The sequence below is a fragment of the Chaetodon auriga genome, chromosome 5 (assembly GCF_051107435.1).
Source record: "Chaetodon auriga isolate fChaAug3 chromosome 5, fChaAug3.hap1, whole genome shotgun sequence".
Lineage (NCBI taxonomy): Eukaryota > Metazoa > Chordata > Actinopteri > Chaetodontiformes > Chaetodontidae > Chaetodon > Chaetodon auriga.
In genome coordinates, this window is record NC_135078.1 from 25821152 (window position 1) to 26030000 (window position 208849).

General features: G+C 43.3%; 13 protein-coding genes across 15 annotated transcripts; 2 read left to right on the top strand and 11 right to left on the bottom strand.

Annotated features, from left to right (window-relative positions):
• The first annotated feature begins 36908 nt into the window (after window positions 1–36908).
• LOC143321466 (hyaluronan and proteoglycan link protein 1-like) lies at window positions 36909–45364 on the top strand. Its single transcript, XM_076731839.1, has 4 exons — window positions 36909–37193; window positions 41739–42083; window positions 43038–43337; window positions 43533–45364. Exons 1-4 carry the CDS (start codon window positions 37103–37105, stop codon window positions 43820–43822), a joined length of 1026 nt encoding a protein of 341 aa, XP_076587954.1. The 5' UTR covers window positions 36909–37102; the 3' UTR covers window positions 43823–45364.
• Window positions 45365–49968: 4604 nt separating this feature from the next.
• Window positions 49969–112015, bottom strand: vcana (versican a). The gene is made up of 12 exons (XM_076730558.1): window positions 111931–112015; window positions 98791–99174; window positions 97549–97723; window positions 97270–97397; window positions 94745–95038; window positions 56126–56239; window positions 55850–55963; window positions 54266–54424; window positions 53891–53973; window positions 51481–51625; window positions 51161–51343; window positions 49969–51042 (listed from the first exon to the last, which is right to left on the bottom strand). Exons 1-12 carry the CDS (start codon window positions 112013–112015, stop codon window positions 50882–50884), a joined length of 2025 nt encoding a protein of 674 aa, XP_076586673.1. The 3' UTR covers window positions 49969–50881.
• On the bottom strand, window positions 60810–70960 carry LOC143320597 (uncharacterized). The gene is made up of 11 exons (XM_076730404.1): window positions 70861–70960; window positions 68608–69000; window positions 67822–68256; window positions 67267–67482; window positions 66132–66948; window positions 64993–66068; window positions 64270–64743; window positions 63448–64110; window positions 62852–63300; window positions 62117–62512; window positions 60810–60863 (listed from the first exon to the last, which is right to left on the bottom strand). Exons 1-11 carry the CDS (start codon window positions 70958–70960, stop codon window positions 60810–60812), a joined length of 5073 nt encoding a protein of 1690 aa, XP_076586519.1.
• On the bottom strand, window positions 72147–73822 carry LOC143320598 (uncharacterized). The gene is made up of 4 exons (XM_076730405.1): window positions 73212–73822; window positions 72991–73142; window positions 72362–72456; window positions 72147–72176 (listed from the first exon to the last, which is right to left on the bottom strand). The coding sequence occupies exons 1-4, from the start codon at window positions 73820–73822 to the stop codon at window positions 72147–72149; spliced, it is 888 nt and encodes a 295-aa protein (XP_076586520.1).
• On the bottom strand, window positions 74989–93012 carry LOC143320600 (uncharacterized). The gene is made up of 16 exons (XM_076730407.1): window positions 92916–93012; window positions 90592–91827; window positions 85954–86175; window positions 83579–84285; window positions 82936–83248; window positions 81391–82020; window positions 80750–80955; window positions 80017–80431; window positions 79273–79845; window positions 78541–79014; window positions 77833–78402; window positions 77114–77562; window positions 76357–76774; window positions 75765–75897; window positions 75187–75428; window positions 74989–75035 (listed from the first exon to the last, which is right to left on the bottom strand). The coding sequence occupies exons 1-16, from the start codon at window positions 93010–93012 to the stop codon at window positions 74989–74991; spliced, it is 6732 nt and encodes a 2243-aa protein (XP_076586522.1).
• On the bottom strand, window positions 110888–134134 carry LOC143321344 (DNA repair protein XRCC4-like). Of its 2 annotated transcripts, none has more exons than XM_076731643.1 (8): window positions 134064–134134; window positions 129291–129432; window positions 128319–128509; window positions 119184–119350; window positions 118444–118608; window positions 117339–117439; window positions 114317–114449; window positions 110888–112535 (listed from the first exon to the last, which is right to left on the bottom strand). In XM_076731643.1, exons 1-7 carry the CDS (start codon window positions 134079–134081, stop codon window positions 114325–114327), a joined length of 909 nt encoding a protein of 302 aa, XP_076587758.1. In that variant the 5' UTR covers window positions 134082–134134; the 3' UTR covers window positions 110888–112535; window positions 114317–114324. The 2 variants fall into 2 exon arrangements, with proteins under 2 accessions (XP_076587758.1, XP_076587759.1); XM_076731644.1 differs by having other exon boundaries at window positions 133997–134093.
• Window positions 134135–134187: 53 nt separating this feature from the next.
• On the top strand, window positions 134188–137968 carry tmem167a (transmembrane protein 167A). Its single transcript, XM_076731645.1, has 4 exons — window positions 134188–134267; window positions 136088–136197; window positions 137624–137658; window positions 137751–137968. The coding sequence occupies exons 1-4, from the start codon at window positions 134265–134267 to the stop codon at window positions 137819–137821; spliced, it is 219 nt and encodes a 72-aa protein (XP_076587760.1). The 5' UTR covers window positions 134188–134264; the 3' UTR covers window positions 137822–137968.
• A 24432-nt stretch (window positions 137969–162400) lies between these two features.
• Window positions 162401–164985, bottom strand: LOC143321393 (arrestin domain-containing protein 3-like). The gene is made up of 6 exons (XM_076731700.1): window positions 164327–164985; window positions 164143–164203; window positions 163866–164037; window positions 163592–163679; window positions 163257–163513; window positions 162401–162796 (listed from the first exon to the last, which is right to left on the bottom strand). Exons 1-6 carry the CDS (start codon window positions 164583–164585, stop codon window positions 162668–162670), a joined length of 966 nt encoding a protein of 321 aa, XP_076587815.1. The 5' UTR covers window positions 164586–164985; the 3' UTR covers window positions 162401–162667.
• A 146-nt stretch (window positions 164986–165131) lies between these two features.
• On the bottom strand, window positions 165132–168862 carry LOC143321173 (arrestin domain-containing protein 3-like). The gene is made up of 6 exons (XM_076731342.1): window positions 168370–168862; window positions 168214–168274; window positions 167985–168132; window positions 167779–167875; window positions 166327–166583; window positions 165132–165672 (listed from the first exon to the last, which is right to left on the bottom strand). The coding sequence occupies exons 1-6, from the start codon at window positions 168683–168685 to the stop codon at window positions 165418–165420; spliced, it is 1134 nt and encodes a 377-aa protein (XP_076587457.1). The 5' UTR covers window positions 168686–168862; the 3' UTR covers window positions 165132–165417.
• A 5607-nt stretch (window positions 168863–174469) lies between these two features.
• LOC143321210 (arrestin domain-containing protein 3-like) lies at window positions 174470–177838 on the bottom strand. Its single transcript, XM_076731417.1, has 6 exons — window positions 177535–177838; window positions 177379–177439; window positions 177149–177296; window positions 176943–177039; window positions 175757–176013; window positions 174470–175102 (listed from the first exon to the last, which is right to left on the bottom strand). Exons 1-6 carry the CDS (start codon window positions 177791–177793, stop codon window positions 174848–174850), a joined length of 1077 nt encoding a protein of 358 aa, XP_076587532.1. The 5' UTR covers window positions 177794–177838; the 3' UTR covers window positions 174470–174847.
• Window positions 177839–179382: 1544 nt separating this feature from the next.
• On the bottom strand, window positions 179383–183659 carry LOC143320318 (arrestin domain-containing protein 3-like). The gene is made up of 7 exons (XM_076729843.1): window positions 183269–183659; window positions 182690–182731; window positions 182510–182570; window positions 182074–182224; window positions 181604–181700; window positions 181264–181520; window positions 179383–180699 (listed from the first exon to the last, which is right to left on the bottom strand). Exons 1-7 carry the CDS (start codon window positions 183528–183530, stop codon window positions 180439–180441), a joined length of 1131 nt encoding a protein of 376 aa, XP_076585958.1. The 5' UTR covers window positions 183531–183659; the 3' UTR covers window positions 179383–180438.
• A 2060-nt stretch (window positions 183660–185719) lies between these two features.
• On the bottom strand, window positions 185720–187405 carry LOC143320319 (arrestin domain-containing protein 3-like). Its single transcript, XM_076729844.1, has 5 exons — window positions 187293–187405; window positions 186996–187146; window positions 186778–186874; window positions 186078–186334; window positions 185720–185989 (listed from the first exon to the last, which is right to left on the bottom strand). Exons 2-5 carry the CDS (start codon window positions 187071–187073, stop codon window positions 185798–185800), a joined length of 624 nt encoding a protein of 207 aa, XP_076585959.1. The 5' UTR covers window positions 187074–187146; window positions 187293–187405; the 3' UTR covers window positions 185720–185797.
• Window positions 187406–191066: 3661 nt separating this feature from the next.
• LOC143320383 (arrestin domain-containing protein 3-like) lies at window positions 191067–195052 on the bottom strand. 2 transcript variants are annotated; one of them, XR_013077152.1, is made up of 7 exons: window positions 194609–195052; window positions 194447–194516; window positions 194029–194176; window positions 193380–193482; window positions 193027–193292; window positions 192380–192886; window positions 191067–192314 (listed from the first exon to the last, which is right to left on the bottom strand). XR_013077152.1 is itself a non-coding variant. In XM_076729945.1 (6 exons), the coding sequence occupies exons 1-6, from the start codon at window positions 194883–194885 to the stop codon at window positions 192788–192790; spliced, it is 963 nt and encodes a 320-aa protein (XP_076586060.1). In that variant the 5' UTR covers window positions 194886–195029; the 3' UTR covers window positions 191067–192787. The 2 variants fall into 2 exon arrangements, 1 of the variants encoding a protein (XP_076586060.1); XM_076729945.1 differs by having other exon boundaries at window positions 191067–192886; window positions 194609–195029.
• Window positions 195053–208849: the final 13797 nt, after the last annotated feature.

Here is a 208849-nt window from a genome sequence, read left to right on the forward strand (position 1 = left end):
GTTCACGAAGTGGTGAACATTGCTCCATCCTTGCTGGTGAACGACTGAGCCTTTTGTACCCAGTCATGATACCATCACCTGTTAGCAATGAAGCTGTTTACCTGTTTCCAGACAGGTGTTTTTGGAGCATTCCACAGCTTTCCCAGCCTGTCGTCACTCCTGTCCCAACTGCTTTGAAACGTGTTGATGCATCAAATTCAGAATGAGCAGATATTTACAAAAATCAGTTAAACTGATGGGCTCAAATATTAAATATATTGTCTTTGTGCTGTTCGCAGTCGAGCGTCGTTAATGTCATACTTTGCAACATTAAAGACGTGCTGTTCCCTTCACTGAACATTGGTAAACTATAGTGCTGTTTGGGATATTAAGAGCTGCATGCCTGAAAAGTTGCACTCAGAACTGCCTTCACGGGTGTTTCCATGTCACAGAAAGAAGAAAATGAAAACATGTCATCATCTGGGGTTTAAATGGATAAAAGCAGCGTGAAACACAGACGTGGACCTTCACAGAGTTAATTGCTCAAGTTTAATGTTGCAAAATCACCGATTCCTCCCTCCGTGTCATATCCCATAATGTCATCCTGTCTTCTGATTTCTTGCCTGTTGTGGAATGGGAGCATAGGAAACTGGAGATAGCCGTAGCTCTGTCTCATTATTATTACATGTTTAAAATTATTCAGAGAAAATAACAGAGCACATCTGACTGTAAATCCATTTGTGACATTGAAAAGAAAACGTCTGAATGAATATTAGCATGCCAGCCTGGCCCTGATAGGAGACACACGTGTATGTGCTTCACACCACACGTCTCTGTTCATAAGCACAGTTGTGAGCCTGAGTTTATGTGCAAACGTGTTAGTGATGTGAAGTGAAAATGTTATGAATCATCAAAGCTCGTGATCATGAAACCTAATTTACTTTTTTAATGAGATATTTGCACAAGGCAAGTATTCCTGCAAACCAATCCCAGTATTACACAGATGAAATGTAATTGGCTAATTGTCAAAACGTCGTGCAGTCGGTTGCAGCCACATATATCCCATTATTGAGATAGCTGATGTGAGAGCGGTAGCAGCATGTGGTGCTGTCTGGGAACACGCGCGCTCTATCTTCGTCGCAGGCCTGCATTAAGAGCTGTCTGTGAGGTCTGATAAGAGACCGCAAATTAATGACATTTTAATTACTGAACCATTTGGATTCTCTGGCTTTGTTTTATAACAAGGGCAGTAAAATAACCTTTAGGATGCTTACAGTGGCTCGCCCTATCTTCACAGCCCCTCTGTACCATAAAAGACAACAATGTAGGGTGCAGTGTTAGCGTATCATGTTACTATCAATCAAAATGAAGGCGTTCGCTGTTGAAACAGGAGAGACAACAGGATGCTCCTTTACTGCCTGTGACAACCTCACCGTCAGCTCTGCGTCACCTCTCCTTATCTTTTTCCTTGTTGATGATCTATGCATCTCTAACTTTAGAATTCTTCCACTTGGTTTCACACCTCACGCAGCTTCACGCCATCACACCGTTTGAGTCCTCGTCATTTTCGTTAACAAGTCCGCAGTTCAGACTCACACACTTCATTAATTTTGTCTCACTCATCACAAATATGAACAGCAGTATGTTAATTGACATATCTGTGGAGAAGTGTCGCTTCCCGTCAGCGATCTTCATCTTTTCCAGGAAGGATGTGAGCGTGCTGATTTCTTTAGCCGTCACCTCGATGTGAAAACGTCATTTTCAGAATAATCTAATGTGACCTCTTGTTGTCTTAATGTGGAGCAATACAACTTTGTGATGAAGAATTCTGAATGTCCTCCTCAGTTCCAGCCTCTGGTTCTCACAGTGACTGTTCCAGCACAAAATGAGCTTTGGCCGGTGGATGAGATGTAAAGTGGTTCCTTGTTGTTTTTCATCCTCTCCTCGTGGCTTTTTAGCACTGAAACTCTCAACTGAGTCTCCTTTGTTGCCTAAAAAAGCCAAACTGGCTTTTTTACAACACTGTAGTGAGAGAGACTACGAACAAGTATTACATCACTATGCCAATACTGCTATTTTTCTGCGGACTCCTTGAAGGGTGTATCATCAATGAATTCTACAAATTCACCACAAGTTCATATTTACAAGATTGTTTTTGTGTAAAGGCTTCATTTATATTGCATGTAGTGCAAATGCATCAGCTCAGTTCTTAAAAAAACAACGCAATTACTGTGTTGACAAGGCTGAACACAACAAACTGCTCTCTGAGTTTCAACCAGTTCATAACTAGCCGTTTTGTGCGGCTGCTTTTGGGCACAGTGGTCTTTTAAGCAAAATATTAACAACAACAAGGCAACATGCTCTCAATGAAAGGGTGTCATGTTTATGTTTCGTAGGTATAATTTTTACCATCTTAGTTTAGTGTGTTTACACGACACTTGCTAATTAGCACTGAACACGAAACATAATTCGTTTTGCAGATGTTGGCCGCTGGATAAAAAAGTCGCCAGAGTGATTACAGCTCGTCCTGTGGAGGGCGTGAACGTGTGTTACCAAATGTCACGGCAATCCATCAAAACAATAAATTGAATTTACAGAAATTCAAAATAACACGAACTGTCAACGTGGTGGTGGGACGAGCCAAAGGGTCACTGAAATGAGGAGGTGTCAGCCTTTGGGAGCCATGGCGGTGCGTAACAAGTTTGACCTCCTGATGGCGCTACAGGAAAAGTGACCAACAAGGTCATTTTGACTGAACGTGTGGGTACCTTAAACATGTGCATCACAGCAGAATATTTCAGTCCAGACCGAAGCGGTGGACTGACCAACAGACAGACAGGCTGACGTTACCATCCCTAAAGCCATGCCGCGAGCATTTAATGTAATTTGGCTTCAATCTGAAGCTCTGATTTTTGTGTTTTCAGGAGTTTGAATGCAGTAAGCCCTCTCAGTGAATCAATGAACTGGGAGCCAAGCCATTTTATGATGGCAAGAAATTGCTACTTGCAGGATTTTTCTATAATTCCCTTGTTGTGATGTTTACATTGTAAATATTTATAAGGCATCTGATGGGGAGACAGCATCGCCTCTTTTCCTTGTATCATCAGAACCGCTTTACCCTGAATGCGTCCCGCTCATCTCCTCTGCAGCATCACAGAAGTGAAGACAACGCTCAGAAGGGTTGAAACATGTTTCTGGTGATTTTCCTCAGTGTAGCCAGAGAGGGCCACGCTGCCAGCATAGCAGGCACTTCATTAGAACATGAAAAAGAAGATGAAGGAAAAACCACATTTGCATAAAAATAACATTAGTGAAATAGCAATCAGATGGCGCTGCACCATGCTGAAGTGTCGTCCTCCTGAGACAAGACCAGGGCTACATCTTTAATTGAAAAGAGACAGGGGATAAAACCTTCCGCAGATAAGATGCACCAGCGCTTTCATCTTTTTTCACTCAATGTTCTCATATTGTTCTTCCATTCTTGCTGTTGTTTTTCTCTCCACTCACTTCTTCATTACTTATTTATCTCTTGTTTTTGGCATAGCCTGTTCTGGGATTACTGTGCCGTGAATGGAATCGCTATGAGCTGCTATGTAACTATCTGATGGCGAGAGACATTTTCCCAAAATGCTATAGGCTAGCATCAACATGTGAATTTTGGCAGGCGGGAGCTGGTTCTCAGTGAAAGAGAAATGTATCCATGTGCATGACCTCAGAAATAGCCTACACAATGTATTAATTAGTGTTATCTGGATTGTTACAAATGATGCCAGATGCAAATGATTAGAGATGAGTCAGACATGATCATTTCTTTTCAAACTGTGCCAAGGTAAACCCTGATGATGCTTATGGGAAAACAAGCTTGAGGAATTCCAAATGCACACATTGCTTGAGGGTGTTCAGGCATGTGTCTAAGAATAGGAAAGTGAGCGTCCCCTTTGTGTGTTTCCGTTGCATCTATCTCGCCATGTGAATGCAAGAATACACTCGTGCTCATGTGCGCTTCAAGAGCACAATGAGCACTCCATTATAGCTCTAACATGATTAAAGGACCTTTTGAGTTGCAGAATCACTGTCGCTGAGACGCCGATGCCACAGAGGGCACATATCATTCATCAAGCAAAATGAGAATAGGGCTAACGAGCTAGCTGTGGTCTGCTGCGGTATCGCATTGGGCCACATGGTCCTGTAATGCCGTAATGAGGAGAAATGGCTGAGGCGTGAAGAGAAGCCAAGTGGCGGGGTGAAGGCCACTAATTCCCCTCGTCTGGAACCGGAGATAAGAGACAGATTAAGATTAACAATGTCCAGCCTGTTGAAAGGCTAATTATGAGGCATTCTGCTAGCTTCCATAGGTAGCACCTCACAGAGACAGTCTGGAGTTTGTCCACTCGTGGTTTGTATGTGTTTCAGTGTGTATGTGTGTTACTCCCCTTCCTCCCGTCTGTTTCCTCTCTGGTCCTCTGTTCAGAGTCATCTGAGTCTTAGTTAAGCCTCTTTCTTCATAGGTTTCACATGTCAGCTCTTTCCACCCCGCCTGGCTTCACACACTCAGCTCCTCTCATCCTCTATTAGAGGCAGTATATTACTTTTTAGCTGACAGCGAAGCTCCCTTATCAGTTCATACCTATCCAGATCCGAAGAAGTTTGGTGTCTTATTAATGCAAATTTAGTTTATTTTTGTAAAAGTGAAATCTGGAAGCTGGAAAACACCTATACCATGAGTTTGTTTTGACTTTGAACTTTGAATTAATCAAAAAGCTGTAAACAGAACATTGACGTATGACATATTATCAACATATAAATTTACTATAGGAACATGTTAGCCAGAGGTGCAGTGCTATTCGCTGACGTACCAGAGCGCGCCTTTGACGCCGATGCATGCATGCATGCAAGGTTAAGTTATGGTTCGTTTTGAAGGTTTTGTAATGACTGTTTCTATACTGGCAAGTTTAGATAGTCAACTGTAACGGACCATGTGATGAAATGTTAATCTGACAACATGAATAGCTTCATCATGCTGAGAATATTACTTGGCAGTCAGCCAAAGTATATTGTAATTAGTGTGGCATTAAGCAATACAGGTGAATGAACACAATTAGTTTGTCTTTTGAATGATTTTATTTACTTACCAGTGCCGAGCAAATGAGGCTGCGTTTGAACATCCATTCTGCAGAACAGTTTCAGTTCAGGCAGAGGTCAGGCTCATCTAATAGGCTATGAAACGTAGCTAAGCAAGCGTTTATTTCCTGCAGGCATTGTGGGTGCAGCCCAAGCTGGCCAAGTTTCTTTGCAAATGCATCACAAATGAAGATATCATACGCCGTTAGCTGGTCAAAGACGGAGAAAAAATCATTTCTTTGACTTTAAAACCAAAACTTTGAAGGTGGAATGTTTTCTTGCATGGTGCTCAATGCATGAGCTGACACTGAATCAGTCAACACGCCTTAAAAGTCAACATGGCATGTTTGACCATTCCCTTTGTTTTTATTGTCAGTGTGTACATCCAGCAAGTTTCAGGCCACCTAGTGTCCAAAATACTCTCTCCTTTTTGCTCTGTGTTCATCTCCACCAACTCCCGAGGGAAGCATCCGGCTCTTTAGCTGCTAAATGCTTCACTGTGTTCAGTTGGTGATGGACAGGTAGTTTATCCAAGCTTTTCCTCTGGAAACGGCTGCTCGCTGTGGCTGGAAATGGGTTCATGAGAACAGTGAGGATTAGCTGCAATGCTAAATTTGCAGGCCAAACCAAAAGCAATGAGCTGAAAGGTGCTGAAGTGCCCCGTAGAGCTGAGAGCATCTGCTGACGACTGTCATCACAACAAGCCATCCCTCAGAACTAGGTCCACATCATCAAGCTTTAGGTTCTCAGCTCTCATAGAGTTAAATGGTGGGACAGATTTAGAACATCAATTACGTAAGCAAACGAGTGACCAAATCGCCCTTATTTCCATAAAATTAACTTGACTCCAAGGAGCACATACAAATTCTTACCGCAATTAATCTGCATCATTAATCTTTTGCAGCTAATTAGAGACACCATCAACACCTGCACCAACGGAGGCCAGCTAACACTCTCTATCTGCATTATCAATCACAGAAACAAAAGAGGACAAACGTGAACTTGCAGAGACTTCTCTGTGGGACTGTGGGAGACGTACGCGGCTGACTGCTGGGTGTACCGCGCTGCTGCTGACATCAGGTTTGTAATTTTTGATCACTGGAGCGATTTTACTGTAGCTCTCGTAGCCTGGCCCAGAACAGAACAACAGATGGAGAGACCTGAGACTTGCCTCTTAAAGCTGTTCTCTCCCGTCAGGCACTAAAGTGCAGCCTCAGACTGTCTCCTGAGCCTAAGGGAGAAGAAGCATGAAGTCGGTGGTGGTGGGGGCAGGTTGAGAGCTGTTTATAGATGCACAAAGGCTCACACGAATATGTGTGCGTCCTCATATATATATATATGCTGTATATATACCTGTGTGCTTTCTTTTGTGTTTGAAATGGTACATGCTGCATGCTGGCCTTGTCTAAGTCTATTTAATGAAGTTGCACAGGCAGCAGTACAGTATGGCAGTGCTGAACTGTATGTGTAACTGTGAATATCTTAGTGTGCTTTTTATATCCAGCCTTCCCTTCCTCTCCCATGCATAATGCATGTCTGTCACCTGTGCTCTGTCTGAGTGACTAACTCTCTCTGTATCAAAGAATTTTCTGACCTGTGGAGGACTTCTCTTCAAAACGGGTAGCGCAGACACACGAGCACACAAACACAGGCACGTGGATGCTGCACAGCAGTGGTTTGATGACTTCAGTCTAAATGATCCCATTTTCTTTTTAGCAATTTCTATTTTTATTTCAGTTGCAGTTGATGCTCGCTCTGCTTGTAGGCTGCCTGTGCTAGCTGTGGTTCTTATTCCTTTTAAAAAACATTTGTTTGACTTGTCATTGATAACCTAACCCTGACCCCTGTGGGCGTTCTCACATGTGGGCCTACTGTAACCTATGGCTACACCAAGGTGCTTTACACGAAATCGTTGATTACTGCACTTTGTTTTTTCACTTGAGCAAAATGTCGCGTTGTGAGGACAAAGATGTCATGTAACAAGAAAATATGAAAAGACAAGAAAGAATAAGTTAATGAGAAAATTTAAGAGCAGAGTTGCCTCGGCGGTACCGCAGAAATTCGTGTGAGCATTTGAATGAACTGATCAAGCTTTCCTTTTAGGGCTCAGACACACAGTTAAAAGTTGCTTTAGAGAGTGTGTTTAGCATGCAGATGTGCCCTCCACCTCTGTAGAGAGATTATTTCATTCAAGATGTTGTCTTCTTTTGAGGCAGCTTTTTCTGCCATTTAGTTATAACAGACAACCTCTCTTATGAAGACATATACACCTTCAAGTTAAACCACTGTCAGTTATAACTCAATCATAATGAATTATACATATGCTGAATGCCAGTTCAGATTCACCAGCACCTCCTCATGGATCTCCTTCCCTCCTGTCAAACCATGGTTCACTCTACACTGTCTGTTCTTGTGTCAAAGGAACGGTGGATGTTTTTCTGAGAAGCTTCTCGTTGATACGATTCCTCTGCCGCAGAGTGACATAGCAACAACCTTCATTTAATTCCAGACAGAAAAACAGCACTGCGCATGCTGTTTGTCGTAGTTGTGGACGGAAATAATGCAGAAAAAATGTGCATGTTACATACCTTTGTATAATTTCCACCGTCTGGCTATTCAGCACGAGTTGAACATCATTAATCTGATGCTGTTTAGTGCAGTTTGGCAGGATTGGCGGTTTATCGTACACACACTGCTTTAAATAGTTGGCTCCCTGCTAGCCACAGTGCTGGCTGCACTGTCTGAGTTCCTTTTTTCAGTTTGTGCTGTGGAGCCAAACATACACATTGCATCCAAGTCAAACAGTGTTGCTCTACGGCACACATGGATAATTGGTAAATTCGCACAGCCTCCAGCCATGAATTCTGTATGTCAACAAATGAGGCTCTGAAGACACTGCCTTATCGTGGCTCTCGGCATCTGTGACTGTAAAAACTTTAGCCCAATTGTCACACATCAAACCCTGCGACTTTATGGGGGGCTGCAGTGGGGGTTTTCCGTAAAACTATACCTAATGCTCAGGGCCATAACGCGCTATTCAGATTTTCACGGTTCCATTTGCCAACATCGTAATTCTTCTGTAACACACAGGAAGGACTCATAAAGACAAACACTTTAAACAATGAGAAAACCCACACTCAAATCATGGACATGCAGTGCTCTGTGCTCAGCCAGTTGCTCAGTATGCATCTGAGTCACAAGAACAAGGTGTGTCTAAGTGAGATTTTTTTTTTTTTTTATTTGGTTACTTGGTTTCCATTTCCTTCCTCATCGTTTATTTAGAGATGGCAGATGCAAACCAGACTGCAGGCCAGTACGGCTGTCAAAAAGGGAGGCAAAGCGTCGTGCTGTAGAAACACCTGAGGAGAAAAAAAGGAGGAAAAACCAAACAGCCGATCTTAACTCCAACTCCAGCTGGTCTTCCAGTCGTACAGAACAGATCAGTCACTGCTGCTGGTATCATCACACATGCACAGGAACACACCCGCTCACTTATCTCATCCACTTTCCAGCTCAGTGTCTCCCAGTACACCGCACTAAACCCCCTCATCATCTAGTGTACTGGTCTGTGGCAGTGATTGGATAATGACTCATATGTAAATACTTGAATATTTAGGCTGAAGATCTCTTCATGCTGGTACTGCAGAAGTTAGCGCATCGCCTTCCCAGAGTTTCCAGGACAACGTAAGACAATGCGACCCATTTTTGTGTCTGGTCTTGAATAGCGGCCAGTGATCCAAGCTGGGCACATGGCACATTTATATTTCTTTCACAAATAGTCGCCGATTCTAAAGGATCTATTGTGTTCTGGGAGGTTTTGATTTGCATCAATTTGAATCCAAAATTGGTTGAAACCAAAACATTTGCTTGAAGTTACACAAAATATTGGAAAATAGTAGCAGTAAGAGCAAGACAAATGCTGGACAGATGAAAGTCCCTTCATACTTTTCTCTCATTATTCTTCCCATTTTCCTTTGAAGTGATGAAATTCCGCCCATGTGCGTCTCCTGGTGACCTACAGCAGGTCACGCGATTAATTGCCTTGGCATTCCCAGTGATCCCTCTTCCACCTTTAAGTTCTTTAAGTATGGGTCTCACACACCCGACTGGGAAGTCATGACGTGGAAACGCTGAAACCCCCCCAAATAAAACACCCAAATGGAAGAAAGAATTGAGAGAAATTAGACATGAGGGAAGCTACAGTGTGACATTAGATGACCTGTGCGCTGCAGATACTTCAGCATTCTGCCCCATGCAGGATATTGGATGGTTTGCCTACTCATGTGTGAAAGTATAGGAGAGCTGGGGGCTTTGGGAGGAAGTGCTTGATGATCCACGTCTTGTAGGCCTATAGTTTAGCCTGGCGGCAACACTGATGAAGCAGGTATTTCTTCATGGGGTCCAATGTCCCTGACTCAAGAAACAAGGCTATGAAAAATCAATAGAATCATCATTCTTGTTGGGAAAGAAACCAAAAGAACCTCACAATATAGTGGCGTCCCAAACATTTTGTGTATTACCATGTCTATGTTTATGATTTAAGAGAACAGAACAACTTGTATTAGTTCTTCAATCTGCTTTGCAATTTGTTTTCCCATTAACTCTTGCTGATAGGGATTAGGGCCCCTGAACTCAACATCAATGATGTTAAAAGGCAGACAGGATCCATTCAAAGATTATTAACAAATGGAAATGTGCTGCATGCTTGTCTCAGAACAGCCCTGACCCTGATTTAAATATAGCTTGTCCACTACAACTGATCCTGATTCTGTGACTCTGACCTGGTGCCTTGCCTTCTGGTCGTGCTGCAGCATGTTCAATAATGCAGGGCTGGAGGCAGCAGCAGCAGCAGCGGCGGTGGTGGTGTTGATGGTGGTGGGGGGAGTTAAGAGTGTTCCTCAATACTACTTCACTCCTTCTTCAGCAAACAATGCAAGAGGTGAAGGGATCAGGCAGGAAAAAGGAAGATCTTAACAAATGCAAGACAAAAGACAACATGAGCATAGCAGAAGGCTGGAAGTCCAAATATGTGGAGGAAATCAAGAAACCGACACAGTGTTGACTTAAATCACCAAATGTGTCTCCCGTGTGTGTTTTCTCCACAGTCCACCGCAGAGAGTCTGAGAGGGTGCCTTTAAAATCAAACCAACCGTGTACATTTAATATCATGGTCAAAAAAAAAAGTAATTTCCTCTTAGCGGACCATCTGAGGTTTAGCTGGAGCTCACTGACCTCGCAGCTGGACGGAGCGGCGGGGGGACTTTTGGGCAAGAGTGCAAACACTGAGCAGAGCCCGATGCTTTCCAAACTGACCATGGACCCACTGGGCCTAATCACCACCATTAGGTAGGATTTTTGCAGCGGAAGGCCCACTAATGGAATTTATAATCACCTGGTTTAAAAGCCGTAGCAGGAGACAACTGTTGTTTTGGATGTGTTTTAATCAGATTGGTGGGGTGCTTTGCTTCAAAAAAGACATCATCATCAACTTTGTTTTGATGCCATCGTTTTGTTTCGGCGTCCCAGGAATAAAAAGAGGCTTTTTGGGGAGGAAAGAAAAGGCACCTCATCTCCCACCTCAACAAATCCGACCCCCGTTGGATCCACCTCGTGAGAGGAAAATGTCTTTAGATGTTTAAATCCGGTCTTTTCGTCCAGCGTTCAAGTTAAAACCTCTAATGGAAGATAATTTTTACTTTAAAACACCAATGACTTGTACTCAAAGCCACTATTCATGCTCCTTTGCCTATTCATCAATTCGCTATTATTAAGTCCATTTCCGTTCAATGCATTTTTTTTCCTTTTCAAATAAAATCATTAAGAGTATCTTTTGTCGTGTGGTCCCCAGAGAGATGGAACATAAAAGCAGGGATAGAGTTCCAGACAGCACTGTGGCACTTTTGGGACTGCAGACTGAACGACACAATATTTCACTCCCATGTGTGTTGCAGCTGCTCCCCAATGAATATCCAAAATTATCAAATGGAAGTATAAAAAGAAAACCTCAGTGTCGCACTTAACAGTCGCAATTCAGCAACACTCACAGACAGAGAGTGTTAGGGTCATCGCTCTGTTCATGACAGTAATGAAAGTGAATTCAGGCAGAAGCTATTATCCCTCAGTGATTTTACTTATCAAGTCTCTGGCATTCAAAAATGGCAAGATGAAGACAAAATTGAGCATCAGTGTCAGATATCATTTTTTCGGGTTTGAAAGAGCTGATGTGCAGATTGTGGTAATGGGAGTTATCACAAAAAACTTTCAGTGTTCAGTAAAAGTTAAATACACTGATCCATGTAACATATTACAAACAGCGGTGGAGGACATGTTCAGGTCCTTTAAAGGATGTAGGATTTAGGGGCATCTAGTGGTGAGGTTGCAGATTGCAACCAACTGAAGATCCCTGTGGTGGCGGGGGCCCTCTCTCGAGCCAGTGTTAAGTTTGTCCATTTTGGGCTACTGTAGAAACATAGCAGTGCAACATGGCGGACTCCGTGGACCTGCTCATTGCATGGTGACAACAACATAGCAGGTCTTACTTTCAGGTGATTGTACAATAATAAGGAAACAGTTCTGAATATTGTTTTCAATTAATGCCCCTAAATCTGACACACTGGCCCTTTAAATCTAACTGAAATGAAATGTTTTGATTTACACCTGTGCTTTCAAGAGAGGACAATTAGTTTGTCAAAGTCTTGTTAGTTGTCGTCTACATAGATTGAGAACTTGTTTCCATACAGCCAATTAAATTGCCTCAATTTAGACCATATTTGCATAAAACAGTAAACTCGGTGTTCAGTAGGCACTAACAACGGCCAGACAGCAGCCTGCTACACAGCACAAGAGCCACAGACTTTGAGCAACAGCCCGCATTAGCTTTCCTGCTGAAGTCTTTGTCTTATCTTAACGTACCAGCATCGGCCTCAGTAGCCTCATACCTTAACATGTTGAATGAGCCACCAAACAAACATTCACAGAGGAACCCGCTAATGTTAGTTTGCAGGCGAGCTAGCTAATTACCTGCTCATCTGCAGCACATTAAATATGCAAACGTACCTGCAAATGTCACATCAGTCCATTTAGATGCTGGTGTGGTCCTTTCTTTTCAGTACCACTGCTAATGAAACACTGTCCGGGCCTTTTACTAGAAACATGTTTTAACTAAATGTGATTTCACTTTAAGAACATCATCTGAACACATAAAAATCTGTACTCGAAATACTTTTAGAAGCAAAATTTTACTTAAATGAGAGTACACAGGTATTTGCAACAAACTGTACTGGAAATATCAGATGTTAAAGTAGCTACTCATTATGCAGAATGGCCCCTGTCAGTGTTGTATTATTGGATTATTATTTTTGATTTGTTAACATGTAAGCATGACGTCTAGATTTTGGGTATTTTAGTCTGGTGATATATTATGTTTTCTCAGCTGTTTTATTTATAAATCCTATTATGCAAAGGAACCAGTGACTGCCAGATAAGTGTTATAGCGCACAAAGTACAATATTTCCTCCAGAATGTAGTGAAAAACTAGTTTACAGTAGCATATAATGTACCTCAAGATTATACCTACGTACTGAACTTGAGTCTACGTAGTTACTTTTCACCACTGATTACGGCATTTTCTGGAAAATCGTGTTTTTCTGTGAAAAACAGAAAAACAAAAATCTGCATTTCTGCGTTGCGCAGTTCAAAAGACTGAGTCCGTGTTGAACCTGACCAACAAAAACACAATCTGAAGCTCTGCTGGAGTGCATCCTCAGTGTATGCCATCATACTCCGACTGTCTTGCAGTATTGTTACAACACACGTATTTATGTAATGAGACACCCCAGTGTAACATTATGCAACACACAGCACATAGTGGGTGTTTTCCAGGATGCTGCCTTCGCATACATCCACTGCTCCACCCAGCCCTCTATTGCTTTCATGCTTCTTTGATGTATTGGAAATTGCATTCTTGTGACAACACGCATGAAGTCGCAGGTATCAAAGGAACTGTTCAGAGTACACGTTGTATATGGTTTGATTTTTAAAAAATGGGATTTTTACAGAGAAAATGTTGTGTTAAGGTATAAAAGGAGGAGAGAGACTAGTGCATGTGCATTAAGAGCTTACAGAGGGCAGTGATTGCACTCACCTACCCCTTTCAACCCGCCCCCTCACTCAAGCTCATTTGTATAAAGAGGGGGACAGTACAGGTGGAGCATGACGTGTCCAATGGTGCTATCTGCTGTTCACTGGCTCACACTGCACCCAAGGACATACTGTATCTGCACTTGGATGTTGAAATGCCTGTGGGAGGAATAGGAAGCAAAACACGTCCTGCTCCCTTCAGCATCAGACAAATGATGTCCAGGGATTTTTATCTCGCCTGGCACATTCATCTGACGTCACATTAATTCAAAGTGCACATGTGTGGACACATACTTAGTCAGAGGGAGCGGCTGAGCTGCAGCTGCTGCGACAAAAACCCTGTTTGGTGTGTTTTTTTCAAGAATTGTAACATGATGCAGTTACAACACTGTATTTTGTGTCCATGACCATCCATCATGATGTCCATCATATCTTATGTTGGGATGCTTTTCATATTGAGTTATATACAGTATATATAGCATATAGTGACCTCTGATGTAGATACTATATTTAAACTGCAGGATGTATCACAGAAGGCATTTCCACAAAAAAACAGTAAATTCAGACAAAGGCAGCCAGTCTGAACATTGAATGTTAGCTGCTTTGTTTTGAAGAAAAAAAGCCTTGTTCTGGGTCCATTAACTGTACAGACAGCTCCACCTGCTGTTTAGACTTTATTTATTAACCACAGCAGCTCTGTTAAGGTGCATGTTGAACAACAAATGGGGCAGAATGGATATCTTGTCTTGGGTGAATCTACTGCATCTATCTTTCCTCCAGACGCTTTCAGCGCGTTTCGGTCGGCGATAAAGCAGCTGAATGTAATAATCTTCTCTGTAGACTAGTGTGTTCCTCGCAGGGCAGGCTGACAAACATCTTACTCAGGGGACACCATCAGTCCCTGATGTATCATAGCACATACAGCCCTAAACGGCCTGTTGTTTAACCCCTCTCCCTCCCCTCTTTGTTATATTATGTCTCTGTACTTGAATGTGGGGGTGGTCCCACCCCATTACCAGCCCCCGAAGAGATGAACGATATCCCTATGGTGATATCCATCATGGCATTGGCCCCTGAGAGACTAATAAGGGAAGAAAAAAAACTGGGGCACCTGGAGGCGGCAGTGATTGATGATGTGCTGAGGTCAATGTGACCAGCCAATCATAGCTCAATAAGGGCAACGCGGCGCAGGAACATCTCAGGCCTGATCCTGCGTGGGCGGAAAAGAGAAGTTGTCAGGGTGTAACGGTTTAATTTATACGTGGTTATTCCCATGTTTGGACCTGCGGGAAGTGAAAATGGTGTCGCCATCATGCCTGAAGACTCATATCTGCGGCAAGCTAATGCCCATGGCGGATCAGCGGAGGAAGGGATGAAACGCGTTTACCTGCACTCACACAGCTGTCTGCTTCCCGCTGTTACGTGGCATGTAACTCACCGGGCGTCTGTGATTTCCTTCTGCTGTCATTTGCCTGTTCAAACACACCTATCACAGCCAGCAAGAAGAGGACGTAACGTTCGCTATGCGGAACAAGTGCCTGCGTCTAGACTGTGACAACCTTCACCTCAAAGTAATTCTTCAGCAAGTGACAAGGATTCCTTTTGCTTAAAAAAGAGAAATACATCCTGCGTGGTGGATAAAGCGGCTTTTCTCATGCTTCCTCTCCTGAAACCTTTCATGTAGCGGCTGAAGTTTTCTTCGCTTCAAAAGTCTTCTGAGTCCTTCATCCTTTCATTAATACTCTTGGTGGTGTGCGGGGAGATGAAAGGTCCACGGAAATCTGCTGTCCTTGTATTGTCTTCCTCGGGTCTCCCAGCGGGAAGAATGTTGGCACACACAGAGAGTCAATATTGGCCTGAGTTTCCTGCTTTGTCACCTTCGCTGAGTGATACTGATTGCCTTTGACCTTTGACCCGCCTCCCACTTTGTTTGAATGCTTGTGAACTCTGATAACTGTGGAATTTGTCGTGACTGTGCTGCTTTGCAGGTAAATGCGTTGCAAAAGTAGAATTTAATAGAAGAGGGTGCAAGCAGGGTGATTTTAATGTTTTATCCAGAGTTTATTTCACCAATAAGAACTTTTCACGACGGAAACCTGTCACACAAAGACAGAACAGTGCAAGCTGATGCATGTGTGCAGTGACACTCTACCAGTGCGCTCAAGTATTATTGTGTATTTCCACCGGAGCGATAAATATTAGAAGACACTTGCTGGCTGACAGAAATGTAAGCTCAGTGACTTTGAGACATGCAGCAGTTGTCAAGAGAAAGTAGCTCAAAGGATCTCTGAAGCTATGGAGGATCTTTAACACGTTCTCTTCCGCCTGCTTTACATTTAACGTGAAACTCGTTGATTCGCATTAAAAGCTTATCGTCAAAGTGCAGGACTGATGAAAACATACTTTTAAATCCACCTGATTAACACTTGAGTTGCTCTGTGTAAACTACTGTTAAACTCCCTTTTCATGGAGGATTTAATTCATTGATACAGACTCGAGATGTCTCATTGTTTTGAGAAGCTTTGTGCAAAAAATATGCAAATCACTTTCTTCACAGTAGTTTGATAGCATTAGAATTCTTATTAAGAGTGATTGAGTATAATTCCCCCACTCTCATTATGATTAGCCCTAATTGCCGCACACCGCTTCCCTTGCACGCAGCAAGCAATTTCTAAATGTTTGTGTTTGACTTTTGACCTTGAGAACAGAAAGGGCTCAGTCATTCATTGAACCTGTCGAACAACACAGCGCTGGTATTTCTCCTCTGCGCTATCACCTCGCACACTGACAGATACCCACACGGATAAATTAGTGTTGGAGAAAACACACTGAGCTCAAAGTGGTAGTTAAAACGGGGTTTAAGGCGTTCTAACGCCAGCTCGTTTCAGCGGCTTGTCTGCCCAGGGCATTTCTCCATATGAGGCTGGTATTTCCAAAGAGGCTCTCTGGGGCTGCTTTACAGTCTACAAACTGGGATTTTCTTTGGTCAGCAGAAATGATGTTCTGGCGTTACATATGTTAGCGGTTGCTTTGATCATATAGGAAAGCTATTTTATGATTGTTTATGGGGCAAAAGTATGGCAAAATAATTGCATTCAGTGCAGACCCGTCTGTTGTTTAACAGTTTCAAAATGCTCTGCTGCTTTCTGCTCTTGTATTCCTCTCATGTCCACTTGCTTCTTCTTTCCTTTCTTACAGCAGTAGTTATATATTATATTTCAGCACAGGGGATTATTGTGGCCTTTGATGATAGCAGACAAAGTATTTTCCATTGCTCTGGGTCCTATCTTAGGAGAAAAAACAAGCTAGTGCTGTTCAATCGACCTGTCAAAAAAGAGAAGCGTAACCATAGATAATCCTTATGAGAATTCAGAAGAAAGATAGGGTTGGTGTTGTCCCAAATCAGAGACTTCTACCATGTATTCTGTTCTCCCCTCGACTTTTCCCAAACCGTCTGAGGAGAGAAGAGAGGAGCAAAACGAAAGGGCGAAAACAAGAGCTTTTGAGAGTCATTTTTAAACTAACATACCAGCTGTGCTCTCTGTCTGCTTTTCGCCCAGAGAGAGTTCATTTCACCTTGTGAAGCCATTTTCAGAAAACTCCAGAGTTCTATAATCCATGAAACTTCTCAAAAGCAGACCTATCATCAGGTGCACACATGGGAAATCAAATGCTACCATCCATTCCAGCTGCTTCCTCCCTCTGTTTGAAAAATGTGTGCAGTAGCCTCTCAACGGTGTGAAATTACTCCCCTGGGTGGGCAGAAAAAAAGGCAGTCAGCCAAAGAATGTCACCTGGATTCCACTCAATGTCCCCTCATTTGTCATGACTCTGCTGCACAGCGCAGGCACAACTTACAGAAATGTCTCTCTTTTTTTTTTTTTTTTTTTGTGGTGCACTATAAACTGTTGCTGCTGATGCTGCTTTTTGTTGTCATGTTGAGAAACAACCTTGCAGCCTTTGGGATTGTTTTGCCAAGGATGCTTGTCCATGCTCGTGCACAGTTTAGCAGCGTCTGGAAATAGCTCTCTGCACGACTTTGTACATTTGCTTTGACAGTTATTTAAGCCTTTCTTTTAACTTGCAGAGATGCAATCGGATACCATGCTCTTACTGATTATTCCCTCTCTGTGAGGGCTGAAAATGTTTCCCTTCATGTGCATATTATTACAAAAAGTCCCTCTGAAAAATCTTGGAATGATAGGAAATAAAAATGCAAAAGGGCGCATGGCGTGGGGGAAAGAAAGCAAGGCAGTGTAAGACAGCATTTTCATAGCAGACTGAGCCTGATTGGTATGAATGTCACAGTGTGCCTGAGGAGTGTGAAGGAGAGTCATTACATTCACAGAGGAAGCAGGGGAGGGTCTCTTTTTGAACTCAGTGCATTTGTTTTGAAGTTTGCTTCCAATTATCATGATTAAGTCACTTCCTCGGGGTAACATTTGGTATTTAATGTGAGCATGTCACACACTCTTTCAAAGCTGGTGCTCATTTGCTCTGGACTGCATTCTGCGACTTTTTTGTCCACTTTCATTTGTCAGCGTGTGCTTCAAATATCAACTTCATCCCATTAGAACACATTAAAACAAGAATATTCTTTCCTGTTGATTCGGTCTGGTGATAAGGAGTCGCACAGATTTTTCAGGAGGCCGTGCATCACTGCCCGATGACTTAGCGCACACGTGCCATTTCTGCGTGATGGGTGTTACTCTGAAGTCAAATTCCCTCATCGCTAATAAAACTGCGCTGCGTGCCTGCCTTGCGTTGATGCACAGCTGAATCCACACAGTATTTACGGGCCATGCTTGCGTCACTGTTAAACACCCCTCACATGTGCTCTGCATGTATGCTTGAATGTGTGTCAAGCTAATTAGGTAAGCTTGTTCTGCTCTTAATAGTGTACATATACATACTATATGTCCATATGCTGATTGCTTTCTTTTATGTGCTGGTATTTTATGATTCCTTAGCACGCAGCAGAGCAGAGGGTTAAGTAGTTTCAGGGAAAAGTGTGTGGGTGCGTGTTTGTTTTAGTGCTCTCTTCCTCAACAGGATGTTTAATAGAACAGGATTTGGTGTTTGGGGTTAAAGTTAGATTTAAATTCAAAGGAGGGATAAGGTGAGGAACTGTGCACATGCATTACATCAGTGAGTCCTCAAACCAAACGTGTGTGTTTGTGTGCATCGCAGGCGGACACGTTAAGCCCATGCATGAACATGTGACTGGGTTTGTGCCTCGGTGTGCGGTGTCCTCGGCCGGTCTGTGCAGTCACGGTGCCTTGCAGAGCTTTTCTGTGGGTGTTTTGCTGGCTGTCACTCCGGCGTTCCATCTTGTCTCCTCACCCAGCGGCTGATGTGCCACAAGCTACGCAGGGAATTCGGTGGAGGAATTACACTGGGGTTTAAGCCTGAATCTGACATAAACATGCCATTTTTCATTTGAGCTGCACAGTGACCATCACATGTTTTTTCTCATTTGAGTAGTCTTTCATGAAGGGTGCTGTGTGTTTATGCTGGGATAGGATCTGCAGTAGTACACTTAATCAATTGAAAGTGAACATGATTGCTGTATGTCAAAGTCAGAGTGACAATAAGAACAAACAACTTTGCATAAGTCTGCTTACTATCAACTGCTGTGCATGCTATGCAAAGCTTTTAGAAAATATTTGACTTATACAGAAAAGGTTAAACAGGACTAAACATCAGACAACACAGTGACAGAACCAGCAGATCACAAGGAAAGATCATATGTCTGTGTTTTTCCCTCCTGTTTGACAAAGAAGCCAATGTCTGTGGTAAACATAAAGGGTCAGTGGTCACTGCACTGCCATACCTTCTGTTTTACATGCCTTTCTACCCACAAACTGCAGCTTCACTCTCACAGGATGATGTTAGAGGCAGGTTTTGCTCCGCCGAAACACTAAAAATGTCAGAAGAGCTGTTTTATCACCATGCAAAGGTAATAAAACGATCTGCTCTTTATGCCCCAGGTTTGCGTTTACTATCTCTTTATGGATCCTCACTTCTTCCGGAGTATATATCAGTCTTTATTCTATTTCATTATACATTCACAAAAAATTTCCAGTCAAGTAATGGGACTGGCTATATGTGCAGACAGCTGCATAATTACAGAAGTTAGAGAAGAGAAGATCACTGATAATGGGCACAGCTGCATGCATTTAACTGCCAACTATATGATGCTCATGCTCTGCTGGGTTGTGCAATTCATCTAATGTGACAGCACATGCTGTGAGACCACTGACCAATATGTGCTGTAAATTTCATTATGCCTCTTCATTCGTCATAATTTCCCCGTCTTACCGAAAGTCTAGATGGAGATGGCCACTCCCACAGCCAGGATTTATTGTCAAGTATGTTTCTTATCAGAACGTTGGGGCATGCAGCTCTCTGAAGACAGCCGGCAATTACTATTACATTGATTTAATTGTGTTACACTGACAATATTGTGTTACATCTACAACATCTTCCAGGAGCCTCTGAGGGTCTGCACTCATCAGCGGGGTCTTAATCAGCATGACACAGTGTTAGACGTGTTAACACACAGTGTTGGTCATTAATGGGAGCTCGAAGACACTTGAACAGACAACTGGGATAAAGGCTTAGAGACAGCTGATGTGTTAAACATGGCGTGTTATTAACTTAATAATCCCAATATAAAGCCTTGGTCAGAGCTGCTGTGTCGGTGAACAGTAGCTGCAGTGTTTAATGATGAACGATGTGTTTGAGGCTGTGACGCTGAAGTTGACCTGGCTGCTGGAGATCATGTGGGCCATTTAGGGAACCACTGGATATACAGTAGTGACGCAAAATAAATAATTCACAAGACAATTACCCAACAGAGGCACTGCAGTATGCATGAGGAAACCCCTGAGCGAGGCTGTTTGGAGGAATTACAACACATTTGTAATAGTGTCATTTAGGAGCCCATTTACTGCACATTCATGCAGGTTTACTGGAAGACGTGAGGAACAGCACCACACTGAAATCTGAAAAAAACAAACAAAACTTTTATTGGGTTGTGTGGCAACAAAAGCAGAGTTCAGCCACAATTCAGTTCAAAGCTTTCCAAACGGCACCTGAAACTGGCCCATTCTGGATCTCTATTGCTTTTGTTATGAAAATTAGTTAAGTCAAGTGTTTCTGACGTCAAAAAATGTATTTATTACATCAGGTTTTGCAAAAAAAGAAAAAAAAAGTGACAGGATTATAATCCCGGTCATCGTATTTTTGGCCGTTAGGTCACCAGCAGCGCAGCGTTTGTTAAGGTGAAGCTTTGGATTCATGAATGAAATACATTCACCTTAAGCTCTGAATAGGAAGCATGCTTTCTCTTTCTAACCTGGGCCAGTTTGTAATCAGCGGACATGTGGATGTTTGCGGTGCAACATTTAGTAACATGTGGTCCCTAACGTTGTGACAGCATGCAGGCCTCTCAGAGGTATTGCAGCGTTTACCTAATGGGAGCAATCATGCAAAGTAAAATTCCACTGCTGCATGTGTACAAAAAATGATTGCACCTTTAATCTGCCCGTCTGTTGCTGCAACAAAACAACCTTTTTTTTCTCTGGCACTGAAACCCACCAAGCTAATGAGCAAATAACCTGCATTATTTTTTCAGTTTTTCACAGAGTTTCATGGTTTTATTATTATTTTCACTCAACTCGAGGATTTACAATCAACACCACATCTTGAGTTCTGAGTTTTTATATGTTTCTAAGACTCAATTTATATTTCTAGGAATGCTTCATGTTATAGCCTACAAAAAAGAAAAAAGAAACGAGCTGGAGGGGGGAGATTTTTTTCCCTTTTTCTCCATTTAAAAACAGGCAACACGCTGTTAATGCTGCGGGATTAGGAAGGGGGATCTATATAAGCCACGAATGAGCTGTGAAACCACTGAACCACAAGGATACCACTGAAACATCAGTCACAGACACCACAATAATGATCATTTATGGGGAAGTCCACTGATGATGTCAGTTTGTTGACCAACCTGTGACTTCGCTCAGCTAATTAAGTGCTGTGACCCCATTAGACCAGTAGAGGCCAGAGTACATTAATAGATTTTTGCTTGTGTTGAGAGGAAACATTCTGGGGGATTCAATTAAATTCATGATTAGTGTTTCTTCACATGTGCATATCTGTGATGTAATTAATTTTAGTTTATTTTTTAATGGGTTGTGTTTTGGTTGGCACCTCACAGCAAAAGATCCTGGGTTTGAATACACCACATGGAGACATGCAGCTTAGGTGGAAACTCTAAATTAAAAGGTGTAAATATGACATCAAATCGTTTCACACTCCACTTTTCACTCAGTATGAGCTGGGAAAGGGCTCAGATGATGGACTGTCATTCATTTTTCCACCCAAGGTTTTGTGTTTATATCACACCAGACCCTGCAGCACAGTATCTGCAGGCTGCCATCAGCTGAGCGTTGCATGTACCAGTTTCCTCTGCCTGAATGAATCACTAAACAACAGCTCTGACCATCAGGAGTGCACAGCGCGCCTGCCGTGGAGAGCTAGGTTTGTGCGTCACAAGCAAATCCTATATGTCAGCACCCCACTGGATTCAGCACAGGATGCTCTGAATGACTGGATGTTCAGTACCACCGCGGCAAGTCATGTTTCCGAGCATGGGTCACGTGAGTTCCTGTAAGAGGCTCCAAAGGAACAAATGTGCAGCATGTCAGTAACCACAACAGTTAAAGTGCAGAAACAGTCAGATGATATAGATATACACAGTCCATCATCAATTTGCATCGCACACTAGCTGTGTATGAGTACATTGGCAGTGGACGCAGGCCATTGGTGAGCAGGGGGAGGCAATGGGCCAGGAAGAGCTGTGATGATGGTAAGATTTGATTTGCGGGAAGTACCACTCCAACATGTTTATGTTTGAGACTTAAAAGAAAACAAATTAGTAAAGAGGATTTGCTTGAACGTGCTTTAAACGCTATCATACACTCCATCATGAATCAGACATGCCCACAGAACACTGTCAGATAAAGACTTAACTGATTGAGGAAACATGTGGGACCCCTCAGAAATAAGTGGTCCCAAATGTTTTCTCCGCTCCCCTTTTTTGTAACAATGGCTCAGTGTTGAGCCGAATCGTTCGCAGCAGTGCAGCACAACAGCGGTTGTGAAGTTGGCATCAATGGGCTTTCAAGACAATTCAAAACACATGCATGAGAGAAAGTGTCCAGTAAGCATTTATTGATGTGTCCATAGGTTTCATGTTATTTTGTGCACATTGATTGAGTCCATTCCAAACCTTTGAAAGGATGGAGCATCAATCTAAAGACTTCAAACTGTGCCATTTCTTTACATTTTGAGGAGATATCCATCATGTTTATTATGCTGATACATTTTCATTTACAAGCAAGTTTTAAAGATTATTTATTATATTTTTATATATATATTTTTTATATTTTAAATTCCACCTCGACTAAGTGGAAGCAGGAGATGCACATTACAGCCCTCATGGTGCAGTCGATGGCCGGACTACTGGATTACGTAATCTCGCCAAGGCCCACTGGGATCCACTTGCTTTGGAAAGTAAATCAGGGCCTCCTTCAAAGTGAAGCACTCATGCTGAGAGTGACTCAGAAAAGACTGACACAGCAATGACCTCAGTCTCTGCTGAATGGGCTTTATGTTACAGATAGGATGCCATGATCTTTTCCCTGCCGTCACCTGCTGTGCAAACGGGTCTCTTTTCGCTCACTGTGGTAAATGCGAAGTCAATCAAACATCAGTGTGGTCAGTCTGTGGAATTTCTGTTTGGCTAAACCTGATTTGAGGTGCTGCGTCTTTGTATTTCAGGGGAGTACATTTTGCATGGAGAAGCAATCAAAGACCAGAGAGTAGCCAACGTTGTGACTGGCTGTTTCCCATTGAGTTGACTATGGAGAGGAATTTTGACTGAGCTCAAATAACTACAGTTTTACAGAAAACAGCGTGGTAAACCAACAGCAGGCTCCAGAATGAATAAATCTGTACACAGACAGTAACTGCACCAGTTTAGCATTAATGCATCCTGCTAACACAGGAAATTGCTCTGGATGTTAATAGTTTCACTCCTGTCAGTGACATGTCACCACGGCTGTGGTCCTGTGCCTGGTGGCATGCGCTCAAACTTCATACCGTTAAACATACATCACGTTAAACCACCCTTGCATAATGCTAGCAAGTGGAGGTGTTGAAATGCCTTGGATGGAAAAACGACACACTGCTCGAGTGCTGACATAAGATATTAAAAGCTAGGAAATAATATTTTCTGCATAGATGAAGTCTAAACTGGGCAAATAGTGACTCGGATATTGAGCTCTTACTGATGGATTTCAGGCATTAGGGCGCGTGTTCTCTTAACACACTGCGATATTGATGGTAACCACATTCAGAGTTTCCACATTGCGTCAAATGGCTCTGAAAGCAGCAACACCTCTGTATCACTGACTGTTACCATAACTAACAATGAAAGACAGATGACTAAACCAGGCTCGAACCTTCACTTTCTCTGCTCCTCTCATACGACTTCATCAATAATGAATTTAACATTGAGGCTGTGCAGGTTCTCCAGGACCGTGTTTTTGTCACATTGCTGCCTGCTGGTGGGAAAGGCATAGGAATAGATGGGAAACAGCTTGATGTTCAGTAGCCAATGAGCTTTATTGCTCAGCAGGGGATACAGCATTCAGTCCAAGGGAATTATGTTCTATAAAATATAGACCCCACAGAGGAGAATAATCATATCAACGTGAAAGCTTTTACTCTCTTTCGTTTAGAGGCCAACTTTACCCGTTGTGCATACGGGATATGGTAATGAATTTCATGAGGCAACTTCACCCTATAGCCATCTCTGTTGTCAGTTGTTTTTCTTCAGCTGCAGCATCTGGTTTATATTACAAGACAGATGAAAGATTGTTAATATGAACTCTGCGAGCACAAAGTCACCCTCCACCCATCTTTACACACTCAAAAAGTTATGGTTTCACAGTGGTTCTTTGAAGTGAACTGTGCAGCTCTTGCACACTGTACGCCAGCGCTGCACAGAGAACATGGTTAATCCACACATGGTTCTTCTAGTTTCCCATGAAAAGAGCAGGATGAGGTGGAATGTGGTGCTGAGTCACTGCTGCACGTGAGGCGAAAATGGAGATGTGCAGGGGTTTCCCCAGAAGTTCTGCCTATATCTTTCTTCTGTGTTATTGGCTGAAGCTGCACAGCATGCACTAAATCCCCTGATTTGAAATGCAGTCATGGTGGTCCATTGTTCTGCCTCACTGATGATGCTGTGTGTTTCTTAAACGTAAATAATTAGCACAGATGTGGTGTGGCTGCATTTGCTTACATTTTTTACATGCAGCCAACACAAGCAGCACATTTGGCCATATTTCGACAAGACGGGCGGTTTGGACAAACTGAGCTTGGAGATGAACAGATAAGAAGTGGATTTTGGTGCAGCAGTGGATTATGAGGAGACTTCAGTGGGTGTGTGTCACAGACATGAATTCAAACTGACGAGAAATGAAACGAATTACTTTTTCAAATTAAATAATGCAATTACAAATACTGCAGTTTAAATGGGTTTGTTACTCAGTACTTTTGTCTTACCTGAAAATAGTGGACATCTGCAGAGGACAGCAGACAAACACAGCTTTTTCCTTGGATTTTCCAGTTTATGATCTCATGTAAAATGTAGAAACTTGGGTTTATCAAATATAATGGTTGATTACCTGCTGTAGCAAACCTCGGTAAACGTGTCCATCCCACATTGCACCACAGCAACACTAAAATAATATAGCTATGGCTGCATCAAGAAGAGCGTTAAAACAGACATTTAAAATGAATGCAACGTAACTCAAGTACTTGTAACTGTCGATAACCTGACTCACTGCAATCATGTTTAGCATGTTTGACCTGGAGGCCACCACGGCACCCCAACATCTAATGAGATGATGTTTTCTAGCCTACTGGAATTATTAAGGTATTTGATGCCATGTAACGATCGTTTGTTGACGCTTTGAGTGGAGTTTTGTTGACATGTTTGCAACCCCACTGAGATATATCATCTTGTTTTCAGTGTGGTGCCAAAGTTATCTCAATGTATACTTAATTTATTGTCTTTTGCAGTTATTCTACTATAAAATCACACCACCGATGACTAAAAGAAGATTCTACGCCATCTCACTGAACCATCTCTTTCTGCCTCTTTCCCACTCATCCCTCCATTGTTCTCGCTAACCTTTTCTTCATGGAACATGTGGAAGCGATTGTGTCATTGCAGTATGGACCCAAGGACAGGGAAGCAGCTCGAAGCAGCTGCACATCGTGGTGAAAATGGCAGTGCAGTCAGCCAGGCTGATCTGGAACAGAGATACACTACACAGAGCTGTGAGTGGTTTCAAGAGCCATGTAAGTCATGCCAGTGTGAATTGTATGACAGTTTGTGTTTCCCTTTGCACCCTTCTATATGTTCAAGGTGATCTTAATGGCTCCCACTCCCTTTTCATTATCGAATTAGACTGTTTTGGCAGTAATATTCATTTAAAGGGCAAAGAAGGAGGAGCAGCGGTGTGAGGGTGGAAAGGGAAGGAGAGGAGAGGAAGGAGGTGCACAGGAGCAAAGGTACATGGGAAACAGACTGTGAGGAGAAGGAAAGAGAATGGGCATGAAGCGAGCATTACACAGTCCTGTTATAAAAGAGAGCTGTTCCTTTGCCCAGAACACGCGAGTGTTGGACAGCTATGGCTGAAATCTGAACTTATTTGGATCTGATTGTGGAACATATTCTGGATCAGAGTTTTTGTGCTTTATATTTCATCACACTCCGGGATAATGTCCCTTTCTCTTGAGAGGCAACATAACCTGAGCGCTGCACTGGGGGATCCATCTGTGATCTTTACAACGGCAACAAATACACATAGAGTGAATTCCAGTAAGAGCATATTTGTCATTTCTTGAATTTTGTAGGCAAACAAAGGGGCATTATGCGGTTGTTTACGTCAGTGCTGCAGAACACAGGAGAGGAGATAACTGCAGCTCATTTAAAGTCTCCATTAAAGCCACATGTTTCTTCAGTTGTCGCAAAGCTGGAGGACCTCAGTGAAAAATAAGAACAGCTGGCCGCTGTACTATGACACTGTCCCTGAACCAATTTGAGGTTTAGGGGTAGTGGTTGAGAACTGAAGGGTGGTCGACCCCCTAGCCCACCCCTGTTCCCTGCACTGGGACTATTTGAGGGCTCTTCTATTGAAAAAGTGTTTACGTAGCAGCATGAAGAGAGAAAACAAGAGTCAGATAGGTAAGTGCAGTGGTGGAAGGTTTACGGATACACCCAAACACTACGGAAAGCCAGCGGTTGATAAACACAAGAAACAGTAATTCTCAATCCCTGTTTAGTCATTCATGTGGGTGGGTGGGTGTCGTGAGTCGAGGCGCCCTCGTAAAAGTCGAATGATTGCTCTCTCGTTGAACAGCACTACTCCCAAACTGTTTATGAACACTTTTCAGTCTGTCATGTTGTGTAACGTGCGTCAAAGAATCACTGAATCATTGACCTAAAACCATCATACTTAACCTTGGAGGGTGATCACAGCCACCCAGATTTTGCTGCAGGCCATGTGCCTCCTAAGATGCTGGCAAAAGCTCCAGCGTTGCTATAAAACCAGTAATGAGAGAAAGTTGAGTAGGAGATCAGCGTAAGTGTTTTTATAGTGATAGTCTTTGCTTTGGTTTTTTTGAGCATTTTTTCTTCTTCTCATTGTCCTGTTAATGTTTTTTCTGTGATCATTCGTCATGATTTATTTTTTCCCGCGATTTCCATGTTTCCTTCTACCTTGTTCCTGGACTGAAGACAGAGGTGACAAATTATTTTGAGTAAAGAGATCACAGCGTGTGAAGCAGGTTGCCTTGCATGGGAATGAAATTCAGCGTCTGAGTGAAGAGACATGGACCATAATGATTACTCCAGCGAAGGGATTAATAGAGTCCCTCCATCCAAGGATTGTTTCCTGTCAAACAGGGTTCTGTTCAGCAGGATCGACAAGAGGAGAGGATGGAACTAATTCATTCCTCTCCCATTTCTTCTCTCTTTTCACACTGCTTCCTGTTACACAAAGGATCCTCTGTGAGAAGAGATGGTGTGTGGCAGGGGAGGGAGGCGGGGTGAGCAGGAGGTTGGATTGGAGGGAGGGAGATGGGGGGAGCTGCATTGGATTGCACTGGTTTCTGAAGATCTACTTTATCAATAACTAGCAGTTATGCCCTCAAATATGTGTCACTCTGCATAGATAGATAGCTAATGCTGTGTGATTTTACAGAAGCTGCAAACACAAGAATAGATGTTAATCGTGAAATACACGCAACAGCCATTTTCATCCATAACAGGTTTAAATGTGGTGTCTTAGAAATTAGCATAGGCTAGCAAAGGCCTTTGGTGAATTAGCTTATCAGTCAGTTAGACAGTCACACCAGCGGCTGAAATTCTCACATTTAACAATAAAATCCATTTCTAAAAGTGGCTTTATGAATAAAAAGAGCGAACAGACAGATACTCCAGTGATCGGGAAGCTCTGCGAGGCTGCACGGAGACTGATGCACACTGCTTGGTTTTTAATGCACTTCCTGAAAATCAAAATGGAAAAACTGTGTTTGTGCTAGAAAGCGGGGTTCCTTGCACAATCACGGCCATGATGTAAATCATATTTGGGAGTGTTGCAGCTGTATAACATGTCATGTTCCTGGTGACAGCATGGTGGCACTTTGTGAGTTTTCAGGAGAGAACTGCTGTCATTACCCACAAATCTAAATGACTGCAAACCATGTAAACTGACTTCATTTAATGAATTGATTTTTTTTTTCTATGCAAGTACATTAAGTTCAAACCAGAGCCAGATTCCTTGAATGAGGACATGCGCTAATAAAGCATACACAGCATGTTTGTCTGCACATGTATCAGTCTGCAGTTGTTTAATATTGAGCAGTTTGTTATTTGGCATCAAGTAAATGAAGCATGTTCTGTTCTGCCCGTTTCATTTTTGCAAGTCGTTGCACTCTGAGCTGGAATAGCTGGTGACTTGCGTGTTTTGGCATTGCTTTTGTTTGATACAAGCTGTGTGTGAGTGCTAATAAGTGAGAGGCTTTTCTAAACATCTGCAGAGGCGCTCTTCAGCAGAGAGCTGGGAGCCTGTACTCATCAGTTTTTCCTTTGTGTTTGCTTCACTAAATGGGTTTTATGTCTAATCGATTATAAATGAGGGAAGTACTCTGGAGTAATTACTGCTCTCAGTTAAACACAGGCATTAGAACAAGTCATACAGTTTATCTTGAAGCTGTTTTTCATTCTGCAACATGTGTGTGATGTTCAAGTCCGAGCCTCTGACAGCATATGGTATCTATAACTTCAACATTTCGCCGGCTTGGGAGAGTTAACGTGAAGTCTCACTTGCCTCTCCAGCTGTGAAATGATTACTTTAAAGATCTTCTGGTTAACTGACAGTTTTCATCTCTCTATATGTTAAGTGAGTGTGATTCCCAGAAGTCAGAGTAGGGTTTTTTTAAGCATCTTATAAGCAGCTTTAGTTTTTAGTTCGGACACCATCTGTTTCCAATCTGCAAATTGATGCTGAAAGCCAGCTTTTTAGTTTGGAGCGCAGTGTAAACATCATGCCGGAGAACTGATTGAAGTTGATGTCTGTCTTTTATTCACATGTCCAGGTGGCTGAGTGACCCCGCCCGTGTCCTTGGCCAGAGGTCCGGTTTGGGATCCTTAAATCTGCATGGATTGTATGACTTTTTATGGCTCCTTAAATCAATCATGAATGAAAAACACATGTGGCTGTGGTGCTGGCTCCTGTGGTATTCATTAAATTGGTAAGGGTGCAATAATTTGCCATGAATCCACCCAGCCTATCTCCCTACACCCCAGCCCTTAATGTCTCAATTGTCATTTGATGCTGAATTTTCCCCTCAACTAAAGCTGTTTTCAAGCACGTTCTGGCGTCCAGCCTCATCGTGGCTCAACAAGGCCCTTCAAAATTCAGTTCCTCTCTTTCATTTCAACTCCAACTGTAGATCTCTTTAAATACAATAAATTGGGTGATAATGATTTCACAGCCATAACAGGAAACTGAGTTCAGAAACTCCAATACTCTATTTTCTACAGGAAAATGGAAGTTTTTCTTTTGTACCTGCATGATTTAAAAAAAAAAAAAAAAAGTCTCCTTTTCAAGTGCTGAAGTTTATTTGCAGTTATTTCCAGACATTTGAACAGCTGTACCTTCAGAGCTCAGGAGGGGCAATTTAACGTACAGATGAGCAATAATGATGAAAATAGCCAGAAGGACTCAGTAAAGGGAGTCGAAGCCAGTCATCATTTTGATGGTAACACATTACAGGTCACACTATTGATATTAACATTTCTTTGCACTTTACCAGGAGAAAACTGAAGGCAGAATGGTTTCCCATAAATGATGTCTCTAATGAGCGCAATCATTTCCCGGGGCAACTGTAAATTCTCTAACTGTGCCAGTGCGGTCTGTAAAGACATCCCAGAAAACCTGAAGAGAAATGTGTGGGCCTTGACAACATACTGCAATTACATCTTGGTTTCCATGGCTCGCTTTTGTTTATCTTTACACTGCAGCTCCATCAGTATGGAATTTACAACTTTCCATTCAAAATATTTAAAGAGACCTTCTGTTAATGCTTTCAAGGACCGTGCCAGTCGTCTCACATCTTACAGCCTATTTTACTGCAGGTCATGTTACTGCTGACATTTTGCTGAAAGCATAAGTGTTCTGTGTAAAGGTGCCTCTCTGACTTTCCTGATCGGTCCCACTCACATGCTATATATACTCATCCCAACCAGATTTAGACAAAACGATGTGTTGGCCTTTGAAAAAAAAAAAAAAAAAAAAGACTGGAAAAAAGTAGCAGTGGTGGAAAAATCACGTCAGGACGAAAAGAAAACACATAATGCATATAAATGAATCCCTGCATGTCTGCTGTCAAAGTCATTTTATCAATGCTCGGTAATGCGTTTCCTCTCGGGCAGTTTGCAAGATTAGACTGATTCTGATCATCTGTGCTGCATTCTCACAGAACAATACTGCAAGTTTGACATGAATAAAAGTGTGGCATGGCGCTCACCGTGATGGATTATCCGTCTCCAGCAAGTTTCAGGTTTCTGTAAGTCTGAAGCCATTCATTGTCTGAGATGGGATTCAAACGTTTTGGTCTGGTTTGGAACCAGGAATGTGAAGTGAACTGGTAGAGAAAGAGCTTAAGAACAAAGAGTGTTGTACTGTAACTCCCTGAAGATTGTGAAGCTCTTTGATGCAAATTTGTGATTTTGGGCCGCACGAATAAATGAAGCTGGCTTGCCAAGTGTTCCTGATTTGTGATTAATAAGATAAAAAAATCCAAAAGCTCAACTTCGAGTTTACCAAGCTGTTTGAATGGTCCATTGTCAGTGAATTTTTACAGATACGTGACGACTTTCTCACCGTTTCCTCTGTCCTGATTCTTGTAAATGATGGAGGCTGGGTCACTATATTACAGTCTGGCTGTGTTTAACTGTAGAATGGCGATCTCCATGTGTTACTCACTGTGTTATGGCTACCCAGACTCCATTAGCTCACCTCAAACACAGGTCAAATTATCCAGCGGCAGCTTCCAGTTATGCCACATTATGCATGCAGACCATGGGACGTTTGTTTTGTGAGGCATGACTCAGATATACGTATGCTGCTCTGAGTCATGTCCTGCTAAGGTACTTCACTGTGTGTATTCTGCCCTCTTCACTGTGTGTGGGTGTGGGTGGGTGGGTGTGTATGCATGCGCCTGTGTCTGTGTGTTAGTACGTGCCAACAGCTCATATAACTGACTACCAGCACTGCTGCACACTTGTGAAGTTTTTACAACCGTTGACGTTTTAAGAAAAGTTCAGACTAATTATTTCCATTGCAAGCACAATCTGCATCTTCACCAACCCAGTTAGAAGAAAAAAGGACTGTTGGTGATTAAGTAAATATAATATACAGTATAATATAATATAATACTAAATATCTCAAGCCATCTCTGTGCTCTGTAAAGATTCAGTTTGTCAAACATCAGTGGTTTCACTGATGGAAACCATCACGTTTCCCATGGCGCTCCAGACTGATACAATTCATTTTTTGATCAACTCTGTCGAAAACTTGATTCCGCCTGCTGAGAGAAAAATCCCCTTGTCAATATCCAGGCACCGAGCGGTGAGCAACCACCTTGGACAACATGATTTAATGTTGTTGGCTGACTTAGCTGGTGTAATTACTGAAGTTGTGTTACTGAACTGATCCTCCCGCAGTCTTCTGCAGCTGTGGCTAACACATACACCCACGAGCTTGGCAGCCAAGCACAAGAAGGAGGCTGACCATCAGATGGAGGTAGGACGACAAGGGAACAAATGGCTGCTTGTGACACAGCAGTATGTAAATGCACAGTTTCCTCACGACATAAAATAATCCAATATTCTACTGTACATATTTCTACATATAACAGGTTTAATGTGATGCATTAGTATGACTGGAGAAAGATCTCAGGGCAGATACAACTCTCTCTGGAAAAGTTTTCCAGGGCTTAGTCTAAATCTATCTGTTCAGAGTGAGCACTGATTCAGAGTTGGCTTCCTTTGTCTATTCACGATGCCAAAAAAGACAATCCGGGATCTGTAAACCCTCCCGTTTTTCCCAGGGTTCTCCTGCATTTTACCCTTCTCTCCTGCTGTCCTCCTGTTGAATGAGTTTCCTGTAAATCTCCTGTATTTTTAACCTTTCTACACGAACAAACACAACAAATGGTTGGTTGTAATGTCGGTGGGAAACATAACTGCCTATTTGATGAGTTTGCTGTATTTTACTTTGCTGCTTACTTCGTGCTGACTGAATGTCATTCACTGAAACAGCACCTGCCAATAGAAGAAGAAAAAGAAAGCAAAAGTATCCCACCTGATTGGAGGAGGCTTACCCATACTGACTGAAGAGCAATGTCAGTCAAAGTCATGCATGTTGTAAAATATGCCACACGGATCTTCGTGTATCACACAAAGGGAAAAGTGACAAATCTGCCAACCTTCAGCACGCCCAAGTGGCGCAGAAACATGCTCCACCAATGACTGTATTTACACCATCGCTCCCGTCCATTTGCCTAATCGCTCTCTCCTGTCTGTCTTGCTGGAAGCCTGTCTGGAAACCACAGGAGAAGCATAATGTGTAAGTGATGTGTACATATCCTTCAAGTGATGCATAAATAAACCGAGAGCTGATTTATAAGCCATTCTGTGCTTTCGTTTATGTAATGCAAGGACGTTCGCAGCATTTCAAGCAGGTATCTGACCACCACTAGTTAACTCCATCCTTGCTGCTTTTATATTGTCTTATATTGTAAATGTAAGGGAGATGTGGACAGTCCCAGTGTTGACAGGTATGCAATTCTCAATCTGTATGTTTTGTATGTAAAAATGATATGACCAATGGTAGGAGAGCAATAACTGACAGATCAGAACATCATAGGTAACGTGAGACAGAATCAAGCAAACCATCAGGCCAGAAAGGAAATAATGTTAAAAGCCAGCCACCAGCATCAGACAGCCATCATAAGTTTGATAAAATAAATGTCAAGTTACATTTCAGTGGTTTTCAGTCATTTGATGTATTTCACTCTGAAGTATCATTTGAACCTCTTGGGCTTCGTAACTGCTGAATTGTGGTTTGTGTGTTTTTGTGTCAGAGCCAGCAGATGGATGACGCGTCCCAATGCCCAGGCACAGTTCTACTGCGCTGCCTCCACTGACACCCTGGCCGCTATTCAGTCATTGCTCACAGATGGCACGCAGAGCAGCCTGGGAAGCCAAGCGAAGGCCACCGTGTGTGGAGCCATCTCTAATCAGGATCTGATGACAGAGAATATCCATTACAAAGCACAAAATAAAACGTGCTCTTTCGGGTTCCTCCCTGATCTGATATGGGCCGGATGAGACGGTGACACACCAGCTGTGTGGCGTCAGAGCTGCTCTGCTCACGTATGTACCAATTCAACACATTTGCTTTCTTATCCCACCCAGACCTTGTAAAGCCCCAGCCGCTCACTTCATTGTTTCATCACTGCCTTATTACCAGGAGCAAACAGCGCATTAACCCCACGTCATCTTCAGAAATGTTTCCAAGTCTGATCACGTGTTGTTCTGGTGCAGATAATGAGGTGCACATGTTTGGCCGTGGCTCATGTGAATGGATAACATGGGATAACTCTTGCTTCTTCGGCTTTGACCTTTTCCTGTCCAACCTTGTGGAAAGGTACATACAAGAGACTCCTGACAGTCATTTTTCAGATGCTGTGCACCATCCTGCGTGTGTGCCTCCGATGGGTGGGAACCAAAGAACTGCTGTATGTTGACAGGAATCGTACCACCCATCCAAGAGCTGGAAGCTCAGCCTGCAGAGAGCCAGCTGTGAATGTGCTCATGGCCCTGAGACTTGGCTCTGACCCAGCAGACACGTGAAGGAGACTCTGGGTTGGAAGGCTCTCAACCCCAAGACATTCAGTATACATCCAGCACATTCTGTACAGCCATGTTGACGTTTACAGATGCACATAATTATATAGTATAAAGAAATATGTACAAATGGACAAACACATGTGTACTTATGAGATACGTTTTGTATGAACAAACACAGCTCGGCAACATTGCCAATACCGCAAAAGTGGTATTCTTGAAGACGCCAGCGCTAACCTCCAGTGATGCTAGGTTTGCAACCGTGACTCAGGCAAATTTAACTTTGGTTTCCTCAATTCGCTTTCTCATCGCTGAGCACAGAAATGAATCTCTTTGTGTCTCATACATGAGAGGAGATTTAGAGATAGCATCACCTTTGTGCTTTAAAGCCTTTGTTTTAAGTATGCCTCATGTTTCGACAAAATCTATGAATTCGAATATATTTTCCATTTGACTAGTTTCAGTTGGGGTTTCCATCCACCTGTTTCTAGGCACATTTTCAGTATGCACAAAAAAATGGAGTACAAACAACGAGAGATTCTCACTCCCAGCTCGTCTTGTATAGACACTTGGTCAGGACTCCAAGGGCATCATCTTTTAACATGCAGGACTCTGCGGTCAGTTTAATAGTGCAATAATATACAACGTCTGGTTAGCAATGTCTGCTCACACTTTCTAAATAAAGCTTGCTGAGAAAATAATAAACATGTGGTTAACGTTGTGAAAAGTTTGCACTTTGGCTAGCTTTAGGCACCAGAACTATTTTGCATAGTTTCGGAAAAGATCATGGCTTGACTTTAAAAAACTACGCTACTTACGCACATTATGTAGTCTACTTCACTTACAAGAGAAATCAACCTTGGTTTCACATGGGACACAAACCCCATGTTTCTTGTGTAAAAGTCCTGTTTTTCCCATGCAACCACCTCACCTTCATCCAAATGCATCTATCTATCTATCTATCTATCTATCCATCTATCTATCTATCTATCTATCTATCTATCTATCTATCTATCTATCTATCTATCTATCTATCTGTCCGTCCGTCCGTCCGTCCGTCCGTCCGTCCGTCCGTCCGTCCGTCCGTCCGTCCGTCCGTCTGTCTGTCTGTCTGTTTCCCTTAACGCAGCTGGAAGTCACAGCAATTATGTAATGTAATTATGTAATGCTTCATCACTCACGTTTCACCAGTAGAGAACTCCGAGGAGTTTTCATGTTGAGCTGAAATCTCACACTGAGCACAAACCATACAGTTTCTCCAGACCTAGAGTGGTTTTTATGTGAGCTGCCAAACTCTTTCAAATGCAATTATGTTGACTGCTCAAATACACTTTCATAATATTGCTTAGATATCTGTCGATGGATGGGTAACACATGTTCAGCCAAGCAACACTTGTTCAATTTACTGCTTTCTTTTACACGTTCATCATGCGTGCACATTATATTGAAGCTCAACTGCTGCAATCAATTCTTTGGATTCTTTTGTCAAGCAGGGCTGAATGGGAATATTGTAGCACAGAAGTATTTCCTTTCAAACACTTGTTTGGAAAACTTTTGTGCTCCTCTCACAAATGCCTGTTTGCTGGGAAGGAAGGAAGTGCTGATTATGTACACCAATCTTGCTGTCAATGGTAAAATTGCTTCAGTTGGGGACTTTATTGGCTTTAATATCCTCTGAGGATGTCACAGATGCTGTCATGGTGTAGTAGGTGATTGCAGCTCTGTTTCACAGTCCATGTCCAGACTCTCTGCCCTCACACTGGGGCCATGTATAATGTCACTCTGAGCCTATCTCTGCTTTATGTAGCAGTTCCTCTTCAGAGGACTGAGGGATGGCAAGGGCAGAGGGGATGTGCCCAGGGCAAGAAGGGACTTCAGAATATATAACAGAGTCCCACCATGCACTCTCTTGTAATCTCTGCTGGGTTTGAAGGATTGACGGACACGGCAGCGAGAGACGGAAAGAAAACAGTTTGGGTTGTCCCAGCTGTAATAACTGCATTGATGGAGTGGCCCAGAGCAGCATCTGCAGCGTGTTGCTCCACTCCCAGCCTAGCCATCCTTCAAAGACAATCTGACGGCTGAGAAAACGTTTAGGAGAGACCGCACAGCCCCCCCCCCCCCCCCCCCCCCCCCAACCATGGCTGGTCGCAAATCCATGCCCTGCCACCTGAGAGCTGCTCTGCTGTCTCTGCTTCACTACAGTATCAGAAGAGATTGAGAGAAGCATGCTCACACAATTTCCACTGACTGTGGAAGTGTCTGACTTTAGGGCGGGTGGGTTTTAGCTTTGTAGTTACTGATGTCTGCAGCACTACTTTCAACACATGCAAAAAAAGAAGAGAGACGGAGAAAAATACTGTAGCCTTGAGTTCATGTACAGAACAAATGCTACAGGTAAAGAAAGACAGAGGGTAGCAAATAAAAGAAGCAAATGAGGATAAGGCAAAGTATGGCTCATGGGCAGACCCTCAGTGTGCATCATGTTTATGGCCCTTTTACATTTAATGGTGTTGCATCAAATATACATGTAAGGCAACACGGATGTAAAAAGACAACACATCACTTCTACCACAAGTGTGTGTGAGAAGTGTTCAGGGCATTTGCAGAGTTGAGAGTAATGCATGACAGCAATATTTAAACTATGGACATTAATCTTGATTTGTGTAATTGAAGGCTAATAAAGAGACTATGAAAAGAGAAATAATTAAATGGGGCATAAAATCAGATTGAATCACTGAAAACATGCCAAGGCTGCAAGTCATGGGACAATGGGTACGATGCAAAACTTCCCTTGCTGCAAAGTGAGGATAAATGTATATCTGGTCCATTTCAATGACATTGCAAAGTCATTTTTATTGGATTGCATTCCTCGCAGGAATCATTGAAGTTCCACTTCTATCTAACATGAATATTACTCTGGATAATGATCTGCAGGTTAATTGTCTGGAGTTTTGCTGTACTTCATTCTCCCAAGGGAGAGGAGGGAGTTTGTCTTAAATAATGTGGCAAAGGGGGCTGTGTGCATGGCGATGGGCTGAGGGGTTGGGGGGAGTGGTCTCAACCATGCTAGGCTACAATAAAAGGCACTTGTCTGGACCTCTGAGGAGCCCAAACTTTCCAGTAGCACCACAGGCGGCTGCTGCACAAAGACAGACAGGAAGAGGGAAAGCTGCATGAATAAAAATTAAAGAGAAGGAAAATTCTTCATTTAATATTTAAACTTAGTGCAGTTTTTTTTTTCAAGTTTTGTATTTATATCTTTATTGAAGAGGGCCCTTTGTGTGAAAAAAAGAGAAAATGACAAGTCTGCTGTGCATCACAATAATCTCCTTGATCCTGGTTGCGAGTGCATACAGTCAGGTGACGAGCTCTCCCCCACCACTGCAAGGTAAGGTCACATTTATGTAACCAAAAAAAAAAAAAAAAAAAGTTTGATGTGTAAGTATGTGGAGGATTGATTGTGTATGTGTTGCATCTCTTGTGTGTATGTGCAATTGTGTTACCATGCATGGAGAAGCAGAGGATGAGCAGTGTAAAGGCTGGAACCACAGCTCAGGCTTGTAACAACAGGGTCGTTGTAGCAGTAGGTAACAGAGTCGTCTCTGGGGTAACACACACACACACTTAGTGACTCACCATTGGCTCATTGACTTGCTGCCTACAGACCACCACAGCACGGGATGGCTGGTGCAAACTGTAAATCACCCTGTCACTCACAGTGGCTCACTGCCTGTACTACTGAATGAAGATGACACCATTAATACCACTGGCTGCACCCTTGAAATGGCTCACAGGTGGCTGAAACTAGGCTTGCAGTGCTTGTCCTTCTTTTGAGTGCAGCAATAGTCAAGAATTTCTCACAGTTAAGTCTTGACCCTTGGTCATTTTTCTGCCCTTTTATCAGCTGTCTGTCTGTCTCCTTCTTCCTGCGGCAGAGATGAAAATGAAAACCTACAAAGACTTGTTTATCAGAGAGCACCTGCACTCCGTCATGAGGCTGTTATAATTCAAATTCACACCTGCCAACAGGATGACACACTGAGATGGTTGCTGCAACCACAAGCTGTGAAATACCAGAATAGATCTACGGCTGTGGTGAAGGGGGAAAAAAAATTGGCTAGCCACAGTCGAAGCTCTTATGTTGTATGAGTGATATTCAGTGCGCTTTCAGCAGCCCTGCAAGCTGACTCAGTAAATGTCAAATTAGGGACTACTCAGCTCTCTCTCTCTTCCCAGACGGGAGGAAATGGTTCGTCTGTGGGGAGAATCATTCCTCTCTGGGAGGAGATTATGCTTTTTAATCCAAACACTGAAATTACTCCCATTGGTCAGTGATGGCGTGTGTCTATACAGCACATGTGTGTTTAAACATGATCTCACTTTCTGCATTATGTAAAAGCGTTGGCTCAGCTCAGGCTGGCTCACTCATTGTTCCATACAGTATGGCTTCTGGTAGCCGTATGAGCAGCGTACTCTCTGTCTGTCTACGGGGCGTTGCCTGTCCTTATACCTACTGACTCACTCTGGCACTGAGAGCTTTTGGAAATCGGCCACAGTAGCAGGCACCCTGACAGGAGCGAAGTTAAGATTAACGACCCGCAGCCAAACATATAGAGCCCCATGCCGAACAGCAGCCAAATGACTCTGTTTTTCCCTGTGAGGTAATAGTCTGTTAAGTCTAATGCTTACTGTAGTTGTTGGTTACTGAGGCTTGGCCCGGTTACCAGGGCTGGGTGGGAGTGGGAGCTCGGCTGGAAATGGGCTGAGGCTGGGGGCTAAGTTGAAAATGTGTTCAGGCTGAGAGATGAGATGCTGGTGCGGCCGAGTTTGGTGTAGTTGCGTCCACATTCATTCACAAATGACTCGAATGATGCCAGTCTACTGCGTGTGCTGAGGATCCCATACGTCCCCGTGTGAGCGACACACACCCATACTCTGTGTTTGTGCTTGTTCTGCATGACAGAAAGCAAGAAAGAGTTTATTGGAATCACTGTGTCGGAGTTGGCCTGCTGTGTTTGTCCCAGCTGTGCTTGTTAATTCTTTCTCCATATTGACACAAATGGGCCGGCAGCAGAGGAGCATAAAGCTGCGGGATGTTGTAAAGTGTCTCATGTCTAGCTGCTCTGTCAGAGGGTGTGGCGCAGATAGAAACGCGAAGATTTCAGCCTTCTGTGATGATTTCCATCCTTGCATAAAGGATGTGAGCAAATTTAACCATTTTGCTCATTCAGTATCTTAAAGCCAAGTTATGCACAGGGCTTTAACAGCATAATTAGACCCCTTTCCATTCAGAATATAGGTCACTGAATAGACTTGCACCACTGTGATGTTGTTGTAAATTTACAGTTCGGTGTTACAAAGAAGCACATGGCTCCAATCACTTGCTAATACGACTTTTAACGGAGTGAGAGAGAATTGTGCTCGGTCATAAAATGCCAGTAGGTCTTGGCTGCAGCTGCAGAGCTTTTTTATTGTCATGTGCACATGTGTTCATTTACTCCTTTGCTGTGTTTTCCCTCCCAGCTTCACTCCAGCAAAGTTTCAGATAGAGGCCGTTCTGAATTATTTGACGACCCACTTTTATGTTAAATGTGACAATTTGGCACCACCTTTGACCTCAGAGGGTCTTACATAAATAGGATGCAGTTTGAGGTGTGACAAGAAAAAAAGGGGGGGGGGGGGCTTCCTTCTCTTCCTGAAAGGCTAAGTACACACAACAGGCTGTTGCTTTATGAGTGCAGTGTGCCCCACATGGTCGGGGCCACATTTCCCTGTGGGTCATTGTGTCTGCCCGTAAATGCAGGAGCAGGAAAGAGTGTGGAATTACCTTCAACATGCCTGTCTCTCTGTCTGCTCCCACTGTCTGTCAGGCATCATTCAAGGTTGCTCCAGAACATATGATACAACGTCCAAGAGACAGAGGTCTTTGTTATGCTTGCATTAAGTGATCTGTAAGGTATTAGGTTAGTATATACAGTAATTTGCAAGCTCTTTTCTCGGCATTGTGTTGGCAGAATGATGTTTAATCAATCCCCTCCTTCCGTCTCACGTTTCAGGAGTACAAACCGCATCCAGCAGTTGGTTTTTCACAGAACAATGTTTCCATAAGACACTACAATGAACCCCTTTATTCTATCAAGTCTGATTTCCTGAAATTTGGAAATATTTATTCAGAAATGTTGGATGGTGAGCCAGTATTGATGTCATCGTTGCCTTCACCTTTGCCAGGGCGTTTGATGAGCAGTTTAGTCATCCTGGGTCTTACAGGTTTCAATCACACTTCATGCAATTGCTACCCATGCAGAGAATTTACGAGGCACGACGAAGCTGTGAGTCATTCCTCATTGACAGAACAGGCAAAGAGCACTCTTGTCCAGACTGCTTTTAAAGTCTACGCTGCTTTTAACGGCATCAGTAATTGACAGCTGCGTAAAATACCTGGCATCTTGTTGACCAGTCAAGACGGGAGTGAGGCCAGAGGGTGTGGTGATTGAGTAATAGAAGTAGCCTCTGGCATATGAGAAGCTTTGCAGTCTAATGAAAAAAAATGAAAAAATGGAAGAAAAAGTGGCACAAGTGTTGGACTGAAGGGTAGATTAGGTCTGTCAGCAGTGCTTCTGCTAATTAAATCCTTGTGCAGGAGAGCTCAATACTAATGATCTGAGCACCAGTGGACAAAGTCCAGACATGCGTCTGCTGTGTGGTCAGAATGGAGAACTGGGACAGTTTAGGCACAGGACTGCTTAGAAGTCGTTTCAGTGTCACTCCCCTGTGTGTGTGTATGTGGGCTGTGGGGCAGGTTGATCAGAGCGGAAGGCTGCAATCCAGTGGCTCCAATTATTTCCTGGATTGCCCATGTGGGAAACGTCCCCGCTGAGGGACCGGTGGCACAGTATTCCAGTCATGGCTCTGGAGTTGCTGCTTAAAGTGAGGCGCCCCAACACAAACGCTTACATTCTCAGTCGGAAAGGCCAGATGATTAATTCAGTTATGTAATGATCATATTATCTTACAAGTCCTGTGCATTGCAGTTTGACTCCACTTACAAGGTTGATTTTTGAAGGCTGTACCTGTGGTGGTGGGGGTCAGGAGCTGTGTGCATCCATCTGGTGCTTATTATTATTGCCTGGCAAAGGCCACCCCTTGCTGGCTGGGGTCGTCTTAACAAAGCAAACCCTGTGAGGTCTAAACATAGAGGTCAAGGAGACCGTAGAAACCCACGGTGAGACATGCACGACCTGCCGTTTTGAGTTAAATGGTGGCCCAGTTTGTTCAGGGAGGATAGAAAAGAACTGCACAGGGTGAATAAAAAGGATGGCAGCTGGATTCTGTAAATCACTAACTATATTATCTGCTTACTTTTCCTGTTATTCACATGGTGCCTGATATACTTTACACAAGTCAGATGGAGCGGATCAAAGATAAGCACTTCTTTTTGAGGGTTAATGCTCAGAAATACAGCTTTACAAGTGCCAAGACTGATGAGAGCAGGAAGGAGACTGAAGAGGACGGTTGACTCCAGGGGCTGAAGACTGGCTGCTTTCCAGCACTGGATCTCATAAACCGAACAGGATCCCCCCTGACTCTTTGAAGGTTTTGTGTGAGAGGCTACTTTTAACTGCATATGTGTGTTCGTGTCCGCTAAAATGTACAGTGTAATACAGTCCACACATACCAAACATGCTGTGGAAGAACTATGTATAAAGAACAGTCAGTAAAGAAGGAAGAATTGAGGAAAAGAGTGTTTTGTTTTGTTTTGTTTTGTTTTGTTTTGTTTTGTTTTGTTTTGTTTTTCCCTTTATTGGTGTTTCTCAGACTTTACTGCATCAGTTTCATACCAAGCATAAAGTCAAAAGCTTCTGGATGCAAGTATCATAATCACTCATCACCACCAAACTCCACTAAGGTTGTATCATGTTTTCTTCTTTTCCAGTTAAGATTTTTGCTGACCTCGGCTCCAACGTCACCCTGCCCTGCCGGCTCCTGGACAAGGACACCATGTCCTTTGGCAGCATTGGTGTCCGAGTCAAATGGACCAAGGTGGCACATGACGAGGCGCTGAACGAGGATGTGCTGCTTTCAATGGGATTCCACAAGAAGACCTATGGAAGCTTCGAGGACCGCGTCTTTTTGCAGGAGCTCGACAATGAAGATGCCACCTTAGTAATAACTGACGTCTCCATGGAAGACACGGGAAAATACCGCTGTGAGATCATCAACGGGATGGAAGACACCATCCAAGAGATTATGTTGGAAGTGCGTGGTGGTCTCACTGATGGTAAATGCTGTTTTTTATAAAAGTAGCTAAGGGATACGTCTTAAAATATGACTTAATACAACAGCTGTAAAAACATTAGGGGCACTTTCCCTTGTCATAAAATGTATAGTTCATGATTTATCATCTTCCACAGCGATATTTGTGTTTCTAGTTATTGAAAACATTCACATTTCCTTTTCTTGTGGAAAAACAAAAGCACAGACAGCTTGTGCTGATTTATCCAAACCGCTGTAATGATTCTGTCATTATTGTATTTGAACACTGTTCACACTCATAAGTAAACACAAACACATTTCCCATCTTTTCCGCTTCATATGCTCATACACACACCTGATTTACTCGTCAAACTGTTTTCCTTTTAAAATGTACCATTCAAAGTGAAACTGCTTTTCATTCAAGTTAAGGTTATTTCCATATTTATGCGAAGATTCCTGAAACCTTGCATGGTAACACACTAAATGACTGCAGTATGTTAGAGCTCTTCTGCACCAAAGAGCAGCTCCCACCCAGTTTTTCACATGTGTGAAGGATCAATCTGGGTGGAGGCTGAAGTCATTTCAGAGAAAATCTTAAAATAATCATGAAATACAGTTGATAATGTATTAAGGTAAAACTGAAAATCTTGCAGCATTCCACACATATTTCTCTTAAATTGGATTGCACTGATGTGTAGATTCACATTCGAATCAGTATTTTATCACTTCTTGTTGGATCCATGCAGTTAAAGCAGCTTAAAGTACTTCGCTCCGGTCTTAATGCTGCAGAACTTAACACCTAGTATGCATAAGACAATCTTTTCCTCCATGCAGAGGGGTAGACAAGCACAAAATTAGCAAACTGCAGACATTTTTGCAAGCTGAAATACTTACAGGCCTTCATTCACTAACAAAACTGAACATAGACTAATAGGTTGACATGTTATCAGATTCATTTCGTCTCTTTTGCTTCACTCAGGTGTTGTGTTCCCATACTCCCCTTATTCGGGCCGCTACAACCTGAACTTCGACGACGCCGTGCAGGCCTGTATGGAGCAGGATGCTGTGGTCGCCACCCATGATCAGCTGTTGGAGGCCTGGAAGGGCGGCCTGGACTGGTGCAACGCTGGCTGGCTGAGTGATGGCACAGTGCAGTATCCCATCACCATGCCCAGAGAGCCTTGTGGCGGCTCCAACAACGGGCCTGGTCTCAGAAGCTATGGCCGCCGTGACAGAATGAGCCGCTTTGATGTGTTCTGCTATTCTCCTGAATTCAAGGGTGAGTTTTTTGTATTTGTTTACTATTTTCTTGATTCATTTTTTTTTTGTATTATTCTCATGGTGGTAATCAGGATATATATTTAGCATTTTCATGATTTTATTAGAAATTTGCCACGTGTGGCCTTGCTTTGGAAAAGGATTCTTTGACCAAGAAAATATAGTTGACCACCTCTTTCACTTTCTCTGCTGTCAGGACGTTTCTATTGGCTGGTCCAACCCGACAGCCTGACCTTTGACGAGGCTGTGCAGGCATGCTTAGACGATGGCGCAGAGATCGCCAAGGTGGGCCACATGTTCTCCGCCTGGAAGCTCGAGGGCTACGATCGCTGCGATGCCGGCTGGTTGGCCGACGGAAGTGTCCGCTACCCCATCTCCAGGCCTCGCAAGAACTGCAGCCCCACAGAAGCTGCAGTGCGCTTTGTTGGGTTCCCAGACAAATCGCAAAAGTCTTACGGCGTCTACTGTTTCAAGGCTGAGCAGTGAGAGGGGTAGTTGAGAGTAGGGAAGCCGTAACCACCAAAGAGCAGCAACAACCACAACCAGTAAAATCAACAATAAAGCATACGAGCTTTGGATCTTAACTAGCATGAACTCAGTACCTTTCTGAAACTGTGATAACCCTTTTTAATGCCTAAAAAACACATGCTGTACGTCTTCCATCCATATGCAATGAATGAGAAATTATTTTGTAGCTATTAAGTTTTGTTTTTCTCTAACTGTGCATTCATTAATTTTACACAGACTGTTAGGGAAAAGGCAACAGTGTTAACGTACGAGTGATGTGACAGAGACAAGAACTCGGTGGTTGTGAAACATCATCCAAGTTCGGTTTGTCCTCCGCAGAACGATTAGATGTGTGACGTTCAAGATTTCGAGCGTTGATGCTCTCAGATGATGTTTGCTGCTTTAACATTCGTCTAATGAACAAAACGATATGATATGTTATGAATTTATCAGGTATCACATCAACAAAAGGCCTTAGTTTGATTACAGAGTCATGAACAGAACTTGGCTACCACTGTTGAGCTATAGATATATACATGTCAGCTGGATCCCTCTCTAATCAGAGCTGAAGCTCTTTTTTCACCTCTTAAACTGCCAAAAGGTTTTTCCACCTGAGGAGTTGACATCAAATTTACTGTTTAACTTGCAAATGAATGTAAACGTCTTGATGGACTGTGACCTATTCTGCATCGATAGCTCCCAATAGATCAACTCCCAATTACAATTTGAAAGATATTTTTACTATTGTAACCTCATGTTTGATCATGTTAACAAAATGTTTTTCCTTTTTTTTAATGATGTTTGTAACTATAGGGTTTTTTTGTTTTTTTTTTTACATGTTTGTAGTGTTCTTTTTAAGTGCAAAAATACAGATTCTGTGTAGTTTGTAGACATCTTACATCGGGCACATTCAAAACAGCAAGATTTCAGCCAGTTAGTGAATGCAGATCCTTTTGCCCTGAACACAATCTCTTGCCAAAACATAACTCTGATTGTCTAACAGTTGTAGCACTTCCCTGAGATCTAATATTACAGTAGTTACAAGTACATCTGAAAAATGCATGTGCTAACATCCACTCACACAAACTCTGTGAGGTTAGGAGCTATAAATGGTACATTTCCACCTGTGCTCTATTCTTTGAAAGACCTGAGTAATACTGATGACGCTCCTAAATAAGGATTCATAGATAGTCATGCTGTCGTGACTGGATCTGAAAAAGTGTTTGGGAATAGAAACAACCACAACCAGAAGACAGCACCATCTACAGACATCAGTTACAAAAAATAATTTGATGTTTTGCTTTTTGGTACATTATCCCTTTATACTTTTTCTAACTCTGGGCACTGACACATGGTGCACACTGCAGGTTTCATGTGGTAATATGGTGATGCATCGTCTGTAAAAGCAGTACTTGCGTGTACACGCTTGTGCATGAAAAAAAGGGTGAAGGTATTTTCGTATCTTATCGCCGTGTACCTTTTTCAACAAAGCAGTTTGAAATAAAGAATACAACCTTTAAATCAGTCGTGTCCCTTTTTGAACAGTGAACATTTCTATTTCCACTGGAACCAAATCAGCATGTATTATGTGGAGACACAGAGGTTTAAGCAGAGATTTAAGCAGTACTGTCTAAGCTGCCGTGGCCAGGGGCCATGTATCTGGCATGAGCCCATGTCGCTGAGAGGACTTAAGATTAGACTCTCCTCACATTTATTTATTCTTTGGCATTTTTTTATTCAGTGCCAGGCTGCCAGCCCACCACACATTAGACAAAGGGAACAGTACCACAGTCTTTAAGAGTGCTGTGGGAACGCGTGGGAATGGGGTCAGGTTTAGGTTGATACATCAGCAAAATGCCAGACAAATGTAAATGTCCATGATGCTGAAAAGTCCATTGATACGAGCTTTTTGTTCTGTGCACACTGAGGCAGACAGCAGCAGACAAAAAGAGATTAGCAGAACTTTTCAGACTTCAAAACTTCTAATAACTTCTAATAAAGTTACATTTTAAGATGTAAATGCACAAAACATTTATGTTTCTGCACACTCAAGTAGGGCTGGGCGATATGGCCTAAAAATAAAATCTCCAATTTTTTCACAAAAAACTCTATTTACGATTTTTTTCCTTCTTTTTAAAGAAGACAATAAGTACAAATGACAGAGTCCAACACGTGTTTTATAAGCTGTCTTCTCCACAGTGCTCAGCGGAGCATGTCTTTATCTATATGATGCCACTGCCTCCGTTATGTCTTTGTGCCTTTTAGATGATTTGTCTTAAGGCACTGAAGCAGAGCACCTCTGCATGGAGGTCTGCTGCTTGTGCGGCGGTGCTGCGGTAGAAGATGTTATTGGACGTTGGCGAATACGGCTGCGCTCCGAAGGGTGAGCGCGGCCAAGGTGGTTAAACAAGTTTGTGGTATTAACCGCTCTTGGTGGGAACGACGGTCTTGCGTACTTTACAAACCACACTGATCTGTACGGTGGCCGACGAGGACAAACGCGCCGCAAACGGCAAAAAAACACAGGAATGATGCAAAGCCAAAAACACACAAACACATAAAACAAATGCAACAGAAAAACGCTGCAAGAGAAAAATGCTGCAATCACAGAAACGAAGCAGAAGCAAAAACTTACAAACACACAAAACAAATGCGAAAGAAAAACGCTGCAAATATCAAAACACACAAAACCGCAAAACAACTGCAAGAGAGAAACGCCGCAAACTCACTCGACAAAACGGAAGTGCGCCAGGCCACTAGGGGGACTCGACCTGAGGGATGGACCGGTCCTGTGGGACCGTGGGACCAGACCCTCTTGAAAGACACGAAGAAGAAGAAAATAGGCTAAGTTTTGGAGAGGAGAGTGAAAAAGGTGCGTTTTCCTTTGTGTATTTTTTTAAACACTTGGCCGTAACCTTTTGCAATTGTATAGAAGAGCAGCACAGTTACGTAGCTAATGTTAGCGTGTTTTAATTTAATTAGCTTTAGCTCTCTTGCAGCACTGCAGCGTTTTTCTTTCGCATTTGTTTTGTGTGTTTGTAAGTTTTTGCTTCTGCTTCGTTTCTGTGATTGCAGCATTTTTCTCTTGCAGCGTTTTTCTGTTGCATTTGTTTTATGTGTTTGTGTGTTTTTGGCTTTGCGTTTGTTTGCAGCGTTTTGCCGTTTGCGGCGCGTTTGCCCTCGTCGGCCACCGTAGAGGATCTGACTACGGTCCGACTTACAAAATCCAAAAAATTGCCACACTGACGAGCTGACTTTCCCTGTTTTATCGACAGTTTCTTCGCTCGCTGCAGCGCTCACTTTCTATTTCTCATCTCACTACTCGCGAAGAATCAAACACGAGACAACGCGATGGCGCAACGGAACTTATACTGTCCCATGGCTATGGAAGCCCCTGGGGGGCAAAAGGCGCGTCGTAGCAAGAGGAGAAAAAACTCGATTTTTTTATTTTTTACATCGACCACAGCAAAAAATTCGAATTAATCGAAAAAATCGATATATCGCCCAGGCCTACACTCAAGTCATAAAGTGAGTTTTCTTTGTCTCTGGCTTTTCTTATGCTGGAAGCAGACAGCAAAATCGATGAGCGATTGCGGGGCAACCACAGCCTCACTGCTGATTTTGCAGGAGTATTACCAGGCATTTATTTTTGGTTTGCTTCTGTGGTTTCAACCAATCAGATGTTGTGCTGACTTTCAGCAAGTCTGATGACGCTGCATCCCAAACGTTTGTCACTCAGAGGTACCCATATTAAGTAATGTGACAGGGAAATTGCAGGGTAATGAGTGGTGAATGATAGACACTCTGCATCAGAGCAGACAGTCTGAGGCCTCTGTCACGCCCCGAGGAGCTATCAGGAAGAGCCAGGGTGCGTTTCCTTTCCAAAACAAACCTCGAAAGCTTGTTAAATCCCACAGGGACCGGGGCTCAGAGGTCCAGGTTTTTCCACTGATCACCCATGAGACATCTGCATTTCATGAGACAGGAATGTAGGTTTTACTCTCGCTGGGGCATCCAGGAGCAGCCTTTAATCACGAGACAAATCTTCTGTAATGACAGAGTAGGCAGTCACAGTGAAAACCGCAGCGACCCCGGCTTACACACAGATTACATCTACAAACTTGATGTTATTACCCTGGTAACGGTGTCTTGTGCTGTTAGTAAGTGTCAATGTGGACTTCATGTCACTGCTGCAGAAGGAGGCGGTCTGGGAATAGCGGTGAATTGTAATGTACTGAAAAAGCTTCTGTTTTTACACCAAGGGAATTAATCTGCTTCCTTTATGCAACGCCATGTAGGCGTAAGAACTATTTGACATTCAAGAGGAGCCACCTACAGCCATGCTATTGACTAAAAAAGCTGTAGTGTGGTATGCACGTCCACAGTTCTGCAGCATCAGCCATTTCAGCATGTGTCACTTTTACCTAATCCAGCTCGTACTCCATATGTTTGCTATAATTCACAGTGCCACTTCCTATCTGCTCATCCTGAATGCACCGTCTGTCTACCAACAGGCTTGTAGAGCATGCCTGATAGGTTTTTGAGAGGTGTCTGATGTAGGTGCCAGACACCGCAATACTTTGAGAATGGGACCTCGATATGATGTTCTACAGAGACTGATCGTAATTCTGAGGAGTCAGTGCAAATTTTTCACATTATATTTAGAGCTTCCGTGAGTTGTGTGAGTTTTTCACAGAGGGAAATGAAATATCTGTCCTTTTCCAGACAAAAATCTCAGGTTTAGGGCTTAGTCCGATAGCACTGCCTGCTGGTGAAACCTCTGCACTACTTACTCCATGCAAAACTTAAATTAGTGCAAGAGGATCTAAGCGTGCCATAAAAAAATACTATTAAAAGGTTGCTACTCCATCAAAGCACTAGAAAAACTAACTGTGGACTCCACCAAACCCACATGTCTTTGAAAAGAGGAAACCAAAACATCTGGAGAAAAGCTACACAAACACAAGCAGAACATGCACAAACAGCACACAGCAGTCCCAATGCCTTTCCCGAAATGTCTGTAAAAAGTCCAAATTAAATGTTATTAGTATATAATATCCATATATTTTATTTCTTTGGTGATTTAAAGCAGGGAAAAAAAAACAAAACTGTTTGATCTCGTTAAAAAAAAAAAAAAAAATCACAAACATCCCAGACATTCACATTGTAAAATAAAAAACAGACTGTTATAAATATAAAATGATATTATAGGCACATTAAGGCTGAAACACACATACAATCACTCACACACGCACACACACACGCAGACATTCACAGGCAGACAAAACAAACGTTTTTCCATTTGAAAAAATAATGCTGGAGACAAACCACCCACATCTATGAATATTTTGTTAATGTTACAGAACAACATTATTGCAGCCGATGGGGCCCTCCATCTTTGGTCCACTGCTGGCATTACAGATGTAAAAAAAAAAAAAACAAAAACATATAAATCCATTGTATTGTTAAGAATTTTTCATCTTCATTGCATCCCATTTAGACAGTCTGTGATTGTGGCTGGTCTCCTGTTGCACATACAATAAAAATATATGAAGAGCACTGCCGGGTCAGGTGACAGCATCATATTTTACCTGTGAGTATAAAACAAGTAAGGAGATCAAGAGCAGCTTGAAAATAAATTATATGGATCTCTGCCTAAACAGCCGTTACGTTCAAGTCTTTTTGAGTGTTTCACAAAATACATTCTCTCAATGGCTGATTCCAATGGACCACAATAACAGAAAGTGTGCAGGAGAAAAGCGTTACCTAGAAAACTGCCACAAGCTACAACACAACAGCAACAGGTGAGAGCAAGACTCTTGGGTGTGTAATTAGGAACAGCATTACAGTTATTGTAAACGTGCTGCAGCGACTAAGAGTGAGTTATGCACTGAACGCATGTGAGCAGACAATACAGGCTACTTGAGCCACGCTTCCCTTCTTTCACTTTAAAATATTAGATGGACATCGATTTCCATCAGTTGACAGAGGCTTTGTAAGTACTTAGAGAGCACTCGCTCATATTAAATTGCATTTCATACAAAAGAAGAAAAATCAGTAAGTTTTTAAAAATTGCTTCTATAGAAATCTATCCAGAAACATTTCACTTGACAAGACGTCAGAGAGATCCAGTGAAGGCTGGAGCTACTGAAAGGTGGTAATTTGGTACTTTGAAAGCTGCCACTACAAAGAAAGTCTCCAACATTTAACCGAGCAACTTGGTGAAATTTCCCCAAACTTGGGTGTATTATTAATCTGGAATCTGAAACGCGAGAAAACTTTTGAAACCGTGTTTCAGAGTATGATTTGTGCCTCTGCTGATTAGGTCTGAAGACTGGAGAAAGATTCTTTCTAAAGGTTTAGAGTCCTATAAATGTGATATAATATTCTACTAATGCAAACTATGAGTCTGCTGCATGATCAGTCATCGCCAATGATGCCTCCACTGTGTTCTGAGAAGCCAGACTTGGACAGAGAATAAACATAGTTAAAACTTTGGGGACTTCAGTATATATGCATAATGCATGCATGCTCATTAAAATGAAGCCCAGCTTAAAACAGCACGACAACATAATGGATTCCTTTACATAAGCGCTATAATTTCACAACAGCTTTGTTTTCTATGAATAAGGAACACTTATGGTGATTTTAAATAGCACAGTCGGTGTACAAAGGTATCGGACAACAATCGTGAATGTATTATTTGATAAGGACAAAGAAAAATCTTCCGCAGTTTCAAAAAGAATGATGAGTGTACTTTTTTGCTTTTCCAGTAGCCAGCTGAAAGTATTTTATCCACATTGGCATTGTTGTAAAACAGTGCCCCTTGATAAGAAAAGTCATGGATCAACATCTCTTTAAAAGGCACTTCATAAGATTCCGTCGTCATCCAAAATGCAAGAAAGCTGCAGGTTATTCTCTCGGTTTCGTTGGTGAGTTTTCTCTTGTGCTTTTCCTTTGAGAATCCTTTTCCTCTTTCCACACGAGCGTCTGCCATGTGTTCTCGTCTCGGGGAGGCTGTGCCATGTTACACAGCAATCACTGTCTCTTCTGCTCTCTATGTGCAGTCCTGTCTCTCCTCCCCCGGTAGCGCTGCTGGTGAAAGCGGGCGGCCTCATCTTGCCATCTCTTGAAGTTGTTGATGCTGTAGAGACTATTGTGCTGATGTCTTCTGATAAAGGTCCTCTGATAGCCTGATGCTGTCAGAGAAAAATCATATATTAGCTCTAAACGCTGATGGTGTTTTTCAGAGTGTTTTACAGTGGGAGACATGCAGAACAATGTCTATCTATTAAGAGCAACACTTGCTATACTTACGATTCATGCAGGAGATTTTAGGGCTATCCCATTGTCCATCTCCACGACAACGGATAGTTGGGACATGCCTCTGAATAAAGCCCGTCCGGCACTGGTACCTCACCAGGGAGTTGATCTCATATCTCTCACGCTTCTTACCAAAGGTACTTGCATTCTCCACCAGAGGGGGCTGGCTGCAGGCCACTGAGGAACAGAGCAGACCACAATGTTTTTACAGTAACAGAAGACAGATTTGCCTTCTCTGCATTCAGCAGAGCTCTGCTTTATGCATTCATGCTTATGTAAGAGATGATTTGAGCTAATTCAGCAGTATTTTGTACCTGTGCCCTTCTTGCAGGTGAAGGTGAGGTGGTAGTTGCATGGAACATCATTCCACTGGCCGTCCTCATGCCATATCATCACAACACAGTCCTCTCCTGAAGTGAAGAAGCTGTCGGGCTGGTTGGGCCTCCAGTTTTCATATTGCTGGAAAGAGAAAAAAGCATAAAGAGTAAGACATTATGGCGGAATTTACGTCCTTCAGGGCAGTGTTTCCAAACCACTGTGCCGCGGCACATAAGTGTGCCGTGAGAAATCATCAGGGGTGCCGTGGAAAATTACCTTTTTGTGACATTTTTGTTTGGTGGTGGTGTGCCTTGTGATTTTTCTAATGTAAAATATGTGCCGTGTCTCAAAACGTTGGGAAACAGTGCATTAAGGAACCTGTTTTTGAATGCAAATGTGTCTTAAAAAACCTGTCAAAAAACACACATATTCTAACCCGAACACAGATATTATTATTATTATTATTATTATTATTATTATTATTATTATTATTATTATTACAACCTATTTTAGGAGTAGTAGTTGCCTGTTATGTTTGTCTGATAATGTCATATATTGTTACAACCATCCCAAAAATAGAGATTCTGTGCTGATTTGGCAGCAGTTTCCCATCACTGTGATTTTAACTAATGACCACAAGAGGGAGCAACTGCATCTTTCCAGTAGACATGTCAAACTGAGCTTGGTGACCTCATCAGAGTTCAAGCTGTGAGGGACCCTTGCAGGCGCTGTATAACACAAGGCACAGAAAGAAAAACACTCATAAAATGGGCTTGTAAACTATATTCAGATTGCAGCCAGCAACATTACTGCGCTGCAAATCTAATTTTAAGATACAGAATGAGCAGCTTTAACAGTGGGTCGGGTTTTTAAGAAGTTTCTAAATGACAGCGCTGCCCAGTGCACTTCTAGTAAGATCATTTACGAGCAATGAAAGATAATCACACACTTGACATACTAGACAGGATCAGTGCCCAGAAATTGCTCCATGTATTGGATTAAAGGGCCTTATGATGATGGAAAACTATATTATGTCATTATATCACACAGTCTGCATGCCTGGCATTACTGTATATGTGTAATTGTGCAGGCAAAAAAATCCACACACGCTCTCTCTCTCACACACACATTTACACATTAATACAGTATACACACAGCTGTAGTGCTGTGGGGCATTCAACCACGAATCGATGCTACCTGCAGTCTTTCAGCGCGTTCTAGGTTCAAACAGTCTCTTCAAAGCTGTGACTCCCCCCCCTCCCCCAACTCCTCCAATCATGCCTTGAGGCTCTGCTACTCTGTCATTATGGTGAGCAAACACACACTGACTTCCTGCTCAGCTCACTTCAATTTAACAAATGGTGACCCATCAGCTGCACAGCAGGCCTGCATCCTCCTCAAAATAACCAAACAAACTTTGATCACCCACACACACACAAACACAAACTCAAATATACACCAACTTGGATGTTTCAGTGTCTTACTGTCAATATTAATCAAATTTCTTTTACTTTAACTATAGATAAATATTTCCCAGTTGTTTAAAAGTAGTCTTATTTATTATATTTATATCAACTGGAGGTGACCACCCACCCAGACCCCCTGGGCTGCTTCTATCCAGTTTTTTCCCCAAGCACAGGTGCTGTCCATCTGTGTGTCTGCCTGCCTGGTGGCCCTTTCCCTGGGTGGCTGCCTGCTGGCTGGGCCTTCTGATGCATGTGGGGGTTGTAGGGGGGCCATACCTGTCCACGCCTGCCAAACTCCCCTCCGAAAAGCGTCAGTCACATCCTCATCACCCTTCAATCTTTCAGCTGAGAAAGAGTCTCCACAGGCAGCCTGTGCTTATCTTTTAACCCCCAGGCTCTCTATGCTTCCCCTATCTCTGGTCCTGGAGGATTATCTTTGAAGTGAGAACATCAATCTGTACAACACGGATGCACATAGCAATTAGCCACTTTCCTGTCTAGTGAGGGGGATATTCAGCAGCTACAACCACTAAAGCAAACACACTCCCACTTACTGTATGTGCTGTTTTAGAAACACTACATTTATGAACAGTGTGCATTTCTCTCCCTTTCCTATGCTTTTGCATTGGATCGAAATCTTCTTGCATCATTGCAGCTCCTGGTTTTCTTGCGCTGGGCTCACGTTGATTAAAAGGATTCAGTGGTGCCTTATGGCATGTTCGACAGTACATCAGATTTATCACCAGAGCAGTCACCCAACAGGGTGTAGCAATATGAGGCAGAGGACAGTACGTCATGAGAAAGTCACCACAGCCCCTGAAAAGAACGACTCTCCCTAGATGACTCTATCTGCCATTGGCACTTTTTCCTCCAAATATTTACATTGTCTCTGTGCCATGTTAGTTGAGACCAAAATATGTGAGAAAGCAACCTATCTTACCACGGGGCTGCCATCAGTCCAGCGGAAGTCATTGTCAAACATCTTATCATTCAGGCCGATCCACTGGTAGTCCTGTCCAAGACCTGCCATAGAGTGAAGCACAGCAGATTATGTCTGTTTGTTGCCACAGTATGTCCTTTTTGGGACTGTTCAGTTATAGTGCAAGATGAAGAGAGAGAGAGCAATAGCATTTTGGGTGCCTGAATCAGTGCAATTCAAGAGCATTTACTGTACGACTACATTTGTGTATTTGATGTGGCTTTGAAGGGGAACTTCTACATTTTCAATCTTATGATGTAGGTTTTGTAAAGTAGGACATGAACACATTCCTGCACTTATGATCGATTATCTTCAATCTTTCGATCTTTAACTTACGGTTGACAAACTGTTGCTCCTCGTGGGAGAGGATGCTGGTCAGATGAGCCCCCTGCATGCGGCACTCTCTCTCTGCTGTGTCCCAGTTTCTTCTATGGGGGAAGTACTTGTAGCAGTGGCCCTGAAACTTATGCCAGCCATAGCCACATGTCTCCGTGTCTGATGGGACAGAAAGCGAGAGGGAATGAGGTATACAGGAAAAACTGATGGCAACATATCAAGAGACATTTTCAGAGGACAGACTTTTAGCTGTTGCTATCATCCATGCATCTACGTATTTAACATCACCATGTTGATATTCATGACATCATGTAATCTGCTACATCAGCAGTTCTCCCAACACTTCAGTATACTGACCCTTCAGGCCTGCTGTTATCTCTGACTATTCAGTCAGAGAATCAGTAAATTAAGATTCCAAAGTACAGTCAGAGTCATTAATGGAGGATGAGTTATGCAGTCGGAAACAGGTCAAATTCATGTTAAAGCCAGAAAACTTGAGAGGTTTTAAGATGAACAGTAGGTTTGGGCTAAGGTGCGGTGGTAAAATGGGTACATTTTATATAATTTCACCAAATACTGGACATTTTTCCAGTCACTTGATACCACCCCCCTCTTGACCCGACCAATGCTATGTGGGTATGTGTAACAACATATTCTGCAGCAACTAAATTTACTGTCTGTTTGTTCCTCCCTCCCCTCCTCAACCCAGCTTCCAAACATTAACAGACAAAACGAGAGGCAGAATCGTTCCCTGGGTTGTTCCTCTTCAAGTTACATTCTCTCCCTTTCTCCTGGCAAAACCTTCTGAGACAGCAGCTGCGTCTGAGTACACAATCTGGGTGTGATTCACTGATGAGTGATCCCAACAAAATTTAGGGTGTAGACACTGGTCAAGAGAAATCAGCCGAGGCAGATGATGCCCTGGGTTCAACACACTTGGGATGAAAGTGGGGCGCAACTGGAAAACTAAAGTAAAATTGGAGGGAAAAGGGAACTTCAGAATAATTTAATCCACATTACTCAAGAAAGGCTTTGTGTAGATGAGTTTGGTTACCCAGTAAGTACTCAGTGTAATTCCAGTCTAACTGTGTTGTCATAGATGGAAATATCAAGAAGTGATTTGAAGTCTGCAGTGAAGTGTACACCACACTTGCCATCCCTCTATGAACTGAATGTCTGAAACAGGGTATAGCAAAAATGTGTCAACTGTCTGTGCGTCTGAAACTTGTGGAAACTAATACTCGACGGTGATTGAAGTAACACAAGTATTATCAGACATGAAAGACCTTCAGGCGATACTAAAAACAGACGTTAAAAGGTGATTGCGGTGATGAGATAAATATGGTCTTAATGACTCAGTTAATGCCTGGGAGAAATCTTACTATATCAATACTTCATTTCCCAGGTGTCTAAACACATTATCAAATACAAGACCAGCAATTGTTTATTCTATCGTGTCATATGAAAATAGTTTGGAGTGTAGACGGTGTACATGAATGGTTAGAACAAGTTAAAAAATTAATGAAATGAAAAGTGTTCAGAATACTCAGAAAGAAGAATCCATCCAATAAACCACACACTTACCCTCCTCACAATACAGCCCGGAGTAGCTTGGCAGGCACACACATGTGAAGGAAGCCAGCCCATCAACACATGTACCTCCATTGCGGCAAGGGTTTGACTGGCACTCATCAATATCTACAGAAAAGAAACACACACAAGATGAATAACAAAAGGCAAACAACAACACCAACTCCCTACTACATTAAAACTTGTCTCAGCTCAATTTGATGCATCTTGGTTGAAGTTAAGGCAGTGAGATATTGTGATAGGAATTTATGGTACATAAATGTGTCCTACCTGTTTCACAGCGGTCCCCACTGTAACCAGGAGCACAGCTACACATATACATGCTGCCACTCTTGTAGCAAGATCCTCCATTCAGACAAATGTTTTGTGAACACAAGTGAAGTGCTGTTTAGAGAACAAAAAAAGCAACAAAAAAAAATATTATTTAAATTGGAAAATGAAAATCTGATCTTACACATTTTGTTGTATTCCAATGAAAGCCATTTAAAGAAATGTACCTGGAATGTCAACAGTCTCGCCAACAACGGTGTGCCCCAAATCCAGTGCTGTGTCAGGTAGTGCAGTTGTTTCCTCCCCACCTAGTGGTGGTTCTCCTCCAGTGAGTGATGGAGGTGGAGTTAAGTCAGTGTCCTGATTCTTATCCACCTCAGAAAAAGTGGATGACGGAGTGGTGGCTTTAGATGCAACTGACCCTGGCTGGCTTTGTGCTTGAGCTAGTTTCACTGTTGTGACCTCTACATGGGTCCTTGTGGGTATTTCAGTGTGAGGAGACACATTTCCCTCAATTTCTCCCACAGCTTCCTCATTCCCAGAGGTGCTATCAACACTAGTGGAGTCCATCTTTGAAGCTGTGGTAGCATCAACCTTGAATACAGTCTGGATTTCATCTGGGGACAGAGACTGTTCATCTGTACTGTCAATCTTTGGTTTCTCTGTAGTTATTATCTCTCCAGACACACTTTCAGAACTGACTGACCCACTTTCAGCCCCAGTGCTAGGGATGGAGGGTGACTTAGTCGTGGCAGATAGAAGTGCAGAGCCATTGTCCTTAGACTCATCAGCACCCATCTTAACAGTGCCTGCTGTGGACATGCTTTCTTCTGAGCTGCTGGTGCTTTTTGAATCACTCTCAGAGCTAGAGGAGGAATTTCCACTGACAGGAGCTGAGGCAGAAGGCAAGACAGTGATAGCTGCTGCTACTACAGGTGACTCGGTGTCATTTTCAGAACTGCTCACCGAGTCAACAGGATGACTCTCAGATGTTTGAGCAAAAACGGGCGGTGTAGTAATAGACACGACTACTTCTCTTGGTGTTGTAGTTTCTTGGTTTTTTGGACCTGCTTCAACGATGTCCAGGTTTGGTGTGTCATAATCTGGGGTCGGATAATCTATACCCCCATAAATACTGTCATCTGGAGAAGAGGGATTTATTTGGACATTTGTATCTGGAGATGGTTCAATCTTTGCACCACTTGAAACCTGCTCAACAGTGGGCTCAACTGTCCCATCTTCAACCGAAGCAGATACGGCTTCATCCACCAAAGGAGAGGTTTCAGTTGTCAGTGATACACCCTGGGAAGAAGTATCAGTGGGAGGGCGGTGTGTTAGTGCAATCTCTGACCTGGCTTGTTCAAATGACTTCTGGGGAGTTGTTAGGTGTTGTACAGGTGAATCTGTTGCTACATATTGCACCATGACATCAGGGTGTGATGATGCTGATGCTGAAAGGGCATTTGAAGTAGGTTCAAAGGAAATGCGTTCAGATGTCATTGTGGTGACCACTACTTTAGTATCTGAGCTTGCAAGGTTTGGAGTTGTGTATTCAACCCCAGCAAGCTCCGTCCCATTAGAATCTAGTGTTTCATATGTAGGATGTGACATTATTGCAGCATCAGTAGATGTTTCATGGTCTTCATTGTCTTTGTTTGTGCTATCTTCAGCCTCAGTTGAAACTTCTTTGGTTATAGGTACTCCACTTGGTGCTTCAGCTGTCTTATCTTGCAGGGAAGTGGTTGCAACTCCAGTCTGGGGAGTCACATCAGTTGGTTCAAAGTGCTGGTTTGACTCCTCACTGGGCAATATTGAACTGGCTGTGGCCAACACAGTTTTCTCAGAGGAAATGTCAATGTCGGGATGGTGAGTGAAAGTGATCTCAGACCTGGCCTGTTGAAAAGACACCTCAGATGGTGTTGTATCTGATTCTGAGGCAAAGGTGGTGACAAACCGAACCACCACGTCAGGCTTTGAAGTACTATGTGGAGAAGAATCTGCAGATGTAGAAATTGATTCTTCTGTAGATATGGAGGTGATGTGGTCCCTTGTGCTCTCTTCATGCAGTGGCGTAGACGTTGCTTCATCAGTAGGGGATGAAACTGTTTCTGACAGTGATGCTTCCTCTACCTCTGGGGTTACCTCACTTGTTTGACTTTCATCCTCTTGGGTCATTGTGGTTGGTTTTTCTGTGCTGAACAGAGGAGATACTGGAGTGGCAAAAGTCTTTTCACTCTCAGATGCTGCTGTCTTCAGTGATGCAGTTGTGATATCTGAGATCTCTTCTCCAGAGCCCCCCATACCTGCTACAGCTGTGGTACTTGCCACTGAAAGTTTATCAGTGTCGTAGGGAGGAGAAAATGTTGTTGTGGATAGCAGTTGGTCAGTGTTCATTGCACTGTGCAGAGAAGCAGCTGTTTGTGTCAGGGGCTCTGTCACATGGAGACTTGAAGCTGTAGTTGATACTACTATTTCAGTCTCCTCAGTGCCAGGTTCAGGTGAGGTAGCTGAAAACGATATTGGTCCAGGCTTCACTGTTGAAACTGTCAGTATACCAGAAATTTGATCACTTGTTGTGTCTGTATCAATAAGGTCTAACACAGAAGTGACAGATGGTTCAACAGCTTTTTCAACTGTGCTGACCATATACTCTTCACTGGACACTGGAGATACCAAGCTTGTTTCTGTTGTTTCAGTTAAGGTAAGTTGAGAAGGCAAAGATGAGGAAACAGCAATCTCAGTGACATTATCAGTGTCCTCGCCTGATAAACCATCCATCATTACCTCTGGAACTGGTTTGGTATGTGTCGTAGAAGGAAAAACTGTATGTGGTATAGTTAAATCATGTGTTTCTTTAGAGCTTGACATTGTGGACAAAGTAGTAGCTGGGTTGGCCTGTGGTGTGGATGTGATTGTCTCTTCACTGGATGTCTCCATATTAGAAAGAAGATCTTCCACAGTTGATGGTTTTGAAGTGGATAGTAAATATTGAGAGGATGTTGAAGCTAATGATGAATCAATGGCTGAGCTTGCATGTAAAGTTACTGGTGTAGGAGAAAAGATGGTGCTACTATCAGTTGCGGACCCCTCTGGTTCTTCTGTTATCTCAAACTTTTGTGTCATTGTGACTGCTGTGACACCCCCAGCTTCCTCAGTCTGGACGGTTTGGTAAAATGAAGAGGAGGGAACTATGGAGATAGTATCTGCATCAATTATAGTATCATCTTTGGTGAAAAGCTCAGGACTGGGGCTGCCTCCCCTTGTACTGTCTGTAACTGCAGAGAACAGCTTATCTTCATCTTTTACATCCTCTGTGAATATGATGGTTTTGCTGGTTGAGGGTTGAGACACATGTAGGACCATAGTAGGTGTTTGTTCAGTTAGGTCACTCTTGGCCTGGCTGCTACTGGGAGTGATGATCACGACCTGTTGATCTGTGATGCCGTGATATATAATGGAGGGAATTGGGGTAGACATCAATGTGGGCCCATCTTGCTTATGTTCACTGATAGAGCTTGCTGTGGTGAAGTCAACTAAAGTGTGATCACTAACTGAAGCTCCAACTGTATGGGGGGACATAGTTGTAAAGGAGGATTGCATTATGTGCTCAGCTTCAATAGTGTCATTTTTCCCAGTGCTCGAAACAGGAGGATCTGTTGCTTCAGAAGTGACAGGACTTTCTGTATCTTGATTAATTTCACCCTCCTGTGAGGAAACCTGCTCATCAGAGGTTGGTGTAACTGAAACAAAGGTTTCGGTTTCACCTGTTGCTTCTCCGAATGTGACGCTGTCCATCACTGATGGCTTTGAGGTGAAAATCTCAGTGGTTTGGTCACCAGAAATCTCTCCCTCTGTCAAAGTGAAGGCTGGACTTGGTGTTTGTTTTTCGGTTGCAGATATAGATGTGCTAACTGCTTCGGCAGATGTGACAGCATATACTGTTGTAATGTTTGGCTTCTCAGTGCTGTAGAGAGATGAAGCTGCAGTTCCAGCAGCTTTTGGAATATCAGATATTTCACTCTCATGCAATGCTGTTGCTGTTTTAGGTTCCTCTGTGCTGAACAGGGAAGACACTTTTGGTAATACATTAGTGGTATGGTCACCTGAACCAACCTCTTCTGTATACACTGAGCTCATATATGTGGAGGTAGTGGTACTACTCAAAGGCAGCTCAGCTGGCCTTTCAGTTAGTCCTGTGGCGGAAGGTGCTGTTTCCAAAAGTAAGGGTTGTTTGCTAACAGAAGAGTCGAAACTCTCAACAATATCCAATAAACCTGAAGATGTAACCGTGGAGACAGCTTGAGACTCTGTGTCATAAACAGTTGAAGATGACACAGAGGACGCTGGAGAGAACATATCAGCTGAGCTCTCCTGAACTGTTGAAGAGTGCATTTTAGGAGACACTGCTTTTGGATTCTTAGTGCTGTAAAGAGGAGAAGCAGCAGTGCCAGCAGGTGTTTGTGTAACAGCATCGTCAGTGGACTTATCTGTTGTTTGGTCACTTGAGCTCTCTTCAGCAACAGCAGCAGCACTAGAGGACAAAGTGGTTCGTTTTGTAGCTGCTGCTACAGTAGTGGACATCACTGGAGAGCTTGTGACTGGTACAAATGTAGTTGACCCATCAGAAAAGTCATCCTCATCTGTGAAGTTTCCACTGAACAGTTCAATAATGTAAGCCTCAGTGCTAGTCATATGTGGTGATTGGGTTGATGACATAAATTCCTTGGTATGCAGTGAACTGGAGTGAGTAGCAGATGCAGCACTTAATATGTCACTCTCAGTCTCATCTGTGGCCACAGCAAATTCATCCTGCGGTCTTGTGGTAGTCTCAGTGGAAAACTCTGCACCAGATCCGTCTGGAGTTGAACCGGAATCATCCTCTTCAGTTGAGCTCTCTATGTCAATATAAGGAGAGGTTTCCTTTGAGGTAAATACTGTGACACTGGGGATTGCTATGGGTTGAGAGGTTTTAAGTGTATAAGGACTTGTCGTAACAGTTGTAAAGTCTGTATTACTTGAACTTTCCTCCTCAATAAATGTGGATGTAATTGATGGTCTGAATGTGGTTGTAGCTATAGTTTGGTCGATCGACGGTTGCTCAGCTGCTGTTGGTGTTTTCAGGGGAGTGTCATTTGTGGATGCAGATGAAATAAAATCACCACTGCCTGACTCAGATACTGATGCTGTCACTGCCTCAGTTGTGGAAGAAAATTGGGTCACAGTGGTGGTAGGCTTGATAGTTGTTCTCACCAAGGTACTTAAAGACTCAGTTAATGCGAAGTCTGTGCTGATTCCAGAGCTCACTTCCTCTTCTTGGTTTGTAATTGGCAAAAAAGATAGGCTAGATGATTCCTCTGTCAAGATTTCAGTTGGTTGCCCAGTTGAGCTGGCCTCTTCTGTTGAAGTGGTTGACGGTCTTTTCTCAAATTCCCCAGAGCCATCTTCGTCTGTTGTCGTGAGAATGGAACTTTGATCTGTCATTGCAGTAACAGGAGAGATTGAGGACTTCTCTGTCTGACTTGTGACAGCACTGTCTTGTTCTGTGAGTGGCAGTACTGTTGTCTTCTCTGTGCTGAACAATGAGGAGACTGTCGGACGTTCAGGGTCTTTCCTGGGCATCTCAGTAGTCTGTTCACCTGAGCTCTCCTCATCTACAATTGAGAAAGAAGAACTTGTCTCTTGTGTTTCAGCTGACACTGATGTTGGTTTCTCAGTACTGTAGAGTGATGAAGCTGATGGAAAAGCTGTTTTTGAAGTATCACTTGATTCACTTTCATACATTGCTGTGACTGATGGAGAAACTGTACTCCACACTGAAGAGACAGTAGTTGCTGTGATGATGGACTCTTCTGTGAAATCTGCAGTGATGTCTCCAGAATCGTCTGTCTCTGTGGTAAAGAGGACTGATGATGTTTCAGCATCAGTGGTTGATCCACTGAACTCCTTTGTTGTTGTTTCAGCACTAATACTTTTATCTTCAATGTCTGTTACTGCAGATGATGTCTCAAGAGATGTGGTTGTTGGTGTCCCAGTGCTATACAGAGAAGACGTAGCTGTAACAGAGGAGGTTTGACTCAACATGTCTTGGGTTGGGATGCCTGAGCCATCTTCGTCTGTTGTCGTGAGAATGGAACTTTGATCTGTCATTGCAGTAACAGGAGAGATTGAGGACTTCTCTGTCCGACTTGTGACAGCACTGTCTTGTTCTGTGACTGGCAGTGCTGTTGTCTTCCCCGTGCTGAACGATGAGGAGGCTGTGGTAACTGTAGTTTCCTTGCTGGACATCTCAGTAGTCTGTTCACCTGAGCTCTCCTCATCTGCTGTTGAGAAAGTAGACCTTGTCTCTGGTGTTACTGATGCTTCCTCAGTCTGACTTGTGGTTACAGTCTCTTGTGTTTCAGCGGACACTGATGTTGGTTTCTCAGTACTGTAGAGTGATGAAGCTGATGGAAAAGCTGTTTTTGAAGTATCACTTGTGTCGCTTTCAAATGGTGGTGTGACTGATGGTGAAACTGTACTCCACACTGAAGAGACAGTAGTTGCTGTGATGATGGAGTCTTCTGTGAAATTTGCAGTAAAGTCTCCAGAACCTTCTGTCTCTGTGGTAAAGAGGACCGATACTGTTTCAGCTTCTGTGCTTGATCCACTGAATTTTGTGGTTGATCCACTGAACTCTGTTGTTGTTGTTTCAGTGCTCATACTTTTATCTTCAATGCCTGTTACTGCAGATGATGTATCAAGAGATGTGGTTGTTGGTGTCCCAGTGCTATACAGAGAAGACGTAGCTGTAACAGAGGAGGTTTGACTCAACGTGTCTTGGGTTGGGATGCCTGAGCCATTTTCGTCTGTTGTAGTAAAAATGGAACTTTGATCTGTCATTGCAGTAACAGGAGAGATTGAGGACTTCTCTGTCCGACTTGTGACAGCACTGTCTTGTTCTGTGACTGGCAGTGCTGTTGTCTTCTCTGTGCTGAACAATGAGGAGACTGTAGGACGTTCAGGGTCTTTCCTGGGCATCTCAGTAGTCTGTTCACCTGAGCTCTCCTCATCTGCTGTTGAGAAAGTAGACCTTGTCTCTGGTGTTACTGATGCTTCCTCAGTCTGACTTGTAGTTACAGTCTCTTGTGTTTCAGCTGACACTGATGTTGGTTTCTCAGTACTGTAGAGTGATGAAGCTGATGGAAAAGCTGTTTTTGAAGTATCACTTGATTCACTTTCATGCATTGCTGTGACTGATGGAGAAACTGTACTCCACACTGAAGAGACAGTAGTTGCTGTGATGATGGACTCTTCTGTGAAATTTGCAGTGATGTCTCCAGAACCTTCTGTCTCTGTGGTAAAGAGGACTGATGATGTTTCAGCATCAGTGGTTGATCCACTGAACTCCTTTGTTGTTGTTTCAGCACTAATATTTTTATCTTCAATGTCTGTTACTGCAGATGGTGTCTCAAGAGATGTGGCTGCTGGTGTCCCAGTGCTATACAGAGAAGACGTAGCTGTAACAGAGGAGGTTTGACTCAACATGTCTTGGGTTGGGATGCCTGAGCCATCTTCGTCTGTTGTCGTGAGAATGGAACTTTGATCTGTCATTGCAGTAACAGGAGAGATTGAGGACTTCTCTGTCCGACTTGTGACAGCACTGTCTTGTTCTGTGACTGGCAGTGCTGTTGTCTTCCCCGTGCTGAACGATGAGGAGGCTGTGGTAACTGTAGTTTCCTTGCTGGACATCTCAGTAGTCTGTTCACCTGAGCTCTCCTCATCTGCTGTTGAGAAAGTAGACCTTGTCTCTGGTGTTACTGATGCTTCCTCAGTCTGACTTGTGGTTACAGTCTCTTGTGTTTCAGCGGACACTGATGTTGGTTTCTCAGTACTGTAGAGTGATGAAGCTGATGGAAAAGCTGTTTTTGAAGTATCACTTGTGTCGCTTTCAAATGGTGGTGTGACTGATGGTGAAACTGTACTCCACACTGAAGAGACAGTAGTTGCTGTGATGATGGAGTCTTCTGTGAAATTTGCAGTAAAGTCTCCAGAACCTTCTGTCTCTGTGGTAAAGAGGACCGATACTGTTTCAGCTTCTGTGCTTGATCCACTGAATTTTGTGGTTGATCCACTGAACTCTGTTGTTGTTGTTTCAGTGCTCATACTTTTATCTTCAATGTCTGTTACTGCAGATGATGTATCAAGAGATGTGGTTGTTGGTGTCCCAGTGCTATACAGAGAAGACGTAGCTGTAAGAGAGGAGGTTTGACTCAACGTGTCTTGGGTTGGGATGCCTGAGCCATCTTCGTCTGTTGTAGTAAAAATGGAACTTTGATCTGTCATTGCAGTAACAGGAGAGATTGAGGACTTCTCTGTCCGACTTGTGACAGCACTGTCTTGTTCTGTGACTGGCAGTGCTGTTGTCTTCCCCGTGCTGAACGATGAGGAGGCTGTGGTAACTGTAGTTTCCTTGCTGGACATCTCAGTAGTCTGTTCACCTGAGCTCTCCTCATCTGCTGTTGAGAAAGTAGACCTTGTCTCTGGTGTTACTGATGCTTCCTCAGTCTGACTTGTAGTTACAGTCTCCTGTGTTTCAGCTGACACTGATGTTGGTTTCTCAGTACTGTAGAGTGATGAAGCTGATGGAAAAGCTGTTTTTGAAGTATCACTTGATTCACTTTCATGCATTGCTGTGACTGATGGAGAAACTGTACTCCACACTGAAGAGACAGTAGTTGCTGTGATGATGGACTCTTCTGTGAAATTTGCAGTGATGTCTCCAGAACCTTCTGTCTCTGTGGTAAAGAGGACTGATGATGTTTCAGCTTCTGTGGTTGATCCACTGAATGTAGGAATGAACTCCTTTGTTGTTGTTTCAGTGCTCATACTTTTATCTTTAATGTCTGTTACTGCAGATGATGTATCAAGAGATGTGGTTGTTGGTGTCCCAGTGCTATACAGAGAAGACGTAGCTGTAACAGAGGTGTGACTCAACATGTCTTGGGTTGGGATGCCTGAGCCATCCTCGTCTGTTGTAGTAAAAATGGAACTTTGATCTGTCATTGCAGTAACAGGAGAGATTGAGGACTTCTCTGTCTGACTTGTGACAGCACTGTCTTGTTCTTTGAGTGGCAGTACTGTTGTCTTCTCTGTGCTGAACAATGAGGAGACTGTCGGACGTTCAGGGTCTTTCCTGGGCATCTCAGTAGTCTGTTCACCTGAGCTCTCCTCATCTACAATTGAGAAAGAAGAACTTGTCTCTTGTGTTTCAGCTGACACTGATGTTGGTTTCTCAGTACTGAAGAGTGATGAAGCTGATGGAAAAGCTGTTTTTGAAGTATCACTTGATTCACTTTCATGCATTGCTATGACTGATGGAGAAACTGTACTCCACACTGAAGAGACAGTAGTTGCTGTGATGATGGACTCTTCTGTGAAATCTGCAGTGATGTCTCCAGAATCGTCTGTCTCTGTGGTAAAGAGGACTGATGATGTTTCAGCATCAGTGGTTGATCCACTGAACTCCTTTGTTGTTGTTTCAGCACTAATACTTTTATCTTCAATGTCTGTTACTGCAGATGATGTCTCAAGAGATGTGGCTGCTGGTGTCCCAGTGCTATACAGAGAAGACGTAGCTGTAACGGAGGAGGTTTGACTCAACATGTCTTGGGTTGGGATGCCTGAGCCATCTTCGTCTGTTGTCGTAAAAATGGAACTTTGATCTGTCATTGCAGTAACAGGAGAGATTGAGGACTTCTCTGTCCGACTTGTGACAGCACTGTCTTGTTCTGTGACTGGCAGTGCTGTTGTCTTCCCCGTGCTGAACGATGAGGAGGCTGTGGTAACTGTAGTTTCCTTGCTGGACATCTCAGTAGTCTGTTCACCTGAGCTCTCCTCATCTACAATTGAGAAAGAAGAACTTGTCTCTTGTGTTTCAGCTGACACTGATGTTGGTTTCTCAGTACTGTAGAGTGATGAAGCTGATGGAAAAGCTGTTTTTGAAGTATCACTTGATTCACTTTCATACATTGCTGTGACTGATGGAGAAACTGTACTCCACACTGAAGAGACAGTAGTTGCTGTGATGATGGACTCTTCTGTGAAATCTGCAGTGATGTCTCCAGAATCGTCTGTCTCTGTGGTAAAGAGGACTGATGATGTTTCAGCATCAGTGGTTGATCCACTGAACTCCTTTGTTGTTGTTTCAGCACCAATACTTTTATCTTCAATGTCTGTTACTGCAGATGATGTATCAAGAGATGTGGCTGCTGGTGTCCCAGTGCTATACAGACAAGACGTAGCTGTAACAGAGGTTTGACTCAACATGTCTTGGGTTGGGATGCCTGAGCCATCTTCGTCTGTTGTAGTAAAAATGGAACTTTGATCTGTCATTGCAGTAACAGGAGAGATTGAGGACTTCTCTGTCCGACTTGTGACAGCACTGTCTTGTTCTGTGACTGGCAGTGCTGTTGTCTTCCCCGTGCTGAACGATGAGGAGGCTGTGGTAACTGTAGTTTCCTTGCTGGACATCTCAGTAGTCTGTTCACCTGAGCTCTCCTCATCTGCTGTTGAGAAAGTAGACCTTGTCTCTGGTGTTACTGATGCTTCCTCAGTCTGACTTGTTGTTACAGTCTCATGTGTTTCAGCGGACACTGATGTTGGTTTCTCAGTACTGTAGAGTGATGAAGCTGATGGAAAAGCTGTTTTTGAAGTATCACTTGTTTCACTTTCATGCAATGCTGTGACTGATGGAGAAACTGTACTCCACACTGAAGAGACAGTAGTTGCTGTGATGATGGACTCTTCTGTGAAATTTGCAGTAAAGTCTCCAGAACCTTCTGTCTCTGTGGTAAAGAGGACCGATACTGTTTCAGCTTCTGTGCTTAATCCACTGAATTTTGTGGTTGATCCACTGAACTCTGTTGTTTTTGTTTCAGTGCCCATACTTTTATCTTCAATGTCTGTTACTGCAGATGATGTATCAAGAGATGTGGTTGTTGGTGTCCCAGTGCTATACAGAGAAGACGTAGCTGTAACAGAGGAGGTTTGACTCAACATGTCTTGGGTTGGGATGCCTGAGCCATCCTCGTCTGTTGTAGTAAAAATGGAACTTTGATCTGTCATTGCAGTAACAGGAGAGACTGAGGACTTCTCTGTCCGACTTGTGACAGCACTGTCTTGTTCTGTGACTGGCAGTGCTGTTGTCTTCCCCGTGCTGAACGATGAGGAGGCTGTGGTAACTGTAGTTTCCTTGCTGGACATCTCAGAAGTCTGTTCACCTGAGCTCTCCTCATCTGCTGTTGAGAAAGTAGACCTTGTCTCTGGTGTGACTGATGCTTCCTCAGTCTGACTTGTGGTTACAGTCTCTTGTGTTTCAGCGGACACTGATGTTGGTTTCTCAGTACTGTAGAGTGATGAAGCTGATGGAAAAGCTGTTTTTGAAGTATCACTTGTGTCGCTTTCAAATGGTGCTGTGACTGATGGTGAAACTGTACTCCACACTGAAGAGACAGTAGTTGCTGTGATGATGGACTCTTCTGTGAAATTTGCAGTGATGTCTCCAGAACCTTCTGTCTCTGTGGTAAAGAGGACCGATACTGTTTCAGCTTCTGTGCTTGATCCACTGAATTTTGTGGTTGATCCACTGAACTCTGTTGTTGTTGTTTCAGTGCTCATACTTTTATCTTCAATGTCTGTTACTGCAGATGATGTATCAAGAGATGTGGTTGTTGGTGTCCCAGTGCTATATAGAGAAGACGTAGCTGTAACAGAGGAGGTTTGACTCAACATGTCTTGGGTTGGGATGCCTGAGCCATCTTCGTCTGTTGTCGTGAGAATGGAACTTTGATCTGTCATTGCAGTAACAGGAGAGATTGAGGACTTCTCTGTCCGACTTGTGACAGCACTGTCTTGTTCTGTGACTGGCAGTGCTGTTGTCTTCCCCGTGCTGAACGATGAGGAGGCTGTGGGAACTGTAGTTTCCTTGCTGGACATCTCAGTAGTCTGTTCACCTGAGCTCTCCTCATCTGCTGTTGAGAAAGTAGACCTTGTCTCTGGTGTGACTGATGCTTCCTCAGTCTGACTTGTTGTTACAGTCTCATGTGTTTCAGCTGACACTGATGTTGGTTTCACAGTACTGTAGAGTGATGAAGCTGATGGAAAAGCTGTTTTTGAAGTATCACTTGATTCACTTTCATGCATTGCTGTGACTGATGGAGAAACTGTACTCCACACTGAAGAGACAGTAGTTGCTGTGATGATGGACTCTTCTGTGAAATTTGCAGTGATGTCTCCAGAACCTTCTGTCTCTGTGGTAAAGAGGACTGATGATGTTTCAGCTTCTGTGGTTGATCCACTGAATTTTGTGGTTGATCCACTGAATGTAGGAATGAACTCCTTTGTTGTTGTTTCAGTGCTCATACTTTTATCTTCAATGTCTGTTACTGCAGATGATGTATCAAGAGATGTGGCTGCTGGTGTCCCAGTGCTATACAGAGAAGACGTAGCTGTAACAGAGGAGGTTTGACTCAACATGTCTTGGGTTGGGATGCCTGAGCCATCTTCGTCTGTTGTCGTGAGAATGGAACTTTGATCTGTCATTGCAGTAACAGGAGAGATTGAGGACTTCTCTGTCCGACTTGTGACAGCACTGTCTTGTTCTGTGACTGGCAGTACTGTTGTCTTCCCCGTGCTGAACGATGAGGAGGCTGTGGGAACTGTAGTTTCCTTGCTGGACATCTCAGTAGTCTGTTCACCTGAGCTCTCCTCATCTGCTGTTGAGAAAGTAGACCTTGTCTCTGGTGTTACTGATGCTTCCTCAGTCTGACTTGTTGTTACAGTCTCATGTGTTTCAGCGGACACTGATGTTGGTTTCTCAGTACTGTAGAGTGATGAAGCTGATGGAAAAGCTGTTTTTGAAGTATCACTTGTTTCACTTTCATGCAATGCTGTGACTGATGGAGAAACTGTACTCCACACTGAAGAGACAGTAGTTGCTGTGATGATGGACTCTTCTGTGAAATTTGCAGTGATGTCTCCAGAACCTTCTGTCTCTGTGGTAAAGAGGACTGATGATGTTTCAGCTTCTGTGGTTGATCCACTGAATGTAGGAATGAACTCCTTTGTTGTTGTTTCAGTGCTCATACTTTTATCTTTAATGTCTGTTACTGCAGATGATGTATCAAGAGATGTGGTTGTTGGTGTCCCAGTGCTATACAGAGAAGACGTAGCTGTAACAGAGGTTTGACTCAACAAGTCTTGGGTTGGGATGCCTGAGCCATCCTCGTCTGTTGTAGTAAAAATGGAACTTTGATCTGTCATTGCAGTAACAGGAGAGATTGAGGACTTCTCTGTCTGACTTGTGACAGCACTGTCTTGTTCTTTGAGTGACAGTACTGTTGTCTTCTCTGTGCTGAACAATGAGGAGACTGTCGGACGTTCAGGGTCTTTCCTGGGCATCTCAGTAGTCTGTTCACCTGAGCTCTCCTCATCTACAATTGAGAAAGAAGAACTTGTCTCTTGTGTTTCAGCTGACACTGATGTTGGTTTCTCAGTACTGAAGAGTGATGAAGCTGATGGAAAAGCTGTTTTTGAAGTATCACTTGATTCACTTTCATGCATTGCTGTGACTGATGGAGAAACTGTACTCCACACTGAAGAGACAGTAGTTGCTGTGATGATGGACTCTTCTGTGAAATCTGCAGTGATGTCTCCAGAATCGTCTGTCTCTGTGGTAAAGAGGACTGATGAAGTTTCAGCATCAGTGGTTGATCCACTGAACTCCTTTGTTGTTGTTTCAGCACTAATACTTTTATCTTCAATGTCTGTTACTGCAGATGATGTCTCAAGAGATGTGGCTGCTGGTGTCCCAGTGCTATACAGAGAAGACGTAGCTGTAACAGAGGAGGTTTGACTCAACATGTCTTGGGTTGGGATGCCTGAGCCATCTTCGTCTGTTGTAGTAAAAATGGAACTTTGATCTGTCATTGCAGTAACAGGAGAGATTGAGGACTTCTCTGTCCGACTTGTGACAGCACTGTCTTGTTCTGTGACTGGCAGTGCTGTTGTCTTCCCCGTGCTGAACGATGAGGAGGCTGTGGTAACTGTAGTTTCCTTGCTGGACATCTCAGTAGTCTGTTCACCTGAGCTCTCCTCATCTGCTGTTGAGAAAGTAGACCTTGTCTCTGGTGTGACTGATGCTTCCTCAGTCTGACTTGTGGTTACAGTCTCATGTGTTTCAGCTGACACTGATGTTGGTTTCTCAGTACTGTAGAGTGATGAAGCTGATGGAAAAGCTGTTTTTGAAGTATCACTTGTGTCGCTTTCAAATGGTGCTGTGACTGATGGTGAAACTGTACTCCACACTGAAGAGACAGTAGTTGCTGTGATGATGGACTCTTCTGTGAAATTTGCAGTGATGTCTCCAGAACCTTCTGTCTCTGTGGTAAAGAGGACCGATACTGTTTCAGCTTCTGTGCTTGATCCACTGAATTTTGTGGTTGATCCACTGAACTCTGTTGTTGTTGTTTCAGTGCTCATACTTTTATCTTCAATGTCTGTTACTGCAGATGATGTATCAAGAGATGTGGTTGTTGGTGTCCCAGTGCTATATAGAGAAGACGTAGCTGTAACAGAGGAGGTTTGACTCAACATGTCTTGGGTTGGGATGCCTGAGCCATCTTCGTCTGTTGTCGTGAGAATGGAACTTTGATCTGTCATTGCAGTAACAGGAGAGATTGAGGACTTCTCTGTCCGACTTGTGACAGCACTGTCTTGTTCTGTGACTGGCAGTGCTGTTGTCTTCCCCGTGCTGAACGATGAGGAGGCTGTGGGAACTGTAGTTTCCTTGCTGGACATCTCAGTAGTCTGTTCACCTGAGCTCTCCTCATCTGCTGTTGAGAAAGTAGACCTTGTCTCTGGTGTGACTGATGCTTCCTCAGTCTGACTTGTTGTTACAGTCTCATGTGTTTCAGCTGACACTGATGTTGGTTTCACAGTACTGTAGAGTGATGAAGCTGATGGAAAAGCTGTTTTTGAAGTATCACTTGATTCACTTTCATGCATTGCTGTGACTGATGGAGAAACTGTACTCCACACTGAAGAGACAGTAGTTGCTGTGATGATGGACTCTTCTGTGAAATTTGCAGTGATGTCTCCAGAACCTTCTGTCTCTGTGGTAAAGAGGACTGATGATGTTTCAGCTTCTGTGGTTGATCCACTGAATTTTGTGGTTGATCCACTGAATGTAGGAATGAACTCCTTTGTTGTTGTTTCAGTGCTCATACTTTTATCTTCAATGTCTGTTACTGCAGATGATGTATCAAGAGATGTGGCTGCTGGTGTCCCAGTGCTATACAGAGAAGACGTAGCTGTAACAGAGGAGGTTTGACTCAACATGTCTTGGGTTGGGATGCCTGAGCCATCTTCGTCTGTTGTCGTGAGAATGGAACTTTGATCTGTCATTGCAGTAACAGGAGAGATTGAGGACTTCTCTGTCCGACTTGTGACAGCACTGTCTTGTTCTGTGACTGGCAGTACTGTTGTCTTCCCCGTGCTGAACGATGAGGAGGCTGTGGGAACTGTAGTTTCCTTGCTGGACATCTCAGTAGTCTGTTCACCTGAGCTCTCCTCATCTGCTGTTGAGAAAGTAGACCTTGTCTCTGGTGTTACTGATGCTTCCTCAGTCTGACTTGTTGTTACAGTCTCATGTGTTTCAGCGGACACTGATGTTGGTTTCTCAGTACTGTAGAGTGATGAAGCTGATGGAAAAGCTGTTTTTGAAGTATCACTTGTTTCACTTTCATGCAATGCTGTGACTGATGGAGAAACTGTACTCCACACTGAAGAGACAGTAGTTGCTGTGATGATGGACTCTTCTGTGAAATTTGCAGTGATGTCTCCAGAACCTTCTGTCTCTGTGGTAAAGAGGACTGATGATGTTTCAGCTTCTGTGGTTGATCCACTGAATGTAGGAATGAACTCCTTTGTTGTTGTTTCAGTGCTCATACTTTTATCTTTAATGTCTGTTACTGCAGATGATGTATCAAGAGATGTGGTTGTTGGTGTCCCAGTGCTATACAGAGAAGACGTAGCTGTAACAGAGGTTTGACTCAACAAGTCTTGGGTTGGGATGCCTGAGCCATCCTCGTCTGTTGTAGTAAAAATGGAACTTTGATCTGTCATTGCAGTAACAGGAGAGATTGAGGACTTCTCTGTCTGACTTGTGACAGCACTGTCTTGTTCTTTGAGTGACAGTACTGTTGTCTTCTCTGTGCTGAACAATGAGGAGACTGTCGGACGTTCAGGGTCTTTCCTGGGCATCTCAGTAGTCTGTTCACCTGAGCTCTCCTCATCTACAATTGAGAAAGAAGAACTTGTCTCTTGTGTTTCAGCTGACACTGATGTTGGTTTCTCAGTACTGAAGAGTGATGAAGCTGATGGAAAAGCTGTTTTTGAAGTATCACTTGATTCACTTTCATGCATTGCTGTGACTGATGGAGAAACTGTACTCCACACTGAAGAGACAGTAGTTGCTGTGATGATGGACTCTTCTGTGAAATCTGCAGTGATGTCTCCAGAATCGTCTGTCTCTGTGGTAAAGAGGACTGATGAAGTTTCAGCATCAGTGGTTGATCCACTGAACTCCTTTGTTGTTGTTTCAGCACTAATACTTTTATCTTCAATGTCTGTTACTGCAGATGATGTCTCAAGAGATGTGGCTGCTGGTGTCCCAGTGCTATACAGAGAAGACGTAGCTGTAACAGAGGAGGTTTGACTCAACATGTCTTGGGTTGGGATGCCTGAGCCATCTTCGTCTGTTGTAGTAAAAATGGAACTTTGATCTGTCATTGCAGTAACAGGAGAGATTGAGGACTTCTCTGTCCGACTTGTGACAGCACTGTCTTGTTCTGTGACTGGCAGTGCTGTTGTCTTCCCCGTGCTGAACGATGAGGAGGCTGTGGTAACTGTAGTTTCCTTGCTGGACATCTCAGTAGTCTGTTCACCTGAGCTCTCCTCATCTGCTGTTGAGAAAGTAGACCTTGTCTCTGGTGTGACTGATGCTTCCTCAGTCTGACTTGTGGTTACAGTCTCATGTGTTTCAGCTGACACTGATGTTGGTTTCTCAGTACTGTAGAGTGATGAAGCTGATGGAAAAGCTGTTTTTGAAGTATCACTTGTGTCGCTTTCAAATGGTGCTGTGACTGATGGTGAAACTGTACTCCACACTGAAGAGACAGTAGTTGCTGTGATGATGGACTCTTCTGTGAAATTTGCAGTGATGTCTCCAGAACCTTCTGTCTCTGTGGTAAAGAGGACCAATACTGTTTCAGCTTCTGTGCTTGATCCACTGAATTTTGTGGTTGATCCACTGAACTCTGTTGTTGTTGTTTCAGTGCTCATACTTTTATCTTCAATGTCTGTTACTGCAGATGATGTATCAAGAGATGTGGTTGTTGGTGTCCCAGTGCTATACAGAGAAGACGTAGCTGTAACAGAGGAGGTTTGACTCAACATGTCTTGGGTTGGGATGCCTGAGCCATCTTCGTCTGTTGTCGTGAGAATGGAACTTTGATCTGTCATTGCAGTAACAGGAGAGATTGAGGACTTCTCTGTCCGACTTGTGACAGCACTGTCTTGTTCTGTGACTGGCAGTGCTGTTGTCTTCCCCGTGCTGAATGATGAGGAGGCTGTGGGAACTGTAGTTTCCTTGCTGGACATCTCAGTAGTCTGTTCACCTGAGCTCTCCTCATCTGCTGTTGAGAAAGTAGACCTTGTCTCTGGTGTGACTGATGCTTCCTCAGTCTGACTTGTTGTTACAGTCTCATGTGTTTCAGCTGAAACTGATGTTGGTTTCACAGTACTGTAGAGTGATGAAGCTGATGGAAAAGCTGTTTTTGAAGTATCATTTGTTTCACTTTCATGCAATGCTGTGACTGATGGAGAAACTGTACTCCACACTGAAGAGACAGTAGTTGCTGTGATCATGGACTCTTCTGTGAAATTTGCAGTGATGTCTCCAGAACCATCTGTCTCTGTGGTAAAGAGGACTGATGATGTTTCAGCTTCTGTGGTTGATCCACTGAATGTAGGAATGAACTCCTTTGTTGTTGTTTCAGTGCTCATACTTTTATCTTTAATGTCTGTTACTGCAGATGATGTATCAAGAGATGTGGCTGCTGGTGTCCCAGTGCTATATAGAGAAGACGTAGCTGTAACAGAGGTTTGACTCAACATGTCTTGGGTTGGGATGCCTGAGCCATCTTCGTCTGTTGTAGTAAAAATGGAACTTTGATCTGTCATTGCAGTAACAGGAGAGACTGAGGACTTCTCTGTCCGACTTGTGACAGCACTGTCTTGTTCTGTGACTGGCAGTGCTGTTGTCTTCTCTGTGCTAAACAATGAGGAGGCTGTTGGACGTTCAGGGTGTCTGCTGGACATCTCAGTAGTCTGTTCACCTGAGCTCTCCTCATCTGCTGTTGAGAAAGTAGACCTTGTCTCTGGTGTTACTGATGCTTCCTCAGTCTGACTTGTAGTTACAGTCTCCTGTGTTTCAGCGGACACTGATGTTGGTTTCTCAGTACTGTAGAGTGATGAAGCTGATGGAAAAGCTGTTTTTGAAGTATCACTTGATTCACTTTCATGCATTGCTGTGACTGATGGAGAAACTGTACTCCACACTGAAGAGACAGTAGTTGCTGTGATGATGGACTCTTCTGTGAAATTTGCAGTGATGTCTCCAGAACCTTCTGTCTCTGTGGTAAAGAGGACCGATACTGTTTCAGCTTCTGTGGTTGATCCACTGAATTTTGTGGTTGATCCACTGAATGTAGGAATGAACTCCTTTGTTGTTGTTTCAGTGCTCATACTTTTATCTTCAATGTCTGTTACTGCAGATGATGTATCAAGAGATGTGGCTGCTGGTGTCCCAGTGCTATACAGAGAAGACGTAGCTGTAACAGAGGAGGTTTGACTCAACATGTCTTGGGTTGGGATGCCTGAGCCATCTTCGTCTGTTGTCGTGAGAATGGAACTTTGATCTGTCATTGCAGTAACAGGAGAGATTGAGGACTTCTCTGTCCGACTTGTGACAGCACTGTCTTGTTCTGTGACTGGCAGTACTGTTGTCTTCCCCGTGCTGAACGATGAGGAGGCTGTGGGAACTGTAGTTTCCTTGCTGGACATCTCAGTAGTCTGTTCACCTGAGCTCTCCTCATCTGCTGTTGAGAAAGTAGACCTTGTCTCTGGTGTTACTGATGCTTCCTCAGTCTGACTTGTTGTTACAGTCTCATGTGTTTCAGCGGACACTGATGTTGGTTTCTCAGTACTGTAGAGTGATGAAGCTGATGGAAAAGCTGTTTTTGAAGTATCACTTGTTTCACTTTCATGCAATGCTGTGACTGATGGAGAAACTGTACTCCACACTGAAGAGACAGTAGTTGCTGTGATGATGGACTCTTCTGTGAAATTTGCAGTGATGTCTCCAGAACCTTCTGTCTCTGTGGTAAAGAGGACTGATGATGTTTCAGCTTCTGTGGTTGATCCACTGAATGTAGGAATGAACTCCTTTGTTGTTGTTTCAGTGCTCATACTTTTATCTTTAATGTCTGTTACTGCAGATGATGTATCAAGAGATGTGGTTGTTGGTGTCCCAGTGCTATACAGAGAAGACGTAGCTGTAACAGAGGTTTGACTCAACAAGTCTTGGGTTGGGATGCCTGAGCCATCCTCGTCTGTTGTAGTAAAAATGGAACTTTGATCTGTCATTGCAGTAACAGGAGAGATTGAGGACTTCTCTGTCCGACTTGTGACAGCACTGTCTTGTTCTTTGAGTGGCAGTACTGTTGTCTTCTCTGTGCTGAACAATGAGGAGACTGTCGGACGTTCAGGGTCTTTCCTGGGCATCTCAGTAGTCTGTTCACCTGAGCTCTCCTCATCTACAATTGAGAAAGAAGAACTTGTCTCTTGTGTTTCAGCTGACACTGATGTTGGTTTCTCAGTACTGAAGAGTGATGAAGCTGATGGAAAAGCTGTTTTTGAAGTATCACTTGATTCACTTTCATGCATTGCTGTGACTGATGGAGAAACTGTACTCCACACTGAAGAGACAGTAGTTGCTGTGATGATGGACTCTTCTGTGAAATCTGCAGTGATGTCTCCAGAATCGTCTGTCTCTGTGGTAAAGAGGACTGATGAAGTTTCAGCATCAGTGGTTGATCCACTGAACTCCTTTGTTGTTGTTTCAGCACTAATACTTTTATCTTCAATGTCTGTTACTGCAGATGATGTCTCAAGAGATGTGGCTGCTGGTGTCCCAGTGCTATACAGAGAAGACGTAGCTGTAACAGAGGAGGTTTGACTCAACATGTCTTGGGTTGGGATGCCTGAGCCATCTTCGTCTGTTGTAGTAAAAATGGAACTTTGATCTGTCATTGCAGTAACAGGAGAGATTGAGGACTTCTCTGTCCGACTTGTGACAGCACTGTCTTGTTCTGGGACTGGCAGTGGTGTTGTCTTCCCCGTGCTGAACGATGAGGAGGCTGTGGTAACTGTAGTTTCCTTGCTGGACATCTCAGTAGTCTGTTCACCTGAGCTCTCCTCATCTGCTGTTGAGAAAGTAGACCTTGTCTCTGGTGTGACTGATGCTTCCTCAGTCTGACTTGTGGTTACAGTCTCATGTGTTTCAGCTGACACTGATGTTGGTTTCTCAGTACTGTAGAGTGATGAAGCTGATGGAAAAGCTGTTTTTGAAGTATCACTTGTGTCGCTTTCAAATGGTGCTGTGACTGATGGTGAAACTGTACTCCACACTGAAGAGACAGTAGTTGCTGTGATGATGGACTCTTCTGTGAAATTTGCAGTAAGGTCTCCAGAACCTTCTGTCTCTGTGGTAAAGAGGACCGATACTGTTTCAGCTTCTGTGCTTGATCCACTGAATTTTGTGGTTGATCCACTGAACTCTGTTGTTGTTGTTTCAGTGCTCATACTTTTATCTTCAATGCCTGTTACTGCAGATGATGTATCAAGAGATGTGGTTGTTGGTGTCCCAGTGCTATACAGAGAAGACGTAGCTGTAACAGAGGAGGTTTGACTCAACATGTCTTGGGTTGGGATGCCTGAGCCATCTTCGTCTGTTGTCGTGAGAATGGAACTTTGATCTGTCATTGCAGTAACAGGAGAGACTGAGGACTTCTCTGTCCGACTTGTGACAGCACTGTCTTGTTCTGTGACTGGCAGTGCTGTTGTCTTCTCTGTGCTAAACAATGAGGAGGCTGTTGGACGTTCAGGGTGTTTGCTGGACATCTCAGTAGTCTGTTCACCTGAGCTCTCCTCATCTGCTGTTGAGAAAGTAGACCTTGTCTCTGGTGTTACTGATGCTTCCTCAGTCTGACTTGTAGTTACAGTCTCCTGTGTTTCAGCGGACACTGATGTTGGTTTCTCAGTACTGTAGAGTGATGAAGCTGATGGAAAAGCTGTTTTTGAAGTATCACTTGATTCACTTTCATGCATTGCTGTGACTGATGGAGAAACTGTACTCCACACTGAAGAGACAGTAGTTGCTGTGATGATGGACTCTTCTGTGAAATTTGCAGTGATGTCTCCAGAACCTTCTGTCTCTGTGGTAAAGAGGACCGATACTGTTTCAGCTTCTGTGGTTGATCCACTGAATTTTGTGGTTGATCCACTGAATGTAGGAATGAACTCCTTTGTTGTTGTTTCAGTGCTCATACTTTTATCTTCAATGTCTGTTACTGCAGATGATGTATCAAGAGATGTGGCTGCTGGTGTCCCAGTGCTATACAGAGAAGACGTAGCTGTAACAGAGGTTTGACTCAACATGTCTTGGGTTGGGATGCCTGAGCCATCTTCGTCTGTTGTTGTAAGAATGGAACTTTGATCTGTCATTGCAGTAACAGGAGAGATTGAGGACTTCTCTGTCCGACTTGTGACAGCACTGTCTTGTTCTGTGACTGGCAGTGCTGTTGTCTTCCCCGTGCTGAACGATGAGGAGGCTGTTGGAACTGTAGTTTCCTTGCTGGACATCTCAGTAGTTTGTTCACGTGAGCTCTCCTCATCTGCTGTTGAGAAAGTAGACCTTGTCTCTGGTGTGACTGGTGCTTCCTCAGTCTGACTTGTTGTTACAGTCTCATGTGTTTCAGCTGACACTGATGTTGGTTTCTCAGTACTGTAGAGTGATGAAGCTGATGGAAAAGCTGTTTTTGAAGTATCACTTGTTTCACTTCCATGCAATGCTGTGACTGATGGAGAAACTGTACTCCACACTGAAGAGACAGTAGTTGCTGTGATGATGGACTCTTCTGTGAAATTTGCAGTGATGTCTCCAGAACCATCTGTCTCTGTGGTAAAGAGGACTGATGATGTTTCAGCTTCTGTGGTTGATCCACTGAACTCCTTTGTTGTTGTTTCAGCACTAATACTTTTATCTTCAATGTCTGTTACTGCAGATGATGTCTCAAGAGATGTGGCTGCTGGTGTCCCAGTGCTATACAGAGAAGACGTAGCTGTAACAGAGGAGGTTTGACTCAACATGTCTTGGGTTGGGATGCCTGAGCCATCTTCATCTGTTGTAGTAAAAATGGAACTTTGATCTGTCATTGCAGTAACAGGAGAGATTGAGGACTTCTCTGTCCGACTTGTGACAGCACTGTCTTGTTCTGGGACTGGCAGTGGTGTTGTCTTCCCCGTGCTGAACGATGAGGAGGCTGTGGTAACTGTAGTTTCCTTGCTGGACATCTCAGTAGTCTGTTCACCTGAGCTCTCCTCATCTGCTGTTGAGAAAGTAGACCTTGTCTCTGGTGTGACTGATGCTTCCTCAGTCTGACTTGTGGTTACAGTCTCATGTGTTTCAGCTGACACTGATGTTGGTTTCTCAGTACTGTAGAGTGATGAAGCTGATGGAAAAGCTGTTTTTGAAGTATCACTTGTGTCGCTTTCAAATGGTGCTGTGACTGATGGTGAAACTGTACTCCACACTGAAGAGACAGTAGTTGCTGTGATGATGGACTCTTCTGTGAAATTTGCAGTGATGTCTCCAGAACCTTCTGTCTCTGTGGTAAAGAGGACCGATACTGTTTCAGCTTCTGTGCTTGATCCACTGAATTTTGTGGTTGATCCACTGAACTCTGTTGTTGTTGTTTCAGTGCTCATACTTTTATCTTCAATGTCTGTTACTGCAGATGATGTATCAAGAGATGTGGTTGTTGGTGTCCCAGTGCTATACAGAGAAGACGTAGCTGTAACAGAGGAGGTTTGACTCAACATGTCTTGGGTTGGGATGCCTGAGCCATCTTCGTCTGTTGTCGTGAGAATGGAACTTTGATCTGTCATTGCAGTAACAGGAGAGACTGAGGACTTCTCTGTCCGACTTGTGACAGCACTGTCTTGTTCTGTGACTGGCAGTGCTGTTGTCTTCTCTGTGCTAAACAATGAGGAGGCTGTTGGACGTTCAGGGTGTTTGCTGGACATCTCAGTAGTCTGTTCACCTGAGCTCTCCTCATCTGCTGTTGAGAAAGTAGACCTTGTCTCTGGTGTTACTGATGCTTCCTCAGTCTGACTTGTAGTTACAGTCTCCTGTGTTTCAGCGGACACTGATGTTGGTTTCTCAGTACTGTAGAGTGATGAAGCTGATGGAAAAGCTGTTTTTGAAGTATCACTTGATTCACTTTCATGCATTGCTGTGACTGATGGAGAAACTGTACTCCACACTGAAGAGACAGTAGTTGCTGTGATGATGGACTCTTCTGTGAAATTTGCAGTGATGTCTCCAGAACCTTCTGTCTCTGTGGTAAAGAGGACCGATACTGTTTCAGCTTCTGTGGTTGATCCACTGAATTTTGTGGTTGATCCACTGAATGTAGGAATGAACTCCTTTGTTGTTGTTTCAGTGCTCATACTTTTATCTTCAATGTCTGTTACTGCAGATGATGTATCAAGAGATGTGGCTGCTGGTGTCCCAGTGCTATACAGAGAAGACGTAGCTGTAACAGAGGTTTGACTCAACATGTCTTGGGTTGGGATGCCTGAGCCATCTTCGTCTGTTGTTGTAAGAATGGAACTTTGATCTGTCATTGCAGTAACAGGAGAGATTGAGGACTTCTCTGTCCGACTTGTGACAGCACTGTCTTGTTCTGTGACTGGCAGTGCTGTTGTCTTCCCCGTGCTGAACGATGAGGAGGCTGTTGGAACTGTAGTTTCCTTGCTGGACATCTCAGTAGTTTGTTCACGTGAGCTCTCCTCATCTGCTGTTGAGAAAGTAGACCTTGTCTCTGGTGTTACTGGTGCTTCCTCAGTCTGACTTGTTGTTACAGTCTCATGTGTTTCAGCTGACACTGATGTTGGTTTCTCAGTACTGTAGAGTGATGAAGCTGATGGAAAAGCTGTTTTTGAAGTATCACTTGTTTCACTTCCATGCAATGCTGTGACTGATGGAGAAACTGTACTCCACACTGAAGAGACAGTAGTTGCTGTGATGATGGACTCTTCTGTGAAATTTGCAGTGATGTCTCCAGAACCATCTGTCTCTGTGGTAAAGAGGACTGATGATGTTTCAGCTTCTGTGGTTGATCCACTGAACTCCTTTGTTGTTGTTTCAGTGCTCATACTTTTATCTTCAATGTCTGTTACTGCAGATGATGTATCAAGAGATGTGGCTGCTGGTGTCCCAGTGCTATACAGAGAAGACGTAGCTGTAACAGAGGAGGTTTGACTCAACATGTCTTGGGTTGGGATGCCTGAGCCATCCTCGTCTGTTGTAGTAAAAATGGAACTTTGATCTGTCATTGCAGTAACAGGAGAGATTGAGGACTTCTCTGTCTGACTTGTGACAGCACTGTCTTGTTCTTTGAGTGACAGTACTGTTGTCTTCTCTGTGCTGAACAATGAGGAGACTGTCGGACGTTCAGGGTCTTTCCTGGGCATCTCAGTAGTCTGTTCACCTGAGCTCTCCTCATCTACAATTGAGAAAGAAGAACTTGTCTCTTGTGTTTCAGCTGACACTGATGTTGGTTTCTCAGTACTGAAGAGTGATGAAGCTGATGGAAAAGCTGTTTTTGAAGTATCACTTGATTCACTTTCATGCATTGCTGTGACTGATGGAGAAACTGTACTCCACACTGAAGAGACAGTAGTTGCTGTGATGATGGACTCTTCTGTGAAATCTGCAGTGATGTCTCCAGAATCGTCTGTCTCTGTGGTAAAGAGGACTGATGATGTTTCAGCATCAGTGGTTGATCCACTGAACTCCTTTGTTGTTGTTTCAGCACTAATACTTTTATCTTCAATGTCTGTTACTGCAGATGGTGTCTCAAGAGATGTGGCTGCTGGTGTCCCAGTGCTATACAGAGAAGACGTAGCTGTAACAGAGGAGGTTTGACTCAACATGTCTTGGGTTGGGATGCCTGAGCCATCTTCGTCTGTTGTAGTAAAAATGGAACTTTGATCTGTCATTGCAGTAACAGGAGAGATTGAGGACTTCTCTGTCCGACTTGTGACAGCACTGTCTTGTTCTGTGACTGGCAGTGCTGTTGTCTTCCCCGTGCTGAACGATGAGGAGGCTGTGGTAACTGTAGTTTCCTTGCTGGACATCTCAGTAGTCTGTTCACCTGAGCTCTCCTCATCTGCTGTTGAGAAAGTAGACCTTGTCTCTGGTGTGACTGATGCTTCCTCAGTCTGACTTGTGGTTACAGTCTCATGTGTTTCAGCTGACACTGATGTTGGTTTCTCAGTACTGTAGAGTGATGAAGCTGATGGAAAAGCTGTTTTTGAAGTATCACTTGTGTCGCTTTCAAATGGTGCTGTGACTGATGGTGAAACTGTACTCCACACTGAAGAGACAGTAGTTGCTGTGATGATGGACTCTTCTGTGAAATCTGCAGTGATGTCTCCAGAATCGTCTGTCTCTGTGGTAAAGAGGACTGATGATGTTTCAGCTTCTGTGGTTGATCCACTGAATGTAGGAATGAACTCCTTTGTTGTTGTTTCAGTGCTCATACTTTTATCTTCAATGTCTGTTATTGCAGATGATGTATCAAGAGATGTGGCTGCTGGTGTCCCAGTGCTATACAGAGAAGACATAGCTGTAACAGAGGTTTGACTCAACATGTCTTGGGTTGGGATGCCTGAGCCATCTTCGTCTGTTGTAGTAAAAATGGAACTTTGATCTGTCATTGCAGTAACAGGAGAGATTGAGGACTTCTCTGTCCGACTTGTGACAGCACTGTCTTGTTCTTTGACTGGCAGTGCTGTTGTCTTCTCTGTGCTAAACAATGAGGAGGCTGTTGGACGTTCAGGGTGTTTGCTGGACATCTCAGTAGTCTGTTCACGTGAGCTCTCCTCATCTGCTGTTGAGAAAGTAGACCTTGTCTCTGGTGTGATTGATGCTTCCTCAGTCTGACTTGTAGTTACAGTCTCTTGTGTTTCAGCCGACACTGATGTTGGTTTCTCAGTACTGTAGAGTGATGAAGCTGATGGAAAAGCTGTTTTTGAAGTATCACTTGATTCACTTTCATGCATTGCTGTGACTGATGGAGAAATTGTACTCCACACTGAAGAGACAGTAGTTGCTGTGATGATGGACTCTTCTGTGAAATTTGCAGTGATGTCTCCAGAACCTTCTGTCTCTGTGGTAAAGAGGACTGATGATGTTTCAGCTTCTGTGGTTGATCCACTGAATGTAGGAATGAACTCCTTTGTTGTTGTTTCAGTGCTCATACTTTTATCTTCAATGTCTGTTATTGCAGATGATGTATCAAGAGATGTGGCTGCTGGTGTCCCAGTGCTATACAGAGAAGACGTAGCTGTAACAGACGTTTGACTCAACATGTCTTGGGTTGGGATGCCTGGGCCATCTTCGTCTGTTGTCGTGAGAATGGAGCTTTGATCTGTCATTGCAGTAACAGGAGAGATTGAGGACTTCTCTGTCCGACTTGTGACAGCACTGTCTTTTTCTGTGACTGGCAGTGCTGTTGTCTTCTCTGTGCTAAACAATGAGGAGGCTGTTGGACGTTCAGGGTGTTTGCTGGACATCTCAGTAGTTTGTTCACGTGAGCTGTCCTCATCTGCCGTTGAGAAAGTAGAACTTCTCTCTGGTGTTACTGATGCTTCCTGAGTCTGACTTGTAGTTACAGTCTCATGTGTTTCAGCTGACACTGATGTTGGTTTCTCAGTACTGTAGAGAGATGAAGCGGTTGGAAAAGCTGTTTTTGAAGTATCACTTGATTCACTTTCATGCATTGCTGTCACTGATGGAGAAACTGTACTCCACACTGAAGAGACAGTAGTTGCTGTGATGATTGACTCTTCTGTGAAATTTGCAGTGATGTCTCCAGAACTATCTGTCTCTGTGGTAAAGAGGACTGATGATGTTTCAGCTTCTGTGGTTGACCCACTGAATGGAGGAATGACCTCCTTTGTTGTTGTTTCAGTGCTCACACTTTTGTCTTCAATGTCTGTTACTGCAGATGATGTATCAAGAGATGTGGCTGCTGGTGTCCCAGTGCTATACAGAGAAGACGTATCTGTAACAGAGGAGGTTTGACTCAACCTGTCTTGGGTTTGGATGCCTGAGCCATCTTCGTCTGTTGTAGTGAGAATGGAACTTTGATCTGTCATTGCAGAAACAGGAGAGATTGAGGACTTCTTTGTCTGACTTGTGACAGCATTGTCTTTTTCTGTACCTGGTAGTGCCGTTGGCTTCTCAGTGCTAAACAATGAGGAGGCCGTAGTTTTTAGAAACTCTGTACTTGATCTGGCAGTTGTCAGTTTGCTTGTGCTTTCTTTATGTGAAGACGTTCGTATTGAGACTTTCTCTGTTGGTTTTTGTGTCCCTTCATACAACGTTGCTTGTTTATCAGTGCTTAACACAGAGGATGTAGTTATCTGACTTCCAGAGCTCACCTCTGCTGCTGACGTGGGCACTGTGCTGGTCACTATGTCAGTGATGCCACTAACTGCTGGTTCCTCTGAACTTGATATTTTTTCTGTTTGTTTCATGGTCTCGTCACTGCCTGTCCTTGCTGAAGAGGAGGGAGTTGGGGTCAGACTGATGTCAGAAGACACGGTAGTCCTTAATGTTACTCCTGAGTCTGATGGTTTTCCTGTTCTTTCTGTAATGCCGGTCTTTGATGTTTCGGGGGATCTTGTCTCGGCCTCAGAGCTCATCTCATCTTTGAGTGTGAAAACGGAGATGACATCAGAAGTAACTGATATCCTTTCAGTGGTTGTGATTTTTGATATTTCTGTTTGTACTGGTTTTGTGTCGTCAGTTACGCTCAAGGTTTGTGCTGTTGAAACTGCGATTGAAGTAGACTCATCTGGTTTGACTGTGCCAATGACTGGAGACGTAGAAGCAACCACAGGTGTGGACGTCTGATCTACTGAAGTCTCCTTGTCTATGCCAGCAGTGGCAGTTTTCTCACTTGATTCCACTTTTTGGTCAGGTAATTCAGTCACCAGTGACGCACTCTGTGTTGAGTACTGACTGAAATATTCAGTGAATGAGGCCATTGTTGTCTTGATGAGTTCGATAGCACTGTACAAGGGGGAGGGAGTAGTTGCAATGGATTCATGTGAGGGAGGAGTTGTCTCATCTTGTTTCCACCCCTCATGCATAACGGTGGGTGTTGAGGTTTTCTCCAAGTCAGCAGTGGCAGGAACAGATGTTTCATCTGTGCCTTCTGTTTGTACTGTTTGTAATGTTACTTCACTCTCCCATGCAACCTGATCTACTGCACTTAAAGTTGAAGATGATGTCACAGTCTCTGCAGAGGTATGTGATGGTGGGCCAGTTGTAAACATGTTTACTGTTTGAACCCCTGAACTGTCCTCTTCTGGTGTAGACATTGCATCAGTCTCAGCTTTCTCAGTAGGTGAGATGGAAGGCATTTGGCTGCCTGTACTCCCTGCCTGACTTGTGGCTGTTCCGTCTGAAGTTTCAGCCGGGGTAGGTGCTCCAGATGCTGATGATTCAGTGCTGCCTGTATCTACAGCTGATACTGTGTCAGTCTTGTCTGTCTGTTCAGGAGAGGTTGAACCACTAGATACTGTAGGAACTGTTGTGCTGAAGGCAAATTCTTTTGGGGTTTGGGTCTCTTTCCCTCCCTCCACATCTTGAGTGGAGCTCTGTGAGTCACTTGTTGATGATGGTGTTTTCCCCTCAGCGTCATCAGAGGAGGGAGTGTATCCAGTCTGTAATGTAGACTGAGTGCTGTCTTCAGCAGCTGGAGTGACAGATGTGCTCTTTGTTTCCTCTGTGGCTTCAGCCTTATCTCTGGCTGTGTAAAGTTCTGTTGAAGAAGTAATAGGGGATTGGTCCATAGCCTTCTCTGTCTGAGTAACTTCTGAGTCACTTTTTACATACGTTGGAGTTCTCCCTGACTCGCCTCCCTCATCTTGTACAGATGTGGTGATGACAGTGGTGGTTTCCTCAGTCTTTGTTGTTTGGGTTTCTTTAGTTTCAGTGACCTGTGGCTCAGCTGTGACATCACTCATCCTGTCTGTGGCATCTGGACCATCTTCAGTTTTTTGTGTAGTTTTTGATGGAGCCGTGTCCTCCAATGTTGAGGCCAGAACACTGGTTGAATCTTTCTGTGTGGGGTCTTTTGTGGTCAGCTTATCTACATCAGGGGGTATTTGAGGAGGTGTTGATTCTATTGGGATTATATCAGGGTCATAGATATCAACATCTGGGATCTCTGTAGAGGTTAGCATTGCTGTGGGATCCTCTGTAGATTCAGTGGCGCTATCAACAGGGAAATCTGTCAAACTATAATCAAACACTGTGGTTATTTCATCGCTTCCTCCCAGAGTTGTCACATTTGTCAAAATTTGGGTACCTTTGGCCTCCTTTTCTTCTGGGCTCTGTGGTTCCAATGTGATCTCATGTTTATCATTTATAAAGCTAACAGTTGGAGTGATGGTTACAGCAGCTTGGGAGAAAAGGTCTGGGTCTCCACTCTGCAGGATGGGCTCACCATCGGCTATGGAGGGGGTGGGATGGTCAGGCACAACTGGTATGGCAGGGGACTGAGACTCTTGTGGCTGTAGAGTCTGGTCAGCTGCAGAGAAAATAAGGACAATCTGATTAAAAACCAACTGAAAGTTTATCTTATGCATCGAAGTAAAAATATAAGAAACAACATCTATTTTTCATTTCTAAAATCCTGGAGTGGTAGGTATAATATTCCATCTTAGTTCAGAAGTTCAGTACTAAACTGATAATGTACTCCTTTAAACACTCTAAATATAATGCACAGCTAACTTATTGCATTATGTGTTGTAGCCATATAACCATTATAATGCATCAGTCACTTCTCCATCTTCTACTTCGTATATCAGTTTTCTCATATGCTCAGTAAAACTATATGGACTGAGCCAGTGCACTCATGAAAGCAAAGCAGATACACACGTTAAACAAAGCAATTTCTGGACAACTAAAAACATCAAATACATTCTTTGTGAAAGTCGGATTTTTGAGTTGAAAGTCCAAACACATGTGTAGCACACTGTATGAACTACTTTTTTGTATGCTGCATTTGCAATTGAGTCAGTGGATTTGAAAAAACAAACAAACAAACAACAACAAACAACAACAAAAACAACAAATAAGCATTCGCAGTTCTTATGAGTATTCTCACAAAATAATTGCTTCAAACCTGAAATAGTTCTGAAATGAACAAATATTGCAAAATACTGCAAATAAATCACTCTCTGACATATTTGTAGGCCTCCACCGAGTTGGTGTCTGAACTTCATCCAGACCATAATTCAAAAATTTATAATCTAAATTGATGTGAACAGAAAACATTATCAAGAGGCCACTTGAACATAGACTTTGTAAAGTCCTTCAACAATGTCAACAAAGGCCACTTGAACAGAGACATTCGCAAGTCCTCCAACACTGTTAACAAAGTCTGCATCTGTTGTTTTACTAAAGATACTACTGATTTACAAAATAAATGACACGGCAGGTAAAGCGGATCTGTCTTGACTGGAGAAGGATAAGCCATTCAACACAGAGGGTATGAATTATAGTATAGCAGTGTGTAAACAACATATATGTCATATAGCATACACAGCTATAGCTGTAGTTTGATGAAGTTTTGCAGAGGCAAATATTCACATGTATGTAGGATATCAAACATCCTGCACCAACACCTTATCATATAATACCATCCAAGACATCATCACAGTCTACAGCTAAAAATATAAGAGGAGTCGATTTAAAACTTTATGTCCGATTCTAAATAAAAATTATAGCCTTCACAAAGGTGACATTAATAGTGGGACTATTCATTTGGATAGCATCCTAATGTAAAAGTGCTGCTGTTCGTATGCCCACTTTCTGTAAATGATCTTATCTCAGTATATCGGTGATTTCAGATGTCAGAGAGTGTCTGCTCTTAATTTTAAGCCTCACACAGAAACAGCAATTCTGTTACCATCAACAATTCTATTATCATACATCTAGGCCACATTGCTTCAGATGGGTTTATGTATTTGGATAAATAAACAAGACGTTGTCTGGCTGGAAATAATGTCCTCCTCTAAAAGATAGTTGCCTTAAATGATGACAGCAAATCCAACAATCAAGATATTAAAGCTGTTGTACTGCAGCTCAATTTAATAAACTGTTAAATGCTACTTGTGATCCTTGAAGCCAAGAGAAAGGTTTGAGGCGATGCCCCTGTCTTTCATGACAATAAAAACTGGTGTGAGGAAAAAAGCTTTACGACACCAGATGAATGTCTACATAACACGCCTGTACAAAGGCACAAGTCGTATATGAAGACTAGCCAAACAACAGCTCCTCATCTCTGATCATCTTCATCTGACTTGTGAGGCTATCCTCCCTACAAGAACATGCATGTCCTTAATTAAAAAAAACACATCAAACACATATTATTATGTCAAGCTTTTGTCAAACCTAATAATATGCACAGTGCAAGTGGCAAAAAGAAACAATGAAAGAGCAATGGTTAATCGTAAAATGAACAGTTTGGTGCTCTTGGGCCTGAATTGTTGAGCAATGTTTGTATAATATACCTCAAGCAAAGGCCAGAAAAAGATCATTCACACACAACAACATGAAATCCTTTGGTATATAAACTTTACTACTTCTCCCTTAGTCACTCTGCCCCTTTTCCCCTCTCTCTCTGTTTCCCACAAAGGGTGATTCAGAAAGATTATTGGTTGCAAACAAGGACACCTGCAGCAGCTCAGCTCTGCAGAACGACACCTGTTTAAAAGCTTGTCCAGGCCTGGGAACTCAAGCAGTGATCCCAGCTGACTGATCCATGCAAATGTCAGACTCACACGACCTTTCTCTCAGTCAGATGGCTATCCCACAACAAACATGAATGTCCAAATCAAAGTCCAGTCCAGCATGAGGCCACACCCAGCAGCCAGTTAGCTTAGCTTAGCATAAAGACTGGAAGCGGCAGGAAAACAAACATCTGTCTGTCAGATTTTTTTATCCAAAATCTGCCTATGAGCACTTCAGTAATTAACAGGTTATATTGCATGTGTTTAATTTGCAAGACAAAAGGAAGTGTAATAAGAATTCGCTACTACTTATTGGTCAAGACCAGCTGACAAGCAACTATGTCAGATCATTCATTAGGGATCAGTTTAGGAAGACATTTTATCATAGTGAGAATGCACTGTTGGTGGTTCTGTGCCATGTCTTGTGACATTTGTTGTTGGCACAGCTCAGAGTATCAATATTTCAAGTCAAAATATGTCATATAAACACTTTGTAAACAGTGAATTTAATTGTCCTCAATTAATCAGAAACACAAGGACATTTTGTTAACATGCTGATATTATTGTGCAATTTGTTCCCATGCAACTAGACAACACACTTCTCGCTGTGCCACAATATTTTCCACGAGCTTTTCCCACACAAACTGGGAGGGCAGAAAGAGACTTTGAGCGTCTCAGCTGAGCCACATCAAATGATGTAGCAGTAAAAGTAGCTGTAATCATTCGCTTGGGTCAGGCAGGCTGCAGCTGTCCTCACAGAGAGGGGAGACTTTGCGTTAGCGATGACATCACCTCTGTGGTGGTGTCCAGTCTGCTGAAGACAGGCATCTGTGCTTACTCAGGTAGACTGCCAAATCTGTTATTGCCAGGCCTGCTGTCAGTGAGCTGGTACATGCACACAGACACAGAGAGAAATACTGCAAATGCGTAATGATTTGCAGTACAAATACACCCAATGCATAAACAGAGACTTTGTATATCTGCCTCTTTCTCATACAGTGCTGTACATGTACACACAAGTATACAGGTTATGCAATGCGTACTCTTGGCAATTGAACTGACCAAACTGCATAAAATGCTGCTGATCACACCAGCAGTTTGAGTGTGTGTGATCTGGAGTAGAGATTGCTGCTCTCTCAGGCAGGTTTCGCACCTTCCACGAAGCCATACCAAAGTCCAAACACTGCCGAATGACCAGCTCATTGCTTATTCACTCATGTATTTTCCAATTCACCAGACCCCTCTCCTCCAACATGAGCTGCTCCTCAGGGAGCTCAGCTCAGATGCGAGAGCAAATTAGAGTAGTGAAAATTACGCAGCTGCTATTTGCATGTGAGATCATGTGCTGTTGACCCAAAAGTCATGGCCTGAATCTATATTTCAAATTTCTTGAACTAGATTTCTTGAACTTGACTGAAAGCACACTGTAAGAGAGAATCATCTCTTTTTAGCTCGTCAATGTGCTGATCTACAGTACAGTACAGTAACCACTGATCAAAAGCTTTGGAAGATTTGATACCAGGTGTAATGACAACCTTTTTAAAATTACAATGAAAGTTTTTGTGTTTATTTGCGACACAATCCTGATACCATATCATCAAGTCTTATCAAGTTTTCTCTTTCTCTTCCTCTCTCTTTCCCACCTTCTCGCTCTTGTCTATGTTGAAATCATTATCAGGACATCTGCTCAGCTGGACTGACTGAGGAGGTCCTGAGACTAAGCAGTGTTTCAGCAGCAGTCCACACTGAGAACACAGACAGACATGAGCCCGAGGGAAGCAGAAAACTAAACACTTCAACTTGGTTCATTGTGGAAGAAATTAAAACTGAGTCACCATACAAATATAAGTACCAGTACTCTGTACTCTGCTTGTATACTACATTAAAATTACCCGACACGAGCCACTGAACTTAACTATAATTTAAAGGAACAATCATACAAGAAAAAAGGACAATATTACAAGAAAATCAAATTTTACAAAAAATCCAACTGCCCAACCGCAGAGTCACTATACCTTGCCTATTCTGGGTTTATGTGACCTCAGTTTATTCACACCACTATACGTTCTCATTGGCAGAGAATCAAACTCCACTTCAGCACCCTGGACAGCACAGCGTCCCCTAACTCCCAGATACTGTAGTGCAACAAATCTGGATTACATTTAAATTACTCCAAAAAAGTTGTTTATGGTTTTGTTTGTATGTCTTACCTGTGGTCACTTGGGTGGACTGCTCATCAGCGACCACCGTACCCAGAGCGGTGGTTGTGTCAGCCACAGCTGAAGCCATGGGAGTGGATGTAAAGAACTCTGTGCCAATCTCTGATGCTGTGTCGTCCTCTGTCAGGGTGTCGCCGCTGTGCTCTGGCATCTGACTGGTGGACTCATCAAAGATGTGCACACTAGTTGAAGATGTCACATCTTCGGCAGATGTTCCACTGTCAATCAGGGCGGCGGTGGCTGTCGCGGCCGCAGATGTGGTTTCCTCCTTGTAAACAACCGCCGGCGTCTCTGCATCCTGTGTTCGAGGTGTGGTTTGTGTTGCAGTGCTGGTAGTTTCTGGTGGTGCTGTGGTGGTGATCTCCACCTCACTACTGGGTTGGGTGTTACACATAAAAGTAGTGTCAGTGGGAATGGCTGTTGTTCCATCAATGCTAGTGACGTCTGGGCTGGGTAAGAGTTCCTGTTGGAATGGTGGAGTAGGTGGTTGTGCCTCTACAGCAACCTGAGTCTCAATCTCATCAATGAGATAATAGTCGTCGAAGGATGTTGTTGAATGAAGCCCACCGGTTGAAGGTGTTGATTCTGAGGAGCTGAACACCTCCTCACTGGACAGTTCAGTGGATTCTGTTGAAGTGAGGTCAGAGGTCACCGATGTGGTGATCCCAGAATCCAGAACAGTTTCCTCAGTCTTCCCCTCAGCAAACATGGGCTCTGTGATGAGAGAGGAGTCTGGTATGGGAACATCAGGTTGGATTGTGTTAATCTGAATTACTGAGTGATCTTCTGGACCCTCCATGGGCTTGGACGCTGACTCTGTGGTACCAGAGCTTTCTGCTGTGGCCTGGGGTTCTGGGAATGTGTCACCACGTGGGGGAACAAATTCACCGGTTACATTTTCACTTACAAACTCATCAAAGTTGAAGTCTGTTGCATCATCAGTGTTCTCATGTTCCTCTCTGATGGTGGGTGCAACCGTTGTGAACAACTCCTCTTCTTGGCGAGTGGGGCGAGGTGGAGCCATACTGGTAGAGAACATCGATGGAGGATTTGTAGGAACTGAGTCTGGAGAATCTCCTGCCTCTGATACAGTTTCAGACGTTGGAGTTACTGTTGTGGTGCTACTCTCCAGTAAAGGAACGGAGGTAGTGGAGCTGATGGTGGTGGTGATGATTTCAACCACAGACACATCCACAAAGGAAGTCTGGTTGATCACCTCTCTCCTTCCTAAGAAACACACACAGGCACATCACAAATTAAATAAAGCAAAAACTCTAAAACTCATCTGACTCTTACTCCTTTAAATATAAAACAGAGTTGTTATAGTGTCATTGTTCTCAAGACCCTGAGCGACAAACACTCTTATCTGTGGAGTATCACCTCACCTCAATCACTTCACTTGAGTCTCAGGTTCTATTTTAAAAGCATTCCACATTTCCACAGTGGGTCTTTTGGTTGACAAGAAAATTACTGAGCCAAACAGCCAGGATTCACATAGTGTCACACTTTAAGAACACAGACACCATGCTGAGGCGTGAAAAGATGCCAACATTAAATATCCAGCAGTCAGACTCTCACCTCACTTCAATCAAATGATGTAACTTTAAGATGAACGTGTAAAACTGTAAAAATTATTACATTGTTAGCATGTGAAGCTGGCTGTTGGTAAGACAAACCATAAGATTTAAATAGCAGTCAAAGAGCAATACGCCGCAGCTGCAATAGCAGTGTTACACTTAGCACTGAAGTACCAAGAGTTAAACATTCCCTAGAAACCTTAGCGAGAAGGACTTCCTCTCGTAACTCTTCATGTTGTTTATAACCTGCACTAACATTAATTCAGTCAACGTTCTCAAAGAAACAGTGGAACCAATGTTTAGCATGGAACATTTAGCATGGAATATGCCTCAATTAACTTAAGGGAGGCTAATATTATCATGCTGATTGTCCATGTAATAGCCGTCTCTCGGACCTGATGAAACTGGATAGCTTGTCATCTGCTCGTGGCAGATGAGGTCATTTTCAAAGTTTTCTGCAAAAGTGCACTTTGTTTATCTAAATATATCCGGATCTGCCCAAAAGATTCACGTGCCTGTCACAGAGGAATTAAACAGCATATAAACCTTGAAGAATCTGGTGTTGTGGGTTTGTTAGAGTTGCCCTGATTATTTTTGTCCTCTCTTTGCACTCTGTCCTCTTTACTTGTGTTTTGTCCTGTCTTTGAGCATCTCTCAGTGATGGTATAATGAGTAAATCCATTTCACTCCTTTACGTTTTTCTTGCCTCTTCCTCGCTGCCCCTCTGTCTTCCCTTACTCTTTCCTTTCCTCACACCCATAAAAAGCTGTGTTGCAGCTTTAGAAAGCTTTCCTCGCTGGTGCAGACAGATTGTGTAAAGCCAGCTGTTGGCCATTACGTACTAGCCCTCTTTCTACATGAAACTATCTCTGATGTAAAGTGTGAGACACGTTTTTTCCTGGCAGGAAAAATAGGGCCTGCTCTCAGAGGGAGTGCTTTATCTCACCAATGCATTTGAGCTGTTGCTGTTACAGAGGCCTTTGTTTTCTTCAGGCCAATCCAGAAACCAATTATCCCCCTTTTCCCTCTGCACCAACCTCCTTTCTCCCAGTCTTTCTGTGTAGTCTAACTGACGTAGGTTTACATAATATTTCATTTTTGAGATATTATTGGGAGTGGGAAAGCAGGAAATGATGGAGTGAGTCCAAACAAGGGTACTTAAAATGCACTTAGACGGGGGCGTAAATACAACAGGACTCAGAGAGCTGACATGGAATACACAGAGCAGGAGGTGAGGGTGGGCTGTTTGTGTGCCCTCTGAACTCCATGGGGACTTATCACCACGACAGTTAGCATAGCTCAGGGCCAGTAAATGGCCTGGCAGGGGCCGGCTTATCTGTCCAACCTCTCATTTGTAAAGATGGAAAGGCCAGGTCAAGGGTCACCAAGGATGACTGAATTTAGAAGTCCAGCAGTAGCTTTGTCCATTATCCAAACGTCTGCTCTGATAAGTACAAGTGAGAATGACAGAGGGCAAACTCTGACAGCGGAAATGAGATGAGAAAGGCGAAAAGGGAGCTAGATAGTGAGACTAAAAGGGCTGTCAGGTGTGGTATTACTTTCACTGCATCTCCAAATGGCAACTATCACCTGTCATTCAGTTTTGCCCAGGAGATGCTGATTAGTTAAGAACACTCACATTTTGAGGGATTAGCCTAATTCTGCTAAGTTCCAGTGAACCATGAAGTGTCACCGTCTTTGCAAAGCTAGCTGTCTTCCCATGGGCAGTAATCACCATGGTTTACAACATGTCCTACAAGAGTCCACAGAAGATGAAAAAAGTTGACATGATTAATGAATTTCTCCATTCCCAACACCTCGCCTATTTTTAATGTATTTGGAATAACAGTCTGTTTGGCCTTTCATAAATGTGATAATATTATCTAAAATGACCACGAAAGGTTGAACAGCACTCAAGTACATAAACTGGTTTAGTTTTTTCACATCAGCAGAGAGGTTGTACAAGGATAAAGCTTAAGGAGCCCTGATTAGTGCAGCTGGAAGTAATAAAGATAAAAAACAAAACACAGACAGATTCTGATTCCTCAGGAACTCTCCAGCAGGCTATTGGTCATGAGTCTCCCCATTCGAATAAGAACTGTCATATCCATTAGTGTTTACCACTATGATTTTACTCTACCCTTGGCTAATTTCGCGGCCACAGAAATGGGCGGGAAACTAAAATGTGAGACAGTGAGGTCAACTGGACACTGTAATCTGTATGACTTGTCTGGCACATAACACACAACGCTCATAACACTCAAAATCATTCCCCCAGTTGGCTCATGCTGTCGTCATCAAAACTATACCATCGTAAAGCAAAAAACAGGTACACAGGGAACGACACAACGGACGAAAGACGAGACAGACTATAAACATTTTCAAATGCTGGTCTGGTTCAGATGTGGGAATGTGTACAGTGGTGCAAAGGAGCAGAAAATCAAAGGGTGGGGGAGCACAGGCGAATAGGAGATGAGATCATAGCTCCTCACAGTCCAGGCCTGGTTTTGACGGGGAACGGCCTGTGCCTTCAATCACTGTCTGCCACTCCCTGTGAGCGAGTTTACCTTTAAAACAGTAAGCTCCGAGCTTCGTCCTTGGCTCTGGGAAGCCTGTCTGGTTTCTGTAGCGGTACATGGTCCTGACACCGAGCAGGCCTCCCCCACACTGCATTCTGGGTACTGCCACGGGATGCCGTGCACTGCCATCGGAGAGCCAGCCATAGTCGCATCTGTCCAGACCGTGTCGCCAGGCAGCGTGGAGCTGGCCTGTGGAGGCCAGGACAGCGTTCCTCTTCTGACACTCTCGGCTGGCCTCCTCAAAGGTCATCTTATGGCTCACGGGAGCATAGTACACTTCACCTGAAATACAGAGGGCAGAAAGCAACCAAGTGTTCACAACAAGCACTAATTCAAAGGCAGCATGGCAACAAAATCTGATTACTGTAAGTAAGCAGTCACGCAGGGCAGAGGGCTCAGCTCATTGTTTAACTAATTCCACAAACTTTGGCATTAATCAGTGCTGTATTGCTAACAGATGGACGGTCATTTCATATTTCATTTTGAATTATCTGCACCGAAAACAGAGCTAAAAAGTATCGCATTCGGAGTAACCTCAAGCTACAGATTTTTAGATTATTCTGACCTTTCAGAGGAGCCATAGCCCAAAAGCAGCTGACAAAAGTCACAGCTGTGCAGGGCACGGCCCCAAAACATCTCCCACCGATCATATTTAGGACAACAGTAGTTCATTCATTATATTAATGTGAGGTGGGATAGCAATGCAGACAATGTGCCTGGCCTGTCAATGAATGCGTCTGTACTTCAAGACATTAGGTTTCCCCTCGGGGTGAGTGAACTACGTCTCTATCTATGTTTCCATCCTTCGTGTGGTTCATGTCAGGATCTTACCGTCAGAAAGGTCACTGCACTGTGACTGTTATGAGCTTTTGTCTTCGTCTACAGGGTAATATAAATGAAAAACTACAGAGAGGCAATATCTTAATTGAAACCAAACAACAACACAAGAGAGGACAACTGACTAAATTGTTTTCAGTTAGTCTTGGGCGTAACGTTTCAAATATCCCATGTTGGTTTCATCCCATTGATTTACAATGGCACTGAGATTAGGAGATGCTTTCCACCCAGAAATGTCTTCCCTCTTAAAAGCAGACAAGGGACATGAAATGAAATGTGAATTTTATTGCACATTTTCTGCCCTTTCAAATGTGCTGATGACTTCCAGTATGTCTTATTAGCAAAAGCTCACTTTCCACCTCTCAGACACCTCTAGACTCTGTGGTTATAGCTTAAAATTTAACTCACCGTGCCTCTTAAAGCCTCTAGGTGAATTTTTACGGTTCATTTAAAGCATTAGCGATTTCCACTCAACTTCAAAGCATGTCAAACCTCATCAGCCAAACATGTATTTTCCTTGAACATGTGAAAGGGCAGAAAAACGAGAAGACCTTCATTAACACATACTATTACACATACCGACGTAACCACAATGTCCCCAGTTCAGTTCCAGTGGAAGACATTTGTAGCGACCGCTCCCCTAACGCCTTCGCTATGTTTTAGGTCACTCTCTACTTTAAACTATGTAATGAGGCAAAACTGCCCGAAAAATAACGCCTATATGCTACTGTCTATCACCAGTTAAAACACAGAATAATGATCTAACATAAAGTCACTAAATCAAAGTAATTAACTGTTAAGTAGAGAGTTGGGATTTATGTCTGTGAAACACAGTTTAACACACCTATGTGGCACATATAAAGAGAGGTCAAAGACGCATGCATCATTTCTTTGAGAGGTTGATGAATTAAGTGGAAGATGTATGCGCATGTCCCTGGCGGCTGTCGGGTGGGACGACGTTCCCTGGCTGACACCATTGTCTACATCTGCTCATAAGGCTGATGACACAAATGTCACAATACTGACTGATATCTTCATCTTCACGACTAACTGATTTGCAGCTTGTGGCAGACTAATTTAAACTAATATTATGTGCTGTTGCAGGGCTGCGCTGTGCAAATCCCGGATAAGAAGAGCAACTACAGATGGCTGAGTGGAGTTCAGATGTGTCAGGAGGGATGTTATCACTCATAAAGCGCTCTGAGTGGAGTGGAGTCCATCAGCAATAACACGCTGTATAATGAACAGACAGAGAAGGACTGTTGGCTGAGAAGTGAAGACTTCTCATAAGTAGTGCCAAAGAAATTTAAAAGCCCCATTATCACATTTTTGTTGGTGACTTTTTAAAAAACCACAATGGTGGAGAATGAATTTCAATTCATGCTGTAGTGTCAAATTATTAGGAGCTTCTCTCTGGCCCTCAGTCCCTTTCTCTGACATGTGAAATTGTTTGTTGCAAACAAAATATATAAAAGATCACGCATTGTCACCAATACAGTATTCTAACTAGACAATTAAGTGTATTTCCACAGCGGTCTTACGAGCTGTAAAAGTAATTTGCTTTGGCACTGTGATAATTTGGAGGTTTAGTCATTTCTGCCAGAGGGTGTGTCAGTGCCTTTAAACGACACCTCATTACTTAGAACGAGAAAAGCCTAATTTTGTGGTCGACTCACCATCAAGTTTGTCTACGTAACAGAACACATCATAGGTGTCCGTGGGTTTCCTGGTCCCATATGACCTAATACCAGGTTTACCCTGGAGGTTGCCATAGCAGCCCTTCCTTGGCTTTGTGATTGGGTATCTGCACAGATAGAGAAAAAAAGCGCCATTACAGCACATAGGTCACATCATCTTACCTCTGTGCAAAAGCATTTCACATCGCATCAGAACACACAATAAAATGTAGCATTAAAAGAAATGACTTTACAGCAGAGAATTAAAATGCAGCTAACCTCACTGTCTGGTCAGCAATCCAGCCAGCATCACACTGATCGAAGCCATCCTCATACGCTGCTTTCAGTTGGTCATATGTGGCAATGGTGGCTCCAATATTTTGGCAAGTCTGGACGGCCGACTGGTAGTCCAAATTGTACCTGTTGGTGCTTGCCCGGTAGTGAAACACAACACCTGCAGGGGAAAAAAATGACCGTCCAGAAATGAAAGATAATGAAGTTTTGTTTAGAAACATGGACATAATAATCTGGAATTCATCAGCATAGTTTCAGAGCTGTAAATTACTGCAAATGACTTATAAAGCACACTCCATGAGTGAAATAATTGCGTCTCTCAGCTTCTTTGGAAAGGAGTAACTTTGCAATAAACCAAGAGGATAAGCAAAATACAGTTCACCACAAATGAACAAGATAACTGCAGATGATGCCATGGCCCTGAAATCCCCATATTTGTGGACAGTAAACAGACGCAGAAGATATGATTGATAGTCCTAATTAACATTGCATATAGTTGGAAAAGAGGTTGTGCAGATTGTAAACCAGTGAAAACCAAAACTATCCCAGTATCCCCCCGCCCCACCCATGTTTTCTACAACCCCAAAACATGAGTTATATCTCCAGAATACTTCTCAAGTGAGAGCATGTAGAATCCACATAATGACACTAGGTGAGGAACTGTAACACCCCCCCCCCCCCCCCCCAAGGAGACTATAACTTTTGGCTTGGAGGTACCACAGTAATGTTTAATTATCACAAACATAATTTCGCACTTAAATTTGACAAGGGGTATTGGGGAATACTGTTATTGCTCAGTGACGGCAAAGTAAAAAGACTTGGTCACACCCACTGAGTGCCCCACCAAGAGGAAAGTCCCCGCTGACAAGGTGGTACCCACAATGACAGGGACAGATGAGGTTATAACATAGCTCTTGTTCTGCCCATAACATGTGGAATGCCATCCATATTTGGGCTCTGATGGCTGATTGGGTTAGGTGGATGAAGGCTGGAATTAAAATATTGCGGTACTTTGTATGGACACTGACCCAAAGTCTCATCTGAGTCAAGCAAGCAAAAGGGAGCCCAAAGTCTCTCATATGGTATACATCTCTGTGACCACTCGCATTGCATTTTACTGTGATTAAGCCCTTGCAGAAACCTCCGTCTACACTCAAAGGGGAAGCAATTTTAGAGGCTTTTATGTGATTGCAGCGTCACGCGGGAAGGACATCATGAATCTCTTACCGTTGACGTCAAGGTTAACTGTATCCTGGGTGTCCTCAATGCCGTACATGACCTCACAGCGGTAAGTGCCTGCGTCACTGGCGCGCAGCTTGACCATCGTCAGTGAGGCGTCGCCTACATCCTCAGGGTGACTGGGCACTGACACACGGTTCCTGTAGCTGGAGCCGATTTTGATGACCCCGTTTTGTGCCACCAGCACTGTGGATTCTACTTCTCCCTCTATTTTGCTCCATTTGATCCGCAAGTAGTCTGTGCTATAAATGGTGGTTCCATTGGGACTGATGACGGGCGCTGAGGTTGGGATGATGGAGAAGAAGCAGGGAAGATTTACCTTCCCCGAGAGGGATCCAGTGATTGGTCTGATTATCGATAATGCGTTGGAGGCTGAAAGGCAAAAAGCAAAAAGGGTTAAATGCATTTGCAATTCAGGTGAAATTATTCACTACTGTATTCTTTGCTGCTGTTCACTTTCTCTCCCAGACAAACACGTCTCGTCTGTTTACTTTAATTCTAACAGATCGAAGTAGACACTATAAACTGCCCGACTCATTTACATTGACGGGGTGTGACAACACCCAGCCTAATAAAAAAAAAAAAAAAAACATGCATCATGGCCTGAAAACGGCTGTTGGAAAGTCAAACCTCATCCTTAAAACGATGGGTGTGGGAACACATTTAACACTGCCTGTAGTGTACGTGCAGCGTGTTTGTGTGAAGTTAGTTCTAATTGGTGGAGTCATGGTTGCATCACTTGATGTTATGCCTCTGCTGAGTTCTGTGCATGCTAGTTTTCCTTCTCAAATAATCCCACCTTCAACTACATGACAGCTTACTGATGATGATGATGAAGATGATGATGATGATGATGACAGGTAAAACTACACAAGTTCTCAGCTGAAAACTTACTACTGATGTTACTCACCAGTACATTGCAGCACAATGTAAGGTTATTTAATTTGACAATATAAAACATTGTGTTGCAAGCAGCAAAGAGTTACACTACAGCTAAACAAGACAAGGTTAACTATGTCTCTGCCCGCCCTGGGGGTCCGCCCACAGTTACAACTGTTGACTGTACCTCAGTCTCACTCCACTTCTATGTGATGGGGCAAAGCAAACAGGGTATCAGACAGCATGCCAGACACAAATGAATGGCAACAGGCTGAATCACAGTTGTGGAGAGGAAGAAGATTTACCTTTCTTTTTTTTTCTTTCTTTTTTTTTTTCTCCTCTGGGGGGTTAGGGGTGAGGGTTGGGGATTCACAGGGAACAATGCAGGGAATGCTCTGGAAACAGTGGTGGGACAGCCCCCGAGGCATGAGTGTGTGCTTTAACAGAGGGCCTTATTAGGATGAGGGGTGAAACCAGCTGTTATTTCCAGACTGGGAGCCCAGTCTAATTGAAAGGTGTCCGTCCATACCCAGAGACAAGGCCGGGGACTAGGGACCAGGAGAGCCAGGGGGGCCGGAGGGGCCCAAGATGCTCACCTCAGGGGGCAACACTGTCACCTTCACCTCTGAGTAAATGGTCACAGGCTTCACAGGAAGAAGACTGGAAGGGGGTAATCACAGTCTGCTACTTTAAGAACAGACTGAAGCTTTAATGCTGTGAGGCACCGCTGACACATCAGTCAGTTGGCTGCAGATAAGCTGTAAGCAAGCCAGCCGAATGTGGCCATGTCAGATGACTCTGTGTTCAGTGCAATGAAAAGAAGGAGGGAGGAGCAGGGAGAGAGGGAGGAAGATGAAGAGCGGAAGAGAGAGAGAGGGGGAGAGATGGGGAGAAGGAGGGACGGGAGAGAGGAGGTGACTGTGAAAGAGCCAAAAGTAGGAGGCAGAGAGAGAAGCGTTTACTCATTCAGAGCTTACCTGTTGCAGATGCAGCTTCACAGAGACAATATAACCACAGGATATGCTTTATATTTAGTATCATCTGTTGGAAAGAAAATTAACAAGCTGCATTAGCAAACAACTCATACAAGGTCTTCACTTTGATGTTGTTTTCTCTTTCTGTTTGATGCATCCACATCTTCCTTAGGAGACATACATTTGTTGAGTTGGACTTCTCATCTACACTTTGCAGAAATATTAAGTGTCCAAGCATTAATGCAGCATAAGGTCTTTCATAACAAATTAACACTCATCAGGGATATGAACAAAAAGTTTGACCATAAAAAATCAACTTTGATTAAGCTTTTTTTTTTTTTTTCCAGACAATAATGGATTGATCTCCCTCTTCAGAATATGAAAAGCCCTTGAACACAAAGGACATCACATTTCTCTGACATATCACATTACAACATGTTTCAGTTGTTGAATTAAATTAAAAGTAAGATTTGGAGGGAAACAATGTCTCAGGCTCGTGCTTTCTGTGAATCTGTGGATGAAAGAGGTAAAGCTTCCTGAGTTCCTCGAAGTGCAGAGTTTTGGGGGACAGGAGCAGTGAGCCCACCGCCCTCATTTCCACCCCACTGTGTACACACACAAGTGCTGGTTCGCAGTGGGAGCTGCACACGGTTCTCCATAAAAAGAAGCTCAGTGTAAAATGGCAACTGGCAGTGACAAAAGATCATCATCTAAAATATTTCAGGGTGGGTACGATTGTGACTTAATGCCAGCACTCCCACAAGTCTATCCCGAGTCAACGGACCCACCCTAATGGAAACTTAATGAAATGAGACTTTGGGGAGACAAGTCCAGGACTATTCATGACACATCTCTCTGCATATTTGTTTCTTAAATTTTATAATATAGTTGTTGAGAGCTGCTTAAACTGCAGAGAGTCGCAGCAGGATTTCTAGGAAATCGGAAAAAAGAGTAAATCAGCGGAATATCAGCACCTCAGCATCACACAGGCGTTTAATCGGTGGCAGATTTTTGCAGTTTGTGGTCCTTCATGTGCAGCCCAGAGTTGCTGCCTGGCATGAAACCAAAAAAATCTGCTACTGGGAAATAAAATAATGATATTGTCATCCGCTGATGGGTTGATTAAAACTCTGTTTTGGTGCCGTTTCTACTTCTTCTTTCTCCTTCACTGAAACACCTGTGGCTTTCGGATGCCCGACAGAAATCATGGCAGGAAAATTTGGCACACGGATTATTCTGATTTCAAATTAGAAAGTGTGAATTGAAAAAGGTGTGTAGTGCTCGTCAATCCGCAGAGGTGTTTTTGGAAATTCACGTGCAGCACTCAGTAGCGGGACGCAGCAGGTTATCTAAGGACAACACGGCATCACTGGGTGTGTTCGTGTTTTAACCTTGAGTAAAGTCTTAAGTTAACTTTTACAGACGGATTTCTTTCATTCTATAAGAAAATATTCCATATTGAGAAAAAATAAGCCAGAAAGTGCATTAACAGCCAAATGTCTGGTTAAGGGCAATACTCACAATTAATAGTTCAGTTCAAACAAAAAGCAGAGAAATACTTACGTTTAAAGATGTTTTATTCCATAAAATGAACAAATATCGATATATGTCCTTAAATCCAGTTATTCCCAGTGAGAAGCATGCGTGCGTAAAAAGTCCCCAAATATGTCCACTCCAAGTGGGCGCAGCAGCACTAATATCCCCGGTGCGCCTTTCTCTTCTCCCTGATGCTCCAGAGTTGCAGGGTCCCACTTCGGGATGATCCTTGTTCTGATCGGAGCGACAGAAACCGTGAAGTGCTGGCAAGCAACAAGTTCAATTTTGCCTAACGCACACTGTTATTTCGTCAGTGTCAGAGAGGAGGGGCAGAGTGCCCATCCGAAAAGTGAATGAGACACCTTGGAGAGGAGGAGGAGGAAAAAAAGCTTAATTTGGCCCTGTGCCTGAGAGGTACAATTCTTATCCAATCAGACTGCCCCGAAATCACGCGGATCATTTGTGCAGGTAGCACGTCTGTCATTTTAGAGTGCGTCTTCATCCAGAGCGCAGAATCTGATGACTTCACATGTGGCAGAAAATTCAATCAAACGAGAAAGAAATCACACCCAGTTCTAAACTTTATTATAGGCGTGTCTCGTTTCTATCACTTGCAGCATAAGAAACGGAGATGATCCACTACCTTTGATAATTGAGCTGATGCCCTGTGGAGAGCGCACCAGTCACATTCACGGGTGCGCAATGGAAACGGGGTGGTACAGTCATGTCTCTGGTTGACACTGAGTCACTACCTCCTGTTTGTTCCAACAACACATTTCTGTCAATACTGTGAGGGAGTTCTCCCCTCCACCCCATTGAGCCTCTGTGGACGGAGGCGCACGTGCATGCGCCCACTGGATTTCAAGATGAAATTGGATTGGATAAATTTCGCCTTAATAAAAAGTTGTTTAATTATAGACATACGTTTTAATTGGGATGTGGTTGTGAAATACAAGATACAATAGGACGTGAGAAACTAAAGCTCGTCTACGGGACAGAAATGGATCATCTCAAATGGAAATAGATGATCTCTGATTAAACATGACTGCCTCACTGATGTGGAGGGGAGTCAGCAAACAGTGGCTGACTGAAACCTCTGTGCTTGGCTTTTCCACACGGGGGAGAGGCTGGACCACAGTTTATCAACTCTTGCCTAATAATCACCACGATTGGCTACTGTTAGATAGCAGGGCTGAGCTGTGAGAGCTGCGCTTCCGTGTGTGCGTGTCTGTGCAGTGTGTGTGCGTGTCTGTGCAGTGTGTGTGCGGTCGGACATTTGAACATGTCTGGTATAGAGTATTAGACTGAACAAGAAGTCTACATTCCCAGTGTGACAAACAGCACGAAATAATCCAGCGTGTTGTCATAAATATAGTTTGTATGTTATGTTAAATGTTGGAATTTGGACAACACGCACTCTGAAGGACTCGAAACTTGTTTCACTTCAATTTGTTAGTATATTGGACAAACAGCTTGGTGGTGGATGAAATACATGGTAATCTATTTCCGTTTGGGAGGTTCAGTGTTTCCATAAGTAATTAATCTTTATTTACCTTAAAATAAACTTTTCAAAAGCAGACTTAGGCCATGTTGAACGCTGTGATCTCTGTAAGATTTTCAAAGTGCAATGCAAGCTGTGTGCAATTTTATCATTTTGCTTTACAATTAAACATACAGGGAGATTGTACAGCAAGACTGCATAGCACAAAGCACCTGCACTGTTTAAAGATGAGCTTTAATTACGTTTTTACCAATTTTGAAATTTGTATTTTATCTCAGCTTAGTTGCTTTGAAGGATTTTTTCCCTCTAACACACTTGACATAGGGGCCTTTTTATTAACAGATCGACATCATGAAAGACTTCAGCAGAGGGCTACACAATGGGATCATGTTTACAGTGTTCCCTAATAACAGCCTCAGCAGACATATTGGCTTCTGCATGTGAATCAGAACTGACGGGTAGGTCTGGTTGCCGACTCTAGTGGGGCGGACTAATTGTTCAAAATCATGGTGTTGCCTTCTGAAGACACTCACACCAGCTGAGAGCGGGAGCAGAGGTGATAAGCCTCTGACAGAGAAGATTGCCCTTGAAGCCCCAGGGGCCCTTGTAAAAAGTTGTAGGTGCCTTTTCCATACCTGCGTGCATTGTAATCATCTCAGGACTCAGCACCAGTTAGCCACAGTACAGCTTTCCTCTGCAAGGCTGGACTGGTCTGGACAGCCAGACCCTGAGAAAGAGAGGAGGTGAGAGAAGCGCTGGGTGAGATAGAAAGGGAAGGCTGGAGTTAATAGGTTGTCATTTTTAACTTATTTCCTATCTCGCACGAACAGCCTTCCACTTACTGTGGCACTAAGTCTCTTTTAGACAACTGAAGTGGACAAAACTAGGAAATGGCACTTCATCCTCGATATTTGCAGTTCGAGACGTGTTGGAACTCAGAGGAAACAAACGTGCGCGTAGAGCCATCAATCAGTCGAACAGACTCTGACAAAGACAGACTGCATTCTGATGTCAAAGCTGCAGGTAACAGGTCTCATTCTTTAAACAACCAACTTGACAAAGAGCTCAAACTGACCTGATTCTGGGTGGAATTTGCCACCTGACCTCAGCCTAGTTAACAGCTGGGCCACTCAGTTTTAGAGTTACGGGAATCATTTAATCATTTTACTGGTTTACCTCCTTAACTGAGTCCTCGTTAAGTTAAAAGTTGCAAGTCACTTACTGCCGTGTAAACCGTCTCTACTGTATGTGTAACCGTAGAAGCCCTGTTGCCTTTCAGCGCTCGTAAATCAATGAGTCAATCAAAGAGCGTTTGATCCTGGTGATCCGCTGTGCGGGCCCCAAGATGACCCACATATCACATGACCTATAAAGGTGGTCTACCTCCGGCCTCATGCCACCGCAGACAGTGTAAAAGGGGCGTTAAATGTCTCTGACCCCGAGGGATCTGCTCTACTGAACTCACCATATCGAAAACCAAGGCTGCTCTGATTTTAATGTGTTTTATCAGCCACATACAAATCAGTATGTTTCTGTGGTTCTGTGAAAGGAAATCATCCATTACCTCCGAGTATACACGCAGGAGAGAAAAGCTGGAATCAATGCGAAATCACCTGATGTGTTTGACAAGATGTTTGCTCCTGAATAAACAAACTAAACCTAAACAAACAACAAGTGGTACACATCAAGATCACAAATTACTCCTCTGGGCACTGCTGGAAGAAAAAGAAATTAATAAATAACGGTGTGAAACCAGCTGTACAATGTAAGCGTCAAACAACAGCCAAACCTGTGACACACAGAGAGGAAAAAAAAAAAAAAGCTCGCTCCCAAGGTACAGGGAAACAAGCTGTGTGTGTGCTTTGTGAGTGAACCCCCTGTTCAGAGCAGAAAATGTGGGAAAATGAAGTTGCCTCTGGACAGACATGAACCATGATCCTCTGGAGCCGAGTGTGGAGGCCCAGACCACCGAGGCTGATCCCTTCAGCTTTAGTGAGAGACCAAGACAGGCGAGCGACAGCACAGGAGCCGATTTTAATCATGTTTCCTCAGACTCAAAATCGGGTCAATGTATGCTTCGCTTGCTTTATTAAAACCAGATTTAGTGACGAAGGAAAATGTACGATGGGGGGAACTTAAAAAAGCTATTGTGCATAAAGGCTGGAGTCTGACTGATAAAGGATTTTTGAGGCCAACGCTCAAAATTGGTATTAGAAAAAAAGCACACAGATGACAGTATATCATCCAATATTCATATCAGGGAACAGTTCTGGCACTGAGTCCTAAAATTTGGTTATTACAAAGAATTACACTCCATGTACTACATGTAGTGAGGAAGGCTGTTTGACTAAACTCTCCTAATAAGCATGAGGTAAACTTGAATTAGGAAAGAAGAGGTCAAAAAACTTCCTCTAATCATATTTCTATTCATATATGTGCCAACGTAGAGATCAATATTGACACATCACACAGGCCATTACTGTCCTGGCGGTCTATGAAATTGTGTCTAATATTTTGCCTTATTTCTTATTCGTATACCTAACTTTGCGAGCCAAGTCTAACACTTTTTAGAAGGAATATTTCAGACTTGGAAACATCTCAGTGAACTCTGAACTGTGTTTTCAGTGAGACACAAACAGACAGCAGCGCCACTCTTCTTCTCAGCCAACCACACCCACTCGTTTCTACGACTTCCGAACAGCATAAAAATAATTGAAAGGAAAAAGAAAGAAAAAGCTGCACGCTGCCATGTGAGAACGACTGTGGCACCGCGGTCTGGGGTCGTCTGTACCAGGTGTCTATCGTGTAGGCGCCAGGTGTCAATCAACGGGCAGGACTCAGTGGTGGTGGTGACAGCTGGTGGACTGTCAGGTGGTCTGAGGGGTGTTACTGGGATACATAAGTTTGCCCCACTGTCCACTAATTGGTGCCTCTCGTGAGACCCACTGACCCGCTCTACCTCTGCTTTAACCATTTGGTGCTCCGTTTTCCTCACTTCTGTCTTTACAATGTAACGTCTCTTTACTCTTCAGTCGTGTGGTTGGCAAACTCCAAACGCCACAAGACCAGATCAAGCTTCCATGTTTACAAAAGGGACGCCTTTCCCACTTCAGCTCGACTAAAGAGGCAGTAGGTTGGATCCAAGTCAATTAAATATACATCGGTAAGCACAGGTAAAACGTAAGCAGATCTTTTAAAACTACAACTGTGAGTGGAAAAAGGTGGGAAGCAGAAAATAAATGTAAATAAAACAGAATGCAATAATTCGCTTTTTGACATACACTCAACTGAAAACAGTACAATTACAATATATAAAATGTTTCAGCTTCATTTGATGCAACAACATGTTTCAAACAAGTTTGGACAGGAGCAACTAAAGACTGGGAAAGTCGTGGGATGCTCCAAAAACACCTGTTTGGATCATTCCACAGGTAAACAGGTTGATTGGTAACAGGTGAGAGTATCATAATTGGGTATGAAAGGGGCGTCCTGGAAAGATCTTTCACAAGCGAGGATGGAGCAAGGTTCACCACTTTGTGAACACATGATTGTATAAAGGATACTACAGCGTGGGCTTGGGAACACTTCGTAAAACCGTTGTCGTCAAACACAGTTCGTTTGCACAGTTTGTTTTTTTGGAATTGGGGTTGTATGTAAATCATCACCTGTGACGAATCCCTCAGACGATAAGACATGTCTGTAACTGTAATGTAATACATGCAAAAACATCTTCCTGTGAAACTCATGTGTGTTCCCATTGACTACAAGATTTCAGAAGATTGTGATTCAACCACCCAACCCAAGCCTCGGCGTCAAAGGCCCTGTCGCAAGATCAAGTTTTGACGGTGATGGTTTGAGAGGCCCAGCAGCCTGGAACTGTATGAATCACTGCATCTGCCACCTTCGAGCAAAACACTTTAATCTGAAAGGATGGCAAAGGAACAAAGACAGAGGAAGTGACTGAGAGAGAGAGAGAGAGAGAGAGAGAGGAAGAGAGGAAGAGAGGAAGAGAGGGAGGAGGTGGGGCAGAGAAAATGGTTCCATAACCAGAAACAGACCATTCCCACGTCACATCTTTGCCAATTGCAGTTAACATAATGCAGCATTGTGGGAACCATTTAATTCTCTAACCTCATCCCTTCTGCTGAAATCTGCCGGTACATGACCTCTGGGGACTCAGGATTACAGTATTTCAAATTAAGTTTGGGTGTCATATTTGACAACTTCGCACCAAGGTATTTAAAAATGTGTGATCTATGACACATGTGCATACTGTGTGAAATTCATTGAGTCCCCATGGTAGAATTCCCAAAGGAGTCATGCGTCTCACTGTACTTCAACCACAGAAAAAATGGGTGTGAGACAGTCAGTTATTAAGCCAGTCAGCAATTAGGCCTACACGAGAGAAGGCAATGTGGACAGCTCGTCAACCCTTTGGTCTCTGACCAAGAGGAAGTCAAGATAATAACATAATGTATTCCCAGCCATGAGAGAAAATCAAGTCAACTGTAGAAAGTCATTTTGGTTTCTTTGGTTCCAATTACCATTTTAAAGGATGTTTTGGTAAAACTGCAATAAAAATCCATTTTGGTCATCCATCAGAATGCTTGGGTGGTACATTCTGCATTTAGAATTGCTCAGTGGTTACTGTACATTACTGTACACTTCGAAGTAGCAACCGGTCATGAAAAATCATGAAAAAGTTATGGTGACACAAGGCAGCACACTTCAAACAACACAATTCATCTTAAGCAAAAAAATGTGAGTCAGATCTCAACCGTCATAAAATAAGTGGTAACAGTCTTCTTTATGCATGAGTAACTGTGGAAGAAGAAGAAGAAAATATGTAGGTTAAGGTAGAACCTTTCGTCACAAATTACAAACTGCTTCCCTACGTGAAAAAAGAGAAAGTCTCCCTGGAGCACACTCTGCAGCAGGTTGTCATTATCACACACTTAATGTTCAACTACCATCCTCTTAAAACCTGCAGAACATTTGGCTTAATTCAAATAATGAGGACCAATCGGTTCACACCAGCATCTCAAAGAGAAACCGCGGGTTATTTGTGGCGATCAAAAGGTCGTTTTAATGACTGGCTGAAACAAAGCAGGTACTCTTCGCCACTGGCAAAACTTCTAGACCAGTAAGGAAAAAGCCCCACGACTGGAAGACGAGTCAGCGCAAAATGTGGAGATATTTGATTGGTTCAGCAGCAACAAAGGTTTTACCTGTGTTGTACAGTACATAGTTTGCACCATATGAGGCTTTCATGTGAGCAATGACATCTGTGGGTGCTTAACGCTGAGCTTTTATTCCACACCAACACTGGATATCCGACGTGTCTGTTCTTTCAGGCATGTGAATGAGGTGGTACTTGAAACACTGTAGTGCTGCTATCTCTGTGACCTCAAAGGGACTTTATGAGAGTTTAATTGATGATAAATTCATTGAAAATATGTATTTATAGACTCCCCCTTTGGTCTTTGGTCATATAGTTTAAACTCGGAGCAGAAGGTTACACACTCTATTGAAAGTGGTCCAACAGGAAGGCTCACTGCTGGTTTTGAAATATATTCCCTCAGTTTTAAACAGCCTGCCCACTGCTTTACGTCCACGTGTGTGCCGCCCCCAGCAGAACCGGCAGTACTGCCCACTGTGAGCAAAAGGGGTAACAGGTAATCCAGCCTGACACCACGGGCCCAATAAAACCAATTTGATTTCTAGAGTTAGTCAAAAAAAATGAAGAGGAAGCAGTGTTTAATTTGTTTATTGCTCTGCTAATCGTAAGTCAACGCTATTCTACTGAATACCAGAATCTGGATGGTTGCGGTGCAGTAATCAGAAGTGGCAACATACACCAATTGGTCCAACATGTCTGAGAGGCGAGTAAACTGTTACTCATAGCAGCAAATTTGATGATACACTCGCAAGTAAGTTGTCATCTTCACTTTTCAAACATTGCTTGTGTGACGGCAAGTTGTTTCAGACATTACAGCGAAAGGCGGTGAGCAGTGAGAGCAGAGCGCAGCAGACAAAGGACGCTCTGTCTGGCTGCAGCTCTGCGGCGGGAAAGCTGGAAGACTCCTGTCATTTCCCTGGATGATGGGAAGCCTACAGGTGCACGCAGTAAGTGAATGACGATGATAAGCAAGTGACTGAACGTTTAATTTCAGCCAGGCACAGCCATCAACGCTCCCTCACAAACCCTTTCAGCTGCGCGGGGTGCTGCAAAGCATGCTGGTCTAGAGTGTCCTTGCTAGAAGGCCTTGTGGTGGTAACTCCAGGGTTTTATTCCAAAATGCTACGCAAGGTGAAGAAAATCAATAGACTGACAGGAATTCAACCACCAATACGAGTTACACAGGTGTGTTAGTGCAAGTGAAAACAGACAGAAAGTGAAACATTTACCAACTTTTAACATAACTGTTGATCAGTCATGATTTCATTGAAACTAGTATGTCTGCATGTGTGTATGCTAGTACGTCTAGCAGTACAGCCATACTATAGTAGTAGTAGTAAGTAGTATTTCTTGTCAGCTGGCCTCATCAACGAGGCCCTGGGCCTCACTGACACATTGCACGTATTCTTTTTTCTTTATACTCTTATTTGAGAATATACATATTTTACAGATTTTAATTTCTGCTTTCCTGACTTCTTCACTACTTGTTGTTTTGGCTTGAATTATTCATTCTGACCATTAGGCCCCACAATGCCAATGGGATTCTGACAAGCCAACACACAGCAAGTTCATCCATTGGGTCTTATATTATTTGAAATTATTCAGTATTATTAGTTGCTCTGGTGTAACATTGAGTTCTACTAATTTGTCCACTCTGTAGGCTGCAGTTGCTACAGCTCATGCAAGATAATTAAAGGTTCTTTATTTTTAGAAAAAAGTACTTTAATAATTAAATTCTCATTAGAAATCAATATTCTCCAGGCTATCAAATTCTTGCTAGTAATAAAGGCTTAGTCAGGGAACAGCACTGTATTAAAAACCATCTTCATCGCGTTGATTTAAACTGCACAGAATAAAAGCTCTCGTGACAGAAGCCGTTCACGTGTAAGATGAATGAACACGTCGTGGCTCTCAACTTAATTCATCTGATTACTCTCATTCACAAAATGAATACTCCTCGCACGTGTTTGTATCTTGGGCAGTGGCATATGATTTAGAAAACGCTGAGAAGGTGAAAATATTGCAAAGTAAATGTTTATTTAAGTCACGTTGAAATTAACATCTCGTGGGACAAGATTTCACAACACGTATTTACCCATAAAACATCTGAAAGACATTTCACATAGTAAACAGGACTTTCTCCTTCCTCTTCTTTAAATAAATTTAAAGGGAACGTTTGTCATATTTAAAATCAAATAAAAATAAGATGCATTTAGAATATCTTTTAAATAAGAGAAAACAAACACCAGGTTCTGTTCAAAATAAAGAAACGTTTGCGTTTAATAACTGGGCATGCTCATCCCTGGTGAAACACTCAGTGGACTCTCCTCATCTTTCCCACTTTGTCTCGTCCTCCATCGCACGTTGCCATGCGCTCATCTGTAATTCATCCTTAGAAACTGATCTGCACTTCCCTTTATAAAATACCTTATTGATGGGATGCAGAGGAGAGAGTGTGACATTCCTGTGGGGATTACTAAACCAGCAAGCGCGTGTTGTGGGATTATCCTGGCAGCCACCCGTGGTCCTCAGCAGACATGTAGGTATCATCAGAATCATAAAAGACAGCAGGAAGGTCCAGGAGTCAAAGGTAGAATGGTCAGATAAAGACGCTGAATAAGTCTCCATACGTTCATTACTGTCAGTGTGAAGACACACTGTGATGACCTCAGGACCTAAAGCTGGTAGCAGAGGTAAAGGAAGAGGTGAGGAGGTGAAGGCGGTGAGAGACAACATAACCCTATTAACCTTCTGCAAAACACCCCTCAGGTAGTTCGGGCCACAGAACATCCACAGAATAAAAGGGCAGATGAAAACGAGAAAAAAGGGGGAGGGCAAATTATTGTTAGCGAAATGCTGGTTTAGAAAAGGGAAATGACAGAGATGGCATACAGTTTATTTTCATAATGAAAAGAAGGAGGAAAACATCAGCAAGACATGATGAATAAGCAGCAACAAAGCAGCTTTGGTGCCTTGGTGGTGACACCCTGTTTTCTGGGTGTAGCCTGTTGTCCCTCAGTAGTTGTTACTCTTTCTCTGGTCTCACACAGAGCCAAGACCGAGGGGCTTGGAAGCCAAATTCGAGCTCAGGGCGAACTCTTGAGAGAAATTGCTTCCATATTCCTGGTCCAGATCCTCTACCATGCTCTCCAAGTCATTAGCAGCAATGGCATCAGTTCTCGAGGAGGCACTGGAGGGCGTTAAGTGCCCGTTACGTTATCACATGACCGCTGTCGCATCTGGGCAAAGTCTCGGTGGCAGCAGCAAAGGGAGCACGCGGACTGGAGCGTTTGGGAAAAGATATCATCGCTGCTTGTTTGTCTTCTGATTTATTGAAGACGAGAGACACGCAGCGAGTCTCTCGTGAGAGCTGTGGCAGGTAACTGTCACAGCTAAAGCAAACCAGATGGCAGTAACATGCTTCGGCTTTCTGAAAACTGCTTTCGCAATCTGGGACCAAATCTGGCATCAAATCTGGGGACATCTCCAGGACACTGTTGCCTGGTTGTCGCTGTTTTCCTCGTGCGTATCGAGGTGAGGGCTGACTAGCTGAAAGTTGCTTTCCATAAAGCTGGACAGGGATCAACAAAGCTTGTTCATCATAACAGCCTCAGGTTTAGGGATTTAATCACGTTCATGATGAGCCCTGGATGTCAGCTATTCACTGAGGAGGAGGAGGAGGAGGAGGAGGAGGAGGAGGAGGGTGGAGACAGGGGCAGGGACAAAGTGGGGCAAAGGCAGCAGGGAACAGAGAGAAGAAAGGAGGGAAAGTTAGAGGTAATATATAATTTGCACTAATAAAACAAACAGCACATAGTAAATACTGTAACCCTCAATATGGAGACGTTCCTTTGGAAATACACTTCAATATATTGATATGAGCTCTGAGGCTGAATGATATCATAATATCAATAAGTTCATGCGAGTTGTTTAGATAGAGAAAAACAGGTTTTCTCTGGTCAGTTGGTTCATTGCTTCGTCGGTCTAAGCGACACTACACACTGCAGTCATGTTCAGTTTATTTGCCAGCCAACACCCAAATGTAAGCTGCGGGAGGATGTTATGAAGATTTCAGATTTAAAACAAGTGTCACTCCAACAACAACAAGAGAGGTGATCAGCTGACCAAATGTACCATCGATGGACTGACAACATGATGACAGCTGAAGGCTGATATTACTGTCCCAATGCAGCCACATGATCTGGAGACGCCACTGTGTGAAAAGTACTCATTTGTGTATTTCCTGACGATATTGTGCATAATTGTGATAGATGTTGCTTTTCAGACTTTGCTTTTGCAGCTGGAGCATTCCAACGTCAGTCTGCACCCGATTTGAGTTGTTAAACTCCAAGAAACTGTGATCATTCTCTTGCAGTGAGTCAGTACAGTATGAGGACAACACGCAGCTGCTGAATGCAGACAGACGGCACAACTTTGTGCGTCTGAGCCGGACGTTCAGGAGACACCTCTGAAAAGCCAAACATTAACAGAAGCTGATTTATCTCTTAAACCCTGTCAGACCACCAGTGAGTCCATCTTTAGAAAGCCATGTTTTTAAAACGTTCACACCCATTGAAATGTCTCCTGAATCCTCCCATGGGGAAATCAGAAGAAGTGATTAGATAGAAATATGAAATATCATTGTCTGTTGTTTCTCTTTTTCTTAAGTGCGTTTTAAAAACTGCAAACACAGCATGTCTCTTGCATTTAACCCCTATTTCTTAGGAGGAGATGGCAACTACTCTTGAGCATCTGGAGACCAGCTCCTCATCAGAGACCAGTGCTGTGGTGAGAGGCAGCATGAGGAGCGCCGTATGACCCTAATGAGTAATGCAATCATTGCTGTAAGAGTTAAATCATCATGCACAAATGCGCAGAGCCCAGAGCGGACGCTGGTGGATGCTGGGAAGTGTGCATGTGCGGTTTTTTCTGCAGCACAAATGATGACGACAAAATGATGATTCACCCTTTGTTAATGGGAGGAGTGGAAGATAAAAATTCAGTAGGGCACCCCACATCTGTTACTGCGGTGGCCTTTCAGACGCTTGTCTGAGTGCCGAAACTGAAGAGAAGTCATGAATGAAGCTTGGGGGAAATGAGAAAAATGTTTCAAAGGCCCATAAAACTAAGCTTGAAATGATTTTCCCCGCATTGTTGTAACTATGGTTTGGGGCCACCTGGAACAGTTTATTATTTCACTGAACGAAGCGTGGAGACAATGGAGGTCTTCATCTGCAATGTGTAATCATCTGAATTTCTCCTGAACGTTCCCATCTAAACTCCTCCAGTGATAAGCTTTGTCTTTGTGCTGCTACTGTATGTGAAGTGAGGCTTCGTCCAACAGCTTCATGAACTAAAAATGTCAGAAACGCAGGGAGGCAGTGGTGAAAACAACTACGATACCAAATATGGCCACACATTGGTTGCCTTGGTTATCTGACTAACCTGAGATTTTATTCCTGCTCACAGCTCTCCGGGCTCAGGGTGTGAAGCAACCTCCGCCTTCGTCTCGGTTGCTCATCTTCGTCATCAGAAAACGTCTGGTCCAGAGAGATGCCATGGCACACCAGATCCCGACCTGTGCACAACGCATGCAGCACACACACAACAGTTGGAAAAGCACCTCTGCTGCTGTGGGTTGGTGTTCATTACATTTCTCCACCGCTGGACTCAAACGCATCAAACAAATGCCTCTAAATGCCTGCACACTGATGCCTTTGCTTGTTCCACATTTTTGGCATTACTTGGGGGGGGGGGGGGGGGGGGGGTTCATTCCCAAAGCCCAAATTCTCCATCTTCATTGCTTGAACTGATTCTCCATCAGTTTCTTTTGGGGCGAATCTGTGGCAGTTTCTGGGTTCAACTTGCCTCAGATAACCTTTGTCAACCCTGGACACCTTAAGTCCTGCGACCTTTATCGGGAATAGAGATCTGGCATTCCACACAAGCCCGGTCACACTCAGAGAGAGAAGAATCGTTTACATACGGACGGACATACAAACACACCTGTTTGCCCTTTAACACGGCTGCTAGCCTGTTCGAATTCAAAGATCGACAGATTGAGCCGTCGTGTTAGACAAAGTCAGAAGACTTGATTAGGAGAGAAAGCTTTTAATGCGAACGGTGAAGTTAATGCTGCTGTGAATATCCACATTAAAATGAATGAAGAGTGAAGGGAGTCTGGCATTAAAGTCCATCTTTTTCATTTTTATCCACGTCTTTGTTCCGTCTTGGCACTGACACCTCGTCTCAGATACTCCCTGATCGCCTAACTCACGCTGCCTCTCTCCTCTAATTCCATTCTCATTCTTCCATCTTTATCTCTTTTATCTTCAGTCACTCCATGGTGAGTGATGTGCTTCCCATGTTCCCACAATCAGATGCTAAACCTGGAGGGAACAAGTCGAAGAGAATCTGTTCTTTTGTCTCCGATTCTGCTCTGTCATTACTCTCTCTTATCAGGCCTCGGCAATATGAAAACACACCCTGAGGCACGAGGGTTAACTGGGGCCAACCATGTCAGAGGGGAACCGTGTAGCCCGCTATGACGGTGTAGCTTGGGTAGATTTCACGATTGTGCAAATAAATCATCAGTTTGCTATTGCACAGTTTCTGATCTGGGTCAAACGGGTGGAGACTCAAAATGAACAAAACAAATGTCAGCGAGATCTCAAATTCACCACCGTTTACTTACTGCATGTGTTTACTGAATCTGTACACACGAAAGATTGTTGTGGCTCATATTGTATGTTTCATGTGCTTGATTGTGACTGTGGCTATGAATTAATTGATTGCTGGGGTTACCAGACAAGGTTGCACAATATAAACAAGAAAGGGGTAACAATGCATTAGGCATCCATTAGCCTATCGTAACAGCCACTGACATGAATATACTGCTTGTTTCCAACACGGTGGTTCAGGCCAAGAGAGAAACGCCCAGAGACTGATTTGCTGGACAGCTGAATTAGTGTAAGTACTACGGCTAATTTGGAACGCACACGTGAAATGCTAAGTAGCTCAGAATATGGAGAGAAGAGGGAAACAAATCCATCAAGGCGTGAAGATAAGAGAAAAGTGCCGGGTGATTTTCACTGACAAGCTGACACCACAAGAAGGCATTGTAAAACCCTTCTGGACTGCAAACAGCGAAGCGTGTGAGCCAAGACCCTCACTGCGCAATCCACAACCTCCATCCATCTCCAGTCAGGCCACGCAGGCTGGGACAAAGAGCGGGGAGGGAGTGTGTACATGAGTGTGTGTGAGTGAAAGCGCACCAAATGAGAGCAAACAACAGAACCTGCTGAAGTCACCGTAACGTCAAAGTGTTTTGCAACTGTATTATCGTCTTGGGAGGGAGGGGAGAGTTTGGCTCCGAACACAAACACAGCCATTGACAGCGATCGGTAGGTTATCCCAGCAGATTGCAGCTCTGTAGCACAAGGGGGGTATGACTCAGCAGATGTGACATCACGCCTGCTCTGCATGATGCAGGAAGGGGAAGACCACCTCATGGCTGGCCGTGTTGAAGCAATCACGGCAGACTTCACTGGGTGGGTTTATGACTCACTGACGAGTGTTTCCCAGAACCCGGCTACCCGAGGGTATACTCTCTGCCTGTGTGTGCTTTCAAGTGTACGTTAAAGCCCCCCGCTTACATAATCAATTACATTCAACTGTCAAGTTTATTGGACAGTAAAAGCCATTTGAGGAAAGCTTAAAGTCAAGAGTTTCACCTCAGAGTCTGCATCGATACTGACTCACATCGTGACCTATGACATCACGAGTACCAGGAATGGGCGAATTTTGACATGTTCAATACGTGCACACCCTGCTCCACTACAACACCACGCATGTGCAACCAAAGTGTAGCAGTGGAGCACAATGTGTGTGTGTGTGTGTGTGTGTGTGTGTGTGTGTATGTGTGTATGTGTGTGATGGCATGTCACTGTAAATGCAAATCTCCATCTAGAGAGGAAGCCTCTGAGGACTGAAGATTTAAGTGACTCTGAAAATTCACATCCTAACGAGTTCAGCATTTAGCTTATTTGGCCCATCATCATCTCCACCTGACGCATGTCTTATCTGGTAGCTTTGTGCTCTGATTTAACATGCAGCACTAGAATCATCCTAATCTTGTCCCCTGAATCTGCACGTTAACTCAAAAACACACAGCTCAGTGACAATTCTCAGCTGCACTGGTTAAGTTCTGCCTCACCCCTCGAGAAAAGCCTTTGTTATTTCATTCTGAGAGATCAGAGGGCAAAGCAATGTTTCAATCTATTTATTAGAATTGATATTACTGTTGCAACATATTCTGACGCAGGCAAAGATGAAAACACTTGTTTTTTATTATGTTATTCGTTTTTTGAGATCCATTTAGCAGAGGACGGTTACTTAATGGGTTTAGGAGCAGTTTTCCCTCTGGAAAAAAAAACAAAACCCTGCACTCTTAACACTACACACACACCAGTGATGAGGATAGTTGCCTCCTGAGATGGATGGATGCTCTGGACCGTTTCCTCTCCTCTGTCCTGGCTACCATCTTCACCATGAGTTGTGTCATTGTCACTAAAGGAAATGACACAAGTTTGAGAGAAGAGAAAGTGTTTCATGGAGAAAAAACAGTGTGTGAGAGGGAGAGTGTGGAAAAACAAAGACAGTATCTCATTTTTCTGTGCTGGCAAAACCTTTGTGTGATCATCGTTCAGTATTTCATATTATTAACCATAAGGGACGGCGGCGAAGCCAGACACATGAGTGGCGATTATGAGTAAAACCTTCCATCCACACACTGCGCCCTGCGATGATGGAAGGTATAACACGGACTTGTAAAAAAAAAAAAAAAAAAAAAAAAAATTAGCCACCATCTGTGTTCTAGCCAAAGGTGCCAAAGGTGTGTCACACACATGGCAGCACTGCGCTGACCTGCCTGGAAGCAAAACTTGGAAGTGAGCGACGAAAGCAATGACCTGAATATGCTGATTTACTCTCAGTGCTAAGCAGTAAAACAGTCAGAATCTGTACCTTTTTTGGTAACTGATCAATTGTCTACGTCTGTTTAAAAAAAGAAAAAGCCATTTGTTGGTTCCAGCTTCTTAAATGTGAGAATTATCTGCTTTTTCTTGCTTTACATTATAGAAAATTTTCATATTTCAACAAGACATGTGATGATATGACCTTCGACCGGAAGCTGTGAGGCGTGTTGTCAGTTTTCTGACGCTTTATAGACGTGACGTAGCGACACCGACCATGAGGTGCAGCCTTATCCACTGACTCTGTTGCTTTGTTTTTGTGTATACGTTCAGGTTGCTTTCGGTTTAGGGTTGAAATGTTAATTAGTCAAACACGCTGTGCCTTGTGAATATCCCAGTGCGACAGAAAAATCAGTGTCTATCTGGTCGCTAACATTTCATTAGACCCAGACGTTCTTATAATGACCACACATGTTTATGAAGAAGTAAACGCTGTGTATAAAATATGAAAACATGTGAGAATCACAGAGAATAAAATACATTGTCCTGCATTTTAAAGAAGCAAAGCTAGCAGAATTAAAGAAGTCATGCCATGCTGACCTTCGTCTCCCCTCCTCGTCTCTCTGCTGGTCCCTGGTCTGTTGGAGCTGGCGGACGGCATCGTGCAGGCCTCTGATCTTGGACTTCTTCTCGTTCAGCACCATGACGAAACGTGAGTACAAATCCGTCTCCAGCGTCTCCTTCTCCTGAACCTGCTGCTCCAGCCTGGACAGAAACAACACACAGACACCAATGCGTGTGCGAAAACATACATGCAAGCACTGGGACTGTGTGTGCGCTGGTACATGGACACACAAGCATACAGGCAAATTCTGTCTTCTGCGAGTCATTGGCTAAGAAGAACGATGCTGATGCCTCGACCCTGCACCAACATAAGTCAAGCAATGAACGAGCAGAAAAATCGATCTGAAAAGGAGCATCAGGAATACATAAAATGAAGGACATACAAGTGAATCATTTGAAGTTAGTTCCCAGAAATCCCAAGCCCAGTTTGAGAGACTGGGTGGAGCCCTCAATACTCTCAAATGGGTGACCAGTAATGAAGTCATACTGGGTGACTGCTGTGCATATAAACAGATGGCAGCGTGACTTAAAAAGCAAAGCGAGCTTGCATGCAAACAAGACAACAAATACCAGCGCTGACCATCTTAAGAAAACAATTAGATTCCATCGTGGTATTTTCCTTTTGAACTTGACGTTGCGCTCCATCTCATATTCTTTCATGAAGACACATTTTAATCGAGCAGCACAAAGCACAGGGCGGCTTAGCTCATCCTTACTGTCTGAGTACTCTCTGGTGCTCCTCTCTCAGCCTGCGGTTCTCCTCCAGCAGCTTGCAGTTGTCCGACTGCAGATCCGCACTGCGCTTTAGGGACTGGCCAATCATCTCCCGGTTCAGCTCTAGAGGGTCTGGAGCGGGCTGGAGGTCCACAGAACCCAAGTGCACCTGAAGAAAGGAGGGAGAGGAGAACAGAAACATCAGATCATATTTAAGGTGACGTTTTGTCTGCAGACTGGTGGGCTTCATTATTCATAAACAGTCGATAAGCTCAGCAATGTGGGAGGACGTCAGTACTCTTCTCTGCAATGACAGGTGACAGTTAAGGTCGTTCATGGCACATGGTGGGGATAACCTCGGGGTGGCCCCCTTTGAGCATGCCCGACTGGAGGAGTCGACGGGACAGATTTAAGACTACGTGTCCCAGCTGCCCCTGGAGTACCTGAGGATCCTCCAGGAGAAGCACGACTGGAACCCCAATCCTGACAAGCAATGGGCGAGAAAACTGAAGCGTGGTTTAATGGATTTAAGGCGATAACCTGATGCTCAGCTTCCAAAACCCGCTTACAGTAAAAAATGAGTAAGAATTTGCACCTCAGCGTCATCCCAAGAAGCTCAGCAATACAGAGGTGCAAAAACCATGACATCAGCTTTTCTCTGAAGCAGGAGACTTTTTAAGATGATGAGGTCTTTTCTTCTGTCCAGGAGAAATACAGATTGAATTCACCGGTCACCAGTAAACTATGTGAGTGAGCACACAGTTCCCTCTCTGCCGCTTTGGAATCACAGGCAGGCTTCAGGTGTAATAAAACATTCCTCATTGGGTTTGCATTTTGGCACGAAATCACAGAGCGGGGCTGAGGCTTCGCAGCGGACGACAGACAAATGCGGAAATTTACTAACATTTAGTTGATCTGTTACATTTTCTAAATTCCACTGCAGCGCCCCAATTTTACATAAGCAGAACAGGACTAAATCTGCAGCAAACAGCTCTAAAGAAATAAAGAATATCTTTGTTTGCCTGTTGCCTCGGAGATTCTCCCATGCACACAGCGTACTGCCCATGAAACCAGAAGGTGATGAGGTGCTAAATCTTCACTGAGCTGCGTTGAGGTCGCAGACCCACTGTAATAAAGCCGCCATCTTCAAAAGCTCTCATAAAATGCTTGTCATTTTTGTCCCGGGCTGATGCTGTCCCAGCAGGCCACACAGCTGTTTTCCCCTCCGCTGGTGCACCTGAACGTGCTTCAGTGAGTGGACATTGGCTGCACATCGCTCCCACAGCCTCACCGCCTGAGTCCGTCTGCTCCCATCCAGCCTCTGTTCTTTGACAGTCTCATTCTCTAAATATTCAAATGTTTCTCTCTTTTCTTCTCCTTTGTTTTCTCTAACAATACAAACTTTCCTGCGAGGTTTTGAGCATGAAATACTTTTACTACTATTAAATGAAACAAAGAGGAATATTCAAGTGAAAATGTTGAAGATTTTCATTTAAATAAATCTCTGTTAAGTCACCATCTACTACCAAACCAGGAAGCACAATGGTGATTCAGCTTATGGCCCACAGGTGAAAAAACAGCGATATTTATACATTTGCAGTGTTGCAAACTGGGTGTTGGTCCTCTCCCAGGTCATGTCATTTTTTCAGGAGGAGGAATGGAACAAGAAGGAGGTCATAGTGAGCTGTGAGATGAAGAGCTGCAGGCGACAGGCGGCACACTTCTCAGCACGGTAGCCATTTTTTGGCTGACTTTTCTTATTAAAATGACAATAGTCTGTTTTGCTGGCCTCAGAATTGTGACCTGTAGTATTAAACCGCATTACCTGTAACCACCAGAAACTACAGGTGTCACCAAATAAACCAGAGCTGAATCCTCAAGATTGTTACTTTAACTCTATTATCTTCTGCCAAATCCTTTATGACATCAGCCACATCAGCGGCTAAAATCCTAATAACACTATCAGGTCAAAATTTTCACTTATCCAGTGACACATCAAAACATCTACGCTGAATCCAGACATTTGTACAGATGCAGGTCTACATGGTTCCAGGACCATACATCCTCATGGCTTTGGTGATCCCCTGACTCTTTCTTTTAGTGTCACCATCAGGTCGGAGTTTTAATTTGTCATTTACATCTAAACGTCTATAAAGCGACATGACATTTCAGACTCAGCTTTACTTTAGTGCTAATTAGCAAACGTCAGTATGTGAACACGGTAAACATTACACGTACTACAGATCAGCACGTTAGCATTACCACTGAGTGCTGTTCCTGAGTAGAGTCTCACAGAAGCACTTGCATACTTTAGACTCTTAGTCGTCTTTGCATGTGGTCTCCTTCTTGTGTTCTTTAAGGCCCTTGAACAGCAATAACCTTCAGTACATTACCCCCCTCTGCAAATGCCTTGGCCACACGGGCTCATGTGCATCCTCACGTGCTTTTTGAGGGTCAAATAACTGCTAAAAGACCCTGCTGTCAATTTATACATGTGACATCAACATAGATTAAGAGATAAATCTGTAAAAATCTCTTGTGTAGTGACATGGCTACTTGGTGCCAGAGCTCCCAATAATGCTCCGTCAGATCACAACAAGGGACTCAGTGATTTAACATAAGTAAATTTAATAGGACCTGGATACAGAGGAGACCACCCAGTATCTGAAGAGGATGAGGTTCCCCAGAACTCATAAAAATCAAGAGCAACATCAGGACGTCACAGTGATCCAGCGCAGGCCCCTATCAGGGATTTAGAGGAAATCTGGATGACACTGAGCACCTCAACAAGTTGACATAGCTGTAATTCAGTGTTTGCGCAGGAGAGTCCATCATTCACAAGAAACGGTGACATGAGTGTATGCAGAGGCCCAGTAAGCATGGCTGCTGTTCGGCTTGGACACCACTGTGAATTTGAACAGCGTGCATGTCATCGTGTCCACTTCAAAGACAAAACTACTTACAGTAGACACACATTACTGTCTGCATGCACACATGCCGCTGCACATTTAGCCAGACGTGACAACTGTGAAAGCTTTGATCTTTCCTCAAACCTCCCCTCCATCTACTCCTCAAAGCCCTCCTCTACCTCTTGCTACCTGTGCCTAAATCTACGCTGCACTCAAAGAGGAAAGTCATTGTGCAATAAATCAGCCACGTGAGAAAGGATAATGTGAAGGCTTTGGACTCCGACATGCTGAGTGCACTAACACTTGTTGAATGTTGTCATGTCCTACATTTACTGTACGAGTCTCACTCCACGATAATGACTGGGGCTTTGTCAAACTTTGTCATCTAAGTTTTGCCAACTAACACCCTTTAACACCATAAATCTTCCTGACCAGCATGTTAACATGGTATTACCAGCTGAAGACACAAGATACACAGATCTAAACTGTGGAAGCAGAGCCCTTATTTACCGGATTAACATTGGAAATGACACTCGGCTGCTGTTTATTTCTTCGGCTCCTTCTTTTAAATACCAAAGGTTGTGCGTTTCACTGTCTTTACTTTCCGGGTTTCTGAGAGGACCTGCTGCAGTAAACATGTCAATTCCAGATCGCCAAAAGTTTACCTTCAGCCTACTGTGCAGCACGCAAAGAGGAAGGATGCACTAAACAAGATATAAATCTGAGGATGGAAGCAAGTGGCACGCTCATTTTTTACGCATCTGTGAATGTTTTTTTATTGATTTGAGCTCCTCGTTGAAAGACAGAAACAGGCTAAAAAGCTCCCTTTATTTTCTCGAGCTTCTGCTTCTCTCTCGAGACACGGGGCTAAAGTTAAAGGTCAGTGTGCACACTGCTGCCAGCCTCTGCCAAGGTGTGGGAGGTCAGACTGTTTGTCTGTGACCCACGACCCACTGCCACATTTTTCTCCTGTGCTACTTGACTAAAACTACAATAAATAAGAAAATCGTTCATGGCTGTTGTTTCAGCCTCCGGCAACATTTGACATTTGCCTTTTATATGACAGGGTGGGCTAATTTTTGACATTTAAAAAAAATCAATGCAGCTCACACGACAGCACAAAGAAGAGGAAAAGTCATCTGAGGAAAAACTTCATGACCTTGCAAACATTGAAAAATCAACGTTTTGGGATGAAACATACGGTACACAACATCAAAAAAACAGACTAAACAAATTGAGATTAAAGATTTGGCAAAATATGTGAACGCAAAGTCTTGGTTTCAGGATAAGTTTGTCCGACTTTACAACATGGTCTGATGTGTGTGTGTGGTCTAGCTGTTTGTTTGTGTGTGTGTCTCCAGACAGCTAGCCAGACCATAAGGTCGAACCCGTGGAGAAGGGGGGACGTAGGTGTGGCGGACAAAGCCAAAAGAACACAGTCCCACTGAAAATGATACCATAACACACTGTGGGCACAGAGGACACAAAGCTTTCCTTATCACACCGTCCAACACATTGCTGGAGACCAAACCCACCATTTATTCCCATGGATCAGAGGACAATAACCCCCATTAATTAATAACCAGTTATCAATAATGATACAGGAAGCTGGCATCATTGAAATTCAAATCTCTGGCATATTCATTTCTCTCATTGGCTAAGAAAAACTCAGAGTAATGCATTTTTGTGTTAAGATTATTACTTTATTTCACGCAAGATGTGAAAATAATATTGAACATATCCATGGCCAAATCTTTTCTCTGTTCTTTTACTATTTGAAAATCTGAGGGAAGTGAGTGGGTGAGCACTGTGTGCACGATGACAAAGGGACAGTGTTCAGGGGTCCAGGGGTGCTCAGTATGGGAAGTGTGGGCACTGAGCAGAGATCAGCTTGTCCCATCAGCTCCCTCGTCCGCCTTGCAGAGGCGTGAGGCCAGATAAAGAGCAGGAAGTGAGGGGCGACAGCAGCCAGCCCATCACCGATAACATGAATGTTCCCATAAACACATGGCATGCTATGCTACAGCACCAACTTAAGAGCAGACGGTAAATCCTTGAAGTGCTTCATTTCACTTCAGTATCTGGCTACAGTACCGGGTTCAATGATGCTTGTAGCAAAGCAGGAATGCCTTATTAAGGTTCACTCACACTGATGTTGTAAGCACCAACCAGACAGACAAAGCAGAGCCGAGCCAGCTGTGAGGTGGAACTTGCTGCTGGTGACAGCAAGAGAAATGCGTTGGTGGATCTGACTCTTCAGTGTGGTCAGGATACAAATCTGGCGTCCAGTTGTACCACAATTTCCCAGACATGAAAAGCAGAACAAAAAACTTAACTATAACTGTAAAAGCCAAACATGTAACCAGTTTGTCCTAATTGCTGCTTTTGATGTTTGGATGATTGCAGATTGTATTTTAGTTTTTTTTCTGAAACCACAATAAAAGGATTTTGGCCACTTCATGAAAATCTTGTGGGCATTTTTGTTTGGGCCTATCAAAGCGTGGCCACTGTTAACATTAAATAATGTCATTAAAAAGAAGGGTCTCAGTGTGAAGGCAGATGGTGTTCTTTGGCATAAGCTTCGAGATGATGCGGTAGAATATCACATAGGGCAGACGCTACGTTACAACGGTTCCACAGAGGCAATGAAACAAAGAGTCAATCAGCTTCCAAAATGTCAGGATTTGCTGCTCTTCTCTGTTTTATTTCATTGTAAGCCGAGAATCTGTGTGCTTTTTGACTTTAACAATGAAAATCTGTCGCAGCTCTACATGCCAGTATGACAACGGCTTCGACACAGCAACGAGTAGCTTCACGACTGATCGAGAATCAAAGGCTGACAATCATTAGTCTATACTGGGAAAACTTCTGTATTGTAAAACCAGAAGGAAACCCACATCAAAGGCCTCATACGCTGTCATTTATCTCCAGGTTTTCTAGTTCTTCTCCAACTTATCATTATGAAACATTCTAAAAACGGTCAGCTATTAATGCATTTTATCTGTAATGCTTTGCTTTTGGCACATCATATGGATTCCTTCCTCACTGAATAAACTGTATTCCATTTACAAATACAGTATTAGTGTTTGTAAATAAAAGTGATATATGCAAGCCGTTAAAGCTGCAAACACACTCACAAGCGCATACTTTCACACTTCAGAAGTTGGGATGATTCAGTCAGAATAAGAAAATATTTACCACTGCAGTCAAATTTGTGGCTGGCATCGTGTGGTGCAGCTGGAATCCCCCATGAACTGTAACGCTATTCGACAAACATAAGATGTGGAACAAGCAGAGTCACAGTCATCCACCCAGACTCATCCAGCGTCAGGAGCCGGGTCCAGATCTCCTGAAGTCCTAGTGCTCTTCAGAGACAGACTGATGGCTGTTTTAAAATGACAGGAGGCCTCTGGGCCGTCATGCAGCTTGTCACAGCGCTACATCACGCATTTTTTAAAAAATCCTGCACTTTTTAATCAAACGAAAAGAGAGGCAACAAAGGCAATAACTGATTGCTGTGTTAACCACAGTGGAACTGTGTAATCAGCTCATGTCAGTGAAGTTACAATAGCTGAAGTTGTCATATTTGGGAGCCAAATCGAGGCAGTCCTAAACACACATGCAGGATCGGTTAATTCCCCTTCAAGGCTCCAAGTCCTGAATGTGAAAGAACATTAAGTGTCTGGATTGACAAGTGTTGGTACTGGAATATTTACTTTTCCACCAATGACAGATTGGTCCTTAAACAGACATTAAGGAGGAGATAATGTCTGACTTAGTCATGTTAAACACCTGCTTAGTATTAGTTTTAACAGCAAACACCCAAATTACATTCATCATTACACCTTCTGGGGTCATATTCATAAAATATTAATGTCAGGTTAAGTTCACCACCTGGTTTGTCTTCAACCTCCTTTCTTCTGTTCCCGAAGGAAACTCGCCTCACTTTTGGTCATTTCTGCACCCTGAAATTATCTGGCTGGGAAAATATGTTCCACTTTTTCACCTCTGACGTGTTCAAAAAAGAAAAAAAGGCAAACGAGGGAGAGCGAGGGAAAAAAGAAGAAAAGAAGCAGGTGTTGGACAAGGGTGGTAGTTTGCACTTAATGCGAGTAGTCCCCCTGGATTCTTAGATGTGTGTCTACCACACACATACTGCACACTCTAATGATGGCTGTCAGAAACAATGTGAGCATGGATTACATTTTTAAAAAGCACACTTGGGGCTGGAGCGATTTGGGCCGCTGTCAATCATTTTGTGTGGTCTAGTTGCTCCTTTTGGCAACGACTTTTCCCTGTACAAAGAAAACCCCACCACACCTACACAAAGTAAGAGAGTTCATTTCTGTCCTGTCAAAGCTGGTGGATCTGTTTAACTTGGGAATCTAAAAGTCAAACGATGGATGGTGACAACATGCACAGGGAATAAGACTGAGGCATGTTTGACACAGAGCTCAAAGAGGCATCAAAAATGCACTACAGATGATCTGGTATCAATAACCTATGAGTCCATTTCTAAAGACCTTGACCAACTGTTGTAACCACTGGGGACGTCCCCAGTTTTATCCCTCCTACGTCTCGAGTAGTAACACCAGTCAATCATTGTTTGTTTTATTCTGCATTAACAGATAAACTGAGCTGCATCCATTCTCTCTACACTTTATAACATAATTTCATGACTGAAATATGGGATGTGATTACACGAGACAAAGACACATCCTGCGAAAATAACCATTCTGTCAAGTATGGCACCCAAAGACGGATAGCCCTCTAAAACAAACACTTTGTCTGCACGTGTCCGGACATGGACGCGTGCATACATATGCACACTTGTACACACTGGCAGCACTCATAGAGACAAAGAAAGCCGGGGGGGAGTCTGAGACAGAAAGGAAAACAGCTCTAATAAACTGTTGTTTAACATTGTTAGATGGGGATAGCCCTGTCCATAAATCAGGCTTTTACGGTCCGTACAGCGTTCCTAACCCTCTGGCCCTTTCCCTCCGTTCTCTACCTGCACAGCGGTCCCAGGACCCTGAGTGACCTGTTCCCTGGAGGGGACGGCATCGGCTCACAGTTTGGAAGAATAACACCATGAAAAGCATCGTGACCTATGCGCACCGCCTGTCACTCACTCTGAACTGTGTCAGAGTCCCCTTACAGCACAGGGTACAATACTTATCTGTGTCCCAACATTTCCAGCTTTTGTCAGGGACTGTTGCATGAATTCAAAAAGAGGGGAACTGTTTGTTTGCGTTAACACAAGACACCTTATCATTTAACAAACTTTCAGTTTACGAGCTGTGGCCATTAGAAAACTACTATGCCGTTATTGGATGACTGAACAAACAGAATGATTCCTATCTGCGGCTGTTTCCACAGGGGCCTGAAGGCAACCGAGCCTTTCTAATTCTGCTACAATAAACCTTATCTTTTAAACAGCCCCCTGTAAAAAATAAGACTTCCTTTCTATTTTGTTGCATGTCATTAGATGCGTTTATCCTCAGGGAACAGCGACATGAGGGAAGTATATGATGTTGTGGAATTCAAGGGTGAAGGACTGATAGCTCTACGTAGAATGACGACTCTCTAAAATTGGTCTATAACAGATTCCTCAACACTTGAGTTTCAAACTACCCACTTCAGTTCATGAGTTTGCTTCTTTCAGACGCTTCATTGCCCCAAATCCAGTTTCAGCAAATATCATCCAACTACAGAGGCACAGCACAAGCAGGTTTAGCGCTGCAGCTTCAGTCCAACCTTGTGTCGTATGCTGGCACTTTAAACTGCAGCCATGATGATGTGCTCCATCAGTTTTGATTCATGTGCATCCTGCAGGTAATGTTAGGGTGACACGATGAAATACAATCCAGAAAGGCCGGTTGAAAAAGAAATTCATCAGTTTGAAGGTTTGTCAGACGCTGAAAATTTATCTCAGTGACATACTGTACATTACACGTCAACAAGTGCGAGGCTAACAGTAGAAGCACGGCATTGATATTATAACGTAATCAACCAGAAATGTGCACTGAGACATATTTGCTTGGTCAGCACGTTGGAGGACGTTGGATTGGATTAGCGGGCCGGGTTCAACTTTATTTCCAGATTACCCTGCGTTTTGTTGCCGGAGCCCTGTCTACCTGAACACAGTTTAAAGGTGCTACTTTAAGGTCATTATACTCTTTTTAAAACCTAAAAACATAAAGGTTTTTTTAAATTTTTGCTCACCGAGATGTCATTACAGGTCTTCTGATATGAGAGATGACGGTGATCTGGAGTGAGGTGGAAAGAGTACACCTCCTTCTCGCCTCGTCTCCCTCCTCCTCCACCTCCTGTTAGTGCTTGGAGAAGATCCTCAACATATTTCTCCTTTGTGACTCCGATATCGTCGGCTTCCCTTGTCACCTCGTCTTCTGAAACTGCACACAGAAAAGGCATTTTTCTCATTTTTGCATCATGTTAAAGTCGTACAGTTGAGAGAAACTGGACAGCGGGCAAAGAGGTGATAGCAGGGTGCAGAGCAAAAGTCTAAACATTAATTATGTAGTAATGCATGGATGCACGTGAAAGCGGATTTAAAAGGAAGCATGCAGAGAAACCAAGGGGAATGTCATCAGCTGTTGCACAGCTGCTCACAAGGGGTTGAGGGTCCCAATTAACACATCAAACACAGAAACACAGACGACCCAGAAGCCCGCACATAGCTGTCACAACCCCATCTCTACCTGTCAACTCTGCAGATGGACAGCAATAGAAAACTAGGGAGCAGTTATGTTCCAGGTGTCCTTCAAGAGAAAACGTGCTGATGTGCATATGTAACCACACACGCATACACGCACATGCATGCACGCACACACACACAGAACACTGACTTGCACATACAAAGACAAGCCTTGTAGAGTTTAATCTACTTTATACACCTGTAAGCTGCAGCAGCAGAGCGGAGAGGGACGATGAAACAAAGTCACTGCTGTCCCTCTGGTTGAAGGACCAACAGTTACAATATTATGAGATGGGGTTCAGCCAGGTGCCTGCACAGTTCAGACAGTCTGACGAATGGTGACAACCCAGTCGAGTCAATGGTCGAACGATGTCGGTCTTTGCAGTACATATGAGCAGAAATTTCTGACAAACATCGCCTGAGAGTAGTCCTCGATTCTCAATGTGTTTTTGTACTGTTCGTGTATTGGAAATCAATACCTTCTCCGATCCATGCTGAGTTCCCATCGGTGAGAGCTAATGTGAATCCGGCACCCAGATCTACGGCCCAGTCCACTCGCAGGAAGTAGGGGGCGTCTGAATCGGTAGTTATAGTGATCTGTCGGACTGCGCCACTCATGCCCTGCAGAAAGTCAAAGATGGGAATTAAGAACCTCTTAACAAGGCACCTTTATGGTTCATTTTTCCTGCAACGTCCCATTGCAGCGTGCTCAGGATAATTCAAAGGCCTGCTGTTAGTATTAAGCTCTCAGACCTCCTTCGAAGACAGACCTCCAGTCACTCCATTTTGATGTTGTAAAGTTGTGTTAGTCTTCCAGTTGCATCAATGTGCTTCATTGTTTAACTACTTGGATTTGGTAATAAATGTCCCTGTGCATGTCTTCAATGGGGGTCTCTCTGAGTCAGTGGAACCACATGGAGTTTAACAGGTTTTGGCAGGTTTTTGTGCAGGAGTGTGGTAACTGACCACCAGCGAGGTAATTACACCCTGTTAAACACAAGAAAATTACCAAAAAGGCCCAGTTGTTTTCTGCTTCTATTCAGCATGTATATTTATCCAAAGCTCCAAAGCATGCATATTTCTTAAAGTGACTCAAACTGCATCTCATGAGTTTGCAGAACATGATTCAAGTCTGGAAGCATCCACCTGAGAATGGATTGAGCTCGATTAAGCTCTTTAAACTCACAATGCTTTGTAGCAACATTAATTCAGAAGCTGAATGAACCAATTTCTAACCTCAAACTTATTAAGATGGATAGTTTGGGAGAAATAGGACATTTCCAGAAGAGTCATTATTCTTGAAAATGGGAAGCAAAGACCGATGACAGCCCTGCAAGTCATTCATCACACGAAAGACACTGGTGTGAGTGAAGGAGAGAACTGTCAATCATCACTGGCTACAGACTAACACATCTCAGGGCTGATGGTCATGCCAGACCATGGTGAGCACAGAAAAAACCTGTGGGATGCATGTTCTTAGAATTAATATGGAAAACAACTCATTGTTTGCCAATATTACACTGTTCAATGAGCGCACTGAGCAAGCTCGTTTGGTAATGTCACCTTGCCCTCAGGCCCTCAGATGTCTTGGCTAACTGACTGACTTCAGTATTTAAAGTTTAGTCTCCTGCCAGACACAGAAGTTCAACAGATCATTTACAAAAGATGCTGATCTATGACTTACAATATAATCCATGAAATTGTTCCATGAAAAGTCTTTTCATTTTAGTGGCTAAACATCGTTTTTCTTCGCAAAGGGCTTGAGAAACTTTTACTTGATTACGGATGTCCAGGCCAGAACATGTGATTACTGCTTCCACGTGAAGCGAGAGGTGAGCTGGATATCTTCCCTGCTTAACTACAGGGCAAGGCGTGTGGAGATGGAGGGAAAAGGACAGCTAAATTGGCAGTTAGCCAAGCTGGACATGTTTGAAAAAATGAAAATGAGCGCCTTCGGTCAACGTGCTATAAGTTAGGACGTGACAGCGAGGTTGTTTTTTGGTATTCTTCCTTTGTGTCTTCGACCATATACGCTGACAGAGCAGGTGGTCAAGGTTACTCAGAGTGAGATATACAGCAGAGATCTGACACAGACATGCACATGCGCCCTCTCCACACATGCACACACACCAGTAAAGACCCTTGCAACAGATTAAAGCTGACCCTTTGTGCTTCAAGAGGGGGTGTGGCTGGACGAAGGGGCTGAACGAGATGAGGGAGCTGAAGGGTTCAACTTTAACCTCATAAAGTGAGCCCAGCTACTCATTAGTTACTGTAACATCTGTTGTGCAGGGACGATGACCCTGTGGTAATGACAGAAGGACACTCCAATTAAATAAACAGCGCTGTCTGTCAGGAATGGAGACCTGCGCGGACCCCTCAAAGCCAGTCCCCAAGTCTTCCTGGTCAGTTACTTGATCAGCAGACACAATCACTAGAACGCTTAAATCATCAACCAAACCTCCCTGAGAGCTTTGACACTTGGCCTTTTTCCTCTTTCCTCTGTCATTTCTTTGCTCAACGTTTCATTGTCATTTCATCAAACTGCATGTGAAAACTGCAAGGCACAGCTATCTGCAGGAAGTGCTAGGCATGAGTGACAAAGAGAGCCTCTAATTAAACTTCTTGTGTCTTAAATGAGGAGCTCATTCAGAGTAGAAGAATCAAAGGCAGTTAACTGTCTCTTTTATGGACGCTGACAAGAGGGCCATTCCTCTCACTGTCCTTTCACTGGACTTTCCCCTCATGCTTTCTCCAATACAACGGCTTCAAGATGAAAAGGAGAACTCTTTGGCTAGTCAAGTGCCATCATAATCAGTCAGGGATTGAAGCAGTGCTGCCCTCCACAGCAGATGACTGTGCCAATGGCTTTCATTCATTATCATTTCAAGGGAATGGATGTCTTAAACGGCTTGACAAACAGGGATCAAATAAATCAAGGCTTAAAGGCTAAAAATCCATCTGAACTGGCATAAACTATGACCACATCAGAGACAGGATTAGTGAAGTGACACATGCCTCAATGTAAAGATACTGTAATTCAACCATGGACGCTGTGATATAGTGCTCATACTCCATCTTGTGCCGTATGACAAAATGTGCCTTCTCTTACATGCAGACACATTTTTCTGAACTCACAGATTAAAAGACTTTTCGTCACCATAAGCTACACAAAGCATTTGCGATTGGTGACAGCAAGTTTCAGACCTCTATCCAACATCACTAGCCATGTGTCTTCATCCTGGGCTACGTGGTCAAAATTAGCTGTGATGACACTTTTAAACCACCGGTTGACAAATGAAGTGACAACAGAAGCTGAGCAACAAAAGCACTAATGCTGGCAGCATAATTCAGCTCAAGAAGTTGGTGGTTTGGTTCTGCAAGCCAACATAATAGAGTCCTTATTCACGGAAAGTTTTGTGCAATAAATCAAAAATTTCCATCATTTAGATTTGACTGAAATCACACAAGGAATAAATATTACCTCAGTCAATAACACATTCAGAATACAAACTGTAGCACCAGCTGTCTGCAAAGAAAAAGTAATCTGCAACCTACTGGAACAAAGTGAACCACAGCCGGGCAGCAATCAAATCAACCTCAGCTCTGCATTCAAACCATTGGAGAAACGACTATTTTCAAGAGGGCAATCCTTTTAAACAAACATACGCTGTTCGCCCGCAAGGCTTGTCCTCCTGACCTCAGCTCTTCTGTATAATGTTGTACACAACAACTTGCAAACCCTGGATTCAGCTGCACAATAGCAGGTCATTTTCACATCTCCAATATTCACACAGGAACGAGTTAGAGCTGTGAAAAGCTAAGCCACGCTCAGTCACAAATGTAAGGCCACTCTCAGTGAAGATTACGGTTGTGTAAAAGCACAGAGGACAAGGCACAAAACAACCTGCGACAGCACAACACCAGTAATGTAATTAGCCTCACTTTCATCCCCATCTGTCATTTTGTTTTAGAGTCAAAACTGTGCAGAAATGGAAGTGATCATTGTCCTTGCAGTACTTCCAGTATACTTTCCCCACCATCAAATTATCAATGTGACACAAAGGAGTTAGACCTGATTTCACCTCTCACACAAACAGAAAAGGACTGCACACGTCAAGCCTTGATTCGACCTGAGTAACCAGGCATGCATGTACGGCGCTGTCGCCTAAATTGGTCAGTGTTTGCACTGTAAACTATAAAACTTAATCACATTAGGAGGAATGCAAGTCTGTTTAAAGCTGACACTTGCTCACGTCTTGCTCTTAAAAACCAGACTCTCCATTCGTAGATTTAGCCACTTTTCACACCAAGTGTTCATCCTCACTCTTGTAACAAACTATGCGATATCATATTTATGTGTGGTTTGCAATCTGACAGATTTTTTTTCTTACATGAAGAGCTTTCTAGGAGTGTCTGCGAAGGAAGGGCCGATGGGGATTTATGAAACATGGTTTAAATGCAATCAAGATGCTGTCGTGGCTGGTTAGAGGGAGGAGGGCTTCATTGTGAAAACTCTGAACGGAAAGTGGACCACAAAAATTTCAGTCTTACGTCAGCAATAGAGAACAAGATCTATAAGGCTATCGACCTATAAATAAGTCAAATTTCTCGATTTCATTTAGACTAACGGATATTTTAGAAAACATTAAAAACAAAAAATAAAGCGAAATCTCAAGTTACCAGTACCCAAAGTGACCAACTGCCAAAAATCCAAAAGAATTCAACTTATATTTTCGCGACACAGGCAAATGAAAGTTAGTGTACCAAGCAGTAATCATCAAATCCGTATACAGATTTTTACGTGACTGTTATCGTGAATGTCAGATTAAGTAATCTTTGGACTACATTTGCTTTAAAATACACATATTCGCCTCTCTCTTTTTGTCATAATACGTGAGAGTATTAACATTATTATTAACATTCACGGCTAAATTACACCAATATTTCATCTTCCGGGTTCGGCAAGTGCTAACTAGCTACCTTGCTACTACCTTCACCAGTGGAACAAAGTCTAATGGTAACAACGAGTGCAGGTAATATTCCTTTAACGGCACGGCGCCGTGTCTTAACGTGTGCCGCACTGTATTCGTCCTGCTTTTAATTTACAGTAGTTTTCTCAACAGTCGGAGTAAATCTGGTGTGGGTACAACACTTAACATATACATTTTCCGCAAAGACTTACGGCATAGTATGGCTAACTACTGCGACGTCCGAACGAAGCAATTTTTGTATGAAAGAGAAAACATTACTTGTCTGTCTGTTGTCATTTCTCGACAAACGTTTCAATCTTCGACGCTCGTGTTCTCAGCCAATCAGCAAATGAGGTTGTGTGGCGCAGTGCGTAAATACGTAAATACGTAAATACGTAAACGGGTTACGTTACGTTACGTTGCATTACGTAAGTTCCAGAGAGCAGCAGGAAGTGTGATGTGGCTTTGACTCACAACAAAATGGTAAGTATGTTCTTATTAAGCAAGTACTTCTCTTCTTTTATACTGTATTTTAAGCATGATCTATAACGCATATTGTGCTTACAATCTGTTTTGGCAATACACTGTGACAACACCTAATGATACCGTTCGGTGTAAAGCAGAACGTATAGTAAATGCTAAACCACCTAGCTAGCATTGGCTAAAGTTTAGCCAGTGTTAGCTAGCTAGCATTGGCATTTATGCGTGTAGAAAAGAGCGAACAACAACTCCGGACTAGCAAACCGAACAACAACTCCGGACTAGCAAACCAGTCCTATTACTGGCCAAGAACGTCCTGTTACTGGCATTACTGCCGCTTCGACTGGCATACTCCGCCGTCGTTTTATCCAGTAGTGTTATTCTTACTGGAGTGGTGTTAAGAAATAATACGTGTGCCAATACATAATATATGCTATAAATGACACGAATACGTGAAATATAATCAGGGGGCAGTGTATATATATGATAATACGTGAAATATAATCCGGCGGGATAGATCGTCTAAACCACCTGGGGCTACGCGTCCGTGAGCGAACTCAGTTGGGAGTCTCCGTCTATCTACCCATTGGCTAGCTAACACTGGCTAAACTTTTAGCCTATCTAGCTATTACGTTATGTTAATGCACTTAATATCGTTGTATTGTAGATGTACACCATTACGTAAGTTACGGTCGTGTATCAACGCGAGTAATTTGATAACAAACGTTAAAGTTATCGCTAATAAACAAACCCGATGAATGCGAGCGTCGCAGTGTTTTGAGGTGTGTGCCACGTAGGTGCACCACAGCTCTGAGAGCATGCATTTGTAGTTTCTGTGTGTGTGGTTGAGCCACTAATGTGCATTGGCATTGTGTCGTTGTTGTTTATAAGCTTGGAAAACAGGATTTTCTTAAACAAAAGCTTGTAAGTGAGATAGCACGTACCTTAATTATTCCATGAAACATTTAAGGACAAGCGGACAATTAATTATAAGATGGATCATTTCCGTATCGTATAACACAATTATGTATAAATATGCACGATGCAAAATGGCCATAATGGATTTGTTTCACCGGTAGTAAGAGCATGATAATAATACAGTACTAATATACTGTGGCAAGAGTTTAATTAGTGACTTAATATAGGAACAAGACCCAAAAAAAATAAAAACTACATAAATCTTAAATATACACTTTATTGTCCTCTTTGTCTGATTAAATGCATGATAATGTTGCATCAGATCAATAATTGTGTAATGGAATGAACTCCTAAAACAATTGATTAACACCATGAGCATCCATCTTTTGTCTGTGGGATGTCAGGTATTGTTGGCTAAGTTACGAACTAACTAAGTTACGCTCCAGTTTAGGAAACAAACCTGCGTTTAGTTTGACGTTGTGAAGTATTGTGAATGTGATGAAGTGGCACAGTTTGTTGTAGTTTACATGTAATCTGCATCTCTTAAAATCAGGCAGAGCAGTCTTGGTTTTCCATCTTGGCACATGGCAGTGTGAGACTGGAAATATATGTATGTACATACTTAAAGAGGATGCTTTTGGCTGGAACTCTGTGGTAAAAGATGCTCTCTGTCCCCCAGTTTAGCATTAAGTCTGTGACAGCCATCTGACTCTAACTGCGCCCACACAGCCAGCCCTTTTTTCTTTGTCACAGCATCAGCATGAACAGCTGGTGCCTCACGGCGTGTTAGTGTTACAGAATATTAACTGCAGTGAATTCAGTGAGTCTAATTTTAATGATGTATTGCTGATAAGATTCACTAGATCATGTCTGTACTAAACATATGATTCCTTCTCATCTTGCAGTCGGCCATTTTCAACTTCCAGTCGTTGCTGACAGTGATTCTCCTCCTGATCTGTACCTGTGCCTACATCAGAGCGCTGGCTCCCAGCCTGCTAGACAAGAACAAGACTGGGTATGATCAGACACTATTTCAGATGCTTAACAATGAACCTGCCATTGATGTCTTCCCAGAGCTTAACTGCACCCTCAGATACCTGCCTTTGTGTCTTTTGAATGTCGTACCAAGCTGAATAACCAAATCCTTGGAGTGTTACGGCACTCATCTCGGGCAGCATGCTGTGTTGCATCTGTCAGCACTTCAACACACAATTGAACCAAAGCTTGTTCAGCCTTCATTTCTTCATTTTAGGATTAGCATTTGGTCAGATAATGTTAAATGTCAAGTGTATTACTGTGATTCAGAAAAGTATTTACGGTGTTCTTGCAGAAGGAGCATGTCTGAATTTAACAATAGGCTTTAGCACACAGTTTAATGTTACCGATTCCACGACAGAAGGTGCTGTCACTGCCAAGTTTTACACTTTTTTCATTCCTAGTAGTTTTCTAAAAAGGCTCGTTTTCAGTCTGTGGTAGCAAATCTCATATTTACCAACATTTTCACATGTACCTGTGATAAAGCTGACTCTGCTCCGTGTCATAATAGAGCGTATGTGTATAACTTCTAAAATATCCGTGAGGCGAGTAAAGAAGCAGAACGCCTGAATTTTCAGCATGGTTGGATCATTATTATTTTTGGATGTACAAACTCCATGATTCACTTCTAATAAGTCTGGCACAACCCAGGAACAGCCGTGCACACACATACACATGCACACGCACACGCACACGCACACACACACACACACACACAGAAACCATTAGAGCAGGGAGGGACATCCTCATCAGACAAACTCGTGAGAGAGTGGCAGATGGGATGATTTAATAATTTTCCCTGTTGATTGATTTGTTGAGTTAAGCATGAGCTGTTATTTGTGTTTACTTGGTACCGCACACACACACATGCACGCGCACACACACGCGCGCGCATACACACACAAGTTTGTTTGCCCAAATTGCAGAAAATGCAAATTTAAAACCACGGCTACTCTGAGTCAATAAAAGAAAATCTCACAATGGGATGTTGATACCATCTGGTCAGTTTGAAAGTTAAAGAAAGTTAATGCGCAGATACACACACACACACACAACCTCACACACACACACACAGGCTGAGAGACGCATCAGACAAGTGACGGCCTGGAACGCCACATTGCCTCAGCTGTCACTCGAGATAATAGGACTTGTCCCCCGTCTTCCTGTGCACATTCCTGACTGATGGTCACCTGGTTTGTAGAGAGGTGATCACAGTCCTCATGTGAGGCTGAGACAGAGGCCTGATTAGCACTTACTCATTAACCAACATCCAATCTCATTTTTTAGTTTTAACATCACAACAGCAGAGTCATTCCTGCCTTCAGTTCACTTTGACAAACCAGTAAAATAAACTGAGGCGAAAAATCCTTCCTGCTTGTAATTTTTATAATTATTTTATCTTTTAGGCTTCTAGGAATTTTCTGGAAGTGTGCCAGGATAGGTAAGCCTACATTAAGTATTTTCCCCCCATAGTGTAAATGAAATGTTGTTAAACTATTTAGCCTTGAACTTTACATTATTTCTTTCCTCAAGGTGAGCGGAAGAGTCCGTGGGTGGCTTGCTGCTGTGTCATCATGGCTTTTAGTATACTGTTTCTACAGTAGCAGCCCAGAGAAAACCGCAAATGGAAACATTGGGGAAATAAACAGACAACAAGGCATGGACAGTATGACCCTTGAAGCACAACAGGACCTCCAGTGGTCATCACTTAGATAATGTAAAAATGGAGACCAGTCAGCACTCACCGTGAGCCATGGAGGGGGAAACCGTGTCTGTGTGTGGGGGGGGAGGGGGGAGCTGATAGCCCCAGAGTGTGTCCAGATCCCTCCACGGACTTCCAGGTCTGTCCTCGTGTTTGCTTATGTGGAATGTTTACTCCGGATGTATGTGTGTGTGTGTGTGTGTGTGTGTGCGTGTGTGTGTGTGTGTGTGTGTGTGTGTGTGGGGGGGGGGGGGGGGGGGGGGGGGGGGGGGGGGGGGGCAATGCTTTCTGTTATCTGCCCTTTACTTAAGAAGAATCACATTCGGGCATCATTTGTTGGATCAAATGATTCTTTGTTTGTCCGAGCATTTCAGATTTCTTGCCCCCTTTGACTTTGCCACAATTAATATCAGCCTGTTTGAAATTCTCCTCAGAAAGGACCTTCATGAACGTTCACACCTGTAACGATTGAGGCTCATATTTTTAAACTGACTTAAAACGAGGTGTGGCTTGAATGATCTCAGCACCGTCTTTGTACCCTCTGATAATCAGACCTCACAGCGAACGACACGCTAGCGCAGCCCCCCAAGTGTCTCATTGTCCGCATTTGCCTCAAAGAGCTGCTGATGTTTTTAAAGTCAGTCAGTTTGCCGCTATTTATTAAAGAACCTTTTTGGAAATCTGGTATGAGAAGGCTGATTTTTGTCATTTAAACTCAACCATTTTGACTAGTGTTTGCTGTTAGCCTGTTTATGTACATTGTGATATTGCCACACTGTAAGATTGTCATTGATAATGACTTCAAACATGTAAAATACACGTTGATAATGATTACCTATAAACCTTTTTGTCAGTCTTCTCTCTTTTAAGGGCTTGATCACGCATACTGTGCATGTGAGCCTGCAGCAGCTGCAGAGTTAGAAGATTTCTTGCTTAGTAGATTAAGAGGAAACTACGACCTTCAGTGTTGCTGCATTAGGTCACATCTGAAGTGTCGTCCTCGGGATTCCTCATTGACTGAGATGGACAGTGAAGAGTTTGCGATAACCTCTTCTACAGCCTCGCAGTCAGCACTCATCGTCGCAGGGTTTACTGCAAAGAGCTGTCAGCTGATTGTCCCGCACAGCGTGACCTCAGTAGATATCTGTGTCGTAGTCACTTCCAGATACGTACAGTTTGCTGCATTAGAACTGAAAGCTTCATACTCAGAAGACCTCGAATGCCTCGACGTATTGGACAGAATTCGAGAGGGAGTGGAACGTTTTGGAGAAGTTACAACCTCGCTTATTTACAGATTTGCTTTTCAAATCCTCTCAATTTCATCTGGTAACTGTGGACAACTGTGTCAGCATAAAAACACAATCCCAGATGTGACAACATTATTCCAAACGTTGCATGTAATAAACTGAAATTACACGATTCCTCTGAAAGTTGCGAAGTTTTAACTTCAACAAAGCATCTGACTTCATTTATATTGTCAGCCACAAAATTTGACCAATTTATCAAATTTGACAAGTACTGTTTAAGGGAACAGTGGACGGTACGGGTTTGTCACGAACCTTTGAAAGAAAAGGGGTAAATCAAAATCATAGAGGCAAGTTTTTTAAGTTACGGCGGCTTCAAACAATCTCACACACACTCTGTTTTGTGTGCGCCACAAAGGATTTAGGTCCAGGAGGAAACTTGTTGACACACTCACCTTTGATACTCTGATCACCGCTGAGTGTCTAGATCCCAACACCCCCGCGCTCAGTCCCTTGTTAGGGAACGTGGATCCATTATTGGCGCGCATCCATTTGGCACCACCCGGTCGAGATAAAGCATGGAGTGAAGCCTGCCGGTAAAGTCGGGATTATCAGCCGGTGACGCAGATACAGGAGACGCAGAGGAGCAGGAAGCTCTCAGTCATCTGCTTCTATCTTGGGAAGCAGAGATACTGGGTGGCTGGAGGGACATCACTGGGTCAATGAGCCAAGCCAACGTCCGGGGTGATGATGAAAGGAAAAACAATAGAGAAGGCCTGAAGTCTCTTCCTGGAGCCGCTGATAGCGGCTGTTGAAGTCATCCCATTGTGTTCATTCACACAAAATGAACAAACATATGAGTCGTTTGTGGTGCTGTGGTAAAAAATAATCCCGCTAAATATTAAGAAAGTAAGCAGATGGCTGGAAAGTGCAGACTTCTGGGTCAAAGTTTACAACTTTTTCTCTGTTAGAATCGAAATGATTGCTCTTAATCGTCATAAAACTGGCACAGTGGTAATGACAAAGAGCAATATCTGGCAGTGAGTCGGTGAATGGACGCCTGAAACAACATTTGGATTGTGCCTGTTGTTTCTAAAGTGACTTAATGCGCGTCTTGATTTCTGTGTTTGAGTTGGATGATCAGAGTTTACTCAGCTGGATGCCAAACGGCCGAGGACCTTTTTCTTTTCAGCGTGTCAGACTTCTGCTTTACATGTCATCTGCTGACCATCATTACCGTCATCTGACAAGTTTTCTTGTCTTTCCCCTTCAGTCCTGTGAGGCTGGCAACAAAAACTGTCTAAGCTAACTGGAAAAGTGAAACTTCCAGCTAATGCTCGATGTCACTGTGACATCATAGAGAACGTCTCTGCCTGGCTGCGTCAAAAAATGACCTTCAGGATGTTTCAGATAACCCCAAAGATTAAATTACACTACGTTACTGAATCAATTTTAATAAAATAAAATAAATAATAAAGCTAAGCAGCCCAATAGGTTTTGAAATTGTGTTTTAGCGTTAAAACAAGGGCACATTAATTCTCTCTGTGATGCACAGTGTAGATGTCAAATATGATGAAAATATCACTTTGCTGGTAGTTTTTGCCTCAATATTCATGCTTTTATTTTAAAAAAATAATAATAAAAAGTAAATCAATATTCCTCCCCCCTGGATTGTATCACTGGCAGTGTGAAGAAGCTGCACTTAGACTCCATTTAGGAAAATAAAACTTACACACAATATAATTTATAAGCAGTTAACTGAGTAAATGAAAACTTAAAATATTTAAAAAGCAGGAGACTTTATTCTCTGCTGTTTGTTCTCATTATTTTGAGTGCAAGGCGAAGTCATGTTTGATAAATGAGGGCTGCTTGACGCTCCTTAGACAGAGTTCTCTATGAACCCTCTTACCTTTTACTCTAAATGGATTAGAGGCAGCAGCCAAAGATGTGACAGCATGAGGTGGCATGAAATTTAGACATCTGATCCAAAACAGCTCATTTAATACGGCGTGGTGCTTCATGCATCATTAATTTACATGAATAATTGTGGCAAACGTCAGCCGCGTGGTAAGGAGGTGCATATGATTGATGCAGATAGTCAGGAGTCATGTTGACCTCGCTGATTGGTACAAGACTGAGCTCATTCACTTTCATTTCCAGGTGATTATTTTTTTTATTATTTTCTTCCTCCAGTGATGGTGGACGACCGATAAGGACTTTTACGTTAAATGCTCCTGAATCGCTCACTGCATTTGCAAATTTTCCCTCAGCAGATAATCAGAAAAGTGTGATGCTCCTTGTTCGACTCTAAGATGTAATAATGTTAATAATACAATGGCTCATATGGAAAGTATTTGTTTCATCCATCGTCATCTGTAAAGCTCCAGCAGAAGTGAACCCAAAGCGCATTATTCCACTTTCTCCTTCCTCCTTTGATCAGGCAGGAGAGTTTCTTGCAGTCGTTTTGAGGACTTCAAAGGCAATCAGGCTAATAAAGTCTCCACCGTCTCCTGCTGAGCAGACCAGAAGTGTCCAAACACACTTTGACCCTTTAAATGATCAGTGGAGCCTGTCTGAATCACCACACCGGCTGCTGTTGGAGGGAATGAAGGATGAATGGGGGGAAAGAGAGCTGCAAAAGAGATGACTGGATGGTGAGAATGTGAGCGAGATAATGACAGGGAGAGCGAAAAAGAGGAGGAAGAAGAAACATGAACAGAGAGGATTAGTCCTTATTATACCGCCGCTGCATCCCAGTGATCAACCTCCCAACGACCCCATATTTTACTCCTTTGCTATTTATTTATTTAAAAGCTTGCGGCCTCTTGGTTTACTGATACCTTGGAGGGCAGGCTCTCTATTGTGGCCGCTGGTGGTTCCAGCGACAAACCCAAACTTCTCTTTAGACATGGAGGATTACAGAGGCCGCAGTATGATGGATTAAAACTGCTTGACATCACATTCATACTGTAAAGCCTTTGTTCTGTCCTCACTTCCTCATTAGGAATGTGCAACCTTTGTTTTCGGCCTCTGAGGGAACAAACGGCAAGAATGACGTTGCCAGCTGACAGACACCAATATCCTCCATGTAGGGCAAGCCGGGGTCGGCAAGCCTGATGAGACTGTGTGTGAACGACTTTCCAGTGGATAGTTTTAACATGTATTAGTTTATATGGTCTCGTCCTGAGACCCTGGCCTTGGAGGTCTCTCTAACTCCTTCCACATGTAATTTTTACCAGAAATTTTATGGCAACAAGAGAAAATTTTAAACTTAGTCCAGGCAGACAGCTCCCCGTGGCCACGAAAACTGGGGCACTGCATGTCTCCTTTGAAGGTGGCATTCGCAGTTTGTTCAGAGGACATCTCACTCCATGCTCATTAGCCCGAGGCAGGAGCTGTCTCTGCGTAACAAGGCAGTTCCACAAAGCTGGAGAGCCCAAGGTCCGTGCCAGTGGGGATTTGTCAGAGGTAGAAATAGATATGAAGTAGCTGTGATCTGAATTAATGATGACGCGGAGTAAAAATTTAGACACTTTGAAGTTTCACGTCGCACCTAAGCGAGTGAGACCACGGGAGGTCCAAGCTTTATAGTCCTGATGTAGCAATTTATGTCCACAGTTTTTGATGAAAGTGGTCAGACTCAACAAATAAATAAATGAATAAAAAGCTCGTCAGCAGCGTGCGGTGGGGCGCCAGCACGCGAAAGGTCATGATGCATTTATGGTGAAACACTTCCAAACCCTGTTTAAGAGTAAAATTGTTTTATTGTGTGTGAGTATGTAGGGCAGCTAAACGGCACTTTGTCGTGTTTTACCTGCCGTAGGGATGTCCAAGAGGCTGCAGTTATCACGATAGCGGCAGAGACAAGCAGGTCAGTCACAAATTAGTAATGACTGACTTGTCATTTGTCAAACACAGGCGTAAGTGATATCATTTATTAACAGCTACATCACATTAAGCTGGGCAATAGTCCCGCTACAATACATGCTGATCCATTTGCATCTCATGCAAATGAAGCAGAGCCATCGTTTCATTCCTGTAGTAATTGTTATAATGTGTTTTTCCTGCTATGACAAGTGGATCATTAAATAAATTATTCCATCATCTCACTTTCCTCAGCCGTCTCTGCTATTTGTGTCCTTGCTCCACTGAGACTATCGCGCATGTATACAGTACATAAATATAATTACTGTGAGTTAGTGAAGAGGACACCGTGCCGTTATTTGTTCTTCAGTTCTTTATATGCCTGAAATGTCGAGGATTAGTGTAGGTGGCTTTTGAAGGCAGCAGTTCTAAAAGACGAAAATCAAGAGGATGATCAGCAAAGTCATTATGCAGTGCAGGGTTAGGGTTAAGTACATTTCCATTTATTTATCATGTTAATGAAGTAATTTGGTGCAAGAATGCAGGTAAGAAACATACACAGCACAACACATGCATACCGTCTTTCCTCTTCTATGATAGCAAAGCTGCACAGTCACATTACATAATTTGCTCAAACGTGATCTCACATGTCTGATGATCTGTGGACCAGCAATAAGATGCAGAAGTCAGTGTGTGTTTCCAGCATTGTTCTCATTACTGTCTCAAATACAAACATGAGGAATTTAGAAACACACGCGCAACCCTGATTCTAATAAAGCTGGGCCGCTGTGAAACAAATAAAACAGAATGTGATCATTTGTTCATCATTTTTGACTCAATTGAACTCAATTGAAAACAGCACAAAGACGATAGATTTAATGTTTTACTTCATCAGCTTCATTGCTCTTTGTAAATATCTGCTTATTCTGAATTTGATGCAGCAACACATTTCAAACATGTCGAAACAGGAGCAACTAAAGACTGGGAAAGATGTGGAACGCTCCAAAAACACCTGTTTGGAACACTCCACAGGTAAACAGGTTGATTGGTAACAGGTGAGAGTATCATGACTGTGTAGGAAAAGGGCGTCCTCCATTATCTAAAGGATATTAATACATGGGCTCAGGAACGTTTCGTAAAACCATCGTCAGTAAACACAGTTCATTTGCAAATGACGCCATCCTGTTCTTCCGTTTTACACTGTGTCCCAACTTTTTGGGGAATTTTGCTTGTTGTTGCAGCTCTGAAATACGGTGGAAAACAATCCACATGACAGGAAAAGATGATTTGACTTCAGGTTCTGACCTGCTCTGGCTACCAGATGTTAAGCAAGTAGTCACTGACTGTCATTAAAGGGGGTTTGAACAGGTTTCCTACGTGTCCGTGAACACAGTCACAGTTTCTTGTGAACTCTTTGATAAGCACAGCTGGTGCATAAATTCATGTGAAACTGTAGCAATCCTAAAAATTTGCCTTTAATCATCGTTATCTTCTGGTGCCCTGATGATGCGTACAATTGTGCAATGAAGGCGTATTCAGAACTTCAAAACTTTCAGTCCTAGTCTTACACAGCTAACATTGTCCTTCTTCTGTTTTCCTTCCCAGTTGTCTTACTCTCACCAGCTCCCTGATCCTGTTTCCTAATCATGCTTACTGAAAGTGAAGAATAGAATACACTCCACGGTATATAACGCAGGAATCTCCTCACTTTATGTGTTTAGACTGAAGGCAAAGCAGTTTTTAGAAGCAGCACAACCACACACGATGTCAGTGGTAAGTGGACACAAAAAGACATTTGTTCAGTTTGTAAATTAGGACAAACGAGTCTGCAGGCGTCGAAAACTTACCCGTCAAAAGTTTTAAGACTCCACTTTGTGAACGTACAGAGATGGGAGAAAGGAGAGAGATCTAATGAAAAATAACCTTGAGATTAGTCTTTATCTGAGCTGTCACACAAGCACCCACACACACACACACACACACACACACACACACACACACACACACACACATCCTGTCGGTGGATGTGTTACGAGCTACCTTCAGCTAACGTCTTCACAGTAATTTCTGGAGAACAAAACAGGCTGCGTATTTCTGGTTAATAAGCACAGACTGCAAAAAGACTCCAGAGGTGAGATTTGTGTAAATATATGAAGATGAAAACCATTTAGCTTTTAATCTGTGTGCTCCTTAATGTGACTCAGAGCCTCAGGATTTGGGGCCTTGTAGGAGTCCTTTTGAACACGATTAATTACGTTATCATTCACAAAACTCTGCTAAATTGCTTTTAGTGTTTCCTCTGAAAGGATTCTACATTTCAGCATCAATGTGTGAGTCTGTAAGTGGGAAGAGTCTTTGACTACCAGAGCTTTAAGTTCCTCTATCACTTCCAGGAAGATGCAGGACTGTTTCCACTTTGGCAGCTCAGATGGCAGCCGGAGTCCAGCAGGCAGGTTTCCAGACATGAGCTGGGACGCGCACTCCTTCACTTCTTCTCTCAGAGCTGCCATAGGAACGGTGCAGCTGATGGAACAACACACGTACTGTAACAGCTTGCACTCGCACAGCTGAGTGAAGCCCGCTGATGAAGAACGTTTATATCAGACTTAGAGCGAGCACGCTGGGATCCTCACACAGTTCACAGACGTACGCGTCTGCAGGTATGTGGCGAGCACAAACACGCACGTCAGCTACAGCAACACCTTTTGTGACATCTCCAGCCAAGAGCTTCTCCTCCAGACTGCTCCATCAAGCCTTCAGTCCGGGCTTCACAATCCAACAGTCCTCACTGGTGTAGGCTCTGAAACTGAGGTTTATTGCACACCAGCAGGTTACACATGCTTTCAAATCGTGCCTGAATCCACCGGATTGACCATGCAGCGTCTTTTTTGTGGGATGAAATCATAGGAGCTCTGTCAGACATTAAAAGGGAGTGGGCTGGTTTGAAAAGAAAAGCCTCCTTCTGGAGATGTGAGTCTGCCAAACATTTGATGGCCAAGCACCAGTGCTCTCTGAAATACACCCCATTGTTTTTGCAGGCTTTCTCTCCAATTTCTGCAAGGCACGTTTATGGCAGTCAGTACATCTGATTAGGATATTTCATTTTGCCTCTATTAGACAGTTGGCAAGATGCCATGTCACAGTCCTGGGTCACGGTCATGTGACTCCTACACTGCAAAACATTTTCAGTCTAAATGCTGCATAACACTGAGTGGCAATCCAGGCCTGTGATTTAATAATCATCACATTTAAGGCTCTTAATCAATCCTGGTCCTTGCGCTACGGACGTCCTCTAACCGCCTCTGAAGGGTCCCTATCGCAGTCTGTTTTGGAGAGTTTGCACAGTGCAATGTGGAAGGCAGTTCAATATCATGTGTACACTACAATTTTTCCTTGTCGCACCAGAGGACTCTCTGTAAACATCTTTGATTTATCACGACCCTCCCACAGAACCATAACTCTCTGTATCAGTCTGTGATCCTCTCTGCAGGGACACATCTCTGTCAGTCTTCCACTGCTCTAACCTTAAATGACTTGTAGTGTTTCTCCATAAATGCAGAGGCAGTGCAGTATAGTTGGTGCTGAACTGTTGTCTAATGTTGCTGTGATCCATAGCGTACCCACGGTTGTAGACGTCACCAGGCGCGTCCTGGCAAAATGACACGTATGACAGCAGTGTTACTCACTTGTGGCCAATGTAAACATGCCAGCTAGCTTGAAATCATTAGTTTAAAACTTCTGTCAGATGCCCACCTTGGAGTCACACTCATGGGTGTAACCTCAAGTGGTGGAATAATAATGATGATGAATAATCAGTTAAATCAGAGACTGCACACAATGCAGCAGGTCTGCAGGCATTTAGGGCATAGACGTCTTCATTAGACAGATGAAAACTTTAACACAAACGAAATGTTTTTAATTAGCTTACAAGTGTATTGTTTGTTTTTATTCGTTGGGCTGCCACTTTTTGGCGCATTAGTCGAACTTACAGTAAATGATGGAAACGTCAGTGAAGCAACAGCACAGTGACATTGCACAGGGCCACAAACAGGACATTTTCACACTCTGCTGGCCAGAGATTTGGCTCTGTTCGATCAAAATAACACTCCTTTGAGTAGCAACAGTCCCGCTTTGCTGAGGCCACTTGTTTTCTGGGGAGGAATTGTGGAAAAAGTTAGAATAACATACAGAGTGTGGTACCATCTTCACACTCAGTGGTGTATTCATTGTAAACCACAGTAAGCGCAATCAGCATGTTCACGTATGAGCCAGTGAGTCCGACTCCTCCACTGACTTCACATCAGAGGCCTCCACGTATCGGCTGCACTGGTGCAGATATGTGACGGAGATGCAAACAGGAATGTGCGAGTACTTCTGCATGGTGCAGTGTCGAGGCTGGCGCCGAGGGGCGTGACAAAGCATCTGTATTTGACGCTCTGAGGATGAGAACAGGTTGAAACAGAGGGTTATGAGGACACTTTTTCCCATCTCTGTCATTACTTAAGGCATTTGCTCTCATCTGTACAGCTATCAGGGTTTGTGATATCTGGAAATGTCTGATGGAGTGTGATTAGGGCAAGATGAGCACAACAGCTGGACCTTTAGGGTAAAACCTGGCGGGGTGGAGCTCGCGGAGACGCAGACAATGACTCGACTCACTGGCTCGCCACCTGCAAGTCACTGGCTGGCTCAGCGAAAATATTTTGTGAATTAGTGAGATGAAAAGGGAGTAATTAAAGCGTTGGGCAGAAACTGTGGGAGTGCTGTGGCCTGAATACAAAGAGCACAGATTTGCTGTAATATATTGGCTGTGATTTTCATACATTAAAATATTCCAGAAAAGACAGGCAATGTGCCACTTGGACCCTGGACACTGGACTCTGTATCTGGCTCACACTGTTGTTATTTCTCCATCTTTTTCTTGCTCTCGGTGTCTGGGGACTAAAATCAGTTACTCTTAACTGTTATTGTTCCAACATTTTCTTGAAAAAAGGAGAAGTTTTGATCCGACAGTTGTTAAAAGACCAAATATCTCTGCACTATCATTCCTCGCTGACAGAAGTGTCTTTCAGCCAATTCTCAGAGAATTATAGTCTATACTTAAAATAGAAATATGGAGATTTTTATAGCCTACTCACAGTGTGACAGAGCAGCGTTATTTAGTTCTTCTCATTGCAAATCAGAACCGAACAATGCTATGTATTTGTTTAGTGGACACTTAATGCTGAAGCCCAATGTGCCCATCCACACAAAGGAGTTTCCAAATATCAGTCACACTCTGACTGATTATCAAACTGTTTATCTATACAGAACAAATTATCCACAACATGAATCCTGACCATAAGACCTCTGAACACGTCTGTCAGGTCACGCAAGCATGAGGATGAGTTATCATGAGCCAAAACGTAAACTGCACTTATTTCTTATTTATTTATTTTCTTACCATGATGACCCCTCTTCACTCCCCAAACAAACTCAGAGAGTGGACAGCTTGGCCAGGGATCACATCAATCACAGATATAAGGGTCATAGCACTGATTGTTAAGTATTTGCCTTGAGCTGAAGCCAAACGTGTCAGCAGACGCCACTTTGTCCTCCGTGTCTGTTTCATACTGAGGAAGATGGCAAGTAAACAGCAGTGATGCGCAGCTGCTTGGACCTGAGAGGGGAAGAGAATAATGGAGTGCCCCATTCACTCACATCTTTAGAGGCAATTAAGTGTTTAAGCACTGCAATATTTTTAGGCGTAATATAAGAGGCAATATTAAATCATGATTATTGAGGCCCATCATCTTCACAGAGAGACATCTGCACATTACTCCTCTGGAAACCTGTGCTTTTAATTAGAAGGGCAGTCGTGGAAGATGTGCTCAGCTCTTTACTTAAGTAAAAGTACCAATGCAACAAGTAAAAAATCCAGCAATCAGCACCGAAATACAAATCATCAATGTACCAAAAGTAAAAGTAATCTGAAAAATGAACCCTGTAACTGACTGATTATCATTTACAATGTTATCAGCAAAATGTACAGAATAGAAAAAGTAAAAGTAGTGGTTGTGCATTGAATGACTCCTGTGACAGATATATTGTTATATATGGAGCAAGCTTAAACTTCTTCATATGCCGTCTGCTTTTTCAGTCCAGCGGTTCCGTGTCAATGTCAGGATCAGGCCCCTCCGAAGGGTCACTAGATAATCAGAGGAGCCATGAGATGATTAATGGGGTAGGAAAGAAGAAAAAACAACGTTCTGATACACAGTTGTGTTTCTTGGACTTTTTCCTTTTATTATTATTTATTTATTATTATTTAAGTAATATGAGACATCAGAAGGCGCCCTGTGTCCGGCGTGCTGATTGATTATAACGGTATGTTTTGTGTGGAAAATCTGAAAGTGTCTGTTGTACCCAGTAACGACACAGTGGGGTAAAAAGTAAAATATTTACCTCTAAAATGCAGTACAGTAGAAGTATTATGTACTATAAATAATGGAAATATCAAGTAAAACAATCAAATGTAAAAAGTACAAGACCCTCAAAACTTGTATTTTAGTACAGTGTTTGAGTAAATGTACTTAGTTACTTTCCACCACTGTAAAAGAGTCACTGTTAGTGAGCTGCAGATGTTATATGTCAGTCTGTGACAATACTCTAAACCACATGAATAAGTGGCTTGTGTGGGAAATCCAATGTTGAGAACGCCTGCAGTTTTAAAAGCTTGTGCAAACAAAGCAAGATAATAGTACTGAAAAAAAAAAAAACCTCCACGAAGGCTTCCTGCGTTGTACATATAAGGAAACACTCGTGCAGACTGAAATAACACTTCGATTCAAGCCGTTACACACATAGCGTAGGCAGAAGATAAGCTATATTGAGACAAATGTAGGTGTCCAGCGTTACTGTGGGATCACAGAGAGAACCGTTCTCTGGATGTGATCCAGCACATCCTCAGCCTTCAATGGTTTAAGAGATTAGTTCCACACAGTTAAAGGCTCAATTTGTTTTTGTTTTATTCCAGTTGCTGTGCTGAACCTCCTAACCACCATTAATTTTTTTCTCCCCATGGGTGTGACTGGTATGTGATGTAATGACGACAAAGAGGTTCAGATTGCTGAGTGAGGAGGAAAATCCAGTCCAGAATGGTTGATCGCAGCGGGTCACGGTGGTCTTAACTTGTTTGTTGCTATTTGCTGTTGTGATTTGTGTCTATGGTAACACCTCATATTAAAATAGACGTATTCACTATTAACCAGTTGCTTATTAGCAGGCATATTTGCTCCATATTGGCTCTCCTAGTCATAATGTGTTATTCTGGAGGTTAGGGTTATTCAGGGTTAAGGTAAGGGATTGGTCGAAGATCAAAAATGACAGACAAAGATCATAGATCACATGAAGATCATAATCTATGTACAACAATCTCCTTACTTACCCTCTGTAGCAGTAATCATGTTATTGAGGGAAAATCTTAGTTAATGGCCTAGTAGTTGAAGAATATGCTCATGCAGAATAAGACATTAATAAGTGTTTTATGATGACTAATTAAGAGCCAGCAGGCTACAATTATGCTAAAAAGCAGCGAGTTAATGGTGAATATGTGCATCATAATATCAGGTGTGACCCACACTTACGTGTAGGAGCATCATTCAGGCAATACTGCATGTTCTCAAGTGAGGAGAAAAATATTTTTGCCCCGATGAGACAAGTTTTTCACATGTGGGAACTGAGAGTGCTACAAAGGCTCCTCTGTCCCCTCCTGGTCTCTCAGACATGACTCAGGCTGAGAAGGGGACATGATGTCTCGTCGCAACAGGCTTCAGCGCTCTCCGCCGTGATGTGAACAGTAAGGGAACAAACATGTCTTTACCTTCCTCGTATATAGTGAAACACTAACAGAAATGGAACAAGCACAGAGGGAACTCACTGGAAAAAAAGCCACATTTGGGAAAGCATACATGAAATTCACCCCATATTCGTCTCTTATGGTGGAGTTGCTGGACAGTTTGAAACAAACAGTGCCACATGCAGACGTATTGGTCGCTCTCCCACTCTCAAGACTTCACACTCATGATAACCAGTGAAAATAATCACCTCTGGTTTACAGAGAGCTCAGGAAATCGTTTGGGCTCAACCCAAACACTCGCAGAGGGATGTTAGTTTCCTCGCTTTGAAACATTTTCCCATTGCTGAAGTCGTGAGAATGTTTAGGTTCAGGTTCACAAGTGTGTTCATTAGTCATTTCCAATTAAAGGGATGGGTCATCTTCACCTTCAGGCAGAAGAGATGAATACAAACCTTTTCATTCAAGGTTGGTCTCTATGTGTCTCTCACAATCCACCCTTCCTGTCCAAACTCATCCTTCACAGCCATCCAGTTTGGACTGTCAACAACAGGACTGCAGACATTTGGAGAGTGTCCCTCTCGAACACACACGTTCACCACCCCACACACCACCTTGATCTGTGACCTGAAGTGCGCATCAAGGGATGGTAACAAGGTCCATATGTGGTCACTTCCTCCCTCTGCTGCCCTAACATGAGGGGGCAGTATTAACAGGACTACAGAATCCATTGATTTACTCTCCAGAGGAAGAGAGACAGAGATACTAACAAGCTTCCTTGCGCAATAACTTTCTTTGACATTGGGATGTGTGTGAAGCAGCAGGCCTGGAAGCTCTTTCCTTCCCATCATAGATCATGTAAATGGCCATTGGCATTTGGTGTTTGAAGCTGAGAACAAAACAGAAGAAAAACATCCGACTAAAATGTAACTGCGATTTCAATGGTTTTCAAGAAGAGTTTGAGAGTAAGAGCTGCCAAACATAAGCACAATGCTGGATGTCATGACCTTCCCAAGGTGTTGAACTGTGGATTATCTTGTTCCTGGCGGCGCAGCGCCAAACCATCCCTGTTGTCGAGCCGTACATGAGCGCAGTCAAGCTCCCACAAGTCAGAGTTTGGTTAGCACCAAGATTTCACATGGCAGAGGATTGGATGCCCTTTACAAACGATTTGAAACAAAGGCTCAGTCAGGGCGATTGCATCATGCAGGCCGAACGTTGAGAAAGTTATTTGTCATGGGGATGAAAGTGCCACTTTTGAAGCTCAAGGGAAAAGTGTTTTCACAGATATCCCAGATATCAGGTTATCAGTTAAACAATTACTCATGGTCATGGTTCAGTAAATGCTGAATGTGTCCACACATGACGAGGGATTAGCATGAGGGAAACATCAACCCACAGAGTCTAAGCACAAGAAAATAACTCCAGAAACAGGCAGTTGCTATGGCTTTAGAGACACTCCTCCTATCGCCTTGGCTTTGTGTTGTTTGGAGTTGTTGGTAAATAACTACAACGAATGACTCTTGGATGCCAAGTTAGTGCAACACACTGTGGATCTTCCATGTGAGTCGCAAACATCTGCCAGAGAAATGAACCCATTGTTTGTTTCTTACAGCACTGATAAATAATTGTGCATAACACCCGCAATCCATTTGTTGATATGTTTCCCATCCAGGCCATTTGGATCTAATTAAAGGCAACATGTAAACAGTTCTTATAATCTGGGAGACTCCGATGCAACAAGAGGTGATTTATTGTTAATAATAAAATCAGAGCAGAGCATTAAACTGGTGGGAATAGGCCAATGATCAGCACTCTGCATTGACTGTCCCCCATCCAGAACAGTAATAACGTTTTGAACCGTTACCAATGCTCAGTTTCCCATAAAGACATACAAAGGGTGGTATGAATTACCGAAATATGTTCAAGGATTAGTGACACATTCTTCAAAATGATTGTTGTATTTGTTTATTAACGTCTGAAAAGGGTTCCGGTCCGTCTTTGTATGTATCAGACAAAACACTTTTGCACAATCCCCAAACGAGCCATATTTTGTGGTCGTGATGCGTCACTGTGGGAATATGTCACATGACAACAATAACAACACCCAGAGGTACGTAGATGGCAAAATAGGATTCCCTAAGTGACACAGCACTTTTTGAAACATTAAAAAACTTTCTGCATGGGGGGACATTTCACAAGAGAGCATAATTCATAACTCATAAAGCAGTCGTTGTCATTTTCAGATGGGAAATTCAAACAGTTTCCCGCACTGGACTCTGCAGACATCTTCTGTCCCGTTGATGAGCGTCTATTAAAAAGCAACATGATATTGCACGAGATGCTTTGAAGACAAAAGAAGCATTAAAATGGTCACAAAGATGTCAGGCTTCAGTCCAGCTTTTGAGCCTTCGATAACAGAAAGCACACTTCCAGGGAGGCGCGCAGCCGTCTGAATCAAACAGAGGTGTGTTAACAGTGATAATGGAGATTCAGCTGCATGTCCGCACGCTGATGGGCTCATGAAATATGGTGGCAAAGTGCAGCTCAGTGTGCAGACGCATGCAGAAACTGGGCCTCATATTAAAAACAGGATAGTTAATGATTCTGGATATTTAACTTTGTTATCTCGTGTTTTAGATTCTTCGTAATAACAAGCCCGCCTACCTTCCCTTCCTTTCCTCATACCAGAGAATATTTGCTTTTAATTGGTAAAAAAAGCTCCACTTTGGGCCTTGACATGGCAGCAAACACGAAACCTGAAAATAAGGATGATTTAAAGGGACAGAATTTGGTGACTAAATGTGATGGATTGCTGTAATAATTAGAACACATCATATATTGAATTTGGCAAAGACCACAACCAGCAGAGGCCCTGAGTGAGCCAAGACCAGAACCAAGGTCTCACCGGCCATGTCTGGAAGTCCTGGTCCTGCGCTACAGGGGAAATGAGGAACACATGGTCTGGCTCTCGGGTCGGCGTGTGAGAGGCAGAGATGCACTCTCATTAAAGCTGCCACCGGGCTGAGATCTAAGCCCGATGAAGACAGGGCAGCGGCCTCCCCGCTACAGGGCGGCGCCCTCTTTAGAGCGTAGCCTGGAGGGTCAGCACCGCCAGCCCTTCGAGGGCAGCTTCTTCAGCTCAGTGCCACTCCTTTACAGAAGCATAAAATGAGACGCTCAGTCCAAGAATCTTTCATCTCCCGTATTCTGTCGTCTACCTCCATCTAGTGGTAAACAGTAAGTTCTAAGGGCAGCTTTGCTTTTCCTTTTTTTCTTTTTTTTTTTACTTTGTGGAAAACCTGTTGCCTGCCACAGAGGATTTCTTCATGTCCAGCACAGAGTGCAGAAATAATTTGGCTCACCTCTTTTGATAGACAGTCGATAAACACTGAAGATGCTGTGCGCTAAGGCCTGACTCCTCTTACAGTGTGTTCTCTCTTATTGTTTCATAAATGTTCACTGTCAGTACAGCAGCTACTTGGAGCTTTTACTATAATTAAAATTCACAAACAAAAACACTGGTCAGCAGTTTACTGACCTCTGTGTGCACTAGAGTTTTACATCTGCTTTACAGCAAAATATAGAATCTATGTTTTATGGCTCAGATGATCTCAGCCATGGTCTTTTTTGTTATCATTACATATACCAAATTATTAGTCTTAAACTGTGACAGAGACAACAAAATACACACCATGAAATGCTGCCAAGGTGCTGATGAGTAGTGACTTCTCACCAACCACCACAAGAGGGCAGTGTGCCACTGTTACCTACAGGGAGGGGGCAACCAGGTGAGTGATTTTCAAGGTCAGTATTACATGTCATCCATTAGTTGGGCAGGTAATAGGGTTCTGCAAATCTACAGCACGACAGTGTACACCGTTTTCCTAAAAACACACTAGTTCATTCAAAACCCAGTTCGACCAATTCTGTGACAGATTCCTCTTCCTGTTTAGATCAGTTGATGAGCTGCTTACAAATCCACAACACGGTCTCTTATGGGCTTTAACATCAGCTAAGACTAAGGATGCCACTGGCAGGAGAAGAAGACATCACTATTAATAAGCCTCTCACCGACACACACACACACACACACACACACACACACACACACACACACACACACAGCCTACACTGTGTCAGGGAATGACAGAGAGAAGGGTTGGTCTGTCTTTAGCAGGGGCTGCAGTGGTGCACCATTTGCTCACATGCTGGCAGATGCACGCACACACACACACACACACACACACACACACACAGACCATCTCTGAACTCATCCATGAGAAAAGGATCTGAGTTGTGGAGGAGCTGAGTTAGCCGCACACACACACACACACACACACACACACACACTGAACGCCTGAGCCCCCATTGGTCGGCGTCTCTCCACCCCACCGCGGGAGTCTCTGAGGGGTCTGCTGCAGTACTCTGCTCCAGGGGCCTGGAAACGCTGGAGTGAGCCATTTTTTTCCCCCTTACTTCTATTTTTGGGCTGGATATTGGAGGTCCTCAGCCTCCCTCATTTTCCACTCTTTTCCAATGTACTGGTTCCCAGTGTGAGCGGCTTGCACCGCACAGCTCCAGTGCCTTCTCTGCAGATACGAACAGCAATAACGCCTGTGGCTAAGAGAGGCAATATGATACCACTGAGACAACAAGAATCTGTGCAATAAGCTGGTGAGGAAGGACGCATAAATTGTGCCTCTGCTGCAGGGCCCAGGGGCAGCTACCCAGTGCTCAGCCAGCCATGTAGACTCAGGCCACAGCTAAAAGAATTTGGAAAGGACCCTTCCTGTAGCCCATCCCCCCATACGAGAAGACATGACTTAACTAGTCTCCTCCAAAGCAAGCAAGGAATCCATGACCAGAGTTTGAAGTCAAAGCCAAAGGTCTTGTTTCATGTTTTCTGGCCTCCTTTCTAATGAACTGGATATGCTGTTTATGTGTGATTAATGGCACTGTATCAACCAGTAGGTGAAGTATATTACATCGTACTTAACGTGCACTAACATTGTGATGGCAGGAAAGCATCTGAAACACCCTGAATCAGACAGTCCACTCGCATCACACATCATGGAGTCTATTGAGAGCTGCCTGTACTTCTCACAGGGGTGTTACACCTGAGGGAGAACACTGCACAACAAAGGCAGGCAAATAATAGGCGGCTTGTTTATTAATTAATAAATGCAGGCATGACTACAGGTCATAAGCAGAACTTCAATGATATAGTGGCCTGCACACCTACGGCATGTTATTTTAAGGTGTCTGACAATGTGATGTTTTATATTTACATATAAAATAATTATGGAAATCAGGCTGTGACACAGGAAATGCCTGCATACTGTGGGTTTATAGGCTCAACCAGCAGAGGATCAATCAGTCTCATCAGGGAGAGCTCCTCACCCCGAGTCCTGGAATAAAACACAAGAGTATCTGCCCACATTGAGAAAATAGAGGGAGGTCCCTAATTCCACAATAGCCTATAGGGCTTCAGATTCATGTAGGAACCTGTCAGAGGAAAGAAGCATGTTTATGAATGAACAAGCTGCTTCTCTGCCCGAGTCCAGTGTGTAGTCTGTACAGCAAACGGGTGGATAAGGAGCCCTGTGTTATGTGGGAACATCCATCATTGCATTTTAATCATGATGTGTGCCTTTTACGCATTTCCTCATTTTGAATGCATACATGCAAGCCTTAATGCACTTTCAGACAAGAGATTAGGGCGAAAGGAGACTATTTTACAGTTTGTGAGCTGTGCACAGTGGCTACGAGAAAGTTTTCACATCCCCAGCCGTGAGGTTAGACAGTTGATTGACAGTATGTGATTGCGATGGTTGGATTTTACGCAGTGGTTTCTGTATCTCCGCGGCCTCAGAGATGGGTATCCGGCTTATTGATAGTGGTGAATGCCAGCGGGCATTAGAACAGCAAGCGGCCATCTGCCAGCCTAGCGAACTAGCAACCCCACCAGCTGCAGTCGCAAAACGCCCTACAAAGCAGGACATGCATGCAGCTTCTGACGTCTGCGGCCACACTGCGCTACAAAGCCCAGAAAAACCAGGAGCGGAAACAATGAGAATCAAGCTTATAGACGCCGCATAGGTCCACGACCAGCAAGTTTTCGAGAAGAGGCTGCCGATAAGTGCACATCAGTTCATTTCGGATGACCGGTTTGTGCGATTATTTCCCCACGTTGGAAAAATATATATGAAAAGACTCATGCAGGGGCACTTTAATACCCCGACATGGCGACGGCAAGAAAAGGGAGAGAGCTTTTTACTATTTTGGAAACTAGCGCGGACACAGAAAGTGCCACGGCGTGCGACAGTCAAGACTCTCCGCTTAATCTTTCAGCCGATGTGAAGTGGTTTGAGATTCCTTACAGAAAGCCAGACTCGGACGAGGAAGACGGAGTGCGGGAGGAGGAGGAGGACGGCGAGGGGGAGAATGGATTCACGAGCACAGCAGCCGCGGCGGAGACTGCAGACGCGGCCAGCTTCATCGCAGGAGGAGGCTGCAACATAATTTTGGTCACTGGCAGCAATGGGATCAAGCACGACGAGGAGGAGTACGCGGAGGACTGTTATTATTCTACCTCCACTAACTGCTCCGACACCACCTCAAACGATTCGGATATTGATTTCTCCGATTTGGAGGAGGAGGAGCGCAGGAGTTTTTTCGGCTTTGAGGACGACCTGGACGATGACTGCACTTCTCCCGACTTCTGGGGCGAGCCTGACCAGGTAATTTCAATCGAACCTTTCTCCGCTGTCAGTGGCCCTCAGCACTCGCTGGGGGACGATGCTGACACCCGTGACTATTTCCGGATACTCTTCCCAGATTCTCTTTTTGAACACATGGTAGAACAAACAAACAAATACGCCCTCTATCGGCAAAGGAGGAGTGGGAAGTCAGACCCCCACTGGCACCCCACTGATGTCAGGGAGATGAAGGCTTATGTGGGTCTGAACATTCTTATGGGCATCAATCAGCTTCCAGACACTGGCATGTACTGGGCCAGTGACATTTTCATAGGCAACGCAGGCTTTAAAAAAACAATGACTGCCAGGCGCTTTGAAAAACTCACCCAGTACCTCCAGCTGTGTGACCGGGAGTCTGAGCCTGTGCGTGGAGAGCGCGGATATGACGGCCTCTTCAAAGTCAGGCCCCTCCTAGATGTGGTGGAGAACACCATGTGGGACGCGTACACGCCCAACCGCTGTTTGACCATAGACAAGTGCGCCATTGTCATGAAGGGACGCTTCTCCCCCACCCAGTACATGCCCTCCAAGCCCCTGAGGAAGGGGCTGACAGTGTGGATGCTGTGTGACTCACGCTCAGGCTACTGCCACCGGGCCAAGATCTACGTTGGCAAGCCCGGCGAAGACGAGGCAGCGGCCTTCCTGGGCTACAGGGCGGTGACCTCTTTAGTGCGAGGCCTGGAGGGTCAGTACCACCATCTCTTCATGGACAGCTTCTTCACCTCAGTGCCCCTCCTCCAGCGGCTGCTGAGGGACGGACTGTACGCCTGCGGGCCCACCCAGCCGGGCCGCAAAGGTTACCCGGAGGTCCTCCGCCCCCGTAATGTTGGGAAGCTGTCCCAGGGCGAGTTCTACCAGTGCCAGCGTGGCAACCTGGTTGCTACAGTGACCCGGGATGCCAAGGTGGTTAGCTGCCTCTCCACCAACTCTGCTCCAGGGATTGTGGGTATCAGTCCAGGGCGGCAGCAGCGGGAGACAGACGGGGAGGGTGAGAACGACAGCATGGAGAGCTCAGGTTTGTCTTTCGGTGTCCCCCGGCCTCTGCCCCTGCTGTTGTACCAGGAGAACATGAGGGGCGTCGACCTGTGCGACCAGCTGAGGGAGTGCTACCAGGTGGGCAGGCCGTGCAAGAAGTGGTGGCGCTACTTCCTGTGGTTCTACGTCAATCTGTGCATCGTCAACGCCTACATCATCCTGCGGGAGAGCCGGGGGGGCACGCCACCGGCAGGCTTCAACGGCAAGCAGTTCACGCAGCGCCACTTCCGGGTGCGCCTGGCGCAGCAGCTGATTGGAGACTACCAGGGGGCGAGGGGCATGGAGCGGGCAGCGCGCAAGAGACACGCAGACTCACCCATAGAGTACGGACACCGCCTGGAGCGCATGTCGGAGCGCTCCCGCCGCTGCAGGAACTGCACCAACAAGGGACTGCGACATGAAAGTGTCTTCGGCTGCAAGATATGCAACGTCCACCTATGCAGGGGAGGATGCTTCTCTGAGTTTCATAAATAAAACTGGACTGATATTTGTTTTATATCCTTTGTGTAATCAAACTTGTGTCAAGGGATTTTTTAAACAGTAAATCTATTTGTAATTCCAAAGGTTACCACTACAAGTGCACAATATAGTCACACACTTTATGTAGAGCTAGATTTAGGATAGAAGTATTATTGCACGTATAATAGAGAAAATAAACGGAGAAACTGTAGATTATTTGAATTAGTATAGAATGTTTTGGCAACTTGCCTTCTGTAACACTGACAGAATTGCCTTGTGTCACTTTTTTATACGTTTAAAATAATGAGAAGGATTTTATATGAAAAAGAAGAAATCAAGCTTTTCTGCACTTACGATAGATCAGAAAATGTTTACTATGGGAAGTTTATCTCTCTGCTTTTCCAAAATAAAAACTTCAGTATGATGTAGCCGACCGGATCACCTGTGTCTTTATGTGGAAAAACTTCGTTAATGAAATGTGCGCTGCTTCGCTCTTGGATGTCCCTGCTCCTTCACTCACATGAAAATCTGTGTGTCTCTGGGCCTTCAAGGGGACACAGCTTGGAGCAATTAGAGAGTAGAAAAAGCCCCTCAGTACTCTCCAGCCAACGGACATAGTGATGCCATTTCTTTCTCCAACCGCACTACAGACACAGAGCCATCTGTGGCTCTATTACGCTGGGTCCAAACCCAAAAAGTGGTACTTGTTACTGACACGATTGGAAAAGGGAAGAAAGATGGCAGACGCACACTTCTTGGGAAAAGACTCTTAATATCCGATTGGTCAGAGTCAGACGAGGACATACATTTGGATCGTGTAACTCAGCCTGTACACAGTTAGCCCAGTGCGAGTGAGCTGGATCGAACCTCTTCCTGCAGTCCCAGGAGAGGATGATTGAGCTCAGAAACATTCGTGATCAGTGTTAAACACTATGTGTGTTTTTCTGTCCGCGCTGATTTCAGGCTAGAAGCTGCATGTAGGCAGAGACAGGCCGCCTCAGCAGGTCAGACGAGCTGTCTCTCTCCGAGGTCTCTCTCTCCTTCTTCTCTCTCTCTAGCACTCTGTCTATCTCTCTCTCCCTCCTCAGGCTCTTCTGTGCCATCCTACACATTGACACACACACACACACACACACACACACACACACACACACACACACCCTCCCTTCCCCTTCACTCCCCTCTCTCGCTCTCCCTCAGCCGTTCCCCAGCTGGGAGAGGGTTAGTCAACTGGACGGCCATCCCGCTGATCTGCGGGAGCCCCTTTGGGGAGTTACCATGGCAACCGTGGCCGATGAAGACAGGGAGTCGCCAGCAGGCCCGCATGGTTGTCATGGTACTCGCTCTGGCTACGGAGGTGGGAGGTGCCAGAGGCCACACCTCCCTACCCCTTCTCCAAAACCAGGCAAGGCTGTGGTGTGTGTGTGTGCGTGTGTGTGTGTGTAGGGAGCTGGCTGGTTGACAGCCTGCACACTGTACACGGAGCCAGACTGGTTACCAGGCAGGCTTCACTACAGCGCAGCCGAGACGACGACTGCTGCCAAAAATGAGCTGAATGACATGAAAGTGCTGCTCCGGAGATGTCTTCATGCAGGTGTAGGATTGAGGGATGAGAGGGATCCGTCACACCGTGTTCTGCATCACACCAGCCCATGAAAGTTTCTATTTCAGTTGACTGGAGAAGGTGAACCACGCGGCTGCTTTGCACATATCTTCATGCAGGTGTAGGAGGCGCAATTAGCTAAAGCAGCACACCATAAAAACACACTGCAAATTTCTCTTCTGTCCTCAGCCGCTCAGCATTCAGACCCCGTGTTTTCCTTTTCAGTCATGTCAGTGGCTGTCAGTCTTCCTCTACCCACATAGTCATTATGCAATCAAAGTTATTAGTTACTTACAATAATTGATACATTAAAAGCTGTTTTCAGCCTTTTCGACATATTATTTGAATTACATTTTATGTGTTTCCACTCAAATATTAATACATTTCCTAACAGGCTCAAGTGGCACATGATGACAAGTCAATTGCTGCAGATGTGAGCTGAAATACGAGTTTAATTTTCCACTTCCCGCAACAGCATTGCAGAGGTTTTGTACACCAGAACAGTGGAATGCGAAGCCTGTGTCTGTCTCTCTTGTGATTTTGTATTCTTAACGTCGAGGGTCGAACGTTGTCGTTCTCCCTCAGTTTTCTGGGCTGAATGTGAAGTCGTGATTTGTGCACCAGAACCAAACACTGCTCGCTCTCCCGCTCTCTCTCTCTGGGTAGGTGGGTGTGCTGTATGTGGTGTCACAATAGCCAGATCTAATGTTTCCAGGATGAATCCTAACCATAAAATGCTCAGCTCTCAACATGTTTCCCCTCCTGGGCAGGGAGAGATCTCTGAGTCTCTGATCAAGAACATGGGCCTGGTTTCACTTAAGAACCGCTGGTTGGGTAACACATGGACTGTTAGAATCATGAATGTGCCTTTGTTCAATACTTTGCTCTGTTGCAAAATGAGTCAAAGGATGTGCGTGAGAATGCCCAAACTTCTAATTTTCAACTCTTACTGATTCATTGTCTGTAACTTGTTTTTTTTATCTGCTAAAATTAATGGACGTCTCATAGAGAAGGAGCTCTTCTCTGCTTAACAACTGTATTAAAGGACTAGTTCATCCCAACATGAAAATTCATGCTTTTTAACTGAGTAAATTTGCTTAAATACTGCACTTAAGTACACTTTTTAAGTACTTTTACAATACTTTTCCATTTTATGCCATATGTACTTCAGACTTTTACTCCACAACAATTCAGAGGGAAATATTGTGTTTTTTTTTTTACCTGTGTGGTTATTAGTAACTGTTCAGAAAACGATGTGAACAATAAAAGAGGTAAAGCAGTGTTTCCTTTGGCTTGTGACCCTCCGCAAAAGAGGAGCATCTATTTGGGTCTCTTGTTACGTTTCACGTGTCTATTAGCAGTCAGGAGTTCCACCAAAGAGACATTTCCCCTGAGGCTCAAACAGCTAAAATTCTCCAATATTTTACAAAAATGAAAACAGATTGGTGTAGCAGAACTTTTTTTTTTTCACCTTTTATACCCCAGTACCATTAATCTAAACTACAAAGTGTGTGTATAGTCGCTGAAACTGGCTCAAACCGCAACCAACTACAGTAACAGTGAAGTGCTATATGCACTAATGCATCAGTATTAACCATGTAATGACGTGACAGATGATAATACCTCAGTCAGGGGCCGTTTTTCAACAACCAGTACTTTTACTTTTGATACTGTAAGTGCATTCAGTTGAGTAAGATTTTAAATGCGGGACTTATTTGTAATGGAGTATGCATTAATGTGTTTGCATTTGTTCTTTTACTTAAGCAAAGGATCTGAGCACTTGGACTTAAGTACATACACTCAAATTATATCCTGGGCTCAGATTAATCAGCCGTTACTGGCAGACTACTTAGTAACACACATCTCCATCTAGTGGACACACAGTGGACAAATTCTCTGGCACTTGAGGTTGTTTCAGCTTCCCTGAGAAACGCTCAGCAGCATCACGTCAACCAGGAAGCTTTCTGAACCAGATGGATCGCTTTGGTTTCTGTTGATGTGGTTTTGGCGAACCCAGCAGAATGACCAGAGGAAGTCTGATCTCTGGGTCTCTCGCCAGAGGGACATCAAGAGTGACCTGTAACCAGAGAAACACAACTTTTATTACTGTTTTTAGCTCATGCAGGAACTGGATGTACTCATTTGAATTATTTAAGTTCTGAAATAAATGGGACTGTTGGTTCTGTATTTAAAGAGACGACACCTCACTGAAGTCTCCTTCCCCTTCTGACAACACAAGTGTTTACTGAAAACACTGACCCAAACCCCAGACCCGTTTTGAGCTGATGGTAGGACAGAACAGGTTGGGCCGTAATGTGACACCTTTTCACCATATATCCTCATTAGTGTGTTCACAGGCCTTGTGGGCTTTCCCCTCTAACCCCTCCTCCCTCTTTCTCTCATGCAGCCACTGTGTGGTGCTGTAGTCCTCATGCATGCTGCTTGCTTGATGCGATTCAACAATGGAGTCGGTGGAGAGACAGCGTTAACAATGAATTAACCCCTTCACACTGTGCTTGTGAACACAGTTTAAATACCTTGAGTCTGTACTCCAGCTTCATCATGCAGCAGTTGAAGAAGGTCGGGGGCAGCTGTGGAGGGATGCTCAGAACTTTGGTCATAGTCCGACTGGTCTGAGCTGGAACAGGGTCTCCTCTCCCAAACAGGATGTCATTCGTGTGGACTTTCCTCTTTGACTGAGCAGCAAAGGTCTGCTTCTCACACAGGTAGAATTTGGGGGTTACTGATCGCGCCGAGTCATTGAGAACTTCTACCGAGACTCCCATCGCCTCATCTGTTTAGGAGGAAAAACATCTTTAATGTTTCTGTCAGGGCCGTTCAGAAAAAAAGATTCTCAGTGAAATCTGTTTACCTTGCTTTACTCCCATCTTTTCTGAGGTAACACTCATCGTGACCTTTTCAGAGCCATAAAATGAAATCCTGGTCGCATATTGTTGCTCCTACCAAATAAAGAAATAAGCCGTCAAGAGGTCCAAACACCAGTTTGAGTTGGCATTAGCTGCATAGTTGATTATTATAGCGTTGGATACTGTAGACTTAGCTGAGCTATTACAAACCTGATGGGACACACAAGTGGAAACTGAAAGAAAACATGATGCAAGTGCAAAGGAAAATCAGTTCCATACCTTAAGTCCAATGATTATCATCTCTGACTTGGAGGCAAAGGGGAACTCAGACTTGGTCAGGAAAGGGAACTCAGTCTTGGTTTTGTGGACGAGCCAGATGGACTGAGTCAGCTGTGCTCGCAAGCTGTATGTGATTTTTCCCCACTTCCCCTCGTAAGATGAAGGCATGTCTCTGTAAGAAGCAATCCACATAAACAAAGGAAATTATTTGATCTGACCAGCTGTACTGATGAATCTAAATCCCATAGAGACTGTTAGGTTAGATCAGCACACGCACGTATGTGGAATCATGAAGGTGAATGGATACACGTTTCTTCCAGGGCCGATGATTTCTGAACCTTATGAAAAGAAATATTTTTTGTTAAAAAATGTTTGTTCTTTGTTAAATGTACAATCATCAATTTACATCAGCTTCAAGCTATTTTCTTCTTTCTTAGGCACAAGAGAGAGAGAATACCAACCATCTCCTTTGTTTTTATCTTGGAGAATAATATGCTCGAAGTAAAAGTACTTCTTCTTGTCGCTGTGAACCTCGGTGGCTCGTCCTTCTTGTTCATACCATGTCACCTTGGCTTTTCCTTTGGCTCTGACCAAAAAACACTGCACTTTGGTTTCCTTGCTCGTCACCACTGTCACCCTTCCCGAGAGGATGTCCCCGGGAGAGAAAGTGCCTCGTTCATTCACCTTGTTGTAATCCAGCGAGAAATGCTTAACAGTCATGATAAGACCACATCAAATAACCTCCCTAAAGCTGGCGGAGTGAACGCAGGAGGGCGATCCTCCTTTCAAGCAAAATAAATCCTATAAATTCACTGGAAGCAGGTCTGAGCGGATCCACGATGGTACTGAAGTGGGACCTTCCGCTGATGGACAAAGATCAGGCCAGGCTGGTATATGCACTGTAACAACCTGTGTCTGTGTCACACATGCTCACGTGATCGAGAGCTGCAGGTGTCGCTTTCACACAGGTAACTCTAGCCTGCGGCCTCGCAGACTAAATTAGGCCCAATAAATGGAGATTGACATTATGGATGCAGTAAAACAAAGGATTATAACAGCGTGCTATGTGTGCAAATGCTAAGTAAACACTATTTAAGCAATGTCAAAACCACAGAACAGCACTGCATACTGAACATACTTTATCAATATCTTTATCTTTACATTATTTACACTCACCACAATTGCTGCTAATACTGCAAAATCAAAAAATTGCATATAAATTGCACCTGCATGGTCATAGTCAAAGCAAGTCATCCCTGGGAAAAAGTTCTTTGTGAAATAAAATAAAATGCCAAAATAACATTAAGGGATGTTTCTTGAATAATCTCACAATTTCAGGTTCATTCATTTACTTTGCGCAATTTACAGGAATAACCTGTAAAGACTTATTTCATAATTACTCAGTAGTAAACAAATTGAGGCTCCATCAGAAGTGTCTCTAGATATTATTTACAATGCATTTGTGAAACAAGTTGTATAAACCCTTTTCAGGCTCCAGAGGAGACGAGTCTGACTGTTTTAGGAGTGCAGTGCTGCGTATTTACAGTGCATCCTAATATTTGCCAGGACTGGGATAGGATGGGTACAGTGCACATGCTCCATATGGAGGTGGGGGGTCCATGGGGTGGGGTGCTGCTTGTTGTCCTGGTGTCGTGCTCCAGGGTTTTTGGGTGGGGTTCCCAAATGCTTCAAATCCGTAGGCAGCAGGGGCAGATGCTTGTTCCATAGCAGGGGCTTCACAGGCGGGCAGGACGACTATAGGGAGTTTGATCTCTGGGTCTAAAGCATATTTGATATTCAGCTGGACCTGCGGAAATCAGTGTTGATGTTATATTGAGGGATTTTCTTCTTCATATCACCTGAATTATCCTGTTTTATCATATACAGTCACAATTGATTACAGCACTTGCACACAGTCAGCTCCTCTGGCAAACACCAGGAGCAATAAATGAACGTCTGCAGGTAGATGTCCGTATTCATACCTGGAAAGATTTTATGTCAATCTAGTTCAAGTGATAGAAGCTTCTTCTTACATTTCCTATTCCTCAGTTTTGTCACTAGAGGTCCCCTCTGGTTTACTGAAGGTTTTCTCTCTGTTGAGTTCATTAGTTTCCTGTGATGATTATGTTTATTTGCCAACAGTATGTTAAGAAAATGCTCCCTTTGTCCCTTTGTATGTTTTATATCATGGAACAGGAGAAATGCTACACCTTTCCCTGCAAAGGATTTATTCATAATATCAGTATTTCATTCTTATGTCACCAGTAAATGAAAAATCAAACCTCATTCATTAGAAGAAGTACAACAAACACAGTAAAGCCCCACAAGCTTCCCATGTATTTATATATACCTCCATCTATTCAAACAAATAGTTACACAAACAAAAGAATGCTTAAGAAAGAGGAAACACTACTACATACCACTTCCCACAATCCTTTGATCATAACGTAGTGCAGTTTACCTTCAGCCTGTACTCCAGCTTGATGATGGAGCAGTTCAGGATGGAGGGAGGGAGCTCCCTGGGGATGGTGATCACCTTGGTCACAGTCTCTTTGCCGGAGGGTGCAACGGCCTCACACTTGTCCTTAAGGATCTCATTTGTAGAGACTCTCCTGCGTCCCTGGGCGAAGAAACTCGTCTTCACGTACAGAATGAATTTGGGCTTCACTGAGCGAGTTGAGCGGTTGTTGATTTGAACCGTGACCTGCAGATCCTCACCTGAAAAACAGAGAAGAGACAGCGAGGTCATTTCTAAACCCACTTAGTAGAAGATAGTGGTTGTGATTCTGTGATCAGATAATATGTAAGCAGTTTCTGTATGATGCACATTAATTTGACCAGTCATCAGAATAACAAAAAAGATATGAAGACACTAAAGAAGGATATTATTAAGCATTAAGGAGCAACATCACTGCTGCGTGTCATTGGGTGTGTTCAGCAAAACTAAGACTTTCGCCTGCTGTAAGGTTTTAGTGAATATGCAGCTTCTCTTCAATAAAAACAAAATGAATCACAAAATATTGAACTCAGCCAGTTTATCAATAAAGACACAGTCTCACATGGCTTCACTCAGTCTCTAACGTCCTGTTTCGTGCAGGTTTTGCCCTCTAGCAGAGCCGCCTCAACAGTGATCGCACAAACTGGAAAATGTGACTTTTGGTAAAAATAGCCACGATCCCTCCCCACTGTTCAGGGCGGTCCCTGAAGGACCAGCTTCATCACCTTCAGCCTCACACAGGTGGACAGGTGCACCGGGACAAACAAATATGGGGCAAAGGAATGAGGCCTGCTCGGTTGTTGATGCTTGTTCGTGCTGATTGGTATGTCCGAGTGATTCATGGTGGCAGACACAGCCTCCTTCTTCCCGTGGCTGGACCATGACCACACCAACCTGTTACAGTGCACCACGGCAGGAACTTGTTGGGCCTAAACCAGCTCTCCCCCTCACTTCACACCCTCTGCACATTGTGTTCCCTGTTCTCTTCATTTCTGAGCAGGTCCAGCGCACACAGGCTGGTAATCTGTCCGTGTTTCTGGAGGAAGGTTTCAGCGGCCGGAGGAAGAACGGCTGCAGTCATCTTCCTCTCATGCTGTACACACAGCTCACACATTAATCAGCAGCGTTAAGATGGAGAGAGCAGCGCGGGAAAAATTAGCATGCGTTCTGAAGTATGCAGCTGTTTTCGTGAGCCGGTCCACACAGCCGAAAAACATTTCTACATGCCACTCAGCGGATTAGTTGCACAGCTTCCCTGTTTTCAAATAGGTTAAGTTGCCATGACAGGTGAGGGATTAGGAAACTGTTACCAAACAAGAGTTTGATGAGTTTGCTGAATGAGAGAGAGTGAGTCCAGTCACTACAAGGAAGTTCAGTGAATCAGAGTCCCTCAGGTGCAGGATTCCCTCTTATTACCTTGCTTGTATCCCATCCGCTTGGTGTGAACATCCATTGAAATGTTTCCAGAGCCAAAGAGCATGACGGATTTATCCTTACAGCCGTACTGAGGGTCCTAAAAGAACAGCCCCCACCACAGACCAGCACAGTTAGGTAACCGTCTGCTCTGCTTAGACAGCATTCATCATTAAATGGCTGCATTTTAAAGATTAGTGATTTCTTACCATAAGTCCAGGAAGATCCATGTCTGCTTGGGACACGAATGTGAAGTGACTTTTGGCCTCTTTCGTCAGCCTCATTGGTTGTTTCAGCTCTGCCTTCAGTTTATGAACAATTTTGCCGATGGAGGATTTGAAAGACGATGGGATTCTTCTGTGAAGTGGAACGATAGAAAATGAATTTAATCGAAACAAAATATCAATGGAAAATAAAGATTAAGTAAAGAACAGGTACCCGTTAGGAATCGTGAAGGAGAAAGGAAATACGTGTCTTCCTTGACCAATAACTTCAGTACCTGGAACAGAATAAAGACTCATTACCAAAAAGTCATTGCATTAGCTACAGTGAGTCACATATCATTGATTGTATTAATTTAATACATTATGTTACCATCTTGTCTTGCCTCTCTCAAGATATGATGCTGGATATCATAATATTTCTCGTCAGACCAGCACTCATGATGGTTATGTTGGCCGTAATGTTCAGACCAGCACTCATGATGGTGATGGTGATGGTGATGGTGATGTTCGTCGTTAAGTTCAGACCAGGAAACGTGAGCTCTTCCTTGTGCTCTGAAAATAAGCGAACTGATTTTAGTTTCCTTTGAAACCTCCACGATGATTCTTCCATTAATGGTATCTCCGTTTGTGAAGGTGTTCCTGCTGTTGATGGCATCATATTCAATCGAGAAATTCTTGATGGTCATTTTCCAGAGAGAAAGAAAGTGTAAAATCAAAACCTCCTGTGAATACGTGTCTTCGTAGGCGGAAGATCAGAGGGGACCGAGCGTTTGCTGCCGCCGCCCCCAAGCTTTGAAATGAACTGCCGCTGCACATCAGTCCTCTTCCGTGGCCACTTTTAAATCTCTTCTTAAAACGCACCTCTTTTCCTTGGCTTTTAACACCACCTAGATTGTTTATTTTATGTGCACAGTTTTTTTTTTTTTACCCTTTATTTATTATGTTTTCTGTTTTAATGTCTATTTTATTGTTTATTTTATTGTTTATTTTTTTAATGTACAGCACTTTGGAAACCTTGAGTTTATTTAAACTGTGCTTTATAAATAAAGATGGATTGGATTGGATTGTGAAACCAAGGAGAGATTCAAGCCTTGTAAGCCCTGACCGGCTGCTCGGTGCTGTTTTTATCTGATCTGAGGCATCCACATCTAGTTAACCTGTTTTTCTTAACTATGGCCACAGGTGAGGGACACACGTGAACGCACAGTCACAGGAAACAGCATTCAGCCTCGCACACACGCCACAGTTTACTAAGAAAATAAAACAGTTTGAACTGGAGCTGGATGGTCATAATCAAAGTAATTAATCACAGCGCTGTGGAGAAGGAGCCGCTGCCTTCATAACGACCTCAGCGGGTGGAGTAACACCTCCCAGCCAACACGTCCAAGTGGGGCCCACATGGGATTTTCTTGGGTTACATGGGCTTAAACTGGGCATGGGCTTAGAGTGGGCTTTTAATTGGGCTGGTGTTGGGCCCCACATGGGCATCCCAGAAGAATATACATGGGCAAGAGATGGGCATCCCACTTGGATGGCACACATGGGTACTAGATGGGTCCCATTTGGGCTATATTCTCTGTTTGAAACAAGCAGTAAGTTAATTTGTTTAGGTTAAATGAATATGTATAAATGCATTGTTGTATTTTTTACACTTAGGGCATCATCAAAATGTTTTGGCGGCGCCACTTTAATGTAATCTAAACTTAAAAAATTCTGACATACATGGGATGTTTGCACAGCCTCAACCACAGCAACAACCGCACTTGATGCCATCTTGCTCAGTGAACACGATTGACAGCGAGGGAGTTATCACATTCGATTAAAATACGTTAAAACAATTCAAATTGGTCTGTGGCGCACAGATACAAACCTGAAGAAAGCCAATTAAAACGCAGCCTCAGGTCACATGCTCACCTTTCAGGCTCAGGACTAAAGAAGAGTTTTTTAAGTTTCATTGCCGCCATAATTTTTGAAGGGGAGTTTGCGACATCTGCATTGCGCCCGTAAGCTCACTGAAGGTAAGTCCTGAATAGCTAACACAAATATGGAACTGAAAATTCATAGCACTGTGTTAACGCCCAACGTGGTGTCGTCTCGCCATTGCGAAATCTCGTCATTCCGATCATTGGTTTCAATGCATTCGGACGAGCGGCCCATTTTTAACGTAGCTGGGTGGCTAAACGTTGTTAGCTAACATGCTAGGACTCAAGTGAACTTAATGTTGGTTATAATGTCCTAACCTGCCAATGCAGACTAACTAGAGCTGCACAACTGTCAGATGATGTTTTCCTCCTGTAGAAGTTCTTACCAACATTTTTTTCTGAAAATATAAATTTAAGAACGATTATTAATTTGAGACGTGCTCACGAAGAAGTACTACATTACCCACAATCCAAACGTGTGACAGCGGGGTCTGTGATTCGTCAAGCTCGCTGTTACCCGCGAATGGGTGGTTCCGCTAGCAGTTAGCGTTTGACGGATTCGTTCTAGTAATGCTGAGACAGCTGTTGAGAGCTTGGTTGCTGCTGCAGGCTTTCTGTAGGAGTAAACACACTCCGGCCAAACTTCTCCTCAAAATACGGTGCTGTTAACAGGCGGGAGAAGTTTATTATTATTATTATTATTTTTTTAAGTTTTAACTTAACTTTAGCCCCTCAGTTTAACGATAGTCTGAGCTAACAACGGAGTGACACCCCCCCCCCCCCTCAGCTGCTGTTATCAAACGTCTAATGCCGGTGAGTTTATGGTTACACAGTGTAGATATCTATACATGATGAATAAAACGTCGCTGCAAATTTATGCTTTTTAGATGTAGGTGTTGTCAGTAGCATGCCTGCCGTCATGAGGCAGGCTGAGCTTCAGTAACATCACCATGCAAGCTCATATCACTAATAAATGTGGCAAGGTGTGTCTTCATCTTGTTTTTTCTTCTGTTTCAAGGGTCGTTGGAACAGATAGGACAGCTGGTCTCTATCAACCACACTCAGATCCCCCCCTCCACCCCCACCCCCGGACAATAGCATCGGGCATTGGTGATGTCTGGATGTGTCCTAATCGGGATCAGTGTGCCATTGTAATCTGGAATACATTAATCTAGAGACTCTATTTCAACTTTAAAAAGTAAGCACAAGTCTCATATATTGATGTAATATTCCATGTTTCGAGTTTTTGATCAATCTCTGTTCAAGAACCATTATCTTTTTTGGAGAAACTTTGAGTTTGTAATGGTTGTATATGTTAGCTTCTTGCCTGAAACTTTAAAACAAATTTGAATTGTCATCATGACACCGTGGATCTGTGGATAAAAATAAATTCTACATGTTTAGCTTTATATGTTTCTAATCTCATTCTTTTACTCTTCAGTTAGATTTTGTGATTTATCATATTCAATACCAGTGCTGCTATATTGAAGGAAGTATCAACGGTCTCTGTTCATTAAATACATAAATTTCATTTTAGTTTATTTTTATACGCCCTTCTTTAGTAAGCTAAATGTATTTAATTGGGTATAATGTAATGTATTTTAGCCCATATGCATCTGCTGTGGCCCACAGGAGCACTACCTAGTTGGGTTTCATCATCAACCCCTGAACTCCATAGGCCCCACATGGGAAATGCTGGTTTTACCGATATGGGACCTGTATGAAGCCCAACAGGGGCCCTTCATCAACCCATGTAAGAGAATTTCTGTGGGCCCCTAGTGGGGATAACCTGCTCTGCCCATGTGGGACTTGTATGAAGCCCAACAGGGGCCCATCATCAACCCATTAGGGCTAACACATGTGGGGCCTCCATGGAAACTGAGGAGAAAATTAGCTGGGCCCCAGTTGGGCAGCCAATCTGGGCCCCACTTATCAGCCCTGGTGGAATCCATCTGGGCCCCTTCAAACTGGTTTTATGACTGTCACATGCTGCGCTTTCTCAATGTGTCACATGACATATTTTCCAGTCACATCAAACAAATTTCCATTAAGTGAACACATCGTGTCACGTGTGCTCTTTGACATAATGGAATTTTAGTCCAAAGGAAGGAAGATCTGAAAGAGGGGAAATGGAAGGCTGTAAATGACTAAAGAAAGCTGCTTCTCGAGCTCTGGCAGCATAGATTAATCTCTCTGTGAGTAAGTGTGACTTGTTTCTGTTAATCCACAGAATTCACAGTGAACAGTGTTCATTTGGAAACAACTTATGTGCAGGTTAATGTAAAAATACTAAAGTCGTGGTCCATGGAGTCCGTTGTAGACAGTGCTGCTGATTTTGATGCTGACTTGCAATATTAGAGACACCACGAATGAAATCCCAGTCACTCTCATTGAATTTGCATGGCAGCGTCAGAATTCATGAGGCCGACTTAATGTGCAGCACGTGTGGCCGAGGCTGTTGGATGGAGTTTTAAATCTGCTCCATGGCAGCCCTTCAAAGTCTTTGATTTAGGGGACGTGGAGTGGTGTGAATGGAGCCTCCGGTGCTGGTCAGGATGATATCATTTTAGGGCTAAAGCAGGCATGTGGTTCATTTCCAAAGCCTTTTATGTTTACTTTATCATGCTGACAGGGGTTTGAGGGATAGCTTTTTCTTAGCTTTGTGCTCTGTTCATTTTTGAAAATCATCATTACAGCAGTCCCTGTCCTACAGAAACCTCATCCCAGCTGCCTGAATGACAGCCGGCCACCAGCTCTGACCTCTGTGGTGACTTCATTCCCTCCTCAACACCTGGACCCGCTGCAGCTCACATCCCGCTCCAACAGACCCACGGACGACGCCATACATCACCCTGTCCACACTGGCCTGCCTCACCTGGACACTGGGTGGAGGAATTATCTTAAAACGCTGCTTTGGGTTTTAAGTTCATCCGCTCCAGATTCTGTACAAAGCTTGAAGACGTGGGATTAACTCCACCTGCTCCTCTGACAGAAATTCCATCCACACAAACAGTTTAAAAGAACACACTGCACTATTTTGGCCATGTCTGCCTTTGCACAACATTGCTTCATGTAAACAAAGCCAAACCTTTATCTACACACTTGAACTCTGTATATATAGTATCGTCACCCTGGACAGAACTTTCCAAAGAGTCCGTTTTCAGTGACCTAAAACTGCATTTGTGTGTGGACGAAAGGCAAAAAACACACAGAATCAGCTGTTTTTTGTGTGTGTGGACCAGGCATGAGTGTGTAAGGACAAAGGTGGCGAAAACCTGCCTTGACTTGAAATGCTGGTTAAATCAATAAGAGCCCCTACAATTGTCACTTAGCTACAATTGACTTAGCTGAGCTATTACAAACCTGATGGGACACACAAGTGGAAACTGAAAGAAAACATGATGCAAGTGCAAAGGAAAATCAGTTCCATACCTTAAGTCCAATGATTATCATCTCTGACTTGGAGGCAAAGGGGAACTCAGACTTGGTTTTGTGGACGAGCCAGATGGACTGAGTCAGCTGTGCTCGCAAGCTGTATGTGATTTTTCCCCACTTCCCCTCGTAAGATGAAGGCATGTCTCTGTAAGAAGCAATCCACATAAACAAAGGAAATTATTTGATTTGACCAGCTGTACTGATGAATCTAAATCCCATAGAGACTGTTAGGTTAGATCAGCACACGCACGTATGTGGAATCATGAAGGTGAATGGATACACGTTTCTTCCAGGGCCGATGATTTCTGAACCTTATGAAAAGAAACGTTCTTTGTTAAATGTACAATCATCAATTTACATCAGCTTCAAGCTATTTTCTTCTTTCTTAGGCACAAGAGAGAGAGAATACCAACCATCTCCTTTGTTTTTATCTTGGAGAATAATATGCTCGAAGTAAAAGTACTTCTTCTTGTCGCTGTGAACCTCGGTGGCTCGTCCTTCTTGTTCATACCATGTCACCTTGGCTTTTCCTTTGGCTCTGACCAAAAAACACTGCACTTTGATTTCCTTGCTCGTCACCACTGTCACCCTTCCCGAGAGGATGTCCCCGGGAGAGAAAGTGCCTCGTTCATTCACCTTGTTGTAATCCAGCGAGAAATGCTTAACAGTCATGATAAGACCACATCAAATAACCTCCCTAAAGCTGGCGGAGTGAACGCAGGAGGGCGATCCTCCTTTCAAGCAAAATAAATCCTATAAATTCACTGGAAGCAGGTCTGAGCGGATCCACGGTGGTACTGAAGTGGGACCTTTCGCTGATGGACAAAGATCAGGCCAGGCTGGTATATGCACTGTAACAACCTGTATCTGTGTCACACATGCTCATGTGATCGAGAGCTGCAGGTGTCGCTTTCACACAGGTAACTCTAGCCTGCGGCCTCGCAGACTAAATTAGGCCCAATAAATGGAGAATGACATTATGGATGCAGTAAAACAAAGGATTATAACAGCGTGCTATGTGTGCAAATGCTAAGTAAACACTATTTAAGCCATGTCAAAACCACAGAACAGCGCTGCATACTGAACATACTTTATCAATATCTTTATCTTTACATTATTTACACTCACCACAATTTACTGCAAAATCAAAAACAATAGCTTAAATTGCACCTGCATGGTCATAGTCAAAGCAAGTCATCCCTGGGAAAAAGTTCTTTGTGAAATAAAATAAAATGTCAAAATAACATTAAGGGATGTTTCTTGAATAATCTCACAATTTCAGGTTCATTCATTTACTTTGCGCAATTTGTTCCTGTAAAGACTTATTTCATAATTACTCAGTAGTAAACAAATTGAGGCTCCATCAGAAGTGTCTCCAGATATTATTTACAATGCATTTGTGAAACAAGTTGTATAAACCCTTTTCAGGCTCCAGAGGAGACGAGTCTGACAGTGTTTTAGGAGTGCAGTGCTGCGTATTTACAGTGCATCCTAATATTTGCCAGGACTGGGATAGGATGGGTACAGTGCACATGCTCCATATGGAGGTGGGGGGTCCATGGGGTGGGCTGCTGCTTGTTGTCCTGGTGTCGTGCTCCAGGGTTTTTGGGTGGGGTTCCCAAATGCTTCAAATCCGTAGGCAGCAGGGGCAGGTGCTTGTTCCATAGCAGGGGCTTCACAGGCGGGCAGGACGACTATAGGGAGTTTGATCTCTGGGTCTGAAGCACATTTGATATCCAGCTGGACCTGCGGAAATCAGCGTTGATGTTATATTGAGGGATTTTCTTCCTCATATCACCTGAATTATCCTGTTTTATCATATACAGTCACAATTGATTACAGCACTTGCACACAGTCAGCTCCTCTGGCAAACACCAGGAGCAATAAATGAACGTCTGCAGGTAGATGTCCGTATTCATACCTGGAAAGATTTTATGTCAATCTAGTTCAAGTGATAGAAGCTTCTTCTTACATTTCCTATTCCTCAGTTTTGTCACTAGAGGTCCCCTCTGGTTTACTGAAGGTTTTCTCTCTGTTGAGTTCATTAGTTTCCTGTGATGATTATGTTTATTTGCCAACAGTATGTTAAGAAAATGCTCCCTTTGTCCCTTTGTATGTTTTATATCATGGAACAGGAGAAATGCTACACCTTTCCCTGCAAAGGATTTATTCATAATATCAGTATTTCATTCTTATGTCACCAGTAAATGAAAAATCAAACCTCATTCATTAGAAGAAGTACAACAAACACAGTAAAGCCCCACAAGCTTCCCATGTATTTATATATACTTCCATCTATTCAAACAAATAGTTACACAAACAAAAGAATGCTTAAGAAAGAGGAAACACTACTACATACCACTTCCAACAATCCTTTGATCATAACGTAGTGCAGTTTACCTTCAGCCTGTACTCCAGCTTGATGATGGAGCAGTTCAGGATGGAGGGAGGGAGCTCCCTGGGGATGGTGATCACCTTGGTCACAGTCTCTTTGCCGGAGGGTGCAACGGCCTCACACTTGTCCTTAAGGATCTCATTTGTAGAGACTCTCCTGCGTCCCTGGGCGAAGAAACTCGTCTTCACGTACAGAATGAATTTGGGCTTCACTGAGCGAGTTGAGCGGTTGTTGATTTGAACCGTGACCTTCAGATCCTCACCTGAAAAACAGAGAAGAGACAGCGAGGTCATTTCTAAACCCACTTAGTAGAAGATAGTGGTTGTGATTCTGTGATCAGATAATATGTAAGCAGTTTCTGTGTGATGCACATTATGGCTTCCCTCAGTCTCTAACGTCCTGTTTCGTGCAGGTTTTGCCCAAAATGTGACTTTTGGTAAAAAATAGCCACGATCCCTCCCCACTGTTCAGGGCGGTCCCCGAAGGACCAGCTTCATCACCTTCAGCCTCACACAGGTGGACAGGTGCACCGGGACAAACAAATATGGGGCAAAGGAATGAGGCCTGCTCGGTTGTTGATGCTTGTTCGTGCTGATTGGTATGTCCGAGTGATTCATGGTGGCAGACACAGCCTCCTTCTTCCCGTGGCTGGACCATGACCACACCAACCTGTTACAGTGCACCACGGCAGGAACTTGTTGGGCCTAAACCAGCTCTCCCCCTCACTTCACACCCTCTGCACATTGTGTTCCCTGTTCTCTTCATTTCTGAGCAGGTCCAGCGCACACAGGCTGGTAATCTGTCCGTGTTTCTGGAGGAAGGTTTCAGCGGCCGGAGGAAGAACGGCTGCAGTCATCTTCCTCTCATGCTGTACACACAGCTCACACACTAATCAGCAGCGTTAAGATGGAGAGAGCAGCGCGGGAAAAATTAGCATGCGTTCTGAAGTATGCAGCTGTTTTCGTGAGCCGGTCCACACAGCCGAAAAACATTTCTACATGCCACTCAGCGGATTAGTTGCACAGCTTCCCTGTTTTCAAATAGGTTAAGTCGCCATGACAGGTGAGGGATTAGGAAACTGTTACCAAACAAGAGTTTGATGAGTTTGCTGAATGAGAGAGAGTGAGTCCAGTCACTACAAGGAAGTTCAGTGAATCAGAGTCCCTCAGGTGCAGGATTCCCTCTTATTACCTTGCTTGTATCCCATCCGCTTGGTGTGAACATCCATTGAAGTGTTTCCAGAGCCAAAGAGCATGACGGATTTATCCTTACAGCCGTACTGAGGGTCCTAAAAGAACAGCCCCCACCACAGACCAGCACAGTTAGGTAACCATCTGCTCTGCTTAGACAGCATTCATCATTAAATGGCTGCATTTTAAAGATTAGTGATTTCTTACCATAAGTCCAGGAAGATCCATGTCTGCTTGGGACACGAATGTGAAGTGACTTTTGGCCTTTTTCGCCAGCTTCATTGGTTGTTTCAGCTCTGCCTTCAGTTTATGAACAATTTTGCCGATGGAGGCTTTGAAAGACGATGGGATTTTTCTGTGAAGTGGAACGATAGAAAATGAATTTAATCGAAACAAAATATCAATGGAAAATAAAGATTAAGTAAAGAACAAGGTACCTGTCAGGAATCGTGAAGGAAAAAGGAAATACGTGTCTTCCTTGACCAATAACTTCAGTACCTGGAACAGAATAAAGACTCATTACCAAAAAGTCATTGCATTAGCTACAGTGAGTCACATATCATTGATTGTATTAATTTAATACTTTATGTTACCATCTTGTCTTGCCTCTCTCAAGATATGATGCTTGATATCATAATATTTCTCGTCAGACCAGTACACATGATGGTTATGTTGGCCGTAATGTTCAGACCAGCAAACGTTAGCTCTTCCTTGTGCTCTGAAAATAAGCGAACTGATTTTAGTTTCCTTTGAAACCTCCACGATGATTCTTCCATTAATGGTATCTCCGTTTGTGAAGGTGTTCCTGCTGTTGATGGCATCATATTCAATCGAGAAATTCTTGATGGTCATTTTCCAGAGAGAAAGAAAGTGTAAAATCAAAACCTGTGAAACCAAGGAGAGATTCAAGCCTTGTAAGCCCTGACCGGCTGCTCGGTGCTGTTTTTATCTGAGGCATCCAAATCTAGTTTAACCTGTTTTTCTTAACTATGGCCACAGGTGAGGGACACACGTGAACGCACAGTCACAGGAAACAGCATTCAGCCTCGCACACACGCCACAGTTTACTAAGAAAATCAAACAGTTTGAACTGGAGCTGGATGGTCATAATCAAAGTAATTAATCACAGCGCTGTGGAGAAGGAGCCGCTGCCTTCATAACGACCTCAGCGGGTGGAGTAACACCTGTATCTTCAAACTGGTTTTATGACTGTCACATGCTGCGCTTTCTCAATGTGTCACATGACATATTTTCCAGTCACATCAAACAAATTTCCATTAAGTGAACACATCGTGTCACGTGTGCTCTTTGACATAATGGAATTTTAGGAATTTTATTTTAGGAAGGAAGATCTGAAAGAGGGGGAATGGAAGGCTGTAAATGACTAAAGAAAGCTGCTTCTCGAGCTCTGGCAGCATAGATTAATCTCTCCGTGAGTAAGTGTGACTTGTTTCTGTTAATCCACAGAATTCACAGTGAACAGCGTTCATTTGGAAACAACTTATGTGCAGGTTAATGTAAAAATACTAAAGTCGTGGTCCATGGAGTCCGTTGTAGACACAGTGCTGCTGATTTTGATGCTGACTTGCAATATTAGAGACACCACGAATGAAATCCCAGTCACTCTCATTGAATTTGCATGGCAGCGTCAGAATTCATGAGGCCGACTTAATGTGCAGCACGTGTGGCCGAGGCTGTTGGATGGAGTTTTAAATCTGCTCCATGGCAGCCCTTCAAAGTCTTTGATTTAGGGGACGTGGAGTGGTGTGAATGGAGCCTCCGGTGCTGGTCAGGATGATATCATTTTAGGGCTAAAGCAGGCATGTGGTTCATTTCCAAAGCCTTTTATGTTTAGTTTATCATGCTGACAGGGGTTTGAGGGATTGCTTTTTCTTAGCTTTGTGCTCTGTTCATTTTTGAAAATCATCAATACAGCAGTCCCTGTCCTACAGAAACCTCATCCCAGCTTCCTGAATGACAGCCGGCCACCAGCTCTGACCTCTGTGGTGACTTCATTCCCTCCTCAACACCTGGACCCGCTGCAGCTCACATCCCGCTCCAACAGACCCACGGACGACGCCATACATCACCCTGTCCACACTGGCCTGCCTCACCTGGACACTGGGTGGAGGAATTATCTTAAAACGCTGCTTTGGGCTTTAAGTTCATCCGCTCCAGATTCTGTACAAAGCTTGAAGACGTGGGATTAACTCCACCTCGTGCAACTGGATCTTCAACTTCCTCACTGGCAGAGCCAAAGGAAGAGCGAGACGCCAGCCACACCTTATCCCTCAAGTCAGTACTGATTATATTGTTCAGTGTTCCAGCGTTTGCTCTTTTAAGTATTTCTATTTTATCTCGATTCTTCTCCATTGTCAGATTCAAAGATTGAGTTCAATCGCCTCATGAAGCTTTTTAAAGAAAGCACAGTGAGCCGTCGTAAGGTTTAACCTGCACTGTTTAATAGACACTTGTGTATTCATGCAGTAAGAAAGCAAAACAGGAGCAAGTGGTCACATATCAGACACTTGAAAAACATGCTGTGACTGCAGTGACTGAGGTATATTTGAATGCAAAAGAAACATTCAGTGAAAATAGGACAAATGGACATTGACTACTTTCAATAGAGTATTAATATATATGGATATATATGTGGTTAATATATTTCATCACTCAACAATATAGAAAATGAGCATTTTTGTGTGTCTGTAATTCTCTCAACGACAACAAGTTCATTTTTCCATTATTATTTAAGAACACATAACGTAAACAAATTCGATGGATTTCAGTCAAAGTAGTGAGAAATATGGGATGACCGTCAAAATACTTGGGATGCAGTAGAGCAGTTGCACTCCTGCAAAGTGCTGCGCTTCCATAAAACTGAAGGATGTGAAAGACAGATTGTGAAAAGAAATCCTGACTTTCAGTCAGACATGAGTCAGGCTTGAAATACACTGGATCCCATAAGTTTAAAGGTCTTTAGCATCACTTTGATAAACACACGTATTCTGTCAAACATTTTCGGCCTCCTGCCTAACTTGATAGCGTTATTCTTTCGTACTTTAGAAAGCTCCATTCAGAGCCAAAATACATCCTTTAATGGTTTTGACAGGAGCACCAACCAGGATGGCTGCACTGACCTCTGAGTGTTAAACTGGAGGAGAGCCGGGAATACGGCGGGAAGAAATTAGCTGGACATTAGTGTGGTTAATTACCTGAAGACAGGTCATACAGAAAATAGCATAGTACTTTGAAATGCTGCGACATATTTTGCTTGAACTCTCCCCTGCATACACAGTGGAGGTTAACTCTGACCTGAGTTCTGTAAGAAAAACCTCTCTTTAAGAAAACAAAAGCCCTCTCGCACAAGACGAGGTTTAGTCTTCCTGCAGTGGTAAATGTACTGTATCTGTATCAAAAAGCATGTAGGCACATAAAAAAGAAAGCCACTGTACTGGGACTGATAGCTTCTGTCCAACCATCTCCACATCCCATCACTAATACTTATTCCCAAAATCTGTCAAAGGAGGGTACATTGCATATGCTCCATACGCAGGCGGGGGATCTGAAGGTGGGGGTGCTGATGGTGGCTGCGGTGGAGCGAAGCCCCATGCTGGTGTGTGCGGGTTCCCAAAGGGTTCGAATCCAAAGCCGGAAGCAGCAGGCGGTGGAGCCACGGCAGCAGCCTGAGAGGCCGACAGGATGACTATCGGAAATTTGATCTCTGGGTCTGAAGCGTACTTGACATCGAGGTAGACCTGTGGAAAAGCATTGTTGATGTTCTATTGTTGGACTTTTATTTTTCATTGTTCATCAAAAGAACTGTACCACAGTACTGCTTGAAGTGCCAGTGATTAACACCAGAACCGACTCCTTCAGCAAACACCGTTAAGAATGGGGGGGGGGGTCTCCATTTCCAGTTCTGCTGCTACATAAACTCAGAGATTAAATGTTGAAAACACAAGAGAGTGCTAACTATAAAGAGGGTTTGAGAAGGGTAAAGTACCCTTTTTATTGATGTGATGAGGCAGATCACTGATCCTCTCTACAGTGCTGAAGTTCGGGGCTTTTCTTTATGGGATTGATGTCTCGTCCACATGTACACAGCTGGTTTCTCCTGCTCCTCAAAAACACACAGAATCAGCTGTTTTTTGTGCGTGTGGACCAGGCATGAGTGTGTAAGGACAGAGGTGGTGAAAACCTGCCTTGACTTGAAATGCTGCTTAAATCAATAAGAGCCCCTACAATTGTCAGTAAACATGAGATTTGTGCACAGTCCCATAAGAACAAGTGCACACATCTCCCGGCATGCAGATGCTTACCCTGAGTCTGTACTCCACTTTGATGATGCTGCAGTTGGTGATGGAGGGCTCCATATCAGGAGGGATGGTGATGACTCTCACGACATTTTCATTAGAATGAGGGGGGATGGGCTCCCCCACCTCCTTTAAGAGGTCCTTAGTGCTGACTCGCCTCTTCCCTCGCGCGAAGAAGCTGTGCTTTCTGTACACACAGTACTTGGGCTTGATCTCACGGGACGAGTTGTTCTCAATGCAGGCGAGAACCTTTAATCCCTCTCCTGCAACAAAACCAGGCCAGAAACATCAAAACAACCCTAAGTACGAGACTAATGGGGGTCAACGTCCCTTTGAGGGCCCTCACCTTGGAAGAAACCGGATTTTTCAAGATTCACATCCATGGCCACAGTTCCTGAGGTGAAGAGTTTCATTTTCTTATCCTTCGACTCGTGCTGCGGCGTCTGGAAGACGAACAGATTAACTCATGAGTCACACATAAACGACACAGAGAGACAAAGCACTAAACCTATTCTGGACTTCATTCTGGTGTCCACATGCAGTGTCTGTTGTGCTAACTGAGCCCAGTCAACAGGTGTAGCGCTAAAATAACTATTAGATATTTCCTCTATGGTGTTTTAGCAGCAACGCTAAGCAGTTTGTGTACTTTTTAAAGGCTTATCAAGAGCGAGTTTGCTCAATGCAAACACTCAGTCCAATACATCCACTCTTCAGGGCAGCTGGGGTTGAGGCACATTGCTTAATCCTGGCAGGTACTAAAGAGGGGCTGGGTGTTAGCCGCTGAATGCTATCACTGCTGTGCTATTCAGCAAATACCATTAGACTAGGGTCACGGCTCAGGTCCACTCTTGACACAAAGTTGATCTTAGTTGAGTCTTTGCTGTCAATCCTCATCGATCTGCTCAGTCTGGCTTCCAGCAGGTACACAACTTTACCCACACAGCCAGTGAAGGAGGAGGGCATGTCCCTGAGGCACGAGAGCAGAAGGCCAGAGGACATTAATGGGACTTTTTTATGCATTGCACACACATGAAAGCATGCAATCGAACGCACATCCAGACTAAACAGAAGCTCTATAAAAGAACACAACCTTTAAAGCCACCTGCTGTGGCACAACGTGATGTTGACCTATTCATTTGTTTTCAGAAGATAATGTGCAAACACCGCATTTTCACTGTTTAAAAAACTAAGCCTGGGGATGATACGGGTCCATCCAACTCATTATGGAGCTATTAAAGGGATGACTACTTACTGGAAAGGGATTTGAAAGGTGAATGGGTAAACATAGCATCCTGGGGCAACAACACTGCTGTCTGAAAAGCAACGAGAGGATCAGTCATCTGTTGGTTTTACAACCCAGTGCAGTTCTCGAGTCTGAACTCGTCCGTCGGACTCCAGGGCCTCGCCGCGGGCCCATCTGTCAAATACTTACATGTCTCTCCATTGTGGTTTGACAGCAGCGTTTGGGTGTCATCTACCGGGGAAAACACAGCAAATTAGGAGCGATTAACATTTGATGCTTGAGCTATTTAACATTTGATCAAAATAATCATGTTTATTATCACATTAGACAAATTAAAGAAGCCAAATCATCACAACTGACAATATTCTGACACTGCTGACTAATCACTTATCAGTTAATGATCAACTTCCTGTCAACTGATTGATCAATCGGACTGATCAGTTCAAATCCAATCTTAATCCAGTCTTATTTTGTCAAAACGACCAGATTGTGTTTTTCTCTTGTCCAAATTAATGAATTCTGACTGTAATTACCTGAACGTGCTGACTTTTGTCCTCTCTAATAGAAACCTGTGGGACACACTTCACTGCACTGGAAACTCAAATGTTTTGCATGTTGTTTTGCAGATGCTGCACATCACCATGCATCACCTCTGACTCTGCCACTTTTCTTCCACATCACAGCTGATTTATTTCCACTTTTACTGCTTTCTGAAGCGACTCCTGCACGTCCCGTCCAAGTTGTTTGCTGCTGAATTTCGCCACCTACCTTTGACGTTTTTGCCTCGGACGAAGTAGTGTTTGAGGCTGAAGTACTTGTCCTTGGCGTGGTACGTCACGGTAGTTTTGCCGTGTTTCTCCGTCCATAAAACTTCGGCTTTCCCTTTGAACTTGATGAACAGTGATTCCATCTGGCAGTCTTTGGCCACTTCCAGCGCGACCTGACCGGAAAGCCAGTCCCCGCTGGAGAAAGTGTTTTTCTCATTGATAGGGTTGTAGGTGACTTTGAGGCTCTTTACGGTGCTCGACATGGTTTGCTTTACTCGGAGAAATCCGAAGTTAACTCAGGCGGAAACGGTGAAAACAAACAACAGGTCGGACTTCCGCGGTGGGTGGATACGAAGCGCCATTTTCCGCGTAGGATGGCGAAGGCAAGGTCCACCATAGCTTGCCTCTGATTGGCTACTACGCCTTGTTTTTTTGTATGAGGAGTAATGATTGGTTAGATTTAGGGCAGGATGTCAGAGTGAGCCAATCAGACGATGAGTAGGGAGGGACTTGCCTCCGCCATCCTAGGAAAAAAATAATATTGTCCGAGGAAGATACTGGTTGATTTCCTTAATGTTCCCCCCATCATTTATTTATTCATTCATCATCTCTTCATTTAATAATTCATTTATTGAATCATGTGTAGTCAACTCTCTTCCTTTTCTCCATCTGTCGTGTTGTCAGATATCTCAGAAAGGCTTTGAAGCTATTTTTAGTGGTGAAATGTAACCGAGTATTTTTCTTAAAGTACTTTAGTACACATGCAAGGTGCTTGTACTGTAAGTATTTCCATTATATGCAACTTTCTGCTTTTACTCCAGAGGTAAATATTGTGCTTTTGCTCAGCTATATTTATCTAAACAGTTTTAGTTACTAGTTACTTTTCAGAGAAGATGAAAACTGAAGCTCCTAGAAGTATAAAATGTTATTCCCAAACAACACAAAATCCTAATGAGATTCTTATCAAATGACTTTCAGACACTGCAGCACGGTGGCACAAACAGCAGCGGAGGGTCTTCTGTCTCAGTCTGCCTCTCTGTGCCTCCCTCAAACCCATTCTTTCTTCCCTCTTCCAAACCACTCACCACCCACATCCAGTCACTCCTTCCTGCCCAGCAATAACCCCTTTCCCACCAATCCCTGTCACCTGACCGTCCACCCACCTGCTCACCTGTTTCCACTCATCCTCGTCAGGCTTGCAGCACTTAGTCAGACATTTTTCCACTCACTTGTTGCCAGAGAGTTAAAGTTGTCATGTGACTTACACCTGTGCTCCCTATAGGCTCCATAATCTGTTATCTGCATTCTGAACTGATCCCGTCTGCCTGCCTCTGTCTGCATTCGGTCTGTGACAGCTGAATGGAAAACCACAGTTACACATTTGATGCCTGATGCATGTAAAGATCACTGAAACACGTCAGGCTGCGTAACTCAAATAGGCTGCAAGTACTGTGCTTTATACATGACTGAAGGGTCAACGCAAAGAATCAAGTGTTAAACAAGTTAGTTTTAAGTCTGTGAGTTTGCAGCAACACAGAGTGAAAATCAGCAAGATTATTATTATTATTATTATTATTATTATTCTAAGATTATTTTCAGATGATCTCGGGCTGTAGAGGCGATGCATTGCTGCTAAATACAAACACTGACATCTGCGTTTTATCTCCCGTAGTGCACAGCAATGAGCATGGACAAAATATTAGGAACACTTTTCAATACATAAGTAAAGCTTTATTTATATACTTCTTAAAACAGTTGAAGAGTGCTTCACACTCACAAAATAAAACATGAAAAAACAAGATATAAAAAATACAATATCAAACAGCACAATGTGTGCTGTCATTTATACCTTAATGAAGCAATATTTCCTAACAGTGATGCATGAGAGTAGTTTCAGGATCCAGAGGAGTGCCTTAGTTCCCCAGCACAATGTGCATTTCGTGTTATTCCATTTGTGATTTTTACTATAAATCTGTTTCTAAATGGAGATGTTACATAAGGATAAAAAATTGTGGGTTTCAAAAGTACACTTTGTAGCTCTTGTTTGTGTCCTTTTCACTTTCATTCGCTCTTGTCTCAGAAGCTCCTGTTTGTCAGATCCTCTTTCTTTTCCATGGTATTGATTTACATATACTGTAGCTGGTGGCAAAGAGGTCAGATTCCACATTTAGCCATGCATCTGTTACAAAGTTAACATAGTTTTCAAAGTACACATTGGTTATGTAAGTCTTCTGTTGTCAGACACCAGGAAGGATGAAAACTGTATTATGTCTAGTGGAGCTATGTCGCCTCTAGAGTAAGAGATTTTATTTCGGAGGCATATATTATGCAGATTCATCATGATATAATTTACATCATGTTAGTAGGAAGAAAGTCATTTACTGGCAATCAGCTCATTAATACAGTAATACAGGATAGCTCAACTTGCTTCCATCCTCCTCTTAAGATTCTCATAATTATCTGAAATATTTTAAAATAGACAAATCTGTGCAACGCATCATTCTTGCCATTTTGCCTCGATAACAGGGAATCAGCAAGAACTTCCTTCGAAATCAGTCAAGGAGGGGTACATCCCAGCTATCCCATTAGCTGGAGGTAGAGCAGAAGAGCCTGAGAACATTGAGAATTGTGGGTAGGCGTCATCAGGGTCCTGTAAAGCCTGCAGGATGACTATGGGTAACTTGATCTCGGGGTCTGAAGCATACTTGATGTCCAGAGAGACCTGTGGTGGAGACACAGTCAGCACTCATCATCACGATAAGGCAGCCCTGTTGACGTAAGGACTTACTGACGGGGGGAGAGATACGCACCCTGAGCCTGTACTCGCGTTTGAGGACTTTGCAGTTTAAGATGGACGGAAGCGTGGCGGAAGGGATGTTGATGATCCTGGTGACAGCCTGGCCTCCAGAAGGCGGGACGGCGTCGCCCACCTCCTTCAGGATGTCTGTGGTGCGCACTTTCCTCTTCCCCTTTGCCAAGTAACTGCGCTTCTCATACAGATGGTACTTGGGCTTAATGTCACGGGATGAGCTGTTCTGAATGTTGGCCACAACTTTTATGCCTTCACCTGCAGAGCAGAGCAGCACTTAACACACAATATCTGTCTAACTTCTGCTGAACAGTCTCTTTGGCTGCAAGCAGCAATTACAAAATACTGATTAATGCTAAAATGTTACCTAACATCAGCACAAGGGTTACAAAAGAATACAAGTGTCTTCAGTGTCTTAATATTGGTAACAGTAGCCACCATTAGCTACTGCATTTCAGACATTGCGTGCTGTGTTATGAAGGTGCAATCCTCCAGCCTAGAGCATATGTCTGGATGATCTCTCTGCTGTTACTGTTGCTACATCCATCATTTGAAGTTGTCTTATCTTTCGACCATAAACCGTTCCCATGAGCAAGGGGACTTTGAGCTACGGTTCAGCTGTGAAGAGGTTATGTTTCACTGCAACGCAATGCTAAGATAATCTGTGAGGTGAATTCAGCTCACACATGATTCAAAATAACCTTGGTGGTAGCCGGTTCGTTCAATATTTACATCCATGGCCACTGCCCCTGATGAAAAGAGCTTCATTTTCTTCTCTGTGTTGCCGTACTGTGGAGCCTGACAGGAAAATGACAAATTAGCAAGAGATGGTGTCACTACTTGTGACTGCAGCAGAGTCAAAGTCAAACTGCAAACACACTGGATGTGCATTTGCGAGTGTGTGTTGTAAAGTGGGTACCTTCAGCATTAGATCGCTGTCTATCGTCCCATTGTGAACGAGGGTGAAATGTGCCTTAGCTTTGCTGTCTGCTCTCATCGACCTCTTCAGAATTGCCTCCACTTTGTACACAATCTTTCCAGACGAGCTTTTGAAGGAGGATGGCAGGTCTCTGCAAGAGGTGACAACACAATGTACCCAAAGGACCAGATAAGTGACAGTCACACTTTCCGTAGCGCTATATTTAGATGTGCGTTCACGTTTAAAGACATTGGTATTATAGTTATATTTTAGGCTATTTATTTCGAGACAACTCACTGTTCAGGGATCTGAAATTTGAATGGGTAGACATGGCAGCCCTGGTCAACAATGTTGTTACCTGAAAGGCATCAAAGTTATTTAACATGGCTTCCATCGCTGACTGTAGCGAGGTCTATTAAGCAGACCATGAATCAATACATTTCTAGCCCTTGTTACCACTTTGACAGGTAACAGTGTTAAATCAGAAAGACAAAATTCAAGAACAAACCACCTGTGAGAACCTGTGTTTGAACATCAGGTCAGTGACAGTCTTGAGTTTTCTTACACTTTGCAGTATGTGTATTCCTTTAAATGCAACAGCACCACATTCACGAAATACACTATGAACACAATAAATCTGATTGCAGCAGGTTGCTCTTAAATTGAATGTCATGAACTCACTTACCCTGACCCTCCGGAATGATGAATTCCTTGATGCTGAAGTATTTCTCTTTGTTGAAGTACGTTACAGTTGTTTTTCCATAATGTTCAGTCCATTGGACTTCTGCTTTGCCCTTCAGCTTTATACAGAGTAAATCCACTTTGCACTCTTTAGTCAGTTCTAGGGTGAGTTGTCCAGTAATATAATCACCGCTGGTGAAAGTGTTGCTGCTGTTAATGGGATTATATCCCACTGAAAAGCTCTTAACACTATTTGACATGATATACTGTGCGACTGCCAAGCTCAACTGTCAGTGCAAGTGAGGACGGAGATTCTGTATGTTGGGAGGTGTGTCTCTGTCTGCAGATAGACACTTTGGTTTTGGTAATAATTAAACCACAATACTGCAATAAATCTTGCTCCATGGTTGGAACTGCAGGTAGATGTCAAACAAAGAGGAATCCAGGAATCCAGAAGAAGTGTGTCAGTTCAGCTGAGGTCAAAGGTGTGAGGATAAAATACTTGAAAGCACCATAATGTCAGCAAATATATACACTTTTACAGAAATGTGTGCAAGAATCCCTCATTACCTTTAAATGTCATTCTGGAAAGCAGTTCTTAGTAAGACAGTGATTATTTAAGCAGTGCTGCACAGTCACAGAAAAGTAAAGACAACAAACACGTTTCATTTCCATATTTTATAATGTTGCAGCTGAGTGTCTTATTACAGTACAGTACATAATTTAATGTAAAGCTCCATGGCCTGCTGATATCAGACTGGCCTTGAAGCCATCATGAAAACAGCCGTGGGTATGTGGCTAAACCTGTTGTCAAGGCACTGTCAGCGGTCCAAGAGTCACCGCGCACAACTGATGGTGCTTTTCTACTGTCTTCGCCTTCGACAGTGACATCCTTGTTGTTTCATGGGGTTAACGTCATCATGCACGTCATCCAGGACCAACTATGTGAAACATGTGTGGGAGGTTTCAGCACTCACTTGACAGGTTTGTGGTTCTTTGGGACAAAAATATTTTTAAAGGACATGATACAGAGGACAAGCAAGCAAAGCAGGGACAAGCATGACGAGCAGAGCCTCCCAACCCTAACCTTCACACCGCGACCCTGTGTGATGCTGCCCTCTACAGGAAACCAGGTGCACTGCATCATGTTCAGCTTCACCTAAACATTACGTATGTTGATCCTACTAAATTCCAATCCTGTAAAGTGGCTTCATATATTTAAAAAAAAAAAAAAATCATCCAATTTCATTTTCACACAGCAGCAATATGAGCAGCCTGAGATGATGTGAACCCACGTTTGAAAAAAAAAAAAAAAATGAAACTCAAAAGTCTATAAAGGGGTTTAAATGTGCAGAGATGAGTTAGTGAATCTAGACAAGAACAGCAATGGAAACACACACCAATAATCACAACTCTGGCGTTGTGTACGTGGTAATAACATTGAAAGTGTTCCTCTCATCCAAAGCGTTAAAGTTTATGCCGAAGTTCTTTAAAACCTGGCCGAACATCGCTGAGACTCGAGTTAAAAATATATATATATATATATAAATACATATACCAGGTGGTCACACATATATATAAAATAACAATACTGATCAGTGAAAACGTTTCCTTTCAGTCAAACAGTCGATTCTGGAGGCTTGGTCCGGCTGTGACACAAAGTAAGAGGCTGTCACTCGTTTAAATGACTGTAACTCAACACTGTCGATGAGACAGAACGGAGCAGACAGAGTGCGCATGCGCACGACCAGCCCTGATTTCAGGCGGAGGCCAGCAGATTCAGGGAGCTGCACAGGACTGAAGAGGAGGCACGAGGAGTCAGATCATGAGTGACTGACTCCTGCAGCTCTCTCCTGCTCTCACCTTCCACGTGAGCTGCTGCAGCTTCGACAGAGCTGTGAAGGAAAAACGCATTTTAATCGATTTCATTTCATCACAAAACATCTGCGAAGTGTAAACACCGGATTGATTAATCTCTTTGTAATGTATAGGATCGACTATATTATTTCAAGTCTATTAATTTAAATGATTTCCCAGGTGAAAAATACTTCAGTGTATTTGAAATGTAATTTAAGTGTAGAAATGTGAAGTGTTTGACATGTACTTTTAAAAAGAGTACTTCTAACTGGATGTCATTGAATTCTACTTAAATGTATCAAAAGTACTTATAAAAGTGTACTTCACTGTAAGTGCAATATAAATTGTACCGTAGTCATCAGTACCCTTTCATTTCACTTCATTTTAAGTGTATTTAAGTATATTTACAACTCACTGGTGATACAATTGTACTGCAAATGTGTTTTGAATGCTCATGAATCATGACTGGTGTCCTTCAGTACAGCCAAGTGGTGCTCAAGGACTCAAAGAGAAGGCTTCAGAATACTCCTGCATGTAACCCTCCTGTAAAGGAATTTTTACGCTTCAGATTTTTATCAAACACACACAAAATAACAAATTCTATCATCAAGCAGATCCAGATTAAGCTAATCAGCCTGATATTTACTGTGCACACGAGTGGTTTTCATCTAAAGCTCAACAATGAAACAAATAACTTCATTGTATATGTTGTTTATTGCCTCACTATTCTTTGTACATATTGTTTATTTTCGGTTTTCACACTTATCGTTCACTCTTTTGTCTTTAGTCTTTTTGACCTATGCAAGCACCTTCCTTGTCAGTGCGCACACACTTGGCCAGAAAAGCCGAATCTGACTTTCCAAAAATGTTGAACTGTTCCTTTAACCAAAATGCACAGGAACCTTCATGTCTCACTGATGGAAACGTGCACATTTCAGAATGAAATCTTTCATATTTGAGACTTCCACTGAGAGGAAAGGGTTAACTACGGCAGGTTTTTGCAGTTATGTGCTTTTTTTTTTTTTTATTGAACACCCGCCAAAAGAATTCCCGCGGCAAAACAGGAAGGCGCACAAACAATGCCGGTCAGGGCTGAGGAGACTCCGGAGGGGTGTTGAAAGACCCAACAACCAGGCAGAGCCAAGCCCCGCGTCACCCTCTGACTGATCAACCCTCAGACGTGCTCATGTGGTTCCAGGAACGGTCATGCCTCGCAGTGCTTCACGTCCTCTGTCGTGAGCAGCCTGAGATGATGTGAACCCACGTTTGACAATCATGAAACTCTCAACAAAAGTCTATGAAAGGGCTTAAATGTGCAGAGACGAGTTAGTGAATATCAGCACACTGGCTTCCTTAGAGTGAGTGCCAGCTGAATAGCAAACAGCAGACGGCCTTCCTCCAGGAAAAGAAGCTGATGGTGTTCGCAATGATACATAATTTGACTAAAATCAGTGAATTTAGTTTATGTGGTACTTGCAGCATCTTCTCTGCTGAAGGGAGCAAAAAGCAATTTGGTGCATTGACCAGTTCAGCCGAGCATCCAGCTGTTTGCACGGCAGGTCTTTGTTATCATCATCATCAATTAGAGAACATTCACCTTTAAAGTGGCAACATTTTAATTCGGTCATGTTACAGAGTAAAATACTTCAGGTTATTGATATTATATTTTCAGGACTACAGAGATAATATATGAACATTTAGCAGATTAGATTTCACATACTGCAGCATATTTTCCACCTTTCCATTAGAAATACACATCAATAATCAAAACTCTGGTGTTGTGTAAGTAGTAAAAACACTTAAATGTCACACATCTTCCTCCCAATGCGTCAATCTACTCAGTCGTGCAGTGATACAGAATAGATTTCCTGTGGATGTCCACAATAATCCATAATGAATATATAAAACACACACAGTCAGAAAACTGATTAAAGGCAGTATGATGTTGAAGTCTTTGGCTTATATTCAATGTACTGAAGAGTCAGTCGCTTCATAAAAAACCACTAAGGTGCATATACTTTTAAACCTGACATGGCATTTTGATATAGTTTGGTTCATATAGGTCCTGTGAACACGCAGCTGCCATGAAAAAGATTCTGCATGATTTGACGTATTTCACCAGCAACATATGCAAATACTGAAAAAACGCTCTTTGTAACAGTAAACATGAAATCAATTTACAGTGTTGAGGTAGAATAATAAAATAAAGACGATGCATGCAGTGGTTAATACTACAAAACAGGAAGACATACCAAAACATCAAGTGGTATACAATAAAATACACAGACAGATACTGACCCTTCACCCTGATGACGGGTCAAAATCAGCTGGAGGGCAGGAAGTGAAAACCGCGATGGGCGAGATGGAGGACAGTTCTTACTGTGCTAGTTCAGATGAAATTACGTGATGGAGAGGAGCGACTGTTCAGCTGCACTGAAGGATCTGCCTCCTACTGAGGCAGCAGATGTAACCAACTACCTGCTCATTCAGACGTCGCTGTGCTCTAGAAATCAAATGAAAGCATATAAAAGTATGGAGGCATGCAACGTTTTTGTTAGCGGTCCATTGCAATTCAACGGCAGGGTACGTTTACTTTCACTCGTCTTCTCTGAAACTGTTAACACCAATTTAAACAGCGTCAGCGCTGTTGTTTGTAGCTATCACTTTAAATCTATCACCACAGATTTAAAACAATAGTTAATGTTACACCATCATCCGACTCAGCTCCTCCTGACCGCAGACCGTTCACAAGCCATTTTTCCGTCATTTTTCGGTCAATTTCTCACATTTGTCACACATGTGAACAACAACTTTTGGTACTTGATAAAAGCTCCTCCTGGTTTCGCAGTTTGGTTGATTTGAGCAACCGTAAACAACGCGAAACATTGACATTTTAAGTGTGTGCTCCAGAAAATCACTTCCTGCCCTCCATCTGCAGGTCACACCACAACAAAAGAGAGGTGTGGCGTCAAATGCAAACAAGCTATTACAGGCTAAATGGTTCCAACATGAGCAAAACATCTTCAAAAGTGTAATTAAACATACAAAAACAGTGATGTTACAATACAAACTGTGTATTGAGACGTAAACAAATGCTCAGTGGCAAAGGCCATCGACTCAGGTGAGCCCGACACTAAAACCTGAGACAGAAAGCTTCCTGAGGAACAAGTCAGACTGTGAGGTCACAGACAAACATCCCATCATCATATCACACGAGACACCTGTGAAACAATTCAAGATGTCCGCACATTTACTCACAAATAAGATGGGGGAGGAGCGTTAACAGAGGCATCACACAGGATGATGGGAACCAGCACTGTGAGCTCACTGCAAGCCCCCACCTTCAGGCTCACCTACGGGAGACACAAGAAAGACACACCGACCTGAAAATCATCAGCATGCTGTTTTCAAACTATGATCCACTGCAAATGTTAAGTTTTCAGCATCTTGTAGCTCTGCACCATCAGACCACTGGTCCGTCACTGGTACCAACCTTAATTGGGTATTCAACCTCCAGGATGCTGCAGTTAGAGATGGAGGGCACTGAGAGCAGAGGTATAGTGACCATGATCTCAGCGTGCACGTCCGAGGTGTGACCGCTGATGGGCTGTCCAGTCTTGGACACCAGGGTCTTGAAAAACGTGTTACTGTGGACCCTGTTTTGGGTGTAGAAAACCTGTTTCTGTTGCAGTTTCACCTCTGGAGTAACTGTTTGCGACGAAGCGTTATCTATGTCACAAATGATTTTCACAGTTTCACCTGGAGGAAGAACAGACAGTGATTGGACGAGGTTATTTTAATAAAACTATCATGATTATCTCATGGATGGATGGGTGGATACAGTACCAGGGTGGAAGGCTTTTCTCTCTGTACTGACTGTCATTGAGACAGAACCTGAGGTGCACAGCAGACCACACACCGTCATGCTGTTGGAGCCTGAGAGAGGAGCCTGCAGAAAAACAGCAGAGACAGCGGAGCAGCTGAACAATGATGCACCGGACGAAAGTTTGCATTTAATACTTTGATTTCATATCTCATAAAATAGCTATTTAAGCACTAAGACTGAGGGGGGAAAACGTCAGTCTGGGCGATGCAGCTACAGGTCAACTTTTACTCATTAAAATATATATAGTACATATATACACACCATGTAATCACCATTTAATTTGCTTTTATCTGGTTTTCCTGAAGCTGTCTCTCATTCTTTGCAGCTCTGAGCATCACTTCCACTTTGTTTGTGCTTTGCATTGTGGGACAGCAGTGTCCGTCAACAACACACTCAATGAGGCAATGTCCTGACAAGGGGCCCTCTGTCAAAATCTAGTTTTCACACCTTTACTATCTCAGTTACTGTCTCACCAGACTTGGAGCCAAGCTGTGCTCCAGTATAGAAACCGTACAGGCCAGACAGAGTGGGAGGTTTAATGAGGGTTAATAAGGGCCCAGCAGCTCTTCGTTTCCCCCTCTCAGGGTAACGCGGACATGGATCACTCACCCACAGCTCTGGCTGGTTGGGATTGATGTGGTGCACGAAGTTCAGCTCTGTCGCAAAGCTCTTGGACAGGTGCCAGGGTCTGTTGATGGACACTGTCAGGGAGTACACTATTTGTCCATGTACCCCGCGGAAGGACGATGGGAAGTTTCTGCATTGTTGAAAAACAGAGGAGACAAGATACTCAACGTTTTGCACAACTTTAACATGTTCATGCTCAGACGTTAGAGAAAACTATCCTCAAAGCATCTGCAGACCCCGCGCTCACATGGTACAAGACATCAATGTCGCTGCACCCTCGGTTTGGTTTTCAGTCTTGTTCCCAAATAGATTTTTCCACCTTGAAGTGACAGCCCGTGCACATCAATGCATCTGTGTAAAACACCGTGTGAAAAACTCAGTGGAGAGTGCTCATACACACCCCTGCGGGAGCTGACAGGTGAACGGATACACATGCGTGCCGGGCTCAAGTCGAGAGGCCACACCAGAAGCTGCAAGAGGAACACAAACTCAGTGACTTCACTCAACAACGACGGATTGTTTGCAGGGCTGCGTGCCTCCAGACGGCCTCCCTGCTGCATACCGCTGTTTTCTGCCAAGACGATGCTGGAGAAGTTAAAATACTCCAGCTTTCCCGAGAAGTTTCTTCGGGTCCTCCTCCTCTTCCTCCCCCCACCTCCGGAGGTGCTCCAGTGAACATGCACTCTCCCCGTCACGGTCATCGTTATGGAAGTGATCTTCGTCTGCTTTGTGAGGTCGAAGGAGATGTGTCCTGTGATCAGATCCCCGCTGGAGACCGTGTTCTTCTCATTCAAAGCGTTTAAGTTTATGCCGAAGTTCTTTACAACCTGCCCGAACATCGCTGAGACTCGAGGTTAAAAATACCAATAATGATAAGAATCAGAAAAAAGATTGTAGAGTAGAAAAGCAGAATTTTTCTTGCAGTGAAACAGTCGGTTTGGTCAATGCAAAGGAAAAAGCTATAACTCAACACAGTCGATGACAAGAAAATACAGCGCAGACAGACTGCGCATGCGCCGGGGGACCAGCCCTGATTTGGGGCGGAGCCCAGCGAGAGACAGGGAGCAGGAGAGGAGGCACGAGGAGGCAGGTCATCAGAGGTGTGTGAAATCTGCTCCGCACCTTTCCTATGAGAAGCTGCAGCATCAACACAGAGCTGTGAGGGGAAAGAAACAATTCAGATCTCATTTCAATACAAAACACACCTGAGAAATGCAAACACTAAATGGATTAATGTCTCCGCAAAGCACAGGAGTTGACTGACTGTATTATTTTAAGCTTAATCAATAATTTATTGATTTCCCAGGTCAAAAATTAGCATAATCTCATGTATTAGAAGTATAATTTAATACTAGAAAAGTTATTACAAGGACACTTTAAACAGTTGTGTTTAATTTAAAGCATGTTTGACATGTACTTTAAAATCATGGACTTCTAACTACATGTCGTTTAATTCTACCTTAATATATTAAACTATTGATTACTTTCACTTAATTTTATGTATATTTACAGCAAATTGATGACTCGTGATTCTCATCGGTGTCCTTTAGTACTACAAGTTTGTTAAAAACTTTTGCACACTTAAGCATAACTCATGTGGTACTCAAGGACTACTTGAGTACACTTAAGTACACTGGAAGGTGACCAAAATAGCACAAAGTGTACTTTAGTGTATAATTTAAATGGCTTATTTTTTCAACTCAGTTTGGTCTTTAATTTGATGAATTCATCATATGGATTTACAAAACTCTAAACAACAACAACAACAACAACAACAACCAACTGTATCCTAAAACAAAGAGTGGTGTGTGTCAGCAGCTGCACTCAGACCGAACTCACTCCTAAATTTTGCCCCAGTGAAAACCTCCTTTAAACTTCTTTGGCTGTTCTACTAAAACCTCTCAACTCGTGATATTTTTTCACAAGTTTATGACTTTAAATGGTTTTCTGATGGAAAACCGGTGACTTTGGGGACAGAGACTGAAGGCCATTAGCTTACAGCGGCACTGTGTGGTATGTGGTTCTGCTCTGCAGGGTGTTAGTCTGATGACTTCTGTGAAAATGATGCTGTCTGCACTGAACACCGTCTGCTGTTCTTCAAATTTCCTGAATCATTTTATCTCAACACGAACATATTTCTCTTTGAAAACTCCATTTGGTATAATAACATAATATCAAACGATGTGGTCTTCTGGATTGGTTGCATTTATCCAGCAAACACTTCTAAAACATGCTGTGTTGACAGTCATTCTCATGTGAAAACAGATTGCATCCTGCATGTACATTTCAACACTGAAGAGGTTTCGTCCAAACTGCACTGAAATCAACCAGAACTGTAGACTTCAATTTGTCTTTGTTAAAAGAAAAATGAGTTTGAATTATGTTATTGTGGTGTAAGAAAGCAGAGTAGTTTTAGTTCAGTTGAAAATGCACATTTTCTTGCCTCCACACTTTCCTCTAGCGGGATCACTCTGCGGTAGTTTTGGTTTCATTTGTGCAGCTTCTGAGAGATCCACTTCTACCTCTCCACCTCTGAGATTTGTGCCACCAGCCAATGAACGAAATTTCATTTGCGTTGCTCAGATAATGTCCCTGTTACTGTGTTTAGCATTTCCACAGGGACCATTTCTCTTGCAGAAAGTAGATCCTGAACTGCGTCCAGTGTGGCTGAGGAGTTATTCAGGGTAACGGGGGACATTGTTCCAGTATTTTATTTCTAGTGTTGCAAGTTCCACAAAAAAAAAAAAAAAATCGTTCATTTATCTACATTTTATTGGAAAAAAGGGTGAAAACAAAACAAAAGCTGCTGGCATGACTTGGTACCACTAGGTGTAAGTGAGAAAACGTGCTTTTCCAATTTGGGTAAAGTGTCCCTGTAATAGTTGAACCACTAGATGGCACTAAATCCTTTACTCTGTTTCTGCTCACGCCTCCTCTCCTCAGCGTAAACCATGACTTCACAGAACTTACTGAAAACAGAACTTGGCATTTCAAACCCAGATGTCATATTTCTTCCAGATACAGATCAGCTCTTTCAGAAGGACTCCTGGAACACGCTTCACAGTGGCATGATGAACATAATGTTTTGTAATGCTTTAATAACAAGACGTTAAACTGCCCTTTGATAGGTTTATGGTACACAATACAGCCATAAAAGGCCGATAACGACCCATTAAAACTGACAGCACAAGGCATATAAAAACTCCTGGCACAAGTTAACTTGACCACATATCTTTTCATACCTGCTGTCTTGCTCCATTTGAAAAGGGAATTGACCTGCCAGCAGTTTCCTCTGAAGTATGAGGTTTTCTTTGGAGCGTAGTGAGGCTCAACATATTGTACAAATGACTTGTCAGAGATTGTGTTTGGCTGTATGGAAGCCATGCATTGCTTACTATTCCCAGCTCTGACTAGACTACAATAGATCAACAGCACTGTCACGAAGCAGGAAGCAGGAATTCAGCATAAGAAGTTTAGAAAGTTATCCAGGAATAATGTCCACTACGCCAAACTTCCAGTGGTTCGGTCAAGTGCTCTCACACACGACCGTTTATAACAGGCTTTGGCATTAGCTGTCTCTGATAAGGGCACCTATCAGGTTTAGTTGAGCTCATGGTGACTTGACTCTGCCTGCCAACTCGTAAACCAACCACACACAGTATAACGGCTGTGCGCACACACACACACACACACACACACACACACACACACCTATCTCTCCATCCATCTCTTTATCTCATAGATATCACATCACGCTGTTAATTGGATCATCCAGACGGCAGCGGTTGGTATTTTGATAGCCGTGTCCAGTACTGGTGGAGCTACGTCTTGGTGGCAGCTTTATTTTTGTTTGTCTTGGTTTGTTTTGTTTTTTTTCCAGTTCATGTTGTGTGACTCAACATCAAATGCATCCAAATGCTTCTTCTGACATTGTCCATTCTGAATCCCCATAACAGCCCTGATCAGCTCCCATCATGAGGCAGCATGTTGCCCTCATCATCAAAGTTTCTGCATACCTGTCTTTTTTTCATGTGGGCTCAAACACTGCAATTACTTGAAATTTTCCAATCATTATTTCACCCCGATCACTCCTCAATATTTGCCTAATAACTTCTATTTTCATTATTTGGCCCAGTTTTAACCCCGTTGTTTATTGTACAGGAATAGAGTAGACATTTCAGCTTATCAGAGCTAAATCCAAAGTGAAGTAAAAGAACCCAGAGGATAAGCCGCGTTATTGATCTGTAGTTTCTACACACCGCCTCTCTCCTCTAGTTAATCCACAGGGTCAGCTCTAATGACATTGAGGAGCTCCTCTGGCAGTCGGCACTGCTGCCATTTGCAATTTAGATAGAGGGAAAGGAGAAGAGGAGGAGGAGGAGGTGTATGAGGGTGAAAACGAGGACGGAAAGCGAAGGAGAAGGGAAACTGGGGAGTAACGGGAGGGCTGAAATAAGTGACAGGGGGTTAAAAGAGATGATGGATGGAAGGAAAAGACAGGGAGGAAGGAGGGGGATGCACTGCAGGAAAGCGGGTCTGAGAAGCGAAAACAAAATGCAGTAGGTGGATCTGAATGACAGAAAGTGAGGATTTTAGTGACTCTGCTGATTTGGTTGTGTCATTTCTCACACAATAAAGAGCCACAATAAATAGATTTGGCAACTTTCACTCACCACGTAAAGGAATAGTTTGCTCATTTGCTAAGAGATTGATGACAAAACTAATATCATGTTCATATCTGTCCATTAAATGTTAAGTTACCACCAGTTAGTTTAGCTTAGCATAAGAAAACGGGGGAAAAGCAAGCCTCGCTCTATCCGGAGGGAGAAAAATCCACCTGTAAGCACCTCCTAAATTTACTTTATATATTGTTTATTTAATCCGTACAAAAACTGAAGTGGAAACCATAATCTTGCCTTTTTCGGGTCTTTTGCACCAGACTATTTCTTGGCTGGGAGCACCGATTTCCTGGAGTCTCCGCCGTCTTGTCTGGCAACCTCATGCAGATGACAAGACTTCAGAACAGTCCTGCATGTAACCTGCCGTAAAATTGCTGTTTTTATGCTTTGTGTTTTTAATTAAATAAGGAAAAAAGAGTGGATATTATCTTTAGACAGCGATGGTTAAGATAATCTGACTAGCTGCTGGTGATAGCCGTGTATTTACTGTACACACATGAGAGTGGCGTCTTTTTTTACCTGTGAGTGCAATGTTTAAACCAGGGTCAAATACCTTCATGTGTCACTGATGGAAACATGCACATTTCAGAATGAATCCTCTCTTGGCTGCGACCAAACTAAAGTATAATAAATCTTTCATGTTTGAGACTTCCACTGAGGAGTATGTTGAGAGGAAAGGGTTAACAAAGGCAGATTTTTGAAGCTACATGCTTTTTTTTTTTTTTTTTTTTTTTTTTTTTTTTTTTTTTACACCCGCCAAAAGAATTCCTGCGGCAAAACAGGAAGGCGCAGAGGGAACAGTTGGCAACCCTAATCTTGTGCAGATCCTCTGATAGCTTTCTTCTCCACAAACAATGCCGGTCAGGGCTGAGGAGACTCCGGAGGGGTGTTGAAAGACCCAACAACCAGGCAGAGCCAAGTCCTGTGTCACCCTCTGACTGATCAACACTCAGACATGCTCATGTGGTACCAGGAAAAGATCATTTTCAGTCACTTCAAAACGGTCCTGCCTCGCACTTTTTCCCATCCTCCATCGTGTCTTTTCTTTCTCTGCTTGTTTCCTTTTCACTTATCAAACGTAAAATTGTTTTTCTTTCCAAAGCGCAGGATGTCCAGTGTCTCATAACCCTCTTTCTGCATGTCATCTAATGTACGTGTGTGAGAGAGAGTGTGAATTCATGTCTGTCTGTATGTTGATTCATTACCAGTCTGTCCGTCCAATAACTGTTATATAGGAGTCAAACAATGGGAGAAGACCTGTTTGGGGTTTCCTGAAAAGTTGACCACACGATGAAGTCAGAGTGAAAGAATCCTTTTTAAAAAGAGCATCACAGTTCACTCAGTCTGCGGTCAGGCTTTAAAAGCTAATACTGCCACCATGATGTCATTACCACAGGGCCAGTACTACGGCTAATGAGTCGGGAACACTGTGGAGTCTTATAATGCAGCCTACATGTACAAATCAGTGTCTGTCTGTCTGTCAGTCTGTCTTTCTCCCTGTGGTTAACACATAAACACCCTGACACACTAACACAAAATGGAACCACAAACCCAGATGTTATATTCATGTCTAAAGTTCATGTCTAAAGTAGTGCTCCATCTCACAGCATAAGAGTTACCTCAGTAAAACAAAAGAGGTGCTTTGTTCCATCGTCAGGCTAAATCCTCCCTCAGCAATTACCGTTCACCTTCCAAAGACCTCGGCGAGGAACAGAGCAACACTTTCTTTTAAAGCAGGCAGCGGAGCATGAAGACACAGGCGCTCCACAGGCAAAGCCCGATCACTCTTCTTTTTCAGCTGGCTGTGCTGTGAGCTTGGAATAAATCTTGTGATTCTGCACCTCAGTCGCTGTCTGCATTTATCCATGTAGACCACATGTTGTCAGATTTGAGTTTGTGTGAAAAATAATTGACATTATGAGACAAGTCTGGACTTGACTATGACTGCTTACTATCTTAAATAAAGCCAAGAGTAACGAATGGTGTGACATGAAAGCAGAAAGAGAGAGATGTTGATGCACAGAGCGGCATGCTGGAATAATCTGAGGTGTTTTATGAGCAAATTCTTGTAAATCTTAACTTTCAGTGATGCATTCTTTCCCCCAAATGTTAGAATTGGCCACTTTAGCTCATTTTAGCCGAGATATAAGCGTGATAAAGATTTCCTTTTCCTTATGAATTTGTTAATATCACACTCAGAGACCTGATCATGTTTTGAGTCTTTATTTTTAGCATTAACAGTGAATTCATTTCTCTTGGCAGCAAAACTTCCTGGATTGCACTTGAGTGCCTGAGTGGCAGCATGATGCTGCAGGTATGAGATACCCACAGACAATGAGACTGACAGTTGGAAGGCTGCGCTCTGACAGAACAGCGTTTTGAGCCAAATGCAGTTTTCACCATGCTAACATGCTAAAGTTTGTCAGGTTCACCATCTCAGCTAAGCCTGTTCTGTAACAAGCTGCATTTGCTAGCATTAAGAACAACTGAGGCTGAAGGGGATTTGTCATTATATCGGTCATAAACTAATATAGCGGGCAAATTAAAATTGTTCAAATAATGGTCGCACTACATAAAACTTCTCCAGAGATCGCCAGAGTGATTACAATTAATCCTGGAACATGATTTTATGTGTTGAATTTGATGTAAAACCATCCAACATTTCACTCAAAACCACAAAAGTCAGCCTCGCAGTGGCACAGCGACTGGGGGTAAAGTCATTCAGATTCAGCCTCTTGGAGCCATAAATATTGTCAGTTGTTGAAATATTTCAGTCCTGACCAAAGCGGTGTCTGCAGACCAGTCGCCAGAATAAAACATTGACTTTGTACGTTTCTGCGAACCACAGATACATTAAATTTGTGTGTTTTATATGTACCATAGCGACATTTGTACAGTAAGTATTAAAGTGACGTTCAGATTAGCAGTACATACAAAATCTGGTATTTTTAACGAGATTTTCCAGTCGTGTTTTTGGTATTTTCATCTTAAACATGATCTGTAAAGGTTGAACACAAGAATGTAAAGAAACATAGAGTTTGCAGAAACATTCAGTGTTCGACTGATCATCCGACAGATTGATATTTTCATCCATAGACCTAAACTGCTTGCATGGCTAGTTTCTTTTTTAAATTAACATGACAGTGACCTCCTTCACTGAACGCTTACATGAATATTTGTGTGCATTTGCCTTCGTACAGTATAGAAAAATGCAGGTGCAAAAAGCATGCACACTGTGCTGTAACATCACATCATAATCACCACTTCAAGCGTCACTACTGCAGGATAAGCGAGTGAGTTGTCTGTCAAAGCTGGGTCAAATATTTGCCTTGAGCTGTCCGGCTGTTTCAAAACAAATCCTCCAGCCTATGACAGAGATCCTTGAAATCAAATCCAGGTGATCTCCCCTCTAAACTCCACTTTATGACTCAGTGAAGAAAGAGACGCCATCACTCAAACCTCTGTAGTCCTGACTCTTACTCAACTTGTTCTCATTTCCTGTTTAAGGGGAATGCAGCGTGATCGCATTATGAGGCACTAAACCACCATAAAAGACAGGTTGTAATAAAAAATGAAAATGCCTTTTTCTGGGAAACTGCCTGTGACATATATCTTGTCCATGTGATGTGTTTTTGGGACCGCTCCGCTCCTGCCTCTCACCACACAGCCGCTGTTGCTGCAGTTGTTTACATCAGGGCCAATGGGAGGCTTCCAGACGCAAAGGGCCTGACAGTCTATCAGTGGAAGAGGGTAGTTAATATGGGCACACAACCTCTGTCCTGACCTTGATGCAGGACCATCCATCATCTAGGCTTAGAGAAGGGATTGAGGTTGAGAGGTGTATCCAGATGGAGGACACTTAACCCAGGTTAGAGCCTCTACGTCCTAGCCAGTACACAACCTCTGTCGTGACTTTCCTGAGAGGTGTGCATGAGAATCAGGGAGAATGGCTGCTATAACAATAAAAACACGAACACGTAAATGTTTGCAAACAACAAAATCAAACGTAAACTATTTTGCAATCAGTTTTATCAAACAGACTCAGACTTAACACACTGATGCAAGTTCAAAAATATCAATGCACTCAAAGCTATAAATGTTAACTTGACAGTTTTAAAGCTCAGGTGTGTTGGATTTGAAGATTTATGACTTTAGCACCCCCAAGTGGTAGTACAGAAAAAGACACCGTGGCAGACAGCCATGAATATTCATGCGTCCTTCTCACTTCCTCGACTGATCTGTCGCTGAGAGCAAAAGGCTGAAAGTAAAACAGATCGGTTCATACCTGGAATGTCTCATTTTTCTACAAGCAATAACCAAATTATCAGATTCATTTGAAAGATGTAATCACATAGAAGTTTGAGATAAAGGGGCAACTACAAGAGCTGGGACAAGACTAATGTAGGCGTCTTACATGCACTTCCTGCCTCCCTGGTCGTCCTCTTGAAAGTTGTGTTTCTGGCCACCTGTTAGTCCAATATTCACTCTCTTTAAGCTCTGTTTTTGGTCTCTACCAACTCCACTGTGTTCACCAGCTCGTCGCTGACTTTGTCTGTCTGCTGTTTGGTGTTCAGCAGGTAGTGTGCACTGGGCTTTCAGAGCTTTTTCACAGAAAACGGCCACCTGCTGTGTTTGGAAACGACACTGATAAGAGCGGGGAGAGTGAACCGGAACAGTAAAGTTGTGGGCCGGAAAACCAAAACAATGACCTGAGAGATGAGGAAAAACTCTTTAGAGCTGAGGCGAACTACAAAAAACCCCTTTTAAATACAAGTCATTTGATCCATTGTTGATATAAAATTATTGATTATAGCAGCTTTAAACTGTATTTATCAGAGAATATTTGCTCAAAAATACACAATAAAAAAAAAAAATCTACGGTGATGCTAAAAACAATGAAGAAAACATCCACTGCAACGGTGACGCTGACCCCTTTAAGAGTACAGTATAAAGCAGTAATACATGCAAGAACTAAACGTTTGGTGGCTTTATTTTATCCGTAAAGTCATACAATAGAAACAACCCTTCACACATTATTAATCTTAAATGGTTCTTTGTGTGTGTGTGTGTGTGTGTGTGTGTGTGTGTGTGTCTGTGGGTACTGTGTGTTCTTTCACTTAAGCATGTTGTACTCTTTGGAGAAGTCTGGCTTGAGGTCATCTCAGTATTGCAGATCAGAGAGTGTGCTTTTGGCTGGCGGCATAAGAAGTGTTTCTTTTTCCCACATGCACGCACACACACACACACACACACACACACACACACACACACGCGCACTCACACACACAGCCACACACCCACAGCCGTGCACACACACATGCACGCACACATCCAATCCCTACTCTCCCATTTTGTTTTTTGGGTAGCACTCATCTGCAGCCTTATTACCCAGAGTCCTCTGCGGCAGCCCAACCGACGCTCCGCTGCTGGAGTGTTCTGTTAGTCACATCAGCACCCAGCGCACGCTCAACCCAGCTCAGATCATCAGGAATTTCACCGATGGAAAACCTGCTCAGAATTCAGAAAAAGGCTGTGCATACATCTAATTGTGATGGAGTTTTCCACCTCGGCTCAACTGCTCTTTTTCTCTGCTTAGTCCCAGGATGAAATGCTGTTTCATCTCTCCAGCGTAATTAACCGAAGAAATGAAATCTACAATACATAAGAAGAGTCTATTTCGCGTGTTCAAATCAGCATGGCTGGGTTTTCTGCGCCCCTTAGGTATATTTCAATCATCATGACAAATTGTGACTATTTAGTGATGATTACAATGGCTGTGGGGTTTTTTGGCTTTATATTTATGTCTGCATCGTAACCATTAACATCATATCTCATTTTATTTTTAGTGGCATCACTGCATATGATTCAGTCATCAAAATAAAGTGATATCATCTGTATGATTTCTGAACATCTGTTGAGTAGAAATGCCAGAAGCCCTTTTAGTAATAAACCATTTAACAGCTGCCTAATTGCTGCACGAATCAGCTTCATAGTCTGTAAAACGGTCTAACAAATACAGGGTATGCTCTTCTTTCTTATGCAGAGGTTTCATTTCTTATGTCCCTGTCCATTAGAGTCACTAAAAGCCTGCATGTGAGCAGTCTTTGCATGACCAGGAAGCTGCATCTTTTGGCCAAATTAGAAACAAATGTGATTGTATCAGAACCACATGTGCGGACGATATCCCTTTTAGACATTTCTGCTTGATGCCAAAACGGTCTGTCCCTTCTGCTTCGAGCTTTCAACACCGCTGCAGACACTAATACTTCTAATAAAAAAACTCCTTTAAAAAGTGATCAGCAGGGTGGCGGGAAAACCACTGAAAAAACATATTACCCAGCACACATCATTGCATCTATGATGAATGCCTTCTGAATCGTACTTCAAGTTAAACACATATTGGTTGGTTGATTCCCTGCAAAGACCTGACAGGCTATTTTGCAAACAGGCATTAATCTTCCGAGTCAACTAGCGTCAGGACATAAGAGTGGGCACAGCAGGGCCTACATTTTCAGGACCGCTTAACTTTAGACGTCTGTAAAATCGGCGAGACGCAGAATGTTACTAGAAATGCTTATTGGGATGTTTTCATCTCTTGCTTTCCTGTTGCATCAGCTGTTGAATGAAAGTTTATTTCGCAGCCTAGCCTGGATGATCTTCAGGCTGCGGTATTTCCACGTTGATTCCTGTTAGATAAACTGTGTTGCCAGTTTGTAAGTTGCCCGTGTTTACGATGCCGATCAAATCGCGCCCGGAGGCCAGTTGTTGGTAGAGACCGTACTTGAAGTGCCGTTGTGCTTATGCAAGCAATTTCTAAGTTTTCAGCCAATCGCAGAGTGGGATTTGTAACTTTTTCCACCATTAACAAAACCCCTGGTTGGGACACCCTCTTCATCAGCGGAGAGGAGGGGGAGGAGGGAACAGCAATGTTGTTTGGAGCAGGCAGTTTCAAGACGCCCCTGGACCAGAGGAGACTGGGACCAAAGACTTTTATTTCTGTCCTCCTGTGTACTATGTATGTGTTTGTGTTTACATGTGTGAGCCTGCGTGCATCCATTTGTAGATGCGATTCCTCCTTGACTGTGTGTGTTGCATGCGTATGTGATGTATCTGTGTGTGTGCGTGTGCGTGTGTGTGTGTGTCCATGTATACAGTATGTGCCTGGCGCTTGCAGGGCTGACGAGACTGTAAAGCAGCCTCTTCCAGTTTTTTCAAGGGAGAGCATTTTCCGCAGGGGGAACAGACATGGTTCATTTCACCGCAGGACGAGGTGGTGCGGATGGCGAGGTGTTGTAAAGATCTCACAGGAGCAGAGGATACTGTAGCTACATGGGCTGTTTGAACTGGAATAACAGAGGAGTATCTTGCATATTCTACCCTGCATGCAGCTCAAAGACAGCACCTGTTTACCTTGTGCAAATAAGAAACCTGCGCTCCCCGTATTGAGACCCAACATCAAAAATGAAATGCATAAAGCAAAAGGGGCCGCAGACATTGTCACCCTGCTGTCACCGTGTCAAGTACTCCACAGTCCATTTAGAGTCAATGTTGAGCGGTGATTCGTTGTACATCCTTAGTCCTGACACCAACAATTACTCGTCTGAAAACAAAAACAGTGTGACAAGGTGTACTATTGTTCATGCTAAATTATTTACTGAGCCACAAGCTTTTGTAAACTTCAGCGCCAATTAATCTCAAGAACCTCTTTTGTGTGAGAGCTTAATCGTTCGCTAATTAGCGTCCTTGCTAACAGACACTCTCAGTGGAAATATACGATTACATAGCCCATCGACAGGCTCAGTAAACAAAGGCTGTTTGCCAAAATGCCAGAGCAGTTGTTGTAAAGCTGGAGAGGGGCAAATCTATCATTGGTTTGTTTGTGTGTGTGCAGCCTGCTGTGTGTGACTGTGCGCGCATTCATGTGTGAACAAGTGATAGAAGAAAACAGAGAAAGTGAGACACAGGAGAGCACGAAGGGAAAACAAAGAAAGAGGGGGATTGTTGGGTGCATTTTGATTTCACTCTGTACCTCGCAGCGATCGCATGTTAACCGGATTTACGTGAACATGTTGGTTTGTTTGTAAGTGACAGAGCTGAGACTTCGTGGTCTAGACATCCTGGAATAGATGACCTCAGACAGATGGCTTGGTGCTGCAAAACTGAGAGGAAGGACCTGGTGGGTGGACTGAGAGACAGAAAGAGAGAAGAGGGAGAGGAAGAAAAGGAGATGGAGGAGAGGAAGCCAGGCAACAGGAGCGGTGTTTTCTGAAAGATGTAAGAAGGTTGCTTTTATGACCAGAAGTGCAAAGAAAGAAAGTACTCAAGCACTGCAGTCAAGTACAATTTGGAGATGTCTGTGCTTTTATAAAACAACATCTGATTATCTTTTAAAGTACAGTGCATTTTAAAAGATTAAACCAGTGTTTGATGGTCCTTTTTGCTGGTCTTTCTGGGTCATGCCCTTTACATTTCAGTCACTGAATCTGAATTTTGAATTTTGTCACCAAACATATCAAATGCTGTCATTTAAATGACTGGTCAAGGCCAAAAAAAGTATCAAATATTTCACAAAAAGTCTAAATAACCACTAAAAATGTTTGGTCTCTTCTTGCCCATTCATCATTTCTCAAACTCTCAGGTCTATCTTGTGACCCCTAGATGGGGGGACACTGGACTAAACTACCTAACTGTATGTACAGTAGGTCAAAAGGGCTCCATCTTAACCAGCTACAACAGTAAAATGCTGCATTGATACAAAAAATTTAATAATGTAATATATAATACACTAACAGGGGCTATTTGTGTGCAGGAGTGCTTTTACGTAAGATTTTAAATGCAGGACATTTTATCTGAAATGGAGTATTTTTTCATTATGGTATGTTTACTTCAGTAGAGGATGAGTACTTCTTCCACCACTGGGTATAGCAATATTTCTATGGATAAGCAGAGTTACAATAACTAGAGTATTCCCTCTCATTCCTCCTGCTGCTATCATTGGGATCAAGGCTCGTGAGATGGGAGAAAGAGGAAAATGGTTAACAGAAAAATAGTATAAACTGCATCTCATATACACAGGTGGATCTGGAGGGAATCTGTAGACTCGTAGAACTAATTCTGGAGCAAAAGTTTGGTGGCAAATCTGAAATACAATTTTGGAAAAATGAATAGGGTGATTTGTCTCTTTTGTCTCATCCTCACTTTTCTCTGTCTCGCTGTCTCTGGATCAGATCATTTGCTCTCCGGGCTGCAGTTGTTCTTTTCACTGATGGAGTGTAACATGCTGGGGCTTAGTTTTGATTGTCACCACAGGCCTGCAGATTACATGGGGGCACAGTCAATGGGAAAGGAGCTAAGTCCCCTATGATGGAGCACATCTACAGCCTTCAGCCAGCCTGCCTTCCAGGCATATAGCCAGTTAGAAAACGTGCTCCTCAGTCAATCCATCAGACAGTCAGTCAGCCAGTTGGTCAACGAGCCGGCCAAACTGTCACCAAGTTTATCAGTCAGTAAGACAGGTTTCACACCATTAACTCTACTTCTGTACTGCTTCCTTTCCCTGGGGGGATGAATGGGGGTTGAGGTGATCTGCAGTACTATGATGAGACTGTGGCCCCCTGTAGTACAACAGAGGCGATTGCAGCATGTCACCACCTCAGGCATCCTGACGGAGACAGGAAGTTGAAACAGTGAAGAAATGAGAAAGGAGAGAACCAAAAGAGGAGAAATACTGTGTTTTATACAATACTATTTAGCTAAATGGTTCATGTTAATGAATTTAAATTACATTCAAATAGATCTGAATTGTTTGTTGAATGTTTATTATTTATTTGTTGGTGACACCAGTCACCTTCAGGGCTGCAAATAATGATTATTGTTGATTATTAAATGCAGCAAACTTTCACATTTGAGTAGCAAAGACCTGGCTTGACATTTGACAGCTACCCACCCATCCATCATTTTTCTTCCACCTATCAGGGTCAGATCAGGGTGGCAGCAGGCTAAGTAGGGTATTTTAGACTTGCATCTCCACAGTAACAATTTCCAGCTCCTCCTGGGGGAGTTCTGGGTCTATCTGGGGCTCTTCGCAGTTAGATGTGCCCAAAAAACCTCCAAAGGAAGGTGCC

Excerpts from the sequence above, each read along its gene's own strand:
- LOC143321466 (XM_076731839.1), top strand. The coding sequence starts at position 37,103 with ATGACAAGTCTGCTGTGCATCACAATAATCTCCTTGATCCTGGTTGCG. Across the intron at positions 37,194-41,738 it reads CTCTCCCCCACCACTGCAAG|TTAAGATTTTTGCTGACCTC; the intron begins GTAAGGTCACAT and ends CTTCTTTTCCAG. Across the intron at positions 42,084-43,037 it reads GCGTGGTGGTCTCACTGATG|GTGTTGTGTTCCCATACTCC; the intron begins GTAAATGCTGTT and ends TGCTTCACTCAG.
- LOC143320597 (XM_076730404.1), bottom strand. The coding sequence starts at position 70,960 with ATGTCCAGCAAGGAAACTACAGTTCCCACAGCCTCCTCATCGTTCAGC. Across the intron at positions 66,949-67,266 it reads ACAAGACAGTGCTGTCACAA|AGACAGAAGGTTCTGGAGAC; the intron begins GTCGGACAGAGA and ends TCTTTACCACAG. Across the intron at positions 66,069-66,131 it reads TCTCCATCAGTCACAGCAAT|TACTGAGAAACCAACATCAG; the intron begins GTATGAAAGTGA and ends ATCACTCTACAG.
- LOC143320598 (XM_076730405.1), bottom strand. The coding sequence starts at position 73,822 with ATGTCCAGCAAGGAAACTACAGTTCCCACAGCCTCCTCATCATTCAGC. Across the intron at positions 72,457-72,990 it reads ACAAGACAGTGCTGTCACAA|ATGAGGAGAGCTCAGGTGAA; the intron begins GTCGGACAGAGA and ends TCTCAATTGTAG. Across the intron at positions 72,177-72,361 it reads TCAGCACAGAGAAGACAACA|CACTGGGACACCAACAACCA; the intron begins GTACTGTCACTC and ends TTCTCTGTATAG.
- LOC143320600 (XM_076730407.1), bottom strand. The coding sequence starts at position 93,012 with ATGGCCAACAGCTGGCTTTACACAATCTGTCTGCACCAGCGAGGAAAG. Across the intron at positions 86,176-90,591 it reads GTCCACCCAAGTGACCACAG|CTGACCAGACTCTACAGCCA; the intron begins GTAAGACATACA and ends TTTTCTCTGCAG. Across the intron at positions 76,775-77,113 it reads CATCTCTTGATACATCATCT|ACTGTAACCACAAGTCAGAC; the intron begins GCAGTAACAGGC and ends GAAACACATGAG.
- vcana (XM_076730558.1), bottom strand. The coding sequence starts at position 112,015 with ATGGTAGAGGATCTGGACCAGGAATATGGAAGCAATTTCTCTCAAGAG. Across the intron at positions 56,240-94,744 it reads CGGAGCTTACTGTTTTAAAG|CACTTCACTTGTGTTCACAA; the intron begins GTAAACTCGCTC and ends TTCTCTAAACAG. Across the intron at positions 51,344-51,480 it reads CACCTGCAAGAAGGGCACAG|TGGCCTGCAGCCAGCCCCCT; the intron begins GTACAAAATACT and ends TCTGTTCCTCAG.
- LOC143321344 (XM_076731643.1), bottom strand. Across the intron at positions 128,510-129,290 it reads CTCAGCATGGATCGGAGAAG|TTTCAGAAGACGAGGTGACA; the intron begins GTATTGATTTCC and ends TTCTGTGTGCAG. Across the intron at positions 114,450-117,338 it reads GGCAACTATCCTCATCACTG|GTCGGGATCTGGTGTGCCAT; the intron begins GTGTGTGTGTAG and ends CGTTGTGCACAG.
- tmem167a (XM_076731645.1), top strand. Across the intron at positions 136,198-137,623 it reads CTAGACAAGAACAAGACTGG|GCTTCTAGGAATTTTCTGGA; the intron begins GTATGATCAGAC and ends TTTATCTTTTAG. Across the intron at positions 137,659-137,750 it reads CTGGAAGTGTGCCAGGATAG|GTGAGCGGAAGAGTCCGTGG; the intron begins GTAAGCCTACAT and ends TCTTTCCTCAAG.
- LOC143321393 (XM_076731700.1), bottom strand. The coding sequence starts at position 164,585 with ATGACTGTTAAGCATTTCTCGCTGGATTACAACAAGGTGAATGAACGA. Across the intron at positions 164,038-164,142 it reads ACCTTCATGATTCCACATAC|AGACATGCCTTCATCTTACG; the intron begins GTGCGTGTGCTG and ends TGCTTCTTACAG. Across the intron at positions 163,514-163,591 it reads AAAGATGGGAGTAAAGCAAG|ATGAGGCGATGGGAGTCTCG; the intron begins GTAAACAGATTT and ends CCTCCTAAACAG.
- LOC143321173 (XM_076731342.1), bottom strand. The coding sequence starts at position 168,685 with ATGACCATCAAGAATTTCTCGATTGAATATGATGCCATCAACAGCAGG. Across the intron at positions 168,275-168,369 it reads GAGAGAGGCAAGACAAGATG|GTACTGAAGTTATTGGTCAA; the intron begins GTAACATAATGT and ends ATTCTGTTCCAG. Across the intron at positions 168,133-168,213 it reads TCCTTCACGATTCCTAACGG|AAGAATCCCATCGTCTTTCA; the intron begins GTACCTGTTCTT and ends TCCACTTCACAG.
- LOC143321210 (XM_076731417.1), bottom strand. The coding sequence starts at position 177,793 with ATGACCATCAAGAATTTCTCGATTGAATATGATGCCATCAACAGCAGG. Across the intron at positions 177,440-177,534 it reads GAGAGAGGCAAGACAAGATG|GTACTGAAGTTATTGGTCAA; the intron begins GTAACATAAAGT and ends ATTCTGTTCCAG. Across the intron at positions 175,103-175,756 it reads AGCTGGAGTACAGGCTGAAG|GTCCAGCTGGATATCAAATG; the intron begins GTAAACTGCACT and ends TGATTTCCGCAG.
- LOC143320318 (XM_076729843.1), bottom strand. The coding sequence starts at position 183,530 with ATGTCGAGCACCGTAAAGAGCCTCAAAGTCACCTACAACCCTATCAAT. Across the intron at positions 182,732-183,268 it reads CCGAGGCAAAAACGTCAAAG|ATGACACCCAAACGCTGCTG; the intron begins GTAGGTGGCGAA and ends TTTCCCCGGTAG. Across the intron at positions 180,700-181,263 it reads AAGTGGAGTACAGACTCAGG|GTCTACCTCGATGTCAAGTA; the intron begins GTAAGCATCTGC and ends GCTTTTCCACAG.
- LOC143320319 (XM_076729844.1), bottom strand. The coding sequence starts at position 187,073 with ATGAGAGCAGACAGCAAAGCTAAGGCACATTTCACCCTCGTTCACAAT. Across the intron at positions 186,875-186,995 it reads ACAGCGATCTAATGCTGAAG|GCTCCACAGTACGGCAACAC; the intron begins GTACCCACTTTA and ends TTTTCCTGTCAG. Across the intron at positions 186,335-186,777 it reads ACGAACCGGCTACCACCAAG|GTGAAGGCATAAAAGTTGTG; the intron begins GTTATTTTGAAT and ends TCTGCTCTGCAG.
- LOC143320383 (XM_076729945.1), bottom strand. The coding sequence starts at position 194,885 with ATGTTCGGGCAGGTTGTAAAGAACTTCGGCATAAACTTAAACGCTTTG. Across the intron at positions 194,177-194,446 it reads ACCTGTCAGCTCCCGCAGGG|AAACTTCCCATCGTCCTTCC; the intron begins GTGTGTATGAGC and ends TCAACAATGCAG. Across the intron at positions 193,293-193,379 it reads GAGAAAAGCCTTCCACCCTG|GTGAAACTGTGAAAATCATT; the intron begins GTACTGTATCCA and ends TTCTTCCTCCAG.